Source organism: Eptesicus fuscus, chromosome 5, assembly GCF_027574615.1.
Source record: "Eptesicus fuscus isolate TK198812 chromosome 5, DD_ASM_mEF_20220401, whole genome shotgun sequence".
Classification (NCBI taxonomy): Eukaryota; Metazoa; Chordata; class Mammalia; order Chiroptera; family Vespertilionidae; genus Eptesicus; species Eptesicus fuscus.
The window spans coordinates 68,330,278-68,542,346 of record NC_072477.1 but is presented as its reverse complement, the minus strand read 5'-3'; the positions used below and the strand labels follow the sequence as shown (position 1 = coordinate 68,542,346).

Genomic DNA, 212,069 nt, shown 5'->3' with positions numbered 1-212,069 from the left:
TACATTAAGCAAGTGTAACATTTTTCTGAAAACCTTGAAACTGTAGTTACCTGAAAAACACAGATTCTTCACTAAATATTATCATTCTTAATTTGACCTCCAGAATCACATTTCTAAGTATAAGGGAAAGTACTGGAAACTTGCATTGTTGTGTACGTAACGTTTTTTTGGTCTGTAAACCATCATGAGATATTGTGCAGGAAATTAAAACAAAAAAGAAATCACAACCTGGAGTGATTTATGTAAACCAAAAACAAGGGCTTTAAGGTATTAAGGTACTGTTTGCCTAGCAGCCAGGTGGTTATGAACCTTTCATATGCTTTGATTCACTGATGTTAGCCATTGTTTCTGGAAGCTCCTTAAATTGCATAAGTCGCTAGTTTTGAAAATTTTCAAAAATACCTAGTTGAAAAGCTTATGTATTAAAGATACACATAGATTTTTGTGAACATTACCAGTCTGTAGTGTCGTTTGCTTTATATTCTTGACCTCAGAAGTGCCTCACTTGTATATTACTTCCATTAAAAGCTTAACTGCATTCTTTCTAATAAGCATTGAAGTATTGTTTAACTCATGTCATAATGTATCTCCTTAGATATAGTTGACTAGCTTGATAGTTTTGGGTATATAATGTAAATATGCATATATAAGTTTGTAACTGTTTTTGTTACATCATACCCATGTAATTGGACATATCAGATGATATCAAAGAATTTGTTTTCATTACCTGATTAAACCTATCATGAAATATAAAAAGACTTTTTCTTACTCTTCTAGAGGATAACAAACTATCACGTAAGAGAGAATAATTACGAGAGGAGAAAGCAATAGAAATGGAAGCTTTTGATCATAATTTTGTAAGGTATATTTTTAACTGAGAGTTCATGTATAGTTCATCTTAATGACTTACATATTCATCCTTGATTGTATCCAGATTTTTTACATTCTGTTAGCTAATACTGTACATTATATTTATTGGTTGGGGAATACATTACAGCTAAGTCTAGATTAACCACTTTAACGGGTAGGTGAGACATGTTTAACCCAAGACTGCTACTAATTTTTTTGTGTGTCTTCTAGTAAGTTTCAGAATTTGTCTTAATTTGTAATATAAACAAAGATAGCCAATAATCTAAATGAAAAATTATTGGGATAGTCCTTACTAGTAAAATCATAGTGTATTTCAACCCCAAAATAACCCTTGGCTACTATAATACAGTTGTATTTGTTTGAAATAAAAAATTAACCGTTTATATCTTTAACCATGAATTACGAAATGTAATCTCATGTGCTTATTTACAGGTTTTTCAGAAATTTGCTTTATAGTCTTCTTCTCAAGTTAATACCCACAAGTAAGTAGGATGGTCTTTACATCAGATAAATTGAAACTAGGGTTCCTGCTTGGTCATCAGTTTAGTATCATGCACCACAGTGGTCCTTTAAAAAAAGTCAGTATTAATAATATGAGATATAGAGTCAACTCTTTTAAAATTAGCTGCTCTAAATTTGCAGTTTCAGACCCTTGAAATGATGCTCAAAAACAATTCATAATAAAAGTCTTAACTGCAAAACATAGGTGAAACGGTGTTTTGTCTAGCAATCTTTATTTTTGTTAATGTATTTTAAATGATCACTTTCAATCCTCAAATAACCCTATATTGTATTATCTTCATTTTACTAAAGAGGAAATTTAGGCTTCAAGAGGTTAATAAATATTCCCAAAATCTCTTAGAGGCACCAGGATTTGAAATTTGCTTACTCCAAAACTCATATTTTAGTCACAGTGCAGTTTTGCCTTTTGTTACAAAGGTTACTTTTATAGAATAAGCATTGTTTTGTTCAAATGTAATTTTTTTACATGAATAATTTTTAAGGGAATACTTTCTTAATTTCCACTCAAATTTGTTTCATTTCTGGGCTTGTTTTTTATCTATGTTACTGGGTTATGCACTACCTGTCATATGGCATGTGGAGATCCTTAAAATTGGGATGATGCTTCAATATGTATCAATTGTGTGCTGATCCAATAGAAAGCACTAAAGACATATATATAGTCGAATGTGTGGTATTGTTCATCTTGCCCAACTGGTATTTTGCTAAAGACTTTGAGTCAGAGGGATTCTTTTTCACCCAAGCAATGGTACTTCCTCTTGAGATAGTAAGGGAAAAAATGCTCTCAAGTGAGTTTTCTGTCTTCTGTTTACTGTTTTTTTTCAAAGGGCCAGCCACTCATACGTTAGTTATCCCACAAAGCCTGCCTTTGAACCAAAGTTACATTTGGTATCAGGGCTCCTTGCACATGTGTAAGAATGATTAGGTTAGTGTCCCCTCCTCCCTCAATCTTAATTTTAACCTGGAAATAATTTTTAATAACCTACAAGCTGTGTGCTATTAGGAAAGAGGTTGGACAGAAAGAATTTCAGAATTTCTAATATTAAAATAATTCTTTCTGGACAGTGAAACTTAAGGGAGACCTGTGTAGCTTTTGTCCCCATTGCTTCTTAATTTTGCATTTCAAAATTGCAACCTATTTATTTATATTGTTTTATTTACTTTTGAAATGGGATACAGAAGATCTTAAGAATATTACTTGTCTAACATAAAAACCCCTTTTTGTGCCCTCTATGTTTTCTTCCCTCCTTTCCCCAGTTACAGGAATACTAGAGGCCCAGTGCACGGATTCATGCACGAGTGTGGGGAGTGGGGAGGGAGGGTTCCCTCAGCCTGGCCTGCACCCTCTCACAATCCAGGACCCCTCAGGGAATGTCCCACTGCCGATTTAGGCCCGATTCCCACAGGCCAGCCTGGCAGGTGGTCAGGGAGGAGCCCAAGCCAGGCCGGGCACCGCTTGCGCTCATTCCAACCCACTGTGCCTGCCGCCACCTCTTCGTAGCACTGCCACGGCTCAGGAGAGGCTCACTATGCCACGACAGCTGCACTCGCCAGATGTGAGCCCCACTTCTGGCTGAGCAGTGCTCCCCTTGTGGGAGTGCACTGACCACCAGGGGGCAGCTCCTGCATTGAGCGTCTGCCCCCTGGTGGTCAGTGCGCATCATAGTGACTGGTCAACCGGTCGCTTAGGCTTTTAATATATACAGACATTTCTCCAAAACTACTAGTATAAGGGGAAGAATTCATGGAGAAGAAATTTAAACAGTTTATTATAATTATTATTGTATTCTCAAGGGGGGGGGGGCAGCAAGCGTAATTGTGTGTTTCATCAATAGGGGAAGCCAGTGTGTCACCATCTTAAAATTTAAGAAAAAACAAAGTTTTATGAATCCCTTAGCTTCGGGGTACTTGAATAGTTCTTGTTAAATTGCCAAAGTAAAATGCACATGGCATATACTCCACAATTTTAAGAAGGAAGTAGGAATTCAACCCAAATGACTTAAGTTTACTGATGAAGTTGATTTCATTGATGTTTTAGGGCTGGGAGACATCTTTGAGATTATAAGTACAACACCCTTATTTTGCAAATGTGGAAACAGGCCCAAGGAGGCTACGATATTAGTGCAACGTCATAGTAACAACCTGCACATGTAACCCAGACATCCAACTACCTGAAGCGCATCTCTTGCAGGCCCCTCAAATTCAATATGCCCCAAACTGATTTTCTCTGTTCTTTAAATTTTTTTTCCTCTTCTCTGTCTTGATAGATGGTGGCACCGTTGCCCTTACAGTGGTCTAAACCAGATGCCTGATCATCATCCTTAATTTCTCATTTTCCCTCACTTTTCACCATCGATTCTCCATTATCTACAGTTCCATTTCCTAATCCAGTGTCCCTCACATCTGTCCATGTTCCCCTGTCTGTCCTCACTGCCACTGTCCTGGGAGAAGTCATCTCACACTACTAACGCTGGGGATTTGGCATTGAGTCACTTGGGCGTCAGTTTTTAAAGAAATGGTCTATATTTTAAAGGATTGGGGGGTGAAAATAGCTTAAAACTGCAAAAAATAGTAATAAAAAGTTGAGATCTTCAGAGTCCAATATCCCAAGATTCAGACAAAAAATGATTTGTGGTAGGATTGAGGAATCAAGGGATGGTGACTTTAAAGACTAATTCAGCACCTAGAACCACCTAGAGAATTAAGAGTAACTTGAACTGCAAAGTGCAAGCTTACAGAAATGATCAACTTTAAGCTATTTATATGTTCACCTTTTCTCAAACCCATTCCTTTTTTTCACATGATGTAAGCTTGTTGTCTGTGGTGGTGGTGGTGGTGGTTTTCTGAAAGCTTGGGTAAAGAAAAGAGTCCATTACTGGAAACCTTTGAAATCTTACTGCTAATAGTATTTTAAGTAAATCAATAACTCCATAAGCAAGTGAGCCCACATTTAAAAGATTTTCTTTGCTTTTTACAAATCATTCTTCCCTTAGCAACATCAAAAACTGACTACCTAGTATAGATTTCCCCTTTTGAAGGTCACATCTCCAGACAAGGATGACTACTTCAAGGATGTTGGACAGGTAGACATTTTATTTATATTTTTATTATTTTTTTAATCCTTACCTGAGGATATGTGTGTGTGGTTTTTTCTTTTGTTTTTTTGCTTTTTTTTTGGGGGGGGGGGGTGTTGTTTTTTGTTTCTGTTTTCTTTTTTAAGGGGAGAGAGAGAAGCATCTATGTAAGATAATAAATCAATTCTAAAAGTGAAAAAGCCTCAGGTTGGGAGTGGAAGCAGGAAGCTGTTGGAGAAGTGTGGGTAGGACAGACCCTGACTGAGGATGGAACCCACAACCTTTTGGTGTATGGGACAATGCTCCAACCAACTGAGCCACCAGCCAGGGCTTGGGCAGGTACCATTTTAGGTATAGTAGTCAAGGAAGGCCACGCAAACAAGTGGGGGAAAAAATCATCCAGGTTAAAGGAAGAGCAAGCAGTGCAAAGGCGCTGAATGGAAAGAAGCTTGGTTTGTTTTAAGGAACAGCAAGAAGACGAGTATGAGTGGAGGGCAGCGTGAGGCAGCTCGTGAAATGAGGTAAAGTCACAGAGGCAGCAGATGCCAGATCTTGTGAGGACTTGAGGTCATGGGAAGGAGTTTGGATTTTATTCTGAGGATGATAATAGAAATCTACTGAAAGGTTTGAACAGGGACAGTTCATACTCTAGCTGCTAAGTGGCTTTTTTTTTTTTTTTTTTAATAGAAAAGCCAATTCTGGTTTCAGATGTTGGGCTGGTATTGCCTCAAGCTTTGTCCTGACTTTTCTACTGAAATGCTCTCCCCCACTACTTCCCTGTTTCTAAATCTGATGAACGTTTCTTATACATCATTCACCGAGCAGCTTTTGACGCATTCTTTGCTCCTTTGGTACTATGCCATCCTGGTTTCCTCCTGTTCACTGGTTTCTCCTCTCTGCTAGATCCTTCTCCTCTTTCCTCGGTATGGGAATCAATTCCCTTTCCTAGCAACACTCCCCTCTTAGGGGATCTCATCCAATCCTCCTTACCTGTCCTAAACAGGCTGCTGGTAACCTCATTTAGATCTACTTGGCCTCCTCTTGGATGTCTCGCATTTCAGTTGTAATAAGGCCAAAACAGAACTCTTGATTTCCCCCTCCAAACCTTCACCATCAGTCACATTACTTTAAGAAATGTTCAAAATTTACAAAGTTGCTTGAAGAATTACTGTCTTTCCTCATCAAGAGACTCAAATATCGATTGCAAATCTACACAGGGCTCACCATGTGCGTCACTACCAGCTCAGTCCACGCCTCAGTTATCTCCTGCCCACACTTCTCTGACAGCTTCCTGCTTCCACTCCCATCCTGAGGGCTTTTATTTTTAGAATTGATTTATTACCTTATGTTCATTGAATATTTGTCTTTTCCATTATCATAGTTTTAGAATTGTTATTATTTTTTTCTTTACTTGACATTTATTTCACTCTGTTCCTTTCCTTCTCACTTGTACTTTGTGAACAGGTAATGAAGAATCAGAGCTTAACATTTATATGCCTATGTTGGACATATTTGCATACAGTATTTAATTCCTCAATACTGTTGTGAAGTAGATGTGATTATTTGTTTTACAGATGGGGAAACTGAGGGCATACAGAAATTAAGAAATGTACCTACATTCTTAAGGGTAGGAACTGAAATTCAAACTCTGTTCTTTCTAACTCCCACTCTTTCCTGGCTACCATTCTGCCTTTGTAGATTTTCCTCCCTCCTGTATTCCTTAAGTCTCTGGCCAGTCCTCCTCCCTTTCCCCATCCCACCCCCCTCAAATTCCTGCGGTTGTATTTGTCTCATTATTCTGCATTTTCTCTTATACTCACTGACCTATTCTTACCCACCAATGACACTCAAGTAGTAGTTTTCCAGTGACAGTCTAGAGGATTAGCTTCATGACTGCCATCAATATCAAAGCCACTTAACTATGTTAAGTCTATGCTTTGAAGATGTACAAAGAAAATGTCTGACATGTTTCTGTGATGGCTTTATTTGCTTTCTGGTAATGGGGCACCATTAAGTCTATTGTGCTTAGTAAATGCTGGCACCCATCTTTTACTGTCTGTAGTTTGATATGCAATTTATTAAAATCTCTACTTCCGATGACAGTGTAGATTTGATCTGTGTGTATCTTGATAGAGAATTTCTCCTTTTAAGCATTAAAAAAAATCATTTTCTTCCATATTAATTGATACTTTTCTTAGATACTTTTGTCACTTAATTTTTTTCTTTTTAAAATTCTTCTCACGTAATTTTTAATATAGGTAAACCTAATAATACATGATAGGGTTTTCAACCAGAAGTAACCTTTGTACACAATAAGCGTCTATAGATGCAAACGGTGGACCTTTTTTAATTAAATTCAAAATATTGTGGCAGTTAACTGGCTAAATTATTTATTAGTAGTATTAGTATCTAATTTTCAAACTCCCCTTTGCTCCTCAAAAAGTCACCTTATTCATAGAATCATAAAAGAAAACTGAATTAAGAACAAGAACTCTGAAAGAATGGTGTATACAACTAAATAATCCTTGGACCACTAAACTTTCACCAGCAAGAAGCAGGCTGAGAAAATTGCAGCCTCCAAAATCCCCCTTCAGATGGAGTATAAAAAAAAGGAAAAACTTCCTATATTAGGCTGAATGATCCCCTCAAAGATAACAGATCCTAATCCCTGGAACCTATAAACATTACTTTATATCAAAAAAAAAAAAAAAAAAAAAAGGTCTCTCCAGGTATGACTAGGTTAAGAATATTGAGATTGATTATCCTTGATTATTCGAGTGGATCCTAAATACAGTTACAAGTGTTTTCATAAGAAAGAGAGAGAGTTGACACACACAGGAAAAGATAAGGAGCAGGGAGAGATCTGGAGATTGGAAGGATGAAGTCCAAAGTCAAGGGATGCTGGTGGCCTCCAGGTGAGCGCAGCCCTGTGGACACCTGGTTTCAGTTCAGTGATTCTAGCCGCAAACGTCGGGCCTCCGACACTGGGAGAGAATGTGTTGTTTTCAGCTGACAAGTTTGTGGTAATTTGTTACAACTGCCACAGAAAATTATTTTTCTCAGAATCAGGCTAAAGATTCTTTCCCACTTCTAAGGGAGGAGATCTGCCTGGTTTCTCCCAAGTGGGAGAATTGCTGTGGACTATTGATTGCTTATTTTTGCTCTTCCTCCTCTTTTCAAATGAGAGATTTCATTGTACTTATACTGTTCTTGCTTCAGCATTGCATGCTGGATGCCTTGAAGGAAGGGACAGATAAGTTGACTTGGCTCACTGACCTATGGAGAACAGACATGTCTCAAAGAAGAGAAATACATAGATCACTTAGAGACCCCGGGCATTAAGCTGAGTGCAACAATAGGATGGCACTTTAGGTTGCCTCACTTGGGAGTGGATTGATTGTGGATGGAAAGAATTAAAGGAATAATTGGTGACCTGATTAAGGCTGAGATTGTTAGTGCTTTCCAGTATCCATGTGTGTTTCTACATTCCTGAGCTTCCCCTCATGTGTCATGCCAAAGAGTTTAAACTTTATCCTGAAGATTATAAAAGCTCATTAATGGGAGGAGGATGCTATAGTCAGATTTGCATTGTTCAGTGATTATTATTCAACAAATATTTAGTAAAGGAATTCCAGGGGGACCAAGACAGAAATGCTACCTGCTTTCATGAGTTTATAGGAAAGAGGGTGTTCAATAAACAACTAAATCAGCGAGTTGAAAGTTATAGACAGAAAATCACTATGTAGTTGCATGGTGGAGTACCTGAGTGGCCAACGACAGCCTAAGAAAATACTTTTGCGATTAAAACCCAAATGTCAACAGGGAGCCAGCCATGTGAGAATTAGAGGATAGTACATTCCAGAAGTAGGGAACAGTTCTGTGGTAGAGACTTGCTTCTCCTTGGCATCAGGAGAATTATACTTCCCCAACATCTTGCAGGTAAGTAGGGTTATGGATTAGTTCTAGAAAATGGGCTGTGAGACGATGTTATAGAAATGATTTCCAGGCTGATATAAGACCCTCTGCAACTCTCCTCCTCTATCCACAATTGTGGATAAGACTACAGTGAAATGGTGGAACCTCAGGATTGAGGCAGCCTGAATTGCTGAGTCTCCTCCCAGACAACAGATGCCCTAGAGATCCTGGCCCCACTGGGTACTTATGGGATTTGTGGATTGAGCATTACTGAAGCATAACCTCGAGATGCTATCTAAGGTAGGCCCTAAGGTACAAAGGAGATTTGTGGGTTACCGGAAGATGTAGAACACCCAAATCAAAGCAGAGTAACAGTCAGAAGCCTGTCTGAGGCTTTGTAAAATAAGGTAAGGAGTTCTGACTTTATTATAAGTATAAGAGGAAATAATAGAGGAGTTTGAAGTGGGGTGTGATGTTCTTACAATTACACAGAAAACTGGATGGGGAAGAAGGAGGCAAAACAGAAAGCAGGAAGGCCAGTTAAGAGGCTTTTATAGTAGTCTTATTGTGAATTATTGTTTGGGGCAGGGTGGTAGTAAGGATTAAAATAAGTGGACAGATTCTACATAAATGGGATGGACAGGAGGAGGTAATCAGTGAAAAAGAATCGCCTTTGGGCCTAAGTCTGGAGAGATATAGATGTGGGCAAGCTTGGGAAGGGAGCAAGCCTTGGTAGGGGTGTGAAGAAAGGCTATATCATATTGGAGGTGACCTTGAGACAGCCAAGTGGAGAAGTTGAATAGAGGCTTAAATATATAAATATAGTTTTGAGGAACAACCAGGTTTAAAGATGTAAAATTGGTATATAAATGGTTTTGCTTTGACTGAGTTTTCCTTTTGTGGAACTCATAAGATTATTAATTACACTAGAGGCCTGGTGCACGGATTCATGTACCAGTGGAGTCCCTCGGCCTGGCCTGCGGGGATCAGGCCGAAACCGGCTCTCTGACATCACCTGAGGGCTCCCAGATTGTGAAAGGGTGATTCTTGGGTGACACACCCTGGAATCTGACTCCCTCCTCTCTGGTTCCGGGTACGTCAATTGAGAACTGCAGCTGCCAATCACCACAGTTCGGTAGCTCCTGCATTGAGCGTCTGCCCTCTGGTGGTCATTGTGCGTCATAGTTACTGGTCAGATGGTTGCTTAGGCTTTTATATATCTACACTAATAAAAGAGAAACATGCAAATTGACCATCCCTCCACTACACCCACCAGCCAATCAGAGCGAGTATGCAAATTAACCCAACAAAGATGGAGGTTAATTTGCATACGCAGGCACGGAGCAAAGACTGAAGACAGCATAGAAGGAAGCCAAGCACTGCAGAAGGGAGCGAAGCTGCGGAGAAGCAAGCGGGGCGGCGGAGACAGGAGGGAAGCAGGCAGGGCAGCGGAGATGGGAGCCCTATTCTTACAGGAATAGGCCCAAGGAAGCCCTATTCTTGCAGGTATCTTCCTGCAACAGGCCTCTAGTCTATATATATATAAAATAGAGAAATATACTAATTAACCGGGATACCATAACGGGTCTAACTGACAGATGGAGGTTGCGCACGCAGCGTCAGGGGCGGGGCAGCAGGGGCCTCAGTGCACCTGCAGCCGTGGGTGCTCCGGGGCCCGGGGAGCGAGGCAGGGCCAGACCGGCGACTCGAGGGTGGGCGGCACCACGCAATTTCGAAACGCGTGCTGGGCTCCTAGTAGATAATAAGCTTGATCTGTGAACACATATTGTGCCCCCAAATTACAGAATATACTTTATTTTTAAACACATTAAGAAATTTTAGAAAAATTGACTATGTTGGGCCATAAAACATATGTTATTACATTTTAAAGATTGGTTATAGCCATATCTCTGATCTTTAGGAAGTTAGGAAATAAAAAGATATTTAGAAAAATATATATAAGAAACATTAGAATCACAGTGCTAAATTACTGGTTCAAAGAGGGACTTAATAAAATTTAAGATTCTTTAGACCAGAACAATAATAAAAATAACATATCAAATATCAAAACATGTAAGGTATAGCTAAAGCAGTACTTGGAGAAAGTTTTATAACTTTAAATTCTAATATTGGAAAAGAAGAAAATCTTAAAACTAATGAGCAACTACCACTAAAGAGCCAATATAAGAAGTTAGAAAAGTAATAATAAAGTTGAAGAAAATAAGGAAACAAATTATTTAATAAACTGGGAAGCACAATATATAGTAGATCAACAGAGCCAATAGCTGGTTTTGAAAAAACTAATAAAATTAATAAAGCTCTGGCAATATTGGATCAAATCAATGGACAAATAAAGAAAATTGGGGTTCTATAGCGAACAAAAACATACTTCAAAAGCAAAGGTGAAATAGAGACTTGTTTAGATATATGAAAGCTGAAAGAATTCGTCGCTGGCAGACCCACACTGCCATACGTGTAAAAGGAAGTCTTTCAGCCAGAGTGAAGATAACAGATGGGGATCTGGACCTAAGGAACGAAGAGCTCCAGAAGTAGTAACTACATGGTTAAATAAATGCTTTACTCATACTCCGTTCTTTTTAAAAGAGTCGTGACTGTTTAACCAGAAATAAAAACTATGTAGTATGTGGTTTAACGCAGGTGTAGAAATAAAATTTGTGGCAATAGCACAAAAGCTGGGAGGGGAGACATGGAATGATGAGATTTTTAGACTATAAGTGAAATGTTATCACTTGAAGGCAGACTGGTAAATATTTACACTATAAATTCTAAAGTAACCTTCTCCAGACTGGGCCCAGCACCTAACTTGCATAACACAAAAACACTCAGTAAGGTGTTTTCTTAAAGGTGCCAACCTCCTTGGCTCTCAGCACCGCAAGCAAATTGGGTTCTGAAATTACAGTCTTCTTCATCAGGGCTTCTGACTCCACTAATTTCAGTCATTGGATGGAGCTCAATAGAAAATTTGATGTCCCAGTCCAGAGTAATCCTTCCTTGTACATATGAATTGTACAAAGTGCAATTTCACTTGGGCAGGAACTGAATGTTATTAAAATGTTTGTCCTTCAGCCCCACAGAGCACTCTTCATTTTGATTTGTAGCGCAACTTAGAAGTTTACTAAATATTTGCTGAATCCATCAATAATTGGCCACATGTTATTTAAAGCCTACCGTTTCCCATTCCCTAACAGGGAATAAAAATACATTCATTACTTCAGTTATTTACTCAGTGTTGTCAGGGTCCCTTCTCTGAAGAAGTTCTGAACACTTTTTTTGTTGTTAATCCCCACCTGAGGCTATTTTTCCATTGAGTTTTAGGGGGAGTGGAAGACAGAGGGAAAAACAGAGAGAAACATCGATGTGAGAGAAACACATCGATTGCAACCGAGCCCTGACCAGGGCCCCGGGCCGGGTAAGAGCCTGCAACCAAGGTACTTGCCCTTGACCAGAATCAAACCCAGGACCCTTTGGTCCATAGGCCGATGCTCTATCCATGGAGCCAAACTGCCTAGGACTGAACACATTTTTGAAGGACTAAAGGAGTGGAGAAAATAGAGTTCAGCGACTTTCATTCTCTCACAAAAGACTTCAATAAAATGCATCCTCTAGAGAAATTTATTTTCTCAGTAAGGTGCAAATAAAAATGTATTCAAATTCATACGGTTCAATTTCTTGGTCTGTTTTTCTATTTGGTAAATCATTATGGATAAAATACCTATTATACCAGCTTTCTTTAAAAAAAATCTTTAAAATGTAATCATGCCTTCTAATATTTAAATAACATGATTTCATGAGGTATTATATGAATCAGACAGAAAGGAATGGGCGGAACCTCTCCTTCACATTTCAAGTGTAATAGGCCTTCCTCTCTGCCTCTAACTTTGAAAATAGTGACTGGGGGTGGGAGGTTGAGTAGGGACGGGGTGAGGGCTGGGCTGTGGTCCTCTGACCTTTCTCCATGGGCTCCTCATCTCTATTCACCCCTTGAATGTTGCAGCCCCAAACTTTCCATCCCAGGATATCTTTGCTTCCCACTCACTGCCCACTTGCTGGAGAAACCTCATTGGTTTGGGGGCTTCAGCTGCCACCCATATGTAGGTGACACCTAAATCTAATTCTGGCTCAGATACTGCTCGTGAGTATGAAATCTCCAATTCCCAGTGGAGACACCCTCCTGGATATCTTACCCGTGGAGCAAGGATTGGCAAACTAGCTTATGGTCCATGTCTGGTCTGACATCAGTTCTTATACAACCTGCAAGCTAAGAAGGGCTTTTACATTGTAAGTGTAGCTATGTTCTAGGAGCACCTAATTTATGGACAATGAAATTTGAATTTCACGTCTCCACCTGCAACCTAGAGCCGAGCCTGAGTCAGAGCCGCTGAACTTCAGCTGTAACACGAATGGCAAATAACTTTTAATGTTGCAAGCCACTGAGCTTTGGACGTTTCTTTTCTTTTCTTTTTTTTTTTAATATATTTTATTGATCTTTTACAGAGAGGAAGAGAGAGGGATAGAGAGTTAGAAACATCGATGAGAGAGAAACATCGATCAGCTGCCTCCTGCACACCCCCTACTGGGGATGTGCCCGCAACTAAGGTACATGACCTTGACCGGAATCGAACCTGGGACCCTTCAGTCTGCAGGCCGATGCTCTATCCACTGAGCCAAACCGGTTTTGGCTGGACGTTTCTTGTTCCTCAGCATGACTGTAGCAAAATGCGCATCTACTATGTGCCAAGACCCTGAGCATACAGAGAACACATTGCGGTGGATTGCTTCTGTTCTTTAGCATGGCCCGGGAGCCCTGTGGCATCTGGTCTCTCATCTCCTGCCACTACCTGCCAATCTCTTTCCAGCGGTTCCGTGTCTCTGTGCCCTTTGCACACACGATATCAAATCATATGTAGTCTTCAAAACTCACTGAAAAGCACCTCCTTTACAAAACCTCTCCTAATACCCCCCAAAAAGCCTGTGATGATGTATGTTCATGAGTCGGAGCCCCTGCTAGGCTGTGGTCTCCTTGAACCCAGGGAGGGTGACTTTCCACGGTCACATCAATCCCCAGATCTTAGGACAAAGCCTTGCACTGGTGCACATTCGAGGAATGTTGCTGAAGTGGTGACCCGAGGCAGATGGAGTCCTGAGGGGGAGGGATAAGCTTGAAGTTTGAGGCAAATTCTCTGTTTGGAATTCTCTCATTCCTTTCTCCATCATTTTTCTGCAGAACAAGTCAGATTCAAATAAACATCAAGGGCAAGTTTGAAGAGTAAAGGAATAAAAAAAAAAATTCTGAAGACTGTTGTGGTCTTAGGAGTTTTGGGGTTGATGTGATATTTATAAAGCTTGCTGTGTTCGTTTATTTTAGTATCACCACACCACCCATCAATTTCCTCCTCTCCCTTTAGCAATTTGTCCTCAAGTTCCCTAACCAGTGAGTTCCAGGCAACCACCCAATTTACAACACCCTAGCGCACCTTCAGAGAACTGCCCAGGGTCCCTGCCAGAGCAGACAGTTCTGATGTCCCTCCTTGCTTTGTAGGAGTCTCTGTCCCAGTCCCAGGGGCAGCATCCAAGAGAGGGCAGTTGGGCATGCCCAGTGGGCATCAGTGCTCATCCAGGAGAGGCAGAGGCAGGGGCTGGTGGGTCTCTTCTGTCCACTAGAGCACACGGCATGTTGCATGGAGCCCCGGGGCCACTTGCGGATGGATGAGGACCGCTCGTCAGCAGGACTGGGTTGTCATGTTAGTATGATGGGGACATGCTTAGGCGCATCTTAATTTTTCATGCAGCTCTTTAAAAACCCTCTGTGAAAGTAATATAGGAGCTATCAGAGATTGGGAGTATTAATTGGATATGTACTTGTTTTATTTGACTGTAATCCTGGCTCTGCCTCTGCCTCTAGCTAGCTCGTTGGGCCTCCGAGAAATGAATGGTTTGGAAGTAACTGAGAGCTAATGTTCCCTTAAACCTCTGAGATTCTAAGATTTCATAATGGATTTAGCAGCTGCAGGCTTTTGATGATGTGCCCAGAAATACACACCACAGTTCGATCAAGATTGTGAACACGCCGATCTTTAAATAAGGGGGAGTGGGGGGACTGATGAGATGTTGGTGAGGATAAAATAGAGTGCCGGATGGGAACACGCTTCATGAAATGCCGGATGTGAACATGCTGATGTGTTTTACGCGAAGTCCTGCCCATATTGAAGAGTGAAACGCTGCATTTGGCAGCCTGCTATCTCCTTAACAAAATTTGTGATTGTTTTGAACAAACGGTGGCCTACAACGGAAGGAAGTGGCTGAAAGCAGGTTCTGGTGAGAGACGGTATACAGAACAGAACATCCCTCGCATCACCGATGGTCTCCTGCCCTTCCCTTGCCCAGGAACCAGTGATTGTCATCACACCTGACCAGTCTGCAAGCGAGAAACCCAGTTCTGCTTCTGGACCCACCTCTCCTGTGAGACCAGGGACCATGCTTACTGGTATTCTTGTTCATCATTTGAATCCCTAGCACCTGGCAGAGTAGGTGCTCAATAAATATTTTAAAAAATAAATCCTTAGTGTTAACATTGCCCCCTCCCCCTGGTCCTCCCTTGAGGCACAAGTACCCTGGGCACAGAACACCTCAAGTTATCAGATCTGCCTTCCTTGTGAGCGTAGCCACCTAAGACCATTTGATGCTTGATACTGCAGATAACTCGGTGCCACGTGCACATCGAGAGGGGCAGTGGCGAGTGCTGATGATCAGGTAAGGCTCGCCGGCTTCCCCTGCTGCCTAGGGTTGGTTCTGCGTGTTTTGCCTGTCTGCTTGGAGATCCTGCATGGACAGAGGGCATCCACCCCCTGGTCCCTGAGCTCAAAGGACCCTTCCAGTTCTGAAAACCAAAAGGAAAAACATCCAGGTAGCCATGAATAATTAAAGAAATTACTAGTATATCTGAGAGTGATAAAAAAAAAAAAAAATCAGGGGCCTTGCCTACATTTCATCTGTGTGGGTGAGGCGAAATGAACCACTCAACAGGATTACGGAGGCAATTGTGAGAAAGGGAGTAAAGTGGTTTTTGTTGTGCCCCTGAATCCTACTCGTTCCTTTGTGCGCGGTATTTCTTATCCTTATACAGTCTGTCTAAGAGGAGGACACTCCTCCTCGACCTCTCAGCCTCTTTCAGGACAGGCCAACCCTTCCTTCTTTCTGGAAACGTTCTTCTTTGAGTTCTGGGGATACCACGTTCTGGCTTTTCTTAAACTCTGGGGTAGTTCCTTTTCCGGCGCCTCTGCTGGCTCCTCCTCTGCGAACAGGCTACTGGTACATTGCGCCCCAGGCCTCGGCCCTTTTATCTTCCCCGAGTGATCTCATCCGGAAACAGGGCTTTAATTACCATCCATTAACTGAGGCGCTCCCAAATTTATATCTCCGATTTTTACCTCTCCCCTGACTGCCAGACTTGAACAATCAGAAAAGCCTTCTTAATGTCTCCATGTGGATGAGGTGCTGGATATTTTCTGTTTTCCCCTGCGGATCCACTCTCCTCCTGCCCCCCATCCCCACCCCCGCCCTGTGCCCTGTGAGGCGGGCCATGATGTGCTGCATCACCAGGCTGGCTGCCTGGTCTCTGGCCTCCAGCTGGATTTGCCCAGTTGGAAAAATTGACCACAGGTGGGAAGGCAGGAGGAGAGTAAGGTCAGGGCATGTGTCCCCTTGTCTTCCTCTTTGTCTCTTTGACTGTGGCTTAGACATTTCCCTCTGCTGAGGTCAGCCCTTCCCGTGGCCACAGCTCTTCTCGCTGGCTTCCGGTAAGACCACCCTTCCTCCCTTTGCCCCTTTAGGCCTAGAGCCGGTCACCTTTCTGTGCTGCAGCTTTAACACGGCCCGAATAGGACTCCTGTTAATACAAAGCACATGGCACCAGCGTGTTCTTTGTGCAGCCAGTGGGAATCCGGACCCAGAAATCACTTGGTTTAAAGATTTCTTACCTGTGGACACAAGCAACAACAATGGCCGCATTAAGCAGTTACGATCAGGTGCCCTTCAGGTCAAAGAACGTAAGGCTTGATTATGTTATCAAATGTGGACATTTTGCTGGGTCTTCATGGCTTTTACATGAAGGCCTTTCATCTGTGACTCCCCATCTGTAACAACTACAGAATTAGAAGACTGGGGCTTTTCCCCAATGCTGTTTAGTCCACTTGCAATGAGATTTTCCTAACATTTCTCACTACACGATGAGCCCTTCAGTGGCAATGTTCATCATTGTATCATTACCTAGCACAGTATTTGAAATATAATAAATACCCAAAATGTGTATGTTGGATTTATGAGTTAATTAAGGTTTGCTAGATAGAGGTCTAGTTAAAGCCACCTTTTTTTGTTCTTGCATTTTTGAGCTCTCAGTAACAGTGTAAGACTTTTATCTGATTAGTACGGTCTTAACTTACCTAGTGATTTTTTCTCGGCCTTAGTATTCTAGGACGTTCAGCTTGAGTTCTTCTAAAGTGCAAGGGATGAGAATTAAGTAGGAATGTTTTTGGCTTTTGAGTTGTTTTTGAGCTGAACGAAGTTCACAAAACTACTGGGAGACTTCTACAGGAACAGCTGTTATGTGACCCTGTAGAAGGAAATGTGCATTTTTAAAAAGGCAGAGTATAAACAATAAACATGCTGGGAGGTCACACTGAGAGGGGAAGAGGAAGGCTGGGAATAGACATGGGAATATTTCACACTAGCGCTGAGATTGCTAAGCTTTTTTCCTGATGTCTTTAAAAGAAGTTTTAGCCATTTTTGGAGAAGAGATGATTGTGGCTATTTATGAACATCATGTTGCTAGGTGACACCCTGGGATGAGCACCATGCTAACCTATCACTCACTGATTTCCAGAACCAGCAATGAAGGGGATGTACGGGGGCGGGGGACGGAACCCAGGAAGGAATGCAGGGACACCGGGACAAGAACTGTCTGGAGTGAATGAATCAGCTTTAGAAAAACCTTCGTTTCTCTCTCTCCATTCCTGTAAAATGATCTGTTCAGGATCTTAGGTCCAACCTTTCCCCTGCTCTGATTCAGGGCCCCTTTGTTGCTAGCAGCCTTTTCCTCTATTATGACATTTGGCCTCCTCTGGGAGAAAAGCAGATCTGCTTCCTGCAGAAGCCAAGTCGGGAAATCACCAGGGAGGAAACCGAGAAGTCAGGCTCCCCATGCAGCGAGTCTGAGAACCGCATTCTCTTCTGTCTGTACACACGCGGCCTGGGAATGTGTGGGAGGCCGTGCAGCCGAGCTTCAGTGCAAGCCAAGCCTTTGAGAAGGATGCTGAGTGTGCTGCATTGTGATGAGGCTGACGTGCAATCACTGACACCTGCGATTTCAATGCATCTGAAATAATAGCAACCTGAGGCAAAGCCAATCACAATTGGAAATGCACCTATTGAAAGCTAGGCTGCTAATGTTTAGTTACCTAATAAGCATGGGTTTAGGTTGGGAACAGACAGGCTCACACAGCTGGCTGGAATCAGTGGGTAGCCACCTGTGAGACATTAGCCAGCATCCTGGGGGTATCAAGAATTTATGAGTGCTTTGGGACAGGGTGGTATTGCGTGCATGTGTTAGCCTGTGTTTGCTATCTCCACCTTAGGGGCGGGCAGGCTTGAGTATAATTGCAAGGTGGATGCTTTGAATCTCATCCAAAGCACTTACTGGAACTGGGAATGCCTTTTATCCCCGCCCACCACTGAGGCTGCAGTGAGTGTAATGCACCTCCTAGTGGCCACGAGCTTGTGTGAGCCAGGTCCCCTTTTGCTCTGCTGCTTGGAGAAATGCGACAGGTACTGTTCGCTCTCGTGGGGTCTCAGCTGGCTTCTGCAGCCGCCTCCATTGCAGTTCTCCAAGTTAGAGAAGAGGTGGTCTACCAGCTCGTGAATGCCAGCCTCGTGATAGTCACCTTTATGAACAATTTTAAAGGATGATATCCCACTATGAACAGCAAAAGGATGATCCCTCAAAGGCAACCATTTTTTTTTTTTTTTAAGTTTCTTCTTCCTGCTGACACCCCTGCCTTCAAAGGCAGATGGCTTGGCAAGAGGGACCAGGGCAGGGCTTCTGTCCACACTTGTCCTTGTACAAAATAGATCGAATAAGAAGAAAAAAATAAAGCACCCATCTTAAACAATTGTCAGCTCATAGCTATTCTTATTTATACATACCTTAACTTTCTTCCCCGCCTAAAATACTCTAAAGAAAATTCTAAAGGGATTGCTTTAATCTATACCATTTCACCTATAAATATTTCAGTATGTATCTGTAAATTATAAGGATTACTATAAAAATATAAGCAATATTATTCATTATCATATGCAGTTACCAATACACCTGAAACCTCTATAATTTTGTTAACCAAGTCACCCCAATAAATTTAATTAAAAACAGTCATAAGTAGTTAGTAGTAATTCCTAATATCAACACATACCCAAGTTGGTGTTCATATCTCCTCGTTTGTCTCATAATTTTTTTTTACAATTTGCTTCTTGTTTGTTGTTGTTTGTGTGTTTGTTGATTATTTCAGTCCTCACCTGAGGATATTTTTCCCATTGATTTTTCAGACAGAGTGGAAAGGAGGGAAGAGGGGGAGAGAGAGAAACATCGACGCATCAATCGGTTGCCTCCTGCACACGCCTCAAAAGGGCTGAGGATTGAACCCACAATCCAGGTAAGTGCCCTTGACTAGGAATTGAACCCAGGACCCTTTGGTCCACAGGCCAATGCTTTAACTACTGAGCAAAACCAGCCAGGGCCAGTTTTCTTGTTTTAATCAAGACCCAAATAAGGTGTAAATGTTGTGATTAGTGGATATGTATCTTAAGTCTCTCTTCATTTCTTTTCCTTTTTCTGCCATTCAGATTTTTGTTGAATAAATGGGGTCATTTGCTCTGTAGTTTCCAACAACCTGGATATTACTGATCACATCTCTATGGTGATTTAATACCTCTCAGTACAGAAGTCCCCCCTCCTCCTTACTCAAGTTTTTGCTTTCCATGGTTTCAGTTACCCATGGTCAACCCTGGTCCAAAAATATTAAATGAAAAATTCCAGAACTAAGCAATTAGTAAGTTTTACATTGCATGTCATTGCATGAAATCTCGTGCTGTCCTGCTCCATCCTCCCTGGGATGTGAATCATCCCTTTGTCCTGTGTATCCACACCGTATGTGCCTCCTGTCCTTCAGCAGCCATCTTGTTCTGTTTTATTATTGTTGTTAATTTCTTACTTTGCCTAATTTATAAAGTAAGCTTTATTGTAGGTATGTATGTACAGGAAAAAGCATAGAATACATAAGATTTGGTACTATCCATAATTTCAGGCCTCCACTGGGGACCTTGGAACATATCCTCTGTGGGTAATGGAGACTACTGTATGTACTTGGTAATTTCTGTAAATTGGAAATTGGATCAACAGTCATGGCCAGATGTAGGTTTGTTTTTTTCATGGTGAAATGACTTCATGGGTGGTAGGAACTACTTCTATCAAGAGAGGCTGATACAGCCAGTGTGAGCCCCTTCAAACTAACTTCTGTGCCTTTGACATGGCCCCATCATTGTTTGAGAAGTATATTTAAATTTTTTTTGATTGATTGATTGATTGATTTTTAGAGAGAGTACATCCCTTCCCCTCTCTCTAAAGAGAAACATCGATTTATTGTTCCACTTACACTTTCATTGCTTTTCTTGTATGTGACCTGACCAGGGATCAAACCTGTAACCTTGGCATATCTGGACGACACTCTAGCCAACTGAGCTATCCAGCCAGGACTGTTTGAGCACTTTTTAACTTTCTGGCCCAGCAGGTGTTCCTGGCTCATCATGTACTTGCCTTGTTCCAGCCATGGAACTGGCCATCTCTTCAATGAGCTCTTATACCTATTACTGGAGAATGGCTCTTAGAAATCAAGATCTAGGCACTAGGTGCTTCATTATTATTGAAGTGTTGCTGCTCCCAGGCCTTCTCAATGGACAGGCCTAGGAATATATGTATGTATATGCATGCAGAGATGTACAAACATTATATGTATATTTTAATCTTCACCTGACGATATATTTTTTAAATTGATTTTTTTTTTTGAAAAAGAGAAAGGGGGGAGAGAGAGAGAGAGAGAAGAGAGAGGAAGAGAGAGAGAGAGAAAAAAAGAAAGAGAGAGGTCAATTGGCTGCCCGCCATATGCACCCTGACCAGGGATTGAACTTGCAACCTAGGCATGTTCCCTGACTGGGAATCAAACATGCAACCTTTTGGTGTATGGGATGACACTCCTACCTACTGAGCAACCCAGCCAGAGCTGCATATATATTTTAAAAACACAAGTTCATTCTGATATCTCTGATTCCAATCCAACACAACTAGGTTGATTCTTCTCCCCTCTTATGTTTGTAAATCCCTTCTTCAAATGACAAGCTTAAATCCCATATCCTTAATATATGTACCTACTTGCTCAATCTTCTTCCACCCCACTTATCACATATTCCTTGTGTGGGTTCTCTACCTACCTCTGAGAAGCCATTGCCCATACTGGCATAATTTCCTTTTATGGATCTCTGGCAGCCCCCAGGGGTACCATATACAACTTCTTCGTCTGGGCCTCTGATACTAAAGATTTTTTTTTTTTTTTTTTTTAGTGAACTAAGATGGAAGATAGGGAGCAAAAGAGAAAGGGAGAGAGAGAGATTGGGAAAGAGAAAGGAAGGAAGGAAGGAAAGATTTATGTTCATTTTTAAAAAGTGTAATTTCAGAGAATTAATAAAATTCTCCAGAGTCCATACTCAAAAAGGCCAAGAGCTACTACTTACACAGCTTTGGGACCATAGTTAAATGTTTTGGAATTCTCAGATGAGGAAAGTATCCTATATAATAAAAGGCCAATATGCAAATTGACTGAATGGCGGAACAACCTGTCACTATGACACACACTTACCACCAGGGGGCAGATGCTTAACGCAGGGGGAGTGCTGCTCAGCCAAAAGCTAGGCTCACAGCTGGTGAGTTCAGCGGTGGTGGTGGGAACCTCTCCCGCCTCCGCAGCAGCGCTAAGGATGTCTGATTGCCGGTTTAGGCCTGCTCCCCTAAGCCGGCCGTCAGACATCCCCTGAGGGCTCCCAGACTGCAAGAGGGTGCAGGCCGAGCTGAGGGACCCCCCTGAGTGCAAGAATTTCATGCACCGGGCCTCTAGTTCTTAAATAACAGGACACTGTAGTCTCAGATGTTCTTTAATGTTTAGAGCCATAGTTAGAGTAGGGGTAAATCACTCAAGTAATGAGTAATGAGTAATGATTCACTGGGGTATGGGAATAAAATAATAGAACTTCTATGTATTTTTGCTTTTATTTAAAAAATATTTTTTTCCAGTTTCCTGGCTATGCTGGAACACCATGAAGGCATTAACCATATAATCATATATATTTTTTCTTTATTGATTAAGGTATTACATATGTGTCCTTATCCTCCAATTGCCCCCCACCCCCCCACTCATGCCCTCACTCCCCTGGTGTCTGTGTCCATTGGTTAGGCTTATATGCATGCATACAAGTCCTTTGGTTGATCTCTCCCCCTTACTCCCCACCCTCCCCTACCTTCCCTCTGAGGTTTGATGGTCTGATCGATGCTTCTCTATCTCTAGATCTGTTTTTGTTCATCAGTTTATGTTGTTCATTATATTCCACAAATGAGTGAGATCACATGATATTTATCTTTCTCTGATTGGCTTATTTCACTTAGCATAATACTCTCCAGGTCCATCTATTCTGTTGCAAATGGTAAGAATTCCTTTTTTACCACAGCATAGTATTCCATTCTGTAGATGTACCACAGTTTTTTAATCCATTCATCTGCAGATGGACACTTAGGCTGTTTCCAAATCTTAGCTATGGTAAATTGTGCTGCTATGAACATAGGGGTGCATATGTCCTGTCTGATTGGTGTTTCTAGTTTCTTGGGATATATTCCTAGAAGTGGGATCACTGGATCAAATGGGAGTTCCATTTTTAGTTTTCTGAGTAAACTCCATACTGTTCTCCACAGTGGCTGCACCAGTCTGCATTCCCACCAGCAGTGCACAAGGGTTCCTTTTTCTCCGCATCCTTGCCAGCATTTGTCATTTGTTGATTTGTTGATGATAGCCATTCTGACAGGTGTGAGATGGTACCACATTGTCATTTTGATTTGCATCTCTTGGATGATTAGTGACTTTGAGCATGTTTTCATATGTCTCTTGGCCTTCCTTATGTCCTCTTTTGAAAAGTATTTATTTAGGTCAGTTGCCCATTTTTTGATTGGGTTGTTTATTTTCCCTTTGTTATGTGGTATGAGTTCCCTGTAAATGTTGGAAATTAAACCTTTATCGGAGATAACATTGGCAAATATGTTCTCCATGCAGTGGGCTTTCTTGTTGTTTTGTTGATGGTTTCTTTTGCTGTGCAGAAGCTTTTTATTTTGATGTAGTCCCATTTGTTTATTTTCTCTTTGGTTTCCATTGCCCTAGGAGCTGTATTGGTGAAGATATTGCTTCAGCATATGTCTGAGATTTTGCTGCCTGTGGATTCCTCTAATATTTTTATGGTTTCCCCATCTTATGTTTAAGTCCTTTATCCATTTTGAGTTTATTTTTGTGTATGGTGTAAGTTGGTGGTCTAGTTTCATTTTTTTGACATGTATCTGTCCAATTTTCGCAACACCATTTATTGAAGACACTGTCTTGACTCCATTGTCAAACAGGAGTGGTAAAAGTGGGCATCCCTGTCTTGTTCCTGTTCTTAGGTGAAATGATTTTAGTTTTTGCCCATTGACTATGATGTTGGCTATAGGTTTGTCATATAAGGCTTTTATTATGTTGAGATATGATCCCTCTATTCCCATTTTGCTGAGGGTTTTTATCAAGAAAGGGTGTTGTATTTTGTCAAATGCTTTTTCTGCATCAATTGATATGACTCTGATTTTTACCTCTCAATTTGTTTATGTGATGTATCACATTTATTGATTTGCAGATATTGTACCATCCTTGCATTCCCAGGATAAATCCTACTTGGTCATGGTGTTATGATCTTTCTGATGTACTGCTGGATCTGATTTCCTAGAATTTTGTTGAGGATTTTGGCATCTATGTTCATGAGGGATATTGGCCTGTAATTCTCTTCCATTGTGTTGTCTTTATCTTGTTTTGGTATTAGGGTAATGCTGGCTTCATAGAATGAGCTTGGAAGTGTTCCTTTTTTAGAATAGTCTGAGGAGGATAGGTTTTAGTTCTTCTTTGACTGTTTGGTAAAACTCTCCTATGAAGCCGTCTGGCCCTGGGCTTTTGTTTGCTGGATGCTTTTTGATGACTGCTTCAATTTCCTCCATCGTTATCAGCCTCTTGGATTTTTAGAATCTTCCTGAGTGAGTTTTGGAAGGTTGTATTTTTCTAGGAATGTGTCCATTTCCTCTAAGTTGTCTAGTTTGTTGGAATAGAGTTGTTCATAGTATTTTTTAACAATCCTTTGTATTTCTGTGGGGTCTGTTGTTATTTTGCCTCTTTCATTTCTGATTTTGTTTATTTGGGTCTTCTCTCTTTGCTTCTTGGTGAGCCTGGCTAGAGGTTCATCAATCTTGTTTATCCTTTCAAAGAACCAGCTCTTGGTTTCATTGATCTTTTGTATTGTATTTTTGGTCTCTATGTCATTTATTTCTGCTCTGATCTTTATGATTTCCTTCCTTCTGCTCACTATGGGCTTTTCTTGTTGCTCTCTTTTTAATTCTTTAAGTTGTAGAGTTAGATGATTTATTACCATTTTTTCTTGTTTTTGAGGCAGGCCTGGAGAGCTATAAACTTCCCTCTCAGGACAGCTTTCACTGTGTCCTGTAGATTTTGGATTGTTGTGTTTTCATTGTCATTCATTTCCAGGATGTTTTAAAAATTTAAAAAGAAATTAAGCTTTACAAATATTTACTAAACCATCTATGTCTGTATGTTAGTCACCTTACACAGATGTTAACAATGGTGTCCTGAGGCAATATTAGAAACTCACCATTTCAGAGGCTTATCTATCCTTTTGGAAACTAAGTACTATTTGCATATACTCAATTATGGGGAATAATAGATGATATTATTTAATTTTAACAAATAAACCATGATAAAATGGACAAATGACTTTAAAAGATTATGTGAAAAAACTTAAGCTTGAAGGTAAAACTATAAGTGTCAGCACATTTATATTAAGGGAATGGTAGACCTAGCACTATGCAGCCAGTACAAGCTCCTCAACAGCCACATGAAAAGCAAAATGTGGTATACACATACAATGGAATCCAAACAATGAATGCTTGAAGTCAGCCCAAAGAATTAGAGACTGCCAAGAGACCCTTTGAAGTATAAATTTCTATCCACTATCCTCAATAATGACCCTCTCCCTGTATGGTTATTTAAGATACTATGTGCACCAGTGTTCATAACAGCATTATTCACAATAGCCAAAACATGGAAGCAACCCAAGTGTCTATTGACAGATGAATGGAAAAGCAAAATGTGGTATACACATACAATGGAATCCAGCCTTGAAAAGGAAGGTAACTCTGACATGTGTTATAATGTGAATGAACTTTGAAGACATTGCGCTAAGTGAAATAAGCCAGTCACAAAAAGGCAAATATGAGTCATTTTATTTTTGCAATTTAATCCTAGGTGTTTCATGAGAAGGACAGTTTGGGCCTGGACTTCCCTTGCCCAGGATAATTTTTTATTTTGTTGTTGTTGACTTGTCACTCTTACTGTAATTTCATCCTTTCCTAATGAATATTGCTTTGTTCTTCAATAATTCTTAACTGTTCTTCAGCCAGTTGCTTCTGCAATTTTTCAATTATTCTCTTCCAGTATTCACTCTAGCTCCTCACATATTGCACATTCTTCCTCCTCTCTGGCTTTTTGTGCTGTAAGCTCAGCTTGGCTCCGTTGCTCGAGTTATTTGAGCAACTGCTTTTCCATGATGTGCTTGGCTTTCTCCACCCTTCAGAGAACTTCTCGCTCAATTTCATCCTTCCTTTTCTCCAGTTCTTCCTCTACTCTTTTGGCTACTAATTCTTCCACTCTTTGTGCTATTTCTTCCTCAATGAGTTTTTCTTCTATTTCCTGCTGCCAAAGTTCTGGGGTCCAGAAGTCACAAATTAAGATGTCAGCAAGATTGGCTCTTTAGGAGGCTCGGAGAGAATCTGTTCCATGCCTCTCTTAGCTTCTGGTGGTTGCTGGAAATCCTTGGCATTCCTGGATGCTCCATGGCTTCCATTCTAGCTTCTGTCTTTTTTTTTTTTTAATAAATCTTTATTGTTCAGATTATTACAATTGTTTCTCCTTTTTCCCCCCCATATCTCCCCATCACCCGGTTCCCTCCCCCCCGTTGTCCTTATCCATCGGTGTATGATTTTTGTCCATTTTTGTCCAGTCTCTTCCCATACCCCCCACACAGACACCCCTTTCCCCCTGAGAATGATCAATCCACTCCCATTCTATGCCTCTGATTCTATTATGTTCACCAGTTTATTCTGTTCCTCAGATTTTTAATTCACTTGATTTTTAGAATCACTTGTTGATAGATATGTATTTGTTGTTCATAATTTTTATCTTTACTTTTTTCTTCTTTTTCCTTTTTTTAAAGAATACCTTTCAGCATTTCATATAATACTGGTTTGGTGGTGATGAACTCCTTTAGCTTTTTCTTATCTGTGAAGCTCTTTATCTGACCTTCAATTCTGAATAATAACTTTGCTGGGTAGAGTAGTCTTGGTTGTAGGTTCTTGCTTTTCATCACTTTGAATATTTCTTGCCATTCTCATCTGGACTGCATAGTTTCTTTTGAGAAATCAGCTGACAGTCGTATGGGTGCTCCCTTGTAGGTAACTAACTGTTTTTCTCTTGCTGCTTGTAAGATTCTCTCTTTGTCTTTTGCCCTTGGCATTTTAATTATGATGTGTCTTGGTGTGGTCCTCTTTGGATTCCTCTTGTTTGGGGTTCTGTGCGCTTCCTAAACCTGTAAGTCTATTTCTTTCACCAGGTGGGAGAAGTTTTCTGTCATTATTTCTTCAAATAGGTTTTCAGTATCTTGCTCTCTCTCTTCTGGCACCCCAAAAATTTGGATATTGGTATGCTTAAAGCCATCCTGGAGGCTCCTTATGCTTTCCTCACACTTTTGGATTCTTCTTTCTTTCCGCCTCTCTGGTTGGGTGTTTTTTTCTTCCTCATATTCCAGATTTTTGGTTTGACTCTTCGGGTGCAGTGGTCTACTCTGTATATTCTTTATTTCAGACAGTGTATGCATAATTTCTGACTGGTCCTTTTCCATTTTTTTGGTATTCTCATTTAGGTCCTTGAAGGTCTCTTCAAGTTTCTCAGTGGTTTTTAGAAGATTCTTGAGTAACCTTATAAATATGGTTCTGAACACTGTGTCGTCCATTAGTTTGCTTTCATCTATCTCTCCTACTTGTGACATACTTCGATGTCTCCACATTTTGGCTGCCTCCCTGTGTTGATGGAGTGGCTTTGTGTGGTCGGTGACCTATAGGGGCTGGTAGCTCAGCTTCCCCAATCACCCTAGGTGCTCGCTCTTGGTACTCCCCTTTGTGGGCTGAGTGGAAAGTCTTGGTGTAGTTAAAAGCCCTGATTGCTGTTGGTACACTGCGAGGAATTGACCTCCGGTCCAATTGGTTGTGAGGGCCTGCTGTGTCTATAACAGAAGAATTGCTGTGCTGGAGACACAGTAGAGCTTTGGTGCTCACTGAGTCTGCCTCTTGAATGTGTCCCTTATGAGAGTGGTTGAAATCTGGTGTCGTCCACACCGACAGAAAAGTCACTCTCACTCTCCGACTAATGGCCGAGAGTCCCGTAGGTGTCTGGGTCCCCCGCGTGTCCCCAGAAACTGGAGTTCAGAGTGGTTGGGATTGTTGGTGTCACTGGCGGGAATTGATCTCCAAGCCAGTTGGCTGTGAGGATCAGCAGTGTCTCTGCTGGGAGAGCTTCTGTGCTCTGCTTGGATGGGGCGGAGTCTCAGGGTGGCACAGACAAGCTTTGGTTTCCCGTCTGCTCCGCCCTAAGAGGGGCGGTTTCTCCGTGCCCGAATTAATGGCTGCGCGCCTCTGAGAGAAGGCAGCTTTTGAGCCTCTCCCGCTGCCTAACAGACCAGTTTCTCCCCAGCTGGGGCTGGATTTCAGTGCAGACCGGAGGTTTTGTTTTTCTCCCGAACGAGAAATCCAGTCACTGGGAGGGCTGTGCTCAGCTTGGATGGGGTGGAGTCTCAGAATGGCGCAGACAAACTTGGTTTCCGTCTGCGCCGCCCTAAGAGGGCCGGTTTCTCCGTGCCCGAATTAATGGCTGCACGCCTCTGAGAGAAGGCTGCTCTCAAGCCTTGCCTGCTGCCAAACAGCCCAGTTTCTCCCCGACCGCAGCTGGATTTCAGTGCAGTCAGGAGGTTTTGTTTTTTCCCAAACGAGAAAAATAGCCACGCAGCGTCTGCTGCCCTCCTTCTCCGCGCACTGCGAGCAAGCCTGCAGCGTATTCAGCCACCTGCCCTTTCCGTGCTCACTGATCTCCACACCTCCACAGCTCCTGAGGCTCAGCGTCCCCCTCTCTTTTTTTCTCTAGTTGTAGGTTTTCCACTCTGCCAGCTTTCAGGTGGTTCTGGACGGTGTGCGCTCTGTTTTCCAGTTGTAGCTTCAAAATTGTTGTGGTAGGCAACAATTAGGTGTTTACCTTATGCCGCCATCTTGGTTTCCTCCTAGCTTCTGTCTTTTATATGAGATACTTGGAGTACTGAAAATCATAGAGCCAGAAAGTACAAATCTCTACAGTTTTCCAGCAATGATTAATTCCTGATATTTGAGTTAGATGAACAAGTAAGGTAGTTCTAATATATCAAAGTATATTGTATTTTCTAGAATGTTTCAATGCAAAAACCTACATTTTATTTAATAACAAATAATATTTTAAATATAACAAATACCAATATTTACAAAAAGTTTCTATACATGTAACCACTAAATCGAGTGGCTGCTTTGCCCTGAATAAATAAAGGATTCTAGACTTACAAATATAGCACCATATATGAAATTCATTCTCCACAGGATTCATAGGCAAGCTATTGCTCCAAAATGAGGTAAAGCCAGAAATTTACAGAGCCATAAAATGAGGTTAATTTTATACAAATACAACTGTTTAAAAACCTTTTGTACTGCACAGAAGTTTGGTCATTACTTACCTAAGTGTCAACATACTTAAATCTGTAGTTTAATGTCTATGATCAGTTGTGGAAAATTTTCAGTCATTATGTCTTCAAATGTTTCTTTTGCCCCAATTCTCTCTTTTCTAAGTATAGATTTTTAAAATACATTTATTACATATTGTATATCTTCTTTCTTTACTTTCTGTCTTTTTATTTCTTCATGATTCAGTCTCTACCAACATTCTCAGACTTGTCTTTTAATTACTTGAACATATTAATCACATATATTTTAAGGTACTACCTGGTAACTTCATAATTTGGATCCCTTGTGCATTTATATCTATTGTGTATTTTTTCTCTTAATTTTCAATTATGCTTTGTTTTCTTGTATGTATGGGTTTTTTTTTTTAAGTTATTAAGATCTTGACATTGAGGAAATATCCTAAAGCTCTGGATTATCTTCCACCAAGAAAATTTACTTTTATCAACTGCAGATTACCTTAATCCAAACAGGGATTGACATGCTTTGAAGTTAAGCTTCAGTCCTTGAGAGAGATGATTTATTTCTAGTTTACTTCTCAGTTTAGCCCCTGAAATATTTACCAGGGCTCCTCCTCTGATTTTTGTTTCCCCTAGTCTTGTGAACCTGTTGAAAGTTTGTTTTAGTCTTTCACCCATAACTTATTTACTTACTTATTTATCTGTTGTTAATCCTCAACCAAGGATATATTTCCATTGATATTTAGAGTTGAAGGGAGAGGGAGAGACAGAGAGAGAGAAACATCATTGTGAGAGAGACACATCAATTGGTTGCCTCCCACATGCGCCCTGACTCTAAATGCTGGGCTTGCCTCTCTGGGCTCATCTCTCTCTTGGGTCTTCATCCATAATTCCTCACCACCTCGAATACCTGCAAACAGCTTAAAAAAATTTTTTTTGGTCTAATATTTCTAGTTGTTTTAAATGAGAAAGTACTTTTGAAACAACCTAAGCTGGAAGCAGAATTCCACTGAAAGGAAAATATGAAATAAGAAATTCATTTTGTGAAAGATAAAGTGTACCAAATTTGCTGATATTCTCTCTGAGGCCATGTTATTGTTTTATGTTCCCTAGCAGATTTTTTTAAATTAAAATTTTAAAAAAGAACATGCTCTATCTATTCCTTCAAGGTAAAGGTGATATTTAACAGCAAGCAAGGAACCATTTTCTAAATAAATTTGTGCTATGGAGCATTTTTAAAAGGAATGTTTGAAAAACATTTCCATTGTCTCAAGATTTTGTTGCAAATGATAGCAGGTTGGCACTTATCAAATCTCACATTTGAACAGCAGTTAAAAACTATGAATCATGGTTTCCTAACCCATTTAAAATTTTTAGTTAAAAAATTTCAGTGAATCTTGAAGCCATTTGTTGAAAATACAAAAAAAAAAAAAAAAAGCAACATCTTCCAATTGTTTGCTCAATAGCAACAGAAATGGAAATTTACTGACCAGATTCTCCCCCTCACCCCCCTCACAAAGAAACTCTTATATAATTGGTAAATGAGGTTTAAATAGTAAGCACCACAGTTTAAAAAACAGCCAATGATTCACTTCTTTAATTTGGATTTATATATTTTTATGACTTTTTTCTAAGTAAAGCTCTAAAATCAAGTATACTAGTAAAAGCTGAATTTAAGATCAGATATTTGAAGCATATTCAGTAACATTGTTCACATTAGCAATTTCTTAATGAAGTAAAAATGATTTTGTACTGTTTGAATAAATGTTTTAAAATATTATTTCATCCATTTTCCCTTTTAGATGTTACTTATAGTGCACACACTCTGTAACATAAACAAACATATTTTAGGAATAATGCTAAAAAATGTTAGCTTATGGGTATATGATCAAAAAAATGTGGATGCTACTGCTTTCAGGAAATATATCAGACGCAGTGCATACACTAAAAAATTTCAGTGTTTATATTTTAATGACAAAACAAACCGTTAAAAAAGGAAAACAAACACCCGGGGTAGCATTCCCTTGCATTGCAGAGCCAGGAAGAAGTTGGAGTTTCTGCTTCAAATTACTTCTCTCTGTTTTTAGACAGGCACCCTGGTTTCCACACTTGGCTTCCTTTCCACAAAGGTCTCCTGGGGCTGGAGATAGTTCAGCCTTCATTGTAGTGGTTAGGAGCACAAGTTTCCAGTCCTGGTAAAACTGTGACCTCAGGGAAGTTATAGAAAGTCTGCACACCTCAGTTTTCTCATCTCTAGGAGGGGCCAATAATAACATTTTATTTACTTACTACAGGTCCAGTGCACAAAATTCGTGCACGGGGTGGGGGGTGGGGGGTGTCCCTCAGCCCAGCCTGCACCCTTTCCAATCTGGGACCCCTCGAGGAATGTCTGACTGCCCGTTTAGGCCCGATCCCAGTAGGATTGGGCCTAAACGGGCAGTCGGACATCCCTCTCACAATCCAGGACGGATGGCTCCCAACTGCTCACCTGCCTGCCTTCCTGATTGCCCCTAACCACTTCTGTCTGCCAGCCTGATCACCCCCTAACCACTCTCCTGCCAGCCTGATTGATGCCTAACTGCTCCCCTGCCAGCCTGTTTGTCCCTAACTGCCCTCCCCTGCAGGCTTGATCGCCTCCAACTGCCCTCCCTTGCAGGCCTGGTTCCTCCCAAGTGCCCTCCCCTGCTGGCCATCTTGTGGTGGCCATCTTGTGTCCACATGGGGGCAGGATCTTTAACCACATGGGGGCAGCCATCTTGTGTGTTGGAGTGATGGTCAATTTGCATATTATTCTTTTATTAGATAGGATTAGATAGGATAGAGGCCTGGTACACGGGTGGGGGCTGGCTGGTTTGCCCTGAAGGGTGTCCCAGATCAGGGTGGGGGTTCCCTTGGGGCATGGGGTGGCCTGGGCGAGGAGCCTGTGGTGGTTTTCAGGCTGGCCACGCCCCCTGGCGACCCAAGCGGAGGCCCTGGTATTTGGGATTTATTTATCTTCTATAATTGAAATTTTGTAGCCTGGAGTGGAGGCCTGGGCCGGCCAGGGCAGGTAGAAAGCTTGGCTTCCTCCATCTCCAGGGGCAACTCAAGCCTTCTGCTTTCTCCAGCTCTGTGGCTGCCGTCATTTTTGTTGGGATTTAGTTATCTTCTATAATTGAAACTTTGTAGCCTTGAGTGGAGGCCTGGGCTGGCAAGGGCAGGTGGAAACCTTGGCTTCCTCCATTGCCGGGGAAACCCAAGCCTCCCTCCTGCTCTCCGTGGCTGCAGCCATCTTGGTTGGGTTTATTTGCATATTTGCTCCTGATTGGCTGGTGGGCATGGCTTGTGGGTGTAGCGGAGGTAGGTCAATTTGCATATTACTCTTTTATTAGATAGGATTATTCCCACCTGACTTCTGAGTGCCCCTCTTGCTTATAGTTGTCCCCCTGCCCATTGTAGGAATCTGTATGGAAGCCAAAGGGGCAGCTAGACAGGACTGAGCACCCAATGCTGGCAAGAGATTTCTATAGCATCCCCTTCCCAGTCTTAGTTCTTTGCCTTTCTTGTCAGTTCTGTGAATCAACAAATAGTCTTCAAAAAAGACTTTTCTGCCTACCGTATTTTTCCATGTATAAGACACTCCAGTGTATAAGACACCCCCACTTTTCGAACCCCAAATTAAGAAATCAGTATCTTAAACATTTTGCTGGTTTTCCTCTTAAGGCCTTCTTCTTTTTTGGTATCTTAAGGAGTTGTTCTTCTTGTTTTCTCCACTATTTTATCATATATGCAGTGGGAGGAGGTCCAAATTGTCTCTCTGCAGCTCTATTTCCATGCTCTTTTGCATAGCTGATTACATTCAGTTTGAATTTTGCAGAGTAAGACAATCACTTACCTGTATTTATCTTTTTATTTTTTGACTTCTTTATGGACTCAGAATGCTCTGGTCCCTGTTGCATCTACACACTCTCCACCTCCTCCTCCAATTACAGCATCAGCTGGCATCAGTAATAATAAGACTTGTCATTGGAGGAAGCCTGATTGAGGTATGGGCAGCTATGGACCCTCCCGGCTCCCTCCTTAGCTTACTTCCATGTATAAGACACCCCTCGATTTTCAGTGTAAGGATTTCAGAAAAAAATAGTGTCCTATGCACAGCAAAACACAGTAAGTTAGCTGGAGACAGTTCTGATATTTGCATCTGAGAAATGTGAGAGATACACTATCTCACTATGATTTTGTTGTTGTTAATTCTATTATTTTTAATCCTCGCCCAAGGATATGTTTTTATTGAGAGAGGAATGGAGAGAGCGAGATAGAAAGATCGATTGGTGTTCCCCAATGGGCCACAACCTAGGAATGTGCCCTGATAGGAATTGAACCAGCAACCTTTTGGTGTGTCGGAGGATACTCCAACCAACTGAGCCATCCACCAGGGTTGTGAATTCTATTTTTAAAATTATCATGCCAAATCAGGTATTTTTTGGTGTACAGTTATTGAAATTCATACCTGCATAGATTCATTATCATCACCACAATCAGGATACAGAGCAATTTCACACCAGGATAAGTTTCTTCCTGCTAATTCTTTATAGTCACACCTTCTGCATGTGCACCACCAAGCTGTTGGTCTGCAACATGGGTAGTGGGGTATAAGTCCAGTTCTCAAAGTCTTTGGTATGTCCATTAAGATCAGATTCATGGGAACACAACTAGGGTGTGAGCCCAGTGGTTCACAAAAACCGTATAGGCTTACTTTGCAGAGGTTTTTCCTCTCTGCAAGTTTCCTGTATGCTCTGGTTCCCAGAGCTTTCTTTTTGGTCCTCTGGACAGAATGCAGTGTCTTAGTTGCCCACTCTGCCAGCTACAGAGCCTAGAGGTGGAAGGTTGGGTGCTCAGTCCCACCACAGCCACTCCTGTCTAGCTGCCCCTTTGGCTTCCATACAGATTCCTACAATTGACAAGGGGACAACTATACACAAGAGGGGCGCTCAGAAGTCAGGTGGCAATAATCCTATATAATAAAGAGGTAATATGCAAATTGACCATCACACCCTCATAAGATGGCTGCCTACGATCAGGCCGGCAGGGGTGTTAGTGAGGGATGACCAAATGACTGAACAAGCAGGCTGTGTGGGGCGACCAGGCTGGCAGGGAGGTTAGTGAGGAATGACCAAACGACTGAACAGCAGGCTGCATGGGGCGACCAGGCCAGCGGCGGGGCGGGGGGGGGTGGGTGCAGTTGGGGGTGACCAGGCCAGCAGGGAGGGCAGTAAGGGGTGACCAGGCCAATGGGGGGGCAGTTAGGAGCAACTAGGTCAGCAGGGAGGGGGCAGTTGGGGGTGACCTGGCTGGCAGGGGGGGGAGGGCAGTTAGGGGTGATCAGGCTGGCATGCAGAGGCAGTAAAGGGCGATCAGGCCAGTGGAGAGGGCAGTTAGGAGCGACCAGGCAGGCAGGCAGGTGAGCAATTAGGAGCCAGTGGTCCAGGATTGTGAGAGGGATGTCTGAATGCCGGTTTAGGCCCGATCCTAAACCGGCAGTCGGGCATCCCACTAGGGGTCACGAATTGGAGAGGGTTCAGGCTGGGCTGAGGGGACCCCCCCCCCCCGCATGAATTTTGTGCACCAGCCCTCTAGTAAGTAAATAAAATGCTATTATTGGCCCTTCCTAGAGATGAGAAAACTGAGGTATGCAGACTTTCTATAACTTCCCTGAGGTCACAGTTTTATCAGGACTGGAAAGAGAAAACAAAACAAAGGCATCTGGGTTTGTCCACCCTCTTGGGGATCCCAGCTCTACCAACTGGAAAGGAAGGCTCCCTTTTCTCATATTTCTGGCTCCAGTTGAATTGCAGCCTCCACAACCACTACCGTGGATTGCAGGGTGCAAGAAAATTGGTAGAGGGGGACCTCTACCTCTCGGAGCATTAGGAGTCCCCTTTTCTGTTCCCAAGCCAGATCTAAGGGTGTCTCCTAGAGCTCCGTGTGCATCAATGCCACTTCCGGTTCCTGGCACTGAGCTCAAGCCCCGAGAGTAAGAAAATGGTACACTTCATTTTTTGAATGAATTCTGGTTTTCTTCCTCAATTCTCCTGCTACATTTATCTTCTGGAGTACTCAAACAACTGCTCCATACATTCTCTCCAGGGCTTATAGGGGTGTTTTCTGTGAGACTCTCTGGGTTTTTGCAAGGATTCAATGTGATATTGCATGTTGTGTCAAAATGCCTGACACACACTAAAGGCTCATTAAATATTAGATACTAGAGGCCCGGTGCACAAAATTCGTGCATGGGGGGGGGTTCCCCTCAGCCCAGCCTGCACCCTCTCTAATCCAGGACCCGTTGGGGGATATCTGACTGTGGGATTGGGCCTAAACTGGCAGTTGGACATCCCTCTCACAATCCAGGACCGCTGGCTCCTAACTGCTCACCTGCCTGCCTGCCTGATCGCCCCTAACTGCTCCCCCCCCCCCGCCAGCCTGATCACCCCTAATTGCCTCTGCCTGCCAGCCTGATTGCCCCTAACTTCCCCCGCCCCCCCGCTGGCCTGGTTGCCCCCAACTGCCCCTCCCCCCCCACCGGCCTGGTCGCCCCTTACTGCCCCTGCTGCTGGCTGGTCGCCCCTAACTGCCCCCCTCTGCGGGCCTGGTCACCCCCAATCCTTCCCCCACCCCGCCAGCCTGGTCACTCCCAGCTGCCCCCCTGCTGGCCTGGTCACCCCACGCAGCCTGCTGTTCAGTCATTTGGTCATCCCTCACTAACCCCCCTGCCAGCCTGGTTGCCCCACGCAACCTACTGTTCAATCGTTACTGCTACTGTGATGGCGTCCCAGACAATTTGCATATTCCTCTATTATTGGTATAGATTATCATCTTTACTAACTTGTATTGGTTAGTTAATCTAGTACACAAGATTAATGAGAAATATCAGCTTTCTTCTGAAGTATTTAAAACCAAAAGACTGACTTAAAAACCACTCTGCTCAGGATCATGTCTGATAATGTCTTCTTTTGAAAAGAGTTTCTGAGGAATACCTTTTCTTCCCTTCTCTCTTCCCCTGTTCAACTTCATTGAGAGATCATGTTTACTTACAGTTGGGATGTGCTATTTTTAATGGCATCTATGCCACTGAACAGAGTGCTTTAAAGATGCCATACCCCTATCAATGGAGATGGTAGTGATGGATAGGAAAGTGAGGCTCTGCTTCAAGGATGGTATTTTTCTTTCTTTTGAGTCAGTGTTTGGGAGCACAATCCAGTTAGCAGGGAGACTTACTGCAGACTTTATGTTTTATTTATTTATTTGTAACTTAGCCCAGAGTATAGAGAACAGAATTGAGTCTGGAGACTTCAGTTCTTCTAGACCAAAGGTTGGCAAACCATAGCATGTGAGCCAAACAAATTCAGCTAACTCAACACAGGTAAAATGCATACATATATACATACATAAAGTAATAAATATGTAGTAAGTAAATCGAGTTTTATTGGAACACAGGCATGCTCATTTCTTTATATATTGTCTATTATGTATTTTTTTCAGTTTTATTGAGAAATAATTGACATACAGCACTTTAACTTTAAGGTATACAGCATGATGGTTTGCCTTACGTATACTGTAAAATGATTACTGCAATAATTTAGTTATACCCATCATCTCATTTAGTAGATACAATAAAAAGAAAATAAAAACAGTTCTCCTTGTGATGAGAATGCTTAGGATTTACTCTCTTAATAACTTTCCTATATATCTAGGGAAAATATCAGAGGCAGTGCACATACTTCATAAAAACCAAATTATTGTGGCCAGTTGTTTCTATTTCAGTGACTTCCTTTTTTTTTTTTTAGAAGAAAAACTTCTAAACTAGTTTCATATGGGTTGTATTTTTAAAGTTGGACTCGATGCATGCTCATTGAATCTTTTAGTACTTGGGTTTGTCAGCTTGGGTTTTTGAATTGGTCATGTGGGAGAGGAATTCCTTGAAATCTTTTATTTATTTTCTGCTTTATATAAAGCACACCATGTTCCCAGGCTCAAATGTTATAAAAGAAATCTTCACTTCCAAAATAACATATTGTCCAAAGTGGTTGCTCTCACTCATACTTCTGGTTGATGGCTGGCGGCTGACTCATTGTGTGCTGGCAAAACTTGCACCTTCCACAAACAGTTTGAATTCTGTACAATTTAGGACGAGCTTCCTGTTTGGTCAGGCAGTGGCTAAGAATCAAATGAAGGCTGTGGTTTCTGGATACAGTTTTCAAGAAGGACCTCACTGTGGGAGAACTTAGGTGTTATTCTGGTTGTATGACAGAATGGCTCGGGGATCCTCTCATCAGTCATCCCTGAACACTCCCAAGGCAAAGATTCAAATTCTTTTATTTCTACTATGAGCTTTCCCCTGATCAACTTTCAAGTCCTTCTGGTTTGTACCTTGACTTTCCAGACATATAATCAAGAGGTGAGGGTAACAATTCACATGCTTGTCTCCCAGGATTTAGTCTGTGATCAAAACCTTTCTCCCACATTTTCTTTGGCTGCTTCCTTTCTCGTTCACAGGTCAGTCTCTAGAGCCCCTCATGTATTCTCACACATTTTCTTCCCTAAATCATTGTTAAATTTGTTCTCCACACCACCCTTAATTTCTGATACTGAACAATGTCTCTTCTTTTGCAATTGCTTTCGTCTGGAGTGACCTGATGTTCTACATCTACATGACATCTCTCTCCAGGCTGCCTAAATTCTTGCCTCATTCAAAATGTTATGGATGAAGGTCAAAAGGGAATCAGGGAGTTGATTATCAGTCGTTGCCATAACTCAAGAGTATAACCATATTTTAAAAGATAACACATAAAATAAAAGCACAACCCACTCCTAAACTTATTGATTCAGGGGAGTTGTTTCAGTCCTTTTTTCCCACTGCTGTTCTAGATGATTATGTTGGAGGGGTAAGGTAGGAGTACTAAGTCAGCTTCTGAATTGTTCTCTTTCTTTGGTCACCACTTTTTAAAGATTATAGCATGAGTTTGTGCTCCTATTATTCTTACTTGATTTTAAGTATTTTTGAGATCATTGCTCTTTGGTTTTGAGGGATAAAACTTAAAATTTGGCTTCACTCTATCATTCTATTCTGGAAGGTGTTAGGATCCCTCAGCTTTGAGGTGGGAAAATGAACTATTCAACTGATCACTTCTCAAAGTCAGTTTCTCAATAAGGCCTTACCAGTTCTGCATTAATATTAAGGCTAAGAAACAGTGATGATAGTACGCAGATACAATAAAAACCATGGAGCTGTTAGTATACTTACCCGATCAAAACTGATTTCCAAGGTGGAGGACAAAACAAGATTAAGCTTCCCAAGGCAGATGCTGACGAGTCACAAAAATAAACTCAAATCTCTCTTTACCTACTTGGGTTCAACTTATTCCTTTCCCCCCTAATTGTGGTAAAATAGACTTAATATAAAATTTACCATTCTAGGCATTTTAAGTATACAGTTTAGTGGCATTCATTGCATTCACATTGTTGTGTAACTGTCACCACTACCAATCTCCAGGATTCTTCCCATCTTACAAAACTGAGACTCTCTACCCATTACACAATAACTCCCCATTCTCCTTTTCCCAGCCCCAGACAACAACCATTCTACGTTCTGTTTCTATTAATTTTTCTATTCTTGGTTCCTCATATATATGAAATAAGACAGCGTTGTTCTTTTTGTGGTTGACTTATTTTATTTATCGTAATGTCTTCAAGATTCATCCATGTTGTAGCATGTGTCAAGAGTTGTTCTCCTTTTAAAGCTAAATAATATGCTAGTGTGTGTGTGTGTGTGTGTGTGTGTGTGTGTGTGTGTGACATTTTGTTTATCCATTTATCTGTCAATAGACACTTTGGGTTGCTTCTACCATTTTTGTGAATAATGCTGCTGTGAACATTGGTGCAAAATAACTCTTCAAGACTTTTTTTTTTCAATATATACCCCAAAGTGGAATTGCTGGATCATATGGTCATTTTATTTTTAATTTCTTGAGATATCATCATAGTGTTTTCTATCAATATATTCCCTTTAACTTAAAATGGAATCTCAGACTATGGAACAATTCACCCTGGGTTTGGGTTTGCTTTTGAAGGACTGCTAGTAATTTCATGGTAGCCCTAATTTGGAAAGCTATATAGCAATTACAACCAACCTAGCAAAGCAAAAGGGAAATGGAGTATATGAAACAAAAAACAAACGATAGATTTGAATAAAATTACTCTTTTCCTACTCAGAACTGTGCCATGGATAAGGCTCACCATTTCCCTTCTATTTCAGGCTGTTTCAGGTGTCCCTGAAGAGGTTAGGCTGCTCTTCCCAGAGAAACACTCCCTTAGGGCTGAGATGGAAACAATGTGGAGTTCACACATGGTTTGGTATCCTGCGGATTTCACTGGAATGAATCAGTAAGTTGGGCGGCCAGTATGCTACCCTGAGAAAAGTGGGCAGAGCTCTCTTTGAATTAAAAACAAGGGTCTGGAATACATCTGTGTTCCGCAGCCAGGCGGCGGCTGTCTGTGGAGGAGGCTAAGTTGAAGCATGGCGGGCTTTCTTCCCACAGCTGCAAGGGCACTTTTCTGGAAAACAAGAGGACCTATTTGTCCAGACTTCAAACTTGTCACTTTTCATAGGCTAGGTTAGGCCTGAGGTTGCCTGTTTTTAGTTTCTAGGCTTAATTTTTATTGACAAACTATAACTTCCAGCTTCAGAAATTGAGGAGAAGGGTGGGAAAGAATGAGCTTTTAGAGCCTTGTGCTTACAAAGAAAGAAAGGGGAAGCACATCAGGCCCCTCAGACATCAAATGGCTCTTATAAAACTGCATGTGGATGGGTTAAGTGTAAGTGATCCCAACCCATGTGGATTAAATTTTCCAAGAAGCACATATGGATTGGAAACTCAGAAGGAAAGAGATCTTGGCAATGTTAGTTTGGGGCCTTCCCAGACACCAAATGCTGTGCTGTTCTTGGTGCCTGGCGGCATAGGCACATTTGGTTCTCTGTGATGGTGACTCACAGGACGGTTGACTGAGTAGTTGTCTGAGAAATGAGGCATTGCCAGTGGCCAGATGGAACAATGCAGACTGAACACTCTACTCGAGCTCTCCCCATTCAGGTTGCACCTCCATATCACCAGGCTCACCAGTGACTCGGCCATTCTTATCCTCATCACTTGACACATTCACATAATGAGCACCCACAATTCTGCCACGATCATTACCTCCCCACTCAAAGGGCAGCCCATGTATGGGAGGTAGCATGCCCACCCACCTCCTGCTTCACTCGGGTGAAATGCGGAAGGAGGCAGCATGGAACAGAAAAGAACACAGACCCTGGGGTGGATCATGGGTTCAGATCTCAGTGCCACCACTTACCAGTTCTTCCTTCAACTCTGTAGCCGCATTTTATCCTAGTTTATGAGGACAAAAGGAGGTAATGTGCATGAAGTGCCTAAAAGAGTGCTAGGAAAATAGGAGGTGCCTAATCAATGGCAGTTGTGGTGGTAGGCAGTCCCTTGTTTCAAGTCCCACCCCCCACCCCCCCTTTTGTTGCGCCACTCCCTGCTTCTGGAGGCTTCCTTAACCTTTGCCCCTGGGGTCTTGCCATTTGCCCTATTCCTCAGACCAGAGTTATAAAATGTGAGGATGCATAAAAATTGCCTTGGGTACTTTTACAAATGCGCATCCCTGGGTCCCATTGCCAGATTCTTAGGGCTAGAGGGGTCTCTTCATTCCAAACAAGTGATGCTGATGCAGCTCTGAGGACTGCACTCTGCACACAGTTTTCCTCTAGACTTTCTCCCAAGCCACCAGAAATGATGTGTCCTGTGAGCCATGCATGATGGTCGCATATAACAATGGCTTAAACTCATGTCTCTCCAGTAATATATTAGCACTTGATTATACAACAGTGTTGTATTATCAGGAAATAAGTGAAGGACAATCCCTGGGTGTATGTCCATTTGGAAAGTGGGGTCTGTCTGACCAGGGGGCTGGCTGGCAGTCACAGTAGAGGGACTCCCTGAGTAGGTCACATCATATCAGTGACTGCTCTCACCCCAGGCTCCACTCTTCTTCATTAAAGACACTTAAATGAGGGTATTTCCTGACTTCGAAATAATCATTTAGAGCAGTGGTCCTGAAAGAGTGGTCTCAGACTAGCAGGATCGGCAACACTTTAGAACTTGTTAAACATGCAAATTCTCTAGCCCCTTCCCAGACCTACTGAATTAGAAACTCCGGGGTGGCACCAGCAATCTGTAACCTTCGCAGGTGATTCTGATGCATGTTAAAGTTTGAGAATCACTAACGTAGAAGAACAAAATCATTCCTGCAAGCAAATGTCTAACACAACAGCATATGAATACATGCATAGTATTTAGAACTATCTGTACCAAATATAAAAATAATATATACTACATGTGGTACGCACACACAGATACACACACACTGGCCCATGTATAAATATATTTTGAAAGTATGCACATAAACTCATACAGGAGTTCTGAGAAGCAAAACTGGGAGTTGTGGGTGAACAGAGGGAGAAATTTACTTTTCATATTACACGTTTCTGAACTTTTTGGTATATTTTCTTTAAACATGTGCATATATTGTTTTAATTAAAATTTTTATTCAATAGTAATTAAAAATAAATAAAAACAACTAAAAGAAAATACAAATAATTACCTGAGTTTGAGAGGGGAAAACATGAAAAGAAAGAAATCTCAAGGAGAGAAAAGGATAGATTTATTTCTTAAACTTTTGTAACTCAGTATACTACTGATAAAGTGACTAAGAAAATGGATCGTCCCCAAGGGAAAAAAGAGGTCACAAATAACTAACAACAGGAATTTAAAAAAAGGGACATCGGTGTATATCTTAAAAGCTAGAAAGACAAAAAGAGGATATGATTTCTTTTTCTGGCAAATAATTTGGAATTTTAGATGAGGTGTGCAAATTGCTAGAAAAACATAATTTACCAAAATTCATTAAAAAAGAATTAGAAAATATGAAAAATCCTGTATCAGTGGAAGAAATTGAATCTACAATTAAAAATCTTTCCACAAAGAAAACTACAGGCCAATATAACATCACCAGTAAATTATACCAAACATTTATAAAAAAAAATCTATTACTGATAAGGGATTAAAATTCTTGTTAAATAAATAGCTTTCCAAAAAGTCAATGAAAAAAATTCATCATTAAAAACAAAAACACAAATAGGAAATTTACAGGAAAAGGAAAAAAAAAACAAATTGCCAATAAACTTATTAAAATGCTCATTTTTACTGTAATTCTATACACAAAAAAAACACAGTTATTTTTGCATTGTTGAAGGTGATACAAATTGGCAGTTGCTGTGAACTTTGTGGAGGTTAATTTGGCAATATGTAAGAAAATGAATACAGATGAAAGAGGAAAGTTTACAAGAATATCCATCTCTGTGTTGTTGGTAGTAAAAATTTGTTTTGAAATTCTAAATGTTCAATGATAGGTTAAATAAAATAAACTATGACATACCCATATTATGGCATACCATGCAGCCATTACAAGTATGTAAAAAAAAATAGTAACATAGGAAATATTTGCCCTGGCTGGTTTGTTCAGTGGATAGAGCATTGGCCTGTGGACTGAAGAGTCTAGACTTTGATTCTGACCAAGGGCATATGTCCGGGTTGTGGGCTCAATTCCCATTAGGGAGCTTGCAGGAGGCAGCTGATCAATGATTCTCTCTCATTGTTGATGTTTCTATTTCTTCCTCTCCCTTCCTCTCTAAAATCAATAAAAATATATTTTAAAAAAGAAAATGTTTGTGGAGAACAGTGAAAAAATAGTTTAGAAAATAGTATTAGCTTACTTTTGTTTATAGACCCTCCCCTCATAACACACACACACACACACACACACACACACACACACACATACACACACACACACACACTCATGGGAAGAAAATGGAAAAAAACATACAAAATGTCCAAGTGGTTCCTCTGAATGATAGGATTCTAGGTGCTTTATATTTTTTCTTTTTGCTTAATTACAGTTTCCAAATTTCTTAAAATGAACATTTCATTAATTGTGTAAGAAAAATAAAAATTAGTTGATAATATCTACAAAGTTAGATGAAGATGCAACCTTACAGTAGCTCCAAAAATATAGAATAGTACTGAGTATCTGCATGTACTGAGTATCTCTATTACAGATGCTTAACCCAATTATTTCTTACAACATACTGATAGAGTAGTACTATCATTATCCCCATTTCACAGATGAGAAAACCAGGCCTGGATCTAAAATAACTTTCCCAAGGTCAACAAGCTGGTGAGTGGAGGAGCCAGGGTACAAATGGAAGCCCTTCTGACTCTAGAAGCCAACACTTCGAAAACCATCACCAAGTGTTGGTTGACAGCTGGTTAGCCCAGTGCCAGAATCTGGAAGAATTTTACCACATTTCTAAAGCCCAAGAAGCCGATTTGAACGCGAATGGTGATCTGTTCTGGTGACCAACTAGAACAAAGATGGGACGACGCATATCTGTCTGTCGTTCACTAAGGGGAGATCTGTACCAAATGAAAAAATTGGGCAGTCCCCTCCCCTGTGTTGGAGCTTTCTCTTGAAGCAGCCAGTGCTGTCCCTGGTTCCCATCTGTACCTCTTTTTTTTCTGCGCTCAGCAGAATAAAACACTTTCAGGAAACAACTGGGCAGGAAGTAAGAGAGGACGGAATTTCATCCTGGGAGGTTTGATTCCCACAAGTGGAGCGCTGCGGTGGGAGCATTCGGGAAGCATTGTCGGCACATGGGGACCGCTGCACTTTATGAACTCCATGTGTCCGGGACATCTGAGAGTCACACAGTGGGGCAGGGCAAGCTTCTATTTCATTCCAGCGTATTTCTATTAGATGCACTCCTGCTAGAAATTAGGAAGTAGCTAAAAATGTGTGCATCAACTCATCACACATGGACGTCAGACATAGATCTGAGAAGGTGACCCAATCCACCCCACTTGCAGCGGGACCAAGTAAAAAGCATGCATACTATGCAGGTATTAGCAATGCACGGTCTGGTGGAGCTCACCTCATTCTATCATGAGGAGATCGTGTGAAATATGGGTCTCAGGGGGAGGGGGCAAGCATTGCCAAGTAAAAGGAAGAAAGCATCACTCTGAAGACTCAGAGGAAGGACAGACCTCTGAAAAATGGTTTGTCATAAGAACCAGGTGTGCTCCTAGGATGCAGGAAGACATGACTCTATAAAATGGGTATAAAAAAGTGGCAGAAAAAACTAGAAACAATGGCATGAAATGAAGAGGCATACAGGAGAGGGGGAAAAGGAACAAACAGAAAAACTAAAACCCCATAGTAACCATTCATTTGTTATTTATTCAGGAAACATTTACTGTTCACATATGAAACAAGAACAGAACTAGAATTGGTAAGGAGCAGAGTTAACATGGTAAACATCGAGTCAGAGATGTGGAAGACAGACTTGAAAGATCCTCAAAAATGCAGGGAGGACAGAGATGAAAAAGAGAGAAGATGATTGACGTGGAGGACAGAAATTGGAGGTTTAATCCAGCAATAATAGATGCTTCTGTGATTAAAAAAAAAAAAAGACAACTGGACTACAGACCATGATCAAAGAAATATTTCCCAAGTTTAAAAAGTAAAAACAAATAAATGTGGTAGGTAAATAGAACTAGCTTACCACATTCCAAACAAAAATCAATGAAAAGAGAATAATCTTCAGGCATAACCTGAAATTTTAAAAAAATGAAAAATGATTTTTAAAACATTCATGCAGGGTGAAAATTAGCTACAAAGAAACAGCATCCAGTGGAGGGGGTCAATGGGAGGGGTATCTGTAATACTTTCAACAATAAAGATAAATTTAAAACAAACAATAACAACAATAAGAAACAGCATCCAGGCTGGCCCCAGACTTTTCACTTTGTAAAACAAAATGCCCCATGACAATGTAGCAAAATTGCCAAAGTTGTGAGGCTAAATGGTTCGAAATAAATTTATACATAGCACAACTTTCTGTCAAAATGCCAAGATAATTTCATATGTTCGATTTTAGGAAATATCGTGAAAATGACTATAGCGATTCCAACTTATTGAGGGTTTGGGGTACAGTAAGCAGCACCCATCTTCTCAGCCCAAGTTCTGAATTGACTTAGAAATAGTCAGAAGTCGGGCAGATGGGCCACAACATCCCCTTATGTTGCTAATAAAGCTCACATTGGAGGCTGTGCCGTACTGTGCACTACTGGATTTCTCAGCTGAACCCGAGGACTAGAAGCTGTTCTCATAAATGTCTCCCCCATGTCAGTGTCTGTTCTGGAAACATCCTGCATGGAGGGTCTGGGCAGAGCAGAAGCTTCCTGAGGGCAGGCTTGGTTCAGAAAGGATGGGGCAAGTCCAGCCTGGTCTCGGTTTTAGCCCAAACTTGCTGGTCCAATAAGTCACTGCGGCACTCCCACCCCCACCCAGGGAAAGTGAGTGAGGGGAGGGAAACGGGTCAAGAGTGTTCCACTGGTGACATGGGGAGTAAAGAAGAAGCACCGCCTTCTCCCCATTGCATCCATCTGTTCCTCCCCTTCTTGCCCCCGCACCGCCCCCCCCCCGCCCCCCGCCATGCAGCTGCCTGAGAAATAAATGAAAATGAAAAGCGGAATATTGGGAAGGCTGTGATGTTGTGATATAAAAGGTCTGACATTTATGCTCCCTATTGGATGGAACCTATACTAAAGAAAAAAATTAGAAATAAAGACAAAACTTATGTTGTTCATTACAGCATTATATCATTTAAAAATAGCTCTGTACTATTTATAATAGTAAAATATTGTGAACTACTTAAATTATTATCTTTAGGAAATGGAAAAGTCATTCTGCCTTAAAAGTGATGTTTTTAAAGGTTTTTGACAACATGGAGAAATGCCCGAATCACAATGATCTAGAACACAGAAATCATAAATGGCTTTATCTTGTATGTCAACTAGAATTGATTATGAGTGACTGCTTCCCTCCCCCGCTGGACTCCTCCTCCCCTCCCCCCCAATAGATTTTGACTTGGGAGAGGAAGGGAGAGAGAGAGAGAGAGAGAGAGAGAGAGAGAGAGAGAGAGAGAAACATCAATGATGAGAATCATTGATCTTCTGCCTTTTGCATGCCTTCCACTGGGGATTGAGCCTGAACCCCGGGCATGTGCCCTGACCAGGAATTGAACCTATGACCTCTTGGTTCATGGTTCGACACTCAACCACTGAGCCACACCAGAGGGGCTTAAAGGGAGACTTTTAATCATTATACCAGGACCAGAGGTTCAAACCAGGAGAGATAGTCAAAGAACTATTGTCCAGGCAACAAGCAATGGTGACTTGAATTAGGGTGGAGAGATTGGTAAGGATTCTAGCCATCGTTGACTTTCTTGATTGGTTATATTTGACATAATTCTCTTTTGTTGTTCCTCGCTTTGCTGTACTGGGTTTGATAGGTAGATTTTCCAGGTCATCTTAAATGCCTCTGGCTAAATGGTTCTCACACTTCAGCGTGTATCAGAATCACCTGGTGGGCACAGATTCCTGGGCCTCACTGTTGGTGATTCAGTAGGTCTGAGGTGGAGCCTGGGAATTCGCATTTCCAGCAAGCTCCCAGGGCCTGCTGGTGCTGCTGGGCTGGGAACCGCACTTTGAGAACCATTGCTTCAGATGTGCACTAATTGTGAAGCAGATTCAGGCTCTCTCTATATGGGCTTCAGTCCAGTTTCCATTCTGTACGTTTTTATGCCTTTTCTGATGTAAGTTTCTTGTTTTGGTTTTTTAAATCTCTAACTTACCTTTTTCATTGCATGCATGCATTTATTCATTGTTTTACCTAGTTGGACTGGGAACATCTGTGATCTAGTCTGGAAAGCTATGACTGTTCTTTTCATCTGTTGCACTTAGTTCTAAGCTTGCACTGGCCCTAGCATTCTTGTGATAATGGTGGTGGCTTTAGAGTTTGTCACCTCTAAGTGATTTCTTACCCCCAATTTTCCACTACCCATTTTTCACGATGCTGCAGTTTCCCTGACCTGGCCGACTGCTGACAAAACTCACCTTCTGCTCTTTGTAACTATTTCTTGAAGCTGCACATTTCTTCAGCCACAGCCCTTGAGGTCTTTGGACCTCTTGCAAATCAGGAACCTCAGCTTAACCTGCATGGCTGCAGACCCAGTGGCCTCTCTATCTTCTTGCATTTCTCTGTGGACGGTGTGGCTGTACTGACAACTACTCCTCACTGGCTACCTACCGTCTGTCTGTCACATCTCTGTGGCCCGTTTTTGACTTTCTGCTTTGTCTCCAATCTCTTCTGGTCTCTGCTGACTTTGGGTCCCATGTATTCTCTGGAATCATCACTCATAAACCCTATGTCCCTCTAGGAAGACAAAGCTTCTGAGAAGACTGTTGCCAGGGAGACTTTAGCCCAGAAATAGCAGCTACTTTTCTCAAGCCTTTTCCTGTTCCCGCTTTCAAAATCTTTTCCCTTTTTCACAGCTTCAGAGTAAGAGACAAAACAGCTGTGCTTTGTGTTTGAAAACTGCAACTCACGTTCAAAATGCTATGATCCCAACGGAAAGGCTGTTTTCAGCACTTTTTTTTTTTTTTGGAGAAGTAGGCAAAGCTTATTCTTTTATTTTAATGTAACTGTGTGCATGTTGATTACAAAACTAACATTTTTTCACTTTTGAAAATTTAGAAGATGCAGAAAGCAAAAATAGCAAAACAACCACGGATGATCCAAAAAAATAAAAGCACCCGGAGATAACCTTTTCAGCACTTTTACGTCCTCTATGTCATATTTTGTAGCATCCAAAACTTTCCTTCAAAATTGTACTCAGAAGCCCTGTATGTAAACAGATGAAGCTGCTTGGATTGAAGGCAGGAGACTTGAGGTCCAGCTGCTCAGTTTAACCCTCACTGCCCACAACAGACCAGCAGGCTCAGCCCTCGGCAGGCCTGTGTGAAGACCGCCACTCTGGGTCATTCCTGTGCAAAGCTTAGACCCTACAGATTCCCTGCCAGGCATTCTTGGCTTGACACTCTGGTTGCCTAGGGGGCGGGAAGAACAGATGCTATTTTGGGGTTGATGGGCCTTTCAGCTTCCGTATATTTTATCTTTTCCTATAGCCTATGTTACCCTCAGTCTAAAGCAGAGATTATTAATTTGGGGTTCAAACATTACCTGAAAAATATATACCCATAGCTTTAATTAGTGTAGGGTTCATACAACCTTTTTCCTTCATAAATAAAATTTTGAAGACAGATCTCAGCAATTTCCAGTTCAGCAATATAATGGAAATCTTTGCATTTAAATAGTTTAAAAAGTCAAAGTATTAAAACATTTAGGAACAAAGGGGAAAACAATTTGAGCAGAAATTTTGTTCCCATTGCTTTTAAGCTTGACTTCAACTTACCCATCAAATATTTTTTAAATACATTTTCGTTGATTTTAGAGCTAGAGGAAGGAAAAGGAAGAGAAAAAGAAACATAGATGTGAGAGAGAAACACTGGTCAGTTGCCTCACATATACATCCTGACTGAGGATCAAACCTGAAACTTGGGTATGTGCTCTGACTGGATTTGAACCAGTGACCTTTTGGTGCAGGGTGACACTCAACCAGCTGAGCCACACCTGCCATGGCCATCATGGTCTTTAAACAATTGATTGGCATTTTCCCTTCTCAAATTTAAATTGTAATGTTTTCTTACATCTAGCATTTTAATATCACCATTATGAGGTAATTACATAGCACATAAAACTAACCTTAGACTAAAAAAATAATGGTAATGGCACTGATCTCTTATAAAGGTGATGCCCCCCCAATCCATTGTAAGTATAATGCAGCATATAATTTAATACAGTGATGAATAAGTATGTTTTAAATTTTGTTATTTTCATCTATTTTAAATTTCAGGAATTTACTTATTTTAAATATACTAGGAAAGTTTCTTGCAAATGAAATCCCACAACAAATACATTCTTTTAAAAAGTAATGATGCTTTTATAATGTTAGCTCTTTTGTGGTGTGAACAGGGGTTTGTATTTTGTTGTTTTCTAGGTTCTGACTGATCTCACATTTATTTTGAATTTTCTGAAAGTTGGGCCCATTGTCTATTGGGTGCTATTGCCTAAGCATTTGCCCTATAGGGAAAGGCAGGCCTCAGTCTTGGACTGATAAAGATGCAACTGAGAGAAATGCCTCTCACCTCTAAAACATCCCCTTCACCCGTCTGTAGCAAAGTCGGCTGCATTAAAGGCTTTTGCCCGGGGTGAAGCAGTGCTGGGCTGTGGCTCTAGCCTCCACCCTGATCCCATCAGCCCCCCCATCCCCTCAGCATCTCCACCCCCTAACAACGTGCACAATAGTTTATACCTCATTTGTGTCTTATTTTACGTTCATGATAAAATTATAGCAGAATTAAAAGGACAGATTGAGATGAGACCCTAAACGTCATGCCCCTTCATGGACCTTTTCATTTAATATCCTCCTATTTTTAATGATTGCTCATAATGTATAAATGCAGCACTGCGTGCTCTCCTATTTGTGGACGAAGAAGAGGCAGAAATCCGTGGGTCAAGAATTGTAAAGGACAAAAGTAATGCAACAGGCAGCCTCCTGTGGCATCCTCGTGTGTGTGATGTGTGCTGGAGTATCCCGCTGCTCATGGTGCTGCGGTCCCCCCCTAGTGGCTCCGCGGCGATGTCTCCTCCAGAGTCCCTCCTTATTCCTTATTCAGTGGGGTTGCACTGTCTGCCAGCTGGCGGCTCCAGCGTGTTTGAATTAGAGAATCACAGCAAGTTCTGCGTCTCTGAAATCAGTTGTATTCAGGGCTCTTTGTTCCATATTGCATGGCTTTAAATGAAAAAAAAAAAAAAATCCCTGAAGCATGGAAACAGTAGGTAATTGAAATTCTTCATTTCCTCGTGTCGTTAGTTCCTGCTCCCTTCAGATAAAATTTTCCCATGTTCTGCCCAAGAGAACACAAGTGAGGTCAGGTGTACAGAGACACTGAAGGTGCAGGTTCAGGACACAGCACCTCCAATAGCCGACTTCCGGAAAACCTAGCTCTCTGGGAGCACACCTCTGTTGATCTCTGCTCCCAAGCCCCTAAGCTGCAAGAGAATTAAGCAGTTATTGTAACCTCTGAGAGTGATGGGGTATATCTTAGAAGACCTGGGGCCCTAGAAAGTTCTTCTGCTGAATTGTAGACTAGTCCATTGAGTGCTGAACCCTTTTGTCTCTGAGCAGTAAAGTCTTGCCCATAGTATGAGCTTAATATGAGTTGAGTGGATAGAATAAGGAATCAGTGCATGTGTGTACTAGTATATGACACCCCATCTCAATTCTGGTTTCATAGGGAAAATACATTATTTCCTTTGGCATACTCCCACTTCAGAGTCATTTGAATACTTGAAAATAGTCCCTGAGGAGATAAACACTGTTCAGTAAAAAAGTACTCCTGTTTTTTCATCTCTTCTTGGGGTCACACCGAAAACTATTAGTGTAGACCGTGCCCGCTCATAGACTGTGACGTGGTTTGCTTTCATCTAAGATGCAGACGTCTGAATAGTGGTGATGTGGGGACATTGAGTCCATCCATTTTGGACTCTTATAGAGAGTCTACCGATCTGACAATTTGATCTAACAATCCAAATGTGCTGCTATTTGAGGGAATGATGTCCAAGGAGGGGCTATGGCAGCCTCTATCAGGGATGGTGCAGAGAAAAGTCCAACACAGGGAGTTAGGGCAGAATTAGATAAAGTCTAAGGTCCCTGCTAACGTTGTTATAGGAGTCTGTGATTCTTACTCTACATTTTGAAATATTCTGGTCTTACAAGTCAATCAATGTAGGTTTTGTTTTAAAAATAAAAAATTTAGATGGACGATTGTGAATAAGTACAACTAAACCCTAACCTCCGGCCCAGTCTACTAGTACTAATACATTGAGGAAATTGTTCCCTTCTTGTGCTACAATATCTCATGCATGCTTTTCCAACCCCTTTGATATCCCTTTCCTCTGCTATTCTATCACCTGGATCTCAGCTCATTGCCAGGCATTGCTTTTCCTAAACAAGATCCCCTACCCCTGGTTTGGCATGACTTCCCGAGACCCCCCTTTGGCATACCCCCATCTGTTGCTCTGGCATTGTCTTGATCTTCTGCTCTACTTTTGCTGCTACCTTGCTAAAGTGGACAAGACTGGTGAGAACAGAAAGAATACCTGCTACTATCCAGCAAACTCTGTCACCGGGTCACAACACTCTCTGCATCTCCTGATAGTCTTCATTTGGCCAGATATTGCAGTTTGTTGTTGTTCTTCAAAAACTGGGAAGCAATCTGAACCAGAAAGTAAAGTCTCTGGGGAGGAGGTTGACCAATTGGTTTAAGGAAACCAGGGTCTCCCAGGATAGAAAGAACTAATATCTCAAACCCTACACTCTGAAAGAGTCAGCATTAGGGAGTCCTATTGAGAAGGACCACTGAGATGGCTAAGGGCCCTTTGAAACAAAATTGACCTAAAGCAGCGAAGAGATGAGTTAAGTGGACAAGTCTTGCACTGACTTGGGGGATGATGTGGTCTGGGTCTTTGGAAGTTCCGAGCCCTCCTGGGAATGGTCAAGGTGTGATCTGAAAGAATTGATCTCAAAGAGGTCTGAAACCTTCTTTGTGGAGCAGAATGATGGGAGGATTGTCTTCTTTCTGAGAGCTCTACTAAAATAATCAGTGCTGTGGCATGTACCACTAGAACCTAAACCTGTTGCAGGTGTTTCTATAGCCTAGCATGTGATTGAGGTAGGATTAAAGCAGAGGTTCTTTCCATGGGGCCAAGTTCTTAAGCCATTATTAAATCCCAGAACTGGGTGGCGTTTGTTTTTTAACCACAGACACAATTTCAAGCCAAAGAGTTTACACAGGATGTCTGGTGGCATTCCAGAAATCAGTAAATGGGTGAGGATGATTTGGGGAGCTGGAATAATGGGGTCTGACAATGCTTCTGAAATCCACATGGATAATCAGCAATTTAACATTCTCTGCTTGTGAATAATTGAACTTGATAGAGTTTGTATATAACAAGACTCAAAATTTTCTCCAAAATTCTCCTGTGATCTCATATTCAGGGTGTCCTTTCAGTGTTTCTTCATTTTATGTCTCACTCCTGGTTTGCAGCAAACAGTTCCACATGACCTCATCACGCTAAGCAAAGGGACCAACATCTATCTCAGCACTTCAGGAGACCATAATCATTGAACATTTATACACAAAGAATGGGCTAAGGAAATACCTGTGACATACTTATACTTTTGCTCATTTCAGATACAAAGATACTAATTCTGTTTTAAGAGATTACTTCATTTCCAACTGTGCTAAATCTTGCTTAATATAATTCTATTTTAGCATGCACTTTAGAGTGACAGGAAAATTACTCGGTTCTTTAAAAAATAACTTTACATAATGATTTACTAGAGCAAGAAATAATTTGATATTATTTCTTTTGGGAAAAAAAGTATATTTTAAATACATCACATACAGACTCCAGGTAAAATTAACCTACTTTCAGAAACCTTATCATGCTCCTTTCTAGTTTAATGATCATTACATTCGTCTTGCAATCAATTTGAAATAAACCACAAAACAATAGTGCATAGAACTGGCTATAATTTAGGAAAAATATGGCATCCCAAGTTAATAATAGGATTTACAAGAAGGGGATAAAAAATTAGTCCTGCTGTCAATAGTATGACTTACGTACACAGGACTGGACTCTAGGGTATTTTGAAGTTATAGGTAGCAGCTAAAGGACTCTTGATGCCGGCATTCTTTCCTTTTAAATGCAGCTAAATATTTTCCTAAAACATATACTCCTAAATCTAATGTTGATTTTATTATAAATTTTAGCTTCAGTTAAATATTTATTGAGTGATTTCCCCCCCATTTGCTTTGGTTGGTTACAAGCAACAGAAACTAACTATAAAATAAATTGAAAGTTAAAAATAAATTATTGAAAAATTGGAGATCGATCATGGAATTGAAGGAAAAGCTGAAACTCTATGCTGGAGAGTTTTTTTCATGAGCTGATATTCATCCACTGAGCCACACTGGCCAGGCTGTGCTGGCATTTTAAAGGTCAGTATGTAACAGCCATTTCTTTCTCTCTCCAGAGTTTGGGAGCAAGTGAGAGGTAGATACAGGATTTATTACAATGAGGATTAAAAATTACCTTTATCAAGCAAGAATGGATTGCCATCAAATATTCTAAGTGATGAAAAGCAAGGACCTGTATCCAAGATTATCCAGCAAAGCTACAACTTAGAATTGAAGGAGAGATAAAGAGCTTCCCAGACAAGAAAAAGGTAAGGAATTCATCACCACCTAACCAATATTACAAGAAATGTTAAAGGGACTTTTAAAATATGTTTTTATTGATGTTTAGAGAAAGAGGGAGGGAAAGGGATAGAGAGATAGAGACATTGGTGAGAGGAACATCATCAATCAGCTGCCTCCTATGCGCCCCAGCCTGCAACCAGGCATGTGCTCTGGCTGGGAATCAACTCCACCAGTTCCTGAGTCGATGCTCAACCACTGAGCCACACTGGTTGGGCTAAAGGGACTTATTTAAGAAGAAAGAAGAAAAAAAAAGATTAAAACCATGACTTAAAAAATGGCATTGACTACATACCTATCAATAATTACTTTAAATGTAAAGAATGGTAGTGCTCCAATCTAAAGACATAGGGTTGCTTAATGGGTAAGAAAACAAGACCCATATGCTGCCTACAGGAGACCCACTTCAGATTGAAAGACATACCCAGGCTGAAAGTAAAGGGATGAAGAAAAAAATATTTTATGCAAATGGAAATGAAAAAAGCTGAGGTAGCAATAGTTATATCAGACAAACCAGACTTTATTTACTTTTAATATATTTTTATTGATTTCAGAGAGGAAGGCAGAGGGAGAGAGAGAGACATTAATGATGAGAGAGAATCACTGATTGGCTGCCTTCTGCACGCATCCCACTGGGGATCGAGCCTGGGCATGTGCCCTGACTGGGAATCCAACCATGACCTCCTGGTTTATAGATTGATGCTCAAACACTGAGTCATGTTGGCTGGGCTGGACAAAACAGACTTTAAAATAAAGCCTATAACAAGAGGAAGCAGGACCCTGTAAATTCGTTCTCAGGCCCTTTAAGAGGATTACATGGGACTCCAGCAGCCTCCATGTCACTCAGCCACAATGACTGCTAGTTTTTACAGCTCAAAGTTATGGGGACTTCTCTTTCCAGCTCTGGGGCCCTGGGCTGCAGGTCTGGTGTGCAGCTGGGACCCTCTACTTCTCACAGGAGGCCTTGGAGATATTCCTCCTGATTTAAAAAAACACCAAATGTGGTTGTTGGACCAGCCTGTTCCATGCCTCTGCCCCTCCTACCAGTCTCAATGTGGCTCCTTATTTACTTCTCTAGTTGTAGGACTTCCATTCAGCCAGATTTCAGGCATTTCTGAATGATGGTTGTTCTGTATTTTAGTTGTAATTTTGATGTGGTTGTGGGAGGAGGTGAGTGCAGGCGTTTATCTATGCCACCATCTTGGTTTTCCAACATTGTCTCATGAAGGACAAAAGTTTTTAATTTTGATGAAGTCCAACTTATCTATTTTTGTCAACATGTCTATTTTAAGGACTATTTATTTATGAACAAATTATCCTATCTTTTGTTTTCTATTATGTTCACTATTTGGATATCTTGCTATTTGAAAACCTTACAATCTACATATACATCCTGCACCTTAATAAAAACTGCTTCTTTCAAGCAATGTTACATCATAATTAAGGAAATATAGTAATATAGTATTTTTCTTAATAATCATGGCCTATTACCAGTTATACTTTAAACTGACCCATGTCTTAATTATATCATTTAATTAGTACATATCTCTGTAACTTGCACTCAATACTCATACCTTTCCCATCACAATTGGCACAGGCTCAAAATATATTTTATTCAGCATGAAACCTTAAAAATATCCTTGCTCTTTTTCTTCTCTTCCTGAATTCAATGGCTACTTCAATTGAGGGGATCAAATTGTATATTGGTTGTTGCTAATGTTAGTCTTTTCTTCTACATCCTAGAGTTTGAAATAGAAACGTTTTAGACATCCTAAGCCTCCAAAAACACAAAAATCCCCTCAATGAAGCTTTTTCAATCAGAAGCTTCACTTTGCTCTAAAATGTGGGAAACATTCATCTTTCTAAAAGGTATTTTCAGAAGTTACTGCTGGCTTAGCAGAATTTAAGTTGATGCATTGTAGCATTTGCTTGTTTTGTTTTTAAGAAATACTTTGAATTCAGAACCTGCTGCCTTCCAGTTACAAATCCAATCACATTTGAAATTTACCCAGTGAAATCTAAACAAGTGCTTTTAATCAATTTATATTAAGTTCACATTATTTCTAACTCAGTATGGAAACTTCATAACTCAAGTCCCTCTTTCTTCACACACATGCCCATAAGAAGGTCTTATCTCTTCTTTCGAGCGTGGGGAAATAGGTTTTAGTTAATGCATTTATTCATAGTTTAGATCAATGGTCGGCAAACTGCGGCTTGTGAGCCGCGGTTTGCCGCTCTGTTGACGAATGAGTTTGCCGACCACTGGTTTAGATGTTTGGATGGCTGTATTGATATCTGTGTGAAGAAATGTGCTTCAGATTGTGAACCTAATGTTTTGTTTCACTGATTTGTTTCCAAGTCTTACAAAGGAAAAGGTTTTATCTCCTGTAGTATCATTCACCTGGAAGGAACACAACACTCTTTCCTTATGGTAAGATAGGTAAGACCTAAGGTAGGCTGTTGAAAATAGCACTTAGCCTGCAGTTCCCAAATCTGGCTGCTCATTTGAATCACCTGAGTAGCCTGTAACAGCCTGGCTTGGGCTGGCCAGTCACCGGTCTAGGTAACAAGGATGAGCTCCTCAGTGGCTGTTGGAGCTGTGGCTCAGACTGAAAACAACAACAGGAAAGGCGAAGCATTAAAGAGTAATAAACACAGACATAAAAGTTGCATGTGATGACCAGTTGGAGAGAGAAGGACATACGCGTGCATATTTAGAGAATTGGAAAGACTGGAGCATAAGGAAAGTTATGCCATTAAGTCTCCTTACCTTCTTCCCCTCCTCCCCCAACATTTTAAAAATTTATTGGGTGACTCTGCTTAACAAAATTATACAGTTTTCAAGTGCACAATTCTACAACACATCTTTTGTACATTGTACTGTGTGTTCGCCCCAAGTCAAGTCTCCTTCCATCATCACGTATCCCCCATACCCTCCTGCACACCACCCCCACAATCATCACACTGTTGTCTGTGTCCATGAGGTTTTTTTATCTAAATTTTATTTTTAATATTTTAATATGTACAACTTAAAAGGGAGAAGTTAGCTGTTTATGTTATTGTTTAAATTCAAAATATATGTAAATATTTAGTACAGTAGAATTTTCCAAGTCTGACTCCTCATGAGAATCGTCTGAAGAACTTTAAAATATATATTAGTTGACCCTTGAACAATACAGGGGTTAGGGATGCTGACCCCCATGAAGTCCAGCAACCTCATATAACTTTTGACTTCCCTAAAACTTAACTACTAACAGTCTGCTGACTGGAAGCCTTACTGATAACAAACAGTTGGTTAACACATATTTTGTATGATATATATATATATATATATCATATATATATATCATAATATATAATTCTCTCTCTCTCTCTCTATATCTATATATATTATATATAGTATTATATATATATATATATATAATAGATATATATAGTATTATATATTATATACTGTATCTTATAATATGTATTATAGATATATATATAGTATTATATATTATATACTGTATCCTTATAGTAAACTGGAGAAAAGGAAATGTTGTTAAGGAAAATTATAAGGAATAGAAAATACATAGTTCTGTGTTTATTTAAAATATCTGCATATAGCGGGCCCACACAGTTCAAACCCATGTTGTTCAAGGGCCAATGGTATACAAATTCCTAGACTTAGTCTCTTTTACTGAATCAGAATCTCTGAGGATAGAGCTCAGATGTGTGTTGGTGGAGAAAGCTCTCCAGGTGATTCTCAGTGGCAGACGTCCCTGCTTTCTGGGACAGCGCAGATGAAGTAATTCAAATCCCTGTGTTTGTGTTTTTAATCAAATAACACCAAAAAGCAGGGAATCGAATGCAGCTGGGATGATGCCTTGCAGTAATAGTTCTCAAACAATGTTTAAGTTAGACATTTTTGTTTTGAAATGTGCTAGCTTGATCTGTAAACTGTGAGGACAAGGGGAAGATAAACTAGAATTGCTCTAGTTGGTGGTGGTGTGGTAGGTAAAGGTACTCAAGATTAGCTGCCTCCTCCCCTCCACTAAAGGGGGACTAGGAGGAACCCCCAGGGCTCTGAGGGGGCCTTTATAAATCTGTGTTTCATTTTATTCTGCCTTGCCCAATGGAGAGTTCCCAGTTTCTATTAACCTCACCATCCTTCTTGCTGGCAGGAATCAGAAGCCCAGGAGGCTGCCTGTTAGGGGACTCTTAGTACTGTCTTCACCTCTACTTCTTCATTGTTTCTTGGAACATAAAGCCCATGATGCGCTAGACATGGTCCTTGTTGCCAGACATTGGCCCTGGCATGTAATTTTTACTCCTGACCCTTCCTGGTGAACAGAGGTGGACAAGCTAGAAGGTAAGTTGATGGTTCAAACTTAACTGTAGCCCCTAGATTCCTCTCTCTGAGCTTAACCAGCTTCAAATGGTATGAATGTATTTGCTTCAAGCAAATCTCTCAGAAGGCCTACTCCTACCAGCTCTCAGATATTTATAATCCCTTTTCTTCTAGGGATTAGGCTCCATTCCCTAATATTTTTATGCTTTTATTCTGGAGATGTGGGTGGAATAGTTAGATAGATATAACCTCCTGTACCCTCCTCTCCTCCCTGGCCCATTATCTCATCCACTTTTAGTTTTTCTTTGACTATTATCCACACTGCCATTCTCTGGAGTCTTCTCAGTCTTCTCTATTACTCTATCCCAGTGGTCGGCAAACTGCGGCTCGCGAGCCACATGCGGCTCTTTGGCCCCTTGAGTGTGGCTCTTCCACAAAATACCACGGCCTGGGTGAGTCTATTTTGAAGAAGTGGCGTTAGAAGAAGTTTAAGTTTAAAAAACTTGGCTCTCAAAAGAAATTTCAGTCGTTGTACTGTTGATATTTGGCTCTGCTGACTAATGAGTTTGCCGACCACTGCTCTATCCTATGACCATCTTTATTGATTACCAGGTCTGCACCCACAGGAGGCTGAGCAAAGGGGACAGGCTTGGGTTTCATGGCAGCTCCTCAGCTCTAGTCATGACCACAAGTGTGACGTGGGACAAGTTACTCAGCCTCTCTGGAATTCAGCTCACCAGTAAAATGGATCTCGGTTATGTATTCTCCAAGGGTTCTTTAGTTTAAAAAAACATATGGCCTCTTCTATGATTCTTTTTTCTTCCATTCCCTTGCATTTCATCAGTGGTGAGATGTCTATTTCCTTCTTTCAGTAAATACACTGGCTGCCCCTGCCCTTTCATTCCTTCTGCCCCAAGGTTCATTCATACCTTTATCACCTTATGTCTAGACAGTAGCATCCAGAAGGTCTCCATTCTCTCTCCCAGTAAAAAGCATTGAATTACAAAGTACATTTTTCTAAAAAGATCTTTTGTCTTGATTTTGCTCTAATCAGAGATCTACAATGGTTTTCCAGTTCCTACCAAATAAGACATTAATCCTCAGGGTCTCAGCAGACTGATCTGAACTTACATTTCCAAACATACTGTTTTCCTCTCTTCAGGAGCTCTTCTCCTGACCCAAACTGTTCTAGTCACCCTTTCCTTAATTGTTTTCTACCCCCTCATCTAAATCCCTTAAAAATGTCTTCTTTCACACTTTACGTTTTAAATCTTACTCTTCAGTCAAAGCCCAGCTCCCATCCTGTACTTGATAGGAATTCTCTCCACCTCTGCCAGACTGCAATTGTCTCCCCTCCTTCTGAAGTGCTATGAGGGCTCACTGCCCACATTACATTTTGCCTTGACTATGATTTGCTGTGTAACCATATCTTTGAAAACATGGATGATATTGGATCACTATTTTATTCTCGGGGTATAGTTCAGCACCTTGTACAATATGTGTGCTTATTTATTAGTTACTTGAGCTTATAATCTCCTATAAATATCCAGAGTATGTAGATTTGAATAATTCTTCAATACCAATTGCATGTACTATGAGATGCACCCTTCCCCATCCACATAAGCATGAATGCATGTTCACACACACACACACACACAGAGAGAGAGAGAGAGAGAGAGAGAGAGAGAGAGAGAGAAAGAGAGAGAGAGAGAGAGAGAGAGAGAGAGAGAGAGGATGGAGGGCAAGTGCAAACTTTTCTTTGGAGTTCAGGTGAAAAAGTGTCTGGAGACCAGTCTGGCTTGCAGAAACTTAGGAAATGTTAATAGGATTGCATTAGTCAAGAGTTGCTTTTAAGCGCCTAATCCCTCATTGATTCCCATTTTTAATCCTACCTCAGAAGCAGCAACCAATCCAGAACTGATGGCCACATTCTAGAATCCTTCAGTGGAATCCAAACCTTACTCAAGATGTTTCTTTCTCTTTCTTGTTGAGTGGCATGCCACAGCTCCTGTGATGTTTAAATTATGTATCATCTTGAGTGTGCTAATGAATGCCCAGATAGATGGTAAAACATTATGTCTCAGTGTGTTTGTGAGGATATTTCCAGAAATATTACCATTTGAGTCAGTAGAACGAGTAAAGGTAGACATCAGCAATGTTTGCGGGCATCATTTAGTCTGTTGAAGGCCCAAACAGAACAAAAAGGTGAAAGAAGTGCACATTCTCCCTCTTTCTCTCATTTTACTTTTATCCTCACCCGAGGACATGTTCATTGATTTTTTAGAGAGAGGGGAAGAGAAAGAGAGAGAAACAACTCCAGGTATGGAATGACTTGCCAACAAACTGAGCCAAACCAGCTAAGGTGCAAACTCTCTCTTGAGCTGGGACATCCATCTTCTGCCCTCAGACATTGGAGCTCCTGGTTCTTGCATTTCAGACTCTGACTAAATTATAGCACCAGCTTTCCTGGTTCTTCAGTTTACAGACAGCAGATTGTGGCACTTGCCCTCCATAACTGCATGAGACAATTCCATATAATAAATCTCATATATAACCTATTGTTTCTATTTCTCTGAAGACTCTTGACTAATACAGTTCCTCTGCAGTGTGCTCCCTCACTGAAAATCAATACATCTGATTTTGTCAGACTATAAGTTTGTTCTTGGTGGTGGCCAATTAAGTTTTAACAGAGTCATGGGAGGAAGAAGCCTGTATGTTTAATCTTTACCCTAAATTGTTCCTTAGAGGATGTTTTCTGATCATATGTTTTTGTTTCTTAAAATTACTTAACAATTAATTTACTTTACAAAATTTTTAATTTTCCAATTCCAGTTGGCATACAATATATTAGTTTCAGATGTACAACATAGTGATTAGATGTTTATATAACTTAAGAGACACCCCAATAAGTCCAGTATCCATCTGACACCGTACATAGTTATTACAATACATATTACTGAGAGTTCACAGAATGTCTCACCTTTAAGTATTTCTCCTTTAAGTTCATTTGGTTATATTTTGAGACTGGTTATTTAAGCAAATAAACATTTAGGATTGTTATAGCCTCTTGTGGTCTTGATACTTTTATTGTTATTATGAAATGTCCCTCTTTATGTCTCTCTGATACTTCCTGCATTAGCAGCTATTTTTTTCTGATGTTAATATTTCTACACACTGTCTTATAGTTTAACTTATTTTCTTTTTTTTCCTGTTTTTAGATTTAGTCTTATGTGTGTTTTTCTTCATTATTCTGTTTCCCCCTTCTCTTAGTTGTTAGTTGTAAGTTTTACATTTAATTATTCTTTTAGTGAATACTCTAAGATGGTGACATGCAACTTTTATTAATGTCTCTTATACAATTCACCTATACTTTATCAGCAATAGGACACACATTGTGTATAAGATTCTGCAGATAGATGCAAACATCTGATAGCTTCATCAATCTTACACATTTTGTAATGAAACTTTAGCTCAGATAATTATTCTATTTCGGTATTTTTGTTATAAAAAGAGGGGGCTGGAGTCTGATAGATTGAGAAAAACTCGGGTAGAATCGCGATGTTTGCTAAGATGAACTTCCACAGATAAGAACTAACGCTTTTTATTACTATTTCTATTATTATTTTAAATAAAGCCGTCTGAGTACAGACTGCCTCCAGGCCGGGAACCTTGGGGCTCCCAGTCAGAGGCGCTCGCAGGCAATCCTAGTCAAGATCCCGACCGGAACCTTGGCGCGGTAACGCCGGTTTCCGGCGGGCTCCTTAGAGCGGCGAACAGCTTTTTCCCGGAGGACCATGAGAGGGCCGGAGCCGGGTCCCGAACCCACGATGGAAGGGGACGTTCTGGACACACTAGAGGCGTTGGGGTGAGTATTCCTAGGAACGTCTTTTCCCCGAAAACGTAAGCTCTCCCTCGGCCTGGCTGCAGCAGCCCCGACCTGTGGGCCTCTGCTGGGCTCCGGCAGCTCCGTGCAGGCCTCCTTTCCTGCCTCGCCCCCTCCGGCGCCGACGGAGTTAAGCGGGAGGCGGGAAAGAAATCCGTTTGGGGCCTGGGGGTGGAGTGTGGCCGGAGAGCCGGGGCGCGTGGCCCCTCTTCCAAACTCCTGGCCTGGAACGCCTCAGCCAGCATTCGCGGCCCGGCCAGCATCAGCCCTCCCGGGACGCGCGTCCCTAGCCCGCGGGGGATATTTTTGTCTCCGTCGTTGCGGCGCCCGGAGGGGAGGTGCTGGGGTCTCCTGCGGGGTGCGACCGGTGGCTTAATTAGGGCTCACCTGTGGCTTAATTAGGCCTCGGGAGCGCATCTCTCCAGCTTCCTTGACGGTAGAAAATGTTTTAGTTCAGTCCATTCATTCAGCCACCGTTCGTTCACAGCGTATTTACTTCTTGTTAATGTGTTCTTATTTATGTGCTAGGCGGAGAAAGAGCCGGTTTCAGATCACTTCTAGTTTACATAGTCGTGGGGGCTCCATGGAGTGTGGTATTCACTGTTCAGAGTGATGCTAGTGAGTGCTGTGGGAACTCCTGGGATGGTACTAATGCTTCCAGGCATGGGGCGCAATATCTATACAACGTAGCCTCTCCCTCAGACTTAGCCTGTTTTTCTTCATAGCTGTTATTCTTTTCACAATTTATCTTGACCTGCACATTGTATCTGGAATGCCCCCGCCCGCCCTCATCCCAGGCAGCTCCAGGAAAACAGGTGCTTTTCTGGTCTTAGTCCCAGTACCATCCTACAGTGGTGTCTGGCACAATAAATCGTGGGTGAATGAGTGGGTGAATGAATGAAGAAAAGTTCAAAAAAGAGCGTGCACAGAGGTAAGCATAGGACCAGGTAGTTTAGAGTAAAAAAAATGCACGTTAAAGAGAATGGAGCCATCTGCCCGATTGTTTGCCTTCCCACATGCTGGAGTTTCTTGAATGATTTGACTGTGCCTTGTGGTGCTGTTGTGAAGCTTGAACCCCCACTCCCTTTATCTTTTCCTGAAGCTGCACTTGATCCTTTATCAATTGTTGCTTTTGGACCCTGATTAACACCTACTTTGCAGGTGACCCAAAGTTACAGAGCCCTGCACTTAGTAGATCCTGAGTAAATGTTTGCCAAATGAAAGAAGAGAGCCACTGGTTATTTAGGGGCTTTTTTTTCTTCTTCTGTGAAATCCCTTGGAAATTTTCACTTAGCTTGGTTAAGGAAGTAACCAGAACAAGAAGTTAAAATACTTAATTGAAGTGTTTAGGCCTCAAATGTTTTGAGCTCCTAAGTATTCCAGATAAGAATAGTGGGGATTCTGTAGTTTATGAAAAAGGTAAAGTCAGTCCCCTTTTTGCTTTCTTTATTCCTTGAATTTGTTTATATTATAGGTGCTTGAAAAATGAAGTTTGCTATAACTTTGACTTTTATTAAGGAAAATTAGTTTCAGAGTATTCAATATGGAAAGTAAAAATTACACACTTTAGAATTGATTTTTCCTGGAATAACTGAGGACAAGAATTTGAAGTTTCTTACAATGATAATGAAGAGTAGAAAAAAAGTTACTATCCTGTGTAATAAAAGGCTAATATGCAAATCGACCGAATGGTGGAATGACTGGTCACTATGATGTGCACTGACCACCAGGAGGCAGTTGCTCAACGCAGGAGCTGCCCCAGAAGGGGGGCTCACGGCTGGCGAGCGCAGCTGTGGTGGCGGAAGCCTCTCCTGCCTCTGCTGCAGTCAGATATCCCCCGAGGGCTCCTGGACTGTGAGAGGGCTCAGGCTGGGCTGAGGGACCCTCCCCCCCTCCAGTGCACGAATTCCGTGCACCGGGCCTCTAGTTGTTGTATACTTATAATAGGTGTTATAATTGAATAGGTGTTATACTTGAACAGTTAAAATACTGTCTATGTAGATTGTAAGTAATTTTCTATTGTGATTGAAACATGAGAATCATGGAGGTACTTTAGTTTGTCAGGTAACTAAAGGGAGGAATTAAAAGTGGACATCTATGTGAAAGAACAGTGTAGTGATATGGTCTGTTATAAATGGTAGGGTAAAAATAACTTAGTTTTCTCATCTGTGAAAGGAGCAGAGATTTCAGAAGTCTCTTTCAATTCTGAGAGTCTCTGATTTTGTAGAACAGTGAATCTCAACCATCATTGTGCATCATAATCATGTATGGAGCTTGTGAAAAAGTGTTCCGGTCTCGTATATGCTATAAGCTGAGTGAATCATGATCTTTTTTGGGGATGCAGTACAAGCATGCATTTTTAAAAACAAGCTTCACAGCCTAGGTTGCAAACCACCATTATGGAGAGAAGTTTATTTCAAATATTTATTGAGCACAATTCTATACTGTTCTGAGAATTCCGTGGTATGCAAAATAGGTCCCTGTCCTGTGGAGCTATAGTCTAGTGGAGAAACAGACATGATCACACAGATATTTATTAACTCTAATAACAAGTGATTTAAAGGAAAAGAACAGGATGACATAACATGACAGGAGGAGCTATAGAGTCTCAGGGAGTTTAGTCATAGATTTCTGAGGAAGTGGTATTTGAATTGAAAAAGAAAGGGTGAATAGGAGTTAACTAGGTGGCGTTGGGTTGGAAGGGAGGACAAAGGTGTCCTTACAGTGAGAACAAGAGGAAAGGAGCTGTATTAGAAGAATTGGAAGGAGGCTAAGAGGCCGGAGGGCAGAGAGCAAAGGCCAGAGTGGTGAAGATTGGATTGGAGAGTTAGGTGAAGACTAGGGCATGCAGCACCTTTTAGGCTATGTTGTGGCTTCCTTATTTGTCATAACGGCAATGGGACATAATTGAAGGGTTTTAATTATTTATTTATTTTTAAATCTTTATTGTTGAGAGTATTACAGATGTCCCCCCCCCATTGCCCCCCTCTTCCCATATTCCACTCCACCCCAGGCCTTCATCACCTTATTGTCGGTGTCCATGGGTAATGCATGTGTGCATGTAAATTCTTTGGTTAATCTCTTCCCACGCCCCCTCCCTCATTTCCTCTGAGATTCGTCAGTCTATTCCATATTTCTATGCCTCTGGTTCTATTTTATTCATCAGTTTATTTTGTTCACTAGATTCCTTGTTCATTTATTTTTTATATTTATTGACATTTTGCTGTCATATTTTTTATCCTCTTCCTCCACCTCCCCCTTTCTCCTCCCTTTTCCTCCCTCTTTCTTCTTTTCCCTTCTCCTCCTTCCTCCTTTCTTCTTAAAGAATACCCTTCACCATTTCATGTAATACTGGTTTGGTGATATGAACTCCTTTAGCTTTTTCTTGTCTGTGAAGCTCTTTATCTGACCTTCAATACTAAATGATAGTGTTGCTGGGTAGAGTAATAATCTTGGTTGTAGGTCCTTCCTATTCATCACTTTGAATATTTCTTGCTAACCCCTTCTTGCCTGCAAAGTTTCGATTGAGAAATCAGCTCAGTCATATGGGCACTCCCTTATAGGTAATAACTGCTTTTCTCTTGCTTTTAAGATTCTCTCTTTACCTTTAACCTTTGGCATTTTATTTTTTTATTTTTTTTTTAAAATATATTTTATTGATTTTTTACAGAGTGGAAGAGAGAGGGATAGAGAGCCAGAAACATCGATGAGAGAGAAACATCGATCAGCTGCCTCTTGCACACCCCCTACTGGGGATGTGCCCGCAACCAAGGTACATGCCCTTGACCGGAATCGAACCCGGGACTCCTGAGTCCGCAGGCCGACGCTCTATCCACTGAGCCAAACCGGTTTCGGCAACCTTTGGCATTTTAATTATGATGTATCTTGGTGTAAGCCTCTTTGGGTTCATCTTTATTGGGACTCTGCGCTTCTGAACTTATATGTCTATTTCTTTCACCAGGTAAGGGAAATTTTCTGTCATTATTTTTTCAAATAGGTTTTCAATTTCTTGCTCCCTCTCTTCTTCCAGAAGAGCTCCTGTGCAGGAGTCCTCCCCCTTTCCGTCCCCCTCACAGTCTCAGTGTGGCTTCTTCTTTAATTTTCTAGTTGTAGAACTTCTGTTCAGCCAGATTTCAGGCGGTTCTGAATGATGGTTGTTATGTAGCTTAGTTGTAATTTTGATGTGGTTGTGGAAGGAGGCGAGTACTGTGCTTACCTATGCCACCATCTTTATGATTGAAGGATTTTAAAAAAGGAAGTGATTAGATGTCTAGTTTAAAAAGTTACCTCTGTCTGAAGGTGGAGAGTGGATTGGAGAATTTAGTCAGTCTAGGCAAGAAGCGATGGTTGCTTAGTGGCAGTGAACATGGAAAGAAGTGCATTTATAGGGCTTAGTGATTGATTGGATATTAGAGCTGAAGGAGATGATGGTGTCAAGGATTCATTTCTGCAATAGGTATTTATTTAGCACCACAATAAATATATTGGAATCTAAATTGAATAGGGAAGAAAGTGAAGACAGCAGGGAGCTAGTAAATGCAGAGAATGTGGAGGAACCAATGGGATGGAGGTTAGTAAAAGAGTAGTTGTAGGTGAGTGGTCAAAAGAGCAAGCTGAAAAGGTAGATAGTAGGTTGTGGTCAGGAAGTGACATATTTGAATTAATGATTTCCAAGGTGGAGTAGTTCCAGGTGATAGTAAGGTTAGGACAGGCGTCCTCAAACTACGGCCCGCGGGCCACATGCGGGTGTTTTTGCTGTTTTGTTTTTTTTACTTCAAAATAAGATATGTGCAGTGTGAATAGGAATTTGTTCATAGTTTTTTTTTAAACTATAATCTGGCCCTCCAACGGACTGAGGGACAGTGAACTGGCCCCCTGTTTAAAAAAGTTTGAGGACCCCTGGTCTAGGATGTAGTGACAAAGGATGGAAAAGAGGAAGTTAGAGAATTGAGAGCTCAGGGTACTGGATAGGGTATACGTGTGGACTTTGAAGAAACTTAATATAATGAAAAAAAAAAAAAGTAATGGAAAGGAAAAGTGAGCACAGGGAATGTTGGGGAGTACCCAAGAGATTGGTAGATGAAAATTACAAGAGAAAGAGGGTGGCAAATCCGACTGGCTTGAGCCAGGAGAGAGCAGGAGATATTTTTAAGAATATGAGGGAGCAATGATACGGATGTTATATTGGGAAGCAAGGAGGACAAACCCTGCCATCTGAGAGAGTAAACTGGCCAAAGCTAGAGGTGGTTGGGATAATCTTTCTGAGAAGAGATTGACAGTATAGGACAGTTGCTGTTTATGGATGGAACATAGTGGAAGAACTTGGGAAGCAGGGAGAAGTGGAGAACTGGATCAGAGGCAAGCCAATAGGTTGGGCAGATGACAGGGGAAAGGATCTCATGTTTTATACTAGTATACTGCCTAATAAAAATAGAAAACAAAGTAAATTAGGATCTGGCTGTGTCTTTGTGTAGGTTTGCTAATGGCCCTAACAGACCGAAGATTGGATCACCCAGTTTGAAGTGTCAGACCAGCAGCTATGGTTCCACTGTATGGGGGACTCCTGGGGGTGTCTGGGCCTAGGGGAGGTATCTCCAATGTTTGGAATTAAGAGTAGCACTTTCCTAATTAAATAAGGATATATAGAACAAACTTAAGAGCATACTAATAATACCTTTTAGGACATTATGGCAATTAAATGAGGCAATATACATAAAGCACATAACACTGGCCTACCATAGAGCAGTTTATAAATTTTAGTTGTATTGTGATTGTTATTAGAAGTTAGGTTTGTTAAATGCATTTTTTTTTTTTCTTTATATCGATCTGATGAACCCAGAGGCATTAAAGATTGTGGGGTTTTCTCACAATCTTTAATTCTTAAATTCTTTATTTCTGGTGATTTAATCAGTTTTGTTGAATTATGGTTGGCATTTGAGTGAAAATATCACCAACTATATGAATTAGATACATTTATTCAAGAGTTTATGATTATTGCAGAAATGCAAGCAAGTAGGGGGAAATAAAGATGTTTATGAATTAAATTTCAATGAAAGGCACTGTGAGACATGGAAGAAAGGTAATTGCATAGAGGAAACAGTCTTGGCTAAAGGAGCAAAGACAGTGGTCTAGTCCCAGCTCTGCCTTTACCTGACTGCATAACTTAGCCAGGTTATTGGCTTAGTTTCCTTATTAGTGTAGGCAGAAGTTTATAGTTCACATGGAACATTTGGGGTCATATTTGGGTTTAAATTATATTATGTCATCATATAGTTATTTTCTGACCCAAAATTAGGATAATACTAACTTCAAATTATTGCTGTAAACATTAAACGAATTATAAATAAATATATTTATAAATATGAGTATATATTTATAAATATGAATATATATATATATATAGACTAGCACTGAGCCTGGCCTAGTATTTATAAAGCAGGTATCCTAACCTCATTAACCCTTAATTTCTTACCTGTAAAATGGAGGTTTGAAAATATACTTCATGAGATATGACCAGAGAATTCAGAGAAAAAGAAATGCAAATGGCCTATAAACATGTGAAAAGATGTACAGCCTTGCTCATAAGAGAAATGTAAATTAAAACTATACTGAGATACCAGATAGTCAAAAATCCAAATGTTTGACAACTGTGGTGAATTATGAGGAATGGGTACTTACACAACCCCTGTAGAGGAAAATATAATAGTATCCTGCAAAATTACATATCCATTTACTCTTTGACCTAACAGTCCCAACTCCAGGAATCTATCCCAGATATATACTGACAAAAATCTGCCAGTTTTTATAATAGGAAAATGATGTACTAACCCAAATGTCCTTCAGTAAGGGCATAGTGAATAAACTAGGGTGCATCCAGACAGAGAGGTACTATATAACAATGAAAATGATTGAGTAGTATTTCTGTTGATCTCTAGTATCTATACTAATAAAAGGGTAATATGCTAATTAGACTGCGAGACCTTCCAGGAGACCTTCCGGACGTTTTTCTGGACAAAGCCATGGTGGTGGGGCCGAGGTAGAGGCAGTTAGAGGCCAAGAGGAAAGGGCAGTTGTGGGTGATCAGGCTGGTGGGGGGCGGGGCATTGGGGGTAAGCAGACCAGCAGGGGGGCCAGTTGGGGGCGAGCAGGCCATCAGTGGGGGTCATTTGGAGGTGATCAGGACAGTGGGGGGGGGGCAGTTTGGAGTGAGCAGGCCAGCAGGGGGGCAGTTGGGGGTGAGCAGGCCGGCAGGGGAGGCAGTTGGGGGTGAGCACACTGGCACAGGGGGGAAGTTGGGGGTGATCAGACTGGCAGGGGGGGCATTTGGGGGCAAGCAGGCTGGTGGCGGAGGGTATTTGGGGGCAAGCAGGCTGTCAGGCAGAGTGGTTAGGGGCAATCAGGCAGGCAGGCAGGTGAGCAGTTAGGAGCCAGCAGTCCCAGATTGCAAGAGGGGTGTCCGACTGCCGGCTTAGGCCCGATCCCTGTAAACCGGCAGTAGGACATCCTTCGAGGGGTCCCAGATTGGAGAGGGTGCAGGCCGGGCTAAGGAAACCCCCCCCCCCCAGTGCACGAATTTCGTGCACTGGGCCACTAGTATGTAAATATGTGTATGTGAATATATATGTGCTTAAAGCATGGAATAGGACAGTATGTAGTAGGCTACCTTTTATCTAAAAAAAGGAAAAGTATATTTATGTTTGTTTTTAAAAACATTGTGGAATGACATCCCAAAACTAATAAATATGGTTACCTTTGGGGGAGGGAGGGAACTAGAGTAGAGGGAACACAATTGAGATTGTTAAGTAGATTTGTCTGAATGTACCTTGTTTTGTAAATTAGACTTTGAAACCATATAAATGTCTTACATAATTATAAAGCAAAATTAAAAATGAAATCAGGACAAAACGAGAGACAAATTTCTAAATTTTAAAGCAAAACAAAGGTCTGTCAATATGTTGAGTAGGTGGTTTAATCACAGAAAGGAATTTTTAAAAATATATCCTTACTGGAATATATTCTAAAACATAAAAACATAAATTGTTTTCAGTGATTTTGTTGTTAGTAAAAATGCTGATTTTCCTACTCTGAAACTATATGTAACTTATGTTTTTTACTAGGATTATATAAATGTCATTAGAAACCGTATTTTTTATAGAAAATAGATAAAAATAGTAAAAACCACAATTTTAGAGAAAATAGATAAAAATACAAAACAAGTTAGGTAAAAAACCCACAATTCTAAGTTTGAATTGGAAATAGCAATGTGAAATCCTTATATAAATTCTTTGAAAAAACTTCAGATACAGTGACTAACCTTTAGTACCAGGTTGTGAACTCTAAATACCATTAAAAAGAATCAGGGCTTCTTGGAGAAATGGCCAATTACAAGTACAGGACAAGAACATCATGTCAAAGAAATCAAGGAAAGTATTCAAAGAATACTGGGGATAAATCAAACAAGAGTGGCCTCTCACTAACCAAAGATAGGACTGTTTGAAAAGAAAAATAACTACAGTGGATTAAAACTCATCAAATATGTTAAAATCTATAAGTTTATAATGTGAAATAAAAGCTCAATTGCAGAAAGAGGACTAAAGTAGAAAACTGATATCTAATTCAATTAAGATAATTTATAAGATGGTTAAAAAATTTAAGGTACTATTCAAGTACACTTTGTAGCAGTGTTTGAAAGTATCTGTATACATAAAAGCCCAGTGACCGAATGGCAGAATGACCAGAACAACTGGTCGACCAGTTGCTATGACGTCCACTGACCACTAGGGGTTATACGCTCACCGCTCAGCTGACCAGGATGAGCAGTGCTCCCACAGGGGGCCGATCCCCACAGGCCATGCCCCCAGTGCATGAATCTGTGCACTGGACCTCTAGTAAAATTACAAAATAAATGGTTTAGATTAACATGATCTCATAGGTCTTTTTCAACTTTAATTTTTTAAATTTAAAATTTGCATCTGTTTAGTCACTAATTCCTTTTTTCTTATTCTTGTAACCAGTATAATTATTAGACTTAGCTCTATTTGACTTTATTATATGTAATATTTCTCTTAAAATTGGTTGATAATTTTACTAAAAGATGTTAAAATATAGGGAAAAAGCCAAATGTTAATTATATAGAGCACAAATCAGTAAACCATTTTCTATAACAGAGCAGATAGTAGAAATTTTAGGCTTTGCTGGCCATGCTATCTCTGTCACAATGACTCGACTCTGTCATTGCAGTGTGAAAGCAGCCAGAGACAGTCTGTAAATGGATACATGTATCAGATGTACTCTGATAAAACTTTATTTACAAGAACAGGCAGTAGGCTGTGATAAAGAATATGAGGTTTTTGTTAATTTTTAACCTTTTATGTCTTTCTTTCTAGGTATAAGGGACCACTGTTAGAAGAGCAAGCCCTTTCCAAGGCAGCTGAGGGTGGACTATCTTCACCTGAGTTTTCAGAGCTCTGTGTTTGGTTAGGCTCTCAAATAAAATCATTATGCACCTTGGAAGAAAGTATCACTTCAGCTGGTATTTGCCATTGTGTTTTATTTACTTTTTTGTTTAATAGTAAAATGAAATGATAGCTTATGATTTTCAGTTTTATCTAAAATATAATAGAAAAAGAAAAATCTATACAAAGAAAAATCATTGATATTAAGAACTTTAATATATTGTATTAAATATATTTGGATTAAATGTTATATTAATCCAAAATTCATTCTTAAAATTTGTATAAGATTATAAACAAATTTTGTTTATCTACTGTCTTAATCTTAGTATTTTTAAGAAAAAGTAGACTCTGAATTTGGTTATTTAAGAAGTTTAATTTTTGAATGCTGCTTATTTTGAATTAAGGTGTGGTTTTGTTGTTTTTTTTTGTGTGTTTTTTTTTTAAGTACATGTAATCCCTAATTTAAGTTGTATTACAGAGCCTATAACTCAGGACCTGGATTCACATAGGAATGCTCTTATAAAATACTAGAGGCCCGGTACATGAAATTTGTGCATGGGGCGGGGGGGTGTTGCCTCAGCCCAGCCTGCACCCTCTCCAATCCGGGACCCCTCGTGGGATGTCTGACTGCCGGTTTAGGCCCGATCCTTGGAGCCCAAGGATCGGGCCTAAACCGGCAGTCGGACATGCCTCTCAAAATCCTGGACCACTGGCTCCTAATCGCTCTCCTGCCTGCCTGCCTGCCTGCCTGGTCACCCCTAACTGCCCCTGCTGCCGGCCAGGTCGCCCCCAACTGCCCCACCTACTGGCCTAGTTGCCCCTCACTGTCCCCCCCCTGCCAGCCTAATCACCCCCAACTGCCCCCCCTGCTGGCCTGGTCACCCCCAAATGTCCCCCCTGATCACCCCCAACTGCTCCCCCCACCAGCCTGATTGCCCCTCACGGCCCACCCCACCGGCCTGGTCGCCCCTTGCAGCCTGCTGTTCAGTCATTTGATTGTCCCTCACTAACCCCCTGCCAGCCTGGTCGTAGGCAGCCATCTTGTGAGGACGTGAGGGTTAATTTGCATATTACCTCTTTATTATATAGGATTCCTGTACTTGTTCATAAAGTTTAATGCATTGCTGTCTTGGTAACTGGATTCATTGTGGGTCTTTGGTAGAATTTCAGATGGTGTAATAAAATGAAAAAATAAATTATTGGGCATTTGCTAGGGGACAAAGTAGAGTTCCCTTTTGAAGCTGTCTTTTTATATTGCTTTTTTTTTCTTCTTGCCAAATGTAATAGAATTCCCTTGAAACTAAGTAAGATAAGCTAAATTCAAAACACATGACACAGGCTCCCATATAATTAGGTTATGAAAGAAAGAAAAGCAGTGAGGCTTAATTAGATGACTGCATTTATAATCTGAATCCATAGAAATATCATTTGCTCTGAAGCCAGTTAATAATTATAGCCATAATAATGCTTTTAATATTTTCATTACTCTTACAAAAATATTCCCATTTTATCTGCTTTATGGAACATATATTGGAAAATACTAATCAAATTTAAATATAAAAATATAATCTCACAATAACATTTATATTTTTAAATTGATACTTATGCTTCTGAATTTAAGTGTGACTTTCTAAATGTAGAAATTATTTGGTCACCTTTACCTAAGTTTTGGGGTCACACATGTAAGGATTTAATGTCAAAAGGAAAATTTAGAATTGAATGTGAAATTGAAATGAACTTGTAGATTATATAGTATTAGATTATATGGTAAATATTCAGTAAATGTTTTGTGATTTTTCTTTTTTGAAGGGAGAGATGATCTAGAAAGCTTCCAGCTTGAGATAAGTGGTTTTTTAAAAGAAATGGCATGTCCATATTCTGTACTCATATCAGGAGATATTAAAGAGCGTCTAAAAAAGAAGGATGACTGCTTGAAACTTCTATGTAAGTTCTTTCTTTGAACATTTAAATGCATGTATTTGATCTTTGTTTTAAATTTTTAAGTCAAAAGTTATAAAATTTTATTAATGAAGCATTAGATATATATTTAAATTTAAAAGGTTTTAATATTTGACTTAAAATATGAAGCTGACTCGAATATTTATATAAAGGTAGTATAAATTCTACTAATGAATTCTAGTGTAAGATTTCTAATACTTATGATTTATTTGACCTGTTTGTGATTTATGGAGTATTTTAATAATTTTTTTCCTTCACTTAATGAATCTCTTAGCATTTGTGGCTAGGTGGCTAAAGTTGGTTATCTCTAAAGTTCTATTTAATCATAAAATTCTTTGAAACTAGCCTACTAAGCAGGTTATTAGATCTTGCTTTAGTGATAGTCTTTGAGTGATAGTGGTAGGTTCAGAAATATGTATTGATCGCTTACTATTGTACCAGAAACTACTCTAGGCATTAGGGATATATCAATTAAAAAAAAAAAAATTGCACCCTTGGACCACAAGAGTTCTAGTGAGTGTGGCCTATTTTTCATTTTTAAAGGTTTTTATTTATTGATTTAGAGAAAGAGAATAAGGGGCGGGGGGGGGGGGGGGGAGAGACATCGATTTGTTATTCTACTTATTTACACATTCTTTGGTTAATTCTTGTATGTGTCTTGACTGGGGATTGAACCCACAACCTTGGAGTAGCACGATGCTCTAATCAATTGAGCTACCTGGCCTGGGCAAGTGTGGCCTATTTTCATCAGGGGTTAATTTGGAGTAAAATTACCCTATATCCAAACAACTACCATTAATAAAAATCCATTTATTTGCACTGGGTCCCTTCAAAACTTTTTTAGTTCAGTTAAATTTTATGTTTTTTTGAAAGTTCTGCAAAAAATGACCATTTGAAATAATTTTTCTAACATCTGTTATTGAAGATTTCTATTGTTTTAGGTTGTACCATTTATAAAAAGATCCCTGTGATATATTCCTTGTAGGCTCTAGTGTTAGTAATGTTTCTTGCACTAGAGCAGGAATTGTGTGTGTGTTTAACTAGTGATGATGCTGGAAGTGTTGACATTTGAATTACATTGTGTGTTGGGTGGAATAAATATTATGTCTTCCCCCTCATTTCTTATACTATTTTCCCATCTTCCTTTTATTCAGTGTGAGTCACTGACTTAATGAACCATTGTTATTAATGGGAGGTCATAGTATCCCTTAGGTATACTGTAATAGAAAGGAAGCTAAGAAGCATGGCCTAGAAGAGGAACTTGAATGTTCTTTATGCCAGTCAGTGAGAACTATGGAATTCATCATCTTTCCCTTTTTGCCTTAACTGTGAAGAAGCTCAGCAGTAATGGTAAGATAGGCTCCTGGTGCAAGTAAAATTAAAGAGGAGATATAGGAGAAGTTGGTATAGCTTTTCTGATTATGAAAATACATGCTTGGGGGTGGAGTAAGTTGGAAAGTTAGTGTTAAATGGGTACAGAATTTTAGCTGGGGAAGATGAAAAAGTTCTGGAGATGGATGTGGTGATGGTTGCACAACAATGTGAATGTACTTGATGCCATTGTGCACTTAAAAAATAGAATGGTAAATTTTATGTTATGATGTTATAAAGAAACTGCATGCTTATCATAGAAATCTTACAGAGTAGATAAAATTGTAAAGAACAAAATCATTTATAATCTCACTTCTCAGAGAGAATTGTGCATTACTTTTTGGCATATTTTCTTTTCCTTCTCTCTTTTCCTTTGTCCATCACATTTAAATAAGATTGAGATCTTGTTACAGATATAGTTCCTTCTCTTCTTCCTCTTCAATTAATATATTGTGAGCATGTCCCCATCACATAATATTTTAAAAATATTTAAATTGGTTACATAACATTCTATGCTATGGACATACATTTATTTAATAGGTTTCAAATTTGGGTGATTTTTAAAAAAATATATTTTTATTGATTTTTTACAGACAGGAAGGGAGAGGGATAGAGAGAGAAACATCGATGAGAGAGAAACATCGATCAGCTGCCTTCTGCACACTTCCTACTGGGTATGTGCCAGCAACCAAGGTACATGCCCTTGACCGGAATCGAACCTGGGACCCTTGAGTCTGCAGGCCGACGCTCTATGCACTGAGTCAAACTGGTTAGGGCAAATTTGGGTGTTTTATTTTTTTCTACTTTACATTAATTTCTTTATAATTTTGGATTACTTTTACTTAGATCATGAACTTGGTTTTGTTAATCCTCACCTGAGGATATTTTTCCACTGATTTTTTAGAGAGAGTGGAAGGAATGAGACAATGAGAGAGAATCATTGATGTAAGAGAGACACATTGATTAGTTGCCTTCCGCACGTGCCCCGGCCCCGGACTGGGGATTGAGCCTGCAATCACGGTACGTGCCCTTGACTGGAATCGAACCCTCAACCCTTCAGTCTGAGGGCTGATGCTCTATCCACTGAGCCAAACGGGCTAGGGCTAGATTATGAACATTTAAAAAAAAGATCTCTGGTCTAAGTATATATTGCTATATTTTGCTCCAGAAAGGTTATACCAGTTCACAATTTTACAAGCATCTATTCCATTTTTATCTTTGGTTTGACTGTGTTGAAAACATATATAAGAACCTCTTCATCTTCTTGGAAGTGTATGCAACATGTATAAAATAAAAAGGGCCAAATTCCTTACTATGTGGAGGACTTTTGTAAATCAAGAAGAAAAAAATCTGGAAAAATATATAATGCACATAAGACAAAGGCATTCTACAGAAAAAATTTTTTTAAATCACTGTTAAACACGAAAAGATGCATAATATCCCTCAAAGTTAAAGAGTTATAAAAAAATAAAATGATAGGATATCATTTTTTTTTTTCACTTATCAGCCTAGCCAATACCCCCCTCCCCACCCAAATTTTTTTTTAAGTCATAATAAAGTTTGGGAGAATAAGCATTCTCATATACGATAGGCATTAGAGTGTCGTGGGAGAATAACTGGCACAACCTCTGGAAGGGTTTATTAATACCATTGAAATTCACCTGCCGTTTGGCTTGGCAATTTTATGATTAGGTATACATATTTATTTCCCCAAGTGTACAAAGATATATGAAAAGGATGTTCACTATGGCATTGTTTGTAGTAGTTAAGTATTGATGGTACATCTTTGCAGTGATACACATCTTTGCAGTGATACCATTTTGTAGCTATAAGAAGGAGAACAGATCAAATGTGCTGATGTGGAATGGTCTCTAAGTTATATTGGCAAATAAAAATTGAATATACAGAACATTTGTAGTATGTCTTGTAGAGAAGAAATTAAAGTGCATAGGTGGTAGATACATATACTAAATATACATATACATATATGCCTAAAAAGATAGCCAAGAAACTAATGGTCATTGCTTCAGGGAAAGGGGAATCTGAGGATCTGTGGTGGGAAGAAGACTTTTACTGTATTGTTTACCATCTGGATTAGCATTTTAAATACTAGCCTGAACTCTTGCTTGTACTGTTACATAGAGCATGCTTCCATAGAACAAGGAACCTTCAGTCAAGGTTCTAGAAAGAATATAAATTTTTGAAGAACTGGTGATTTCTTTTATGAAATTTTGAAATCAGAGGGACCTTGGCATATCTTCATAAGCAAAGTTTAATACTTATTGGTCTTAACTTTTTGTGGGCTCTTTAGGCTGTCTGATGTGTAGATTGCATGGAGAAGTCTTTAAATCAGTGTCTCTCAATTTTGTCTGCCCATGAAAATCACCTTAGGTGTAAAACAAACCACACAGATGTCTTACTCCTACTTCAGATCTGGTTCAGAATCTCTGAGGATGGGATCCTGGCACTTAGTAGTATACTTTTAAAGTTTCTCAGATACTTCTGCTTAGCTGAAGTTGAAATTACTGTGTTAAACTGTGGGGTGTGTGTGTGTGTGTGTGTGTGTATGTGTAACTTTAAACAAATAAAAACAAGCAGAATCCTAATATTTTAACAACTGTGGTGAAAGTTAATTTAAAATAAGACTATAACCATCTAAGATTTTGAATAATTTTCTTAAATATGTTTGTTGAAAGACTTAAATGAAATGGTGACAGTAAAGGGGTGGTCTATCCTGAAGGCAAATAATTACTCAGATTACTTTATCTTCTTGTAGATAGATTAGTTAGAGTTATACGTTCTCCCCTGGCTTGAGCAGTCTGTGCATATGAAAGAGAGAATATATTATCAGAATATTACACATTTTTATACATTCTTAAATTATTGATTTACTGGTGTGTCTCTCTTATTGCACTTTAAACTACGGTAGGCACAGTCTTTTTGTTTGTTTCTTTCCACTTTATTATTATTATTTTGTGTGATAAGAGTACAGCATAAGATCTATCCTCTTAGCAAATGTTTAAGTATTTAAAAATTAGAGAAACTAAGATGGCGGCAAAGGTAAACAACTAGACTGCCGCCTCACACAGCAATTTCAAAACTACAACTAAAAGACAAAACGTCTACCACCCAAAACCACGGGAAAGCTGGCTGAGTGGAAGTTTTACAACTAGAAGGAAAGAGAAAGGAGCACAAACGCTGAAAAGCTGAGGTACGGAGGCACGCGAATCGGGCTGGTGGCGGGCGACTGGGCGCGCGGCCTTTTGTCAACCTGAAGGGAGACAAGCTCCCGATCTCTCTGAAATCCAGTTTCTGGGGAGACGTGGGGGACCCAGATGCCTACAGGGAGAAGCTGGACTGTCGGCCATCGGGTCGGAAAGTGAGAGTGACTTTTTTGCAGAGGTGCGCCCAGCAATCATTGTTTACTGCGGCGTGGGACGCGGGGACTTGGAAACGCGGAAAGGCAGAGAAAGCAGACTAGCAGCCATTGCTGTTTGCCACACCCTAGCCTGGTGACACCCTGAGACCCCGCCCCGCACAATCTACAAACACACCCAAGCTCAGCGCAGCGTCTATTGCATATAAATGGCCTGCCCTGTCGAAGCTTAACCAAATAAACTGCAACTCCAGTCAGACAGCTCCAAAACCTCCAAATCCCAAGCAAGGAGGAGAAAACTGTAGTTCTTGCTATAGCTCCTGCTGGGTGGCCTCAGACAGTAGCTGACCTGCACCCCATTGGAGATCCAGAAACTAGTGTATCTAGTGGTCTGTGTGAGATGACACCAGATTTCAACTACTCTCACAAGGGACACATTCAAGAGGCAGACTCAGTGAGCACCAAAGCCCCACTGGAACAAGTCCTGCCCCATAAACGTGTCTCCAGCACAGCAATTCTTCCGTTATAGACACAGCTTGTGTCCTCACAGCCAATTGGCCTGGAGGTCAATTCCTCCCAGTGACACCAACAACAATCAAGACCTAACTACAACAAGGCTGTAAACATAGTCCACAAAGGGGTGCACCAAGAATGTCCACCTCAGGTAACTGGGAGGCTGACCCATTGAACCATATAAGGACACCTAGCACACAAAACCACCCTACCAACTCAGGGAAGCAGCGAAAATGAGGGAAACAAGGAAACAGATCACAAACGAAAGAAATGGAGGAGAACAAACGGCTGGATATAGAGTTCAAAACCACGGTTATAAAGTTTTTCAAGAATCTCCTAGAAAAGGCCAATAAATTTAACGAGACCCTCGAGGATATGAAAAAGGACCAACTAGAAATTAAACATACACTGACTGAAATAAAAAATATTATACAGAGACCCAACAGTAGACTAGAGGAACGTTAGAATCAAGTCAAAGATTTGGAATACAAAGAGGCAAAGGACGCTCCTCCGGAGAAGCAAGAAGAGAAGAGAATCCAGAAAGTTGAAGATAGTGTAAGGAGCCTCTAGGACAACTTCAAGTGTACCAACATCAGAATTATGGGGATGCCAGAAGAAGAGAGAGAGCAAGATACTGAAAACCTTTTTGAAGAAATAATGACTGAAAACTTCACCCACCTGGTGAAAGAAATAGACTTACAAGTCCAGGAAGCGCACAGAACCCCAAACAAAAGGAATCCAAAGAGGACCACACCAAGACACATCATAATTAAAATGCCAAGGGCAAAAGACAACGAGAGAATCTTACAAGCAGCAAGAGAAAAACAGTTACCTACAAGGGAGCACCCATACGATTATCAGTTGATTTCTCAACAGAAACTATGCAGGCCAGATGGGAGTGGCAAGAAATATTCAAAGTGATGAACAGCAAGAACCTACAACCAAGATTACTCTACCCAGCAAAGTTATCATTCAGAATTGAAGGGCGGATAAAGAGCTTCACAGATAAGAAAAAGCTAAAGGAGTTCATCACCACCAAACCAGTATTATATGAAAGGCTGAAAGGTATTCTTTAAGAAGAGAAAGAAGAAGAAAAAAGTAAAGATAAAAATAATGAACAATAAGTACATACCTATCAACAAGTGAATCTAAAAATCAAGTGAATTAAAAATCTGAGGAATAGAATAAACTGGTGAATATAATAGAATCGGGCATAGAATGGGAGTGGATTGATAATTCTCAGGGGGAAAGGGGTGTCTGTGTGGGGGGTACGGGAAGAGACTGGACAAAAATCGTACACCTATGGATGAAGACTGTGGAGGGGAGGTAAGGGCAGAGGGAGGAGTGGGAACCAGGTGGAGGAGAGCTATGGGGGAAAAAAAGGAGAAACAATTGTAATAATCTAAACAATAAAGATTTATTCAATAAAAAAAAATAAAATATTAGAATAAAAAATGTATTTAAAAATTACAGTACAGTGCTGTTAACTGTAGCCACAATTCTATGAAGTAGTGGATCTCTAGGACTTATGTTATATAATCTGATCACTATGTATCCAACTTGGCTCATAGGGACTTATGCCAAGGTCCCTCTGATTTTAAAAGTTCATTAAAAGAGATCACTAGTTCTTAAAAAATTTATATTTGACTAATAACTCTGTGTTTCACCCTGCCCCTGGCAACCATTATTCTACTTTCTGTATTATGAGTTTGACTGTTTTAGGTTTCTCATCACAGTGACATGTAGTATTTGTGCTCCTGTGTCTGACTTTTTTCACTTTGCACAATGGCCTCCAGGTTCATCCATGTGGTTACAAATGGCTGGATTTCCTTCTTTTTAATGGCCGAATAATATTCCTTTGTATGTATATACCACATTTTCTTTTTTTTTTTTTTTTTTTATATATTTTTATTGATTTTTTACAGAGAGGAAGAGAGAGGGACAGAGAGTTAGAAACATCGATGAGAGAGAAACATCGATCAGCTGCCTCTTGCACACCCCCCACCGGGGACGTGCCCGCAACCAAGGTACATGCCCCTGACCGGAATCGAACCCGGGACCCTTGAGACCGCAGGCCGACGCTCTATCCACTGAGCCAAACCGGTTTCGGCTATACCACATTTTCTTTACCCATTCATCTGTCAAAGAACACAAGTTGTTTCTATATCTTGGTTATTGTGAACAATATGGCAGTGAACATGGTAATGCATATCTCTTTGAAATCCTGATTTCAGTTCCTTTGGATATATACCCAGAAATGGGATTTTTAAGGAGTTTGTGTACATTTTAACATTATTTGTTTTTCCTTTTTCTTATAGTATTTTTAAGTACAGAACTTCAAGCTTTACAGATATTACAGAACAAGAAACGTAAAAATTCTCAATTAGATAAAAACAGTGAAATTTATCAGGAAGTTCAAGCTATCTGTGATACCCTTGGTGTTCCCAACTCAGCAACTTCTGACATTCCACTTATGTTAAACCAAGTGGAGTCAAAGGTATTGTATTTGTTTTATTTTTCTTTTCCCAAAATTCAACTAAATGCTAACATATAAATGTATTAAAAATGAAAATATTTCCTTTAAGTATAAGATATACATTCCATTTCAAGAGATTTTGTCTTCTTGAAAACTAAACTTTGGATTTGGTGTTAATATCTATGTGACCTAATCTGCCTCAGGCTTTTGAGAGTTGCATGATAGAAATCACTTTGCAAATTTAAGTCTTCCTTTCCTAAATAAGGTTGAAATACAACATAGTGAAACAAGTAGAATTATCCTATAAGGTCAAAGGCAAATTAAATTTTTTTAGTGGATATTGTTAATAGAATTGCAATGTAGTTCTCTTTGGCAGCACAATTTCTGGTGGATAAGTATTTAGTAAATGTTTGTTGTAGAGTTAATGAATGAGTGGAGTGAAAATAACCACAAACTACCTATTTCAAGCTTTTTGAATTATTTTCAATTATTAAACTACCCTTTTTCTTAGTCGAGCCATATGTTAGAGAGAATTCTACCCTCACAGACTAAATTCTGACCTACTTTCTAGGTTTTGTAGGAGCCCTGTAAGGGAATAGTATAGGGTTCATTTTAAAGGAAAAGAAAATTCTCACCCTTAAGAATAGGTACTAACACTCCATGTTTAGACACACTGCTTTAAACTAAGACTTTGAATAAAGTTATTTTTTGCATTGATTTTTTTATGAACTAAAAAATAAAAAATATTTGCCTTAATGAATGTGAGAGAATTTTAGTATTAATAAGATGAAAGCAATATTAGAAACTTTTTTGGGGGACAGAGATAGAACTTGCAAGCCATGTGGGAATCTAACTAGTGACCTCTTGGTTCCTGGGTCAACATTCAACCACTGAGCCATACCAGCTGGGCACAGCTAAAAGAATAAGGAAATCCCAGCTCAATAACATTTGTCTAGAATTAACAAGTTACTCTTCAATGTTTCTTTTCCCCTCATTTCCTCTGGATTAGGAATGATCTGGTATTGACTAAAATGTTTGGGACTGTTTCAAAATGAAACAGATTTCTGGGCTCTTTCTAAAAGCTTTTTCCTTTCCTTTTATGGGTTCCAGTTAGTATTAATAATTTCCCCAAACCTCTTTTCCCTCCTTAAGGCAGGCTATAGTGCCTGTGTTCAAATGCTGACAGGTTAATTATAAGGTAGTTGTTACTGTGGTCATTGTGGCTAAATATTTACTTACTGGTAAAAGGACTTCCTTTTCCATTCAGTACCTATCAAAAGGAAATATTTCCATATTTTTTCTTTTATGTGTTTGCAAAAATAATGAAATTTGTATGTGGTGACTATAAGTGAGTGGGCTTGGTCTCCTATGGTGTCCTGCTGAACAATGAAACCAGAATACTTATAATTGGAATGTATACATGGTACTTAACTGAGAAAAATCAATGTGCTCGTCAAAGGTATCCTTTTAGAGCATTTACCAGAATGTAAGAGAGTGCCATCTTAAGAAGAAACTCCAAAATTGTTTTACATAAAACATGTAATTCTTATTGCAAAACCTGTAACTACTGTAGTTGTCTATGTACATTATTTCTTATTCTGGAAAAGAAGGTGTGTTATAGCTTGAATTAATATAGCTAATTGCCGGGTTGTTTCTCAGCATGTAGAAGGGTTCAGGAATCTGGAAAAGGGGCTGCAAGTAAATTAATAAAGAGACTAGACATGAAATATAAATTTGGAAGGCATTTTGGGGAGCCAGAGAAGACCTAGCTTCAGTAACCAAGTTCTTCGAATCTCTGGACCCCTAGCTTTTTATAAACACAAATTGTCCTAAAGCAAAGCAGATATACATATAAAAAATAAGGTTTGGCATACAGTAGGCATTGTCAGGTTGGGGGAACTGCCTTCGGCTGTCTCAGGAGCAGGTAATATGATTCAGCCCTGCTGAATATAGAAGCCCATCAACCTTTAGAGGACTTCTTGCACTTATTATGACATGCTGGAATTAGCCTCCAGCACTAATGCTCTTTGTAAAAGATATTCTGGCCTTACCTGGTTTGGCTCAGTGGATAGAGCATCCGCCTGCTGACTGAAGAGGCCCAGGTTTGATTCTGGTCAAGGGCACCTGCTTGGGTTGGCTCAATCCCCAGTAGGTGGTGTGCAGGAAGCAGCTAATCAATGATTCTCATTGATGTTTCTGTCTCTCCTCCTTTCCTCTCTGAAATCAATAAAAATATATTAAGAAAGAGAAAAAGATATTCTGCTTTGTAGTGATATTCTTTCCTAGTATGTAAAAGTATGTTATATTTTGTTTGTTTTTTGTTTTTGTTAATCCTTACCCGAGGATATTTTTCATGATTTTTAGGGAGAGTTGAAGAGAGAGGGAAAGTCAAAGAGAAATATTGATGTGAGAGAAACACATCGATTGGTTGCCTCCTGCAAGAGCCTCGACCAGAGCCCAGACTGGGGAGGAGCCTGCAACCAAGGTACATGCCCTTAACTGGAATCGAACCCAGGACCCTTGGCCTGCAGGCTAATGCTCTATCCACTGAGCCAAACTGGTTAGAGCTAAGGTTATTTCACTTTAACATTATATTTATTCTGTAGCATTAAAGAATAAGATTGTTTTAAATTAGAGAATATACATTTTCACAATCTATTACATTTACTTTTAGGTGAAAGATATTCTCTCAAAAGTCCAGAAAAATCATGTGGGAAAACCACTGTTGAAAATGGATTTAAATCTGGAACAGACAGTAAGTCCCCATCACCTGCCTTTTATTAGTTGTGTGTAATTCACCTAGTGAATATGACTTAACTTTATAAATAAGCATTTAGAGTTTACAGTGTGTAGCGTGCATATGTTATTTTGGGAAATTAAAATGAATTGATATTTAGAATAACTAGAGGCCCAGTGCATGAATTCGTGCACCTTGAAAGGAACTGTAGGTTGCGAGGCTGTGGTGGGCACAGGGGTGCATCTTGGCCCATCCTCCATACCCCTGCCCGGCTCCTTCCGCCGCAGCCCCCGGTTCTGTCTGCCGGCATCCATGCTCCCTCCGGCCCCACTCGCACCTGCTGATGGAGCGGAGCGATTGGGGCCAGTACTAGCAGCAGGTGTGAGCGGGGCCAACGCTATCAGTGGGTGCGATTGGCGGCTGCTGCCCCGATTGCCCCTCAGGAGCAGGGGGAGGTGGAGAAGCTCTGAGGGGCGATCAGGGCTGACAGCCTCTCCTCGCATCCGCTGATGGCGCCGAGAGCCGGTAGTAGGTGTGAGAGGCGGTTCTAGCGCCGGCAGCGGATGCAAGCGAGGCCGGCGCCGGCAGCAGGTGTGAGTGCCTGGTGGGACTGCGGCGTGCAGGAGCAAAGAATTTTCAGTAACCATCGGAGGCTCACCCCGATGACAGTGACTGGCGCCCCGCCTTGGTCTGGTGCCCCCTGCTCACCTGCTCCACCATCCCGCTGCAGCCAGTGCCTGCCATGTTCCGTGCACACGCCCTGGTGGTCAGCACATGTCATAGCGACTGGTTGTTCAGTTGTTCCACCATTTGGTCTATTTGCTTATTAGGGTTTTATGTATATAGATAAGTCCAAACACTTCTTCAATCTTCAATCTGATTATTAATTTTAAAAATATCTAGCCAAGAGTTTTTATAGTGCCCAGGATGTTAGTATAATTATGATTTGAAAAGGATAGTAGTTCAAAACCTGCAAGATAGGATGTTATTTGTATTTTCTTTCCTTTTTGGTCCTCATTACTTAGCAAGTAGATGTTTTACTTAACACATTTGATTGAAGATGAGATAAATTCACCAATTGTAAAATTTAACATATGTTTATTATATTCTGAATATCACAAATGTTCTATCAAATACTCTTTATTATTTGTATAATTTAATGAAAAGTCTCATGGGATCAGAAAATGGTCCTCAAGTACAGTATCTTTTGAATCAGTAGGAAGTATTGACCATAATTTTAAAACTTCTTTTCTTTGCAAAATGAAAGAATCTAAAATTTATGATATTTGTTTCCAAATTCTTTAGGAACAACTGGAAAGAATCAATGATGCTCTTTCCTGTGAATATGAGTGCCGTCGGCGGATGTTGATGAAGCGATTGGATGTAACAGTGCAGTCCTTTGGATGGTCTGATAGAGCAAAGGTAAGGCTGTTTTCCCATTTGTGTCCTGTAGGTGGTACTCTGTGATAGCTCTTCAGACTCCCTTGTCTCTTAATATGTAACTGCACCACATTTGCACTTTTTCACTATATCTGAAACACATACCCAAGCCAACTACTGGTCTTATATAAAGATCTTAACCTTGTGTAAATCCCTGTTTGCAGTTATCTTAATTTCTATCCAAATGTTTCACATTCATTTTAAACTCATAGCTTTTGATTTATGCAAGGATTGCATTAAGGAAGGCATCAAATGAAACCGATAGGTATAGTGAGCCACTGATCAAGAAAGCAGGATTTAAGAATAGATACAGGTAGTATGGATGCCTGAACATTTTTCTTAAAAGTGTCTTAAGGCTGTGGAGTATGGTCCAGTTAAAGAGGGAGTTGGAGAATGGAGGCATCCACAAGTAGAATCTCCACAGGTAGATTTCTAGAGAGCTGTCTCTCATCACTGCCATTTTATGCCTTTAACCTGTACCCAGGCTTTGTTTAGGATTCCCTGCCCTATTTTGCAACATACTCTGGAAACTCTCCAAACAGTAAGTCGGGAATCATTTGCTTCCCCTGTTTCAGGGAGCACTGTCTTGTGCTCCTTGTTGCCCAGTGTCTGAAAACTCACTGGTTCATGTGGGTTGTCCAGTTTTAAAGTTGTTTCAGGTTGTAAAGTAAATCTGTGCATGTTACTCTTCGTATTAACTGGGCATTTCTTCTGCCCATGTTGTGTTAGCTGGGGTCATTTATGCAGCTTCAGCTGATGCCTGGGCTGGGCTGGAACATGCAAGATGCTTGTCTCATGTGTCTGGGTTCTGCTGTCTGCTGGGGTGCTTTGGTTGTCTTCTTGGCTCTTATGTGGTCTCTCCATGTGGTGTCTTGCATTGGTTTCCTATGGCGGTAGAAACATATTACCACAAACTTAGTTGCTTATATAATACTAGAGGCCTGGTGCACGAAATTCGTGCCCGGGGGTGGATGTCGCCTCAGCCCAGCCTCAACCCTCTCCAATCTGGGACCCCTCGAGGGATGTCCGACTGCCCATTTAGGCCTGATCCAGGTTGGCAGGCAGGCGAGCATTTGGAACATCTAAACGGGTAGTCGGACATCCCTCTCACAATCCAGGACTGCTGGCTCCCAACTGCTCGCCTGCCTGCCTTCCTGATTGCCCCTAACCACTTCTGCCTGACAGCCTGATCATCCCCTAACCACTCCCCTGCCAGCCTGATTGATGCCCAACTGCTCCCCTGCCAGCCTGATTGCCTCTAATTGCCCTCCCCTGCAGGCCTGGTCACCCCTAACTGCCCTCCCCTGCAGGTCTGGTCCCTCCCAACTGCTCTCCCCTGCAGGCCTGGGTCCCCCCCAGCTGTCCTTCCCTGCAGGCCCAGTCACCCCCAACTTCCCTCCTCTGCCAGCCTGGTCACCCCTAACTGCCCTCCCCTGCAGGTTTGATCACCCCCAACTGCCATCCCTTGCAGGCCTAGTCTCTCCCAACTGTCCTCCCCTGCTGGCCATCTTGTGGTGGCCATTTTGTGTCCACATGGGGGCAGGATCTTTGACCACATGGGGGCAGCCATCTTGTGTGTTGGAGTGATGGTCAATCTGCATATTACTCTTTTATTAGATAGGATGAGCAGTGGTCAGCAAACTGTGGCTCGCGAGCCACATGCGGCTCTTTGGCCCCTTGAGTTTGTGGCTCGCGAGCCGCAGTTTGCCAACCACTGGGATAGAGGCCTGATGCATGGGTGGGGGCCATCTGGTTTTCCCTGAAGGGTGTCCCGGATCAAGGTGGGGGTTCCCTTGGGGTGTGGGGTGGCCTGTGGTGGTTTGCAGGCCTGCCACGCCCCCTGGCGACCCAAGCGGACGCCCTGGTATCTGGGATTTATTTATCTTCTACAATTGAAACTTTGTAGCCTGGAGTGGAGCCAAGCCTTCTGCTTGCTCTGTGGTGGCAGCCATTTCTGTTGGGATTTATTTATCTACTATAATTGAAACTTTGTAGCCTTAAGCAGAGGCCAAGGCAGGCCAGGGCTTCAGAAGCTTGGCTTTCTCTATTGCTGGGGGCAACCCTAGCCTCCTGCTCTCTCTTGCTCTGTGGCTGCTGCCATTTTTGTTGGGATTTATTTATCTTCTATAATTGAAACTTTGTAGCTTGGACTGGAGGCCTGGGCTGGCCAGGGTGTGCGGAATGCTTGGCTTCCTCCATCGCTGTGGAAACCCAGGCTTCCCTCCTGCTTGCTCAGTGGCCGCAGCCATCTTGGTTGGGTTTATTTGTATATTCGCTCCTGATTGGCTGGTGGGCGTGGCTTGTGGGTGTAGTTGAGGTATGGTCAATTTGCATATTACTCTTTTATTAGATAGGGCTAGAGGCCTGGTGCACGAAATTGTGCACTCGGGGGATGGGCGGTGGTCCCTCAGCTCAGCCTGTGCCCTCTCACAGTCCGGGAGCCCTTGGGGGATGTCCAACTGACAGCTTAGGCCCATAGGGAGCAGGCCTAAGCCATCAGTTGGACATCCTTAGCGCTGCCGTGGAGGCAGGAGAGGCTCCGCCACCGCTGCTGCACTTTCCAGCCGTGAGCCTGGCTTCTGGCTGAGCAGCATTCCCTCTGTGGGTCTGTCCCCTGGTGGTCAGTGCGCGTCATAGTGACTGGTCGATATGCAAATCAGCCTTTTATTATATAGGATAGGGGTCCAGTGCATGAATTTGTGCACCTTGAAAGGAACTGTGTGCTGCAAGGCTGCAGTGGGCACAGGGGCAATTCTTGGCCCATCCTCCGCACCCCCACCCAGCCTCTCCTGCCATGGCCCCTGGTCCCCTGCCTGCCAGCCGCAGTTTGTAGCCTGGACTGGAGGCCTCCCATGAGCTGACAGCGCTGGCCCCACTCGCACCTGCTGATGGTGCGGACCTATTGGGGCCGGTGCCAGCAGGGGTTGTGAGTGGGGCCGACGCCGTCAGCAGGCGCGAGTGGCGGTTGGTACCCCAGTCGCCCCTCAGGAGCAGGGTGAGGTGGAGAATCTCTCAGGGGCAATCAGGGCTAGCAGCCGCTGCTCGCAACTGCTGACGGCGCCAAGCGATCAGGACCGGTGCCGGGCACTAGCAGCAGGTGCAAGCGGCGGCTCTGGCGCTGGCAGCAGGTGTGAGCACCTGGCAGGACCATGGCATGCAGGAGCAAAGAATTTTCAGTAAGCACCAGAGGCTCGCCCTGATGACAGCGACTGGCGCCCTGCCTTGGTCTGGTGCCCCCGCTCATCTGCTCCACCGTTCCACCATGGCTCCATGGCTGATGCCTGCCATGTTCCGTGCTCTGCCTCTTGCTGCCACTGCCCGCCATGTTCCGTGTGCGCCCCCTGGTGGTCAGCTCACGTCATAGCGACCGGTTGTTCGGTTGTTCCACCGTTCGGTCTATTTGCATATTAGGGTTTTATATATATACTGGTAGATACATTTATTCTCTTATGGTTCTAAAGTTCACAATCCTAAGTGAAGATAATTGGCAGGGTTGCATTCTTTCCAGACACTTCAGAGGAGAATCTGTTCCCTTGAATTTCCTAGCTTCCAGATGCCACCTCATACCTTGGCTCTTGATCTTATCCTCCATCTTTAAAACCAATAGTGTAGGAAAATTTGACCTTTTTCTCTCAGCTTTCATTGTCACTTCACCTGCCCCTGTCTCTGACACTCCTGTCTCTCGTAGAAGAATCCTTCAAGGCCCATCCAGATAAACCAGGATAATCTTTCCATCTCAAGATCCTTAACTTACTAGTAATCACATCTGCACCTGCAAGGTAACATATTCACAGGTTTCAGTGATTAGGATGTGGACACCTTTGTGGGGCTATTATTCAATTTACCAGATGTCTCACCTTCCTTCTAATTGGATTTTATTTTTTCTTGCACTGTATTTTTTTACTAACATGTGCTGTTGCTTCTTTTTTCTTTTTCTTTTATACTTATATGCATATATATATTTATATATATACTAGAGACCCGATGCACGAAATTTGTGCAAGGGGCTCGGCCCCCACCCCCACCTCTGTGGCTTTGTCTGGAAGGTCACCTGGAAGGACGTCTGGTCTAATTAGCATATTACGCTTTTATTATTATAGATCAGAGGCCTGGTGCACGAAAATTTGTGCACTGGGGGGGCTACTTCAGCCCAGCCTGCCCCTTCTCACAGTCTGGGAGCCCTCAGGGGATGTCTTACTGATGGCTTAGGCATGCTCCCCATCACCCCCTGGCTGCTGCTGCCTCTGGCCTCCCTCTGCAATAGGCGACCAGGCTGATCAGGGGAAGGCGCCACCCCCATCACCCCGCTGCTGCTGTCGCTGCCTGCCGATGGGGCTCATGGCTGCCTGAGCCCTGGGCCTTGCAGCCACTGGGGCTCATGGCTGCCTGAGCCCACTGCTGCCTGAGCCCTGGGCCTCGTAGTTGCCGCCATGGCTGCCTGCCCTCAGCCCTCTCAGCCACTGTGGCTTTGTCCGGAAGGATGTCCAGGAGACATCCACTCTAATTATCATATTACCCTTTTATAAGTATAGATATATTTAAATACATATATATATTTACAAAGATATAAATGTTTTTATTGATTATTTTTAGAGAGAGAGGGAGAGGGAGAGAGAGAAACATCAGTGATGAGAGAGAATCTTGCATGCCCCCTACTGGGGATGTAGCCCACAACCTGGTATGTGCCCTAACCTGGAATAAAACTGTGACCTCCTGGTTCATAGGTCACTGCTCAACCACTGAGCCACACCGGCTGGGCTGTAATCATTTTTTAATTTCCAGAACTTCTTTTTGATTCTTGAATTTTTCTTTCTTGTTTTATGGATATGCTATCTTTTTAACCCTTTGCACTCGCTTGCTTTTTTCTCGAGCTGCTACCGATGCTAACCGTGTCGAGTCACACTCGACATCCGAGTGCAAAAGGTTAAAATATGTTTTTATTGAATTTTAGAGAGAGATGAAATAAGAGGGAGAGAGAGAGAGAAACATTGATGAGAGAGAAACGTTGACCAGCTGCCTCTTGCACTTTCCCTACTGGGGATCAAGCACACAACCGGGGCATGAGCCCTTACTGGTAATTGAACCATGACATCTTGGTTCATGGGTTGATGCTCAACCATTGAGCCACACCAGCCGGGTGATAATGCTATCTTCTTGAATGAGGATGAAAAATGTCAAAAAGAAAACCCCATATTTTTTGCCTCAAATTATTTTTGTTTCCTACAGGGTAATTTTTTATTTTTTTATTTATTTTTTTTTTTTCTCTTGTGGCTTTCTTCAAATGCACAATGGTTGCTGGTTGTTCATTTTAAAGAGCTTGATACTGAAAAACTGATGGGGAACTCCAGTCATTGATTGGAATTGTTGACATGAGGCTTTGGAATTGGCTATCATGCTTTGCGAATTCCTAATGCCAACTTGTAGAGATCTTTTCTCAGTAGCTGCTCATTTTTTCAAGAAGGGAAACCTCATTTTTTTCTGTATATTTTTTTTCTTTGGCCAGGGGAGGAAGAGTGGCAGTGTGGTACCAGGGGCTAGAGGAATAGACTGTTCTACAAATAATCTCTATTTTTGCCTCCATATTTCATTTTCTGAGATGTTGGTTCCCTTCTTATATGTATCTCTCTTTTCTTTTCTCTTTGTTGTTGTATGCCTTTTTATAACCTAGTGTGGTCAGTCTGACTCATTTACTTAGAATTACTCCCTCATGTATTATATGTAGGAAATACTTCCTCCTTCCAAATACCTGACAGATGTAGAAAATTGAAGCGTGATTAGAACAGGGTTGCTGGTGAAATGAAAACTATTATTAATTCAGGGAACATTTTTAGCATAATAATAGAATAGCTGTGAGTCAGACTTGAAGTCGGTCATTTATGTATTTTCTTTCAATAAACATTTGTTCAGCATCTCATGTGTCAAGCACTATGATGCACCTGGTTCTGAATGAGCATTTCAGTACCCTATGTGATTATGTGTAGAACATTTTTAGAAGATTTCTGTATTTGTAATACATAATCAGCTTCTCAGATGGTTAAAGCCTATTTCTCTCCTGCATGCATGCCAGGATAAACTACAGAGATGTGTGTGTGTCCATGTCATTGAAGGGACTGTTGTACACAAAAAGCCCAGTTGCTTCAAGAGTTGTGAGTTATCAAAGAAGTAGATGACATGATTGCTGACCTCAAGAAATGAAGTAAAGTTTAGATGTATGAGAGGTATTGGTTTTACTGACTTCTGGAAACTTAATGGAGGTTGTTTACAAGTTGGATCTTTGGTTTAACCTAATAGACTTTTAATGAGAAAAGGAATTTAGGAATATAAGGAAAATTGTGAAAAGTAGTGCATTAAAAGTTTCTTAACATCGTAAGTTAGAGGATGTTTACAGTGTTGGCCTTAAGGTTACAGAGAAATCCCAAACAAATGAGTTTTGACATGTTCTTGTCTTTGAACATTCAGAGTGGCATGGATTTACGGGCATGTTGATGCTTACTAGCCTTAAACTTGGGGACTTTGAGAAATTTTGCCTTTAGGAAATACCTTGATAGTTTATCTTTTCATCTTCGTCTTTTTTCATCATGTTTTAGGACAAGGAGGTTGTGTTTTTGTTCTTTTCTCCTTAGTGTGAAATAAATTTTTAAATTTTTTTTCCTTAGGCTATTTATAAGTTAATTTAGGACTTTCATTTGATCCTTTCCAATTGATTATATGGGTATATGCATTTATACCCTGAGTTTTCTTATTAAATTTCCTGTAAATTTAATATTTACTTATCACTAGTGGGCCAGGGCACGGATTCGTGCACATTAAAAGGAAATTAGCCGAAACCGGTTTGGCTCAGTGGATAGAGCGTCGGCCTGTGGACTGTAAGGTCCCAGGTTTGATTCCGGTCAAGGGCATGTACCTTGGTTGCAGGCACATCCCTAGTAGGGGGTGTGCAGGAGGCAGCTGATCGATGTTTCTCTCTCATCGATGTTTCTGACTCTCTATCCCTCTCTCTTCCTCTCTGTAAAAAATCAATAAAATATATTTTTTTTTAAAAAGGAAATTAATTAGAAGAAATATTTTAATATCGTTGTTCGCCCTTTCTCTATAATAGAAGTGTCAACCAAATTCATGATCGACAATGACAGATCAAAATACACACATGCGATTGGCGCCAGTGAGAGCTTTATATGTAAATTGCCAGTGCGCGTCATATGTACCTGCTGGTAGTTCGGTCGGACAGTCATTGGACGTATAGTCGGTCACTTAGCCTTTTATATAGATAGACTAGAGGCCCAGTGCATGGGATTTGTGCACTGGTGGAGGGCGTGGCCTGCGGGGATTGGTCCGCTGTGGGAGCACCGCTTATCCTGGTCAGCCAAGCCCCACTCCCACTGTGGGAGTGCACTGACCACCAGGGGGCAGCTCCTGCGTTTAGTGTCTGCCCTCTGGTGGTCAGTGCACGTCATAGCGACTGGTCGAACGGTCATTCTGGTTCTGCTGTTCGGTCACTGGGCTTTTATTATATAGGATTATACCCTTATACAGTATGTCTGATATTATTGAATGACATCATAGATTGTTCTACAGCATTTTAAAACATTACAGAAAATTTTATCACTAGAATGATAGACTTTATTCATTGACATTGAGGTTTTCTTTAATATTTTTTTCTTGTTTGACTCTTTAATGAAATCCTCGGCAGCTAAATTTTTGTGCATGTCCATGATACATTTCTAAAATTTCTGTTTTTAAAAAATCGATATATAATTGACATATATTAGTTTTAGGTGTAGAACACAGTTATTTAAAGTTTGTATATATTACAAAATGATCAGCACAATAAGTTACAGAATTTTTTTCGTGATGAGAACTTTTAAGATTTACTCTCAGCAACTTTCAAATATGTAATACAGTATAAACTGTAGATGCCATGTTGTACATTACATCCCCATAACATTTATTTTTTAACTGAAAGTTTATACCTTTAACTCTTTAGCCATTTTGCATCTCCTTATCTCCACACCCCTCACCTCCCCACAGTCTGTTCTATCTATGAGCTGATTCTTTTTTTTTTTTTTTTTTGGACACAGGATGGAGTTGTTTTATTTTCTTTATATTTCATCTAATAGTGAGATCATATAGCATTTGTCTTTCTCTGACTTATATCACTTAGTACAGTGAACTCAAGGTCTATCCATATTGTTGCAGATAGCAAGATTTTTTTTTTATAGCTAAACTAGAGGTCCGGTGCACGAAATTCGTGCACGGAGGGGGGTTGTCCCTCAGCCCAGCCTGTACCCTCTCCAATATAGAACCCCTTGAGGGATGTCCGACTGCCCATTTAGGCCTGATCCCGGTGGGCGTGGCTTGTGGGTGTGTCGGAGGTATGGTCAATTTGCATATTTGTCTATTATTAGATAGGATAATATGTGTGTGTATGTATCACATGTTGTTTATCCATTCATCCATCGATGGACACTTTATATCTTGGTTCTTTTAAATCATGCTGCACTGAACATGGGGATACATATCTCTTTTTTGAGTCAGTGATTTTGTTTTCTTCAGATAAATACCCAGAAGTGGAATTGCTGGATCATGTGGTACTTCTTTTTTTAATTTTTTGAGGAACCTGTTTTTTATAGTGGCTGTCCCAATTTACATTAACATTCAACAGTGCACAGGGTTCCCTTTTCTCCGTAGCCTTGCCAGCATTGCTATTTCTTTTTTTTTTTTTTTAAATATATTTTATTGATTTTTTACAGAGAGGAAGAGAGAGGGATAGAGAGTTAGAAACATCGATGAGAGGGAAACATCGATCAGCTGCCTCTTGCACACCCCCTACTGGGGATGTGCCTGCAAGCAAGGTACATGCCCTTGACGGGAATCGAACCTGGGACCCTTGAGTCCGCAGGCCGACGCTCTACCCACTGAGCCAAACCGGTTTCGGCAGCATTGCTATTTCTTGAATTAAACATTGGTTAATAGGATCATATAGGTTTCAGGTATACTATATTTCTTGATTTTTTAATTACAGCCTTTCTAACAGGTGTGAGGTGATATCTCATTGTGCTTTTGATTTGTGTGGTTAGTGATGTTGGGCATCTTTTCATGTACACGTTGGCCATCTTTATGTATTTGGAAAAATGTCTGTTTGAACTCTGTTCATTTTTAAAAATCAGATTATTTTTTGCTGTTGAATTATATGAGTTATTTATACATTTTGGATGTTAACCCCTTGTCAGATGTAAGATTTGCAAATATTTCCTTCCATTCAGTAGGTTTCCTTTTCATTTTGTTGTTGGCTTTCTTTGCTGTGCAGAACTTTTTAATTTGATGTAGTTCCACCTGTTTATTTTTGCTCTTATTCCCTTTGCTTTTGGTATTAAATCCAAAAAAATCAGTGCCAAGACCGATGTCAAGGAACTTACAACCTATGTTTTCTTCTGGAAGCTTTAAAGTTTCAGGTCTTATATTCAAGTCTTTAATACATTTTGAGTTGTTTTTTGACTATGGTTTAAGATTGCGGTCCAGTTTCATTCTGATGCATGTTATTCGGTTTTCACAACACCATTTATTGAAGAGATTGTCCTTTCCTCATTGTATGTTCTTGGCTTGTTTGTCATAAGTTAGTTGACCATACATGTGTGGGTTTATTTCTGGGGTCTTTATTCTGTTCCATTGATCTCTGTGTCATCTCAGTATCATACTATTTTGATTATCAAAGCTTTGTAATATAGTTTGAAATTAGGGAGTATGATGCCTCCAGCTTTATTCTTTCTCAAGATTACTTTGCTATTTGGGGTCTTTGTAGTACAAATGGAATTTCTTGATCAGAGAATATGCATGTGGGTGTGTTTTTGTTTGTTTGTTTGTTTTTTGTGTGTGTGTGTTGTGTGTTTGTTTGTTTGTTTTTTAGCTTCAATCTTTATTAAATAAGAAGGAAGTGGAAGACAGATAAGGAAATAGGCCAGGGATCCCACCTTCCAACTACACATATATAGACGTAACAGGTGTACTAGTTAATAATGAGGATTTTTTTTCAATAGATGGAGTTACACATATGTTGAGATATATGCGATTTGATATGTATGCTGTTTTGTTGTATTGACAGCAAGCTTCAAAACTTCATATGTCAAACTTGCTGAAGGTGTTAACATAATAGATATTTTTACACTTAAAAAGGTCGAATTTTGTGCCAAAAAAAGAGCATTTGTGGGAAGTTTTAATTCATTACTTTATTTTGAAGAAAAGTGCTGCTGAAAGTTATTGTATACTTCGGGAAGCTTATGTTGAACATGTTCCAGCTCAAGATACTTGTGAACGCTGGTTTAAACGCTTTAAAAGTGATGATTTCGATGTGAAAGACAAAGAACGTCCAGGTCAACTGAAAAAGTTGGAAGACCAACAATTACAAGCATTATTGGATGAAGATGCATGTCAAACTCAAAAACAACTTGCAGAAAGATTAAACATTGCTCAGCAAACAATTTCCGATAGTTTACAAGCAATGGGAAAGACTTTAAAGGAAGGAAAATGGGTACCACATCAACTGAACGAAAGACAAATGGAAAACCGAAAAGTCATCAGTAAAATGTTGCTTCAACATGAAAGAAAGGTTTTTTGCATTGAATTGTGACTGGTGATGAAAAGTGGATTTATTTTGAGAATCCCAAACGCACAAAATCATGGGTTGAGTCACGTCAACCATCAACATCGACTGCAAGGCCAAATCGCTTCAGAAAGAAGACAATGCTCTGCGTTTGGTGGGATCAGGAAGGTGTGGTGTGTTATGAGCTTCTAAAACCAGGTGAAACTATTAATACTGATCACTACCAACAACAAATAATCAATTTGAACTATGCTTTGATCGTGAAATGACCAGAATGGGCCATAAGACACGGCAAAGTGATTTTGCTTCACGATGATGCACCATAACACACTTCAAAACTAGTTAAAGACACGTTAAAAGATTTTGCCTGGGAAGTATTAACCCACCCACTGTATTCACCAGACCTTGCTCCTTCAGATTACCACTTGTTCCGATCGATGGCACACACACGTTATGAGCAGCACTTCAAAACGTACAAAGAAGTGGAAAATTGGGTCTCTGAATGGTTTCCCTCAAAACAAGAAAAGTTCTATGGGACTTAGAAAGATGGGGGAAATGTGTAGCTAGCGATGGACATTACTTTGAATAAAGCACTTTTGATGTTTCTCTTGAAATTACTGTGTTTTCCTTGATTACAAAATCTGCATTATTAACCGGTACACCTGGTAAAATACAGACACAATGGAGTAAATGACAGACAATTCATGAAACAGACTGAAGGGCCACGGGAGGCAGCACCCTCTCTAAAATGAGCGTGGACCCAGGGATGGGCTGAGACCTGGACCAGAGGCAGACGTTCTAAGGGATTATGTTTGAGCAGCTTGGAGATGAGGTCCTGGATTCCTGTGAACACAGAACAGGGAATTTGATGATGTGCTGATAAGTTTCATTGTGTGAAGTACTCTCATCAGCAACTCATAGCGGAGTACTCCAATGTACCACAGATCCACCTTCTCATTGTGCATGCACCCCTCAGTCAACTCTGGGGCAGGTAGTCCAATATGCACACATGGCCTTCCTCCTCAAAGAGGGGGGTGAATACAGACCAGCCAAAGTCAGCAATTTTCAGCTCTTCCTGGCTTTATCTCTCTGTGAATCACCTTCTTCCTGCAGTGCAGAGCATGTCAATTCTTCCATTAATCGTGGTTGTGCACTGCTGGTCAAAAGTGTCGCTTTTTTGAAGCTCCTTGTAGAGCTCCCCATGGCGGGGGGGAGTGTGGGGTGGGCAAAGAGGGTTGTCTAGGGGCGGACATTTTCCAGAATCAAGTAGATCCTTTGATAATCCTACATAATAAAATAGTAACATGCAAATTGACCGCACCTTCACTATGCCCAAGCCACGCCCACCAGCCAAAGCCACGCCCACCAGCCAATCAGGGCGAGTATGCAAATTACCCAACAAAGATGACGGTTAATTTGCATACACTGAGGGAGGGGGGAAAAGCAGAAAGCAAGGTGGCTGCCAGAGGGAAAGCCCGGGCGGGGCGGAGCGCAGCGGGGCGGGGCGGAGCGGGACTGGCGGCAGTGGCGCGCGGGTGCAGGCGCGGTGGTCGCAACAGCGGCGGCAGCAGTGGCAGCACACACGGCCGCAGCGGCCGCTTGCAGGATTCTTCCTGCAAATGGGCTACTAGTCATAGAAATAGTTGTAGAGATGCAAGATGTTGGGATGCTGAAGATGGGCCTGGGTTTTGATCTTCCTGAGAAGTTGGTGCTCTACACCTTCCTTCTCCATCTGAGACTGAGGAGGACCTTGAGCGCCACAATGAAACGAGCCAAGTACACATTTCCAAATTTGCCTTTACCCAAAGGATGCCCAATCTCAAAGTTATCAATTGTGAAGGACCCATTAAGTGTCCCAATGCTGTTCTGGCCAGGGGCAGCTTTGGCATTCAAGTGGCTCTTCAGGACAAGTGAAGATGGGGTGGTAGGCTCTCTGGGGTTAGGGTGTTCATGCTAGATTAAGCTGGCTGCTGGGCGGTAGGGCAGTCTCCTTCTGGGTCATCCTTAGTGGGAAAAGGGGAGGAGACCTGAGGCCAGTGGCTCAGCCAACCTCCTGGCTGCTGGCAAACGACTCAGAATATGCATGATTTTAATGCTTTTGATGTGTACTCCAGAGTTACCCTTCAAAAATGTTATATACCTTTATTAGTATGGCTAACCTGATTTATTTTTTATTATTATTTTGCTAGTATTGAGATAAGATTGTGAGTATAATTTTATAGTTTGTTTTTTTCACCTAACATGTCCTGATCATTGTCTCATATCTCAAAAACTCTATTTCAAAATTAATTTTTAATTAATTTCTTATTTTTGGAAATATAATTCACCATCTTAAAATGTACAATTCAGTGGTTTCTAATATGTTCACTGCATTCTGTGACCATTACCACTTTCTAATTCCAGAACATTTCTATCACTCCCAAAAGGAGCATGCACCCATTAGCAGTCATTCCCAATAACCTCTCCCTTCCCTGGAAGCCACTATTGTGATCTGCTTGATGTCTCTTTGGATTTGTCCATTCTGGACATTTCATGTAAATGGGATCATACAGTATGTGGATTTTTGTATCTGTCTTCTTAGCATCTGGGACCCCTTGGGGGATGTCCAATTGCCAGTTTAGGCCCGCAGTTGGACATCCCTCTCACAATCTGGGACTGCTGGTTCCCAACCGCTCGCCTGCCTGCCTGCCTGCCTACCTGATTGCCCCTAACTGCTTCTGCCTGCCAGCATGATCACCCCCTAACGACTCCCCTGCCAGCCTGATCGACGCCAAACTGCTCCTCTGCTGGACTGATTGCCCCAACTGCCCTCCCTGGCTGGCCCGATCGCCCACAACTGCCCTCCCGTGCCGGCCTGGTCGCCCCCAACTGCCCTGCCATGCCAGCCTGGTTGCCACTAACTGCTCTCCCCTTCAGTCCTGGTTACCCCCAACTGCCCTCCCCTGCAGGCCTGGTCCCCCCAAACTGCCCTCCCCTGCAGGCCTGGTCGCCCCTAACTGCCCTCCCCTGCCGGCCTGGTCTCCCCTAACTGCCCTCCCCTGCAGGCCTGGTCCCCCCCCCCCCAACTACCCTCCCCTGCTGGCCTGATTGCCCACAACTGCCCTCCCCTGCTGGCCATCTTGTGACCACATGGGGGCGGCCGTCTTGTGCAAGGGCATGACAGTCAATTTGCATATTACCTCTTTATTTAATGTATTTGGAATTTCAATATGGTATACCTTATTATTATTACTTTTATGAATAGCCAACAGTTTATTCCAGCACCATTTTAGAATTATTTATCTGTTTTTCTCACTGTTCTTTAATTATTATTTATTGCATTCATACATGTATGGGACTCTGAATCTCAGTTGCCTATTTTGCTTCATCAATCTCTTTTTTTTCTCCCCAAGTTCCATGTAATTTGACTGAGGTAGGATAGTATACTGTATTGTGGGTCAAGTAGATCTTTATTAGTAAGTGGACAAAACTGGGATTCTCTCTGTATTTTGGGGAAGTTGTTTAAGTTTTCTAAGCCTCATTTTTTCAAGATACAAAAGGGGGCAATAAATCCAACCATTCTAAAAGGGTATTTTGAGAATTAAAAAATGACTATTAAGTGAATAGTATCCTGGCACATTTAATAAGTACTCAATGAATGTGAGCAGTTAAGACAATGATAATTTCATATTTCATATTAATATCTGGTAGAACTCTTCCAGAATTGTTTTTATCATTCTTAAATATTTAGTTTCTGGATTATCTTTAGATTCCTTTTTTTCCTTCTTATCCTTTCAAAAACCATTCTAATAGGATTGCAGTAAATCTATTATTAATTTTGGGGAAAACACATAATATTCAGTATTCCCATCCAGAAAATTAGTATTTCTCTCCAATTTTTTCAAGTTTTTATAAGATTTACCGGGTTTTTTTTTTTGTTGTTGTTTTTAAAGGTCCTATATGTGGTTTTGGTATTTTTAGGTATTTTTTTTGTGTGTGTGTGTGTGAGTTTTTAATGAGTTGATCCTGGTAGTCATGTGTTCTTTTAGCATCGGTTGGTTTACATTTTTCATTAGACATAAACCATCAGATATTTATGATTGCTATTGCTCTTTCATTGAAATGTTCTTTGGTTCACTTTTTCCCCTATCTTTTGTCATTTAGGTGAAAACAGATGACATAGCCAGAATTTATCAGCCTAAGCGTTATGCTTTGTCACCCAAGACAACGATTACATTGGCACATTTACTTGCTGCTCGTGAAGATCTTTCCAAGATCATTAGGACAAGTAGTGGCTCTAGCCGGGAGAAGACGGCATGTGCCATTAATAAGGTTGGTTTTTCTTTCAGTACAGTGGAGAATGAATCTATAATATCCTCATTTGATGTTTTTACAGATTTTATTTTACTTTTTAAAATGTATCTTTATTGTTGAAAGTATTACAGATGTCCCCCTTTTTCTTTCCATTGACCCCCTCCTCCCCACTCTCATCCCCTCCCCAGGCCTTCACCCTACTATTGTCTGTGTCCATGGGTTATGCATATACGTACATAAGATCTTCGGTTGACTTCCTCCCTTCTCCCCCCCCCCCCCCCCCTCCCCACCTTCTTTCTGATATTCATCAATCTGTTCCATGCTTCCATTCTCTGGATCTCTTTTGTTTGTCAGTTTACTTTGTTATTAGATTCCACATATGAGTGAGATCACGTGATACTGATTTTTTCTGACTGGCTTATTTCACTTAGCATAATACTCTCCAGGTCCCTCCATGCTGTCTTAAAGGTTGCGAGATCCTTCTTTTATTCAGCTGCATAGTATTCCATTGTGTAAATTTCACCGCTTTTTTATCCATTTACCTACTGATGGGTACTTGGGCTGTTTGCAGAGCTTAGCTATTATAAATAATGCTTCTATGAACATAGGGGTGCATATATTCTTTCTGATTGGTATTTCGGGTTTCTTAGGATATATTCCTAGAAGTGGGATCACTGGGTCAAATGGCAGTTCCATTTTTTATTTTTTGAGGAAACTCCACACTGTTTTCCAGTAATGGCTGCACCAGTCTGCATTCCCATCAGCAGCGTACTAGGGTGCCTTTCTCTCCACATACTCGCCAGCACCTGTTGTTTGTTGATTTATTGATGCAGCCATTCTGACAGGTATGAGATGGTACCTCATTGTCATTTTAATTTGCATCTCTCTGATGATTAGTGTCGTTGAACATTTTTTCATATGTCTCTTGGCCATTTGTATGTCCTCTTTGGAGAAGTGTCTAGGTCCTCTGCCCATTTTTTTTGATTGGATTGTTTGTCTTCCTTTTGGTGAGTTGTATGAGAACTTTATATATTTTGGAAATTAGCCCCTTATCAGATATATCATTGGCAAATATGTTCTCCCATACAGTGGGTTCCCTTTTCAATTTGATGCTGTTTTTACAGATGTTAATCCATTTTTCTTTTATGTCCTGGTGCACTAGAAAAGACAGTGGTGTAAGGGCTTCAGTCCATCTAGCCTTAGTTTTGTGTGTGCATGTTCATTTGAATCTCTATACTCATTAATTAAACCAAAGTTTTATCTGAATTAGAGGAATTAAGAATTGTTTTTATCAATAGCTTTAGGAAGAATTATTTCTTTCTAAGAATGTAATCAATCATTCTTTGTCAATGAAATTCCTATATCCTTGGTGTAAAGGGAAGAGTACATACTTTGGAGTCATACAAATCTGGGTTCATTTACTTAGAGGAATCACCATGGGCAAATTACTGAATCTTTTGGAGGTTTCCTGACTCATAGTACTATAGATCAAGTTTTCTGACAAGCTCGGTCTTAAACAAGTTCATAGAGTCTGAAGTTTTTACTTTAACAACAATAAACTAATCTGAAATACTTGTTAGCTCAACTAGAAAGTACTCTTCATTTAGATAGAGCAGCCTATGACAACTTTACAAAAGAGCAGAAGTAATGGATTTGGGTAATTTTAAAACAGTTTTTCACTCAGTTTAATGAGAAATATATCCTTGATGCAGGATATCTTGCCAGTTGGATGGTTGTTTATAAAGTCAGTTTGCCTAATCGTGGCTCAGTTAGGCACTAGTGTTCATGCCTCCTACTTCTATTTTAGACCAACCTTCTCTATCTTCTGAAAGTGTTCTGTCTTTAAATACAGGGTGGGGGCAAAATTTTATAGTTGTGAGTATGCAAAACACAAGAGTTTATTCTCATACTATTATTTATTAACTAGATGCCTGGTGCATGAAATTTGTGCACTCGGGGAGGGGTGTCCCTCAGCCTGGCCTGCTCACTCTTGCAGTCCGGGAGCCCTCAGGGGTTGTCCGACTGCCATGGAGGCATGAGAGGCTCCTGCCACCAATGCTGCGCTCGCCAGCCGTGAGCCCGGCTTCTGGCTGAATGGCGCTCCCCCTGTGGGAGCACACTGACCACCAAGGGGTAGCTCCTGCGTTGAGCATCTGCCCCTTGGTGGTCAGTGTGCGTCATAGTGACTGGTCATTCTGCTGTTCGATCAATTTTCATATTACTCTTTTATTATATAGGATTATTGTATTATTTTCCATATGAACAGCTGTAAACCTACTTCTGCCCCACCCTGTATGTTTCTCATTATCTTGCATCAGGTTATTTACTCTTACAGCAACAAGAGTTCTACTTCTTTAAGTGAAATTGTCCATCCCTTTTCTGAGTTTATAATTTACAGCCTAATTATTTGAGGCAATTGTTTTTGTTTTTTTTTCACATTTGAGGGAACAATTTCTTGTTATACTAAACCAGAAATACAAGATTCCACTGAAACTGAAACAGTTGACAGAATATGGTCGAACTTAATTAAACCTTCAAGGGAAAATAAGAGGGTCAAACAAGGCCAATGTATGTAGAAGCCAAGGTTGGTTTGGGATAAACATAAGGATGACAGCATTCAGCATACCTCCCCAGCAGGTATCTACCATCATTCTTCCATCCCCTTTCTTCTGAATCATTTGCTTAACCTAATGGCTTTTTTCTCTCTATTGCAAATACAACTCAACCCTTTGGACATGGTGCAAAGCCAAGAAGAAGTTTTTAAATCATCTTATTCCAGGGTAGAAAGTGTTCACATACCCACCCCAGCACACATTATGTGGTGTCATACTTTATGTGGTAGCAACTTTAATCAAACCAGTGCTGCTACCATGTATAATCTGTTATGTAGCCCTGTAGCTAGGCCAGTGTTCTAAAACACCCACGTGGCAGAATGTACTTTTGAACTCCATATTTTCAAAATACTTTTAAGAGGCTACTAAAGTGATATAGAACAGAACTGTATTGGAAACCTAGGCATTAAGGAGGAACATTGATGGGTTCTTTCTGGGACTTTTTCAGGGGGACAGAGATGAACAGAGGAAATGTTAGAACATCTTTTTGAAAGCAATCTTACGATCAGTTCTTGGAGCAGCGTCCCCGTATACCCACCAACGTAGCATGTTTGGTGGAGAGACCAATGAGAATGACAACCAAGAAAAGCAAATTTTTGGATTTGGTAATGAGGGCATTATTGCTGACTTTAAAAGAATGTTTACATACTTTGAATCTTGTCCCACAGTGAGAATGTTGTACTTTTTGTCTTTATGACATAAATTACTAAAACATAGTTTTGGTTAGAAGATCAATAGAAGTAGAACCTAACTGATTTATAGGTCAGTTTGGTTGAGGCAGTTACTGTTTTACCTTCTTTCCTGAAAGAGACCAGCAGGAAGCTATTGGCTTACCCTTGGCTGTGGTTGGTGGGGAGGCACCCTCCTCTCAGCTGTCTTTCTCTGTTCATGGGCATATAGAGTATGGCCTTTCTATAGAAGTCTGGGGTCTTAAACCAAATTCTTGATTTATCCTTTAAAGTATTATAAAGCATGGTTAAGGAAGGACATCAACTATTTTTTTTATAATAGCTAGTATCATTGAAAGTTAGTAAACTTAGGTTTCTCATACGAGAGGAATAACTCACTGAGAATCCTTGTATCTCTTTGCAATGCTACCTTGGGTTATAGTCATTATATTCATCTCTGACCTAGCCACATGTTATCACATATACTTCATACTTGTGAAATAAAAATGTGCTTAAAAAATACAGTCTTTTATTGGATAGTCCATTACCAAACCAGTAACAATGGAAAGTCCAGAGTTGTTGTATAAATGGATATGATTTTAATTTAAGGTCTGTAGTTTAAGTATATTAATGTTTTGCTAAAAAAGTTTCTTAGTATGATGGGTACTACATTTGTTACAGAATATGCTAAACACATTTAAACAATAGAAAATAACAAGCCTTTACAAGCCTTTAAGTTTTAGAAATATTTTTCTAGGTTGTTTAAAAATAATACCACATTGTGAGGAATTTGTCATGCATTGCATTTATATTTTCAATATTAATTCATACTGTCATTCTGATACTTTCATGTCCTTAAATATTTGGCTTCTTTTTCTTTATTAGAACAATAATTTCAGTATTACTTGAGTCCTCTATGTAAATTTTAACTTTTAAAATATTAGTAACTGAAAGAAAATGTTTCTTCATACAGGTGCTGATGGGAAGGGTGCCTGACAGGGGAGGACGGCCGAATGAAATCGAACCACCACCCCCTGAAATGCCACCTTGGCAAAAGAGACAAGAAGGCGGCGGAAGGGGTGGTTGGGGTGGTGGAGGTGGGGGTAGAGGAGGTGGTGGGGGTGGAAGAGGTGGCTGGGGAGGTGGTGGGGGAGGGGGTGGAGGCTGGGGAGGAGGTGGGGGAGGGGGTGGTAGAGGAGGCGGTTTCCAAGGCAGGGGAGATTATGGTGGGAGGGGAGACTATGGTGGGAGAGGGGGCTATGGTGGGAGAGGAGGCTATGGTGGAAGAGGTTATGGAGATCCATATGGAGGAGGTGGTGGTGGTGGATATAGAAGATACTGAAAGGTACAGAAATTGGATAGCAGTGCTTACGTTTTGATAGCTACATTAGGCATAGTGTTCTAAATAACATATTTGAATGTCATCTATGAAGTAAACACTGTTAGATTCCTTGATATCATTCTTGAATTGGGTTAATATGTAAGAACATTGTTTTATACTGTATGATCTCTTGGACAGAGTGATGAATTTTTTTTTCATATCTGTGTACCCTTGAGCATGTTATGTCTTTTTAAAAAACAAAAAAAAAATGAGCAAAGGCTATTTTTAAAATTGTAAATATTACCATCAGACTTGGAAAAATGGAAAGTATTTTATTGTCATGATTGAATTTAGATTGTTACCTGTATTTTATTCAGGTTTGACACACATAAAACAGACCCCACTTGTTATTAGACTGTTGCCTCATCTGTATTCCTGTGTTTTATATTTATTAATTTTACTTCACAAAATAGGGAAAGGGACTGATAGTTTTGTTCAATAGGTAGTTGTCATGACTTGTTTTTTCTTTTATAGGAAGTGATTCCTCTGCCCAGGTTTCTGTTAAAATTCCACTAATTGAAGCCTGGGTCTACTTTTTGGTATGCATATTTGATTTAGTTTCCAACTGGATTTGAAATTTGTGATTTTGTTTGACAAAGCAAAGTTTGATTGAGGTCAGAATTACTCTGAAGGGACAAAGACATGAACCAGTTTTACATGATGGTGTAAAAAAATATTCTTATAAATTGTTTCTTCATCCTTTGGGCCATCATTTTAGATATTAGAATGTTAAATGGCAGGCTGAACTGTATTACATAGGATTAGAGCAGTACTTTCCAGTTTTAATAAATCAGGTAGGCCAAGGCATCCCTTGGTAGTTCTGATTCACAATTAGATTTGGAAAATTCAGTGTTAGAGAAGCATTATATGTGGTTGGAGCAGTCAAAGGCTTGGTGACTACGAGTTGTGAATTTGAATTATGGCGCTAGCTGAGGGGTGCTGTGGGCTAAAACGATCAAAGATCTCAAGGATTGATTTGTCCTCATTTGTCAGATGAGGAATGTATGTGATGCTTGAGCCCTATCCAGGTTGTTTCATATAGACCTAAGTACAAGTGAAATTTGTTGGGAATTTATAGTGTGCCTATTGTGAATGGTTTAAGAAGTGGGCCAAGTTATGCATTTTTCTCTTAATGTAGAGAGAGAGAAAAAGTGATAGCCATTTTTAAATTCCCACTGTAAAGCCTGTGTCCCGATGTAGGCTTCTGGTCAACACCTGTGCATAACAACTTTCTATGCTCTAACCAACTCAATAGATAGAAAGCTGAGTACCAGTGGATATTGGTATTTGGCAGTTCTTGTTGTTTTATTTTGTTTTATAGTAAACCCTGTGGAGAAACCTAAAATAATGTTAAAACTTTAAAAGTAAACATAGTGTGTAGTCTTGGCCATGTGTTTTTCAAGATAACTCTTCAAAGAAATTTGTTAAATATAGGAAAACAAATGTTTTTGATTATTTGTAAACTTAGATTATTTTTAAATGTGCTTATATTTAATGAAAAGACTTAATTTTATTTGTGATTGTTGGAGAAGAATGTTTTCCATAATTAAGAAAACATTTTTATGAGTAGCTATGAACTCTGAAAAATAATTTTTAAAAATATATAAGCAGAGACCACTGGAGTAAAGTATTTCAAGAGAGTTGCTAGTTAAAACATTCATTTCAAACTTTTACATTTCTGCTTTATTTCTTTTCGGAAGCTTTAGTTGCTGACTTAGAAGGAGCTTATAACTACCTTCAACTTTTATCACTAGATGTTTATGAATAATGACCGAAACAGTAGTTCATCAATTTCTGTAAGATTTCTTTGTACCTTCATACGAGTGCTGTTGGATTATCCACAGGACTCACTGTAAATTTTATCCAGGTTTAGCACTTGCTCCTGGAATCATGTCAGAGCTGGAGCAACACATTTACACATTCCTATAAACTTCACTTGAATAAAAGCTGAGTGGTCTAGACTCAAATATCTTATTCTTTCTTCTGAGCTAAATTTTAATGATAATCTTTGTTCAGTAAAAATTTTATTTGTAGAAGAGTGTGCTAAGCAGTATCTAAAATAGTACTAAGGTGCCCAGCTGGCGTGGCTCAGTGGTTGAGTGTCAACCGATGAACCAGGAGGTCACAGTTTGATTTCTGGTCAGGGCACGTGCCCAGGTTGTGGGCTGTAGTTAGTCCCAGTGTAGGGCATGCAGGAGGCAGCTGAGCAATGATTCTCTCTCATCGTTGATATTTCTAGCTCTTCTTCTCCCTTTCCCTCTGAATCAATAAAAATATATTTTAAAAAATAATAAAATAGCAATAAGGCCATCTGGGGCCTTATTGAAAGGCCATAATGTGAAAATGTTTTACAAATTGAGTGTAATACAAATGTAGAGTATGATGAATGGTATTTCACTGCTTCCTAAAGTTCAATACCTTTTTTTGTGTGCTGCTTCATTCCTTTTTGCCTGGTTCTCATTTTCATATTACCTGGTTTTCCCTCCCCTTTTTAATTTTTCTTGCATTGGTCTAGCCTTTGGTATCTAATAGCATCTATAGATATGTCATTACTGGGAGTTTCTGTGTTAAAAAAGGTAACTACCCTCACATTTGGACTGCACTGGTATAAATAACATAAGTCCTGTCCATACATAACCACCACCACATTACATGTCAGCTCTCAGCAAAAGAGGGGGTCATGTGTTTTCTTTGAACCTATTCCCTTGTGTTCTGCAGATCAGGGAAACCTTATTCACTAAACAGAAAAAAACCCACAAAACATTTTAAACCAAAAACATTTAGTTGTCTGTATTTGTGTCAAAAGAAGGTTTGAAACTCCATAAAAGTTATGTGACCAGAGAATGTTCTAAGCAGTGATACTATCTATATCGTGTAAGGAGCACAGGATAGAGATTTGGGATGGGAATTGGGACTGGAGGAGAGGAAATTTAATTTCTTCTTTAGGTTTAGGTTGTCAGAGTGACTTAATTATTTTGTATGCAGTATAATGAATTGCCAAAATGATGACTATACCCACATCCAAGTGTATCAGAATTCATTCTGTATTGGGATTTCAGTGATTGGAATTTTTCTTCCTCCTTCATTGGTCTGGTTACACAGAAGTTGGCTGGGGATTAAGGGAAATTATGGCTCTCTCTAATCTATATACATTGAGTGGCCAGATTATTATGATCTCTGAATGCATAATAATCTGGCCACTCAGTGTATATCCTATATAATAAAAGGCTAATATGCAAATTGTCCCCTCGACCAGGAGTTCGACCAGCAGGCAAGCTGGCCAACTGCCCATGTTCCCTCCCACCCATGCACGAATTCATGCACCGGGCCTCTAGTACACACACACACACACACACACACACACACAAACACACACACACACACACACACACACACACTGAGTGGCCAGATTATTATGTGTTCAGCGATCATAATAATCTGGCCACTCAGTGTATATCTTACCTTATAATAGACAAATATGCAAATTGACCGCACCTTTGCTACACCAAAGCCACGCCCACCAACCACGCCCATCAGGAAACCGTTGCAGGGACGTTGGGGTGTGGCGGAGCCCAAGGTGGGGAAAGCCGCCCGAGGCTTTCCTGGCCTTGGGCGCCAGCAGGGAGCCTGCGCCGATCGCAGGGACGCTGGGGTGCGGCCGAGCCCAAGGCCGGGAAAGCCGCCCGAGGCTTTCCCGGCCTTGGGCGCCAGCGGGGAGCCTGCGATCGGGTCGCAGGGACGCTGGGGTACGGCGGAGCCCAAGGCCGGGAAAGCCGCCCGAGGCTTTCCCGGCCTTGGGCGCCAGTGGGGTGCCTGCGCCGATTGCAGGGACGCTGGGTGCAGCCAAGCCCAAGGCCGGGAAAGCCGCCCGAGGCTTTCCTGGCCTTGGGCGCCAGCGGGGTGCCGGCGCCGATCGCAGGAGACCACTGGGGGTCGGCTCCTGCGATCGGGTAGCAGGGACGCTGGGTGCAGCCGAGCCCAAGGCCACCGCCCAGGGCCAAGCCCGGACCCTGAAAGAAGGCAGAAGGCGGTGGCCACAGCCAAGGCCTGGGTCCCCGGTGCCGGCAGAAAACTGGTGCAGGCAGCCAGGTGAATTAAGGTCTATTGCACGAATCTTCGTGCAAACGGGCTACTAGTCTATATATATAAAAGTCTAAATGACCATTATGACCGAATGACCGGACAACTGGTTGACCAGTCACTATGACATGAACTGACTACCAAGGGGCAGATGCTCAATACAGGAGCTGCCCCCTGGTGGTCAGTGCACTCCCACAGCCAACCTTCTGCGGCCCCTTCGCCCAGCCAGCCAGCCAACTTCCTGTGGCCCCTTCCCCCAGCCAGCCAACCTCCTGTGGTCCCTCCCCCCAGCTGGGGGACCGATCGGCCAACCTCCCATGGCCCCTCCCCACAGCTGGCCAACCTCCTGCAGCCCCTCCCCCTGGCCAGCTGGCCCTCCCAATAGGCCTCCATCGCCAGGCAGAGGGACCCCACCCGTGCATGAATTCATGCACCAGGCCTCTAGTCACTAAATAATGATGAGCACAAATGAATTGCTCTGGGTGGTCGTATACTAGATGGAGCCATCATTCTCTACCAATTTCACCCACAGCTTCAAAGTTTCTCTACTTGCCAGTTTTCTTGGAAAGAACTGTGGAATTAAAGACCAAAGCCACAGAGAAATGACAGCCTCAGATCTGTCTCCTTCAGTGTTAAATGTTTATAGACTCCTAATATTTAGGGATCACTTTAAGTCATAATGCAGTAAGATGGGAAAAGGTTGAATATTTCTGTACTGTTACTTCTTTGTGTTATAAAAAGATTTAGAAAAAATTTTACTAACTAGTTAGTTGCTTTGCTTTTTCTTCCAGAACTGTTTGGGTAATACAATAGGGGAGTGGTCTCAGATGTGGATTATAATAAAAATTCAGGTGAAGCTTCTACATATTCATGAACTATAGAAGAAATACAAGACATATATGCTATAGGGATCCTAATGTCTTTTATCATATAAATATTACACAAAGAAAACTTACATTAGATATAAAAAACTTTACAATCTGTACATTTGTTTTTTCCTTGTAGTTCTTTTACATAATACATCTTTAGACAGAAATTCACAACCAGTAAAAAGGCAAGTCAATTACCAAAGAAAATGAGAAGTGACGTTGCTGTTAACAGAACAAAACTTGTCATTGTTTTGGCAGATAAATATATGCCCAAACTTATTCAAGTCAGTACAAGACACAAAAATTTGTATCCTAGGCTTAACAACCAAAAGTCTATTCCAGATTATTTTTGTAGATTCCACACAAATAATATTAATTTACACACTACTTCTTTGGCCCTAGGTGGGCTGTAAAAACCTGTGATGAAATTACTGCTTCCTATCCATTTCAGTGGTAAGATCCTTTAGCCATGTTAATTTGACTAAGAGGACTGACCTTTTAAATTCCTATAGATTATAAATTATTTACATAGAAACTAACCTGAAATCTGTATTTTGGGTGGAGGGGAAGAAAAACGAAAAAATTACTGTTATGTGGCTATGTTTAAAGAAAATTGAGCTGTACTGTTTTTGGTTTATATCAGAGGAAAAGGATAATAGTGAAGAATATGAATTTTAAAGATGATCATAAACTTATGTTCCATATAATGTAAGTAGCACAGTAGAGTAGCTTCTGTAAGTTTACATATTAGGTGGTGAGATTTTTGAGTTTAGACTTAGGAAAGAGTAAGTCTGTGTGTAAAGTGATTTTTTTAAAACACAAAGGAAAACTAGTCACTAGCTTTGTCACTAAAGCTCAGTATAAGGAGGTATGCAGATAGGAACTAGTCTTTCATCAAATAAACTTCTTAAATGGTCTGAATCCTCCAAGGAAGCTACACTGTGTATATGTACTTTGTACTCTAAGACTTGGTGTTGTTGGCTTTAAGTTTGGAACTTCTAAAGGCTGGTATTATATTCTTGGCATGTTGTTCAACTTGTTTATGAATTTCAAGTCAGTTTGTTACTAGGCTTTCCAAGCATGGAAGGTAAGTCGTGTCTCCCCCCATTCCCCCCCTCCCCCCCCCAAAAAAAGAAAATGATCATTGGACTTTTTTAGAGAAATAAAGAGTCTAACAAAGGAGTTTGTGATCAGTTGCCCAGACAACTAAATGAGCCCATTTATCATTAACTTTCATTAATAGATAACTCACAGGGCTTTTGTGAGTTTGCAAACAATACAATTTACATTGTGAGTAAATTCTTCATCTTATAACAAACTGAACTTTATATTTGTGAATTTATGTAAATGACTAAAAGTTGTTTAATTAACTTCCACATTTTATAAGGAGGGAACAAAATTCCAAGTCACATGCATGCCTGATATTGTATATACATAATATATACACATATATACACGCTGTCAGCTGTTATTGAAGGCTCTGATCCAATTAGCTTATTTCTAAATAGTATTAATAGTGAAGGCAGTATACTGGTAAGCACAAATTCAGCTCAAAAAATTACTTTAAAAAAAAAAGGGTAAAGATGGCACATGAAGAGCTAAGCAGACTCTGTTTTTAAAAAAATAGCCATAAAGTCCTAATTCTATCCACTGTAGAGGACAGACATGTTTGCATTACGTTTATTTTAGCTAATTAGTCAGTCATGTATAAAATGGTAATAGCCATGTTTTCAGGTATTTAATTTGATTACTTATTTTATTATGACTTTGTGACAAACTATTAGTTGATATACAACTGGATAATGTCATGTTGTTGAATAAGCCCCCACAAATTTGTACTTATATTCTAGAAGTTCAGCTCTAGGTAGATACCCTTGTGTATATGATGAGCACAGTGAGGAAGGATGGGGGTGGGGGAAGGGCTAATTGATTAGATTTGAGGTAGTGAATCGGGAACCAGATTCATAAAGAATGCTGGAATGTAGAGGAAGTGAATCTACTTTAATATTATAAGTAAGCTTTGAGTGTAACAAAGTCAATTCCCCAGTTTACAGAAAAACCCCAGGGAAGGAAGCAAATTCATTTTCCAGGGATTTTAGTTCTAAAGAAGCAGCAGCCAGGCAGGCCACATAGGAGAAGCTTCCTTATCAGAAAACTATAGTCATGTTTTTATCATGCTTTTGCCCTTAGTCTCAGGGAAAAATGTTTGTGGTATGAATGGCAAAAATTTTGCATTTTTCAGTTTTACTCCCCTTCGATTCAACTGACTGGAAGAGAAAACAATATCACACATTGCGGGGGGCGGGAGGGGGGAAGACTAGCTTTTCCTTTTTAAAGTACCCCCTTTAAAACTGGTCACTCTAAGCTTCCCCAATCTTTGTGTTAACTGGTTTGGGAAATGAGATCTCTAATCCATTTATCTACAGATTGTGCTCCTTGAGTTTCTGGGCTAAGAACTGTCACCCTGTTCCATCTGAGCTAAGACATGATTGCTTTTTGCAAGTTGAAGGCTTTCTATTTTCTTCTGTGCATATCTCAGTTGGATCTTTAGAGCATCATTATCTGCTTTCAGTGTATTTATTTCCTAAAGAGAAAGGAGAATGAGGTATGTTAATAAAGCAGCAATGAATAGTAAATCAGTTACAATATCGGGAGTACTACACTTGATTGGCATCTCCCATTCATTGTGGCTGAGTATTAAAAAAAATTTTCCAGACAGTTATTTTACCCTTAATATAAAATAATAAGTTAAATAACAAATGAACATGTGCAAACAGCAATTAGTTTTTGTTAATCATATCAAAGATGTGAGTGGCTAACAGGCAGAATTAACCATTCCCAGGCAGTAGGTGGATAATGACACAACCTATGGAAGTTGTGTAGCAGGAGACCTAAACGTGGCAGAAACAAAGTCTCTGGTCAGGTTTGAGGTATGAAAGCAGTGATTCAGAATACTGTAATATGATATATCATAGTTCATTTTCTTCAAGTGTTTTTACCCCCAAATCATTGAAAACTAATGAACTCTAGGCAAAGACAGGTATTTTATCCCAGTCTCTAAACTGGAATCCAGTTATCTAATTTTCAGTGATTTAATTATATGGACAGCAGTTGGTTTCCAGTCTTGACATTTTTTAAAAATTGAAATATACTTGGCACATAACATTATATAAATTTAAGGTGTACAACCTGTTAATTTGATAATTATATATTATAATATGATTGCCATGGTCGCTATAATTAACACCTCCATCATATTACATAATTCTTTTTAGAAGTTGGAATAATTCTAGTCTTCTTAACGAGTTTGATGATACAATATTATTGTCTATAATCTCTGTACTGTGCATTATATCTCTAGGGCTAATTTATCACTTGTAAATTTGTACCTTAACATCTGTCCTCTCCTCCCACCCCCATTGCCTGGTAACCACTATTCTATTCTCTGCTTTTATAAGTTTGGCTTTTTAAAATTCTACATATAAGTGATTCAGTATAGTATTTGTTTTTCTCTGTCTGATTTATCTTAATGTGCTCAAGGTTCATCCATGTGTCACAAACAGGAAGATTTAATTTTTTTAATGGCTGAATAATATTCAATTGTATACGTATGCCACATTTTCTTTATCCATTCATCTGTCTATGGACACTTAGGTTGTTGCGTGTCTTGGCTATTGTAAATAATGCTGCAGTGAACAAAGTGGTGTATTTATGTTTTTCAGTTAGTGTTTTCTTCTGATAAATACCCAAAAGTGGAATTGCTAGATCATGTGATAGTTCTATTTTTAATTTTTTGAGGAACCTCCATATTGTTTTCCACAGTGGCTGTACCAATTAACATCCCCACCAACAGTGCACAAGGGTTCCCTTTTCTCCATGTCCTTGTCAGCACTCATTGCTTGTCTTTTTTAACATTTATCTTTATTGTTGAAAGTTTAACAGGTTTCCCTTTTTCCCCCCACCTTACTCACTTCCCCTTCCCAGGCCTTCTCTGCACTATTGTCTGTCCATGGTCTATGCATATAAATTCATTGGTTAATCACTTCCTGCTCCCCCTAACTCCCTAAAATACGTCAGTCTATTTGCATGCTTCAATGTCTCTGGATATTTTTTGTTCATCGTTTTATTTTGTTCATTAGATTCCACATATAAGTGAGATCATGTGATACTTGTCTTTCTCTGACTGGCTTATTTCACTTGGCATAATACTCTCCAGGTCCCTCCATGCTGTCTCAAAGGGTAAGAGATCCTTCTTTTTTACTGCTGCATAGTATTCCATTGTGTAAGTGTACCACAGTTTTTTAATCATTCATTTACTGATGGGCACTTGGGCTGTTTCCAGATCTTAGCTATTGTACATAATGCTGCTATGAACATAGGGGTGCATATATTCTTTCTGATTAGTGTTTCTGGCTTCTTAGGATAAATTCCTAAAAGTGGGATCTGATGATAGCTGTTCTAACAGGTGTGAGGTGATATTTCATTGTAGTTTTTTTTTTTTTTAATCCTCATCCAAGGGTATTTTTCCATTGATTTTTTAGAGAGAGAATGGAAGGGAGGGAGAGAGACAGAGAGAGAGAAACGTCAATGTGAGAGACACATTGATTGGTTGCCTCCTGCACATGCCCCAACCAGGGCCCAGGCCCAGGAAGAGCCAGCAACCTGGGCAGGTGCCCTTGACCAGAGTCAAACCCAGGACTCTTCAGTCTGCAGGCTGACGCTCTATCCATTGAGCCAAATTGGCCAGGGCTCATTGTAGTTTTAATATGCATTTCCCTGATGATTAGTGATGATGAGCACATTTTTATGTATCTGTTGGCCATCTGTATGTCTTCTTTGGAAAATGTCTATTTAGTTCTTCTGCCCAATTTTTTTAATCCTTCCCCCAGGATATGTTTATTGATTGTAGAGAGAGAAACCAATTAGTTGCCCCCAGTACGCTCCTGACTGGGGATTGAACCTGCAACCTGGGTATGTGCCCTGACAGAAATCAAACCCACAACCTTCTGGTGTATGGGATGATGCTTCAACCAACCTGAGTCACCAGGCCAGGGCTGCCCATTTTTTAATTGGATTTTTTTGTTTTTGTTTGAGTCTTTTAAAATATATATTTTGGACATTAATCCCTTATTTTATATATAGTTTGCATAAATGTTCTCTCATTCTTTATCATTTTGCTGTTTCTTTTGGGAACGCTTTTATGTTTAATGTAGTCTTATTTGTTGATTTTTACTTTTATTTTTGCTTTTGGTGTCATATCCAAAAAAAATCATTGTCAAGACCAATATCAAGAAGCTTCTTCCCTATGTTTCCTTTCAAAAGTTCTATAATATCAAGTTTAAGTCTTTGGTCCATTTTGAGTTAATTTTTGTGAGTAGTATAAGATATCCAGTTTCATTGCTCTGCATGTGTTTTTTCAAAACCATTTGTTGAAGAGACTATATTTTCCCCATTGGGTGCTCTTGGCTCACTCATTGAATATTAGCTGACCTGTACAAGCAGGAGTTTCATTCTGAGCTCTCTTTCCTGTTACATTGGTCTACATGTTTATTTTTGTGCCAGTACCATACTATTTTTATTATTGTAGCTTTATGGTGAAGTTTGAAATCAGGGAGTGTGGTACCTCCAAAAATTTTTTAAATCAGGATTGCTTTGGCTATTTGGGATCTTTTGTGGTTCCATACAATTTTTAGGATTATTTTTTCCATTTCCTAAAGAATGCCGTTGGTATTTTGATGGGGATTGCATTGAATCTATAGATTGCTTTGGATAGTTGGATATTTTAACAATATTAATTCTTCTAATCCACGAACACAGGTGTCTTTCTATTTATTTATATCTTCTTCAGTTTTAGCAAAGTCTTGTAGTTTTCATTGTATAGATCTTTCACTTCCTTGGTTAAATATAGTCCAAGTATTTTATTGTTTTTGATGCTGTTGTGAATGGATTTTTTAGATGTATAGGAAGTCAGCTGATTGCTGTATCCTGCAACTTTACTGAAATTGTTGATTAGTTCCAACAGTTTTCTGGTTGAGTCTTTTGGATTTTTCTATATACCAGTACAGACTCATATTATCCACAGACAATCCTGTTTTGGATGACTTTTATTTCTTTTTCTTGTTTAATCACTCTAGCTGAGACTTTCAGTACTATACTGAATAAGAGTGGGCATATGTTGAACCATCCTTGCATCCAAAGGTAAATCCCACTTAGCCATGGTATATAATCCTTTCTATGTGTTCTTGAATTTGGTTTGCTAATATTTTGTTGATAATCTTTGTATCTATATTTATCAGTGATATTGGTCTGTAGTTTTCTTGTAATGCCCTTGTAGAATGAGTTTGGAAGTATTCCCTCCTCTTCAATTTTTTGAAAGAGTTTGAGAAGGATTGGTATTAATTCTTCTTTGAGTAGAATTTGCTAGTGAAGCCATTTCATTATCCTGGGATTTTTTGTATTGGGAGGTTTTTCATTACTATTCAATCTCTTTGTTCATTATTAGTCTGTTCAGATTTCTATTTCTGTCTGGATATATTATGTGTTTCTAGAAATGTATCCATTTATTTTAGGTTATCTAATTTATTGGCATATAATTGTTCATAATAGTTTCTTGTGGTGTCATTTTTTTGTGTAGTAACAGTTGTAATATCACATTTTGCATTTCTAATTTTATCTTTTCAAAGAACCAGCTTTTAGTTTTGTCAAGCCTTTCTATTATTTTTCTTGTCTCTATTTCACTTATTTTTGTTCTGATCTTAATAATTTACTTCCTTCTTCTAACTTTGGTTTAATTTGTTCTTTTTTTAGGTCCCAAGAGGTGTAAAGTTAGGTTGTTTATTTGAGATTTTTTAAGATATGCATTTGGTGCATCCTGTAAGTTTTGATATGTTATATTTCCATTTGTGTAGAGGTAATTTTTTATTTCCCACTAGTAGCCCTACGCACAAATCTGTGTGCCAGTAGCTCCCTCAGGGGCCTGGCCACTTCACGCCCACGGCCCAGAGGCCCATTCATGCCCTGGCCTGGCAGGAGGCCCATCCACAGCTGGGCGCGGAACGCTTGCCTTGTTGCCGGGGCGACGAAGCAAGCATTCCTCCAGGCCGCTCATGCTGCCTACTCTCAGCGGCCACCCCCCATCTTGTGGTGGAGTGACAGTTAATTTGCATATTACCAGTTTATTAGATAGGATTTGATTTATTTGACTTAATGATTGTTCAGTTTCCCTCTTGTTAATTTCTAGTTTCATATCATTGTGGTCTGAAAATATAGTTGGTATGATTTCAGCCTTTAAATTTGCTGTGATTTGTTTGTGCCCTATCATATGATCTATCCTGGAAAATTTATATTCTGCTGCTGCTGTTGGAGAGAATTTTCTATGTATGTCTGTCTGTTAAGTTGATTTGTTTTAGAGCAGTAGTTCTCAACCTTTCTAATGCCGTGACCCTTTAATACAGTTCCTCATGTTGTGGTGACCCCCCAACCATAAAATTATTTTTGTTGCTACTTCATAACTGTAATTTTGCTACTGTTATGAATCGTAATGTAAATACCTGTGTTTTCCGATGGTCTTAGGTGACCCTGCTAGCGGTTCTCAACCTGTGGGTCACGACCCACAGGTTGAGAACGGCTGCTGTAGAGCCTAAGACCATCGGAAAACACAGATATTTACATTACAGTTCATAACAGTAGCAAAATTACAGTTATGAAGTAGCAACGAAAATAATTTTATGGTTGGGGGTCACCACAACATGAGGAACTGTATTAAAGGATCGCGGCATTAGAAAGGTTGAGAACCACTGTTCTAGAGTGTGGTTCAATTCTAAAATTTCCTTGTTAGTTTTCTGTCTGGATGATCTATCCATTGCTGGCAGTAGGGTATTGAAGTAAGATCCTTACTATTATTGTGTGGTCTATTTCTCCCTTTAGATCTGTTAGTATTTGCTTAATATATTTCAGTGCTCCAATGATGGCTGCATATATATGTTTACAATTGTTGTACCTTTGTCTTGTGTGGCTATGGCCACCTTGTTTTAGTTTCTATTCATATGGAATATTCCTTTTCTATCCCTTCATTTTGAGCTTGTGTCTTTAGACTAAAATGAGTTTGCTATAGGTAGCATATAGTTGGGTCTCTTTTTAAATCCATATGGCCTTTTGATTGGAGAATTTAATCTATTTATATTTAGAGTGATTATTGATGTATAAGGACTTATTACTGCCATCTTATTGTTTGCCTTCTGGTTGTTGTGTATCTCCATTGTTTCTTTTTCTCTCAGTTTACCTTTGTAAAGTAATTTTCCATGGTAATTTGCTTAGTCTCCCCTTTTTATGTTTCATAACTCTCCTTTAGATTTTTGCTTTGTGGATACCATGTGGCTTATAAAAAACATACCATAGATAAAATAGTCCTTTTATGCTGGTAGCACCTTCATTTGTCTATAAAGTTTCTCCCCTTTTATATTTTTGATATCACAATTTACCTCTTTATGCTTTGAATTCATTGAGACATTAAATTAGATAATAGTTCTTTTTAATACTCCTTATCTATAATAATAAAAGTGTAATATGCTAATTAGACCAGACAGCTGAATGACCTTCCGGACGAAGCCGGGGCTGCGAGGGCTGAGGAAAGCTGTGGCGGCTGCAAGGGCTGAGGCCCTTGCACGAATTTTGTGCATTGGGCCTCTAGTACTACAATAAGTAGTTAACACCTTTCTAATATATAGTAATAGGTTTTCTAATTCTGTTTATTGCTAGAGTAATGTAGGAAGGTAGGTTATGGGACAACTGGGCCAATAGCAGTTTTCTAAATACTCTATTCTATAGGGTCAATACTAATAATGTACTTCTTTTTAGAGTTTACGGTGAGCTGTGGATGGGGCTATTGAATTGCAGGTAGACTAATCATGTAAGGATTTTACTTAATGGGAAAGTGGGACTCATTGTGTGTGGTTGTTGTTTTTTTTAAACATAATTGTGAATTCTTGTCCCTAGGTCCCTATGACAAGAATAAATGTAAAGAGAGGCAAATGCTAAGAGGGATTATGAGTTCTGGTATTAGTGGGTAGGAATTATTCTGGACCTATCTCATCTGAAATCTCTCTACCACCCATTTCTTGCATCAGGAAGTCATTCTTGCCATCTACATTGTTCCTTTTCATGGACATGTAAAATGTCAAGATCTGAAGCAAACCATAAAGAGAGCATATGCAATCCTGGCCCTGTATTTTACAGAGGACCAAATAGGTCACAGAGTTTAATGGGTAGTTTTCAAGAAACATCTGGGGACTAGAAACACAAATCTTTGTGAAGTTCTTTCTCCTCTATTGGGTTCGCTTTTCAAGATTTCTTTCACCTTTTGATTGACTTAAAACATGTCTTAAAAATATTCTGAGCAAGAGAGTACCTTTCATCCAGAAAATCTGTTCTTTTTTCATATGTTTCTACTAATGTTATATCTTTTTGTTCCAGACACCAAACCAAGATTTTCTTATTATGTATGTAACTTACTTCCCTTTTTTTATATATATATGTTTTTATTGATTTTAGAGAGGATCATCGATTGGCTGCTTCCTGCATGCTCCCTACTGGGGATAGCCCGAAACCTGGGCATATGCCCTGACCAGGAATCGAACTGTGACCTCCTGGTTCACTGAGCCATGCCAGGCTTACTTGTTTCTTTAAATGTGCCCCTAAGTCAGTTCTTGGAGTTTGACAGGGAAGGTACAACACTGAGAACAAGGTGGGAATCCTAAGGCCATCTTGCACAACTTCACTGTGTATTATATAGACTTATGTAAGGAATTCTACCTAGGTGAATGCTGGTTTTATATTTGTAGTGATAGATCTCCAAAAACACATTGCCAACCTTGATGCTTGTGGGAGGCGGGGCGGGGGCAGATAGGCATTCCTCTCCTGTAATAAAGTGAATGATCTCTAAAATGACTTACCTGCCATTGGTAAGAAACTATATCTATAAACAAGAGGTCTATGTAAGCCAGCTCACTATGAGCTTTGCACGCTAAGTAAAAAGAAATATGCTAGTAATTGACCCTACAGAGTAGAGTATTTGGAAACTACCTGTTGTTCTATCTCCTGCTTTCCTTTTTTTTTTTTTTTAACCTCATTATTCCCTTCTCTCAAATCTTTGGCACCACATTCCCAAACTCCTTTTCCCACCATTAGGTACCTTATTAGACATTGTGAGCCTAACAGAAAAAAGCAGCACAATTTTTTACCATTTTATGGATTATATTGCTGTATATTATATTCAGCTATGCATATGCCAAGTACTATTGATTTAGCTCTTCAGCACATTACCTGATGTGTTAGAAATGATCTCCCTCATTTACATTAAGAGGGAGGCCTTTTCAGTTGGTGAGTTATGGTACACTTTTTTTTGGTAGCACACTGATCACCTACCTTCTTTTAGGAAAATGCCTAGGTAACCATGAAGGTCCCCAAATATAACGATGAATAGAGTAAAAGTTATAAGGAAGGAGGACTTAGGCAAGTTCACTTTAAGTCCCATGTAGAAAAGGGGTGTGAGGTCAGCACTGTAAAACTGGTCAGTAGTAGTTTTGGAGCCTACTGTGAACAGTTTGGGCCCTGGCACTTCTATGGCAGTAGGGAGCCCTGTATATATCCTGTTGTAGTCATGTAATGTGACTCAGTGCCCCCACTTGTTTCTTTGAGAGAAAGCCAGGATCTCTTTACTTGTTTTAATCTGCTAGTAATCAACCTGGACTGAATCTTCAGTTTATGATCCCTTCCCTGGTTTAGCCACATTTCTTTCAGAGTCTGAAAACAAAGGAAAAGGTACCTGTTCCAGTTCTTGGTAAGTTGGGAGTCTGAGGTGACGGAGTTCCTCCTTTGATTTCATGAAGGAGTCTTTATTCTCCCACTTGACAAAAGCCCGCTTTCTGACCAAGACTGGGCTGGGGCATGGAGATGTAGGACTAGGATGCACGTACAGAGTGTCCTGGGCTGTCTTCCTTGGGGAAGATAGCGCAAAAGGACCAGAAGGGCCCTCGCTGCCCATCCAAGGCAGTGCTTCGGTCTGGGTGGCCTTGTGGGCGACAGTCCTCTTCAGCCGAACAGAAATCTTCTGTGAGGACACTCCCATGAGCATGATGGTCCGATCTTTACTTTCTTCACTTTGTTCCACAGCCTCCCCATTAGGGAATGGAAAAGGTCCGTCCTCAGGTGCTGTAGGAAGACACGAAACGTGTTAATGCTCTAGTTCAGAAAAGCAGAGACTCATATTGATACATTAGTTTCAGAAAGCCCATAGGCCCCAAATGGGCTCATTTTTAGGCACCCAATTTAGAGGGTGAAAGGGACTGAGATTCAGGGACTTTGCTGGCCAAGCTGTGGCTGCTGGTATCGGGCTGCATTCACCCTGAGGAAAGAGCATCTTTTTCTGTTTGCACAAAGGTTGCCTAGAGGGAAAACTGAAGCCCCTGCCTCAGGGCTGTCATGTTTCATAAGTACCTTCAGTAGACCCTGGGATTTGGGAGCTGTCAGCACTCAGGTTTTGGTCTTGATACAGATGGCCTTGATTAGCTGCTAGGAATTCTCTGTGGCACCTATTTGCAAATTTGTACAATAGGCACAGCTTAACTGTGATAGGGAAGTTCTAGCAAATATATTGCCCTCCTTTGATATGATTAGAAAAGGAGAGAGGAGTCATTCTGGTTTTCTTCTTTGAACCAACAGCCTTATCCAGGACCCAGCCTAGATATTAACCAAGTAAGTTCCTGGAGATGTAAGAGTAGGAACAGATGAATTTGAGATGGGTGGTAGGCTTTAAGATAGGCAGCAGATCATCTATGTTTACTGCTTTGCAAAGACTCAGCAATAATTTTAAAATATGCTTTTCTATTAGCAAATTTTCCAGCTAAGACATTGGATTGGTAAAGTAAAATGGCTCTGGACAGTGAAAGTTTTTTACTTAGCATTGTAATTTAAATCAACAATTGTAATACTAGAAATACTTGTAATACTTTTAAGGATCCTACCTAGTTTAATTTTTCTCTAGGGGAACATAATTTAAATTAACATTAAATATTTACCCAAATAAAGCTCATAATTATACTGTTATTTAATTGTTGTTAAATTGTTATATTTACTCTAAAATAATTTCACTGTCTCTTTTGGAGGAGTAAGGTAAGTATAAAAAGATACAGCTTTTTTCCAGACTTCATGCTGAGACCTTAGACCAGTGATGGGCAACCTTTTGAGCTTGGTGTGTCAAACTTCGCCAAAAAACTGAGCATAACTCGGGTAGTGTGTCACATTGAGGAAAAAACATTATTTCGCAAATGTTTCATCCTCAGGAGCAGCAAATGTTTCATCCTCGGCATGCGGCCACTGAGGCGGCCGCGTGTCATCAGAAATGGCTACGCGTGTCAGTGCTGACACGCGTGTCATAGGTTCATCATCACTGCCCTAGACAGAGCTCTTGTGTTATTCTCTGCATGAAAATTTTCATTTTATGTGGCAATTGTGCCCAAAAATGATGTAACTCTTAAAATATAGGGTACATAATATACAGGCATATCTTCCAAAATGGTATTTGTGCTGGTTTCTATTAAGAGAGAGAAGGATGGATGGCATGGCTCAGTGGTTGAGCTTCGACCTATGAACCAGGAGGTCATGGTTTAGTTCCTGGTCAGGGCACATGCCAGGGTTGTGGGCTCGATCCCCAGTGTGGGGCGTGCAGGAGGCAGCCAATCAGTGATTCTCATCATTGATGTTTCTCTCTCTCTAAAATAAAATATATTTACAAAAAGAAGAGAAGAGTAAAGGTAATCTTTCCTCCTTGAAAACTTCATCCTTCCCATTTCACTTTCCAAGATAGATGTTCCCAATGCCTCCTTACCATGGAGCAGATCTTTGGCTCCCAATGAGCAGAGTTTGAACGTTGGCCCCACAGAGGTGCTGTTGTCTGTGAGAGCTGCTGAGTTCTTGGCTCGCTTCTTGCACTCGAACACAACCAGATCTTTGCACTGTTTGTGGCAGTTCATCCCGCAGTCTGTGGACAAGACACCCCAGTCAGAAAGTCTTTCAGCGCACATCGCTTTCTTCTCTGGGGCCCTCTGTCACACATGCCTGCCCTGTCTTCTGGAGCGAGGACACCTAGTGAACCCAGCATTCTCCCTGGGTCAGTCCTGTTGTAGCCCTTACCACAAGTTGAGGAAGCGGCCCCTGTTGCCTCGGAGGGAAGAGGTGGTGTCTTGATTATCCCACACGTACTGCCTACTCTAAGGAGACCCTCTAGAGCAGTGGTTCTCAGCCTTTCTAATGCCGCGGCCCTTTAATACAGTTCCTCATGTTGTGGTGACCCCCAACCATAAAATTATTTTCGTTGCAACCCACAGGTTGGGAACCGCTGCTGTAGAGCCTAAGACCATCGGAAAACACAGATATTATTACAATTCATAACAGTAGCAAAATTACAGTTATGAAGTAGCAACGAAAATAATTTTATGTTTGGGGGTCACCACAACCTGAGGAACTGTATTAAAGGGTTGCGGCATTAGAAAGGTTGAGAACCACTGCTCTAGGGAAGCCAGTCTGAGGATGAGGCTATGCTCAGAAGTTGTGGACTGAATGGACAACTACTATGAACAAACAATCTTTATAGGAAAATACCTAAGACCAGGGAAAACAATGCAGTCGACAAAGCCAGGCCTTACCTTTACATCGATATCCTTGTTTGATCACTCCCCAGAGCTACGAGACAAGAGAAAGAATGCACCACATGTCACTCATCTATCTGGTAGGAGGCTAGGCAGTGACATCACTCTTGATTTTCCTTCATTCTACTTCCTACCTCAAGAGGGAGGGAAACCTCATTTCTCTTATGTATTGTCCCCCTGACCTTAAATTAAAAACTGGAAGAGTTTGTGCTGATCAGTCAAATGTTCTCCAGAAGCTCACAGGATTTATGAGTCAGGACTTCTCTAGGCCACAAGCGGAATCATATCAAGACCCCAAACTAAGAACAAGTCTATAGAACCCCCGGGTCAGGGACTGGGTTTGGAGAAAACTGTTGGTCAGGGGTGAGACAGAGGATGGGCAGAGCCCAGATGATTTCTTAAAGGTAATTCCCTTGGGAGTAGGGAGGGGTGAGGATGTTTTTTCCTAACATTTGGAACAACATAGGAATATATAATACTTAAAAATATATATCCCAAATTTAATACTTATCATTTATCCAAGGCCCCGTACCAGAGGGAAAAATAAATCAGGAAGGAATGGGAAAAGACGAATGCACATAAATGCGTTTGAGGACTAGGTTATTCTAGGTGTTTGCTTAGGCTCTAAGCTGGGATGAGCTGATAAGGGCTCTGAGGTCTGTGCTTGGCTTAGTCATTTAACCTGTTTTGTACCCCTCCCCAAGTTCAACCCTGAAGCACTCCAAGGACAACTTACAAATCCAGCGCAGTTGTCACAGAAAGTAGGCTTCAGGTAGGTTGTCTCTTGGAAGTTGTGAGGAAAGCCCAGACCCAGCTTGGAGTAGATGGAGCTGGCCCTCATGAAGTAGGCCGTGATCTCTTCCCGGCTGATGAGGCCCTCCCTGCCAGCAAACGACAGACCAGGATGTGAGGGGGGAGGGGGAGAACTCACCTTTTCATCCTTGAGTGGAAGTACATTATGTATTACCTGATAATTACCGCCATGAGCCGTCCTTTTAATCATACATGAATAGCTTGTAATAAGTAGTGGAGACAGCATTACTTTTATGGAGTTGTTCTTTGGCTAACCTAGGTTTTCCCAACTAATTTAACCACTATCTACAGGACTTAAAAAAATTATGGAAATTGTGTGTATATAGAGAGAAATACCTTATGCTGCAGTTTCTGACTTCGGACAGTAATAATACCTAACTTGAACCCACCAACCATATATTTGGTTTTATATAGAGAACCAAGATAGAACGTATGTAATCTTATGAAAAGTAAATATGTATATTATTAATAAATACTACTTTTTCATATCTGTAAGGACAAAACAAGGAGACTAAACTTTTAGTTGACTATTACTAAACTGGCTTCATGATTGCTTGTGGTCCAATCCAAAGCCAGATAGGCAGGCATTCATTTGATGATTGCTCTCTTAGCCTGAATATTCATTAAGTAATCATAGCAGCGACACATCCAAGTTTGTAAGTTCTTTTAGTGACACACAAACTACTTTTACTGAAGGGCTCACAGCCACGTTCCCATACACAAACTCACCTGTCCTTGTCCATCACACAGAAGGAAAACGGAAAACTCGCAGCAATTTTTTCAAATTCTTCCTGAGAAATGTATCCATCTTGGTCATGATCATAGTTCTTGAAGACAGACTGTGAAAAAGGAGTTTCTTTGGTGATCACTCTTTAGGCAAGTGACAAAGGGGCTGGGGTGGCTGGTAGGAGCCTCTCCTCCCCCTCTGAGGGACAGGGATGAAGAAATGCTCGTGTTGTGAAACTGCTGCAAAGCGAGGGTGGCCAGGGGCTTTCGATCCATTAGCACAGCAGTTATGCCGCCACCCTGGCCAGTGTGCGTGCTCACTGCACGGGGTGTTCTCCCTCGCTCTGCCCTTGCTCAGCTCAGATGGCACTTCCTCTGTGAAGCTGTAGCGCAGTTGGAAGAGCTCCCTCCCCTCTTAATCCTCAGTTACTCATTGTCCTGTCACTCTGGCCTACTTTCTGTTGTTATGCTGGAATAGTCCATAGGGATAAGTGTAGAAATATGAACCGAATGTACTGCCCTCAGCATTTAGCACAGTGCACTCAAACAGGTGCCAAGATTTTCAGTTTTAGATTCTCATTATCTTTTACTCAAACCTTTCCCAACACCTTCCTGCCTCCAAATCAACTGACAAACTTTAAATGTATTCTCTCCTGCTAGGTCTTTAAGAGGAGGCTCACCTCCCCCTACATAAGGCCAAAGTGTGTGGGCACAATGTGACTTCTGAGCTGTTCTGCAGCCACAGTGTGAGAAGCAAGTTGTCCCTGGGCTCACACAGGAATGAGTCTCCAGATTCTCATGTTGTGTTTCTACCACTGCGCCCCCTCCCCTTATCCCCACATACAAAACGAAGCCAGGCATTGCCTTGCTTTTGTCTGGTGAAAGCTGTACTTACATCCACCATCCGCTGGACGTGCTTGCTTATAGTCTTTGGGTCAGGTTTGGGAGATACTCCAGAGGCCCAGTCTACTACTACTGGTGGCTTTGAAGGTGTTAGTGGCTGAAATGAAATAATCAAAGAGATCCCTATGACTATAATGCAGTATAATCTACAGCTCCTTCCTCTCCCACCACCTGAGGCTACAACCACCTGCCAGCTGCGGACGACCCCCAACTATGCCTGTGGAAGGGAGCAGAGAGCCCACATACTGAAAGTTAGAACAGTAATCTTGGCTTACACAAGCATTATGTTTTACTGTTTACAATACACTCCTCACATATGTCATCTCCATTTAAACCTTTTGTCAAAGCTATCAACAAAGAGTAAAGTGGATCACTTAAATTTCCTCTCCGTTCTCTACTGGCTACCTAATAGAGGATGAGGAGGAAAATAGCTAAAAGGCTGGAAGGTGCATAAAGAATCTGTGGCCTAGACAAGCTGAGATGGAATCCACTCAAGTATTTAAGACTTGGCCCAAATTAAAAGCTCTTCTAAAAACAGGAGAAGGTACCCTTTCCATTGAAATCCTTCTAACATTCTGAAAATGGGATCTATCAGGTATTTTCAGTGAACATTGTTAATTACGATAGGAAGCTAGAACTTGATCTGTATAAATACAATGAAATTTAGCCACAGGTAAGCTGCATTTCTTCTGTGGGGGCATATCTTTCCTTGAGTACCACTTGTTTTGGGAAGTGGTACTCAAGGGAGGAGTACCACTGTGGGGAGTTACTGGTCATTCAGAAGGAAGATGAATGATTAAACCTGTCTGTAGGAGAGGTGGGGCCAGATAACCTGGTATGTTCGGACTGTGCAGTGCTAGCTTTGTGCTGTTGGGGGTCAAAAAACTCAGTAGACTGCTCTTTCTGACCCAGATGACTGCAGAACGATGGGGCTTTTCTGTCTACCAGCTGGGAATCCTCTTAAGTTAGCTTCCAATAGTCTGCATATTGCCACATTCTTACCAACAAATCACAGGAGGGAAACTGATGCGGGGCCACTTTATAATACATAGGAGGGAGAGGGCCCTCTGTCCTCAATATTCTCTCCCATCTCTAATCTGCAAACCACTGGCCAATCCACCATGCAATCTGATGCTCTTACGGTATTTAGTTATTTACTGTTCACACATTAGTTACCCCTTCAAGAAGACTATTTGGTCAGGAACTGTTCCTCACACATGTGGAAGCTTTCCCTGTGCCTAGCACAGGTTGGGGCACAAAGGAGACACACAATACTCATAAAACTGAACTAAAAGGCCGATCCTGTTACCTGCAAGAATCGTAATAGGAAAACTCACGGGGGCTTTGTGGTTCCTTGGTTCCCGGGCGTAGGAGAGCTCGTAGATTTCATCCTCCGTGTAATAGAGATCGAGGGATAACTGTGGATCAAAACAACAGGGTTAACTGCTAGGATGTTGTATTTCTTTCTTGGTTCTTCCTCTCCAGTGGTTTACTCTTCTAGGCTCTTAGTAGTTTGTTTTTAAAATTCACAGTAGGGCAATGGGGCAAGCATTCTTTTTTGTTAAATGTTTTTAAATTTTGGACAAATCTCAAGATGCCCTCATTTAAACGACAACTTAATCTGTAAGCCTTTATGTAGAATTTAGGCCCTGTGTGGTCAAATGGTCCCCACCTCACTTGTTCTTCCCCAAAGCAGACAGATGATCTGAAAGGGTAATTTGTGTGGTCTGATACTATTAAAATTTGGTTCTTGCACCAGAACCCAGTTTAAATAACGGTATTATTAAACCATATTCAGAGTTAATAAATTCCATATTTAGTAGAGCTTGAACATTTTAGAGGAGAGAGGTCTTACAAATAATCTTGTTCTGATCCTACAAAAATACTTGGGTTATGTATCTTTTTTTCTGGGAAGAACATTTCAGCTTTCATCATAGGATTTGTGACCCCCGCAAAGTTCGGATTCTGTACATCTTTCCACAGATGACGTCTAAGGCCAAGACCAAGGTCACCTGGCCATTAGAGGAAGGGCTAGGATTAGAACACTAGCTGGATGCAAAGCTCAGGGCCCCATTGGAATCATACTGTGAGGTAGGAAGAGGCTATAATCCCATTCTGCCAAAAAAGCACAATAAAAATTGTATAATTTTAGGACTCAAAGAAGTTAGAAGTCATCTCACAGAATAATCCTGATTTTACAGAGGAGGAGACAGGATTTAGAGTTAGGTGCCCACAGTCACAGCTGGTGAGCTACAGAGCTGCTGGGCTGGAAGGCAGTTCATCTGTTCTCCCCCTGCACCTGAAGTGCAGATCCTGGTCCTTGCACCAGTGTTTGCCTCCCCTTAGCTCGAACACTTCAGGAACAGGAATCAAATAATGAACCTGTTTTAGTCCCCATCTCTTACCAAGTCTGTATCCTGATTTGCTCTCAGCTCCGCCCAGAGAGCTTGAGGACTGTTTTTGCAGGAAGAGGGGAACATTTCCAGGAGTCAGAAAGGCATGCTGCTTTAGAGGACAGCCGCTAGGGTCCTACCTCCTGGGTCTGAATCCAGGCTCTGCTGCTTATTAATGTCTGATCCTCCGGGAAATTATGTCTTTGTGCCATAAAAAGAGGATAATAGCAGTATCTACGTCCTAGCTTGTATGAGGATTAACTGGGCTAATATTTGGTAAGGTGCAGAGAGTGATGCCTGGCACACACACACTGCTTAGTCATCGTCTCCCAGGTGAGCCTCACCGTCAGCAGGTGCACCAAGTCCTTGTTGGCCTCCAAAGGCGGGGCCACCTCTTGCAGCTGGACCAGTTCGTTGATATGATTGTAAAGGGCCAGCAGCTTGTGGACGTTCACCTTCCCATCCTCTAGGTAGTCGGGCATGGCTTCATACAGGGAGATGAGGTCCTTGAGGTGCACCCCCAGGATGGGGATCTTGAAGTGGGTGCACTCCCCATAGGCTCGCCGGTAGTTGTCATAGTTTCTGCAGGAGGACAGCAGCTCAGTCATCTCACCCAGGACCTAAAAAGCGGAAGAGGAGACCCCATCACTGCACCTGCCAGGCAGGTTGTATTGTCTGCTTTCAGCCTCTACCATGATTGCACCCCACCCCTAACCTGTCGGGAAGGGGTGATTCACCTAAAAGGTGCAGATCATGATCCCCAATTAAAACTCCAGCTTATGTCAAAAGGCTCAGAGAGTACTTACAAACACAGGTGTGCTTTAGTTGATTCTGTAACAACTGGAAAACTGAGGTCTTATTTGTTGCTTTTACACTAAAGTTTTTCTATTAAAAAGTACATAAGCATCTGATATGAAAGTAAAAACGGTACAAGAGTAGACAGAGACTAGTGTGTCCCTCTGACCTCTGTCCCTGAGCCACGCATTTCCTTTCCCCTGTGTCTTCTGAGTCCTAGACCAGAAGGACATTGTTAAACATTTGGAGTGTGATACTGGACGTGCTGACAGTGCTGCTGGCCTGGGGAAGGCACCAGAGCCTCAGTCTCCTGAAGTTTACCCTTCATGCTGCACTCCGGGCCTTCTCTCAGTGACGCTCACCATGGGCCTTTGTCTAGGAAGCAGGTGACATTCCATCTGCCCACTGAGACCGACCCGGAGAGACTGAAGAGACCAGACCAATTCCCAGGAAAGGACAGGCGGAGGAGGAGGCCGAGGACGCACCCTCCCTCGCCCTGGAAGGGGCAGGGCTGCTCACCAGCACAAAAGGCAGCAGCCGACCTGGGGTTCTTTTCTGCCACGCCTGGCGCACGTCAGCCAGCCGGTCACAGAACCCCGTTCCCCACTGTGCTGACCAGCTTTCTCAGAAGCAAAGATGGGAAGTCAAGACTGTCTGCCAACCACGTTACAACACAAAATTGCCTTTTTAAACACTGTGCCACAGATTCTTTTAATGAAATTGTGGCCTAAGTGTACCATTTCTCTCCAGTGAAGAGCCCGAGGTTCTGGATTAGCCTCCCTCAGCCACTGAGCTGGCAAGCCCTCCTCCTCACACTCTCTAGCAAACAGTGCAGGGGCGTGTGAGTAGGGAAGGTGCTCACAGGTGAGAGACCAACAGCAAAATGATATATTTTTGTTCTCCTTGGAAGGTGAAGTAAACTACTGGGGGACATCTGCTTTAAGCTGGACTTAACTGATTATGCAGACCACCCTGAGGGAAGCCACAGACAGGAAGCACTGGTGGGACCCCGAGCTGAAGAGGAGCGAGCTTGTATCTTATAAAGGAAATGACACGAAGGCATGTTAGTCTCTGTGGCTTTCCTCTGTCACCTCTGAGACTTGGGCTGGTCTCAGCAGAACTCCTAGGGAATTATGAGGTGACCAGACCATTGGGAGGGGGTGAGTAGCATCCTCATAGCCAAGCGTTATGAGAGCAGGGGTGATTAACTGGAGACCCCCAAAAGGAGGCTGAACACCTGGGAAAACAGATGAGGCCACGAGGCACAGATGTCTCTCCCTAAGAAGAGAGTCTCTGTGCCAGCTTGGGAGGAGTGGGGTTTGGGGTTAGGGAGGGGTGGCCCTCTTAAATTAGTGAAAATGCTCAAAGAGCAGTCATTATCTAACTCAGACCACACAGCTGCACTGATGCCTTCGGTATACCATCGTGGCTTATATTTATAACAGCCTTATGAGGGATTAACATTGATCCTGTAAAATCTAAGAATGTAAGAAAATGCATTGGACACTTGAGAAAAATATTCCTCAATGAAACACTATTACAAAATGGCACCTGAAAAGCTCATTTCCAATTATCTGGGAAAATTCAACTACCCAGAATGTCACTCCAAGGGACCTGGAGAGCCAGGGTTTCATTGTTTCCCTATATAAGTGTACTTGACATGCAGACGGAACCACTGGTCCTTTGGGGAAAATATTCTGGGCAAGGGAGTCAGTATTAAAGGCGATAACTGACCCTAGCCGGTTCGGCTCAGTGGATAGTGTGGGCCCTCAGACTGAAGGGTCCTGGGTTTGATTCCAGCCCTGGTTGGGCATGTGCAGGAGGCAACCAATCAGGATGTCTCTCACATTGATGTTTATCTCTGTTTCTCCCCCTCCCACTCTCTCTAAAAAATCAATGGAAAAAATCCTCTGGTGAGGATTATCAACAAAATGAACATTCAGTGGCATATAAGCATGGTGAGGAGGCACATATTTCACCTGACCAGCAGGGACACTGGCAGCGACAGGGAGACTGAATCACAGGCACTTTCTGATGTGTGACATCCCCACTCCGTGGGTTTCCTCGGGGTTTGCCTCCTTGGTATTTTGCCCGGTTGACGGGATGGTGTGGTTGGCAAATGCTTCTTCCTGGGTTACCCCCTGAAGGAGGAAAGGGCGCTGTCCCAGGAATGTGCTGAGGCTTCCGAAGAGACAGTAGCACTGACCTTGTTGATTTCGTGGGGGACGTGTGAGCTTGTCTCCTTGAGCCTGGAGATGGAGCTGTGACACAGGCCGCCTATCACAGCCATCAGAGTATTGAAGTTCTGTAGTTGGTGGAGCTTCTGTGACACACAAAACAGGTGAGAACAGTCACTGAACATGCCTGTTACATGCGAGCTCAGAGGCCGCCCTCGCCTCTGGGCCTCATCTTCCTTACATTGTCGAGCACTAGCAGCCAGGTGCTGCAGCTTCCTGTTCCCTTCTCCCCTCAGGCTTAATCCAGACCAGGAGATCCCATCTCCCTCCCTCTGTGCTGGCCCCGGACCACCTAGGTCAGTGGTTTCTAAGAACCACCCAGAGTACTTGTTTGTTAGCACCAGGTTTCTGGACCCAAGTCCAGATTTTCTGATTGCCTGGATCTGGGGTTGAGCTTAGGGATCTGAGCTTTTAATACCCCATTAGTTAATATCAGAGCAGGCAGGCCATGTACCAAACTTTGAGAACACTGGACCATCTAGTACTGGACAAATAAGCATAATCCTATATATCTTCCACACGGAACAACCTGTTTTATTTTTTAGGACAAAGTGCCAGTGCCTGTATTGGTCAGTAATTGGGACAAAGAACCTAGAATCTCTGGGGAATTTCAAATACGTGTTCATAGAACTGTAGGTCCTTGAATAACACCATTTCAGTCAACATCACTTCATTATTATGTTGATGAAATGCCATGTCAATTAGCGTATTAAATAAATTTATATTAACCTATTAAAACTGGTTTCATTATACATCATAGTACCTATTGACAGCACTGAGGACTTAGTGTACCGTTTCCTCTTATCAAATTCTTAGTGTGCTGCCCCTCAAACACTCAGCTCAGACATTTAACTGTGGGCTTGAAGACCTAAGACAACTCCAGCCCCAGGAAAACTTGGACTTGCCCTTTCCTTTGTCATGGGGGCCAGATTTGAGAAGACCATGTAGGCTGGTAAGCACCTTCTAAGAAATGTTAAATATCTAAACAGATCTAAAACGGAGTCCCGAGCCCTGAGATGGTCCTCTCCATAGTGCCCTTGTGTGGGAACCAGAAAAGTTGCCATATCTAGACCTCAGGACAGTTCAAGGACACTAACCCCACTGTGGCTTAGGAGGGGAAAATTCACCTCAGCCCAGGCCACACGGACTCCGCCACTCACCTGCGCCACCTGGATGAACTTAATGAAGACTTCAGCTCGCAGCTGCGGGGTGGGGCGGCTGAGCACCATCAGCTGCACCCACTGGGAGATGCCGTTGCACAGGGCTATGGACCGCTCCATGGTGGGGTTCTCCTTCACACAGCTGTTCACCACGTAATTCTGATAGTCGGAGAACTGCGGGAAAAGGACCCCATCAGGACTGCTCTGGTGTTCTGAGGCATCTGAGGGGCATCCAGTTGATGGCTCGGACCTGCTGTGGGACCGAGGAGCCCACCTCTCCTGTATGTCCTCTACTTGGCTGACAAAAATGGTGGGAAGGAAATCTACCCACAGCATGGTCTCTACACCAAAAGTCATTAGGCATACATGGATGTGAACTAATTCATCCAACACATGACTTAATTCAAATACTGTATTTGGGTTGATATTGGTACTTCTAAATTCTAAAGAATAGAAGAAAAATCTCAGGACTAATCTCACCTCTGCTGCTGAAGTTAAGGGAAAAAAGGAATTCACAAGACTTTCTCCTCCCTGTTCTCCATCTCCCTCCTCTTCTCCCTCCCTCCCTCTCCGACAGCTGTTTTCTTACCTTAATGGGATAACATCTGCTCTATCTAGCAGATGAAACTTTAACTTTTCCAAGTGCTACATCAATGTGAGGTGGTGCTAATAGGATAATTATTACCTTCATGCTGAAACAAACATGCCTGAATTGAATTTGAACTTGAACAGAGGCCAAGTGAGTTGGGTACATGAAACCTGGTTAGCTAATTCCATGACCATAGTTTCCCAACTGGACAACAGCACTGACTGTGGTTGACAATCAAACAGCATATGTGAAACAGAGGTGCCAGGGACCGCTGTAGAAGCGGTGACTGGAGCTATCGTGTCCTCGTCCCAAACACTCCTGCTCAATAGGATAACCAAAGGGAGGCGGCGCCTGCCTGCTCCGCTGCTCCTCTGGACGTTGGCGCTGCTCACCATACATTCACAGTTGGGCCAGCAGCATGTGAGTGGAAGTGATGGGACTTTTGAGGGAAAGGTGTAAGAGCCACTGAACGATCCGCCATGCTGCCGGTCCGCAGCTGCAGAAGCTGTGTAAAGATGAAGCCTTCTGCATCTGGGTCCCTGAACGACCCATGTTACGTATGTCGTGTGAGTGAAAAATACACTTTTGCTTTGTCGGGCCACTGGGAGTGTGCGGGAGGAGCTGGGGGTTACTTCAGTATATATTAGTCCTGCCATGGAGACTAAGAGTACACTGATGAGAAACAACCTAAATAAAATAAATGCAAATGAGCAGAGCCCTATTGCTGTGATGACTCCGGGCGAAAACTCTGAGTAGGACCAAAACTACTCCTTAGGAGACACACACGAAGCAAAAATCTTCCTGGTTCTAACAGAAAATTCCCGCGACTCATTCCAGTGAATTCATTTATATATTCCTCCCACGATAAATATAACACCTAAATTACTTGTTTTTTAAAAGAATTATCCCAGTAATCTCGCTCCCCTCGCCCCCAAGTATTACAATAAACAGGAAATATCAAATGCCATCAGTTCACAGCAGGGAGACATCTCCCTCTGGCCCCAGTCGGAGGGGAGACTGCTGGTTGGGAAGCTGCTGAGAGCTGTGTAGGAAGAACAAAGTCCCCAGGCAGCCGTCTTCTCGGAGGGGCTGCACCATCCAAAAGCCAGGAGGGTTCCAAATGACTGCTGCTCTGCAAACAGCACTGCCGCACCCTCGGGAGCAGGGGCTCGGCGTCCTGCTCTGCCCGGGGTTCTCCTCCTGCGGCCCAGCAGCCCTGCCAGCTGGGCGCCGGCGCAGCGCAATTTTCAGTCTGAGGATGGCTCCTTTCAGCGTCCCTCCCGTGACGGGAAGGCACTGCCAAATGGAAACTCCCCAGGTGGGGCCTCCCAGCAAGTCCCCTGGTTCTGTCAGGGGTGCCGGAGGGGGCCGGGGCCAGTGCAGAGTCACGCTGGGAGGCTAATTTCCAAAAGGGAGCTGGGAGGTCCCTGGCTGGCTGGGCAAACTGCTGTGTAAAAGCAGATGTCAATATGATGGGAGAAAGATGAAATAACCTGTCCCCTGGCTGCTGGACTCCTCTCAAGTAGAACCGGGCTCTACCTAGCGGGTTTGGCTAGTGTGGTTAGAGTGTTGGCCCACGGACTGAAGGGTCCTGGGTTCGATTTCAGCCAAGGGCATGTACCTCGGTTGCAGGCTCTATCTCTGGTCCCGATTGGGGCTCGTGTGGGAGGCAACCAATCCATGTGTCTCAATGGCATGGATGTTTCTGTCTCTTCCCTACCCCTCCCCTCTCTATAAAAATAGAAAAAATATCCTTAGGTGAGGATTAAAAAAGAAACACACAAAAACCAACAACAAATAGAACCAGGCTCAGTAAGTTGGTGCTGAGTGACTGAGACAGGCATGTAATTCTAGCCCCAGCTCTTAATCTAATAAGCTTTGTGACCTTGTCGAGCCACCCCTCTGGGCCTCCATCCCCTCATCTGGGAAACCCGGGTCACTCTGTCACTCTAAGAAACGAATCCAGTAACGAGGCAGTCTCTATTTTTAGAGCAAAGCTGAAGACCATTTTGGGGGAGGGCAGGGCTGAAGGTGCCGTTCCCCAGGAAAGCATATTGGTCAGTGAGGGTCTGCTGGCACCTGCGTGTAGTCAAGCTGTCTCGTGTGGCACCAGTGTTCTTTGGCATCATGTATGGAGATGTAAGGAGCAAGTTTGGGTCAGCAAAGTTTATCTCTAGAATCATCAGCGATGGCTGGGCCATGTCAGCACCACTTCATGAATTTAGGTATATTCTGGGCTGAACCAGTAACATCTACTTTATTTTGGCATGCCCCACAGCCATTCAGACCTACCCTAGAATGAACTCAAAGTCTTAGAGGATATCTCCATTTTGGGGGGAGGAAAATGAAAAAATTTCTGGCAACCTAATGACACACAGGGTTAAAAAGTATGTGTATGTGTGTGTGTGTGTGTGTGTGTGTGTGTGTGTACACACGTATACATGTATGCCCACTGTACTGTCACTTGGGGGTGGGGTGGGCATGGAGGATGGAGGGGGAGGGACCGCCCAGGAATTCATAGCACTGGTTCTCTGGACGGTACAAAGTCTAACGGGAAGGCCCACCAGCACCAAGGGCCTCGGGGGGTTAGGAGGTGAATGGGCTGCTGTATTTCTCTGCAGAAATGCCCCAGGGGAGCCTTCTCCTGCCCCTTGGGTACATACGGAGATCCTCCGGAAAGACTTGAACTCCAGGTAGGTGAGGTGCTCCGACAGCTCTTCCGGTTCCAGGTGGTCAAAGAGCAGAGAGACTTTCCGTTTCTTGCTGGTGTTCGATTTTATCCTTTGAGTAAGTTTCCTGGACCAATCACGGGCATTGCTTTTGTGGGTAAACGTGAAAGAGAGAAGATGGGGGAAAAGAATACATCAAAATTGCCTTTGAATACAAGTCAGTCCAGTTTTGCATGAGAATATACAAAGAACCATTAGCTCACTTTCCTTGGCCAAAACAACGTATCAACAGAGTTTTTCCAAATCAACTTTTTCTATGGCAGCAACTAGGAAGCCTGGCTGGTTTCCTGTGAACTTTCAGAATGCACGTGGGAACTGGGGAAAAGGGTTCCCATGGGCTGTGGGAAATAGGGTTCAAGCATTGGCCCCAGTTTCCTGGTCTTCAGTCCCAGCACGTCTGCTCTCTCCATGCCTCCTCGGTGTCCCATCGTTCTCATAAGGGTCATAGGGACTCTACTGGTTGGAAATCTCAAGGTGGGAAGGTAGTTTTCATGCTGGAAGGGCACAGAGAACCAGGCGAGGAGATGTCCTGCTGCAGGGGTCATGGCGAGGAACACTTTGAGTGACTGCTGGCATTTTCCTCCACTTCCCAGCTGATGTCCCCAAGAGAGCCTAGCGCTCCCCACCCCCCCACCCCCATTTTCTTGTAACCAAGCCATGTGTGTCTGATTCAGCTTGTTTCCTACACTAAGGAAGCAAAGGGAAAAGCCGTTTGCGAGGTAGCAGGTTGCAGATGTGTGTTTCCCAAACTGGTATTCCTGAGAACCTTGTCTCTACAGAGGGCTCTGTGGCCAAATGAGTTTGGGAGATGCTACAAATTCTGCAGCCTATTGTCCAATGAGCATATGACAGCCTCCGAGATGCACTGCAAATTTTGCAAGTTTAACTCACCATTTCTCAAATGTATCTGGTCAGGCTATATCTCACTGACTAATTCCTAAAGAACAGACTGGGAGATATTGGTAGAGGAAAGTCACACCGGCAATGTATTGGGACAAGGAGATTAAGGTTTGAGAAGTGCCCTGGGGCCTAGGTTCTGCATCTTTAAAATGAGGAAATTGTTACTTGAAAATCTCTTGTATCTTTTGAGTTGTATTATTCTAAGTAGAGGTACAGAGAATCCAAAGTGACAAATGGATTTATCGGGGACTATGACATGTGACGTTTACCTTTCTGCACGGCTATGACCCAGTGCACTGAGCTTTGTCCGGCCACGAGCTTAGCATGCTGTGTGACCCCAGACGAGCCAGACAACCTTGCTGAGTGTGTTTCCTGGGATGTTGGATGAAACGATCTCTAGAATTCCTTTCAGTTCCAGAATTCTATATTCTAAGGATCTGCACTATTGTGAAATAAAGTGGCCACTCTGTGAAAATTTTAGTATGCAATGTGTGCACTCTCCCCTGCCGTATTTCCAGAGTGGGTTGACCTCATAAATAAGAAATCCACGAAGTAATGGGAAATATCCCTGCGCTCTCTCCCAGCTCCCGAAGTCCACGTGTCTTTCACACACTCCACAGGCTAGACGCCCTCTGTTCAATACACCGTCAGCAGTCCTTCCCCATTTTCAAGTTCAGGGGCCTCCGGGCATTAGCTGCCGTCCCGCGTGCGTGTAGTCACTGTGCTTTCAGTTTCTCACAACCTGGGCACGTTTTAGTCACTGTCTTGCTACCTGATTTCTTTTTGACTGGGTCTTACATCGTTTCTGCTCGTGAGTATTAGTCACCCACAGCTTTATCACCAGGGCGTCTCTGCTTGCTTGTCAAATGTCAAGCTTTTCACTTTGCTGAGGTGGTTTGAACCTGCCTCTCTGAGGGGCCTCTCCCAGCGGCAGAGCCACAGCCACAGCTGGGTGGGTATCTGAGCCAGCGGAGCAGAGATGCCTCCACACCTTGGCACTCACATTTGAGTTGTGTCGATCAGGCGGCAGTGTAACTCCTCCCCACTAGCCTTCACCAGCTCCTGAAACTCCTCCATGGTGTTTGTCAAGCTGGCATCCATTTTGAACATGGTCCAGAATTCCGTTATCCAATACCTGCACGGCGGGGGTTAGAACACAAGCCAAAACGAAGGCAAGGGTCACTTTGGTGCGTCCTTCCCTCAAAGAGGACTGACAAAAAGACAGGTGGGTTTGCCCTTCTCTATTCCTGGGAACATGGAATATATATTCTTTTATTTTTTAAAAAAATATATATTTTATTGATTTTTTTACAGAAAGGAAGGGAGAGGGAGAGAGAGTCAGAAACATCGATGAGAGAGAAACATCGATGAGCTGCCTCCTGCACACCTCCCACTGGGGATGTGCCCACAACCAAGGTACATGCCCTTGACCGGAATCAAACCTGGGACCCTTCAGTCCGCAGGCCGATACTCTATCCACTGAGCCAAACCGGTCAGGCTGGAATATATATTCTTAACATAGAACATAATGAGTGGGAGCGGGGGAGTGGGGAGGGAAAAAAAACCACCTGTCTACAGCTCTCTGCCCCTCCTCGTATTGAAGGCTTGGATAGGATAAGGTGTCTCATAGCCATGGCAGGTCTAGGCACAGCCATGCGCATCAGAGATAAGCATAAATAAGACAACTACAGACAAGCTGAAGGTCCCAAGGTGGGCACGTATGTGTAAATTACACTTCACCAGGTCTCAGACTATTACATGGCCATTAAAAATAATACTTACAAAAGTTTTTCATGACTAAAGCACTTTCAATGATACTAAAGTTAAGTGAGAACAATAAGATAGAAAACTTTATATGTTTTTAAACTGCAACTATGATTAAAAAATCTGCTTGGAAAAAAGACAAAGAAAAAATGCCAAAACAGGTAGTTGGATAGGAGAGATTATTACTATAGTCATATTCTTTTCTGTATTTTCAAAAGGCACTGATATGAGCTATATTACTTTTATGATTCAGACTAAACACAAACAAGATAACCTCTCCCCATGTCGTTTGATACCAAAATACTGTGAGACTGAAGAAAGCCGTGGTCTAAAATATTACGCTCAGGCACACCAGGGAGAACGGGCTGTGCTCCATTTCCAGTACCGCCTGCCCTCCCAGGCCGCCCAGAGGTGACCCGCAGAAAGACGGTCAGGAAGGGGAAGGCAGGGGCAGGAGGAAGAACTAGATCACCTTGCTGCAGTCTTTCCTTTCACCCCAGGCCACAAAGACCCAAATGCACGCAGAATCCTTACCTTACAAAGTAGCAGATCTTCAGGCACAGCCCTGGTGACTTCTTGGCCCAGGCATCCTTATACGTGGGCTGTGGTTAAGGCAAATGGAGCTTCTGCTACACCAACCCAACAGCTGCTCAGCTGTGGAAGTGTTTGCTAAAACCAACTCCCTCCCGAAATAAATTTCAAAGGAAAATGTTTTCTTATCTCTCCGGCCATAGATAAACACCAACTTGGGGTGCGCTCACGCTGAAATGGCGGTGGAAGGAGGCCACAGCGTCTCCTCTGCAGAAGTGGAGCTAGGAAGTCCATGGCGGGGAAAGCCCTGCACAGGTGACTATAAGAAGTGCCAGAGCGGCCATGACCTCCTGCCCGAGACCAGGAGACCAGGAGTCCAATGAGACCAGTTAAAGAGAGCAGCCCCTTGTCATCATTTACAATGCTTCGAATAACTGGTAAACAGTTTGTGCGGTGGATTAGAGAAGTGGGGGAAGGAATAAGTATTCAGATATAGTGTCATGACAATAATAGGAAAATGACAATATATGCCTAGAGGATGTTAGGAGGTTCACCTTGTAAGTTGGATGACAAGTTGGACAAAGCCATGTGACTAATGTGAATAAAGCCAAAATACAATCAGAGACATGTTAGGGATCCATACCATCTGGAATATTCCATGAAATGGTGCCATCCTAAGAATATGAAAGAATAGCAGATTCCATCAAGTTCACATGTTGAAGAGCAGCGATTGTCAACCTTTTTCCTCCCATGGTACACATTAACTGATTACTAAAATTCTGCAGTGCACCAAAAAATCTATTTTTTGCCCATTTGACAAATAAAAAGGTATAATTTTAATTCATTCACACTGGACAATTATTATTGTGTTGGCTGTTGTCATTTTTTGTTTGTTTGTTTGTTTGTTTGACAATCTAAGGAAACAGAAGTCAGAGCTCCTAACCAAATAGTCAGGTATTGTATGATTTAAAAAGTCTTGAAGCACATTGGTTGAAAATTGCTGCTCTAGAGCTTAGATGGAAAGAATATTCACTTAAAAGAAATGCAAAATCCAATCCAGTGATGAACCTGTGCAGGCCCTACCATCTTCCACCAACAGAATGAGCAGCAGGCCATGTAGGCTGTGTGCCCTGCAAGACTCTGCCCTCTTTCTCATCTAAAAACTGTGCCATAATAACTGCAATATAGGTCTCATCTGCAGCCGGCCCCTGAGATGAACCCAGGGAGAAGCCAGCAGAGATCTCAAGTAACCAGGACAGGAGTGGCCTTCCTTCAGTGGGAGTGCATACTGTACCCCCTGCAAAACTCAGAGTTAACTACAGCCAAGTAAAAGACAGCCCAAAGCATATTATTGATGCTTTTATTAGGAAGGCATCTGTGCAGTTTGAGATTTTATATGGCTATAAAGTTTAAGAGTATATTAGAATGATAGCATGGAAACTCCAGTTTGGAATATATAATTAATTGTGGTCTTAAATTGAAATCTTATTAAGTTTATGCATTGCTTTGGCACATCTAAGATAATGTTAGCTTTCCTGTTTATAACTTTAATCTACTAGAGTTATAAAAACTATTTCGAATTCAGGGGAGCCTCTGAAGTCTTTAAAAATAAACTAAAATGTAAAATTCATAATTGTTTAAAACCATTGGGAGTATTTAATTAGCATTTTCCAAATTAACCAAAAAATTTTCAAGGCCCCTTAAAAATATTTGGTGGAACATGTGAGACTTATAGAAAGAATACGACTTTTAAGCTAAAACCGGGTCCCTAAAGAAAAACTACGGTTATGAAATTTGTACTTTCAATAAAATTACTTTGATTTTAAAAACATATTTTAATAGATTTACTGCTTATAAAATCTGTCTTTGATGGCACCAAAACAAAACCACACCCACATTGACAAATGAAATAGAAATTAAAATAAGCCCAGCCAACTGGCAAACTTCATGAAGTAACAGGTTCGGACCCCGGCCTTTCTTTGGGCCTAAAAGGTAGGAGTGGAAATGAGATGACTTTACGTGTCTTAATGCCACATCGCTAAGAAAATGCATCCCCTGAACGCAAAGAGGTTCACGCAGAAGGCACGTTTTAGATAGATATGTCTTAGATTCTATATTTTCATTATTTGACCAACTTGTTGAAATGTTTATTCTTCCTTTTTAATAAGGAAGGCACAAAAACCAATCTATTTTAAAACAACTAAACGGACATATGAATCAACGTGGTGCCCTTTATGTGGAGTTTACCTGCCTCTGGTGGTTTCTTATCCTCTTCAAATGGGGGCGGGTAGCGTCTGCAAACCCAGTGGTCTACAGCCAGGGGCTGAGCCTCTGTGGGCATGCGGGATGCCAGGCAGGATGGCAGGGCCTCCCAAGGCCATCGGAGCCCCGATGCATAGCAAAGGCAGCCCAAAGTGAGGCAGGGCACCCGCTTTCTCACTTGAGGAGCTGGAAGCCAGTGCTGATGACACAGGCCAGCAACAAGAGGCTTGGGCAACTGCGACCTGGGAAAGGTCCCCGTTGCTGACAGTTCAGGCCCCACCCCTCTGCCTTCCCTTCACCCCTCTGGTCCTGAGCCTGGGAAGTACCGGGGCAGTTCTGACTGTGCCCTTCAGGCAGCTGAACTATTCAAAGCATGTTGTTGCTGTTTTTTTTTCTCTTTTCAAACAATGGAAAAGCAAGAAACCATCTGAGCTTATTTTATTAACAATTCCATTACCTCCAAGCCAGAACAGGGGAACTAACTGTGAAGACAAAATAGTTTTGCCTTTAATATTTAACCTGGGTTTCAATGACGGAAAATCTTACTTGGTACTCCCTTCTTAGAATCCCTCCCCCGACCCCAGACTTGAGCAAAGCCCAGGTTTCTCACCTAAAGGTCCTGACAGATACAGAAAAAGTAACTCAGTGTTTTGCATCCACAACAGTGCAGCATTCATCGAGCCCTGCCGTGAGATGGCCACTTAGCTAAGTTCTAGAGAAACAAAGATAAATATGCCTTTGGTTCCTGCCCTTGAGGGGACACACAGTTTGCTGGGGGAGACAATTCATAAATAGGTAAGTTACAATACAGTGTGTGTATATAGGTTAAAACTATATCTATTTTCTCTTAAAGTAACTTGTAATTTAATTTTTCAGTACCCTTGTAAAATTCCATATTACTAACACAATTCAAACTACAGCAACTAGACACAAAGGTTTTGAGTTTTCCTTAAATGTCATCTATAAATACCAGAGAATATAGGTATTACATTTCAGAACTTGCAACCTGAAGTTTAGGCAGATCAATGTATTTAAAGGAACAGAATGCAAAGCCCCTCAAGGCAGATGAGATGACACCCAGGCAGACACGAGAGAGACACTGACCACTTACATGATGCAGAACGAGAGTCACCGGAATTAAATAGGTTTTCACATCAATGCCACTATTTTAAAGCACGAGATGTATTTTCCAAGGGGGAGGGGATGGAGAGGTCAGGAAAGATTTCAGAGGGTCATGAAAGAATTTGCTAGGCTTGCAGTGAGGAAAAGGCGCTCCAGACCAGGAACTGGGTGAGGACCCATGACAGTTGGGGCGTGGAGAAGCTCAGTGTGGAGGGGAAAAGGTTTCTTTAAAATTTATTTTATTTTATTTTTTATTTTAAAGAGAGAGGAAGGGAGAGAGAGAGAGAGAAACATCGATGAGAGAAATATCGATTGGCTGCCTCCTGCACACCCCTGCTGGGGATGGAGCCCACAACCGGAGCATGTGCCCTGACCAGGAATCAAACCAGTGACCTCTTGGCTCCTGGGTCCATGCCCAACTGCTGAACCACACTGGCTGGGCAGGAAGGGTTTCTGGGAGATGCAGGACAAAGCAGGAGAGACACTGAATTGGGTCAGACCCTGGAGGGCCGTCTCCTGGCAACTGAGGAGTCTGACGTCAGCCCCCTAGTGGGCAGAGGCTCTGAAGCAAAGGCTACCCCCTTTCTTAGGAAAGTAACCTCAGAGGATGACAAGGAATGGGGAGGCGGGGGCGGGGACAGAAGGCACACAGGTGAGAAGACCCTGGGACTATGGCCAGTGGCCAGCCGTGGCATGGAAATGCAGAGGAGAGACCAGATGAGAGTCATTTCTGAAGTCAAAACCCTGGGACTGGGTGACGGCCCGAAGGCCTGAAGGAGGTGAGAGGCCGGAAGGAGTCGAGGGCGCTTCTGATGTGGTTTAGGCCACTGAGTGGGTGATGACACCATTAACTGAAACTGAAAATGAAAATACAGGTGTCAAAGCAGAATTAACAGGGTGGTAGTTGGGGAGAGGGGGTGGTGAGTTAATGAGTTAAGTTTTGAACATATTAAAATTGATGTCCCTACAGGACAAACTAGCCCAAACTTTTTAAAGAAATGGCTTGGGTTAGAGAAATCTAGACTCGAAAGTCATCAACACAGAGGAATGGTGGTGAAAATCCTGGTGAGACATCGCCCAGGGAAGGAAGAGGAGTGAGAGAACAACCAGGATGCTATCCGATAGTTCAGAGGCCCTCAGAGAAGATGCGGGGTGGAAAGCTGGAGGGGTGCGGGGAGGAAGGGGAGCCAGGAAGAGGCATTCCGGAGCCCTGGGGGGCGGGTTTGGAGAGGCAGGGCTTCTCTCAGCGTAAACTGGGACAGGATGGAAAAAAGCCATTGGGAGGTTGCTGGTGACATCAGAGGAAAGTTTGAGTGCAGGGGTGGGGGCCATGGCTGAATTAGGAGTGGGAGGGAGCCGAGAGATTGGAGATAGTGGGTGCAGCCTATTTTAAGAAGTTTGTACATCAAATTTCTAACCCTAACAATGGAATGAAGGGGAGGTGGGGCTGAGAGTTTATTTTTAGGATGGAGGCATTTCGATGTGTTTTAGGCTGAGGGGCAGGTGCCACTGACGAGGCAGTTTAAGAGTACAGGAGAGGGGAGGTCACTGTGGGGTAGATTCTGTGACCAGGGGCAGGAAGCGGGGAAGGGGAGAGGCGTCCATTCGCCGTGTGGGTGGGCATCTCAGGTACAATGTAGTCCTTAGACCAACAAACAATTTTTCCAGTGAGAAATACTTCATCCCTGGCACTGTTTAGAATTGCTGGTACATGGAGTTAATAAAAAGCAGACCAACTCTGAGTCGGTTTTATTACGGTTTTAAAATTCTCTGCAGATGAGACACCACTTATTACCTGCGCCTCGTATGACGTGAACCCTCCCAATGCCCCGCCCTTGGAAGGCCCTGGAGACACCTCCTTTGAGAGGAGAGGTAAAGATATATAAGTGGAGTGGGGGCGGGCTGGAGGGGTTAATGGGGGAACAAGGGGGACATACATAATACTTTCAAAAATAAAGAATTATTTTTAAAAAAAGATATATAAGTGGGTTTAGAAAAGGGATTCGGTCCCGATGGGTATGGGTGTGTGTGTGTGTGTGTGTGTGTGTGTGTGTGTGTGCGCGAGAGAGAGAGAGAGAGAGAGAGAGAGAGAGAGCATGCCTGCCGTAAGATGAAAAGGTAGGGTCAGGAGAGGTGGTGAAGATGAGAAGAGCTGCAAGTCATGACTCAGAGCCGGGGATCTGGGCTTCAGGTGCTAAACAGTCTCACCCGCCCACAGGTTCTCTTCGGAGGCCACAGCTTACAGTGCCATCAGCGAGAGGGAGAGGGCAGGCAATTCCCCACCCTGCTCGGTTCACACCCCACAAGAAGATGACAGTCCAGCTGGGTTTGCTGCCTGAGGCAAAAGGCACCAGCAGACTCCAGTTGCTGTGGCACCAGGAAGCCTTGGCCAGAACCTGGGGAAGGTTCCAGAATTGGTCAGGAAAGCCAGAATGCATGTCATCACTTGAGTCATGCTTGCACCCTTGTCAATCTGCACAGGGCGACTGTGAAGTTGGATGAATGTACAAGAAAAGTATTGTTACTACTGCGTGCTGATTTCTTTGACTGCTTCCCGAGCAATCAGCATCAATAGCATCGCCCTACCCAACCGAAGGTACACATACACATGTATGTACACACACACACACACACATACACACACACACACACACACACACACCATGACATGTGAACCCATTTACCCATTTACCACTCAGGATTATTCCAAACCAATCAAATTAAAGCATACTTCCGATTTCCAGCTCCTCTGAGCACTCCCACTTGGGGCTGTGGGAAGGATATAGGGTGATCACTTTTTGGAGCAGCTCCGCAGAGGAAATGATAACTCGGTGCATGGTCAGCACGACTTGCAGCAGTTGGTTACTTCGACACAGGTTTCCATCTGCATCTGAAACAGAGAGAGCAGCATCTGAGCGAGGCCCCAGAGAGAAACCAGCCCTGACCACCCGCCATCACACGACGGTGCGGCCCGGTGGGAGTCCCCAGGCACAGTGCTTTTCTCTCGCTGCCTCTGGCCACACTCCCTCCCTGCCTTGCTTTTCTTATCCTCCTGCTGTATTCTCCCCTTCCCAAAATGTCCATTTTGATGCCCATCACCCACCCATCAGGAGGTGGTGGAATCTTGGGAAAGGGGTAAAATTCGCACCAGTGCCCCCGAAAGCAGAGGCAGATCAGGTTTTGTGGGGCCCAAAGTGCATATGATGGCGGGTCCTTCCTAGGGTCACAGTCCCAAAAGCACAGTGTTAATAGATGTCAGTTAAAATGCCTTACTTTTGGAATTGGCCAAAACATGACCATCTGAATACATGTCGAGGGCTTTCCCAGGGCCGCGGAGGGGCTCTGAAACAAGCTCCCCTAGTTTTGTGGGCGGGATGCCTCTGCGTGACAATAAAGGAGGAAGACGATTGGGAAACAGTAAATGTGGAGATTATGGGTGAGTTACAAGGATCCATGATGCTTTATATCCAAACGCATGGTTAGCTAGGTTTTCCAAAGCCCAGCTGATGTCACATAATAAGATGCATTCTATACACTGGCATTGGGTATAAAGATTTCTCTTGGAGGGGTTTTCAAAATCTTTTCAATAGTGATGGCATGAAGTACTAGGGACTGTGCCGGTCCTTTGCTGCCAGACCTGCTCTCTGTCCTTCACCGTGGACCGCATCACCAGTGCCAGCTAGCTTCCAGCTGTGCTCAGCCAGGAGGAAGCATCAGCAAGAGATGGGAAAAGAGAAGACAGGCCAAGTCTTTGCGCTCCCTTCTCTGCTCTGCACCACTTCCCTGAAAGGAGCTGCAGGTCTCTCCCACGAACCATCCCACTGGTTGGCCCCTCGTGACTCCTGCTTCCCTTGGGATCTATCACGGCTCATCTCCTTGGCCCATGGCCCTTGGCCCCCGGCCCTCTGGCCCTAAGGGTAGCAATGGCTTGTGGCTGTTGACAGTCTCTGGGTGCAACATCTGTTAATTTTACTTTATCTCTGTAAATAGCTCCTTCATCTGTGTGCCTTCAATTAAACAAACCATGCGAATTCTATTCTCTGCTGGGAACTTGAATAATTCCGGATAAACTATCAAATGAAAGAATAAACATGAATTGCTTTATCATTGATAGCTCTTTAAAATAAATTATACAAAAGGGGTTGTCATTTTCCTTCGTTCCAAGTGTGCCAAACTGTAAGTAAAAGACGCAGTGCATTTGGACTCAGGATTCAGAAGTCCTCGCTCATTCTCAAAAGATGACCTAAAGCCATAGTTCATTGAGAAAATGGAAGGAAGCTGACAGGGTCCCTCACCTTGCCATCACCAAATCCACTGAGTTACCTACATTCCATCTCTGCCTGCTGTTCCCATGGGAGGCCATGGCTTCCACTGAGTTCTGGGTCTCCTTCCTCAAGGACTCTGATCCTGCCTTTGTCGACTTTCTTCCCCGCATCATCAACTTCTCTCTCTCTCTCTCTCTCTCTCTCTCTCTCTCTCTCTCTCTCTCTCCCCCCTACTTTATTCCCACTGGCATTTAAATATGCATCAGACTCTCCTATTTAAAACACAACGAAATAAAACAAAACCTTACACTGGCATCCTCTCTAGCTACCTCTCCATTTCTCTGTTCTCCTTTTCAGCAAAACCTCACTGTCATTAATTTATCAACTCCTATTCCTTCTCAACCATCCCGTTCTGACTTCTAACTCCATCATTCCACTATGTATTGTATTTTCAAGGTCACCAACCAGCTCCACCAAACCCTGTAGTGTATGCCTCTGTCCTCAGCTTACTTTATGACTCAAGTTGCATTCAAGCCAACCCACGTTGACAACTCTCTCTTTCCTGGAACACTTTCTTCTCTTGGCTCCCATAACATCGCACTTTCTCAGCTTCTCTCTCAGGCTCTTCTTCTGCCTCTTCTTCCTCTGCTGAGCTTTTAAATGTCACTGTACTCTGTGGTTTATTCCTCCCACTTCTTTTTTCTAACAATTTTTAAAATTCAAAACTTCTTAAAATTTAAATTAAAAAAAATTAACTTCTTTTTTTCCTAAATGAATTCATCTAGTCCTTTGGCTAAAATACCACCTATATGCTGATGACTGCCCAACTTATATCTTCAGCCCTGAGTACCAAATTAGTCTTTCCAACACACTTGGCAAATCCACTCAGATGTCTGGTTTCAAACTTAACTCATCCAAACAAAACTCCCGATCATCACCCCCGACCCCCACCAAATTCATTCCTCCCCCACTTTTCTTCATCTCAGCCAATAGCACCACCAACCATCCTCTTAAATAAAAAACCTAGGAGTCATCCTTCATGCCTCACTTCCTCTCACAGCCAATCCATCAGTGAGCCTCTGCTATTTCCATGGGAGGTCTTTCAAATGCTACTTTCAATCTATATGTCAAACCTGTCCATTCCTCTCCATCCCTGACATTTTATTAGCTGTAGCCGTGATCGCAAGGCAATAGCCTAGATGCCCTTCCTGCTTCCACTCTATAGTCAATTCTCCACACAGAAGTCAGGAACGAGCTCTTAAAACCCATAAATCAGGTCATGTGTTTACTATACTTTAATGAGCTCCATTATACTGGTAAGAAAACTCAAAATCCTTACAATGGCCAATGGAGCTCCACAGGTTCTGGCCCCTTTTGCCATTTCCCACTTTATTTCCTGTTTCATACCCTATCACTCCTCTCCACACCCTACTTATGCAATCAAGGATACTACAGTTATAGGGGTAACTTTTCAATTCAGTATCTGACAATATAGTTTTCATGACGCAGCTTTCCTCACAGAGCTAGTAGTGCTCATATTCCCATGTAGGGTGGTAAAGAGCAGGAAAGACTGTGAAATGTATTTGTAGGGCATTAGCATGTCCGAAGGAGCTATGGACACAGCCCCAGGCTTCTTTCGTGTGGACAGAATAGAATCTAAGGCTTGTGACTCAGCTCTTCCTTGTGGTTGGCGAGCATCTTTTAACAATGTCATGTCTAATTCAACAGTTCTGCAATGTTGCTATTGTTCATGGCGTACAGATGAGGAAATGAAAGCATGGTGACATCGGGTAATTAGTTCTGGGTGAAAGAGACAATGGGCGGAGGAGCTAGGATCTGCTCCAGGTCTGTCGGATTCTGGAACCTTTGCTTCTTCCGCTGCGCTCGGCTGCACGAGGCACAACCATTTCTTAGGATAGGGAACTGGAGGGTTAAATGGGAGGCTGAAGTGGATGAGCTAAAAGATCTCTTCCCGTCCTCAGGGTACAAGTCTAAGAGATGTCACTGGGATGTGGGATTGGGAGTCCAGTGATTTCTGAAAATCTCTTATAAGCCTTGGTTAATTGATATTGGTCATTAAAGTTGCCTTTAAAGTAAGAAGCATGCTGTGTCTAAGATTCACAATCATTTCACCTCGCACTCGCTTTTACTCAGTTCCGTGACGCTCCCCGCTATGGCTTGCTAATCCTCAGGTGCTCTCTGTAGAGTGAGGGCAAGGCCAGGAGGGGATGATCCCTCAGCAAAGGGCGGCAGAGATGGGGCGGCAGGGACGGGGCAGCAGGGACCGGGCGGCAGAAGAAGCACCTGGGCACCTGGGTCCTGAACTCCCCTCTTGGCTCTCCTTTTTCAGCAGGAGAATGCCTGGGTGCCGTGGTCGGCAAACTGCGGCTCGTGAGCCAGATGCGGCTCTTTGGCCCCTTGAGTGTGGCTCTTCCACAAAATACCACGGCCTGAGTGAGTCTATTTTGAAGAAGTGGCGTTAGAAGAAGTTTAAGTTTAAAAAATCTGGCTCTCAGAAGAAATTTCAATCGTTGTACTGCTGATATCTGGCTCTGTTGACTAATGAGTTTGCCGACCATTGCCTTGGTGCATCACTTGCCCTCCTCCCACCGTGATCTCTCCCCACGTGACCTCACCATGGATGCATTTCCTTCCTGACCTCCTCTCAGAACAAGCACTTCTTCCTTTTTGAGGGGGAGAGCCTCTTTTTGAAAGTCAAGGGGAATCTACCTTCCAGGCTGCTGGATTTTATTGATATTTTGATGTAATTGGTGTAAGGTGATTTAAATATTTCAATGAATAATTTCATTTTGTTTGCATCTTGAAGCTTTTTAAAAATGCAAGGTGTCAAACTAAAAATTCTAATAAGTAAAATGTGCAATGCATAATAAAATATGCAGATTTTCTCATCCCCATCTGCTTCTCCTTACACTTCAGGGGAAGACTTCTTTAAAGGGGTGAAAACTCAGTGGGTACAAAATGTCAGTCTTACACACTCTATACTTGTCTTGGAGAATAAAGGATGCTGCCAGAGAGCTATACAACTTAAAGATCCACCCAACCTGGGGACCATTTGTTCCTCAAGCAAACAGGAAAGTCACGTGGCTTCCAGACAGTCATTTGTCTCTGAAGCAACAACCCATTTTCCATCATTAGACTCAGTGGCAGCAATAGCGACACTTCATGGAATCACAGAATCTTGGGGTGGAAAAGACTTTAGTCATCTACCTCGACCTTCCATCCGATGCATCATTTCCTTCTAAAAGTGTCGCAGATAAGTGGCTATCTAGCCTCTGCTTGTACCCTTCCACTGAGAGGATACTCCTTTTCTATATAGCAACTTCTCATTCTACTTAGATTAAAAACAGTTTTGGACACAATTAATCAACACTGATAATTAATCCGCTCTGTGCAAGGCACCGTCCTAGGTCCTGAAGGAGACCTGAAGAGCTACAAAAAACTCGCCACTGAGGAGCTCACAGTCTAGTTGGGGAATGAGACACACACCCAAGACCCCAAACAATACTAGACAGTAAATAGGAAGAGTGAAGCGGTGGAATAGTGGTCAAGTTCAGAGGGGAGAGATCCTCTCCAGTGTGGTGGCTCAGTAAACATCTCTTGATATCCGTGGTGAGGTGACCCAGAACTTCAAGGTTTAAGAGGCCTTATGATCCAGCCCTCTTCCTCTAAATCAGCCTGCACACTCTTTTTTCCCCCCCCTTTCTGTGGTTTAATCTTAAATAAGCTGCTTGCCCCTGAGAGCAATGAACTGCTCCCTGATGGTTAGAATCCTGTGACAGGAAATTTGCAAAGGGCTGCATGCCTGAACCTGCTTCATACTGACGAGAGGTGGGGTGACTCCTACAGTGGGGGCCTGTCTGGGGGATGTGGTGGAAACTACTCACTGCAAAATGGACACAAAGCACATCCCACACCAGAGAGACTCCAAAGCAGTCTTTCCTTCCCCTTTGTCTTGGTTTCCATGGAAATCTGCGGATGTGCGAAGGGATCCTGAGTATTCTAAAGGCAGATGTCAGAAATTGGTATATGGAGGGCAGGCAGGCTGTCAGCATTGGGGGCATAACACAAAATACAGGAGTGTCCAAAACAGGGCCCAGAAGATGGTGATGGGAAAGCCAGTGTCAGAAAAACACGCGGGCAGAGTTAGATCTGCAGCCTATGGCAGGGCTGACGCGGCTCTTGGAGGTCAACATCTTCATAAATCAGAAGACTGGCTCTGGGGGGACCCAGACACACACGACACACACACACACACACACACACACACACACACACACACACAACACACACACACACACACACACACACACACACACACACAATCTTCAGGTATGACAATGTGGTAAATGCTTCAAAGAAACAAAACCTACTTGACAGCAAGACTACAACATTCATTAAATCCTGTGTGCAAAGTACACAAAAGCCGGCAAGCTGAAAAGAAGGTCACTAGTTTGTTGTTTGTTGTTTTTAGTGCCGACAGTTGCAAACGGGGCAGGAAGTGCATGTGAAGAACACGGCGATACATACTTGGAACTCTCATAGCTTCTACTACCCGAGCAGCTTCACACAGGTATCCGCCACCAGCATGATTGTTTCTGTCCCCAGCCCCTCAACGGGGGAGGAGAAAAATCAGAAAAAGCTACTATCTGCTAAGGATGGAGTCTCACTTCACAGGGCAAGTGTGAGAAGCAGTCTGGCGGCTGCCAGTGTGGTGCTGGGCAGTTTAAATAACAGCTCTCCTGGGGGTGGGTGAAGGGGACCCTGATTTGTAGTGGTTGCAGATTTCCGTGGTGTCAACACTGCCTTTACGTCACATTCCAAGCCACCAACGTGAAGCCACTGACTGTGGAGCTGGGGAGAGATGCTTGCCGTCAGCTCTGCATCCAGGTGCGGCTGCAGGTCTCAGCGCGGACCTGAGGTCACAAGGGTCAGTGCTTGCGTAGCTTCCTGTTGTATTCCTTCCTACCTGGGGTCCTGGCTCCCGGATGCTCCTGAATCACTGCACTCTCCACCTGACCCCTGACCTATGCCCTCTGGGCCTGGCCTGGTGATTCAGGAGTTAATCCCTATCAACAAATTCCTCTGGACTTCAAGGGTGAATCCTTTCAGATATGCATTGCATTGCGATAGGGATTTCTTGGAGTGGCTAGTGCTCCAAGCCAAGGACAAAAAAATGAATGTAAGGTGAGATTTGGGAGAAGAGAAGCTCCCAGTTTCTTTCTTTTTTTTGTTTTGTTTTGTTTTTAATGTATTTTATTGATTTTTTACAGAGAGGAAGGGAGAGAGATAGAAAGTTAGAAACATCGATGAGAGAGAGACATCGACCAGCTGCCTCCTGCACACCCCCCACTGGGGATGTGCCCGCAACCAAGGTACATGCCCTTGACCGGAATCGAACCCGGGACCTTCCAGTCTGCAGGCTGACGCTCTATCCACTGAGCCAAACCGGTTTCGGCCAGCTCCCAGTTTCTTATAAATCTAGCCCTGCTCTTGTTCCCTCCGGGACAAGCTGGTGTGTCTTGCCCAGGCCGATGGTGTGGGGCCTGCCACGCTAGTGAGGACATGTATGACTAGCCAGAACATTTCCTATTCCTTGGCCCAGTACAGTGTCCAGAAGCTCTAAGTATCTTGGTTATAATTAGCTTTTAATTATTTATTTGCAATGGCCGGGGGACATCATGATGTAGACAATACACAACCTCAATTTAACCATGACCTGCACTTTCAAACTTCTGCAACAGGCCTATAAGCAGTCTTAAAAAAGTGGAGAAGGAGCTGGTCAAGCTCACCTCTTTTTGCTCCCACCTAATCCCTGGGGTGAGATGATGGCCAAGGCCAGGGATTCAGGGAAGAAAAACCTGATGATCAACCCCCACACAAAGGGGATTTGGTCTAATCAGGCCTCCCTCCTCTCCTGTCCTGGAGAGGCCACCTGGGGAGACACCTGGTGAAGGAAAAGAGCCTGCGCCTCCCCGTGTTCTGTGGACACTGAGTCACTGTCCGGCTGGGTCAGAAGAGTAGCGGGAAGGGGAGGAGGGGCAGGTGTAGCCGTGACACAGCATCCAGATACACACACACACACACACACACACACACACACACACACACACACACACACCAGCAAGCACCTGAAATTAGCCAGCCCTGGAGAACCACTATTCTCCTGAGATGAGAACACCTGATAGCAGCACATCATGTTCTTAAAGCACTTGGGTTCAGAAACCCTTGCCTGTGTTGAACACAAGTTGCACACCTCTGCAGTAGCAGGGACTGTGGGCTCCATTTTATTATTTTTTAATTTTTTTTTAAATTAAGGTCCTTATCCCCTCATTGCCCCCCTCCCCACTCACGTCCTCACCCCCCTGTTGTCTGTGTCCATTGGTTAGGCTTAAATGCATGCATACAAGTCCTTTGGTTGATCTTTCCCCCTTACCCCTACCTTCCCTCTGAGGTTTGACGGTTTGATTGATGCTTCTCTGTCTCTGGATCTGTTTTTGTTAATCAGTTTATATTGTTCATTATATTTATGAGTAAGATCATGTGATACTTATCTTTCTCTGACTGGCTTATTTCACTTAGCATAATGCTCTCCAGTTCCATCCCTGCTGTTGCAAAGGGTAAGAATTTCTTCTTTTTTACTGCAGCGTAGTATTCCATTGTGTATGTAGATGTACCACAGTTTTTTAATCCACTCATCTGCTGATGGGCACTTAGGCTGTTTCCAAATCTTAGCTATGGTGAATTGTGCTGCTATGAACATAGGGGTGCACATATCCTTTCTGATTGGTGTTTCTGGTTTCTTGGGATATATTCCTAGAAGTGGGATTACTGGGTCAAATGGAAGTTCCATTTTTAGTTTTTTTGAGGAAACTCCATACTCTTTTCCACAGTGGCTGCACCAGTCTGTATTCCCATCAGCAGTGCACGAGGGCTCCTTTTTCTCTGCATCCTCGCCAGCACTTGTCATTTGTTGATTTGTTGATGATAGCCATTCTGACAGGTGTGATATGGTACCGCATTGTCATTTTGACTTGCATCTCTTGGATGATTATGACTTTAAGTATGTTTTCATATGTCTCTTGGTCTTCCTTATGTCCTCTTTTGAAAAGTATCTATTTACGTCCGTTGCCCATTTTTTTTTTATTGGGTTATCTTCCTTTTGTTAAGTTGTATGAGTTCCCTGTAAATGTTGGACATTAAACCCTTATAGGATATAACATTGGCAAACATGTTCTCCCATGCAGTGGGCTTTCTTGTTGTTTTGTTGATGGTTTCTTTTGCTGTGCAAAAGCTTTTTACTTTGATGTAGTCCCAATTGTTTATTTTCTCTTTAGTTTCCATTGCCCTAGGAGCTGTATTGTTGAAGAAATTGCTTCAGCATATGTCTGAGATTTTTCAGCCTGTGGATTTCTCTAATATTTTTATGGTTTCCTGTCTTATGCTTAAGTCCTTTATCCATTTTGAGTTTATTTTTGTGTATGGTGTAAGTTGGTGGTCTAGTTTCATATTTTTGCATGTATCTGTCCAATTTTCCCAACACCATTTATTGAAGAGACTGTCTTGACTCCATTGTATGTTCTTGCCTTCTTTGTCAAATATTAATTGAGCATAGTGGTTTGGGTCGATTTCTGGGTTCTCTATTATATTCCATTGATCTATATGTCTGTTCTTGTGCCAGTACCAGGCAGTTTTGAGAACAGTGGCTTTGTAATACAGCTTGATATCTGATATTGAGATCCCTCCTACTTTGTTCTTTTTTCTCAGGATTGCTGCAGTCATTCGGAGTCTTTTTTTTATTCCAGATGAATTTTTGGAGAGTTTGTTCTAGGTCTGTGAAATATGCCGTTGGTATTTTAATGGGGAGTGCATTGAATCTATAGATTGCTTTGTGTAGTATGGACATTTTAATGATGTTGATTCTACCAACCCATGAACATGGTATGTTCTTCCATCTGTTTATGTCTTCCTCTATCTCTTTTTTCAGTGTCCTGGAGTTTTCCAAGTACAGGTCTTTTACCTCCTTAGTTAAGTTTACTCCTAGGTATCTTAATTTTTTTTTGGTGTGATGGTAAATGGGATTTTTTTTTTTTTTTTAGTCTCTCTTTCTGTAAGTTCACTATTGGTGTATAAAAATGCCATAGATTTCTTGGCGTTAATTTTGTATCCTGCTACATTGCCGAATTTATTTATTAAGTCTAATAATTTTTTTGATGGAGTCTTTAGGGTTTTCTATGTACAGTATCATGTCATCTGTGAATAATGACAGTTCTACATCTTCTTTTCCAACTTGGATGTCTTTTATTTCTTCTTCTTGTCTAATTGCTATGGCTAGCACTTCCAGTACTATGTTGAACAGGAGTGGTGAAAGTGGGCATCCCTGTGTCATTCCTGTTCTTAGGTGCAATGGTTTTAGTTTTTGCCCCTTGAGTATGATGTTGGCTGTAGGTTTGTCATATAAGGCTTCTATTATGTTGAGGTATGATCTCTCTATTCCCATTTTGCTGAGGGTTTTAAAGATGAGGAAACCAAGGTCTGTGCCTTGGCCATGGCCCCCAGGGCTGGTGAGTGACAGCTCCTGGACAGGAATGGCCATCGGGCCCCTAGCCTCGGGCTCTTTCCTCAGAACCTGCCTCTCCTTAGGGATTAAGAGACGAGTGCGGTGAAGACTAGTTATATAGGGAAGAGCTCTAACTTTCAGCCATCCATGCTATAAAGCTAAGCCCCTACCCACTTCTCTTTCTCCCCAAGAAGCCCCACACCCATTCAGACCAACCTCTTCCCCCTTCTCGCTGCATTTATGGTGCATGTACTCTAAACATCTCTCTGGAGATCCGAACCCATAACGCCGCCACTTTTCATAACATCAACACAAGGCAGCTGTTCCTGACACCGCTTAGCTAGGACAGCTCGAAACCAGAGAGCCTGTGAGCCAGGGCTGTGTGGGTGAAAATACCAAGTCCCCTGAGAGCTCACAGCCCCTGTGCTGGCCCCTCTGTGGCAGACACTCCACTCCCTCAGCCAAACCAGACGGCAGCAGGCACATCCCTCCCTGGGCACGGCGCTTCTGCAGAAGCACGAAGCTCTGTGTGAAGGGTGACCTAGATTTTTTGGATGAGCGACTGCAATCTATAAATGTCTAACCAAGCGCATGAATTGCCTAAAGTGAAGAAGAGCTTTTAGCTGTGTTGCTTCTGCTGAGCAAGACACAGGCCTTCCTTGGGGATTGCCATCTCCACTAGACCTGTCACGTCTGAGGAATCAGGGGCCTTAGAAGTCGCGAGGGCAGCTGTCCTCTTGGGTTCTGCAAACTGGCTCCAGTTCTGGGGCTGGGGGTTGGGAGGCTGGGCTGGCACTAAGTAACAAGAGGAGGGAGGGGTTGCGGCGGCCCGGCAGACCCAGAGATCTGGCTGGGATGACTCCATGACCTCAGACTCTCAGAGCCGTTGCTGGAAGGTAGCACCCATTGAACTTCCTGGGGTGGCTGCTTCTCTGGAGCCCATTCGCCCTGGGAACAATCACATGACCTGGACGGGTAGCAGTGAAGCTGGGGTTTGATGCTTCGGTGATGCAGCCTCGTTGGCTCACACACAGGGGTCATCCCCACCACAGCACCGCAGGAATGTGCCTGGTGGGGCCAACGGGCGGCAGGGTCTGGAGGACACCGAGCTGCCAGCAGGTGGCTGGAGAGAGGCCAGCAAAGGAGGAGCGGACCCAAAGAAAAAGGATGCAAACAAACGGGGAGGAAGATCTGGGGCAGCAATTTAGGGAACTTCCTGTAAAACAAGGCTTTGCTGAGACTGGTTAGCCTCAAACTCCGCCTTCTCCAGAAACTCAACGTGTGGCTTCTTCCTAAGAGCCCCAGGTAACCCCATTCCAGTGCAGAACAGGGCTGAAGCCACTGGGGAATGTTGACATAAAATAGCAATATACTGAGCACAGTCTTAGCACAAATTGGGCTTTCACCATAAAAACTGTCCCTGGCTTATAGTTCTCTGCGGTGAGGAGACTTGTGCCCAAAACATCATCATATCATCAGGCATCATCGCATGGATTGCCTAAAGCCGTGGTTGGCAAACCGCGGCTCGCGAGCCACATGCGGCTCTTTGGCCCCTTGTGTGTGGCTCTTCCACAAAATACCACGGCCTGGGCGAGTTTATTTTGAAGAAGTGGCTTTAGAAGAAGTTTAAGTTTAAAAAATTGGGCTCTCAAAAGAAATTTCAATCGTTGTACTGTTGATATTTGGCTCTGTTGACTAATGAGTTTGCCGACCACTGGCCTAAAGTGAAAAAGAGCGTTTAGCTGTGTTGCTGAGCCTAGTCTTTCATGACTGAAGTTATTCTGAAAGTCTCCTGTCCCTTCTTTGGTTGTAGTTAGGATTCGATTACGTTTGAGGGCATGCAGAAAAGTGTTAGTCAACTGTGACACACTGAACAGTGAATGGTCTTATTTCCCTTGCTGGATCTAGAACACCATTTCACTCGTCTCTTTGCTCCTGTTAGTCTCCAGCTATTCCAGATGGGATCTCGATGTTTCATGCAACACTGCCTCTAACCACCACTCAGAGAGTGGCTGCCCTCTGTGGGTGTCACACGGCCCGTGCAGATGAGCCGGGACACGGCTTCCCCTCAAGGGTGGTTCTGGCTCCATTGGGGGCCGTCCAAACTTCCTGTCCCTCCTGGGTTTTAAGTGCACCCTGCCCTCAGACCTTGAAGACAGAAAGATTTCTTAGAGTTTACTGAGGTGCTGGAGAGAAACCCGCAGAAGGGCCCGGGGAATGACTGCGAAAAAGGCAATTGCACCGGTGGGGGAGGAGCCTCTTACTATCTGAGTGAAAGAAGAAACTGCCCTCTACTCAGGAGCCAGGAGCCAGGAGCCAGGAGCCAAATAAGAATGTTTCAAACCACCCCAAGTCATGAGCTGGTGCCAATTGGGAGACAGAAGAACCAGGAGAAGTAGTAGGTACTGTGGGAGGAAAGGTAGCATCTGACTGAAGACATGAGCTATATTCAAAGGTTAGCCTGATTCTCTCTCCAAAATACCCACTATTTCTCCTGGCTCTTCTGTCTCTGTGCTGCTCTTTTTGTCCACATACCCGCGTGTTTCCCGCGCATCAGAGAGTCTTTGCATGTGTTAACTCTATGAGGTCGGTGGTCTACGGTCATCTAAGGATGAAGAAACAGAGGCAAAGGTAACTTTCCCAAGGTTAGCTGCTAAGTGGCAGACCTGGGACTTGAACCCAGACTGTGCAGCCCTGGGCTAGTTCTGATCGTGTTTGAGCCTCAGTTTGCTCATCTGCGGAATGAGCGCTTGACAATGTCCTGCCCCCATCCCTCCCAGCAGGGAGATAATCAGGAGACCAGTCAAGATAAGAAAGCTTTCTTATCTTTTGGGGGAGAACAAAGTCTTGAACTGAGTCTAAATCACTGTGATTTCTGGTTGACTCGTGGGTCCCAAACATCCAGGCTGCCTGACAGTTGTCACGTAGGCACATGCAACCCTCAGTCTGTTGTCAAAGCACTAGTGACACACATTTATTAGTGCTTTCTCGCTGACTCCCCTCTCCTTGCACGTTAGCTCATCTGAGCCTCAAGATGACTCTGTGGGGTGGGTATTGTTATTTTAGAGGCGAGGACCTGCCAGAAGTCACACAACTGATGAGTGAGCGCTGGGACTTGAGTCCTGGTCGTTTGCCTGGAGCCCTGCCCTTCCCACCCTATCCCCCTGCTTCTCGTCCCGAGAGTGGTAAGGGTGAGAGGCACACCCTTTGCCTTAGCACTTGCGGGTTTCTGGAGCCGGCCTACCCGCTCAATGAGAAGACAAACAATAATCACCACCCACCAGGGCCATGTTACAGACACCCTCTCTACTTCTTACCACAGCTCTGCTTGGCCGATGTTTCTCCGTTTCTCATATGAAGAAACAGACTCAAGAGAGGGAAGAGAACTCATCAGAGTTCCCACAGCTAAGAAGTGGCAGGAAGGTGCTGCGGAGGATTGTCCTGGTTCCTTTATCATTCGGATTCTAGGGGGTTTTGGTGTGATAGTCCTGCATTGCCTTTATTTCTCTATATCCTTACCCAACGTGTGAGGATATTTTTTTCTAGAGAGAGTGGAAGAGAGGGAAGAGGTAGAGAGGTAGACACACACACACACACACACACACACACACACACACACACACACAGAGTGAGAGAGGGCATGAAAGTAGGTCAGAGATGGAACCTGCCACTGAGGTACGTGCCCTTGACTGGGAATCGAACCCGAGACTCTTCAGTTCCTGGGCAGATGCTCTAACCACTTAGAAACACTGCCCAGGGCCTGCATTGCCTTTCAGTGGGGATCCTCCAAGGATAAGGCAAAGGTTGTGTCTATTTCCTATCGGTTCCTACAGCCTGTGGTCTCCGGCTGCACACATTACACGGCGGCCCTTTCCTTCACTCAGATCGCGGTTGAGAAGAACAGACATCAATTAGCAACCATAGGCAAACACAAAACAGCCCCTGCACACTAACTAAGAGGAGAGAGTTAAATGTCTTTGGAAGGAAGAAATAGCTAAGGCTTTGTATTCCCAGGATGAGACATGAGGGCATGCAGGGAACTAATAGTGAAGGAAAAACAACAACAGTTTTTAAGGAAGGGTAAAAAGAAGAGTTAGTACACTATAAGGACAAAGCAGGAACTAAGATTTAGACTGTTCTTTCCAGGTGTGTTAATGTCCCTGGCATTTATTTCCATTTGCAGGTTCAGACAGAGCTGCCCTCTGACCCACAACAGCAGCCAGGGGGCCCGGAGGTCTTCAGGAACCCTGGATTCTAAGGTCACGGTGCAACAGCGCAAGGCGTCCTCAAGTGAGAAAAGCTTCAAGTTCAGAAAACCTTTCCTAGGCTTTTGGTTTCGATTAGATCTTCCAAAACTTATCTACTGAAAAACTGACATTTTCAGGATGGAAACGGTAAGGGGTGATGCTGCAGAAGCTAGCATCCTGTCTGTGGGACCTAACAGCTTGTTCCTAAGAGTTCTCCCATTTGTCCTGTTCGACGGACACAAGCCCTTGGTCAGCTCCTGGGAGCCCGCGCGGAGCAGGGCAGAGGGAAAGCTGAGGCAGGGCCATCAACGCCACACACAAGCCCTGGAAATACCACTGAATAGACCTGCCTGATGTACACAGAACACTCCACTTTGCAAAACACTTTCACACGTATGGTCTGCTTTGACTCCCAACCTCCCCGCGAGGCAGGCAGGGACTGTGCCTGTTTTACGATGAGAAAGGCACACAAAGGGATGTTCAATCGGTCCAGTCCTCCGATGGGTGGGGCCTGTGCTGTACCAGTTAACTGAGGTGAATATCACTGCAGATAAGCAACTGGCCTAAGGGTAACGCCAGTGGCAAAGTTGGCGTTCCAGGCCTCATGCCGCTATCAGCAGCCCTGGGTTCTTTGTTGGGAGAGTGCTGTGCTGGGTACTGCAGGGAGCGCAGAGGCACCGGCTCCAGGCCCAGGAAGTACTGGGTTCAGTGTGGAGGGAATATGGTATGACCTGGAAACACATCGCCACGGCGGTGTGGGCAAGGCGGAATGGCAGATTTCATTAGAAGCAATGGCTCAACCTTCACAAAGAGTGGCATCTGAGGTGGGCTTTGAAGGAGGGGTCCGATTTGGACAGACTAAGCTGGAGGGAAGGGTATTCTGGGTGGGGGAGTAATGGTTTCTACTTTTGGATGAGGGAGTTACAATAAATGCAGGAGAAGATGCACAGTTTAGTTAGGTAGGGAAAGAAGTGTGGGAATGGATCAGGGTCAGGGTATGGGGACCTCACATACTAATTGGGGAGTGGCCCTAAGTCTGATCTTTACCTTAAAATTCTCTGACAGAAAAAGGAAAGCAGCATCCTCTCACCTAGAACCCTATTCAAATGTCTAGGCTGTTATACCTACAACCTGAGCCCAGGGCTCTTTTCAAGGTGGAACATTCTAAAGAGCCTTGAACCTGATTTTAATTTCTACTTGCATATCTTTCCCTAAGTGCATAGCCCCTGAAGAGACACAGCCACCAGGGGAGGGCTAGAGAGAGAGTGAATGTGTGTGTGTGTGTGTGTGTGTGTGTGTGTGTGTGCTTGCCGCTACAGTGAGGTCACATCCCAGTATGACATAAAGGGTGGCTTTTGCTGAACTCAACTGATTTTGTTGTTCAGGAAGCCCGGTTACTTGCAGCTATTCTTTTCCTCCCTCACTTTGCCAGTGTTAGCATCTTCACCCTCCACATCCTTCCCTGCCTGCTTTGGAAGCTGAGTAACTGTATGGAAGACCATCCACGCTACAGGGAGCAACGACTCAAGGGTTTTCCAAGTCTGTCACTCACTTTCAGGCCAAGTCAGACCCCCCAAAAATGTACAAGAAGCCACCAAGGATGGGTTGGAATTTGGCAAGTCTTTGGGGTCCCCTGCTTAGCTGAGTTTTATCACAGTGGGGTAAGTGCTGCTATTTCACCTTTGGTCCCGCATATGCACCAGCTGGTACGTCTGTCCCTGATCCACGCTGTTGGTTTAAATACAACTATGACCTTGTCGCCAGTCCAAATGGATTAGGGAAGACTGTGAAGTAGGTAAGGGCTGCCATGCTTTCCCCATTGGTGAGTATTTCCCTTCACCTCCCACCCTCCTGGCTACCCTTGGAAACCAGAGGAAAGACCAAGTTAAGGTGTTGGAGACTTGAGTGCTCTTCAAGTCACATTTGCATAGTAATAGTCACTCTGAGAGGCGATAACATAACAAAACGAAAAAACTCACAATAGGTAAAATTTGGGGAATTTTCCCCCTTTTCTAGAGAGTAGGCTTTGGTGTTAATGGGGAGTTTCAGGGGAAATAAAAACAATGGTTTTGTGTCTCAGGATGAATATGCTCTGGCTTATCCAGAAGCAAATAAATATATTAAATCTGACTTTAAGACGTCCTGGGTAGGTTAAAAATAAACAAAACAAAAATAAGCCAAACTTCCCCCCCTCCCTCCCAACTAAATCCAAGTCCTGATTTCATATCACATCAGGATGTCCAGGAATGGGGCACATAATTTGTCTTTTTTGAAATCTTTCCAGGGACCTGATGAGCAATCCGTTTGATTGGGCTGGTTTAGCCCATTGAGCCCATTCCTTGCCCTGCGGTAGTAGGCCTTCCAGCTACGAGTGAGCCCAGGAAGACACTTCCGATTTCAGAAATCCGTGGGGCGGTCTTTCCGTTGTTTTCAGGGTTGGATACAAGGGAAGCGTTTAACAAATAGGGGATTTGGGGCCAGCATTGTCTGTGGTGAGCCGGGGACCAAGATAAAAATAACAGGCCTGGGCCACAGGCAGTTTCCTATTAGATATTAGCAAAGCAATCTCTTTCTCTCTCTCCCTCTCGCCACCCTCCCCCTCCCCCTGCACAGCCATGTTCTGGGATGATACTTTGTTCCTGAAGCCAGAGACCCTGGTCCTTCATACTCTGAAATAAAGGCGCCAGTTCTCCCGTGGCCGTCGGCACCCTTGATCTTTGCCTGTGGGGTGTGGACAGCTGCTCTCACCCCCCTGCCTCTGGTGTCTTGAAGAGGTGTCCACTGGGGTCTGTCACTTTACAGGTGTTAATTAGCAAAGGGGCGACAGAAGCTCAATCCCAGATGACTCCGTTCTGCTCTGGACAGGAGCCTTGCATCCAGGACAGCGAAACATTTCTCTGTCCCTTTCCCGCTACCCAACTCTTGGGTCTTTTACCACTGACAACACTTGTGCTAAGAGAGGACCCACGGTTATTTTACAGCATTTCAGGAACTCTTGGAACAATTGGAACAGACTCAAAAGGATGATTAAAACGTGAGGGTTCTTGGCACATTTCAATGAACCCGTCTTCTGAACTGCATAATCTTGTGAATTAACCTTCAAGTAATTTGCCATTTCACCTCTTTAGTACTTTTTAAAAAAAATATTTTTATTTATTTTTTTACAGAGAGGAAGGGGGAGGGAGAGAGAGCTAGAAACATCGATGAGAGAGAAACATCAACCAGCTGCCTCCTGCACACCCCCCACTAGGGATGTGCCCACAACCAAGGTACATGCCCTTGACCGGAATCGAACCTGGGACCCTTGAGTTCGCAGGCTGACGCTCCATCCACTGAGCCAAACCGGTTAGGGCACCTCTTTAGTTCTTGGGGTGTCCCAAAGAGTACTTCATTAGCAGCAGGTCACCTGATTAAATAAGGGGGGTTTTACCTCCCCGCCCTGCCGAGTGAGTCATCAGAAGGGGTCTCTAGTTTCTGAGTTACTAGACATTTGTCCCTCAGATTGCGGCCCTCGATGGTTTGATCACACACCATCGCAGAGGGGCCCAGAGGAGTAAACCGGCTGAAGCAGAAGTTAGTCATCACCACTTGCCACATGCGGCTGCCTTCTAGCAAGCTCGACCGCATGGGCATGGATTGTGATATGATTTTTCCTCACTTAAAGTTCCTAAAGAAGGAACTTCTGTCCTTGTTTCTGGTAGGCTGTTTTGGTGTCTGTTTGCTTTTTAAAAATAACTTTCTCTATCAAACCCCTTTTAAGATCTAGCATATTTCTATGACCCAGTAAATTTCCTAATATTCCCACTCAGTTCCTCCAACCATAAAGCCAATATTAAAAACACAAATACACAAAAACAACAGATTTGTTTTTCCTGTTTTAGCACTTCATATAATTGAAATCATACAGTATGTATTTTTTTTGTGTGTGTGTGCAATGCCTCTTTCATGAAGCAAAATGTTTTTGAGATGAAACAATGTTAACTGTATCAGTGGTTCATTCCTTTTCATGGACATATAGGTATTCTGTTGAATAATAACACTGTTTATTCTTTTTTGCTGTCAAGTGATAGATGGGTTGTTCCAGTTTTATATTTTTACAGCTAAAGCTCTTATGGACATTCTTGTACAAGTTATATTGCAGACATGTTTTCCTTCCTCTTCCATAAAGCCCCAGTAGTGGAATTGATAGGCTACAGGGTAGGTGAATATTTTATTTTATAAGAAATTGCTAAGCAGTTTTCCAAAGCGATTGTATCATTTTACATCCCCATCAGTAATGCCTAAGAGTTTCAGATGCTCCACATCCTCACCAACACTTGGTGTTGTATTTTAATTTTAGCCTTTTCAGTGGCTGTAACAGTGGTATCTCATTGTGATTCTAATTCACATTTTTCAGTGCCTATGATGATGAGGATTTTTTATGTGTCTATTTGGATTTATGTATCTTTCTTCGTGATGTGTGTGTTTTTGTCCATTTTAATTGTTTTTTTTTTATTATTGGGTCACAGGAGTTTTATATATATATATATTTTGAATATATAAAATTCCTGTCAAAGAGTTGTGTTACCAAGTATTTTCTCCCATTCTGTAGCTTGGTCATTCATTTCTTTAATGGCTCTTTTGACAAGCAGAAATTATTTTTTTTTGAAGTCTTACCTATTAAGTACACCATTTATGGTAAATCTTTTGCATCCTGTATAAAAGTACCTACCCAAAGTTTACAAAAAGTACCTACCCAAAGTTTACAAAAACATTCTATTTACCTTTCAGAAGCCTTATTACTTTAACTTTATATTTAGCTCCCTGATTCATTTCAAATTATTTTGTTGTGTATGTGTGAAATACAGCTCACAGTCATTTTTTTTCATGGGTAGCAGTTGTTCCATCACCATGTGTTGAAGGGACATTCCTTTTTCCATGACTTACTTTGGTGTCTTTGTTGAAGATTAATTGCCCATATATGTAGATTTATTTCTAAACTCATTATTCTGTTCCACTGATATATTTGTCTATACTTATATGGTCTAGATTATTATAGCTCTATAGTAAATTTTGACATCAGGTATTGTCAATTTTCCAACTTCATTCTTCTTTTTCAAGATTGTTTTGGCCTTTTGGTCGGAACCGCCATCTTCCAGTAATTCGCCAAAATGACTAACACAAAGGGAAAGAGGAGAGGCAGACACTATATGTTCTCTAGGCCTTTCAGAAAACATGGAATTGTTCCTTTGCCCACATACATACGCAACTACAAGAAAGGTGATAATGTGGACATCAAGGGAATGGGTGCTATTCAAAAAGGAGTGCCCCACAAATGTTACCATGGCAAAACTGGAAGAGTCTACAATGTCACCCAGCATGCAGTGGGCATTATTGTGAACAAGCAAGTTAAGGGCAAGAGTCTTGCAAAGAGAATTAATGTAAGTGTTGAGCATATTAAGCACTCTAAGAGCCGAGATAGCTTCCTGAAACGTGTGAAGGAAAATGATCAGAAAAAGAAGGAAGCCAAAGAGAAAGGTACTGGTGTTCAACTGAAGCGTCAGCCTGCTCCACCCAGAGAAGCAGGTGGATGACAAGCAGAAATTATTGTGAGAACCAATGGAAGGGAGCCTGAGCTGCAGGAACCCACTCCCTATGAAGTCATGGCATGATAAGTGTCAAGGGAAAAAGACCTTGGTAGTGTTAAAAAACATAAAAAGATTGTTTTGGCTATTTCAGGTCCTTTCATTTCCATATAAGCTCCAGTTGTATAACCTAAAACTCTAGTGTTGTTGTTTCCGTCTTTTTGAATTATTGAGTTGTCTTCAAATTCAATGATCATGTGTTTTTTCCAGTGTCCAATGAAGTATTAAACCCATCCAGTGAATTTTTCCGTTTGGTGTATTTTATTTTGCACTTCTAGAATTTCCATTTTTTAATTGTTTCTATTTCTCTGTTGAGGCTACCCATCTGTTCACCCTACTTTAAGTCTTTCACCATATTTACAAAAGCTGTTTTAAATTCCTTATGGACTATCTCCAATATTTGTGCCAACCTTGAGTTCATTTCTATGAACTTTTTTCTTCTTATGGGTCACATTTTCCTGCTTCTTTCTGTATTGTAATTTTCCATTATATGCTGGGCATGGTGGATGCAATGTTGAGACATTTAATTTACTTGAGCCTTACATTGGTACTATCAAGGTCTGGATTTAGGCTTTGCTCGTGTGGGTCAAGGGTAGCTCTTATTCTAGGGCTAGAGTAACCCAACTCCTATGTTGCAGTCTTTTTCAGATCCTAACTGAATGCCCAAGGTGTTATATCTCTCCATCCTACTGGTTGGAACTATGATATGATACTTATGAGAGTTCCTCTGACTCACAGACCCCCAGTGACTAATTGGTGTCATGGCGTCTTAGCATATTCATACACAGTTTAGTATTTGGCCAAAGACTAAAGGAGAGCCCTTCTCTCCAGTATCCTATTCCACAAATTCCAGCAATCCCAGAAGCCCTGAACACAAACTGTTTCCTCTGACAAGCAAGATGCTGCTCTCCAGGCCCTAGTTCCCTGTACCAAAATTTGTACAGTGCCCCCAGGCAAAAGCCAGGATACGGCTTTTCATTTTATCCACAATCCAATAGTTGAAAATAGTTGCTTCACATGTTGTCCATATTTATCATTGTTTATAGCAGGAACATAATAACCCAATATTCCATTATGACCAGACTGTAAGTTCTTATTTTGATCCTGAATACCTTTATAAATGGGAAGTTGCAGTTTCTTGCTGAAATTTGAATCCACTTATATTTTATATCTGTCCTTTTGGAGGTAAATAACTCAGACTAACTCTTTTATGCTTAACACTGTCAAGACTTAACACATTAACACAGGTTAAGACCAAGAAAAAAGAAAAAGCCACCCAACTGTCTTCTTTTCAGGGATTGCCATCTCATATCCTCGTAATTTTATTTCTATATCATTTCTTCACTATTCATCTCCTTTGTACTCACTCTAGCTTTCCATTCCTAGCATGAAAAACAGAGATTAAAACTGAATTTAATAACACCTTTCACAACAATACAAAAATGTGTATTAATTTTCATGTTTTTTTAGAACATACGTTTCAGAAACATTAACTCTTTGCTAAGGGCAAAGAGTTACCATGTGCCAGCATTAAGACTGGGCCTCAGAATACAATTGGGGTACTAATCCCTAAATCTGGAAAGTCTATTTCTATTAATGCAATCTCAGATTATTTTAACTTTTTGAGAAGACACATGGCACTATTGGCTTATATTGAATTTACAATCTACTAAAATCCTTTGGTATTTTTCACAAGATTGATAATTAATACAGGTTTTTTTTTCTCCATGCAAAACATATATGAATCAATATTTTAAAACTTAAGTGCAAGACACTTATTCTTACTGATGTGTTGTTTATCAAAGTTCTTTGTTTTGCCTTATTATCTCCTGAATTTTTATTTTCACCTTGTGTATTTACTAATTCCATCAATAAGCAGACTGTGTTTAATCTGATGAAAATGTCCAGAACCATTCATAAATGCTTACACTTGCAGAATGACATCCATCTATGTTCATATCTGTATGCATACACTTTGAGTATGATTATTAACCAGCGATTAATCTGCTTATATAAATTTTTATGTGGAGTATATTTGCCTAACATTTATTGAGCATTTAATTTTTTACTTTGTAGTAGAGCCTGTCAGTACCCCACCTATACATTCTCAGGCCTTACCACTATCGTGCATACCCACTCAACTTCCATATTCCTGAGGACTTCCTCTGGAGGTCCATCCTACTCCAACCTGTGTGCAAGGCAGGCCAGATATGCTAGAGAATTAACATCTCTTAAAAGCAGCCCTTAACCAATGACTGATGGAACTTGGTATATAAATGCCCAGCTTCTTTGCCTTGGGTCGGAACTCCTCTATCCTGATCCTGAGTAATATTCACTTGACAATGCACTCTTTATAAGCTGCCTTCCCTGTCCCTCTACCAGCTTTTCCTAATATCATCTCCCAAAGTAAACTATTTGTATTTAAATCCTTGTCTCAGGATCTGTATGTGGGAAAACCCAAACTAAAAAAATCTTATTTAATTTTCACCCTAACTAAAACAACCTTTAAAATTTTTCAAATTATCCTGTTTGCAGATGGAAAAATTGCAAAGAAAAAAGTTATGAACATGTGTAACTACAGTAATAAATTAAGGGATATACACATGCTGTAAAATATGTTGTCAAAAATATGTGTAAGGGGGTGGGCAAAAATGTGTTTTTAGAATGCATTTGAACTTAAATGACAATGAACTTAAAACAGACTGCTATAAACATCACTTGTAATATATGAATCTTATGATAACCACAAATCGAAAAACTGTAATAGACACATAAAATAAGAAAAATAAATGCAAATAAATCATTAAAGTCATCAATGTACAAGAAAGAAAGAGAAGAAAGGAAGAACAACAAAAAGCAAACAGAAAACAATTAATAAAATGGCAATTAGTACATACCTATCCATAATTACTTTAAACATAAAAGGACTAAATGCTCCTATCAAAAGACATAGTGTGATTGAATGTATATTAATAATCAAAAGACATAGTGTGATTGAATGTATATTAATAAACCCATGTATATGCTACCTACAAGCAACTGACTTCAGATTAAAAGACACACACACACTGAAAGTGAAGTAATGAAAAAATATATTTCATGCACAGGAAACAAAAAGAAAGCAGAGGTAGCAATACTTATATCAGACAAAGTAGAATTTAAAACAACAACTGTAACAAGAGACAAAGAAGGGACTTATCTAATATAATAAAAGGGTGATATGCAAATTAACCATCACTCTGCGACAAAGATGGTGGCGCCCATAGCGTCCTGCACCCTGGCTGCAGAGAAAGGGAGGGCTGCGGACACAACGTGGGGCTGCTGGGCTGGGGGCATGCTCCGAGCCACTGCCATGCGGCTCAGGGCATGCCCCCAGCCCAGTGGACAGAAGCCCAGTGGACACAACGCAGGGGGTCCTCTGCGCATGAGCTGCAGAGGAAACACCTTTTCTGACCGCTCATTGGCTAAGCTTCCTGTATGTCACCACTCGCAGTGTTCTTGGTAACTTGGGTAATAAGAATCCAAGAAGGTTATCTAGGGTTTTTCCACCTCACTCCTGGAGGAAAAAACAAAGGTCCGCTGCTGGAGGGGCTAAGAAATGTCATATCCTGCCCTAGTCAGTTTGGCTCAGTGGATAGAGCCTCAGCCTGCTGACCGCAGGGTCCGGGTTCGATTCTGATCAAGGGCATGTACCTAGGTCAGGGCTCATGCAGGAGGCAACCAATCAAAGTGTCCCTCTCACATTGATGTTTCTCTCTGTCTTTCCCCCTCTCTCTGCTAAGCTCTCTAAAAATCAATGGAAACATATCCTCAGGTGAGGATAAAAAAAAAAAAAAAAGAAAGAAAGAAATGTCATATCCTATGAAAGACACATCTTGAAAATGCCTAAAGAAAGTTGTCATTTTTTTCATGGTGAAGGGACTGGAGTCCGTGTTGATGAAAACACCGTGGCAGCTGCGGCAGTGGCAGCAGCAGTGGGGTGATGGGGCTGGCACCTTCCCCTGATTAGCCTGGTCACTTCCCGCAGAGGGAGGCCAGACTGTGGCTTAGGCCCACTCCCCTTGGGGAGCGGGCCTAAGCTGTCAGTAGGACATCCCCTGAGGGCTCCCAGTCTGTGAGAGGGGCAGGCTGGGCTGAGGGACCCCCACTCCCAGTGCACAAATTTCATGCACCAGGCCTCTAGTCTATATAATAAAAGCCTAAGCGACTGTTACGGCGGAATAACCAGAACGACCAGAACAACTGGTCACTATGATGTGCACTGACCACAAGGGGGCAGATGCTCACTGCAGGAGCTGCCCACTGGTGGTCAATGCGCTCCAAGCAGGGGGAGCGCCGCTCAGTCAGAAGCCGGGCTCATGTCTGGCAAGCACAGCTGTGGTGGCGGGAGCCTCTCCCGCCTCTGCAGCAGTCAGACATCCCCTGAGGGCTCCTGGACTGTGAGAGGGCGCAGGCCAGGCTGAGGGACCCACCTTCCAGTGCACAAATTTCGTGCACCAGAACTCTAATATAATGATGAAGAGATCAATCTAACAAGAGGATATAACACTTCTCAACATCTACACACCCAATGTAGCAGCACCAAAACACACAAAGCAAATATTAACAGACATAAAGGAAGAGATATATAGTAATACAATAATAGTAGGGGACTTTAATACCCTACTTTATCATTGGATAGAACATCTGGGTGGTAGAAAATAAACAAGAAAAGAGTGGCCTTAAATGACACATTATACCAGGTAGAGTTAATAGATATCTATATAACATTCCCCAAAAATCAGCAGCAGAGACAGTCAAAGTTTGGCAAAAAATCAAGCCTCAGGAAATTTAAGAAGATTGAAATAATATGGAGCATTTTCTCTAATAACAATGGTATATAACTAGAATCAATTACAAGAAAAAACTGGAAAAAATATAAATAGAGGGTAAACAACAAGCTACTAAATAATCAATGGGTTAATGAAGAAATCAAAGAGGAAATAAAAAAAATATCTTGAAACAAATGAAAATAAAAACAACATTCTAAAATTTTGGGGACATAGTAAAAGCAGTTCTAATAGGGAAATTCATAGCAATGCAGGCCTACCTGAAGAAATAAGAAAAATATAAAATAAATAATCTAAACTTATAACTAAAGGAACCAGAAAAAGAAAAACAAATAAAGCCCAAACAAAGGAAATAATAAAGATCAAACAGAAATAAATTAAATAGTGACTAAACAAAACCAACAGAAAATACATATCAATAAAACTAGAGCTAGTTCTTTGAAAAGATAAACAAAATCAATAAATTCTTAGTCAGACTTATCAAGAACAAAAAGAGGGCCCAAATAAATAAAATCAGAAATGAAAGAAGAGGAGTGACAACTGGCATCGCAGAAACACAAAGGATTATAAGAAAATACTATGCCAACAAATTGGACAACTTAGAAAAAAAAATGAATAAACTCTGAAAGACATTATCTTCCAAGACTGAATCAGGAAAAAAAAAGAAAATCTGAACAGACTGATCACTAGATATGAAATTGTATCAGTAATCAAAAACTTCCAACAAACAAAAGTCCAGCACCAGATGGCTTTACAAACCATCTGGTTTGTCTATCATTCAAAGGAGAATTAATACCTATCCTTCTCAAACTATTCCAAAACTAGTGGCCCGGTGCACAAAATTCATGCACGGGGAGGGGTTGGTCCCTCAGCCTGGCCTGCATCCTCTCCAATCTGGGACCTCTGTGGGATTGGGCCTAAACCTGCAGTTGGACAAACCCCTCACAATGTGGGACTACTGGCTCCTAACCGCTCACCTGCCTGCCTGCTTGATCTCCCCTAACCACTCTGCCTGCTGGCCTGCTTGCCCGCAACTACACCCCCCCACCAGCCTGCTCACCTCCAACTGCCCTCCCCTCCTGGTCTGATCACCCATAACCGCTTCTGCCTCAGCCCCGCCACCATGGCTTTGTCCAGAAGGACATAGTACCCTTTTATTAATATAGATAGGATATGACATACTGCCATAACTATAACATATCTACCAGTATTACTCTATGAGAATACATACTTCATCCAATAGGAAGGCATCTAATACATTACATTGTATATGTTGTAAGTAGTAGGAAATACTGTATTCGTAGCAATAATATATACCCTGTGACTTCCCTTCCTGATCTGGGAATGGTTCCCCAGTTCTTTTGACATTTCCTGGCCCCTAATGTATTTTTTTTTGTCATTCAGTGTAACTTTATTTACTGTTTATTGCACATGATTTGAGGTCTTTAATTTCTAACCACCAAAGATTCAAAGGATTATTTTTTCCATGAAATTTAACATTAACATCAGTGAATTTATGTATTCATGTGTTTTTATTGTAAACATCTGAATTATTCACATTGTCATAGATCCTGAACTCATAAGCATGTGCCATGCACAGGCTGGCAGCAAGCCAGGAAGCCACTCTGCAAGCAAACAGATACTTTGCATAAGGAGAAAAGTCATAGCATAACATTTAATGTCCAACCTGAGTCACCTCAGAATGTTATATATATTGACTTCTTAATTCATATAGTATTGGGAACTCAACTGCTTGGTTGGTGGCGGGGTTGACCTGGTTTTGGGAGGATTATTCCTGAAATAATTAAGGAAAGGAGGGCTCAATCTTTCTTCTTGGTTGCTTGCTCCTCCCCAGCACCTTCATCTTTCTTCTCGTCCTCAGCTTCTTGGGCATCTTCTCCTTCACCTTCACCTCCTTCTTCCTCCTTTGCATCCTCAAATTCTTCCTTGGCACCTTCTTCCTCTTCCTCTCCTTCCTCTTCCTCAGCCTCTTCCTTCTCCTTTTCCTCCTCTTCAGCTTCTCCTTCAGAAGGGGGTTCATCCTTAGCTTCCTCGGCTTTTGCAGCCTCAATGGTCTCCTTCACCTCGATCTGCTCCTCCTGGACATGGCTGGTGTATTAAGAAGGGAAGGAGTGAGCCGACATCAAGTAGGAGCTAGTCTGTAAACCACCGTAGGCAGATCACCAAAGACCTGGGAACTCTGGTAGTAGCTGCTGGCTATGCTTCCCACGCTGGTGAAACTGAGCCGGTCTCCTCACCTTCCCAGAGTTTCCTGTAAGCTGCAATGTCAATATCCAAAACTATCTTCACAGTGAAGAGGTCCTGGTATTCTTTTAAGTATCCTGCCATTTCACTCTTTGTGGTTCTCAACTCATTTTCTAATTTGTTGATTGTGTCCTGCAGAGCACTAACGTCAGAGTTCTGCTTATCCTCCAGCTCTCGCAGCTGCTTTCCCAGTGCTTTGTTCATGCCCCAGCTTGCTTCAATCTCCAGGGTCTTGGCCTTGAGCAGTTGCTGGCCCGCACCATGTAGGTGCTCTTGGCAGTGCTCTGTCAGCATGGTGAAGCTGCTCTTGTACCATTCTTCGGCATTCTGCATGTTCTTGGCAGCCAGCGTCTCATACTGGGTGCGGATGTCCTTGAGCATAGTGGAGAGGTCGGACTTGGAGAACACGTCCATCTCCACGGAGATCTGAGCATACTGGACACGCACCTTCTTCAGAAAGGCGCTTTTGTCCATCAGGCTTTCGATGCACTTTTCCAGCTCAGTGCTGGCAAGAGCCGCCTCATCTGCATCTTTGCTCACCTCCATCAGCCAGCCCTCTGCATCCTCAGGGTTCAGCACCTCTTCCTGGTAGCTCACCTGCAGGTTGTTCCCAGCCACTTCAGAGCCCCGCTGCCTCCTAACTGCCCACTTCCCTCTCCTCTCCAGGGACAGGGCGCGGTGGGGCAGGGCACAGGCATCGCATTTTCATTAAAATGTTCAACCCTGGCCTGCTCCACCGGTGTCCTCAGGTGGCCCGGGGCAGACAGTGATCCCGGAGACCCTGGCCAAGCCCGCCTACGGAGCCCGCAGGCAAAGTCAGGCACTGACCATGCTACCTGCCCAGTCCTGATTGCACCCTGGACCCCGCGGGTGACATCAGGTGCTATCCATGCCGCCTGCCTGGTCCTGATCGCTGCCTGGACCCTGCGGGTGACATCAGGCGCTGTCCATGCCGCCTGCCTGGTCCCGATAGCTCCCTGGATCCCACAGACAGCATCAGGCGCTGCCTGCTAGAACTGCCTAGTCCCGATCACCGCCTGCACCCTGTGGGTGATGTCAGGCGCTATCCATGCCACCTGCCAGGTCCCGATAGTCCCCTGGAACCCACAGACAGCGTCAGGTGGTGTCCATGCTGCCAGCCAGGTCCCGATCGCTGCGGGAACCCCGCGGGCAGCGTCAGGCGGTGTCCATGCCACCTGCCCGGTCCTGATCGCCGCCTGGACCCCGTGGGTAGCGTCAGGTGCTGTCCATGCTGCCTGCCTGGTCCCAATAGCACCCTGGACCCCACAGGCAGCGTCAGGCACTGTCCATGCCACTTGCCAGGTCCTGATCTCCCGCTGGACCCCGCGAGCAGCGTCAGGCGCTGCCTGCTGAAACTGCCCGGTCCCGATCGAAGACTGGACTCCGCAGGTGACGTCAGGCGCCATCTGCCAGGCCAGCCCAGTCCCGATTGCCGCCTGGACCCCACGGGTGACATCAGGCGCTGTCCATGCCGCCTGCCCTACCGGATCGCCCCCTGGACCCCGCGGACAGCTGCCATGCTTAGTCCCAATGGCTTCCCGGTCCCGCGGGTGATGTCAGGCGCTGTCCGCTGGGCCTGCCTGGTCCCGATTACTGCCTGGACCCCGCGGACAGCGTCAGGTGCTGCCTGCTGAGTCTGCCCGGTCACTATCATGGCCTGGACCTGGTGGGTGACATCAGGTGCTGCCCACCAGGCCTACCGGGTCCATGGCGGCCTGGACCGATCGGGCTAAGTCAGGCAGCACCGGCTTGCCTCCCTTCTCCGCCCGCCCTGCCCACTTGCCTCCCTTCTCCGCTGCCCTGCCTGCTTGCTTCTTCGCAGCTTCGCTTCTTTCTACGCTGTCTTGATATGCAAATTAACCGCCATCTTTGTTGGGTTAATTTGCATACTCGCGCTGATTGGTTGGTGGGCGTGGCTTAGGCATAGCAAAGGTGTGGTCAATTTGCATGTTACTCTATTATTAGGTAGGATAATTGAAGAGTAGGGAAAGCTTCCAAACTCATTCTACAATGCTAGCATTACTCTGATACTAGAACCAGACAAAGACACTGCAACTGAAAGAAAATTACAGACTAATATCCCTGATGAACATAGATGCAAAAATCCTTTACAAAATCTTAGCACACTGACTTCAGCAACAGATTAAACACATCATATACCTGATCCAGAGGTGCAAAGGTGGCTCAATATCCACAAATCAATGTGATACACCACACAAACAAAATGAATGATAAAAATCACATAGTTCTATAATTAGATGCAGAAAAAGTATTAAAATTCAATACCCATTTCTGATTAAAAAACAACAACAACTCTCTACAAAGTGAGTATAGAAGGACATATCTCAATATAATAAAGGCTTTATGTGACAAATTCACAGCTAACATATTCAACAGTGAAAAGCTGAAAACTGCTTTTCTAAGATCAGAAGCAAGACAAGGATGCCACTCTCACCACTCTTATTTAACACTAGAGGCCCAGTGCACGAAATTCATGCATGGGCTTGTGGGGGGGGGGTCCCTCAGCCTGGCCTGCACCCTCTCCAATCTGGGATCCTACTCACAATCTGGGACCACTGGCTCCTAACCACATACCTGCCTGCCTGCCTGATCACCCCTAACTGCCTCTGCCTGCCTGTCTGATTGCCCCTAACCCCTTGCCTGCCTGCCTGATTGCCCCTAACCCCTTGCCTGCCTGCCTGATTGCCCCAACCACTCTGCCTGCCTGCCTAATTGCCCCAACCACTCTGCCTGCCTGCCTGATCATCCCTAACCACTCTACCTGCCTGCCTGATCGCCCCTAACCACTCTGCCTGCCTGCCTGATGCCCCTAACTGCTCCCCTGCCTGCCTGATCACCCCTCACTACTCTCCCTGATGTCCCTAACTGCTCCCCTGCCTGCCTGATCATCCCTAACCACTCTACCTGCCTGCCTGATCGCCCCTAACCACTCTGCCTGCCTGCCTGATGCCCCTAACTGCTCTCCTGCCTGCCTGATCACCCCTCACTACTCTGCCTGAACTCCCCTAACTGCTCTCCCCTTCCGGCCTGATCGCCCCTAACTGCTCTCCCCTGCTGGCCTGATCGCCCCTAACCACCTCTGCCTCGGCCCCCACCACTGTGGCTTTGTCCAGAAGGATGTCCAGAAGAAGACGTCTAGTCTATCTGGTCTAATTAGCATATTACCCTTTTATTAGTATAGATAGTACTGGAATAGACAAGAAAAAGAAATAAAAGGTATACAAATTGGAAAGGAAGAAGTATAATTGTCACTATTTGCAGATGACATGATACTATACAGGAAATCTGAAGGATTCTACCAAAAACTATTAGAATTAATAAATGAATTCAGTAAAGTGGCAGGATATAAAATTAATACTCAGAAATCTGTTAAATTTCTGTATACAAATAAACTGTCAGAAAGAGAAATGAAGAAAACAACCTCATTTTTAATTGCATTAAAAAGAATAAGATTCCTAAAAATACATTTAACTAAGGAAATACAAGACCTGTATTCTAAAGAAATTGAAGAAGACACAAATAAGTGGAAGGATATACCATGCTAATGAATTAATAATGTCCATACTACCCCAAGCAATGTGATCTCTATCAAAATACCAATGGCATTTTCAATTTCAACAGAGCTAGAACAAATGATCCTAAAATGTTTATGGAATCACAACAGACTCCAAAGAGCCAAAGAAATCTTGAGAAAGAAAAAAATCAGAGGTGTCATGATGCCAACAAACTGGGGAGGAAGAGGAAAAGGAAGCAGGAAAATGCCCCTATGCATTTGGCATTCAATAAGTGAATGTAAAATTAACCAAAATGATTAATTGCTCATCAGATTTAAGGCTGTGATTATATTCTAACAAGATAGACTCATGAATGATAATGCAGGGACATTTCTTGGCTTCCTAAATACCCTGGGTGTCCCCTTAAATAGGGCTGTTCACAAGATTAAAAAAACAATACAAGTCCCGGACAGCAATTCAGAGAGGTCAGTGAAAGGAGGCCAGGAATATTTACCTTTGCTCCTCCACCCCCCAAATTCCCAGATGACTTCATCACTGACTGCCTCACTACTCCGGTTATTCCATTCTCTCCTTCACTACAAAACTGGCAGGAATAGTGCCTCCCGTTACCACTCCTTCTGTCCATTTCAGTTCATCGCCGGTGTCCCTCCACCCCAAGCTCCATCCTGGCAGCCTCTCCTGCCTGAAGATTTTGGTAAGAACCTTGGCAATCTCTCCAGGGCCCTCCACCACTCCCTGGAAAAAAACATAGTGGGCAACGTGGTCTCCATCACACCACTGGCCACCATCTCTTCTACTCTGCACAAGAATCGCAGATGGACCAAACTGTAGCAACTTCGCGTTTCCGATCTTTCACAGTTGCTACTTCTTGAGTCTCTTAGAAAGTTAGTGAACACAAGATTTTTTCATTGTTTCTGAAAACAAAGCTTCTCTTCCACAAAACCCATCTAACTTCCCACAGACATTTAAAAAAAAAAAAAAAAAGCCCACACCTAGAATTTTAAGTTAATAGAAACACTTTTTTTGTTTTCTTCATTTATTATAACTATAGTCACCTGGTTATCATACTTAGCATTTGGCCTTGAAAAGAAAGAAATGAGTAATTACACTTCTTGCAATGTTTTTAATTCCTCATTAGAATCATTTTAGTTGCCAAGCAACTGTCACTTTTATGTCCCATATTTGAAAGGATTAAGGTAGAATTATTTTTTAAAATCAATTTTAGGATAGAATAAGCAACTTTCTGTGCTAGCACACCTATTTATAAAAACTGATGTTGACTTTAAGAGTGTAATTGTTTAAAATGTGAATTATGAAAAGTGGTGTTAATTGCAGTGAGTTTACCATAAAAAAGCTCACGTGATTACAGTACATATCAACATGCACAGAAGGGAATCTAGGAAGGTATTCCCAACAATGTTGACACTGCTTATCTTGCTCTTGGTGGCAGAATAGATGACTGCAATTTCCTTTTTTTGCTAGTCTGTATTTTCTAAGTTTTCTAAAGTGAGCAGGAATAATTTTTAAAGTTAATGCATAGATAAGTGGAAAAAATAAATGTGTGTGTGTCTCTCTCAAACCAATCTATAATAATAAAAGTCTAATATGCCAATTAGACTAGACGACCTTCTGGAAGGCCGGGTCCCGGGTGCCAGAGGGAAGCCGGTGCTGGCAGCCGGGGAAAGGAAGGCCTATTCTTGCACAAATTTTGTGCACTGGGCCTCTAGTTAATAAATAAAAAACTTAAAAAGTAAAATAAAAAGTAAATATAAGAGCAGAGTTGCAATTAGACTTTTGTAAATACATAAACTTATAAAAGAGTGGGAATTAAATAAGATTATGCATATAAAATATACTAATATGAAAAGTGTGTTGTCCATAGTAAATACTCAAGAGTTAACTATTACTAAAATAATATTTTAGAAATGTATTTAAGTGGTCAATTTCATGTTATGTACATTTTACCATAATAAAAATTTTATGTAATAACAATATAGACTCAGTGTATATTAATAATTTAGAAATAATGGATTTAAATTTGGTCGGTTTTCTAAGTCTCCGCCCTAAGGATATTGGCTCTGCAAATAGATAAAAAGTACTTCCTTTAAATATAAAAATTCCTATAGGACTTTCTTCAAATTCACGATTAAGACCTCATTACAACTTCTCCCAGATATTTTCACTCTCAGAAATCATTTCAGCAGTGCCACAGGGAGAGGAAACTGAGGCTCTGTGTTGCAAAGTGACTGTCTAAACACTGGTTTTAAGCCAGTGACAATCTCAGAAACAAATCTGAAGGCTTCTTTTTCTCCAGCAAAACTTATTGACAAACTTTTATTGACCAGCCACACAGTGGATTATAGAATTACTGTATATCACAGAATGGATTTAATAAAACCTTGATGAAAACAATAATGGAATATTCACCAAATCTTTGGAATAGGGATATTTCTTCAAGTTAATAAAAGAAAACAGAAAACATGGAAAATTTACATAAAAATGTAAAATTTCTGTACATTAAAATCCCCAATATAAACCAATGTAAAAATGGAAATGAGAATGAGGGGAAAAAATTCCTGAAGCATGTGGTATTTAAAGAGTTAAAAGCTTTTTTTTTTTTTCTGTAAAAAGCTTTTGCAACCATCTAATAATAATGTGATAAATAGGCAAAGGATACGAACAGATAGTTTACAAAATTGGAGATATAGTTAGCAAACAAACTTATGAAAACACACTCAACAAAAGCTTGGTTATATATACAAATCAATGGACCCTGTTACCATGTAGCATGAAATGAAGGCAAATGATTAAACAGATGGAATCAGAAACAAATAGAGACAGCGTGTAAGACATGAAGAATAGAAGTTCACAAAATTGAGGGTTGGTTGGTCAAAAATAAGGGATAGTTAAACCATGGGGAATTTTTAGAGGAGGTAAATGTAAAACAAAAACAAAACAAAACAAGAAAACCCTACAGAGTGATAACTTTGACTCCAGAATGAGAATCTCAGCTTTAGTTTTTAAGTTCCACTGTCACTTCTTTAAGAAAAATTTGCAATTTCACTGATATTTGATTTCCTTTTCTTTAAGGTATAATGTTCCTTTGTTTTATAAGATACTAGATGAAAGGAGCAAAACAATGGCAAATATTACCTTCTCCTAATTAGGTCAGTGGTTGGCAAACTGCGGCTCGCGGGCCACATGCGGCTCGCGAGCCGAGGTTTGCCGCTCTGTTGACTAATGAGTTTGCCGACCACTGACCTAGACTCTTGATTCCAATAATTACAGGCTGTTGTTGTTCCTTGTGATTAAGCCCCTATCCCAGTGGTCGGCAAACTCATTAGTCAACAGAGCCGAAGTTTGCCGACCACTGAATTAGGTTATACAAAATTAAACTTCCAGTTTTAGCTTGCCTTCTCACCTCAACACTTTGCTATGTAAGCACCCTTGTAGCTGGGCAAAGTGGTTTTCAGCAGTGGCCTCCCCAGGGGCGGGGTATAAGAAGCAGCCCTGGTTAGCAGTGCTTGTCCATTTCCACGTGTAACTACTCCCAACACAGACAATGTCAAGCTGCTAGCACGACTTCACTGAACATGGAGCTGGGAAGAGATGTGCATACAATTGCTCACCACTATATAGCATTCCTACCATATGGAAACAATAGACAACCTCAAGAGCATAGATGACAGTAAAATGTGGCAATATATTAGGCAAGGATGAGTTTTGAGAATTTATGTTGTAAGTTTATACAATTAAATGTTTTAAATTTGATTTTAGAGAGAGGAAGAGTGAGGGAGAGAGATAGGAACATCAATGAAAAAGAATTATCTATTGGTTGCCCTGCACACCCCCTACAGGGGATCGAGCCCACAACCCAGGCATGCGCTCAGATTGGGAATCGAACCATGACCTCCTGGTGCATGGGCTGACGCTCAACTGCTGAACCATACTGGCCGGGGCTACAATTTAATTTTTAATGATGGCTGTGTTTAACAACGGGCTTGCAACATTTCTGAAAATTTAACAGTCTGCTCTTGCAGGTTAAGACTTTCAAGACGGTGACAGTATTTAACGAAGTGTGGGAGCCTGCATGCCTGCACGGGGTGTGCCCCTGAAGCTCGCCCTGCTTACATTCTTGCTCTTTCCCTGATGTTTCCTTCCCAACCACTCTAGGATGACCCCAACCTTTTGCAGAACAAGTCACCAAGTCCAGCAGGTGTAACTGCTCCAGCCACAGGTGGGCAGGTCCTACCATGAGGAGGTGGATCTGGGGGTGGCTTCCACTTCGGAGGGACTTTTCCAGTGGCCTCACTGCCCAACCACTGCTGCTTCCGTCAATCACTGAGCACACAGCTTTTGCTTTCACACTATTTCCTAATGTGTTTCCATCATGAACTTTAATAACTTTCACATCAACCTATGGCCTTAAAAAATTTGCTGGAAAAGTGGTACTTTTGGAGTTCTCATAGAAAGCGCCTCTCCCGTCCCCGCCCTCTCCCCCAACCAGCTAAGCTACTACTTTTGGCCTCTGACCCACGGGGGACAGGCATACATTAGGGAGCAAGGCTCTATAGAACCACATTAAACAAAGGTGGAAATGCAGAATAGGAATGCTGCCTTTGAATGCAAAGGACCAAACCACAGTGATAACAGACACCTGCATTCTCCTTATTTCCATGGCCAAAGAGGAAGAGGCTGGAAGTTTTGAAGGGAGTTTCTGTCGTAGAGAAGGAATAGAAATGCAGGAAACTCTGAAAGAAGTTTCAAATGTTACAAACCTGCTTCGTGGCAGGGCTGTCTCTACTTAGATCTGGGGGGAGGGCTTTGCATTAGAGTCACCTGGGTGGCTGGCCTCCCCAGGTGCTTTTCTAGGTCATATAGTTGAAAAACCTACTTGGCTCTATCGCTTCTCAGAGGATTTGTACCCTTCAGCTTTCCGTGTTTTCCTAAAAGCCCAAGAAAATGCTCTGGGGTGTCCAAGAAGCAAGCGTGCCATCAGTTCACATGTCACCTTCGTCAGAATCACAGTGACTGCCGGCTGAGTGGGAATCTCTGGAGTGGGCCCTCAGGAACCTGAAAGATGAACCCCCCTCCCCGATGCCTGCTCATGTGAAGGGCGGAGAACCTCTGGTAGAATGGGAAGAACATGGGCCCATGTTCATGCCCTTGACCGGAATCAAACCCAGTCAGATCTCAGCGGCCCGCTCACTAATGAGCTGGGCCACAATCCATAGGTTCCCTAATGTCCATGAGCTTCCATTTTTTTATCAATTGAAAGAGCAAAAAAAAAAAAAAAAAAATATTCATGGCACCAACTCAGGTAAAGGCTCAGCAGCCTACAGAGCCAACCACCCACCATCAGTCTAGAGCGGTGGTTGGCAAACTCATTAGTCAACAGAGCCAAATATCAACAGTACAACGATTGAAATTTCTTTTGAGAGCCGAAAACCGGCTTCTGCGCATGGGCCACGAAGTTTCAATCGCACTGTACGTGCGCGCCCGCACGTGGCATTTTGTGGAAGAGCCACACTCAAGGGGCCAAAGAGCCGCATGTGGCTCGCGAGCCGCAGTTTGCCAATGGTCTAGACCTATCTGTCTGCCGGCCTGTCTCTTTCTCTCAGCAGTTAATCTCATCTCTCTGGATGGACTTACTGAACTACAGTGCTCAGAATTCCCGAGACATTTTCAACCTCATGCACAAGCATTTTTATGACTGCCGCAGTCCTCTACTACTGTGGGAGGTCGGCAATAAATACCACCCCCTCCCCACACGAGAGCACAGATGAGAGAGTAAAGAGGGTTTCCCATTTCCTCATCTCACACCCCTGAGAGGCAGCCATGCCAGCCCGGGGCACGGGGTGTTGCCAGCCTGTTAAACATGCAGCAAAGAGGCTCCTTGGAATAAACAGCATCTTGATCACAGAATGCTAATTAATTCAGTCCATGAATTTAAAAAAGGACAGTCATGCCTGCGAGCTGCTCTGCCGCCTGGAAGTCTTAGGAAGTGAGTGCCCGGAGGACCATCCTTTACATGTGAAACCTGTGGCCAGGACTTCCAGCCACTGGGGGTCCCACTGAGGACCCTACTGGTCAGCTGTGGTCTTCTCTGTGGACGGCCTGTCATCAACCGTGGCCCAGGCGTGAGCCCCTTGCTGCTCCTACACGTGGCTTTGTAGCCTGGAGTTGCCCATTCTTGGGTCCGGGTGCCCTTGGCTATCACAGTCCCGGGCTTCTGGTCTCGTGCTCCTGCTGCCAGGGGCACCCCGCTTTGGCGCAGATTCTAAGTGGCAGAGTGGTGAGGGATTCCCACCCCTCCCTTTGCCGTGGAGGGAACTGTGTGTGGTCCCAAGTGAGTGTTTGCCTCTAATTTTAAAAATAGGTGTAGTGTTTTACCCTTAACAACCCGTTGCTCCATGGTGTGGGATATATACCTGAAGTTTTGGGGTATTTCTAGTTTGGGAGGTCTTTGGATAGCATTAATATAAGGCACATGGTAATTTCAATCAATTAACACTTTGTTCAAGAGAAAATTTCAGGCAGACACCTGTTATGAAGATGGGGTCCAATATAAAGTTCTTATATTTCATGGAGTTTAATTTCCAACCTGGGGGAGGATGTGGGACCAGGTACAGGCCACCCCTGTGGGTTCCCCTGAGCGAAGGGAGCCTGTTCTAGGAGAGGGACCTGAGCCTGCCTCAGCTCAGGGGCCAAGGGGCTGCTGGGGGCAGAGGAAGGAGCACGTGAGTAGCATGTTTTCTCCTTAGATTGGGGGCATGAGGCTCCATTCATTTTCTCATTTGTCCAATGGAGACAATAATAGCTGACCTGCCTATTTCAGAGTTGTTTTGAGTTTAAAAGAAATCAATACATATGGGACTCCAAGAAAAAAAAAATCAACATCTATAATAATAAAAGCATAATATGCAAATCGACTGAATGGCTTAACGGCGGAATAATCGTCCAGATGACCTTCTGGACAAAGCTGGGGCTGGGGGGCTGGCCGAGGCGGCCGGGGCTGCAAAGGAGGTGGCCGGGGCTGTGAAGGCCTACCCTTGCACAAAATTCGTGCATCGCGCCTCTAGGTCTAAATACAAGATACTAGGCTAAGCTGCGTTTCCCCTCACACTGACAGGTAAGACAAAGACCTGCAGCTTCCTCCCACACCCCAGCGGAGAGCAGCAGAGCTGCCTCCGGATGGTCCCTTTCTGGGATGTGTTTGCAGCCTTCTTTCTGATGCTGTCAGAAGTTGTCTTGTATTCAGAAAAGGACAAGAGAAGAGCTTTGGGAATTTGGATGTCTGAATCCTTCCACTCGGTCCCCAATGCTGGCAGCCCTCCTACGAAGTGAAAAACGTTTTAAAAAGCCCAGATGATTTTGTCAGTCTTTTCTACCTCTGAAACAGAGGGTGTGACTCACATGCATCTGACATCAATGTACCAGGTTGTGATGATTTGCCTCATTGTGCTCTGCTGAAGAGTGGATTAACTCCCCATAACAGGCTGAGAATGTAAAGCATGATCTCTGATTGAAACAGAAGGTGGGGGTGGTTGCTTCATGGTAAAGCAATGAACTGACTCAAGGTTCTGAGTTTCTAATCCCAAATCTGTAACCTTGTACGTGACACTGGGAGGCTTGCCCGAGGCCTGCAAGAGGACACTTACTTTGTGGGTGCTGATCACCCATTCCTTTTTTGTTTTTAACTATTTATTTATTTAATCCTCACCCAGAGGATATTTTTTCCATTGATTTTTAGGGAGACTGGGAGGGTGGGGGAGAGATAGACAGAAAGAAACATCTATGTGAGAAAGACACATTGATTGGTTGTCTCCCGCACACACAGATGGAGCCTGCAACCGAGGTACGTGCCCTTGACCGGAATCAAACCCAGGACCCATCAGTCCACAGGCCGATCCTCTACCCACTGAGCCAAACAGGCCAGGGCTGATCACCCATTCTTGAAAGTACTGTAGTAAGTCCTTCCTCTGAGAACACTGTGGGTGGTAACTAGTGGCCAATATTACTCAAGAGAGAGCCATCAGTAAAGACTGCCAAGTGCACACGAGGCCTCAGGGAGTACTCAGACTATTACCTAGAGATGCTAGAAAAATGCAAATCCCTCAGTTTCCTGAAAATTTGTTGCTTTTCCCTTCCAAGTCGGCCGGCTACCCTGTCCAGCACGTCCCCACAGACTTCCTGCGATGATGGGAATCTTTCTATTACTCTGTCCAGAGGCAGCTACCACTTGTGGCTGTTGAGCACTTGAAATAGGAACTAAATTTCACACCTGATATAATTTTAATTAATTGAAATGTCTATGTAAACAGCCATGTGCGGCTAGTGGCCACCATATTGGACAGCACAGCTCTAGCCAATTCAACCCCCCTCAAAGCAACTGCATGCAAGTGAGGCTGGGAAAGCAGGAGAACATACATGAACTAATTACAGTCTTTATGTTCAAAACAATTTTTTTTTTCACGTTGGAAGAAGTGGCCAATATCAAGGTCTGAAGTGAGAGATTACCATAAAATAAGAACAGTTTTCCCTAATCCTCCAGTACTATTTCCCTCCATTTTTTATGAATATTAAACTGCGATGGCATCTAAACTCATTAACACAAAGCTAAACTAGATGACTTTATTCTATAGGACCACTTCTCTACCCAAGGCTGAGAAATAGCCAGTGAGATCAGGTTCGGAGAAACATTAGCCTCACTCTGCACCCTTCTCCCATCGCCTCTGAGGAGGCCAACAGGTCATAGTTCTGCTGCTGCTGCCCATCCCTACCTCTCTTACCTCTGCGGCTCAATCTCACTCCCCTCCCCCCACTAGACACGTCAACTGACTACCAACCACTCAAAAATCACAGGCTAAGTGCTGTCTCCCGTTCTCTCCAGACATACGGTGTCTTTTCTTCTTTTCCCCTTTTATGTAAATTCTGTGGCAGGAAACTCCGCAGAATATAATACGAGAAGCCCTGAGATCTTAACCTTCCTGCCTTCCGGAAACATTCCCACGGCCCCAAGAGGGGTTTGAACAAACACTGGCTGTTCTCCCGAATCTATGCCCTCACCCTGGAGGTGAACTGACTCAAACTCTACATGGCATAAAGGGTTTATTCTCCCTGCACTTCGCTTATGATTGCCCCGTGTTTTGTATCTTTTTCTTTTTTTCTGAACAGGGCATATCTCAGGTGTTCTAAGCTCCAGTAATGGGACAGGGGTCCAGTCCCTGCCATTCTCCGTGTGCACTGCCCAGCACAGCGTCACAGGCAATCGGACTTCAATGCTTCTTGATCAAGCTTCAAAGACTCTCAGACTCCATGGGATTGTTACAGCTTTGGGAATTTAAGGTACATCCTTCAATTCAACATATTCTAGGAAACAATGTACTATTTGTTGAGGGGCGTGGGCTGGGCTTGGTTCTTTCAGGGAAGGACTGCAGAATCAGTCATGTATTTTTCAGGTTGATGTCATGATTATTTGAAGGTTAATAATCAGCCAGCAGGGGCATGATTGACATGGGAGGAAGAAAGCATGATAAATAAATACATTGCTGGTCGCCGTTTTCTCAACAGTGAAATGGAAAGAGCATAAAAATCTTTGTGCGGGAAATAGTCATAGTGCCCTGCTAAAGACCAGTAACTGACTACCAAGCCCGTGTGAGGAACTCTGCGGCGTGTTAGGTTGGAAACGAGGTGACAGAACAGCTTATCACAGCCTCGCTTCCTCCAGGCTCCACTGTGTCCCAGCGCTTCTCCTTGCACGCATATTTCCCAAGGAGGTTAATTTGAAATAGAAAACCATTCATTCTGCTCCCGACTTCATCCCTGACTGAAAAATTAACGTGTAAATAAATAGAAATTTAATTAAAATTAAGGCCCAACAAACAATAAAAATGCTCCCTCTTTTCCTGGTTAAAAAGCAAAGCGGGCTGTTTGGATCAGCTGCATCAGCATCGCCGCCTGGGAACTTGTTAGAAATGTAAATTTTGGGGCCGCACCCCAGGCCCATTGGAGCAGAAACTTTGGGGGTGGAGCAAATGTATTATAAAAAAAATCCTCCATGTGATTCTGCACTAACATTTGAGAACAACTGCTTTAAACAGTGTTGAAATCATCAAAACTATTCTTCTCGGTGTTGTAATAAAGCGCACGAAATTAGTATTCCTGAGGTGTCAAGCCTTTCCCAATTCTAGAAATAAGGTCTGGCCAAGCACTGAACAAGTCCAGCCAGGAATCCCAGCTCTGAGTTCCAGCACATCTGCATGCCGTGCTACCTGGGACGTGATTACCTCCAGGGGCAGCTCGGCTCCTGGAGCCGGCTGGGCAGGCGCTTCTGAGCTGAGCCACTAGGGCTCCTCTGCTTCCTGGTGGGAGATGAGGGGCTCAAAAGGGAGGCGGGGGTGGGGGGTGGGGAGGGGAGGAGCAGAGGGGAAATCTATGACTTTTCCATCCATTTTAATCATTCCTTTTTTTGAAGGGAGAAAATATTTAGTACTTTTCCATCACTATTTCACAAATAACAACCAAGGGAAAGACAGTGCTTATAAAATTTTTTTAAAAAACAGGGCATCTTTGCAGATAACTGCTTGTCAGCTGCACTAGGGGGTGCATCCTTCGCAGTGATTCCGGATAATGACGGAGGACAGCGTTTAGGTAATTCACTGCCGACGTGAGTCTGCATGCTTCTCAGATCTTTGACCCCCAATTGCAACACTTATTAATCAGTATCTTCCAGTCACAGAAATTCCAGCTTTACCCCATCCCTTCCTAGTCCTCTGTGAGTACCATTCAGATTGTAAAGGGAATTATTAAGACTTTTTGTCCAAATGGTTCAGACTTTCACATTTCTGTTTGATAACAGAGTCTGCTCACGGAACCTAGTTTTTGTGTGCCCCAAGAACACAAGGACAAGAAGTCAAAGCACAGACACACAGCAGCATCGTATGAGATATATATATATATTTTGTCACGAGAAAAACCTCCGTCCGAAGAAAAACGCAAACTCTCCTCGGTAACTTTTCTCACTTTAAATCACACCTCTCATCACGACCTGTTACACCCACACAGTCATGTGCCGCAGGCACTGCGCACCCTCTCCAGCATTTCAAAGGCTCAAAAGCTATTTTTAAAGCCAAAATGCAATCTAGGTTGCTATTCTATGAAGCCCTTGTTAAGGAAGAACAAAGTAGGATAGTGATTTTTTTGCATGTGGGCCACTCACCAAACGACTGAATGCAGCTATCGATGAGATCGTCCAGGCTGGCTCCTTTGGCCAAATGTCCCAGAGACACCATCATTCGGAACTGGGTGATCTGGGCCAGGCTGGGATGGGAGGGGAAGGGGCTGCTGGCTGGCTTCGCCTCTAGTTTTGCTTTCGGGGCAGCTCTGCAGCCATGAGAAGGTTTCCTGGGGAAAGAGAGGAGGCAGTGAGTGCAAGCGGAGCGGCCAGGGGACAGACACGCGGGCAGCTCCACGCTCTGAAGGCAGATTAGAGAAGGAAGGACTAGAGATAAGACAATTAATCCTGGGAGTTGGGCTGATAGAAGATACACCCCTCCCACTTGGCAAATGCACCAAACGGACTGGTTGGCTGTTAAAGAGACATCTCCCAAGCAAACAACAAGGTGAGATTTCAGGGCTGCAAGTAGGGCTTGTCCTCTGGGGGTTAGGATTGCTTCGGCCTGCCGTCTCCTTTGCCTGAGGGGAGAGGCAGAGGCAGGGCTACCTCGGCAGTCCTCCGGTCCTAGCAATACTTTTCCATTTCAGCCTCGAGGCCACTGACTTGGGTCTTCAGAATTGAGTTCCAGGTGGCCTCATCTTTGGCTAAATTCATTCATCTTGAGCAACACCTGGTAGAAACCCAGATGGCCTCGGAAACATCTTTAAGGACTTCGGGGGGGAAAAGTCAAAAGACTGAGGACCGTGTGCAGGGGGTGAGGAGGGGGGAGGAGGGAGGGTGGTGGTATTTAGATTTTAAGCTAGTCCTGCCTTTCTCACAAATGTTGGTGGGTTTTAAGATTCTGTCTTTCGTGACTGATAATACAGGTAATCATCATGAGTCATTTTTGTCATTAAACACCATTCCATTAAGTCTGTACTTGGGTCCTTACCTATTGGGGGAGGAGGGGGTGTGGAGGAGCAGAGCTCATGAGAGCTTCATTCCAGAACTGAGTCCAAAAGAACACGCCTGGATATGGAAAGGCTTAGGAGTGCCTATAGGTCGCCTCTGCCCACTCTCAGCTAGCTTTACCTTTGATCATGACCTCTCAGTATAAGTCACATTGTTTGCAAAATGATAATGAAGGTTAATTGAGCATTTTGTTTTCCCTTCCATTAAAGAACATAAACACACACACAGGCACATTTCCATCATCTCTGAAGGTTCACTAGTGATGGGTGTTGTTACTTGTAACTTCTTTGAGCATACCGTTAACTCTTCTCTCCCCACTGTGCCTGCTTATTTCACAGTTTACAAAGAGGAGGCAAGAAAAAAAGGAAAAAGAAACATGCCTCAGATCCATAACTTTAGCTACTCCCTATGTGTTTTGCTGAACACATGAGGGCACCCACTAATCAGTAAGTGCTTATTCCATGGGTAAGACATGGTGATGGGTCAGAGAAGGCCAGTAGGACAGTCTACGTATGTGAGGGCTCTCTGTAAACTGGGAATCATACTAACTACATGTTAGCTGATGTTGTATAAAGGTCATCTATCTCTAAGTTCTTCAATACAAAACTCTAGTTGGAGAATCAGATCCAGACCAAAGAAAGAGAGCTCTATCAATCCTAAGTGTCCTGTGAGTGGCAAGGGGAAGGGTTGTGATGTTCTCAGAGAAGGGAGAGCCAGTTGCAGCTGGAGTGTTGGGGAAAGTTTCTCTGACAAGAAATCTCACCCAGAAGGGGCTAAAAAAGTGCTGAAATCAAAATAAAACACTGGCGCATACACAGCCTGTGAAGGAAGACTACTGAACGATGGGGCCACTCAGGACACAGCCAGACCTGTGGAGGGAACACCCTGCTTTCCACAATCACTGCAGGGTGCTGGGCGGGCAGCGGCTGCTGAGCTCTGTTCTGACCGAGGGTGGTCCCAGTGAAACTGTGAAACTGAACCAGTAATTGGCTATTAGGAATCTACTAACCTAGGCAGGGATTTCTGAAAGATGGTGTTACAGGACTTCTGGTCATTACTGAACTTTACCCAGGGCCTAAGATAGCCCCAGGAGCAGATCAGTACCTGAAAATGAGAGGAAATAATAATGGCCACCATGAATTGAGAACCTACGACATGGCAGGCATTTCGTGATGTTGAAACTGCGTCTAAAAGAGGCTAAATGACTTGCTCAAGTACAACTCCTATGTGCTAGATCTGGGGTTTGACTGGGCGCCTCTCTGGCCCTATTTGCTTAATCGAGATTTACTGTGCCTGGAACTATGCACTTTTCACTCCATCAGAATGAGCAAGAGAGGCTGAAAGGTCAATTCAACCTAAGACAAAAGTGACATCCTCTGATGTCATAGCTGGTAATATAAAGGCTGAATCTGAGGCCCTCCTCCTGCCCGTCCCCGGGACAGTCCTCAGAGCAGAGGCTGCGTGGGCTCTCCATGGTCATCTCCAAGCCCTTCACTAGATGTGTGGGGTCCAGGATCAGAAGGGCAATGGGACCGGCCACCAGTGCAGAGACAGGCAGAAGGCAGGCCTCCTGTGCCCATGCCTTGCTCCCCACCTGGGCGCCTTGCCCTTCCAGGAGGCACTGACAGCCTCCAAACCTGGGGCTGGTTGTCAGCTGTTGGGATTAGTCAGCTTTCTGCCTTAGCGGCTGCCTTTTTACCATTAAGATCTCCACCCAAGGCAGAGTTGGGAAAGAGAACAATAAAGTCCTTCTCAGTACAGCCTCTTTTTCTCTTAGGCCTTCCAGTACCTCCCCCTGACCCCTGGAGAAGAGGCACCTGCAAGCAGAGGGTGGGCCTCACACACAGCTCTCCCCTCGGGGGCCTGGAGGTGTCTCCCTCAGTCTCTCAGCTGGAGGATACGAGGAAAATGCCACTTTCCCTCTCAGTTGGTAGCAATGATCATTGAGGACCCTGAAAACTGCCCTGGTTCTAACTCTAGTGATGGTTCCTCATGTCAGCAGTAACAGAAACTACTTTGGTTCACAAGGTGAGATGCTTTTACCGGAACTAAAAAGGACTGGGGTAGATTCAAGTAGAAAGAAAAAGCTTGAAGGGAGTATTGGTGTGTGTGTGTGTGTGTGTGTGTGTGAAAAATGCAACCTGGGAACTATGGAGCCCAGAGAGATTTGAGGGCCCAGGGGCATGAGAAACCAGGGAGGAGAGAAACTACTAGAAACCAAATTGTGACCTGAGAGGTCTAGGAAGAGGGGGTTATCTGAACCTGACCTGGGGAACTCAGCTCTTCTGTGCAGCCTCTTGACTGGCTACTTTGTGACAAACCTTCAAAACTGTCTCTTTCAGTGAAATGGCTGTACATAGGATTAATAAAAGACTTCTCTGTAGTCAGGTCTTGAAGGTGTTGTAATCCACAGAACAAATAGAGCCTAATCTTCAAAGGCATATCTTTCAAGGATAGTAGCCATTCCCTTGTGAATTAAAAAGAACACAAAAACAAAACAAACAAAAAGTTCCCGAGAGAGACAAATTAACTAAGGTGGTTTCTGAGGCCAAAATTGGCTAAGGCCCTGTTAAGCTTGCTGAAGGACACTGTCAAAACTCAGAACTGGTTCAAATGAAATCCTCTCCAGGCATAGGTTGCCTCAGTGGAGGTCACAATTTAAGGTTCAACTTTTTATGGAAACTTCCACGGCTTTCTTTGCAGTGCAAGGTGCTTTTATTGGCTTCTAGTGAGGATTCCTCCCAGTCCTGTCCATTCCCTCCCCCAAAACGGCTCAATTTAAAGTACTGAGGCCCTTCGCCTCGATCTAGTGCAAGGTACAGTGTTGGACCCTCGGGGACACAGGGCGGGGTGCATAAAGGACCAAGGACCTTTAGCTCTAGAAAGTCCAGCAGGGCAAAGCTTCCCGCATCTTCTGGGCATGCTTGTGCAGCTGGGCATGGCCACCACACAGAGTCCATGCGGATGGAGGTGGGAAGTGCCCAGCCCTATGCTGAGCGCAGGCCCCTGTCTAGGCAATTGTCCCATTCCAGCGTTTTGGGGGGACAAACTCAAAGGTGCTTGGCACTTCCAGGCCTCTTTCTCCTCACAAGAGCTTTTTCACTCACGGTCACTCTTCATATTCTGCACCCCAAGACCCTCCTGAAACATCTCTCTACAGTCACAGTGGGGTGGAGGGGAATACAGGTTTCCCCCAGGTTCTGTGGTTCCCTGACCTCTGCTTGTTCGCTGCAAGCCCTGCCGGCCTGTCTGGGCCCGCCCGAGTCCCGCAGGGCCGGCAGAGACCGCCAGGTGGCGCTCCAGGAGCCCTGAGCCCCAGCAGGTGCGGGCGTCCGGGAAAGTCCGCGAGTGGGAGTCCCAGGTGCGTGGCAGCGAGGAGCTGGGGGAGGAGGCCGGTCATTGCAATCCCGGAGCTTGCCGGGCGAACTCTGGCCGCACAACTCAGCTCCCTTCCCCATTTCCCCGTGCGAAGAGCTGGGCACTCCAGGCGCGACCGTCCCTCGCGCTGGTCTCCGCTGCGCGCATCTCCCCTGACATCAGCCGAGACCTCAGCCTGCCGTCCCCATTAGTCGCCGGCAACTTCCCCTAGAGAAGACTCCCGTGTCGTCCGCCCCACATTCTACCCCCGAGAGGCCTCGGGAGGCTGCCCGCACCCCGGCCCCCGCCCCGATGAAGGTCATCGGCGCTCCCGAGGGCCTGGGCCCCTACTCACCGCGGAGCCTCTCTCGCCTTGCCCAGGGTGCCCATGGCCGCGGCCGCACTCGTGCAGACGTTTCACCTAGCGCGGCGGGACGGGCTCGGCGGGGCGCATCGCCTCGCCACGGCCGCTGCCGCTGCCAGCGCGGCCCTTCGCCCCGGGCCTCTCCGCCCTCGGGCCGCCCACCCGCCGCTCAGGGAGCCGGGCGAGCCCGCCCGACGCGCACCCGCCGGCACAAACTTTGTGCGCGCGCCCTCCTGCCTTCACCGGCGCGCGCACTCACACTCCCCGGCGCCACCTGACACGCCCACTGATGTTATCAGCTGTAGGCAATGCGCGGCGGCTGCGGCTCTTTTCCGAATCCAGCCCCCAGGACTGGGTAGTGCCCGGAGGCCAGCACCTCTCCCAGTCCGCGCCTTTGGCCCCAGCCCTCTACCTCTCCCAGCCCGACGGCGCGGTCCAGGGGAGCAGGAGGGCTGGGGAGGCTCCGGGTGCCTTGGATCCCACCAAACCCGCGGCTGGACAGCAGGTGTGCTCCCAAGGGCACCAGCTTCACTCAGCGGCTCTCGGGGGGAACACCCTCCCACCCCCGCCTGCCCCCACCCCATCCCTCGTCCCCCCAGACTCCCTGCCGTTCTGCATTTCAGCATGGCTCCTGAGCGCCCCTTGTGCTCTCGCAGGCCTCTTTTGTATCTATCAGAGCTCAGAGCCGGGCTGGGTAAGGCTTTTGTGGATTTGCTTTCGCCTGCGCCTTTGGGTGTCTTCTTGGTAGCAATATGCAAGACTGGGCTGGAGATACGTGCACTGTACCGTGCAAGAGGTGGCGGGTGTGGAGGTGAGCTCTGGGGCCCTGATGCATATCTGGTGGGAGACAGCTGCCTGGCCTCTGTAGGTGTAGGAGATGTGGGGGGAGGGAGACGGTTGGGGAGGGGTGGAGAGAACTTTGTGACAGCAGACCTGGCCAGGAATGGTGGCCAACCACTGCTTCCAAGTGATTATAAGGAAGCTAGTGTTCATTGAGTGCGTTTTGCTAAGTGCTTGCTGTACATTGCCTCATTTAACCCATCTCCCCCAAATACCAAGAGGTCACTATTTTAAAGATGAGAAAATTAAGGGTTAGAGAATGCTATGCCTTCCATTACACAACTAGTAAACAGCAGAGAGAACCATGACTGACTGGGCTGAGATCTGACTCCCTGTAATCACTGCTGGGCTGCCCTGATAACAGCATTATCATTGTCACATGCCATAACTATAGCCTCCTTCTGCAACTTCATTCATACATTTCCTTATATTTATATGCCATCTTGTCCTAGTAAAAGAGTATTCAAGATAGCTTATGTACATAAGCTACAAAAGAAGTTTGAAAATGTACAGTGAAAAATAAGGTATATAGAATGGAGCCAGAAATGAAAGTCATTTTCTAAAAATGCACCCCATAGAGTCCAATACACTTAATACAAGTGTGACGAAAATTTGTCTCCAGGATTTCTAGCAGTCAAGTTCAAAAGAAAGACTTACCTAAAACAATTCCTGACACATGCAAGACAAAAAAGAAGAAAAGAAGGAAAAAAGAAAATTGCTTAAGAGAAGATCAACTATCCTTGATACTGAGATCAGAAAAAAATTTCTCTAAAAAATCCCCATGAACTTTGGGGTGATAGAAAGAACCAAGTCCTCAGTTACAGCATATATAAAGAAGGGTATGTGGATGTTTAATAAATATTAAATAATGACACTCTTCCAGAATCACACTGTATATGCATATGTCTGTATGCAAATGGTAAACATATACCTTTATGTAAATGTGTAACTATATGTAAATGTATGTATATGTAGATAGATAGACCATTTGGTGAATACATAGTACTAAGCATACATGTAGGCAGTTGCACACACTTATACACCTGCCGTCCATTAGGTGGATAAGTATGGAAATTATTAGTTCATTCACAAACAAGCCTTGCTGAGTTTTGTAACTAACGAGGCCTGATTCTGCCCTGAAGTTTCCCCCTCTCCAGCTTCCTGAGAACTCTGCGCTTTAGTTGCACCTGATTCTGTTTCTCGGCCCACCTGAGCTCTTTGGTGAGGCTTCCTGACTGCTCCTGCTTGAGCAATTTGTCTTTTCAGACATCTAAAAACTTAGAAGTTAGCTCCCTATCTTTCTTCCTCTTCGCCATGAGGTCAGTCTCCCTGGTATAGTTTGAGGTGCCTCTGACCTTAAGCACAAAGTTCTTTTCTCTTGTTCTCCTCTCTTACCTTCTCTTCTGCTTCTCTAACCTCTTGGATGGGCAGTAGCAGTTTAGAAAGGTTGGGGACCACTCTCCTCCTCTGCCTGCCCCTTGGGTGAGCTCAATTCGTGGGACTCTCTGTCATTCTTTTGCTTTTTAATCAGGCACTCTCAACTGATGTGCATGGACTTTTATTTTGCTCAAATTAGGTGTTTTTATTTTCTTCCATGACTTCATCGAGACCCACATGACTATAATGTTTGAATACACAGCCTTGAAATCTAACATCCACATCCATATTTCCAACTGGCCACCTCCTTTAATTATGCCACAAGACATCCTCTCCACTTCTTGGCCCCCATTATCTCAGAATCTGAACATGTGTTATAGCTTCATAACTGCCCTCCCTCCCCTAATAACAGAACCTCCTCTTCTCTGATCCTTCTTTCATGCTGCTCTTAGATTTACCTGATCATGCCATGTCTCTGCTTTCAAATTGCCAAGGAATCCTCAGTGACCTACAGAATGGACCTTGCCTGTCCAATCTGACATCCAGCCATGCCCTCCCAGGCACCTGATCTCTTAGGTTGCACCTTGGTCACTCCTGATAATTGCTGTGAACTGTACCCCTGCAAGCCTTGGTGCTTTTGCTTGTGTACTTCCTTCTGCCTGGTAAACACACAGAGGTACAGTTATACCACATGCATGTCAAACTGGCAAGTCACCAGAGGGGGCACACACAGGGTTGCCTCCCAGGTGCAGTGGTGTGCAGACTCACCTTTCAGAATTTTCCTGAAGACTCTTGTGCTTTGAGAGCCTACTGGCTACCACAGCTGCTGGAAGCCAATTCCAGCATGTCATAATTGCAAGAGTTTCATCAAAAGGTTGATGGAACTTGGAGACTCAACAAGGGCCGAGTCACATATGTTATCACCTGTTGGGAATGGCTAAAGACATTTCCCCAAACCTGAAAAGGATGCGTAAATTGATTGCTTGCTGCCAGACAGCTCAGGGCATCTTAATCTACATGTGAGTGCCTCCTTCTGGCCAAACACGTGAACAGCTTGAAGGCAATTCCCCAATCTGACAATGGATTCTGTACCTAACCCTACCCTTTGATGTGTATATCTCCATCTTGCCTTAGGAAAAATTGTGTTAATAAATAGCAAGGGGTCCTGAGACAAGGAGAACTTAGAACTTAGTTCTTTTAGCTAAGTTTCCTCTGGCCCCCAAAATGCCTTTCACAATTATGTTTCATCTCTGGACTCTTATTTAATTTACACACAGCCCTTCTCCAGATTGCTGAACCCTTCTAGATGCTGGATCAAGACCACCAGCGTTACACAGCTTCCACTCTGTTGTCTATCATGTGTTCATTCATGTAGGATATATTCACTGGTGCCTACTGAGGGTTAGATGCTGTCCTTGTCATTGAGAACCTGGTAGAGAACAAGACAGATAAGATCTTTGTTCACAAGAGCTTACATAACTAACAAGCAGACAGTAACCAAGTCAACAAGAAAGCAAACACACCACAGTTTTACACCCTGACTTCTAGGAGCTGCCACTTGAGAGTCAGGTTACCCCTGCCCTCATGGGGGATACCATGATGTATCCCATTTGGGGCCCCCACATGGACCTGCAAGCATAAAACTGCCACATTTAGGAGCAGAGAGCTCCAGAGGAGAGTGGAGAGAGATGGAGAGGGAAAGAGGGGAGAGGGTGCGGCCCCATCCTTCACTCTCCTACTGAGTGCTGCCGTGATTTCTGAGACAGGAGAATTGGCCTTAATATTTCATGATTGTGATTGGCTGCCCCGCACAGCCACGCATTGAACACTGAGTTCCTGCTGCTGCTCACCTTGGACCAAGGCTAGAGGAGCTTCTCCTGTGAGAAGCCACTCCTTTGGCTCCAGACCTGCAGGTTGTGAGCACGTGGTTGGATGCTTGTTTCTTTGTCCTGGGCATCTTCTCCTGGACCCAGCAGCAAGCCGCTCTGGCCTCTCCATCTGTGGGCCAGCTGTTTGGGAAAATGTCTGTCTCCTTGCGGTAACCCCAGGATTCTCCAAAGGGAATTTTATGATTGCCCTATAAATTACATTTTGAGATCGATCATCCTATATACAGGCCTAACCTGTGAATATCCGTTCTTGTCTTCAGCTGCTTTGAAGGATGCAGGGCGTCTCTGGGAAGTCCCCAGAGGCCCATCACAGCCCACATTTTCGGTGAGATTGGCCTCAAATTTGATTTTGGAGGTTTTTTAGGATGCTAATACAACAAACTAATAGAAATACTCATGACTTTTACTCCTAGTAGGATGGGAGTCGCTGGAGGGCTTTGAACAGATGAGGGACCGGATCTGACATCTGCTTTATAGGGACTCTCAGGCCAGGCTGCGGAGTCCCCGAGTGACTCATGGGAAGTAAGGGCAGCAGGCTCTGGGTGGAGCACCTTTATCATTGCCACCTGGGCGGGTCTGCCAGGTTGGTGGCTTTCAAATTGTGAACATTGCTCCAGGGTAAGAAGGGTACAGTCACACTTTACACTCCGACTCAGGTAAAACTGAAACAGGCTGTGAAGCAATAGTTACCCTGGCTGCATGTGGTCTGTTCTGATCCTTTTATGTTTTTAAATTTTGTTTAATGACATTAAAATATAAATGCTGGTCTGGCCCCAGCCCATGTGGCTCAGTTGGTTGAGTGTCTTCACCAGCACCGAGAGGTTGTTGGTTCCATCCCAGGTCAGGGCATATGCCAGGGTTGTGGCTCAATCCCCAGTTTGCGGGCATGCAGGAGGCAGCCGATGTTTCCCTCTCTCTCCCTCTCCCTCTCCCTTCCTGTCTCTCTAAAATCAATGAAGACATATTTTTAAAAACTGGACCACTGTTATTTGAAGCAATGGGTAGAAATAGAATGCTTTCTTAAAACAAATAGATAGATAAACAAATAAATGCTGGTCAGCCTCTATTGAAGTGATCAATTACTGGGTTGGGATCATAGTTTATAAAATACAGCTCTAGGTCGACCTCTCTGGATAACAATACATCTCCATAGTTACCTCAGGAGATGGGAACCAGGTGGCATTGAGTAGGGGAAAATTTTACTTTTCATCATTTCCCCTTTTGTACTTTTAATTTTTGTGTTATGCACACGCAACTATTCAATAAATAAATTCTATTTTGAATCATTATGGCAAAAACACTTCCTGCTTTCTAATTCTGACCTGAGTGGCTTTACAAAACCAGAGGCTGGGGTCGGCAAAAGTGAGTTGCTGGTGAATTTGTTTTGCTTAAATTTATCAAAATACACCAAGCAAGACCTGGCTGCATGGTTAGTTGGTTGGAGTGTCATCCCACACACCAAAAAGGTTGTGGGTTCGATTCCCCGTCAGGGCACATGCCTAGGATTTGAGTTTGACAACCGATGGATGTTTCTCTCTCACCTCCCTCTCTCTCTCCCCTACTCTCTCTCTCTCTCTCTCTCTCTCTCTCTCTCTCTCTCTCTCTCTCTCTCTCTCCTTTCCTCTCTCCAAAAACATATCCTCAGATGAGGATTAAAAAAAACCTTAAAAAAATCAAACAATATTTTTTTTACAAGCATCTGGGAGGCAGAATTGTACAGTGGTTGGAAGCTCTGCAGTTAGGTTGATTTTTAATTTTTAATTTTCTGGGTACAAAAACTGTTTAATATGCATTTTAAAAATTACTGTGATAAGCATAATATCGAAATGAAAACTCCTAGTGCTTCCTAGTGTCATGACCTAGAGCAAGCTAACTTCTCTAAGTCTCAGTTTCCATGTCTGTAAAGATGGGTCCAAAGAAGGCCTACTCATGGAACTTTGCTAATGATTCTATGGACATGGTCTGCGCCCAGCATGCAGTAACCACTGAAGACACGTTGATGTTTTGACTGATTACTCTGTGTCAGGTTGTGGGCACACAGCTGAGCATTTCAGGAACCTAATGAGTGCTGGGTGATCACATCCAAGGGACACCTCCCTAGTTCTTGGTTGATGGGGAGCCAGCTTCTCAGAGGAAGGGAAGTGTGTAGGTTAAGATGGAAGGGTGAGATGAACAGAAGTGAGGGCAGAGGAGAAGCGAGTGTTTCAGAGAAAAGGAAGATGCAGAAGCGAGGAAGAGAAGAGCAAGGTGCTTTGCTGAACTACAAGACTCAGGAACTTAATCCTGATCCCTCCACCCCCACCGGTATATAAATAAGATTCTCAAGTCTGACTTAAGCTTATTTCCTTTACAGACCCCAGAAGGCTTTACACCTTGGAGAGTCCCATGGGCTCCTTAGATCCCTCCCTCCACTTTGGATGCGATTCAATTAGCACCACTCTCCAGCTTGCCTTTGGGTGTGTGAGAGGAGTGCTGCAGAACTGAGGACTGAGCTCATTAAAAGTCAGCACGGGCTTCTTTTCACAGGGCTGGCATTGCAATGAAGCAGCAGTAATTTAAAGGCTATAAGTAGTTTAGCAAAGCAACCACTATTTTAGCAATGCGTAGCTTGCACCCTACCCTTACTAGCATTAGTACTGCTCAGTAATTTAACAACTACAAGGACACAAGAGTAAAAGCTGGAAAACACACACACACACACACACACACACACACACACACACACACACACAGCAGTTCATAGAAAGATTCAAATGGCCTGACCAGCCCAAGGATGTGGTTTTCTGGGTACAAAAACTGTTTAATATGCATTTTTAAAATTACTGTGATAAGCATAATATCGAAATGAAAACTCCTGAGTATCAATAGATACACTTGCATGGACGTCGTGGAGAAAATCATTGTAAATGAGCGTGGGTGGGTGCTTCTCAAACTGGGATCATCTGCAGATGCATCCTTAACGGTCTAGGAGAAATTCTCTCCCTTCAGAAGGGTTCGTACTTTACTCATATCTCAGAAATACGAAAGTAGGTCATTTCACATGCAACTTGCAAGCATTTTACCTCTTGATTTTGATAGTGGAGTTCTAATATACCCAGTCTTCCCTGCCCACATGGGGTGTAAGTCTCATTCTTTGTCATGGCAATGGGGAGGGAAACTCTGGCCAGAAAGCAGCCCTAGGAAAGTATAAGTTGGGATAGAACAATCTTTTATGTTCCTCTGGCTTTGGAAGTGGCAGACTAAGGAGGGTGTGTCTTAACGCTGTGGGATCTGTTCCCTGAGGACAGAATTTGCGTTTCACACCAAGAGGGCATCATGCAAATGAGAAATGTATTGACTTAAAAATAAAACTGAAAGCTTAAATTTGCTGCACGTATCCATCAAGACAGACCTGTCCCCATGTTTAATTGGCAACTGACTCAAGTATTTTGGTCAAAGTCATTTCTCAGAGTCCATCCAAATGACAGCCAAAATTTACAGTAAAAGAAAACTGTTGTTCTGTATTTTTGTATTATGGTGTTTTTTTGTTTTCTTGTTTGTGGTGTTTTTTTTTTTTGTTTTTTTTTTTTTCATTTTGCATCAAACTCAGAACACAAAGTGTGAGCTGGAGGAGTCCGCGCCAGGGCTCACAAGTACAGACAGAGACCTGCTGGTCAATCAAGATAGTGAACCAAGTGTCCGGCTTTAGTGATTTGCAATAAATCAAACATTAGTGAAAGCATTGCCATATGTTGTGAAAACCCAGGTAGTACCCACGTTGTGTGATTTCCAGGAAGTGAGACTTTGCTCCCTGAGGAAGGTTGCCTCATGCTGGATCTTAATTTGGCCCATGCAGGTGCCATCCTGCTGTAGCATGATTGCTTTGACGTGGTTAGTTTGTATTTGGGTGGGGGTGTGAAGAGATCTGGGTTAGACTTATGACAGAAATAGACAAGTTGTAGATAATCAATGCTGTGATTGTTTAAAATGATCCTCTTAAAAACCTAGGTTGCTGTGACTTTTGTGTTGCACCAGCCAGAGGAAGTAAGTAGGTCCAGTGGGAGGTAGGAGTGAGAGGCAGGCCTGGGAGGAGGAGGAGTTTGCCAGGCCCTCCCTACTCTGAAGGAGTGGCCGGGCCCCATTTTGACATTCCTGGGCCCTTCTTTCATAAAAAAATGTTAAAAATATATTTTACAATTGTGTTGGCATAAAGATAAATATAATCTAGACTAGATTCATTATTATACATTCATACTTATCATATTCATTTTTTCTTCTGATTTTAAAAGGAATTAAATTAAAACACTGTCGTGTGCCCCTGTAAGTACTGTGGACTCTAGGCAATGTACCTCCCTGATCAGTGAGTCCCGGGAGGTTGGCTGACTCCTTTTTTTTTTTTTCTCCAGGAGAGTTAGTGGCTTTTGGCTGTTGAGAAACAGTGTAAAATAAGGGAACAGATGAGTTTTGAAGAAGCAGGGGCTCCCTCTTCACCTTTGTTGGACAAGCAGAAACAGGAAATCGCCTGGAAAGCAGTGAGGTGAGAAATGGGATGGAGTGAAGGCCTGCCTGGGGAAGAGAGATGAACACACGGTCCTCTTTAATACGAGGGGCCCTGAAGGTCGTTCCAGGCCAGAGAGGCCAAGTATGATGAGCAGGATTCTATGATCAAACAGAATGCTTTTCACTTTTTTCTCTGTATCTCTGTTTATCCTAAATTGCTCATGATGATTATACGAGCCAACTGATTATATTATATGATTACATTGGGTACTTCCTACCTGTCAAGCACTGTGCCAGGGAGTCAGTGTGCATGATTTCACTTCCTCCTCACAAAAAAAATGATGATTTACCATTGTTGTCCCCTCTTTACAGATGGGGGATTTGGGGCTCAGAAAGGGTAAGTGACTTGCCTAAGGACACAGAGCTGTTGAACAGTGAAGCGGGGTTTCAAGTCATTGTCATTCTGGAGTGCAAGCTTATCACCAATCTGCTACGCTGCCTGCTTCAGAAGGTATTAGATTTTGCATCCAAAACTGTTGTGCTTGTTAGATGTTACCCATTATGAAATCTGGATGAGGTAGGAGGATGAGTAACCAGCATTAACTATATTGTCCATGGTCTCAATGAAGTGCTAACCTTTTAGCTGCTGTATCAACCACAACTTACAAACCAGAGCATCACAGGGGGTCAAACTTCCTGTCTGGTTACAGCTTCTCCTCGGCCTAGCTCAAGCTAGTAGTGCCTCTAAAAAGGCATGGCCACTGGTGGGAGAGGGAGAGCCAGGGACTTAAGGCTTCTTCTGGCCCTATGCCAAGTTCTCTTTCAGTTATTTGAAAAGTGAAAGTATAAGTGTTGCCCCTGTGCTATTAATATGTTGGTGGGGGGCCATGCTTCCTTTCTATATCAGTTCTCACGTGATAGGTACATAACCTGTGTGTGTGTCTGTCTACACATGTGAATGTTTCCTTAACAGATTAGGATAAAAACATGTTTCCTATCACATTGTCTTCTCCATGATTCTGATTTTAAGGGCTTTGGTTCTCCTCTTTAAGAAATGGGAATTTCATAGATGAAGTGATTCAAGTATTATTCCTTAGGACTTTCTTACTACAACCCAAGAGGTTTTGTTTATTTATTTATTTATTTATTTACTTATTTATTTTTTAAAATATATTTTTATTGATTTCAGAGAGGAAGGGAGAGGGGAGAGAGAGATAGAAACATCAAAGATGAGGGAGAATAATTGATTGGCTACCTCCTGCACACCCCCCTCCGGGGATCAAGCTGCAACCAGTGCCCTTGACCAGTACCAAACCCGGTACCCTTCAGTCCACAGGCCGAGGCTCTATCCACTTAGCCAAACTGGCTAGGGCTGTTTATTTATTTAACAAGATTTTTAGCTCATTATTACACTAGCCCCTCCCCTCCTTTATTCACGGGAGATATATTCCAAGATGCCCTCAGTGGATGCCTGAAACCGCTGATAGTACTGAACCCTATATATATGGTTTTTCCTGTACACACATACATCTGATAAAGTTTAATTGATAAATTAGGCACAATAAGAGACTAACAACAATCCTATCTAATAAAAAGGTAATATGCAAATTGACCATCACTCCAATTCACAAGATGGCAACCCCCATGTGGTCAAAGATGGCTGCGCCCATGTGGACACAAGATGGCCGCCACAAGATGGCCAGCAGGGGAGGGCAGTTAGGGGTGATCAGGCTGGCAGAGGAGGGCAGTTGGGGGCAACCAGGCCTGCAGGGAAGGGCAGTTGGGGGTGACCAGGCTTGCAGGGGAGGGCAGTTGTGGGTGATCAGGCCTGCAGGGGAGGGCAGTTAGGAGCAATTGGGCCAGCAGGGGAGCAGTTAGGCGGTGATCAGGCTGGCAGGGGAGTGGTTAGGGGGTGATCAGGCTGGCAGGCAGAAGTGGTTAGGGGCAATCAGGCAGGCAGGCAGGCAGGTGAGTGGTTGGGAGCCAGCAGTCCTGGATTGTGAGAGGGATGTCTGACTCCCCATTTAGGCCTGATCCCACTGGGATTGGGCCTAAATGGGCAGCCGGACATCCTTCAAGGGGTCCCCGATTGGAGAGCGTGCAGGCCTGAATTTCGTGCACTGGGCCTCTAGTAACTAATAATAAAATAGAATAATTATAATAATATACAGTAATAAAAGTTATGTGTATGTGATTTTTCTCTCAAAATATCTTATTGTACTATAGTCACCCTTCTTGTGATGATGTGAGATGATACAATGCCCATGTGATGAGATGAAGTGAGGTGGAACTTCCCATTTAGTATTTTGGACTGCAGTTGACTGCAGGTATCTGAAACTGCAGAAAGCAAAACCGTGGATAAGGAGAAACTACTGTGTACTTTTACTGATAAAACAGTTCTCATGACTGAGCTATTAATGCAATTGTCCTCCAATTTCAAAATCTACTTTCAAGAGGTATGAATATATTGTCTGTGGTGTAGATATAATTTCAGACCTTTAGTCTAATCTGTTGAAATTAGGATTTAAGACTGATTTTGACTTTTCTGTTTTATGGATTATTTTGTTCAGTCCCTATAAGTTCCCATCATGGCCTGTCATTTCCTGGAACATCTCAGAAACCCAGTGTTCTCGGCATCTCCATTCCAGCAGCTCTACCTGGCCTGTTTACAGCTTCTGATACGGATCTGGGCACTGAAGAAAAAGGGTCACTGACTCCCCTTGCTTTCAACACAGGGCAGATTGCCTGCTAGGAAGTTCCTGACTCAGCAGGGCTGCTTTTTTTCTTGGTCCCCAGCCTCTTAGGAGGACTCACAGGGACACCCAGGCTTCTATTTCCTGCTGCCCCATCGGTGCTCATTCTCTCTTTTACTCTTCCAGAATGTTTAAGGGCTGCTTTTGTTGTTAATCCTCATCCGAGGATATTTTTCCATTGACTTTTAGAGAGAGTGGAAGGGAGAGGTAGAGACAGTGAGAGAGATTGGTTGCCTCCCGAAGACACTGGGACCGGGCCAGGGATGGAGCCTGCAACCGAGGTGCGTGTCCTTGACCAGAAATCAAACCCGAGACCCTTCAGGCCAACACTCTATCCACTGAGCCAAACCAGCTAGGGCAAGACCACTTTTTATTTGATCTTCTATGTAGCATGATGCCTGGCATCTCTGCCATCCCCGAGAGGGCATGTCCCTACAAACACTGGAGTCCATGAAGGACGGGTCAGATGGTCACCTATCCGGATGCCTGTAACATAGACAGCGGGCTACAGATAAGGGGATACAAGAAGACACAGCAAGTAGGATGCGTCACCTACTTTATAGATTCTGCTACAAAGAAGCAGGATAGGTTCGGGTTCATCTGCTAGGGAAAGCTCTGTTCTCCGCTCAGACTTGTGTTTTTTTCCTCATCACTTGGGGCCAGGGGACTGAACCGCCTAGGATTGACAACGGTCAATATTTTTTACACCATAGCTTTAACTTCATTAAGGTTGTGGATATCCCAAACCTAGGGTAGGCTTCTGAGAGTCAGGAGTAGCTTTTGATGCAGACTCTCAAGGCCCAATGCTTTTGGCAGATGCAGCTCTTTCTGAACAGTAAGTCATTGTCGACTGACATGAATAGGACCAGAGCTAAAGAAAATGAAGCTTTCAAAGATTGTCTAAAAACAAAAGTCCTTTCAGTCCCTGGTACTCAGGCTTTCAGCCTCACTGAGCCAAGGTTGCTCCTTTTGCAGGGAGAAAGCAGGCGGAACTGTGGCGTCTGGACTCCAAGCCCTCTTGGACTGGGAGGTCAGCTGCCATTCGGGGATATGAAGCGCTTATTGCTCAGCATAAAGTTTATCTGGAAGGGGGAGAAATAGATAACTCTTTTCTGTCATCTCTGTACATATTCTCATCTTGTATTTCATGAAGGGCATGGCTGTAGTTACAGGTAACTATCAAACAGAAAAGCGTATCATTCCAGTTTACCAGGTTCCGTATGCCCTATGTCTTTTTCTTCCTTTCTTCCTTCCCTCCTTCCTTCCTTCTCCCTCCCTCCCTCCCTCCCTCCCTCCCTCCCTCCCTCCCTCCCTCCCTTCCTTCCTTTCTTCTTCTTCTTTTTTTAGCTCCTTTCAAAAGTTGTTGAGGTCTACTTGTTTCTTAAGAAGGTTTAACTCAGATCTCATCTGGAGGGCTCAGGAGGGTCTTATCAACTGTGGTGTTGAAGGTAAAAAGTGAATCCTTTTCTGGACACAGCTGGGAAGGCCCAGCACCCTGAGGCCTCTAAGGAGCCTATGACCTGTAAAGATGGATGGTTCCCTGGGGGAGACTCAAGGTTGTGAGAGACCCCTGCAAGCATGTTAGCTGAGCCTTCATGACAGGGACTGACCAGAACAGGCAGGTCCAGGCATTCAAGGTTGAGAAGTGGAAAATCCCAAACTCTCCTGAAATTTTCCAGGAATTTCAGTAGACAGCTGGTTCCTCTTAGTTCACAGAGAACTTTCCATCCTTGTTCTTTGTTCATTACCCATAAGAGTCCTTCCCAAGGCACAGAGATAAGTGACTTGTTTTGGGCCATATGGCAGAGTCATTGACAAATTGAGAATTGTATCTTATCTTCAAAGTCTAGCTTGACATTTTGACCAAGTGAGCATCGAGTCTTTCTTGAAAAGATTGTGTCACACATAGTGAAGCATTTGTGCCTTTCTTCATCTCATTTTTGTTTCCTGGTTTCTGGCAGGTATTATCTGAAATGTCTGATTAGCCTTTGTAATTGATCCACAGTATACCATTTGATTTTTATATGCTCTCTATCTCTCTCGAATTATTTTGTTTCATTAAAAAAGGAAGAGATCTGTGCAATAAAAATTATTAAAATGGCATATCAAAATTGTCTATATCTTGGAAACCATCCCCATTGCAACCCTTGCTGTGTTGCATCTGATCTTACAGTTTATGGAAGCAAGTACTTGATTCCTAAGAGCAGTTTTAGTGTTGACCTTGAATATGTCACTTGATTTTTAATCAGGGACGTATATCTGTAAACTGGAAATACACATACATTTTTACTATGAATATAAATGTTAAAAATCTGAATTTCATAGCTTGTTTTGCTGAGAAAAAATTTCCTAAAAACATAGATCAGAAATCTTATGAATTTCTGGAGGGACCAGATGGTCTCAGAGGTTTAGTCCCCTCCCTTCTCTTCTGGAGCCACCCCAGCCAGGATACCCAAACACTAGTTTCAAAAGGGATAGGGCCTGGAGAGGGGTCAGGGCCATTAGACTTTGAGTTCTGCACTTTTCCCAAGCTTTTAAGTAAACATTTAGTGTTAGGTTGTTAGTTCAACTCTTTGTTTCTTTAACACACTAGACAAATCACTTACTTCTGAAATCTTGGTCTTTATAGTGGTGCTCTATGATAATTTTCACCTCACTAATTCCATGCTCTTCAATCAGATAAGTGATACAGAAATATGTCATTAATCCAGACTCAATACCTTTAGAGATTAGTAATTCCAGAGGTATGAGATGAAGCTTACTAAATATATGAAGAAAGTGTTTATTAAGCCTAAACATGATTATAGGAGCAAATAGTTAACCTGCTAAGAAGAAAACTACCTTTGAAGATGCAAATACTTTTAAAATGTTGCTGCTACTAATTACAGAGAAGTTTAGCAACATTCTAAAGCGAGCAGCATTCTAAAAGAAACTTCAATTAATATATGTTCTATGAAGTTAAAAATAAACACAACAACACAAAACTTCATGTCCTTAAAGATATTGTGGAGATGAGACTTAAAAAACAAACCAACCCATGACATTAGCCTTTTTCACACCAATCAGTGCACACTTGAGAAGTTTAACTAGATGTCATAATGTTATGAGGTTTGGGGTGACTTACAAGACTACAACTTTTCAAGGGTAATTTATGAACCTCTGGGATTTAATGTTCAGATGTGTGAGCCTGTTTAGGTGCATGTGTTTATATATGTCAGAGTGTGTGCACTATGCAGGTGTATGTGCTATGATGATAAATTTCAATGTCAAAGGAGTTGAAGGAAGCAGGGCCAGGAACAAGATCAAGGGTGACAGAAGTCACCTATATGGAAAAGGGGAAAAATCATATCAGAATTCTGAAGTTAAGTAAAAGCAAGAGAGAGAGACTTCACAGCATAAAAAAACAAAGGGAGATGTAAGAGGCTGGCATAACTTCATCATAAATATTAAGATCTTTGGCAGAATAAAAAATGGAACCCACCAAAATAGAATTTCTGAGGCAGATGGTTATTTCTACATGTGCATAGTGTTTATGTTTGGGGATAATAAATGAATTTTGAGATTTCTATCTTAGAACAAGAGACCTATATTCTATTCCCAACTCTGGTAGTGAGTAAAATAATTAATTGCAATTCAACCAGTTTTTAGGAAGAACACAAACATGCAGTTTCTCCAGGAGCCTTTAGTCTGGTTAGTAGAGTCTTTCTTCCTGGCTCTTTGATGCTGACAACTTGCCAGAGTTTAAATGACAGATGTGGCCTGCACAGGCCTGCTTTCTCTTTGTCTTGCACTGACTGTGGCACTCTGAGGATAAGTGGATTGTATTCCCAAACAAGTATCTTTGTGGATATTAAGTGCTCATGGTCCACAGGGATGCTTTCTTCCTGTATTATTTGGAATTTTCTACTTCCAGATAGTATTTGGCATTTCATAGTTTCAAAGCCCTTTCCGCCTATCTGTGAACCCAGCCTGCCTACTGTCTCTTGCTGGTGGTTCTGCTTATCAACCCTGGAGCAGTGGTGCTGAAACCTGTGCAGGGCAAAGCTTTCTTGCCACAGCTCAGGAACGTGTGGCCAGGGAAGGGGCCTCCGGAGAACCTATCTCTTTCCAGGATGCCAGCCAGCATTGTGAACCAAATAGAGAGGTACTAACGTGCTATCACTGGGCTTCCTCCCAACAAAAATAGCTTCCTCACTCACTTGGCTCCAAGGCCTGGAATTCCTATAGAAAGAGCCTTTGACATTCAAAGTTCCATTTAAAAGGCCATACTGGTTGTCCTTTGTGCATCAATTTGATGCCACAAATATGTATAAATATATAATATAAGGTTTTATATATATATCATATAAGGTTATTTATAATATATATTATAACATAAAGCTATACTGGAGGCCCTGTGCATGAAAATTTGTGCACTGGAGGGGGGCTCTCTCAGCCTGGCCTGCCCCCTCTCACAATCCAGGAGCCCTCAGGGGATGTCCTACTGATGGCTTAGGCCCGCTCTGGGCAAGGGGGATGGCGGGGGGAGTAGGTCTAAGCCACAATCTGGCCTCCCTCTGCGGGAGGCTACAAGGCTGATCAGGGGAAGGCACCGCCCCCATCACCCTGCCACTGCTACTGCTTCCGGCCGCCACAGCTTTGTCTGGAAGGACCTCCAGAAGGACATTCGGCTGTCTGGTCTAATTACCATATTATGCTTTTATTATTAGCTAATCTAATAATAGACAAATATGCAAATTGACCGCACCTTCGCTACACCTAAGCCACGCCCACAAGCCAAGCCACGCCCACCAACCAATCAGGATGAGTATGCAAATTATCCCAACAAAGATGGCGGCTAATTTGCATATCAAGACAGCGTCCAAAGAAGCCAAGAGCTGCAGAAGGGAGTAAAGCTTCGAAGAAGCAAGCAAGCGGGGGGGGGGGGGGGGAGAAGAAGGGCGGGGCGGAGGCGGGGCCGGGGGTGAAGGGAAACGCAGGCGGGCTGGAGGAGAAGACGGGGCGGGGGAGAAGGGCGGGGCGGAGGCGGGGCCGAAGGGAAACGCGGGCGGGCTGGAGGAGAAGGTGAGGCGGGTGACAAGGGCGGGGCGGAGGCGGGGCCGGGGGTGAAGGGAAACGCGGGTGGGCTGGAGGAGAAGGCGGGGCAGGGGAGAAGGGCGGGGCGGAGGCGGGGCCGAAGGGAAACGCGGGCGGGCTGGAGGAGAAGGTGAGCCGGGTGACAAGGGCGGGGCAGAGGCGGGGCCGGGGGAGAAGGGAAACGCGGGCAGGCTGGAGGAGAAGGCGGGCGGGGGACAAGGGAGGAACGGAGGCGGGGTAGAGTGCAGCAGGAAATCCTATTGCAGGATTTTTTCCTGCAACGGGAAAGCTAGTTATTATATAAAGTTGTTATAATACTTTAACATAATGATACTATATATAATTATATATGTCATTATAGTAATATATATATGACTTGAAGCCTTCCAAAACAGGCTACTCATATTAGATAACTAGTAAATGGTAAACTTAGAATTGGAATCTTGATTTTTTTTTTGTCTTTAAATTTAGTGTTTTTACTATTAACCATGTTTCCTCCTCCATAAAATATTCTGCCCTATAAATATTTTAGCACAATTAATTCAGCAGATTAATAGCATTCAACATATACATGGTCTCTACTTGAAAGGAGGTCTAGGGCAGGGGTGTGTGTGTGTGTGTGTGTTTGCCCTAAGTGTTTATTATGAATTTTAGACAAAGTGAGAAGTTAAAAAAATAGTACATAGACCATCCATTTACTCTCCACCTAGAGTCAATAATTATTAACAGTTTGACATATTTGCTTTCTTCCTTTTGAAAATATTATTTTCAGGAATAATTTTCAGACCTCATGACACTTTGCCCCTAAATACTTCAGCCTAAGTCTCCTAAATATAAGGACACTCTCCCACACCCATATTTCACTTATAACTAACAATAACTCTATAATAATATTGAATAGATAGCTAGCTCATAGTTATCTTTTTCCAGTTGTTCAGCTACTGTTCAAATGTTCTCAATTGTTCATTCAGCTGTTCTATAATTATCTTGTATATCTCTTTTCTTTAGAACTAGGGTCCAGGCTAGCCTCCCCACCGACCTTGGTCATTAGGGTATCTTTAATTTCTTTTAATCTAGAACTGCCCTGACCCGCACAGTACTTTACTAGCCAGACACAGCTATTGGACACTTAAAATGTCCAAACTGAGATGTGCTTTAAGTGCAAAATATACATCAAATTCTGAAGATTTAGCATGAAGTGAAAAATGCAAAATATCTCATTAGTATCATTTTAACATTAAATGTTGAAATAAAATTTTGGCTATATTGAGTTAAATGAAATATATTGTAAAAATTCGTTTCATCTATTTATTTTAATGTTTTTAAGTGTGATCACCAGAAGATTAAAAATGACACATGTGGCTTGCATTGTATTTGTATTGGGCAGAACTGGTTCTAGAATGTGCCTCCTTCCTTTACTCCATGACATGAACTTAATGACAGGTCTATGACAGTTGCCCTTATATTTTGGTGGGGAGAAACAAGGCTAGGGAAAATCTGTAGAGAAGCCTGCTTCTTGGGAGGCTTGGATAGGATCCCCCAGTGGAAGGAACCTTGAAGAGTCTGCTAAAGCAAGTTGCTGTAAACACCTTGCTCCTTGTAGGCTAGTTGATTGACCTTTGCTCTGTCTGCCTCCTTCACCTCAATTTTTAAAGTGTCTGAGGATTCACTTTCATGTATATTTTGACTTTTTTTTTAGCCTACTGTTTATTTTTTCCCCCAGTTTGTTTCCTTTTCTTCCTGGGCCTGCTCACTTCTAAATCCATTGTCTCAGTTCATTTTGGAGGAAGCCCAGTGTTCCTGAGTGCTGTTCCTGAGAGAAGTTCCTTCTCTCCTAAGTTCCTGGACATTGTTGCTCTGGATAAATCAGTGGGTGTTAGAGACATTCCAGACTAGAATTCTCTTTTTAAAAATAATAACTTTTCATTTTTATTACAAAAGTTATACATGTTCATTGTAGTAAAGAAAGAAACATAGATAAGTAAAGAAAACTTCCGACCCCAATCATAATACAGTCAGATAGTTTGGCAGCTCCTGGCATGACATTGGTTTCCTACCACTGCTGTAACAATGACTCCTACTTTGGTAACTTAAAACTACACTTATAACCTTACTGTTCAGTAGGTCAGAAGTCCTAAATAAGTCCTATTGGACTAAGTTCCTTCTGAAGGCTCCAGGGAAGAATCAGTTTGCTTAACCTTTCCCACTTCTAGAAGCTGCCAGGACCCCTTGGCTTGTGGTCCCTTCCTCCATCTTCAGAGCACAGCACTCCAATCCCTATTTCATGGTCACATCTACTGTTTTTTACTTTGTCCCTCTTGCCTCATATTATAAGGATCCTTGTGATTACACTGGGCCTACCAAGTAATCTTCTCATCTCAAGATCCTTACTCTTCACCTGCAGTCTCTGTTGCCATGTAAATTAGCAGATTCACAGGTCAAGGATTAAGATTTAGACACTTTGGGGGTAGCCATTATTCTGTCTATCACACCTTACAAATCAAAATCACATTCCATCATCCATCTGTCTCCATTTTTGTACCTGCAAATGTTTATTGTTGTAAACTGAGGAATAGTGAGGAGTTTGTGTTCTTTTATGTGGGGGGAAGAGGGAAAAGTAAAAGCAGAAAGGGAGAATAGAAGGTTCTATGATGTCTATTCTAGTTCTGGCTGAAGAAGTGAACTTGAGACCTGCTTGATAGATGGTGATGACAAGAAATGGATGGAATCTTTGCAGAAAGACTGTGTGGCTTTGGGTACATGAACTGCTGCGTGAGGATCAAGGGAAATGTGACTCAGAATTACCTGCTTTTGCCAAGAACCCAGCAGGCTTCTGATGTACCAGTAATGGAAGCACTGAAGCATCTGGATGTGCCAATGTCACATGGACACGCTTATTCTTACAGTGGCAGTGGTGGAAGTCATGCATGAGAGAGAGCTGGTAGGTGAGAGAAGGGACAGGCAAATGCCACAGGTAAACTGTAGATGACCATGATCATGAGTATAATGATGTCCCACTTAGAGGCTCCGAGGTAGTCTTCTATGAAAGGAATGGAGATGTTAGAAGTGTGTACGTGTGTGTGTGTGTGTGTGTGTGTGTGTGTGTGTGTGTGTGTGTATTCCACTTAGCAATAGAGTATGAGCACTTTTTTTCATGTAAGTTATTCTTTCTTAGATACATGGGACTTCCTAGTATTCCATGTTTGGGGATGTACCAATATGTGTTCAATTACTCCTTTCTTACTGGTGCTTCCAATTTTTCGCTATTTTAAACTATGGTATAAAGAACCTTCTTGAAACTTTCACAAATCCATAAATAGTTTCTTGGGATAGAACTGATATGAAAGTGGAACTACAAGATCTAACGGGTATGGGAATCATTCTGACGCTTTTGAAGTATGAAGTACAGTCACCTTATTTGTAAATGGGTAAGATGGAGTTGGTGACTTTCAAGCTTTTTTCTCTGTTCTTATTAGCCAGAAACCCAGGAAGTAAATGAATCAGAGGTGAGCCCACTGTGGTGGAGTGCTGCTGGGCTGGGCTGTTTCTGCCCCCTGCCCCCTCAGCTGCCAGGGGCTCTGAAGAACCTCCAGATCTCTGGGGCACACAGTTTGCAGACTATGGGGTGAGATGACCTCATGTTTCTTTCCAATGACATCTTTGTTATCAGGTGCTTTGACTGAACTGCTTGCTGGCTGTCTAGACAGGTCTGAGATCATATCTCTGGGTCCCCATCATGCCCTCCCTAAGTGGTCAGCAGGTACTTGTTAATCTTAGATAGCAGCCATTTCACAACAGGTCAGAAGCAGGGGGATCCTGAAGGCCAAGTTGAAAGGGGAGAAACTGGGCTACACCCACCTGAGGGCGATGACTCGGGAGCCTGGATGTGACAGGTGAATTGGGGGAATTCTGGTGATTCAGAACTTGGGGAATGTAGACAGGATATAATTTTAAATATACAGGTGACTTTAGGAATATCAAATATAACCTCCTCTTTTTGTAGATGAGAAAAGGAACCAGAGAAGGCGAGTCTCACCAGAGGGCACACAGTAACTTAGTGGCACAATCAGGTTTCCTGAAAACTACACAAATGCTATTTTGCCTTTACCGCATTTGAACCTTCTTCTCCCTTCCCCCTCGAAGGGGAAAAGGACAGAGGGAAGGAAAAAAAAACTAACATTTAAAACAGCGATTATGTGCCAGGCAATGATCTGAGCACCTTCCTTTTACTTTGTTCGCCTGGTCAGGATGGGCATCGTGCTGTCTTGAACAGAAGGTCTTCACCTCACAAGTTCAGTCCTGGATCCAGAGGCATCAGTAGTGAGTGATGGTGCTGCAATCTAAACTCACTCTCTGACTCCGGAGACCACCTTTCCCCAACTTGATATATTGTATTAACCTAGAAAGGTACCTGTTGCCTAAGTGTCAGATGGCAGAGGAATTTGGAAAGTAATACTACGACTACATAAGGTAAAAGATGATGAATAAGAACCTGATGACAGACAAGACTAAATAGAATAGAAACATATTGATTAGATTCAAACACATTAATATCGGAAAGAACATGATCTGAAAACCTGCCCAGAACACATCCTTGGAGGTCCTCTCTGGGCATGAAAGTTGGTGTTACAGGAAGTGGTGTGAGATATGGAGAAATCTCTTCCTCAAGCAGGTTCCTTTGGGAAATACCATCTAGTGTTCAACATTCTA

At 42.7% G+C, this 212,069-nt stretch overlaps 3 protein-coding genes across 9 annotated transcripts; 2 read left to right on the top strand and 1 right to left on the bottom strand.

Annotated features, from left to right (window-relative positions):
* Positions 1–53,261: 53,261 nt before the first annotated feature.
* RASGRP1 (RAS guanyl releasing protein 1) lies at positions 53,262–191,166 on the bottom strand. 7 transcript variants are annotated; one of them, XR_008556144.1, is made up of 18 exons: positions 190,937–191,166; positions 186,316–186,500; positions 144,514–144,619; positions 138,349–138,411; positions 137,054–137,185; positions 135,085–135,238; positions 131,833–132,006; positions 130,642–130,758; positions 127,985–128,260; positions 126,585–126,665; positions 125,240–125,344; positions 124,348–124,457; positions 123,542–123,686; positions 122,803–122,839; positions 121,986–122,138; positions 119,925–120,310; positions 82,477–82,642; positions 53,262–53,285 (listed from the first exon to the last, which is right to left on the bottom strand). XR_008556144.1 is itself a non-coding variant. In XM_028147452.2 (18 exons), the coding sequence occupies exons 1-18, from the start codon at positions 190,969–190,971 to the stop codon at positions 111,552–111,554; spliced, it is 2,490 nt and encodes an 829-aa protein (XP_028003253.1). In that variant the 5' UTR covers positions 190,972–191,166; the 3' UTR covers positions 110,228–111,551. The 7 variants fall into 7 exon arrangements, 5 of the variants coding, with proteins under 5 accessions (XP_054572343.1, XP_054572342.1, XP_054572344.1 ...); XR_008556145.1 differs by lacking the exon at positions 53,262–53,285 and adding an exon at positions 55,652–55,668; XM_028147452.2 differs by lacking the exons at positions 53,262–53,285; positions 82,477–82,642 and adding exons at positions 110,228–111,688; positions 118,191–118,284.
* On the top strand, positions 61,156–106,393 carry FAM98B (family with sequence similarity 98 member B). Its single transcript, XM_008142979.3, has 8 exons — positions 61,156–61,257; positions 70,662–70,807; positions 72,540–72,674; positions 80,268–80,446; positions 83,100–83,180; positions 84,468–84,584; positions 99,343–99,510; positions 103,746–106,393. The coding sequence occupies exons 1-8, from the start codon at positions 61,187–61,189 to the stop codon at positions 104,112–104,114; spliced, it is 1,266 nt and encodes a 421-aa protein (XP_008141201.2). The 5' UTR covers positions 61,156–61,186; the 3' UTR covers positions 104,115–106,393.
* On the top strand, positions 163,970–164,392 carry LOC103287472 (60S ribosomal protein L21-like). The gene has a single exon (XM_054716370.1). It carries the CDS (start codon positions 163,970–163,972, stop codon positions 164,390–164,392), a length of 423 nt encoding a protein of 140 aa, XP_054572345.1.
* Positions 191,167–212,069: the final 20,903 nt, after the last annotated feature.

What these genes read in the sequence shown, in the direction of transcription:
- LOC103287472 (XM_054716370.1), top strand. Translation starts at nt 163,970, where the DNA reads ATGACTAACACAAAGGGAAAGAGGAGAGGCAGACACTATATGTTCTCT.
- FAM98B (XM_008142979.3), top strand. Translation starts at nt 61,187, where the DNA reads ATGAGAGGGCCGGAGCCGGGTCCCGAACCCACGATGGAAGGGGACGTT. An exon ending in AGAAAGTATCACTTCAGCTG is followed by an intron (nt 70,808 to 72,539) that starts GTATTTGCCATT and finishes TCTTTTTTGAAG; the next exon opens with GGAGAGATGATCTAGAAAGC. An exon ending in TGACTGCTTGAAACTTCTAT is followed by an intron (nt 72,675 to 80,267) that starts GTAAGTTCTTTC and finishes TTTTTCTTATAG; the next exon opens with TATTTTTAAGTACAGAACTT.
- RASGRP1 (XM_028147452.2), bottom strand. Translation starts at nt 190,971, where the DNA reads ATGGGCACCCTGGGCAAGGCGAGAGAGGCTCCGCG. An exon ending in TAGCTGCATTCAGTCGTTTG is followed by an intron (nt 144,620 to 186,315) that starts GTGAGTGGCCCA and finishes TCTCTGTTTCAG; the next exon opens with ATGCAGATGGAAACCTGTGT. An exon ending in ACTTGGTGCACCTGCTGACG is followed by an intron (nt 126,666 to 127,984) that starts GTGAGGCTCACC and finishes TTTGATCCACAG; the next exon opens with TTATCCCTCGATCTCTATTA.